This window comes from Electrona antarctica, assembly GCF_951216825.1.
Source record: "Electrona antarctica genome assembly, chromosome: 10".
Taxonomy (NCBI): domain Eukaryota; kingdom Metazoa; phylum Chordata; class Actinopteri; order Myctophiformes; family Myctophidae; genus Electrona; species Electrona antarctica.
In genome coordinates, this window is record NC_136791.1 from 27537451 (window position 1) to 27825808 (window position 288358).

Here is a 288358-nt window from a genome sequence, read left to right on the forward strand (position 1 = left end):
CAAGAATACCTAAACTAAAGTCTAAATATGGTAAAAATCAATAATACTGTGGAGGTACTGAAGTGAAAATACATTTTCATATTTTCAATATTTTCAATATTCATGAATGTATTTTATTATTTATCTCACAATAGTCAACTTGGGGGGGGGGGGGGGGGGGGGGGGGGGGGTTATGTGGTGGGGATTAAAGTGGTAAAATGTTCCATATTTTGCTGTGGACTGCCTGGAACTTCCTCAAGGACCCCTTGAGGTCCTCAGACCAAACTTTGAGCATCATGCAGATGGCGCTGTTTTTCCTTTATGTTTTCATATTGCATTTAAGAACGAAAAAAGAACCCTAAGAGTGCTCCACAGTGTGCGTAGATTCTGTTCTTACCTACGAACAAATCACAGCTAAGAAAAGATTGAGGGATCCCAAAACCTTCTTAAAAACTTCCTAAGTGGGTCTAAGAACAAATTTCCTCTTAAGAACTTTAAGAACGGTTGGCGCATGAGGCCCATTGGGCCTCATGCGCCAATAAGTTCCTAACTTTTCCTCTTACATTTCTTCCTAAGTGAATTCCTAAGAGAAGTCCAGTCAGATTCCTGAAACGTTCTTACGTAGGCAGAATTGTTCGTAAGCATGTTCTTATGATGATGAATCCAAATCCTCGTAACTTGAAGGGGTGTGCCAGTTCATTCAAATTATCATAGGTAGACGCCCCACATATCCTAATTAGCATCCTAATTACCATAGGGAACCGCCCCACCAATCCCATATAAGGCATTGGGAATTCACTTTCCTACCTGTGTTCACCCAGGTGGGTGTGGTTTTGCATGACTCCATGGCCTTGCCTGCAGTCACACCTGTGTGTGATTGCCGCACACAAAAATCACAGGACCTCACACACAGAAATAAAGTTGAGTGAAGTCAAGAATACCTAAACTAAAGTCTAAATATGGTGGAACACCAGACTCCAAACATTAAAAATCAATAGTACTGTAGAGGTACTGAAGTGAACAGAAATATTCATATTTCAATATTTTCAATATTCATGAATGTATTTGATTATTTATCTCACAATAGTCAACTTTCTTATGTGGTGGGTATGTTGTGTTTGTTTGGGTTGGGTTGTAAACTCTAAACCAGTGGTTCTCAAACATTTTCATGTCAAGGACCCCAAAATTGACATGCATTCTGCAGACCCCCATATGAAAATATTTTCTGCTATTTATAAAAATGTTTCGAAAATCTACAAGCTCAAAATGGGCAGTAATGGGACGCGTTTGTGAGCTTGTAGATTGGCTATTTTCAAAAATAAATTATATATTATTATATATATATTATATATAAATTAAAATGGGATTAAAGTGGTAAAATGTTCCATATTTTGCTGTGGACTGCCTGGAACTTCCACAAGGACCCCTTGAGGTCCTCAGACCAAACTTTGAGCATCATGCAGAGGGCGCTGTTTTTCCTTTATGTTTTCAGATTGCATTTAAGAACAAAAAAGGCACCCTATAGAGTGCTCCACAGTGTGCGTAGATTCTGTTTTTACCTACGAACAAATCACAGCTAAGAAAAGATTGAGGGATCCCAAAACCTTCTCAAAAACTTCCTAAGTGGGTCTAAGAACACATTTCCTCTTAAGAACTTCTTAAGAACGGTTGGCGCATGAGGCCCATTGTTTTTATTCAGTCTGAAACGGCTAAAAATGTCATTTCATTTCATAGCCTTGTTCAGGCCGCATCAATCAGGCTGGATTTGGGCTGCCACTGTGACTGTGAACAGGTAGCCTGATTATCAGACTGTAGCTTTCTTGAAGAGACGCAGTCCACTCAGAGAGTGGGCGGGGTCTTTGGGCTCAGGGCCTTAGAAAACCAACACAAGGAAACCAAAACATCACTAAGGAACGTGTTACTGCACTGGGATTATCAACGACTAGGAATAATACTAGGCAGTGATTTGTTCAGAACAGGCCAGGTGGGTTGTGGTAGGTGGGCCGGTCTGTCTGTTTCAACGTTGGTTGTGTATCATTTACGTTGAACCTCATAGAAGATGATACATGTTTGAAAAATAAGTGAATCTGTGAAATCCTAAATTGATGATTTTGGTGACTATTGGTCAAGTCAAATTTTAGGACAGGCCCTATTTTGGCCGGTGCCTTACCCCTTATCCCTAAACTTCGTTGCCTTTTCTTTGGTTTTTACTATTTTAGTATTTAGTATTAACAACGTGTCGATGCAGATCGGCTATAGTTGAAAAGAAAGAATATATATAAATACCAAAAAAAAGAAAAAGAAGGCATATATTAAGGGGGAAACAAAAATGGACTTGTTCATGTTGTCATTTATCTGAACAGCACTAGAGGGCAGCAAACATTAACAAACTACTCTAAATGAGTATGCAGTTCAAATACTGCTTTTAAAAATGCAAGATATGCATAAGCATGTACTATTAAGCATGTATAGGCTACATTAGTACTTTACCTCAAGTGCAAATTTGACGAAGCAACTTTCCAGGGATAAATATTAATGTAATGGTTGGAAAATAAATACATGACTTGTTGGAATGCACACACACAACACTGAGTTAAACTTTGCTTTTTTTTATTCAAAAATACAAATGAAAAAATGAGTGTACAAAGATCTGCAAGACAGTCTCTGAAATATAACTTAAAATATCAAAATTATTTCCAAATATAAATTACGCAGCTGAAAATGTGATTTGAAAATAAATGGCTAGTATGCTGCAATAAGTAACAGTTTGTAGAGAAAACAGTTGTCTTAGAATGTAGAGGTACTTTCTGGACAGAGAAATGAACTCTTAGGTCTAATAGTTATTAGGATAACAATAGAAAACAACAAGGTAGTCTGGCAAAACATGTCTTTCCATTTCATTCAGGCAGTGGTAGAAAGCAACCAAGTACATTTACGCAAGTGTACTTTTGTAAAAAAAAACAAATTAGGTACTTTTACTTGAGTATTATTTCCATTTTTTGACACTTATTTATCCTTCACTCTCACTACATCTCAGAGGCAAATATTGTTCTTTTTACTCCATGGCAATTGTTAGTCTGTAAGATTTAGATTATTAGAACAAAACATTCCAATTAAGCATCGTTTCATATTTTGGAATTGAAAAATAGCCTTAGCCACAAGCTAAAGACTTTGTTGAGCATGTAGATCGGACTTGTTTTTTTTAAAGGTTTGACAATGTTTTGTAAAATTTGAGTACTTAGACTTAGGTTTTTAGACTTGAAGTTTTGAAGACAGGCCTTTTTCTTGTAACAGTAATTCTACATTGTGGTATTGCTGCTCAAAATCCAAGTACATCTTCCACCACTAATGGTAGATGTTAACGGCCAGTGCAGTGGGTTACTGGTAGATGTTAACAGCCAGTGCAGTGGGGTAGGTAGTGGTAGATGTTAACAGCCAGTGCAGTGGGGTAGGTAGTGGTAGATGTTAACAGCCAGTGCAGTGGGGTAGGTAGTGGTAGATGTTAACAGCCAGTGCGGTGGGGTAGGTAGTGGTAGATGTTAACAGCCAGTGCAGTGGGGTAGGTATAGTGGTAGATGTTAACAGCCAGTGGCGTGCAGTGGGGTAGGTAGTGGTAGATGTTAACAGCCAGTGCGGTGGGTTACTGGTAAATGTTAACAGCCAGTGCAGGCAGCAAAGGAGCAGATCTCACACACATCCATGGGGACCATCACTGTAAGAATGATAAAAAGAAACACCCAAATTACACTCAAAACGCTCACTATTCAAATAGCTGCTCGTACAGTTTATATGAATTAGACTTAGAGGCATGACAGTTCTTAAAACGAATCGGTTTAATAGATCTTTTTTTTATCGACAGTCATTTAAAAAAATAAAAATAAAGGGCTTTGGCTGAAAGTTTTAAATAATCGAACAAAATCTTGTTTGTCGAAAGAGAAATGGATAGAATGATCTCTATCTCTAAGAGAATAATTGATCATATATATCTGACCAGGACAGAACAATGGCAGCTCCTTGATGATGATGATGAAAATAATACTAATACTAATACTAATAATAATAATAATAATAAGGTTAATAATAATAATAATAATAATAATAATAATAATAATAATCGGACCTAGGTTGGACAGAGCCGTGGCTGCTCCTGGCTGCTGGCAGAGAGGCAGGAAGTCCAGTGGGAGTTCGGGGTCCTCGCAGACCCACGATGCACCGGGGCTCGAAAGCCGGGGGCTTCGCTGCTCCGCTGCCACGCTATTGGTCAACGCCTGGAGCTTCCTGACCGACTCCGCCGAGAAAGAAAATTCACCCTCCTAGAGAGAGAGAGAGAGAGAGAGAGAGAGAGGTACAAACTCAGTGAACACAGTTTTAAAGGCCGCCACAGGCAGACACGTGTTTGACAGAGTACTCAGCCAGTCAGTACCTGATCGAGGCAAAGTATAGATACTCCTGGTGAAATATTACTCCACTAAGTGTGAAAGTTGCTCTGTCACATCATGTGTAGTAGGCCTGCTTCAGTTGAAAGTTCAAGATTACTTTGTAGCCTATGTCAAGGCATTTAAGTTCCTTCCCTTATATAGTGGGGAAGTATACAAGGCTGAGAGGAAAAAATAGAGTCTGCAACACTGGTAGAAAACTTAGCTCCACTGGTTTATTGATTCAACGTTTCGGATCTTCTTCAGGAATCCTTCCTGAAGAAGATCCCAGTGATCGAAACGTTGATCGAAACGTTGACTTTATTTTTTCCTCTTGTACTGCCTTTTGTCCAGCACCTGGGCCAGAGTGGAGGTGCATGCTCTATTACCTTTGTAAGTATACAAGGCTGACATCAAAGTGTATTTGTACTTTACGGATTTAATTGAATTGAATTGTCACTTACTTGGACCTGGACGGCATCAGAAGTGAAGGTGAAAGCCAGGAACAGGACAGTGATGGCAGACAGCATGCTGGTCTTCATGGTGTTTGGGGTTGTTTTGTTGCTTGCTGGTTGTTGCTGTAGATCAGTAGGTAGTGTCTATAGTCAGCTGAGTGGTTGTTGTTGGTGTGGTTCAGTAGGCTGGTGTATCTCAGTAGGTATTGTCCAGACAGTCACCTTCAGTTGTTCTGTACTCCCAACCGCCAGAACGGCCCTTTTTAAAGGCGTCTGCCCCCACAGGGCAGGGCAGGGCAGGGCCGCGGCCTGGACATCAGGTGGTTAATGAGTAGTTGTTTTTACTGCGTCACTAAAGAGGATATCTGTGACTCTATAAATCCTGCTTTGACCTTATCATCCGGTCATTTTATGGCCCCCGCTCCCCACACAATAACGTCTGCATGTCACTCTGTCGGGGCGTGCGTTCTGCAAACCCAACGCACCCACGCACCCGCTAATATTCTGACACCTGGTGTGGCGGTGAGTGGCGTCATAGTAGCACGTAGTTCAGTTGATTCACCAGCGGTCAGTGAAAACACGCCTAGTCTCTCCACGTCACTTATAGGCTAGCCTCAGAAACCCAGACGTTTTTATTTCCAGGGAACTTATAGGCCAACAAAATTGCCTATTTTGGCCTTAAGTCACACTCTTGAGATAGGCCATTTTACTTAAATGGCCGACATCAGCATGATCATTTTCATTTAGGGCCGGCTAATGGCGTTTTTACCAGAAGTGGCCAGTGTCATGAGTGACTTTAATAGGCCAAAAACAAAATCCTCAAAAAAATGACTTAGGCCATTAGTTTAAGAAGGTGACGATTCGTTGCTTAGTGGCTCTCTGCCTGATCCATGACCCGTACAGGGGTGTGCCAAAATATCGATATTGCAAACTTCCTCCGGCGATAAATAATCAATACACTGCCGGCAAATATCAATATTTTAATAATTCACCATGCATGTCTGTCCCTTGCTGCTGTCCCTTGCTGCTTCCTAATGCAGTGGTTGAAACCCTTTCAGGCCATTACCCCCCAAAATAATCCTATTTGAACTGGGGATCCCCCAAAATAATCCTATTTGAACTGGGGACCCCCCAAAATAATCCTATTTGAACTGGGGACCCCCAAATTTATCCTATTTTAACTGGGGACCCCCCAAATTTATCCTATTTGAACTGGGAACACCCCAAAATAATCCTATTTGAACTGGGAACCACCCAAAAGAAGCATATTTGAACTGGGAGACAGTGGGAACCCCCTATGCCGCAATCTGGCAGAGTCGGGTTAGGAAGGAACCCCCACCCTGTCAAGCACTTGGAATTGTAGGAGTTGAGGCGTTACATTTTGTTGGACTCAGTTCCACAGATGAATATTGTGAAAATACTCGAACTATAAGCTCACAACCCCTCGTGTCGCAAGGCGCTTTGAGCATGTAGATTGGCAATTTATCTGCAATTGTTTTGGGGCCTCGTTCTTGTATTTCAGTGCAGGACAACTCAAGAATGGATGGAATATATATTATTATTTATTGAATATAAAATGAGTAATATATATTTATTATGGTTTGGCGATGAATTGGATCTGCTTTTTAGGTACTCAGATCAAGAAGCGCATCAGTCCCAACCATAGGGACACCGAATCCCCCGTACCTAAACAGTAGATCCAAAACGACAGGTGGTAGCTGGGGTGGAGGAGGGTGAGACAGCAGCGCAGCAGAATCAGCAGCAGCAAGCAAGCAGGAGGAGGAGTGCAAACCCTTCCAGTTTAAATAGCCGGTATGAAGATGGAGTGAGTGTTTGATCAAATGAATCATGTGAATGAGAACGTGATGCTGAGGCGGCCCAATGAACGGCCGGCAGCGACTGCACTGAGGTTTCCTGACTGAACTCTGTGCATGTCTGTGACAGGCGCAACTCTCATTTATTTGACAATTTGGCCAATGTTTGACCAGTTTTTATAGAATAGATTCTTGATTACTTTTGATGCAGTAATGGTCTTTTTTATTGTCCTCTACAGGCCTCTAATTGTCACTTTGCTGTAATCTTCTTACTTGTCATCTTGTTCAAAATCATATCATGATGACACATTTCCCTGATGAAGGCTTAACCGCCGAAACGTTGGATTAATTTGTCTTCACCTGCTGCGTCCTAGTATTGGTGTGTGCGACTCCACTTTCTTGTTTTTTCAAGATTCCCTCTGCAGTTCTCTCCCGTGGGCCGGCAGCGCTACAAGGACTTTGGTGTGCGTCTGACACATTTACCACTGTCCTAACTCCTAACGCACAACAACGAGTGTCAGATAATGATAAAGACAAGTTTACATTAATATACCTAAACTGTGGTTTGACTCTGTGTGTGTGTGTGTGTGTGTGTGTGTGTGTGTGTGTGTGTGTGTGTGTGTGTGTGTGTGTGTGTGTGTGTGTGTGTGTGTGTGTGTGTGTGTGTGTGTGTGTGTGTGTGTGTGTGTGTGTGTGTGTGTGTGTGTACGCGCGTGCATGCATGCATGCATGCGTGCATGTGTGAGATAGGGATGCTGCAGGTTAAACAGTAACCCTGAATGGGACAAGGGCCAGAGCACTTCTTTGTTCACAGACACTGTTACTCACCCATATCCTAATGAGTGAAAGCTGTTACTCATATCCTAATGCAATTCCCATATCAATCAGAACTGCAGACTCACTCCCAATCTTCCGCCGTATCGTCTGAAAACCCACCTCTTCAGACTCCACCTTAGCCCACAGCAATTACCGTAGCACTTGCCCTAGCCCTGACGACCTTTGCAGTATGCAATACTAGGCTATAGTAGTGATAATCGCCGATCTACAAGCTCACAAAGCGGCATGAATCGGAGCCCTGTGAGCTTATAGATCTGCTATTTTCCTGCTATTTTATTATTTATCTCACAATAGTCAACTTGGGGGGGGGGGGGGGTGATGGTGGGTGGGGGGTTATGTGGTGGGGATTAAAGTGGTAAAATGTTCCATATTTTGCTGTGGACTGCCTGGAACTTCCTCAAGGACCCCTTGAGGTCCTCAGACCAAACTTTGAGCATCATGCAGATAGCGCTGTTTTTCCTTTATGTTTTCAGATTGCATTTAAGAACGAAAAAAGAACCCTAAGAGTGCTCCACAGTGTGCGTAGATTCTGTTCTTACCTACGAACAAATCACAGCTAAGAAAAGATTGAGGGATCCCAAAACCTTCTTAAAAACTTCCTAAGTGGGTCTAAGAACAAATTTCCTCTTAAGAACTTTAAGAACGGTTGGCGCATGAGGCCCATTGGGCCTCATGCGCCAATAAGTTCCTAACTTTTCCTCTTACATTTCTTCCTAAGTGAATTCCTAAGAGAAGTCCAGTCAGATTCCTGAAACGTTCTTACGTAGGCAGAATTGTTCGTAAGCATGTTCTTATGATGATGAATCCAAATCCTCGTAACTTGAAGGGGTGTGCCAGTTCATTCAAATTATCATAGGTAGACGCCCCACATATCCTAATTAGCATCCTAATTACCATAGGGAACCGCCCCACCAATCCCATATAAGGCATTGGGAATTCACTTTCCTACCTGTGTTCACCCAGGTGGGTGTGGTTTTGCATGACTCCATGGCCTTGCCTGCATGCAGTCACACCTGTGTGTGATTGCCGCACACAAAAATCACAGGACCTCACACACAGAAATAAAGTTGAGTGAAGTCAAGAATACCTAAACTAGTCTAAATATGGTGGAACACCAGACTCCAAACATTAAAAATCAATAGTACTGTAGAGGTACTGAAGTGAACAGAAATATTCATATTTCAATATTTTCAATATTCATGAATGTATTTTATTATTTATCTCACAATAGTCAACTTTCTTATGTGGTGGGTATGTTGCGTTTGTTTGGGTTGGGTTGTAAACTCTAAACCAGTGGTTCTCAAACATTTTCATGTCAAGGACCCCAAAATTGACATGCATTCTGCAGACCCCCATATGAAAATATTTTCTGCTATTTATCAAAATGTTTCGAAAATCTACAAGCTCAAAATGGGCAGTAATCGGACGCGTTTGTGAGCTTGTAGATTGGCTATTTTCAAAAATAAATTATATATTATTATATATATATTATATATAAATTAAAATGGGATTAAAGTGGTAAAATGTTCCATATTTTGCTGTGGACTGCCTGGAACTTCTACAAGGACCCCTTGAGGTCCTCAGACCAAACTTTGAGCATCATGCAGAGGGCGCTGTTTTTCCTTTATGTTTTCAGATTGCATTTAAGAACGAAAAAGGAACCCTAAGAGTGCTCCACAGTGTGCGTAGATTCTGTTTTTACCTACGAACAAATCACAGCTAAGAAAAGATTGAGGGATCCCAAAACCTTCTCAAAAACTTCCTAAGTGGGTCTAAGAACACATTTCCTCTTAAGAACTTCTTAAGAACGGTTGGCGCATGAGGCCCATTGTTTTTATTCAGTCTGAAACGGCTAAAAATGTCATTTCATTTCATAGCCTTGTTCAGGCCGCATCAGTCAGGCTGGATTTGGGCTGCCACTGTGACTGTGAACAGGTAGCCTGATTATCAGACTGTAGCTTTCTTGAAGAGACGCAGTCCACTCAGAGAGTGGGCGGGGTCTTTGGGCTCAGGGCCTTAGAAAACCAACACAAGGAAACCAAAACATCACTAAGGAATGTGTTACTGCACTGGGATTATCAACGACTAGGAATAATACTAGGCAGTGATTTGTTCAGAACAGGCCAGGTGGGTTGTGGTAGGTGGGCCGGTCTGTCTGTTTCAACGTTGGTTGTGTATCATTTACGTTGAACCTCATAGAAGATGATACATGTTTGAAAAATAAGTGAATCTGTGAAATCCTAAATTGATGATTTTGGTGACTATTGGTCAAGTCAAATTTTAGGACAGGCCCTATTTTGGCCGGTGCCTTACCCCTTATCCCTAAACTTCGTTGCCTTTTCTTTGGTTTTTACTATTTTAGTATTTAGTATTAACAACGTGTCGATGCAGATCGGCTATAGTTGAAAAGAAAGAATATATATAAATAGCAAAAAAAATAAAAAGAAGGCATATATTAAGGGGGAAACAAAAATGGACTTGTTCATGTTGTCATTTATCTGAACAGCACTAGAGGGCAGCAAACATTAACAAACTACTCTAAATGAGTATGCAGTTCAAATACTGCTTTTAAAAATGCAAGATATGCATAAGCATGTATAGGCTACATTAGTACTTTACCTCAAGTGCAAATTTGACGAAGCAACTTTCCAGGGATAAATATTAATGTAATGGTTGGAAAATAAATACATGACTTGTTGGAATGCACACACACAACACTGAGTTAAACTTTGCTTTTTTTTATTCAAAAATACAAATGAAAAAATGAGTGTACAAAGATCTGCAAGACAGTCTCTGAAATATAACTTAAAATATCAAAATTATTTCCAAATATAAATTACGCAGCTGAAAATGTGATTTGAAAATAAATGGCTAGTATGCTGCAATAAGTAACAGTTTGTAGAGAAAACAGTTGTCTTAGAATGTAGAGGTACTTTCTGGACAGTTATTAGGATAACAATAGAAAACAACAAGGTAGTCTGGCAAAACATGTCTTTCCATTTCATTCAGGCAGTGGTAGAAAGCAACCAAGTACATTTACGCAAGTGTACTTTTGTAAAAAAAACAAATTAGGTACTTTTACTTGAGTATTATTTCCATTTTTTGACACTTATTTATCCTTCACTCTCACTACATCTCAGAGGCAAATATTGTTCTTTTTACTCCATGGCAATTGTTAGTCTGTAAGATTTAGATTATTAGAACAAAACATTCCACTTAAGCATCGTTTCATATTTTGGAATTGGAAAATAGCCTTAGCCACAAGCTAAAGACTTTGTTGAGCATGTAGATCGGACTTGTTTTTTTTAAAGGTTTGACAATGTTTTGTAAAATTTGAGTACTTAGACTTAGGTTTTTAGACTTGAAGTTTTGAAGACAGGCCTTTTTCTTGTAACAGTAATTCTACATTGTGGTATTGCTGCTCAAAATCCAAGTACATCTTCCACCACTAATGGTAGATGTTAACGGCCAGTGCAGTGGGTTACTGGTAGATGTTAACAGCCAGTGCAGTGGGGTAGGTAGTGGTAGATGTTAACAGCCAGTGCAGTGGGGTAGGTATAGTGGTAGATGTTAACAGCCAGTGCAGTGGGGTAGGTAGTGGTAGATGTTAACAGCCAGTGCGGTGGTTTACTGGTAGATGTTAACAGCCAGTGCAGGCAGCAAAGGAGCAGATCTCACACACATCCATGGGGACCATCACTGTAAGAATGATAAAAAGAAACACCCAAATTACACTCAAAACGCTCACTATTCAAATAGCTGCTCGTACAGTTTATATGAATTAGACTTAGAGGCATGACAGTTCATAAAACTAATCGGTTTAATAGCTTTTTTTTTATCGACAGTCATTTAAAAAAATAAAAATAAACGGCTTTGGCTGAAAGTTTTAAATAATCGAACAAAATCTTGTTTGTCGAAAGAGAAATGGATAGAATGATCTCTAGCTCTAGGAGAATAATTGATCATATATATCTGACCAGGACAGAACAATGGCAGCTCCTTGATGATGATGATGATGAAAATAATACTAATACTAATACTAATACTAATACTAATAATAATACTAATAATAATAATAATAATAATAATAATAATAATAATAATAATAATAATAATAATAATAATAATAATAATAAGGTTAATAATAATAATAATATTCGGACCTAGGTTGGACAGAGCCATGGCTGCTCCTGGCTGCTGGCAGAGAGGCAGGAAGTCCAGTGGGAGTTCGGGGTCCTCGCAGACCCACGATGCACCGGGGCTCAGCAGCCGGGGGCTTCGCTGCTCCGCTGCCACGCTATTGGTCAACGCCTGGAGCTTCCTGACCGACTCCACCAAGAATGAAAATTCACCCTCCTAGAGAGAGAGAGAGAGAGAGAGAGAGAGAGGTACAAACTCAGTGAACACAGTTTTAAAGGCCGCCACAGGCAGACACGTGTTTGACAGAGTACTCAGCCAGTCAGTACCTGATCGAGGCAAAGTATAGATACTCCTGGTGAAATATTACTCCACTAAGTGTGAAAGTTGCTCTGTCACATCATGTGTAGTAGGCCTGCTTCAGTTGAAAGTTCAAGATTACTTTGTAGCCTATGTCAAGGCATTTAAGTTCCTTCCCTTATATAGTGGGGAAGTATACAAGGCTGAGAGGAAAAAATAGAGTCTGCAACACTGGTAGAAAACTTAGCTCCACTGGTTTATTGATTCAACGTTTCGGATCTTCTTCAGGAATCCTTCCTGAAGAAGATCCCAGTGATCGAAACGTTGATCGAAACGTTGACTTTATTTTTTCCTCTTGTACTGCCTTTTGTCCAGCACCTGGGCCAGAGTGGAGGTGCATGCTCTATTACCTTTGTAAGTATACAAGGCTGACATCAAAGTGTATTTGTACTTTACGGATTTAATTGAATTGAATTGTCACTTACTTGGACCTGGACGGCATCAGAAGTGAAGGTGAAAGCCAGGAACAGGACAGTGATGGCAGACAGCATGCTGGTCTTCATGGTGTTTGGGGTTGTTTTGTTGCTTGCTGGTTGTTGCTGTAGATCAGTAGGTAGTGTCTATAGTCAGCTGAGTGGTTGTTGTTGGTGTGGTTCAGTAGGCTGGTGTATCTCAGTAGGTATTGTCCAGACAGTCACCTTCAGTTGTTCTGTACTCCCAACCGCCAGAACGGCCCTTTTTAAAGGCGTCTGCCCCCACAGGGCAGGGCAGGGCAGGGCAGGGCCGCGGCCTGGACATCAGGTGGTTAATGAGTAGTTGTTTTTACTGCGTCACTAAAGAGGATATCTGTGACTCTATAAATCCTGCTTTGACCTTATCATCCGGTCATTTTATGGCCCCCGCTCCCCACACAATAACGTCTGCATGTCACTCTGTCGGGGCGTGCGTTCTGCAAACCCAACGCACCCACGCACCCGCTAATATTCTGACACCTGGTGTGGCGGTGAGTGGCGTCATAGTAGCACGTAGTTCAGTTGATTCACCAGCGGTCAGTGAAAACACGCCTAGTCTCTCCACGTCACTTATAGGCTAGCCTCAGAAACCCAGACGTTTTTATTTCCAGGGAACTTATAGGCCAACAAAATTGCCTATTTTGGCCTTAAGTCACACTCTTGAGATAGGCCATTTTACTTAAATGGCCGACATCAGCATGATCATTTTCATTTAGGGCCGGCTAATGGCGTTTTTACCAGAAGTGGCCAGTGTCATGAGTGACTTTAATAGGCCAAAAACAAAATCCTCAAAAAAATGACTTAGGCCATTAGTTTAAGAAGGTGACGATTCGTTGCTTAGTGGCTCTCTGCCTGATCCATGACCCGTACAGGGGTGTGCCAAAATATCGATATTGCAAACTTCCTCCGGCGATAAATAATCAATACACTGCCGGCAAATATCAATATTTTAATAATTCACCATGCATGTCTGTCCCTTGCTGCTGTCCCTTGCTGCTTCCTAATGCAGTGGTTGAAACCCTTTCAGGCCATTACCCCCCAAAATAATCCTATTTGAACTGGGGATCCCCCAAAATAATCCTATTTGAACTGGGGACCCCCCAAAATAATCCTATTTGAACTGGGGACCCCCAAATTTATCCTATTTTAACTGGGGACCCCCCAAATTTATCCTATTTGAACTGGGAACACCCCAAAATAATCCTATTTGAACTGGGAACCACCCAAAAGAAGCATATTTGAACTGGGAGACAGTGGGAACCCCCTATGCCGCAATCTGGCAGAGTCGGGTTAGGAAGGAACCCCCACCCTGTCAAGCACTTGGAATTGTAGGAGTTGAGGCGTTACATTTTGTTGGACTCAGTTCCACAGATGAATATTGTGAAAATACTCGAACTATAAGCTCACAACCCCTCGTGTCGCAAGGCGCTTTGAGCATGTAGATTGGCAATTTATCTGCAATTGTTTTGGGGCCTCGTTCTTGTATTTCAGTGCAGGACAACTCAAGAATGGATGGAATATATATTATTATTTATTGAATATAAAATGAGTAATATATATTTATTATGGTTTGGCGATGAATTGGATCTGCTTTTTAGGTACTCAGATCAAGAAGCGCATCAGTCCCAACCATAGGGACACCGAATCCCCCGTACCTAAACAGTAGATCCAAAACGACAGGTGGTAGCTGGGGTGGAGGAGGGTGAGACAGCAGCGCAGCAGAATCAGCAGCAGCAAGCAAGCAGGAGGAGGAGTGCAAACCCTTCCAGTTTAAATAGCCGGTATGAAGATGGAGTGAGTGTTTGATCAAATGAATCATGTGAATGAGAACGTGATGCTGAGGCGGCCCAATGAACGGCCGGCAGCGACTGCACTGAGGTTTCCTGACTGAACTCTGTGCATGTCTGTGACAGGCGCAACTCTCATTTATTTGACAATTTGGCCAATGTTTGACCAGTTTTTATAGAATAGATTCTTGATTACTTTTGATGCAGTAATGGTCTTTTTTATTGTCCTCTACAGGCCTCTAATTGTCACTTTGCTGTAATCTTCTTACTTGTCATCTTGTTCAAAATCATATCATGATGACACATTTCCCTGATGAAGGCTTAACCGCCGAAACGTTGGATTAATTTGTCTTCACCTGCTGCGTCCTAGTATTGGTGTGTGCGACTCCACTTTCTTGTTTTTTCAAGATTCCCTCTGCAGTTCTCTCCCGTGGGCCGGCAGCGCTACAAGGACTTTGGTGTGCGTCTGACACATTTACCACTGTCCTAACTCCTAACGCACAACAACGAGTGTCAGATAATGATAAAGACAAGTTTACATTAATATACCTAAACTGTGGTTTGACTCTGTGTGTGTGTGTGTGTGTGTGTGTGTGTGTGTGTGTGTGTGTGTGTGTGTGTGTGTGTGTGTGTGTGTGTGTGTGTGTGTGTGTGTGTGTGTGTGTGTGTGTGTGTGTGTGTGTGTGTACGCGCGTGCATGCATGCATGCATGCGTGCATGTGTGAGATAGGGATGCTGCAGGTTAAACAGTAACCCTGAATGGGACAAGGGCCAGAGCACTTCTTTGTTCACAGACACTGTTACTCACCCATATCCTAATGAGTGAAAGCTGTTACTCATATCCTAATGCAATTCCCATATCAATCAGAACTGCAGACTCACTCCCAATCTTCCGCCGTATCGTCTGAAAACCCACCTCTTCAGACTCCACCTTAGCCCACAGCAATTACCGTAGCACTTGCCCTAGCCCTGACGACCTTTGCAGTATGCAATACTAGGCTATAGTAGTGATAATCGCCGATCTACAAGCTCACAAAGCGGCATGAATCGGAGCCCTGTGAGCTTATAGATCTGCTATTTTCCTGCTATTTTATTATTTATCTCACAATAGTCAACTTGGGGGGGGGGGGGGGGGGGGGGGTGATGGTGGGTGGGGGGTTATGTGGTGGGGATTAAAGTGGTAAAATGTTCCATATTTTGCTGTGGACTGCCTGGAACTTCCTCAAGGACCCCTTGAGGTCCTCAGACCAAACTTTGAGCATCATGCAGATAGCGCTGTTTTTCCTTTATGTTTTCAGATTGCATTTAAGAACGAAAAAAGAACCCTAAGAGTGCTCCACAGTGTGCGTAGATTCTGTTCTTACCTACGAACAAATCACAGCTAAGAAAAGATTGAGGGATCCCAAAACCTTCTTAAAAACTTCCTAAGTGGGTCTAAGAACAAATTTCCTCTTAAGAACTTTAAGAACGGTTGGCGCATGAGGCCCATTGGGCCTCATGCGCCAATAAGTTCCTAACTTTTCCTCTTACATTTCTTCCTAAGTGAATTCCTAAGAGAAGTCCAGTCAGATTCCTGAAACGTTCTTACGTAGGCAGAATTGTTCGTAAGCATGTTCTTATGATGATGAATCCAAATCCTCGTAACTTGAAGGGGTGTGCCAGTTCATTCAAATTATCATAGGTAGACGCCCCACATATCCTAATTAGCATCCTAATTACCATAGGGAACCGCCCCACCAATCCCATATAAGGCATTGGGAATTCACTTTCCTACCTGTGTTCACCCAGGTGGGTGTGGTTTTGCATGACTCCATGGCCTTGCCTGCAGTCACACCTGTGTGTGATTGCCGCACACAAAAATCACAGGACCTCACACACAGAAATAAAGTTGAGTGAAGTCAAGAATACCTAAACTAGTCTAAATATGGTGGAACACCAGACTCCAAACATTAAAAATCAATAGTACTGTAGAGGTACTGAAGTGAACAGAAATATTCATATTTCAATATTTTCAATATTCATGAATGTATTTTATTATTTATCTCACAATAGTCAACTTTCTTATGTGGTGGGTATGTTGCGTTTGTTTGGGTTGGGTTGTAAACTCTAAACCAGTGGTTCTCAAACATTTTCATGTCAAGGACCCCAAAATTGACATGCATTCTGCAGACCCCCATATGAAAATATTTTCTGCTATTTATCAAAATGTTTCGAAAATCTACAAGCTCAAAATGGGCAGTAATCGGACGCGTTTGTGAGCTTGTAGATTGGCTATTTTCAAAAATAAATTATATATTATTATATATATATTATATATAAATTAAAATGGGATTAAAGTGGTAAAATGTTCCATATTTTGCTGTGGACTGCCTGGAACTTCTACAAGGACCCCTTGAGGTCCTCAGACCAAACTTTGAGCATCATGCAGAGGGCGCTGTTTTTCCTTTATGTTTTCAGATTGCATTTAAGAACGAAAAAGGAACCCTAAGAGTGCTCCACAGTGTGCGTAGATTCTGTTTTTACCTACGAACAAATCACAGCTAAGAAAAGATTGAGGGATCCCAAAACCTTCTCAAAAACTTCCTAAGTGGGTCTAAGAACACATTTCCTCTTAAGAACTTCTTAAGAACGGTTGGCGCATGAGGCCCATTGGGCCTCATGCGCCAATAAGTTCCTAACTTTTCCTCTTACATTTCTTCCTAAGTGAATTCCTAAGAGAAGTCCAGTCAGATTCATGAAACGTTCTTAAGTAGGCAGAATTGTTCGTAAGCATGTTCTTATGATGATGAATCCAAATCCTCGTAACTTGAAGGGGTGTGCCAGTTCATTCAAATAATCATAGGTAGACGCCCCACATATCCTAATTAACATCCTAATTACCATAGGGAACCGCCCCACCAATCCCATATAAGGCATTGGGAATTCACTTTTCTACCTGTGTTCACCCAGGTGGGTGTGGTTTTGCATGACTCCATGGCCTTGCCTGCAGTCACACCTGTGTGTGATTGCAGCACACAGAAATCACAGGACCTCACACATAGAAATAAAGTTGAGTGAAGTCAAGAATACCTAAACTAAAGTCTAAATATGGTGGAACACCAGACTCCAATAATACTGTGGAGGTACTGAAGTAAACAGAATTTCAATATTTTCAATAATCATGAATGTATTTCATTATTTATCTCACAATAGTCAACTTGGGGGGGGGGGGGGGGGGTGATGGTGGGTGCATGGGGTGGGGGTTATGTGGTGGGTATGGTGCGTTGGGTTGGGTTGTGAACTCTAAACCAGTGGTTCTCAAACATTTTCATGTCAAGGACCCCCAAATTGACATGCATTCTGCAGACCCCCATATGAAAATATTTTCTGCTAGGGAAATGTTTTGAAGATTTATCAAAATGTTTCGAAAATAGCCGATCTACAAGATCAAAATGGGCAGTAATGGGACGCGTTTGTGAGCTTGTAGATTGGCTATTTTCAAAGTATAAAATGGGATTAAAGTGGTAAATGTTCCATATTTTGCTGTAGACTGCCTGGAACTTCCTCAAGGACCCCTTGAGGTCCTCAGACCAAACTTTGAGCATCATGCAGATGGCGCTGTTTTTCCTTTATGTTTTCAGATTGCACTTAAGAACGAAAAAGGCACCCTAAGAGTGCTCCACAGTGTGCGTAGATTCTGTTCTTACCTACGAACAAATCACAGCTAAGAAAAGATTGAGGGATTCCAAAACCTTCTTAAAAACTTCGTAAGTGGGTCTAAGAACAAATTTCCTCTTAAGAACTTCTTAAGAACGGTTGGCGCATGAGGCCCATTGTTTTTATTCAGTCTGAAACGGCTAAAAATGTCATTTCATTTCATAGCCTTGTTCAGGCCGCATCAGTCAGGCTGGATTTGGGCTGCCACTGTGACTGTGAACAGGTAGCCTGATTATCAGACTGTAGCTTTCTTGAAGAGACGCAGTCCACTCAGAGAGTGGGCGGGGTCTTTGGGCTCAGGGCCTTAGAAAACCAACACAAGGAAACCAAAACATCACTAAGGAATGTGTTACTGCACTGGGATTATCAACGACTAGGAATAATACTAGGCAGTGATTTGTTCAGAACAGGCCAGGTGGGTTGTGGTAGGTGGGCCGGTCTGTCTGTTTCAACGTTGGTTGTGTATCATTTACGTTGAACCTCATAGAAGATGATACATGTTTGAAAAATAAGTGAATCTGTGAAATCCTAAATTGATGATTTTGGTGACTATTGGTCAAGTCAAATTTTAGGACAGGCCCTATTTTGGCCGGTGCCTTACCCCTTATCCCTAAACTTCGTTGCCTTTTCTTTGGTTTTTACTATTTTAGTATTTAGTATTAACAACGTGTCGATGCAGATCGGCTATAGTTGAAAAGAAAGAATATATATAAATAGCAAAAAAAATAAAAAGAAGGCATATATTAAGGGGGAAACAAAAATGGACTTGTTCATGTTGTCATTTATCTGAACAGCACTAGAGGGCAGCAAACATTAACAAACTACTCTAAATGAGTATGCAGTTCAAATACTGCTTTTAAAAATGCAAGATATGCATAAGCATGTACTATTAAGCATGTATAGGCTACATTAGTACTTTACCTCAAGTGCAAATTTGACGAAGCAACTTTCCAGGGATAAATATTAATGTAATGGTTGGAAAATAAATACATGACTTGTTGGAATGCACACACACAACACTGAGTTAAACTTTGCTTTTTTTTATTCAAAAATACAAATGAAAAAATGAGTGTACAAAGATCTGCAAGACAGTCTCTGAAATATAACTTAAAATATCAAAATTATTTCCAAATATAAATTACGCAGCTGAAAATGTGATTTGAAAATAAATGGCTAGTATGCTGCAATAAGTAACAGTTTGTAGAGAAAACAGTTGTCTTAGAATGTAGAGGTACTTTCTGGACAGTTATTAGGATAACAATAGAAAACAACAAGGTAGTCTGGCAAAACATGTCTTTCCATTTCATTCAGGCAGTGGTAGAAAGCAACCAAGTACATTTACGCAAGTGTACTTTTGTAAAAAAAAACAAATTAGGTACTTTTACTTGAGTATTATTTCCATTTTTTGACACTTATTTATCCTTCACTCTCACTACATCTCAGAGGCAAATATTGTTCTTTTTACTCCATGGCAATTGTTAGTCTGTAAGATTTAGATTATTAGAACAAAACATTCCACTTAAGCATCGTTTCATATTTTGTAATTGGAAAATAGCCTTAGCCACAAGCTAAAGACTTTGTTGAGCATGTAGATCGGACTTGTTTTTTTTAAAGGTTTGACAATGTTTTGTAAAATTTGAGTACTTAGACTTAGGTTTTTAGACTTGAAGTTTTGAAGACAGGCCTTTTTCTTGTAACAGTAATTCTACATTGTGGTATTGCTGCTCAAAATCCAAGTACATCTTCCACCACTAATGGTAGATGTTAACGGCCAGTGCAGTGGGTTACTGGTAGATGTTAACAGCCAGTGCAGTGGGGTAGGTAGTGGTAGATGTTAACAGCCAGTGCAGTGGGGTAGGTATAGTGGTAGATGTTAACAGCCAGTGCAGTGGGGTAGGTAGTGGTAGATGTTAACAGCCAGTGCGGTGGGTTACTGGTAGATGTTAACAGCCAGTGCAGGCAGCAAAGGAGCAGATCTCACACACATCCATGGGGACCATCACTGTAAGAATGATAAAAAGAAACACCCAAATTACACTCAAAACGCTCACTATTCAAATAGCTGCTCGTACAGTTTATATGAATTAGACTTAGAGGCATGACAGTTCATAAAACTAATCGGTTTAATAGCTTTTTTTTTATCGACAGTCATTTAAAAAAATAAAAATAAACGGCTTTGGCTGAAAGTTTTAAATAATCGAACAAAATCTTGTTTGTCGAAAGAGAAATGGATAGAATGATCTCTAGCTCTAGGAGAATAATTGATCATATATATCTGACCAGGACAGAACAATGGCAGCTCCTTGATGATGATGATGAAAATAATACTAATACTAATACTAATACTAATAATAATACTAATACTAATACTAATACTAATAATAATAATAATAATAATAATAATAATAATAATAATAATAAGGTTAATAATAATAATAATATTCGGACCTAGGTTGGACAGAGCCATGGCTGCTCCTGGCTGCTGGCAGAGAGGCAGGAAGTCCAGTGGGAGTTCGGGGTCCTCGCAGACCCACGATGCACCGGGGCTCAGCAGCCGGGGGCTTCGCTGCTCCGCTGCCACGCTATTGGTCAACGCCTGGAGCTTCCTGACCGACTCCACCAAGAATGAAAATTCACCCTCCTAGAGAGAGAGAGAGAGAGAGAGAGAGAGAGAGAGAGAGAGGTACAAACTCAGTGAACACAGTCTTAAAGGCCGCCACAGGCAGACACGTGTTTGACAGAGTACTCAGCCAGTCAGTACCTGATCGAGGCAAAGTATAGATACTCCTGGTGAAATATTACTCCACTAAGTGTGAAAGTTGCTCTGTCACATCATGTGTAGTAGGCCTGCTTCAGTTGAACGTTCAAGATTACTTTGTAGCCTATGTCAAGGCATTTAAGTTCCTTCCCTTTATAGTGGGGAAGTATACAAGGCTGAGAGGAAAAAATAGAGTCTGCAACACTGGTAGAAAACTTAGCTCCACTGATTTATTGATTCAACGTTTCGGATCTTCTTGAATCCTTCCTGAAGAAGATCCCAGTGATCGAAACGTTGATCGAAACGTTGACTGTATTTTTTCCTCTTGTACTGCCTTTTGTCCAGCACCTGGGCCAGAGTGGAGGTGCATGCTCTATTACCTTTGTAAGTATACAGGGCTGACATCAAAGTGTATTTGTACTTTACGGATTGAATTGAATTGAATTGTCACTTACTTGGACCTGGACGGCATCAGAAGTGAAGGTGAAAGCCAGGAACAGGACAGTGATGGCAGACAGCATGCTGGTCTTCATGGTGTTTGGGGTTGTTTTGTTGCTTGCTGGTTGTTGCTGTAGATCAGTAGGTAGTGTCTATAGTCAGCTGAGTGGTTGTTGTTGGTGTGGTTCAGTAGGCTGGTGTATCTCAGTAGGTAGTGTCCAGACAGTCAGCTTCAGTTGTTCTGTACTCCCAACCGCCAGAACGGCCCTTTTTAAAGGCGTCTGCCCCCACAGGGCAGGGCAGGGCAGCGGCCTGGACATCAGGTGGTTAATGAGTAGTTGTTTTTACTGCGTCACTAAAGAGGATATCTGTGACTCTAAATCCTGCTTTGACCTTATCATCCGGTCATTTTATGGCCCCCGCTCCCCACACAATAACGTCTGCATGTCACTCCGTCGGGGCGTGCGTTCTGCAAACTCAACGCACCCACGCACCCGCTAATATTCTGACACCTGGTGTGGCGGTGAGTGGCGTCATAGTAGCACGTAGTTCAGTTGATTCACCAGCGGTCAGTGAAAACACACCTAGTCTCTCCACGTCACTTATAGGCTAGCCTCAGAAACCCAGACGTTTTTATTTCCAACTTATAGGCCAACAAAATTGCCTATTTTGGCCTTAAGTCACACTCTTGAGATCGACATCAGCATGATCATTTTCATTTAGGGCCGGCTAATGGCGTTTTTACCAGAGGTGGCCAGTGTCATGAGTGACTTTAATAGGCCAAAAACAAAATCCTCAAAAAAATGACTTAGGCCATTAGTTTAGGAAGGTGACGATTCGTTGCTTTGTGGCTCTCTGCCTGATCCATGACCCGTACAGGGGTGTGCCAAAATATCGATATTGCAAACTTCCTCCGGCGATAAATAATCAATACACTGCCGGCAAATATCAATATTTTAATTCACCATGCATGTCTGTCCCTTGCTGCTGTCCCTTGCTGCTTCCATTACCCCCCAAAATAATCCTATTTGAACTGGGGATCCCCCAAAATAATCCTATTTGAACCGGGGACCCCCCAAAAGAATCCTATTTGAACTGGGGACCCCCCAAATTAATCCTATTTGAACTGGGGACCCCCCAAATTAATCCTATTTGAACTGGGGACCCCCCAAAATAATCTTATTTGAACTGGGAACCACCGAAAATAAGCATATTTGAACTGGGAGACAGTGGGAACCCCCTATGCCGCAATCTGGCAGAGTCGGGTTAGGAACCCCCACCCTGTCAAGCACTTGGAATTGTAGGAGTTGAGGCGTTACATTTTGTTGGACTCATTTCCACAGATGAATATTGTGAAAATACTCGAACTATAAGATCACAACCCCTCGTGTCGCAAGGCGCTTTGAGCATGTAGATCGGCAATTTATCTGCAATTGTTTTGGGGCCTCGTTCTTGTATTTCAGTGCAGGACAACTCAAGAATGGATGGAATATATATTATTATTTATTGAATATAAAATGAGTAATATATTTATTATGGTTTGGCGATGAATTGGATCTGCTTTTTAGGTACTCAGATCAAGAAGCGCATCAGTCCCGACCATAGGGACACCGAATCCCCCGTACCTAAACAGTAGATCCAAAATGACAGGTGGTAGCTGGGGTGGAGGAGGGTGAGACAGCAGCGCAGCAGAATCAGCAGCAGCAAGCAAGCAGGAGGAGGAGTGCAAACCCTTCCAGTTTAAATAGCCGGTATGAAGATGGAGTGAGTGTTTGATCGGATCAAATGAATCATGTGAATGAGAACGTGATGCTGAGGCGGCCCAATGAACTGCCGGCAGCGACTGCACTGAGGTTTCCTGACTGAACTTGCTCTGTGCATGTCTGTGACAGGCGCAACTCTCATTTATTTGACAATTTGGCCAATGTTTGACCAGTTTTTATAGAATAGATTCTTGATTACTTTTGATGCAGTAATGGTCTTTTTTATTGTCCTCTACAGGCCTCTAATTGTCACTTTGCTGTCATCTTCTTACTTGTCATCTTGTTCAAAATCATATCATGATGACACATTTCCCTGATGAAGGCTTAACCGCCGAAACGTTGGATTAATTTGTCTTCACCTGCTGCGTCCTAGTATTGGTGTGTGCGACTCCACTTTCTTGTTTTTTCAAGATTCCCTCTGCAGTTCTCTCCCGTGGGCCGGCAGCGCTACAAGGACTTTGGTGTGCGTCTGACACATTTACCACTGTCCTAACTCCTAACGCACAACAACGAGTGTCAGATAATGATAAAGACAAGTTTACATTAATATACCTAAACTGTGGTTTGACTGTGTGTGTGTGTGTGTGTGTGTGTGTGTGTGTGTGTGTGTGTGTGTGTGTGTGTGTGTGTGTGTGTGTGTGTGTGTGTGTGTGTGTGTGTGTGTGTGTGTGTGTGTGTGTGTGTGTGTGTGTGTGTGTGTGTGTGCGCGCGTGCATGCATGCATGCATGCGTGCATGTGTGAGATAGGGATGCTGCAGGTTAAACAGTAACCCTGAATGGGACAAGGGCCAGAGCACTTCTTTGTTCACAGACACTGTTACTCACCCATATCCTAATGAGTGAAAGCTGTTACTCATATCCTAATGCAATTCCCATATCAATCAGAACTGCAGACTCACTCCCAATCTTCCGCCGTATCGTCTGAAAACCCACCTCTTCAGACTCCACCTTAGCCCACAGCAATTACCGTAGCACTTGCCCTAGCCGGGAGGCATACTATGGTCCGACGGAGCATTGGTTCGACATGCGTCCGCACCTCGGACTAGCGCCTGCTCCCGTGCTTGCGGTTATGGTTAGGTTAGGGGTTAGGGGTATCGGATCAATGAATCGTCGGACCAAACACATGTAACCGCCCTAGCCCTGACGACCTTTGCAGTATGCAATACTAGGCTATAGTAGTGATAATCGCCGATCTACAAGCTCACAAAGCGGCACGAATCGGAGCCCTGTGAGCTTATAGATCTGCTATTTTCCTTTAGCTTGGTTCCCCGGGGTGACTTCAAATTTCTCTCTTGGGTCACAGGCTAAAACCTTTATTTTTATTGATTGAATACTTTATTAGTCTGAAATGTAAACAGCAAGAGGGCCGATGGGGACTTGTTTCCATTGTGGCCCTGTAACTACAATACAATATAGTCATATCCAAATCGGAGGAGTCACATTGGGCCTCATGCGCCAATAAGTTCCTAACTTTTCCTCTTACATTTCTTCCTAAGTGAATTCCTAAGAGAAGTCCAGTCAGATTCATGAAACGTTCTTAAGTAGGCAGAATTGTTCGTAAGCATGTTCTTATGATGATGAATCCAAATCCTCGTAACTTGAAGGGGTGTGCCAGTTCATTCAAATTATCATAGGTAGACGCCCCACATATCCTAATTAGCATCCTAATTACCATAGGGAACCGCCCCACCAATCCCATATAAGGCATTGGGAATTCACTTTCCTACCTGTGTTCACCCAGGTGGGTGTGGTTTTGCATGACTCCATGGCCTTGCCTGCAGTCACACCTGTGTGTGATTGCCGCACACAAAAATCACAGGACCTCACACACAGAAATAAAGTTGAGTGAAGTCAAGAATACCTAAACTAAAGTCTAAATATGGTGGAACACCAGACTCCAAACATAAAAAATCAATAGTACTGTAGAGGTACTGAAGTGAACAGAAATATTCATATTTCAATATTTTCAATATTCATGAATGTATTTTATTATTTATCTCACAATAGTCAACTTTCTTATGTGGTGGGTATGTTGCGTTTGTTTGGGTTGGGTTGTAAAGTCTAAACCAGTGGTTCTCAAACATTTTCATGTCAAGGACCCCAAAATTGACATGCATTCTGCAGACCCCCATATGAAAATATTTTCTGCTATTTATCAAAATGTTTCGAAAATCTACAAGCTCAAAATGGGCAGTAATGGGACGCGTTTGTGAGCTTGTAGATTGGCTATTTTCAAAAATAAATTATATATTATTATATATATATTATATATAAATTAAAATGGGATTAAAGTGGTAAAATGTTCCATATTTTGCTGTGGACTGCCTGGAACTTCCACAAGGACCCCTTGAGGTCCTCAGACCAAACTTTGAGCATCATGCAGAGGGCGCTGTTTTTCCTTTATGTTTTCAGATTGCATTTAAGAACAAAAAAGGCACCCTATAGAGTGCTCCACAGTGTGCGTAGATTCTGTTTTTACCTACGAACAAATCACAGCTAAGAAAAGATTGAGGGATCCCAAAACCTTCTCAAAAACTTCCTAAGTGGGTCTAAGAACACATTTCCTCTTAAGAACTTCTTAAGAACGGTTGGCGCATGAGGCCCATTGTTTTTATTCAGTCTGAAACGGCTAAAAATGTCATTTCATTTCATAGCCTTGTTCAGGCCGCATCAGTCAGGCTGGATTTGGGCTGCCACTGTGACTGTGAACAGGTAGCCTGATTATCAGACTGTAGCTTTCTTGAAGAGACGCAGTCCACTCAGAGAGTGGGCGGGGTCTTTGGGCTCAGGGCCTTAGAAAACCAACACAAGGAAACCAAAACATCACTAAGGAACGTGTTACTGCACTGGGATTATCAACGACTAGGAATAATACTAGGCAGTGATTTGTTCAGAACAGGCCAGGTGGGTTGTGGTAGGTGGGCCGGTCTGTCTGTTTCAACGTTGGTTGTGTATCATTTACGTTGAACCTCATAGAAGATGATACTGTGATGAATCTGTGAAATCCTAAATTGATGATTTTGGTGACTATTGGTCAAGTCAAATTTTAGGACAGGCCCTATTTTGGCCGGTGCCTTACCCCTTATCCCTAAACTTCGTTGCCTTTTCTTTGGTTTTTACTATTTTAGTATTTAGTATTAACAACGTGTCGATGCAGATCGGCTATAGTTGAAAAGAAAGAATATATATAAATAGCAAAAAAAAAGAAAAAGAAGGCATATATTAAGGGGGAAACAAAAATGGACTTGTTCATGTTGTCATTTATCTGAACAGCACTAGAGGGCAGCAAACATTAACAAACTACTCTAAATGAGTATGCAGTTCAAATACTGCTTTTAAAAATGCAAGATATGCATAAGCATGTACTATTAAGCATGTATAGGCTACATTAGTACTTTACCTCAAGTGCAAATTTGACGAAGCAACTTTCCAGGGATAAATATTAATGTAATGGTTGGAAAATAAATACATGACTTGTTGGAATGCACACACACAACACTGAGTTAAACTTTGCTTTTTTTTATTCAAAAATACAAATGAAAAAATGAGTGTACAAAGATCTGCAAGACAGTCTCTGAAATATAACTTAAAATATCAAAATTATTTCCAAATATAAATTACGCAGCTGAAAATGTGATTTGAAAATAAATGGCTAGTATGCTGCAATAAGTAACAGTTTGTAGAGAAAACAGTTGTCTTAGAATGTAGAGGTACTTTCTGGACAGAGAAATGAACTCTTAGGTCTAATAGTTATTAGGATAACAATAGAAAACAACAAGGTAGTCTGGCAAAACATGTCTTTCCATTTCATTCAGGCAGTGGTAGAAAGCAACCAAGTACATTTACGCAAGTGTACTTTTGTAAAAAAAACAAATTAGGTACTTTTACTTGAGTATTATTTCCATTTTTTGACACTTATTTATCCTTCACTCTCACTACATCTCAGAGGCAAATATTGTTCTTTTTACTCCATGGCAATTGTTAGTCTGTAAGATTTAGATTATTAGAACAAAACATTCCACTTAAGCATCGTTTCATATTTTGGAATTGGAAAATAGCCTTAGCCACAAGCTAAAGACTTTGTTGAGCATGTAGATCGGACTTGTTTTTTTTAAAGGTTTGACAATGTTTTGTAAAATTTGAGTACTTAGACTTAGGTTTTTAGACTTGAAGTTTTGAAGACAGGCCTTTTTCTTGTAACAGTAATTCTACATTGTGGTATTGCTGCTCAAAATCCAAGTACATCTTCCACCACTAATGGTAGATGTTAACGGCCAGTGAAGTGGGTTACTGGTAGATGTTAACAGCCAGTGCAGTGGGGTAGGTAGTGGTAGATGTTAACAGCCAGTGCAGTGGGGTAGGTAGTGGTAGATGTTAACAGCCAGTGCAGTGGGGTAGGTAGTGGTAGATGTTAACAGCCAGTGCAGTGGGGTAGGTAGTGGTAGATGTTAACAGCCAGTGCAGTGGGGTAGGTATAGTGGTAGATGTTAACAGCCAGTGCAGTGGGGTAGGTAGTGGTAGATGTTAACAGCCAGTGCGGTGGGTTACTGGTAGATGTTAACAGCCAGTGCAGGCAGCAAAGGAGCAGATCTCACACACATCCATGGGGACCATCACTGTAAGAATGATAAAAAGAAACACCCAAATTACACTCAAAACGCTCACTATTCAAATAGCTGCTCGTACAGTTTATATGAATTAGACTTAGAGGCATGACAGTTCATAAAACTAATCGGTTTAATAGCTTTTTTTTTATCGACAGTCATTTAAAAAAATAAAAATAAACGGCTTTGGCTGAAAGTTTTAAATAATCGAACAAAATCTTGTTTGTCGAAAGAGAAATGGATAGAATGATCTCTAGCTCTAGGAGAATAATTGATCATATATATCTGACCAGGACAGAACAATGGCAGCTCCTTGATGATGATGATGAAAATAATAATAATAATAATAATAATAATAATAATAATAATAATAATAATAATAATAATAATAATAATAATATTATTATTATAATATTCGGACCTAGGTTGGACAGAGCCATGGCTGCTCCTGGCTGCTGGCAGAGAGGCAGGAAGTCCAGTGGGAGTTCGGGGTCCTCGCAGACCCACGATGCACCAGGGCTCAGCAGCCGGGGGCTTCGCTGCTCCGCTGCCACGCTATTGGTCAACGCCTGGAGCTTCCTGACCGACTCCACCAAGAATGAAAATTCACCCTCCTAGAGAGAGAGAGAGAGAGAGAGAGAGAGAGAGAGGTACAAACTCAGTGAACACAGTCTTAAAGGCCGCCACAGGCAGACACGTGTTTGACAGAGTACTCAGCCAGTCAGTACCTGATCGAGGCAAAGTATAGATACTCCTGGTGAAATATTACTCCACTAAGTGTGAAAGTTGCTCTGTCACATCATGTGTAGTAGGCCTGCTTCAGTTGAACGTTCAAGATTACTTTGTAGCCTATGTCAAGGCATTTAAGGTCCTTCCCTTTATAGTGGGGAAGTATACAAGGCTGAGAGGAAAAAATAGAGTCTGCAACACTGGTAGAAAACTTAGCTCCACTGATTTATTGATTCAACATTTCGGATCTTCTTGAATCCTTCCTGAAGAAGATCCCAGTGATCGAAACGTTGATCACTGGGATGTACTGCCTTTTGTCCAGCACCTGGGCCAGAGTGGAGGTGCATGCTCTATTACCTTTGTAAGTATACAGGGCTGACATCAAAGTGTATTTGTACTTTACGGATTGAATTGAATTGAATTGTCACTTACTTGGACCTGGACGGCATCAGAAGTGAAGGTGAAAGCCAGGAACAGGACAGTGATGGCAGACAGCATGCTGGTCTTCATGGTGTTTGGGGTTGTTTTGTTGCTTGCTGGTTGTTGCTGTAGATCAGTAGGTAGTGTCTATTGTCAGCTGAGTGGTTGTTGTTGGTGTGGTTCAGTAGGCTGGTGTATCTCAGTAGGTAGTGTCCAGACAGTCAGCTTCAGTTGTTCTGTACTCCCAACCGCCAGAACGGCCCTTTTTAAAGGCGTCTGCCCCCACAGGGCAGGGCAGGGCAGCGGCCTGGACATCAGGTGGTTAATGAGTAGTTGTTTTTACTGCGTCACTAAAGAGGATATCTGTGACTCTAAATCCTGCTTTGACCTTATCATCCGGTCATTTTATGGCCCCCGCTCCCCACACAATAACGTCTGCATGTCACTCCGTCGGGGCGTGCGTTCTGCAAACTCAACGCACCCACGCACCCGCTAATATTCTGACACCTGGTGTGGCGGTGAGTGGCGTCATAGTAGCACGTAGTTCAGTTGATTCACCAGCGGTCAGTGAAAACACACCTAGTCTCTCCACGTCACTTATAGGCTAGCCTCAGAAACCCAGACGTTTTTATTTCCAACTTATAGGCCAACAAAATTGCCTATTTTGGCCTTAAGTCACACTCTTGAGATCGACATCAGCATGATCATTTTCATTTAGGGCCGGCTAATGGCGTTTTTACCAGAGGTGGCCAGTGTCATGAGTGACTTTAATAGGCCAAAAACAAAATCCTCAAAAAAATGACGTAGGCCATTAGTTTAGGAAGGTGACGATTCGTTGCTTTGTGGCTCTCTGCCTGATCCATGACCCGTACAGGGGTGTGCCAAAATATCGATATTGCAAACTTCCTCCGGCGATAAATAATCAATACACTGCCGGCAAATATCAATATTTTAATTCACCATGCATGTCTGTCCCTTGCTGCTGTCCCTTGCTGCTTCCATTACCCCCCAAAATAATCCTATTTGAACTGGGGATCCCCCAAAATAATCCTATTTGAACTGGGGACCCCCCAAAAGAATCCTATTTGAACTGGGGACCCCCCAAAAGAATCCTATTTGAACTGGGGACCCCCAAATTAATCCTATTTGAACTGGGGACCCCCCAAATTAATCCTATTTGAACTGGGGACCCCCCCAAAATAATCCTATTTGAACTGGGAACCACCGAAAAGAAGCATATTTGAACTGGGAGACAGTGGGAACCCCCTATGCCGCAATCTGGCAGAGTCGGGTTAGGAACCCCCACCCTGTCAAGCACTTGGAATTGTAGGAGTTGAGGCGTTACATTTTGTTGGACTCAGTTCCACAGATGAATATTGTGAAAATACTCGAACTATAAGATCACAACCCCTCGTGTCGCAAGGCGCTTTGAGCATGTAGATCGGCAATTTATCTGCAATTGTTTTGGGGCCTCGTTCTTGTATTTCAGTGCAGGACAACTCAAGAATGGATGGAATATATATTATTATTTATTGAATATAAAATGAGTAATATATTTATTATGGTTTGGCGATGAATTGGATCTGCTTTTTAGGTACTCAGATCAAGAAGCGCATCAGTCCCGACCATAGGGACACCGAATCCCCCGTACCTAAACAGTAGATCCAAAATGACAGGTGGTAGCTGGGGTGGAGGAGGGTGAGACAGCAGCGCAGCAGAATCAGCAGCAGCAAGCAAGCAGGAGGAGGAGTGCAAACCCTTCCAGTTTAAATAGCCGGTATGAAGATGGAGTGAGTGTTTGATCGGATCAAATGAATCATGTGAATGAGAACGTGATGCTGAGGCGGCCCAATGAACGGCCGGCAGCGACTGCACTGAGGTTTCCTGACTGAACTTGCTCTGTGCATGTCTGTGACAGGCGCAACTCTCATTTATTTGACAATTTGGCCAATGTTTGACCAGTTTTTATAGAATAGATTCTTGATTACTTTTGATGCAGTAATGGTCTTTTTTATTGTCCTCTACAGGCCTCTAATTGTCACTTTGCTGTCATCTTCTTACTTGTCATCTTGTTCAAAATCATATCATGATGACACATTTCCCTGATGAAGGCTTAACCGCCGAAACGTTGGATTAATTTGTCTTCACCTGCTGCGTCCTAGTATTGGTGTGTGCGCGACTCCACTTTCTTGTTTTTTCAAGATTCCCTCTGCAGTTCTCTCCCGTGGGCCGGCAGCACTACAAGGACTTTGGTGTGCGTCTGACACGTTTACCACTGTCCTAACTCCTAACGCACAACAACGAGTGTCAGATAATGATAAAGACAAGTTTACATTAATATACCTAAACTGTGGTTTATGATCTGACAGACGACCGTGATATCTCTCTCTCTCTCTCACTGTGTGTGTGTGTGTGTGTGTGTGTGTGTGTGTGTGTGTGTGTGTGTGTGTGTGTGTGTGTGTGTGTGTGTGTGTGTGTGTGTGTGTGTGTGTGTGTGTGTGTGTGTGTGTGTGTGTGTGTGTGTGTGTGTGTGTGTGTGTGTGTGTGTGTGTGTGCGCGCGCGCGCGTGCGTGCATGTGTGAGATAGGGATGCTGCAGGTTAAACAGTAACCCTGAATGGGACAAGGGCCAGAGCACTTCTTTGTTCACAGACACTGTTACTCACCCATATCCTAATGAGTGAAAGCTGTTACTCATATCCTAATGCAATTCTCATATCAATCAGAACTGCAGACTCACTCCCAATCTTCCGCCGTATCGTCTGAAAACCCACCTCTTCAGACTCCACCTTAGCCCACAGCACTTACCGTAGCACTTGCCCTAGCCCTGACGACCTTTGCAGTATGCAAAGGCTAAATTATGTAATTTAGATTATAGCACTCTATAGTGTATACTCATAGTTTCATCATTGTACAGTTATTCTACAGTTAGACGGATGTTAGGTTCTTAGCTTACATAATGATCCTTGATGACTATTTCTATGTAGGGCCTATTTGATGTATTACCTTTTGTTGTTCTCGCTTATTATGTAAGTCACTCTGGAAGAGATAAATGACTAAATTGTAAATTGTGAAAGCACACTGTTTTAAAAGCTCCCAAAAATGTATTGGCAACAGAGCTCTGTTACCCACAATCAAATCTGAGGCTGAGAAAAATAAAGGCAGCGTGTTTTTTGGGCCCTTGGTCTTGGAATGACCTACAGACCAGACTCAAACTGGCTTCTGTGAAGTTTTAAAAGGATTGCCATATACGGTATGGTCACACTTCCCATACACTGCTCCTGCTTTGACGTATAGAAAATGTTGTTGCTCTAGTCTTATATTAGTTCAGTAGCATTGTTGCTTAGTATTTTATATTTGTTTTTTATTGGTTACTTTATTAGATTTCCCTGTTTCTCCTTGAGCTTCCTAGGTGGGGGGTACTGTCTGTGCTTACAAATGCTATTTGTCTGTCCGTAATGTTGTTACTAGCAGTTCACACTTAAATAATGCATTACTAGAAATGAGTGACATCGTTGCGTAGTGTACAGTAAGTGCAAACCCAGCGGATGGAATGCAGGGGCCCGGTGTCCAGTCGGTCAGAGAGGTGGGTTGTCCAGGACCGCTGATGCCCATACATCAGCTATGCTCAAAACATGAACTTTTCAGGAAATGAAGTGAGTGAGTGAGTGAGTGAGTGAGTGAGTGAGTGAGTGAGTGAGTGAGTGCATGCCATGGGATGTCGGTTCCAACAACAACAGTAAAGGTGTGGATTGTTTATCAGGTCAAATATTGACCTAAACTGTAGCATCACACATGCTAGTAGATACATCACTGTTGGCACAATGATGATGACAGACAATGCATTGTTAAAGAGTTGAACTTTGCATCAGACAGACATCGTATAATATCGTTCGTCACTGTCGGCCCGGGTGAGAACCTTGTCCGCATGCAGGGCTCATCATCAGTGGTTGGAAGTGCATTGAAGGAAGCATGATGTCAGTCCGTTGCTCTCCCTGGGTTGGCGGAGGGAGTCTAGAGCCCCAGGATTACATTAGATAATTGACACTGGGTTACTAAATCGTGGGAAAGAAAATCATCAGTGGTGGTACTGGTTTTGAGGTCCCTGGCCAGTGGTAGAAAGTAACTAAGTATACATTTACTTACGTGCTGTATTTAAGTACATTTTTGTAGTTTAGTTGAGTATTTCCAATTTTCAATAGGCCTACTTTTAATGGTAACAAGACAACTCACCCCTTTTGCCACTTTTGGTGGCACCCCGAACGTCCGGACAACTCACCAGGGGTGAGATGTCTTCACTTTCGGGGGTGAGATGTCTTCACTTTCGGCCACTTTTGGGGTGAGTTGTCTTCACTTTCGGGGTGAGTTGTCTGACTGAATATGTAGCCTTTGAGCTCTTTTATATATATACTTTACTGAACTAATGGTGACATAGTTCCTAACGACCTCCCCCCCAGTATTCCAGTATTCCTTTTAATTCTGCTCCACTATAGCCTAGTCTCGGAACCAAATATTGAGCTTTTACTCCACTACATGTATTTAACTTTTGTTACTAGTTACTTTGTAGATTGTGATAATTATTACAAAACAGATAGCATACCTATTTACACGCACCTCGACAGTGGGTGCAGCAGGGCCAATAAAGCAATCATGGAAGGAGGTAGGGGCCCTACCTCCTTCCATGATTGCTTTATTGACCCTAGTTAGTGCGTGCCCTACCGTAGGGCACGCACTAGCTCTGGTCCATAGCCTTACTGCTCTTGCTGCCGTTGCATTAAGGCTCTGCCGTGCACTCTTTGCTTCTAGCCCTCGCATGAAACGCAGACCATCCTCTCCTCTGAAATATAAAAAGACGTTTTACCTACTCACCAAAACAAAGGTGGTTTGTGTAATTATAGAAAGCCTACTTTGCTTAGTGCACACAGAGCCCCCCACCACATGTAGACAATGCACTTTTAGGCCAGAAAGGGATTGTTTTTCCACCGGAAAATATATACTTTTAGTTACTCCACTGCGCCCGAGAAAAATCTCATACACAAGATTTTCCTTCTGGAAAATGCACTTTACCAGCTACCACAGAATGGCAGTACCAGAAATATGATACCAGCTACCACAGAATGGCAGTACCAGAAATATGGTACCAGCTACCACAGAATGGCAGTACCAGAAATATGGTACCAGCTACCACAGAATGGCAGTACCAGAGATATGGTACCAGCTACCACAGAATAGCAGTACCAGGAATATGGTACCGCAGCTACCACAGAATAGCAGTACCAGGAATATGGTACCAGCTACCACAGAATGGCAGTACCAGGAATATGGTACTAGGCATCACAGAACAAACATGGCAGTACCAGACATTATGGTAACAGCCACCATAAAATGGAAAAATAAAGCATTTCGCCACATGGTGGTGCTAGAGGACCGGTGGTCATGAGGTGGTCAGGAAAGTATACAGCAAGTTCCCCCTCCTCCCTCTTGGGAGAATGAAGGAAGGCTGCAACTCTAAATCAAGTACCACTAAAATGTGGAATGCCCTACCAACAGCCATTAAGACATGTGAATCCCTTGACTACTTCCAAACCGCTTTCAAAGGGCACCTATGGACGGCTGCAATTCGAAACTAGCCGCCGTAAATAAAGTCTGTGTGGTTTTTTTCTTCGTGTTTTTATCATCTTTTTGACCTACATTTTACAAAATCAACAGCCAATGAAGGGCCCCTGAGAGCCCTTTTCAGGGCCTCAAAACCAGTACCACGCGGCCCAATTTCCCCGAAGGGCCCCTGAGAGCCGGTGCCCCTGGGCCATGTATGGCCCCAACGGTGGCTAATTTGCCCCTGTCACTGGTATTGGCGCTACATGGAAACGGCTGGAATAGGCTGTTCTGTCCAGGCTGAACAGGTTTTTTCTCTCCCTTTCTCTTTTTAAGTGATTGTTGAAAACAATTAGTTTTAATTGTCGTACGTGTCTGTCAACATGTGTTGGGTCATGTGCGTTACGTCACGTAGAGTATGTGGGCTATGTGACGACAATGTGGTTCTCAAAGTGGGGTCTGGGGACCCCCATGGGTCCTTGGGGGAGGGTCCCTGGGGGGTCCCCAAGGAGGGCTGTTAATACGGCATATCATTGTCACCACGTTATCCATATTTTATACGTAGGCTAATAAAACAAAATGCAGATCTACAAGCTCACAGCTTGTAAAAACCTGCTATTTATTGTTTTTTTGTGGGGTGTAGATCTGCTATTTTCACAATATGTATCTGTATGGAACCAAGTCGAACTGTAATGCCTCATCTCCTACAATTCCAAGTCCTTGTCGGGTGGGGTGGGGTGGGGTGGTCCCCAGTTACAATATGATTATTTTGGGGGCCACGGCCTGAAGAAGTTGAGAATCACTGGTTTAGATTGATGCTAGGTTCATGGTTTACCTGTGATCTAGTTTACTGAGACACTTCACTGTCTCTCTGCATTCTATGATCCTATAGTTTACTGAGACACTACACTGTCTCTCTGCATTCTATGATCCTATAGTTTACTGAGACACTATACTGTCTCTCTGCATTCTATGATCCTATAGTTTACTGAGACACTACACTGTCTCTCTGCGTTCTATGATCCTATAGTTTACTGAGACACTACACTGTCTCTCTGCATTCTATGATCCTATAGTTTACTGAGACAATAACTGTCTCTCTGCATTCTATGATCCTATAGTTTACTGAGACACTACACTGTCTCTGCATTCTATGATCCTATAGTTTACTGAGACACTACACTGTCTCTCTGCATTCTATGATCCTATAGTTTACTGAGACACTGTAGATCTGTTTTTTGTTTTTTTTAATCTTGAAAATGTGTCTTTGAATATATATTATTTCAGAGTGTACGTTTTTGGGGTCCTTGACATGAAATCGTTTGAGCACTGACATAGAAACATGAGGTTTTTCATAAAACTGTCATGATTTAGAAGACATTTTTGTTGAATCTGTTCTCAGGTCTAAATAGGTTAATTATGTTTGAGCGACTTGTGTGACCATGGTGCAATGCATTTTGAAGTTCTATGTTTTAAGTGTGACCATGTCATGATGCAATGCAGTATCACAAGCATGTAAATGGATCCTAAGAATGCAAAGAGACACAGAGTTGCGGGTGACATTTAGTTCACCGGGGACATCTGCACAATGCATACAGAGGACAGTGACAAATGGTTGGCAGCGGTACATAGCACAGGTAAAAGAAAGGAGTGGTGCACATACTGATGCACATACTCTCCTGTTATGGAAGTTTGATTTGATTTATTTGATAAATGAATTAATACAATTCACCAAAAGTGCACAGTACAGTAGAAATATCAGGATCAGCAATAAATCTGAAAAATCTGAAATCTGATTGCACAAAAAGTCTGGGGACTTAATTCCATTGCGATCCAAATACATAATACAGTAGGTATGGTATCTCACTCACTGATAAAACATGTGTTAACTAAACATCACTGTAATAATAACATTCAGCAACAGAGACAGTCATAAAATCAGTGTACAAAAGACAAATAGATAGATAAATAGAACATTCAATTAAAAACACCCTTCTCCAGCTATAACAACAGTGTAGACCAAGTTGACAAGCACTTGGAATCGACTGTGTTGTGAGCTTGTAGATCAGCTATTTTCACTAGTTTCGGTACCGGGCAAACGTCTAATTTCTTTTTTTGGGTCTTGAGCTAAAAGGTTTGGGAACCACTGGTCTTGGGGACCTCCAGGAGGGTGAAGGGAGCGGGACGGGACACGACATGATCGGAGGAGGTCTGAGAGCCTAGGTGAGGTGTAGGGCGGGAGCCATAACTGTTCAGTGCATCTGTGGTTTCGGGGGTATATTGGGTACATACATACACACCCCACTATGCTGGTTTTGGGGTGCAGTCGGACTGGCTGGATTGGGAGCGATCGTTGAGTCCCAACTGGAGTCTCTCGGGGTGGGGGTGGGAGGGGGGGTGGGGGTGGGGGATGGTGAAGGCCGTGAAGACGGCCTAGAGTTGGTCTTCATGACCCGCGGTCATTTAATAAATACCAACCAGAACTAAACAGCCGACTGGTTTATTGGTTTGTTATACAAACTTATAGGAGAGAGAGAGAGAGAGAGAGAGAGAGAGAGAGAGAGAGCTACAGAGAGAGTAGCCTCGGAAACCCAGACGTTTTATTAACAGGGAGAGAGACAGAGAGAGTTTTCTGTGAGTTTCTGCAGCCACCTGTCAACTTATCCCATAAAGACCTGAGGCCGATTCTACAAAAATGCTCTAAACGTTTCCAAATCAGTAGTTCTCAATACGAAAATAACAGATGTACAAGCTCATTTCATTGTTGAAAAGCTTGCACACTTGCTGTTTTTGAGAACCACTGTTCTAAACCAATGTTAAATCTGAAGAGTTTTCTGACAAACGTATTATGTTGTTCAACTTGCTCTCTAGCCTACAGTTGTTGACACTAAAGGTCTCAGAGGCACTTGCCGTCAGATAAGTAGGCCTACAGGTCATGTTCTAATTGCCCAAAGGTCATGACCACTGGCCCGAAAAGTAAACTGTCCATTCTAAAATGATAGGTATTATATAATTAGCCTACCATTACATTTAACACTTTTTCTTTCTTTTTTAACTTTCTGGAGCTGTGCGATAAAAAAATAAATGAAAATAAAATCATAGGCCTACATAATTTTTTTTTGCCAAATACCTATACATATAGCTAGGAATATGACTATAGGTTCACACTTATTTTATATTTTTAAGTGTAGCAACAGTGAAAACATTATAGGTAAACAGCACAGTGTTCTTATTTTACATAAGAGCACATGTTAATTTGGGGGTCCATGACATGAAAATTGAACTAATGCCATATACAATGTTCCTTTTGACACGGCTGCTAAAGATATGATTTATAATGTAATGCCTCTCTGCTGTTAAGAACCATGAAATATATAGCCTAGGATATATCATCATCATCATCATCATCATCATCATCATCATCATCATCATCATCATCATCATCATTTCAGTCAGTACTGCGTCACTGCTGGGTGGGGCTAGAGGTGAGGTCCTCCTCCAATCAGCGTGGAGGAAGGCGTGGCCACGCCCCCCCGGGCTAATAGGATTTGATGTGTGAGATAACAGGTGTGCAGATTGTGCAGAAAAGCACCCACACATACACAGAGAGAGAGAAACAGAACACGCACACACACATACCTTCTGTCCGCTGCATGCGTGATTTCTTAAGAGATTTTCTTTTTACAGAACCGCTGACTGTGTGTTTGTGGAGTTTATTTTATTTAATTATAGTTATTCTTATTGTTTTAAATGATGAATGAGACTCGGGACCCCCCGCTGTCTCTGTCCGAGTTCAGCTTCGAGCGACGCTTCGACGAGAGAGGAGCGGGGGAGTGGATGCAGGCAAACTGGTGAGTTATATTTCTATACCGGTCCATTTGGTTAGAGAGGAGCAGTGGAGTGGATGCAGGCAAACTGACGGGTCCATTTGGTTAGAGAGAGGAGCAGTGGAGTGGATGCAGGCAAACTGTTGAGTTAAACTATAGACGGGTCCATTTGGTTAGAGAGTGGAGTGGATGCAGGCAAACTGGTGAGTTAAACTATACGGGTCCATTTGGTTAGAGAGAGGAGCAGTGGAGTGGATGCAGGCAAACTGGTGGGTGAAACTTATCTCATTGATTGATTCACTGCTCTACGGGTCCATTTGGTTAGCGTTATAGAGAGGTGGAGTCCCTATGGGTGGAGTGGATGCAGGGCAGGCCATGCTGGTGAGTTCACTCAGTGAAACTATTATAATTTATTCACGGGTCCATTTGGTTCCGTTTTGTTACACACTCAGAATGACCGATCCGTTCATTTCTGCTCTGGAATGTGTAAATAAACTGGTGTGAGTCACTCAGTGAAACTAATATATCTTATTAGAGTGGATGCAAGCCAGTGGTGAGTCATACACCTGTGAAACCTATATGTGTGGCCTATATCTTGATTATTTACGGACCCACGGGTCCATTTGGTTCCATTTGTTACACTCTCAGAAAATTGTTTATTTTTCTCTGAAAATAAATGTTTGCAATCCAACTGGTGACACTCAATGAAACTATTTATTTATTCACGGTGGGTCCATTTGGTTCCATTTCTTACACACTCAGAATTACAGACCCATTACAATGTATTTGTTTTGCTCTGGAATGTTTGTAGCCCTGCATGCAAGCCAGGAATTAATTATTTAATTTTTAATATCTTTTTTTCTTTAACTCTTTCAACAACACAAACTGCCCTTGATTCGATGAGTTGAGGAAGAGTGGGCACCGTTTTGGGAAAACTGGCAATTGTTGTCCAAAATGTTGAAAAATAAATAATTACAAGAGCCTCTATGATAGGGTCCGTTTCTGTATTCTATAGGCAACAATGCTTCTTTCATCCTCACATGTTGCATCCTCCTATAGCACACTAGGCTTCCCAAACAACTGGGTCGGCCGGGAGACTCGGGACACATTTATTTACATATCATTTGGGAGATCCTTTTATGTACAAGTTTGAGCTTGAGAAACATTTTTTTTTTCAGAAGACATTTTGTAGAATCAGGTCCTACTTAATGGATTAAGTAATATTCCCCCCCCCCCCCCCTTCAGGACACCCCACCCTGAGAACCACTGAATGAGTGCAAGTCAAGTCCTCTACCTATATGATGAGTCAGTGGAAAGCATGAGCTCATCCTGTTTTAATCCATAGCATTTATTTTAAGCTCCGTACACTGAAGAAGAAGGTGCTGCTGTTGTCTATATGGAGGACTAGGACTGTCACAATTGTTACATAATCACACAATCGTCAATCATTTCCATGTTGGAAAATGTCCAAACATTTTCAAAAATAGCAGAAATAGTTGATCTGCAAGCTTTTGGTGACGAGTTGTAAGCCTATCTGCTATTTTGTACTTTTAGAAAAAAGAAAAGTTAAGTGTCAGTTATTTCAAGTTTTATATCTGCCCTGTGCTATTTGTGATTACAAAGCCCAATTCACATTGTAACGTGAATGTTAAATGCAAAAGGAACACAATTCAATTGTTAATCGCATGAATCATGACAGCCCTAAGGAGGACATGAGCAGTGTTTCCTTCCTGGTATACCCACAAGTTGTGTATCGGTTGATGCCGATCCAGTGCTTCTCCAACTGGGGCCCAGCAGGGACCCTCAGCTTTTTTGAGGGGGTTCCAAATGGACCCTTACAGGTCTGACTCTGGGAGTGTACAAATGGACCCTTACAGGTCTGTGACTCTGGGAGTGTACAAATGGACCCTTACAGGTCTGTGACTCTGGGAGTGTACAAATGGACCCTTACAGGTCTGACTCTGAGAGTACACATGGAACCAAATGGACCCTTACAGGTCTGACTCTGAGAGTACAAATGGAGCCTTACAGCCAGGTCTATGTAACTCTGAAAGTGTTCAAATGGAGCCTTACTGTAACCTTACAGATCCTATTTTTTGTAAATCATTATGAATGAATGTTTACCGAAGCCTTTTAGGCTGTTCAGCGACAAGTGAAATTGTTAATTGCAATTACCGTTATGTGATTGACAATTAACCCAAGTAATCATATCGTGAGTGACAGGCAGTGGTGTGTGTGTGTGTGTGTGTGTGTGTGTGTGTGTGTGTGTGTGGGGTCATAAAGCTTGTGTTTTATTTCATTTGTTTTCCAGGAGACAGTCGTTTGTGTTCTGCGGGCTGTATGTAATGCTGGTGTTCGGGGGACGACACTTCATGAGAGAGAGACCCAAATTAAACCTCCGGAAGCCCCTGATCCTCTGGTCTCTCAGTCTCGCCGTCTTCAGGTGAGTTTTTTTTTTCTCACAATCTGATAGATTTATTGCATGCTTACGGTCTACTGACATTCTTCAGGCATAATCAAAATACATGGGACAGGATATATGTTCACACCTGTGTCAAACATTTCAATTGAGAATGATGGCTCATGGGAGTTGTAGTACTCGGTGAACTACAAGGCACCCAAAAAAGAAGTGTTTTTAAATGTTCAAAAATGGCAGATTTACAAAGCTTGCAGAGCGGCATGAAGTGACTGTATATCTGTTTTTAACCGTTTTTTTAGATTCCTTATGTGGAAGCATTTCACTTCTTGTTAGGGTTGGGGTCTATTATAATATTACACAATTGTCTCATCGCAAGTATTTGAGATAATCGCCATTATTTTTGCATAATTGCCATAATATATTCCATGTTGAATTTTTAAAAAATAGTGTAAACTGCAGATCTATTCTAATAGCTCACAATGCATCACGATGTGACAAGTTTTGATCTTGTAGATCGGCTGTTTCCACCTTCATATAGAGTATATTAAGTTAATTATCTAAGTTATGTCATATCTGCCCCACGCACCTGTTTACAAAGCCAAAAGGAAATGTAATTCTTATTCATGTGTTCCAATGCTCGATGCCAAAAAAATGAAATATTCCTCAAGTTAAATGTGTAATGGTGACCGTGTCTTTGAATTAAGTCTGGAGCTTGTTAAAAGTTTTATATTGGAGTTGAATGGACACACTTTGATTTCATCACATTGTGAAGATTTAATAATTTGCTTTGCCAAAAAACAATGAAGTCTGTCATTGTACAACATGTCAACTGTCCTCTCAGCCTCGCTCTTTGTGACAATTACAGGATGTAATTTGCTGTACAGTATGTTGTCTCCAGGCTCCAGAAGAACAGGTGTGCCAGACTGCCATTGCATCATGTATTGTTAGGTTGCCATGATGGAGTCTGCCTGTGATTATGTCGGCACTACCTACTACTTGGGTGATATTTGTACAAGAAAAACATTTAGATTGATGCACAGGTGTTTCGTAGATCCATCCATCTTCAACCGCTTATCCGTAGTCGGGTCGCGGGGGCAACTGCTCCACCAGAGTGCTCCAGACTTCCCTCTCCAGAGCAACATTAGTGACTTCCTCCTGGGGTATCCCCAGACATTCCAAGGCCAGTGAGTCGATGTGTTTCCTCCTTGGTCTGCCCCGGGGTCTCCTCCCAGTGTTTCGTAGAGGGTAGATCCGTACATGATCATATCCATAGTTGGACATTATTCATGTCTATACATGTCTACCCTTTTCGTGTGTGTGTGCGTGTGTGTGTGTGTGTGTGTGTGTGTGTGTGTGTCACTCTGAGGAGGAAAACTCATAATATGAAATGGTTCAGACAACATGCACCCTGTTTAGTGTTTGGATCATAGACGGGTGTGATTGAGCAGCCGTTGCTGCTGACATAAATTCAGCTGGTTGTAGCTATGGATTAGGATTAATCTGCGTGTATGTGTGCACACACGCATGCACATACAGTAGCCTACACACACCCCTCAATTGAAGCACTTACTAAATTGTCTTTTCTGTTCATTCCACTACACATGAATCATCTCACACTATGGATATGTTGAGCTTTTATAGAACGTGTGCACGGTGTAATGTTTGCTTGTACAAATATTGGTGGACAAACGGCCTCAGTAAACTGTGTGGAATCAGTTGATATAGCGACTAAAATTGAGCATTGGGTGGGTCGGGAATCCTGACCCACAGGTTGACAACCGTGTGTGTGTCCGCCCCCGGCGCTTTCATAGTTCCTCTAACCGCAGTCTTAATGACTGCACTCTGTCACCTTCACTCTGAGGCGCTGTCACCTTCCATGGCGTCCATCTCCTGGGAACAATACTCCATTATCACCATGGAACGACGTTGCCAAGATTCTGGAGGCTCTGTCATCTGACGACGTCACAATTATTAACATATAAATTGCAGTTATTTGATCATCACAATCCGATCGATTTAGACTGCTACGAAGGATGGGAAGGCTAAAGGTTTCACCTGTGCAGGGTTCAGTTGAGTCAGCGCAGGGAGCCAGGAGCTCTTCCTGGTGTGTGTGTGGTGCGTGTAGTTTCCCATGTGAAAACAAAACACTGTCTGGGACGATGACATTAAACCAGTGCTTTTCAGACATTTTCCTGTCTAGGGAGAATTATTTAGCCACTGGTTTTGGAGTCGGGACCCCCGTAAGGGAGTCGGGACCCCCGTAAGATTTGTGTATTATTTTGAAGAAATTCAAGATTATTCCACATTGTGTGTGTGTGTGTGTGTGTGTGTGTGTGTGTGTGTGTGTGTGTGTGTGTGTGTGTGTGTGTGTGTGTGTGTGTGTGTGTGTGTGTGTGTGTGTGTGTGTGTGTGTGTGTGTGTGTGTGTGTGTGTGTGTGTGTGTGTGTGTGTGTGTGTGTGTGTGTGTGTGTGTGTGTGTGTGTGTGTGTGTGTGTGTGTGTGTGTGTGTGTGTGTGTGTGTGTGTGTGTGTGTGTGTGTGTGTGTGTGTGTGTGTGTGTGTGTGTGTGTGTGTGTGTGTGTGTGTGTGTGTGTGTGTAAAACCACTCCTACAACTGGCTTTGTTAGTCTGTCTGTGCATGAAAAATGAGCAAGGTTGATACGGTCACCCAGTTCACGCGGGTGTGATTTCATTACGTAAGACATTAAGTCAGAGCTGATCAGGCTATATAAGACCTTACACCACTCAGTTCACACGGGTGTGATTTCTTTTTTTTTATAAATACAATATGCGGGGGTCCCTGCTTCATCTGCCTCTCACTAGGGGGTCCCTGCTTCATCTGCCTCTCAGCTAGGGGGTCCCTGCTTCATCTGCCTCTCAGCTACGGGGTCCTTGGGCTGAAACGCATTGAATTGGGACAAATAATAATCCAGAATGATTGGACTTCCTCATGTTGATTGTTACAGTTATTTTTGTTACAGTTATTGCAGTCATATATTAATACAACCTTGAGTATCGCACACAACTCATGATAAGAGCAGCTCTCTTCAGTCACATCCTGCATTGTTTTGCTTGGTTTCTGCCTGCTGTCAATATGCAGTACAGACAGTGCAATGAACATATAGTTGGATGCCAAACTTAGTTAACACGTTGAATGAAAGGTAGCGATGGATATAATTGCAATGTGATGACAGGTGCAGGCGAGTTGAGAATGCTGTTGTTCAAGATTGGTATAGTTGTCAGTAGCCCACATACTTGTATATCTTGTTTGTATATATTTTTACTCATCTCGATCTTCACAAAGTTGCAAGTCTGTAGATCTGCTACTTAGTGTTTCATTGTGTTATGTCCAGTATCATCGGGCGTTTCAGTTAACTGTGTGTTTCTGTCCAGTATCGTTGGGGCGGTGCGGACCGGTGGCTACATGTCCCACATGTTGTCCACCAGTGGCTTCCGGGCGTCCATCTGCAACGAGAGCTTCTACAGCGGACCGGTCAGCAAGTTCTGGGCCTACGCCTTCGTTCTGAGCAAAGCTCCTGAGCTGGGTGAGTTGACGCTTTCGACATTTCCCCACATTGTCTCTGACGGGTGGAAAACCTTGTATGTCCAAAACTTTTTCTTTAAATTTTTTTTAATTGTTTCTTAAATGTTAACCTGCAGAGCTACAAGCTCACAACGCTGTGCGTGGATGCATTGTGTGAGCCTGTAGAGCTGCCGTTTTCACAACTTGTGTGAATGGTCTCGGATATTTCATAAAAGCAAAGTGGGCTGTATAATATGTTTTTTACAATGATGATACCTAAACATCATCTTGCATACATACTGTGTAAAAATAAATAAAAGGAATCGGATCACTAGTCACAAATTGGATGGTCACAAAGTGGTTCAGTCATGAGATTTTGCTTAGTTTATACCAGTGGTTTTCATATCATGGTCTATTTATTTGGCATTTGAGCCACAGACTTAGCCTGAAATTTAGCCTCGAGGACCAAAAACGTACAATATATGTTGTCGTTGGATAAGAATAACAGAATAACTCTTCCGGGCCCCTTCTGTACTTCCTTCACAGGTGTTACCCCATAACTCTGAGTGTACAAATGGACCCATTTGGTTCCATTTGTACACTTCAATATCATTGGTAACGCCTATAAATAGGAACGAGACCCCTAGGGACCCCAAAATGGCGTGTGTGTGTGTGTGCATAGGTCCTAACTGCCCCTTCCCCCCTCCAGGTGACACGGCGTTCATCGTGCTGCGTAAGCAGCGTCTGATCTTCCTCCACTGGTACCACCACGTGACGGTGCTGATGTACTCCTGGTACTCCTACAAGGACCGCGTGGCGGGCGGCGGCTGGTTCATGACCATGAACTACTGCGTGCACGCGCTCATGTACAGCTACTACGCGGTGCGTGCCGCGGGCTACCGGGTGCCGCGGCCGCTGGCCGCGCTCATCACGGCCGCGCAGATCGCCCAGATGGCCATGGGGCTGACGGTGGCGGCGCTGGTGTGGCGCTGGATGAGTGACGACACCGGCACGAGTGGCAGCGACTGCCGCTCGCACCTGGAGAACGTGGTGTGGGGCACGCTCATGTACCTCAGCTACCTGCTGCTGTTCATGCACTTCTTCTACCAGGCCTACGTCAAAGGGGGCAAGGGCGGTGGCGTCGGGAACGGGGCCGAACGCAAGGCCGTGAAGGTTGAGTAACACTCGCGGTTCGTACCCCCCCGCCCGTGTCATGTGATGGAAAAACTGTGCAGACCTTAACAAGCTCGCCAACCCTCGCCTCCCTCTCCTCTAACTGTGAGCAGACCCTGTTTTTTTTTTTTAAACCCTTCTCTTATTATAATTTAAAGGTTTTCGAAGAACAAGCGCCACACTTAATTGGGGGTTCCACAGAGACCATGACTTGTACCTCCCCATGTGGCTAAAACCAAGAGTAATCATGAACACAGAGGCCCCAGAACAATCATTATTCATACTTTTCTTTTTTTTTCCCAATCTGTCTTAGTGACACTTATTCACTTAATCTATGTTAGAAGTTATCACTTTATACACAATGGCTCGAGGGTTTAACCTTTCACCCTGTTCCCTTCTCAACTGAATGACCTTTTAGTAGATGCTGGCCGGTCATTTGCCCACTGGTCAAGACGTCGCATCATTTCATTCTTCAGTCCTTTAAATTGTGACACACACTTTGTCGTCCCTGTCACCGAGCGAAAACCTTGCATGTCCAAGATGGGTTACTTAATCGGGAACGGTCAAGACCCTACGGCGTTCCAAGCTCTTAATACTTTTCATCCGTTGAAGATTTTATCCCACAAACTGTCTTGACCTCTTTTCCAATTTAGCCGATCTACAATCGTAGCAAGATTCATAAGGTTGTTTTTGCCCGACAGTGACTAGTCGACGATGGTACCCTGCCAACATTACCAACATTCCATGGAGGTGACACACACACACACTCCCAAACTCGATGACAAACTTAAGAACAACATTCTGACAGGCAGACGTAACATAATGCCGACCTCGCCTCACCTCGCCAACCCAACCGGCTTCACCAGTTAGTTCAGTGAAGCTGCATCGTTGTACATAATTCAATACGGTAGCTTATTGCTCTGCCTGTCGCTCAAATGTTGTTTTGCGGTGAGTTTTGAGTGACACAACCGCTGGTTCCTGTCGACTTTTTTTACAAGGGCATGACGGAAGAACCGGTTCTTCCAGTTTATAGCCCATTCTTGGGCGGGAACCCCTTTAGAGACTTTCTAGATGAGTCTTTATACAATCTGTGAGAAGAAGTGACATCTGTATTACAATGTCTAAGTCACTGGTGTTAACGCAGCTCATGTACTGTAAACTCTTAGTGTAGCCTGCAGTTCATATTTATTCTGTCAATTTTGTGATGATGGCAACTGGGAAAGTAGCCGGAAAAGTCAAAATGGCCATTATTTAGTTTCTCATTTTTACATAATTTAGTGTTTTGCTTTTTTACATTATTTATTGATTTGTAATAAGTCTGTGTGGTAGTGTTCCACTGTTGAGTCTTGAGGATCTGGCGCCCTCTTCTGTTGGCTGTTTTTACTTAACAGCCTATTTAAAGTGTTTGCTTCAGTCTCTTGATGACAATATTCTGTTTGTCCGTTTCTCTCTACCTCATTGTAAAGGATGTTTTTTAATCTTTCTGAAGCAGGTGTTTGAAGTGTCGTGTTTTTTTTTTTTTTTTTTTTTTTTTTACATCTTACTTACTGTATGTTGACAAAATGACCTGAATGTAACTCTTTGCTTCCTTTAATGTTGACGTTTCTCTGTAAGAATGGCTTCCTCCGTCATGGTGCTGTTACATTGATCACCTCACCATTTTTAAAGCACTGTTTCAAAACTCCAGGCTTCCTTTATGAGCCACGATGATCAGAACGAGCATTAATTTGTGAAATCACGCTTGTCAGAATTTTGTCAAATCGAATGTACAGTAGAATGAAAAAGCTGCGTTTGTATTACAATGTGCCGAAACAAAGCTTTACAATGGCAAGATGATGAAGACTGCTTGATTTCACACTCGCTGCAGTTGAGACCCTGGAAACTGCAGTGGGCCTCTGTGGACGTTGTGCTTGAGTGTAACTTAATTGTTATGAATGACAACACAAACTGTATAAAATGTTTTTTTAAATGTGTAATATATTGTATATTAAAGTTGTATCTTTTAAAATGTTTTTGCTTGAACTTTTTTTCACCCAAAAATCCTTGTTCTCCGATCTCAAAGAATGACTTCACCTCTTAACTTCACTAATGCTCAAATGGTTTTCTTTTTTCTTTACTGGTCTGTCTCTCATAGGAGGGCTGTGGACACTTAAGAAAACGCCTACCAGTGACATCATAATTGGGTAGTTTATTTCATTATTTTTCCTTCCATAACAAGATTTCAAAATGTTTAGTTTTGACTTGTATTAACGTTAGAACAATGGCTTCCATTATGAATAGAAAGCCTGGAGTTTCTATTAGCCCACTTGGACCTGAGGATGTCACCTTAGAGCTTTTAACCATTATTTTAAACTTTAGCTGTTGAGAAATGGCAGATCTACAAGCTATGAGCTTGTAGATCTGCTCATTTTGAAAAAATCGTGAACGTGCACATTTTTTAATCTTTTATAGTGAATGCTTTTAACTTGTACCTTTGCTTCTGGGGGTCCTATTTTCAGATGGGGGTTGGTAGTTATTTACATATAATTTGAGAAGCTCTGATATACAGTTTTATCAGAAAACTATCGTGATTTAGAATCTGGTCTCGGGTCTTCATAGGATTAGCTTGTATTCCCCATCGATTTGTCAGACGGGTAGAAATGGGACCATATTATAATATAGTATGAGCGTTATAGTGGAAAAAGTACTCGTTTCTTTTTACTTGAGTAACATTTTACTTAAAGTATCAAGTAAAAGTCTGGAATTAAAAGTTTACTGAGTAAATGTACAACATTTTAATTGTGCAGAATGTCATTTCACGAGTTCAAAATGTATAAACAATATTTTGAAAATAGCTGATCTACAAGCTCACATTACTTTTCAAATGGCTGGTATATATATATATATATATATATATATATATATATATATATATATATATATATATATATATATAGGGCTGATGTGGTTAATGTACTGTGTTTTGGAATCTATCTACAAACTAAAGTTTTCAAATTATGTAGAGTAAAAGTAGACGTTTGGACAAACTTATTTCATAAATTTATTTATTCATGGAAAAACAGTTTTGAAAATGTTTTGAAATTAAAAACAAAATGTAGGAAACCAAAAATACGGGGACTCATACAAACGTGTCCACGACCCACAAATGGGTCCCGACCCACTGTTTGGGAAACGGTGCTTTAATGCATCAGTTTATCATTACAAAGGAATATGGTGAGCTGTTCATGGCATTACTGGCAAAATGTCATTCAAATATATGGCACTTTGAGGAAACCATTTAAAATGTTAAGTTGGAGTGTTGTACTAATGGAACTCAATACCGCCCCCAGCTGGTGGAGTCGGGTTAATGGAGCAGAGGTTCAAAAACATTTTAGGCTCAGGTCACCTGTAACTAAGCTTTTCATCCAGTACGGCAGCACCCCTGAAGTACCTTGTTACTTAAATAGCACCTTACATTGTCATTAACGGTATGCAAACATGTAACTCATTCCCCCTACGTACCAAGTAAAGTGCAATAAGTGACATTGATAAATTCCAAATATCACAGTATTCTGAGGCACCCCAGGACTTGCGTCAAGGCACCTTAGGGTGCCACGGTGGCACCCACTTTGAGTCGCAGCTCTATTGGAAATCACTTTATGGAAATCTTAGATCACGTCATAAGAACTGTTACAAAAATAAACCGATCAGCCCTGCGATTTTTACTCATGAAGCATCGACCGGTGGTGAAAAAGTACTGATTTATCCAAAGATTACGATATTTTTCCCTCCAGATGTTATCAGATGTAACTCAATATAATCACACCTGACAGCATCACAGGGCAGATTAGTTTATCTTCGGATCACAGAATGACGTGATCCAAGATGCCCTTATATGCGAAGAAAAGATTGTACCATACATTTCATCGTACCACTGCCATGGAGGCAGACATGCGAGTATTGGGATTTATCTCGCTAGAGAGAGAGCCGAGTACACTCAGTTTAGCTTAATGAATGCTCTTTATCCAGAGCGACTAGAACGCAAGGTAAACTCATACATACAGTTAGAATGCAGAGAGAGACAGTGTAGTGCCTCAGTAAACTAGGATAAACGGGGAAACCAAGAACCTAGCATCAGTCTAAGCAACATATAAAAAAGATAATAAACTATATAAACTAGTGGATTCCAGGTAAAACAAATTAACCTAGAATCTATCTACACCAGTGGTTTTCAACCAGTGGTCCTTGAGGGGATGTTCCCCAGCTAAATGATGGAGAGTTGGAAACCAAATGGACCCTTATAGGTCTTTAACTCTTGAGAGAGTAAAATGAAACCCTTTCGGGTCCATTTACACACTCAAGTTACTTAAGAAGTCTACACAATTAGAGAATGTGGAATAATTGTTATTTTGATTGTTTGCCTGTTATATCTCCTAATGGTACCAACATCAATACAGCATGGAATTGTCAACACAATCTCTTTAGTTTTGGGTCTGAGATACATTTTTGGGTCTCAATAAATGGTGGTCTGTGGCTCAAATGCAGAATAAATAATGGCCCTTGATATGAAAAGGGTTGTGGTCTACACGTTCAAGGGGGTGTCCTGGTTTTGGTGGTGTGGGTTCGTTCACGGTTCTTCTGTCCCATGTCCCACCTGGTTCAAATGTTATCAACCGATAATCACCAGTATGTTCTTATCAAGACCATGAAATTAAGCCAGTATGGACATTTCCACCTACTCAGTATGTAGGAAAGTGAAATTACTGCCGCCACAGCGAAATAAATTGTGAAACTGACTGTCATGGCTGGTTAAGACTGATATGAGGTTAAGGGCTGGTTAAGACTGAGGTTAGGGTTAGATTTAGCCGTTACGGTTAGTAATAGTCGGACAATGGCTGACAACGTCAGTATGTGTAAATGTCCATACTGGCTGCATTGCATGGTGTTTATTGACGGCTGATGACGATCATTAAATACACATTCAGGGCGACTTCTGTCCCATGTCCCCCCGGTCTGTCTTCATCCAGGGTGACTACTGTCCCATGTCCCCCCGGTCTGTCTTCATCCAGGGTGACTACTGTCCCATGTCCCCCCAGTCTGTCTTCATCCAGGGTGACTACTGTCCCATGTCCCCCCGGTCTGTCTTCATCCAGGGTGACTACTGTCCCATGTCCCCCCAGTCTGTCTTCATCCAGGGTGACTACTGTCCCATGTCCCCCCAGTCTGTCTTCATCCAGGGTGACTACTGTCCCATGTCCCCCCAGTCTGTCTTCATCCAGGGTGACTACTGTCCCATGTCCCCCCAGTCTGTCTTCATCCAGGGTGACTTCTGTCCCATGTCCCCCCAGTCTGTCTTCATCCAGGGTGACTACTGTCCCATGTCCCCCCAGTCTGTCTTCATCCAGGGTGACTACTGTCCCATGTCCCCCCAGTCTGTCTTCATCCAGGGTGACTTCTGTCCCATGTCCCCCCAGTCTGCCTGGGGCTTCATTCAGGGTGACTTCTGTCCCATGTCCCCCTAGCCTGGGTTCCAGCCTGATTTGCTGCGTTCCGCAGACCCGCGGAACGCAGCAAATCGGGCTGGAACCCAGGCTAATGTCCCCCCCAGTCTGGGGCTTCATTCAGGGTGACTTCTGCCCCATGTCCCCCCCAGTCTGGGGCTTCATTCAGGGTGACTTCTGCCCCATGTCCCCCCCAGTCTGGGGCTTCATTCAGGGTGACTTCTGCCCCATGTCCCCCCCAGTCTGGGGCTTCATTTAGGGTGACTTCTGCCCCATGTCCCCCCAGTCTGGGGCTTCATTCAGGGTGACTTCTGCCCCATGTCCCTCCAGCTCTTCCAGACCATCAGGTCTCTGCTCTTGCCCAGAGTCACCGCACAGCGGGGCAGCCGGATGCCAGCAAACTGGCCCACGCCGTCGTCCCGTCCCATGGCCAGCAGCATGGTCACGCTGCCTGGTAGGATGACATCATCATAGATAGACCCGTGGTTATCAAACAGTTTCATGTCCTGTCAAGGAGGATGCCCCCCCCCCACACTGTGTTCAAAATCTAACAAACGGTTTCAATATTTTTTCAAAGATTTTCTCTCAAATAGCAGATGTGCAAGCTTGAGTGACCTTGTAGAGCTGCTATTAAATTTACAAAGTGTTTAAAATGTAGTGGTTCAAATGATTGCGACGTGCTGTATGTATGTATGTAGACCTATAATTATCAAACTTAATTTTTTTATGTCAAGGACCCCCAAATTGACACTCATTAGCCTGCGGACCCCCATAAGAGAAGATTTTTAGGGCTCTCTAGCAGTGATTCTCAAACTTTTTAACTTCAAGAACGCTCATATCAGTTTGACATGCATTATAGGCTACGGACCCCCATTTAATGGCATTTCAATATCTCTGGGACCCCAATTTATATTGTAAAATCTATTTTACTCACTAAAATAGTGGTTCCCAAACGTTTACACCCTCTCAGTTACAGACCAATAAGGGTCCATTAGTTCCTATCTTAACTATCATTTAGCTGGGGGTCCCCGGACCCCACTTTGAGAACCAATGATATACCGGCATATGTCCTCCAGCATGGTATATAACATTTTACTTTGTCATCATAGACATAGAAATATAGAATTTCATGTGCGAACGTGTAATTTCTGGTTCGTGCAACTATCCATACAGTGTATGTGTATACAGTATGTGCACACTGCACTGCATGTGTACAAGTATCTAACGCATACTGGTTCGTGCAGACGCATCACGGAATGTCGATTAGTTTCTTTTACGTGTGGAGGACACACACACACACACACACACACACACACACACACACACACACACACACACACACACACACACATCACGGAATGTCGATTAGTTTCTTTTACGTGTGGAGGACACACACACACACACACACACACACACACACACACACACACACACACACACACACACACACACACACACACACACACACACACACACACACACACACACACACACACACACACACACACACACACACACACACACACACACACACACACACACACACACACACACACACACACACACACACACACGTTTCTGTCCACAGGCCTTATGGCAGTGTGACTAATGAGTTATGATTCCTTGAGTCTGTCACAACTTTGCAGCGTGAGAACAAACACACACAGACCCCCCTTGCATCACTTCTAAGAACTATTATGACAGACGATGCCTCACATGTACATCTGTACCTACATATGTACCTTCTGTCATGTCCGTGGACTGCAGCATGTCTGTCTGTCTAACTAACAGGCATATAACCTGGACATTTTAGATTTTCGCTACATGTATTACATACATTAAAAAAAAAAAAAAAACCTTTTCATGGGGGTGCCGTATGTATATGTGTATATATTAATTTGGGGGTCCACAGAATGAAAACATTTGAGAACTGTCTTAGAAGACATATTTCTGCTATAAATTTTTTCAACACTATCTGGCCTCAAACCTCAAAACCTTAGATCTCCATATATGGAGTTTACCTGTTTTGACATCCCATATGTTGATCCTCCCCACCCGTCCTTCCTGTTCTGACATACCTGTGTGGTATGTCGTCAGGGCCTTGCCATCTAGACTGTGGGTTGTTTATACCTGTGTGGTATGTCATCAGGGCCTTGCCATCTAGAGTGGGTTATATATACCTGTGTGGTATGTCGTCAGGGCCTTGCCATCTAGACTGGGTTATATATACCTGTGTGGTGTGTGGTATGTCGTCAGGGCCTTGCCACCCAGACTGTGGGTTATATATACCTGTGTGGTATGTCGTCAGGGCCTTACCACCGTCGTCGGGGCCTTGCCACCCAGACTGTGGGTTATACCTGTGTGGTATGTCGTCAGGGCCTTGCCACCCAGACTGTGGGTTATACCTGTGTGGTATGTCGTCAGGGCCTTGCCACCCAGACTGTGGGTTATACCTGTGTGGTATGTCGTCAGGGCCTTGCCACCCAGACTGTGGGTTATACCTGTGTGGTATGTCGTCAGGGCCTTGCCCGCCAGGCTGTTGGCGATGTTAGTGACGGCCACGGCGGCGTGCAGCCCTGCGTGGTACGCCAGCTTGGGCTCGTGGAGTTGGGCGCAGTCGCCCACGGCGTACACGTTGCTGAAGCCGTCCACCAGGAGGTGCTGGTTCACCTTCAGCTCTCCGCTCTCCGTCAGGCACCGGGGCGCTGCAACCACACACACACCACACCGTTGTCAAAACAAACACCTTTTAGAACATTTTATCATGATTATGTTTTCATTATTTTTGCGCAGTGGTTTTCACCCTTTTCAACGACAATTTGATTTGATTTAGCCTCTCAGACCCAAACTTTTAATATTTCGTCGTCGTTGGATAAGATTTTGTCCAACATCAATGCTGTATTGATGTTGGCACTGTAGGAGAGATAACAGGCAAACAATGGTCAAAATAACAATTCTTCTACATTCTCTAAGTGTGTGTTTAATTGAGCGTAAAATGAAACCAAAAGGACCCGTAAGGGTCTATATGGTTTATATGGTCTCAAGTGTTAAAAATCTATAAGGGTCCATTTGGTTACCAACTCTCCATCATTTAGCTGCATGGGGACCACCTGGAACCTCCTCAAGGACCACTGGTTGAAAACCACTGATCTATGGGGTCACTGCTTGCACAATATATCTTCTGTAATATAACAGTATATACATATATACTGTTATATACAGTGTGTGTTTCTTACGCAGGCTGGAGGCGTAGGCTGTGGAGTTGATCCTCTGACCCGTACAGCAGATCACCAGGTCAGCCTTCAACTCTGACCCCGTGTCCGTGGTCACCGACCTGTCCTTCTGGGTCACGTTGACCTCCAGGTCGCCCAGGTTGGTCACCTTCTGACCTGACATGATGAGACCATAACAATAACATTACTACTGACCCAGGCTGGTCACCTTCTGACCTGACATGATGAGACCATAACATTACTACTGACCCAGGCTGGTCACCTTCTGACCTGACATGATGAGACCATAACAATAACATTACTACTGACCCAGGCTGGTCACCTTCTGACCTGACATGATGAGACCATAACATTACTACTGACCCAGGCTGGTCACCTTCTGACCTGACATGATGAGACCATGACATTACTACTGATCCAGGCTGGTCACCTTCTGACCTGACCCAACGAGACAATAACAATAACATTACTACTGACCCAGGTTGGTCACCTTCTGACCTGACATGATGAGACCATAACATTACTACTGACCCAGGCTGGTCACCTTCTGACCTGACCCAACAAGACAATAACATTACTACTGACCCAGGTTGGTCACCTTCTGACCTGACATGATGAGACCATAACATTACTACTGACCCAGGCTGGTCACCTTCTGACCTGACCCAACAAGACCATAACATTACTACTGACCCAGGTTGGTCACCTTCTGACCTGACCCAACGAGACCATAACATTACTACTGACCCAGGCTGGTCACCTTCTGACCTGACCCAACGAGACCATAACATTACTACTGACCCAGGTTGGTCACCTTCTGACACAACAAGACAATTGGCACTGGGTACCTTCTAGCCTCGGTACCCAGGCTTTTATTTTCGGTCGCATCGACTCAAAAAAGAGAAGCCTGGGGGAACGAGACACATTTCCTATGAGTGGGAGTGAACTACAGTGCAGAGGGGCGTCGCTCCAAATTTGTTGCCCGCTGTTTTGTACCAGGGAGGGGAGGGGAGGAGGGGGGCGGGCGCCCAGATCGGTGAACCAATATTATCCAGCACATTGTGCATGTGCTACCTGCACCTCTATATCAGAAAGAACGCTGTTTGGGCCAGGCTAATGAGGCTATAGTCACCTTCTGACCTGACATGATGGGACCATAGCATTAATACTGACCCAGGCTAGACACCTTCAGACCTATCACAACAAGACAAGACAAAGACTGCTTTGTTTTACCTGACCCAGGTAAAACAAAGCAGTAGTAGTCAATAGTCAATTAATCATTAGTAATTCAACTTAATGTTGATACGGCACACTGACTATCAAGAAAATAAAAACATGTGCACGTCGTGTCAAAAAGGCTGCTGACCCTGATCTACAGTTATGTTATTGTATCCTTTGATCTACATATTATTGTATTCTTTGATCTTCATGTTAGTGTATTCTTTGAGACATGCATGCAGGTTATTTATGGGTATTTCAAGGCTTGTTTGAATCCTCCATTGCTTCATGGGGTGAAAACAACAGCTCACCATTGGAACTGCATTGGGCGCATGCTACATGTTGTTACATTTCATGGGTTTATTTTGTCATAGCGCAACATAGTGGTGAAGTAGCCTACAGTATTAAAGTGCAGGTGATTGCAACAACCGTCGTCTGATATGTCTGTACGAAGCCTGAGGGTTTTTTTGCAGGGCCAAAAAAATAATCACGTGACGTTGATATCCTCCCCCTATTGGCTCGTTCTAGGACATGTGACGTTGATACCCTCCCCATATTGGCTCGTTCTAGGACATGTGACGTTGATCCCCCTTCCCCTATTGGCTCGTCCTAGGACATGCCGTGTTGTGTATTTACCCAGAATGAGTTTGACTCCTTTCTCCAGCAGGATTTCTTTGGCCTGTTGTCTCACGCTGGGGAGAAGCTCCGGGTCGGCCAGACCCACGCGGGAATGGATCAGAATCACCTGACACACGCACGCACGCACATTATTATTATTTCTGAACCTCATGTACATAATATTTGGATGGTGAGTACTATTTCCACCACTGCTGGTCTCACCTTCTTGTGTGGGTGTTCCGTCTTGACCTCGGCAGCCATTTCCACGCCGGTCGACCCTCCTCCGACCACCAGCACCGTGTCTGCTGCCTGGATCTGGACCGTGCAACCACAACACATCACCACTAGACATGTATGTATATATCGTAAATTTATAAATTCAATTGTCTCGCATGTGCCTACATTTGCACAGAACAGCCGACAGCTGACAGTGAGTCAACTCATGACGAGACCATGCAGCATTAGAAAATATCTTCTTAATGAACTTAATGTGTGATTAATATTATTATAAATGGTAATATACTTCAGGCAGTGGCGCTGCAGGGAGTGGCAGCTTGCATAGCTGGGCATCCACTGTTTTCTTTGAATGAATCTTTTCGGCATGGGGAGGTAGCTTAGGGAGGATAGTGACTCAGAGGTAGATGGGAATGTGAGGTTCCCAGTTCGAACCCTGTGGGCTCCCCCAGAGTTAGTGTCGAAGTGTCCTTGAGCAAGACACTGAACCCCTAATTGCTCCCGATGGGCAGGTTGGTGCCTTGCATGGTTTCCGCCGCCATCTGTGTATGAATGTGTGTGTGAATGCAATACACAATCTATGTAAAGCGCTTTCGATAAAAGCACTATATACGAGGCATTGTTGTTGAGTGTAGACAGAACACCAGAAGGAGTGTTGCTTGTTGCTTTTATACAGTGTGTATTTTCTTCTTCTTCATTTTGGCTTGTTTCTAAAGTGTAGTTGCTTATTTGGGCTCGCTTCCCAATTGAATTTTTCGATTATCTTTTAAAATAGCTGATCTACAAGCTCACAATGTGTCACATCACGCTATGTTGTGGGCTTGTAGATTGTCTATTTTCAAATAGCCGATATATTAATTGCTCGTGTTTTTTTCCTCCAAAACCTGCCCACACTGGCCCGCACTGTACTGTACTGTACTGTACTGTACGTGCACTGTACCTCGTTGACAAACTCCTGGTACTTGTTGATGGCAGTGTGGTAGGAGGCCAGGCTGTTGTACTTCCCAGGGAAAGGCCCGTCAGTCCCAGTACACAGAACCAGATGAGAGAACTGGATCTCCTGTTGGGAAGGAGAAACAAAACAAAACACAGCAATATGTTACATAAGTTACAAGTAAAAGTCCAGAATTCACTAAGTAAAAGTACAAAAGTATTGGCTACCAAAGGTAAAAGTACTAATTATGCAGAATGTTCCATTCAAGTTATCATATGTATAAGAGGCCTACTCTTTTGAAAATAGCAGATCGCCTGGGCCATGGCTCAGTGGTCCAGGCACCTTGGCTGGTAATCCAGTCTGGCAGTGTGCCGCGGGTTCGACTCACGATCCCGACGGCCTTTACTGCATGTCTTCCCCCCCCCATCTCTCTCCCCATTTCCTGTCAGCCTACTGTCTGTCCCTCCATAAAATATATAAAATAAAGGCGAAAGCCACAAAAAAAAACATTTAAAAAAAAAAAGAAAAGAAAATAGCAGATCCAAATGGCCAAGATATACTGTATATGGGGCTGAAGTGGTTAATGCATGTTTTGTAAAAGTAACTAGTAACTAAAGTTTTCAAATAATTGTAGTGGAGTAAAAGTGCAATATTTGCCTCTGAGATGTAGTGGAGTAGAAGTAAAAGTACTGGAACTTGGAAATACTCTAAAGTACAAATACCTCAATTTTACTCAAGTCCATACGTTGTGTGTGTTGTCTCCCTCTCCTGGCGGAGACAGGCAAATGCTATGCAATCCATGAATGTAGTTGTGTTCAAGTCAAGGGGCCAGTAGGTTCAGGAGTGACCACCCTCTGCTTATCACGGCCACTCCCTGTTCTCAATCGCAGTCAAGTGACATGGTCACGTGACTGTGCTGCGCCATTGACACTTTCATGGGAGCCAAATCCAAATCTCGCACCGGATGTATACAAAGCCACCCCATTCGACTGGTATCATACCATTGAATGGGGCCAGTATGGCCTTATCATACCATCTTATAGGCCCAGTATGGCCATACTGGAAGCAGTGAATGGAGCAAGCCGGACCAGCTCATAACAAACATTATTTATGAAGCATTGAGATGTGTGTCATATAATCGGTTCAGGCACATGAAAGAAGACATATCACAGTTTGCTTCCTAATTACTTGCTTTTCGATGTGCATAATATATCGTTTTATTTGGGGATTTAAGGTATCGTTTTTGTTCCGGGGTCTCGCCAGATTTGGCTGCCAGACAGGAAACGGTGGGCAGTCTCGCGATACTTGGCACGTTCAGAAACGTACTTTTTGCTCTTTAGATACCTCTATAAAATTACACAGTGTACACATCGAAAAGCAACACAGCAGACAATAATGTGTCTTCTGTTATTTGCCAGAAGTGATTACTTTACAAAAGATCTGTCATTCATAAATAATGTTTGTTCATGAGCTGGTCACTGAGCTCTCATTGACTCCAGTGCATTCTGCAGAACTTCCGGGTGCAGTTTGGCTCCAATGGTGTGACGAATTTGCCTGGTCTGGAATTGCGTGATAGCGAAAATGACGTTGGTGACCTTACCTCCATTTAATATACCTTGATCTACCACACTTGGCCTCACTCATTAGCCACTCCCCATTCACAATCACCCGTATCCACTACACCTGCCTCCACTCTCCACAGCCAATCCTTGCTGCAATCACCACAGTATAAATACACCTGTGATATCTCAGGCCGGCTTGTCTGTTCAGCTTCACAACCGATCAAACACGGGTCGTGAGTACTGCTCTTGTAGATCGGCTATTTCTGCCATTCACAGCTTTCAAATTCATCGTCCTCCTTGATTCTCGCTCTTCCTTCTGTCTCTATTTCTCTAGGAATCGACCTCTCCCCAAATAGAGCAAAGATGGCCGTCAGCTCCCGAGACCTCGCCCCCACCCCGAGTCTCGCGGCTCTTGCCCTAACCTTGGGTTCCTCATCCCATTCCACATTCATCTAATTTTGTTTCAATAAACTGTCAAACTTAAGCAGCGGTGTGTGGTCTATTACTAATGAAACTACAATAAACTGACATGTGACGTGAGGGACTTAAGGAAGAGGCCTACTTTCTTTCCAGAATCAAACTTATTGTCACATCAGTTTTACAAACTAAAAAAGTCGGTCAAATTCGTTTTTGTGCACAGTTACCATCGTGCATAAAAAACGAATTTCACCCAGTATGGCTGCTGTGTAGCAGAGCCTGGTGTGTTGTGTGCCAAAGGGGAAAGCCACACGGTGTTCAGCGGTGTGTGTGTGTTTCAGTGTCTTATTTGTCGAGTGATGTGTTGTTTTAAATCTGTGTGGAGAACCGGAAAGGTGTGCATAAAACAAACATTAAATCACCACAGATGCGAGACGTGGACATCGTTTCATTGTGCACACACCTGACACCTGTCTCACTAAACTTAACCCGTTCACCCCTCACCGTCTCATTTGCTGAAGTAACTACACATCATTTATACATTTGTTTGTAATGCTTTGAACTCAGTATTTTATACATAAATGCTGTTTAGCTACTGTATATGAAACATATTAATCAAATCTTATCCCTCAGTGAGATTTGTCTATGCTGTGTGTTTTGTTTTTGTAGAATGAAAACTAGAATAGATAGATTTGTATTGTCATTGTAACATGTACAACGAAATTAAGTGCCAACCAATCAGTGCATCATATCACAAAACAACATAAAGCTAAAACTATGAAACAACAAAACACACATGACTTCCTGTTATTGCACAACCCCTGTAGCACTAGGCATATTATATTGCACAAACATGTAATTGCAGCTGTTATTTCACAAACCCTTATTGCACTTAAGACAGCAGAAAAGAACAAAACATGTATTGCAGCAACAGATCATTTCTTAGCAGCATTGTGTGCAACTACCGCTGTGGGATAGAAGCTGTTACTGAGTGCTGGTCCCTGACTTGATCACTCTGTACCGTCTGCCTGATGGCAACAGTTCAAACAGTGAGTGACCGGGGTGGGAAGTGTCTTTCATAATGTTCTGTTTTTTAAGACAGCGGGATCTGTGTAGTTCTTCCAGTGTGGGGAGAGGGCAGCCAACAATCTTCTGTGCTGTATTAATGACCCCCTGGAGCTTTTTCCTCTGTACCACTGTACAGCTGGTGTACCACACACATACTGTATGCACTATGTTAGTATGCTCTCTATAGAGCTACTGTACAGCTGGTGTACCACACACATGCAGTACGTTAGTATGCTCTCTATAGAGCTACTGTACAGCTGGTGTACCACACACATACTGTATGCACTATGTTGGTATGCTCTCTATAGAGCTACTGTACAGCTGGTGTACCACACACACATGCAGTACGTTAGTATGCTCTCTATAGAGCTACTGTACAGCTGGTGTACCACACACACATGCAGTACGTTAGTATGCTCTCTATAGAGCTACTGTACAGCTGGTGTACCACACACGTATGCAGTACGTTAGTATGCTCTCTATAGAGCTACTGTACAGATGGTGTACCACACACAGTACGTTAGTATGCTCTCTATGGAGCACCGATAGAAGGACACCAGCATGAATGACCTCACAGCTACAGAGTAAACTGTTTCCATGTCATCATGAAGGTAATGATGTAAACACCAATGTGGTCCGGGCCAGTTCCTCTTTCAGAGAGAATAGCTTCCACTTTACATTCAAATTAACCAAAATGTCCGGAGGGAAATTGAGACATTTTTCCTAATATGAATCACTATTCATATATATATATATATATATATATATATATATATATATATATATATAATTTTATTTTCATTTTGTCCAAACCTTTTAAACTTGAAACATTATAATATCATGTGGGTCAACTGGGGCAATTTAAGCCACATTACTTTTTTTTTTTTATAAGTCGGGGCGGGCCCCCGTGACAATTATAAGAACTTCTGTGTGCAGATGAGGTGTTACCAGGGACGTGCAGGGAGTGTTAGAGAGGCAGGGGCTGAAATCCCTTAAGAGGGCACTTTTGGAAAATTGCAGATCTACAAGCTCACAACGTGTCGCAGGCGTGGCGCGTTGAGAGCTTGTAGATCAGCTATTTTCGGGGCGCAACCCAGCACTCTTTAGCTAGTGGAGATACGGTGTGTACGACATGCATTTCTAAACAAATTTGTTCAACGCAAAATACTGTGTTCAAGTTCAGGAGACTTTGGAAAAAAAGCAATTCTCCTGAATGGTACCTTCCGGCATGGCACGGAAAGGAGGGCATTTGCATTTCTTTCACCGTAGTAAATGCTGCATTTGTGGTCTCGAGAGGGCAGTTGTTTTACAGACGGGTAAAAGGGCAGAAGCTGAAGCCTCCTTTGATGTCTGTGTGTGCACGTCCCTGGGTGTTACCCCGTTCTCCCCTACTTTACCACTGACTACGCCACCCGAGCACCGCACTATGGATCCCAGAGCTACCTGCCCTCCTCCCACTACCCCGTAGTTTACCACTGTGCCACCCGAGCACCGCACTCTGGATCCCAGAGCTACCTGCCCTCCTCCCACTACCCCGTAGTTTACCACTGTGCCACCCGAGCACCGCCCTCTGTCCCAGAGCTTACCTGCCCTCCTCCCAGTACGACGGTCTGCCTCTCGGTGTCCACTCGCTCCACTCTGCCCTGAACGAAACTGTCCCCGAAGGTCTCTGCATATGGAATGAAGGTCTTCTGGGCGAACCCTGCGTATGTGTGTGTGGAGGAAGCAGTGATGACAGTGAACTCCAGACACCGTGAGAGCATGACAAACATACTGTACAGTCCAAAAGCAAACAGTAGTAGCTACTGTTTAAAAAAAAGGTCAGGTCATTACTGTACTATAGGCTTTAGAGTTAGAGCTAAATCTACAGGTCCATGTGTACTAGTGGTTCTTTGTACACTCCCTGGTTTAAATGGACACTGATTGTCATACCGTTAAACAGATTTATCAGTGTTCCAAACCCTATTCAGTCTGCTCATTGTTTTTGTAATTTGTTTTTTTTAGGTTTTCTGAGCTGGTCTGGGGTTTTCTGGCTCAAACAATTGCTCTGATTTTCCTTTGGACTGTGATGTAACAGTCCACAAATACCATATATGACATAACAATTTGCCAGCACTGTTGAGGGATTTTGCCTGTTTTCATTGCAAGCTCAAAAGGCTTCAGAACACACAGAGAAAACCCCAGAAAACCTAAAAGAAAAGCAAAAAATAAATGAAAATGAATGTAATGGAGCTGGCCGTCCATACGCACCGGGCTGCACGGAGGCGCGCAGCGCCGCCACGTTGTGGTGGAAGGCGTCGCGCTGGTCTATGAGGGTGAACGGGATGTGGCGGGATTTCAGCTGCTGGGCGGCGGCGATCCCTCCAAAGCCGCCGCCCACCACCACCACATGGACCCGCTGTCCCCCGACGCCGTCCCCCCTGTCCACCGCAGACCCCTGGGCACCCATCCGTCCGTCCGTCTGTCCTTCTGTCTCTCCTCGCGTCTGTCCACACACCTGCTCCAAGAACGACAGAAGGATTTACACTTTAATGTCACACACGTGAGAAATAAGAAATATAACGTCTGTCAGGGCCAGGGGTCATCTCCATGCTGGCTCCGGAACCGGAAAGGTGTGTATAAAACAAACATTAAATCACCACAGATGCGAGACGTGGACATTGTTTCATTGTGCACACACCTGACACCTGTCTCACTAAACCCGTTCGCCCCTCACCGTCTCATTTGCTGAAGTAACTACACATCATTTATACATTTGTTTGTAATGCTTTGAACTCAGTATTTTTATTTTATACATAGATGCTGTTTAGCTACTGTATATGAAACATATTAATCAAATCTTATCCCTCAGTGAGATTTGTCTATGCTGTGTGTTTTGTTTTTGTAGAATGAAAACTAGAATAGATCTTTATTTATTTCGTTTATTTCGTCATTGTATGTTACAATGACATAACATGTACAACGAAATTAAAAGTGCCAACCAATCAGTGCATCATATCACAAAACAACATAAAGCTAAAACTATGAAACAACAAAACACACATGACTTCCTGTTATTGCACAAACATGTAATTGCAGCTGTTATTGCACAAACCCTTATTGCACTTAAGACAGCAGAAAAGAACAAAACATGTATTGCAGCAACAGATCATTTCTTAGCAGCATTGTGTGCAACTACCGCTGTGGGATAGAAGCTGTTACTGAGTCTGCTGGTCCCTGACTTGATCACTCTGTACCGTCTGCCTGATGGCAACAGTTCAAACCGTGAGTGACCGGGGTGGGAAGTGTCTTTCATAATGTTCTGTGTTTTTTTAAGACAGCGGGATCTGTGTAGTTCTTCCAGTGTGGGGAGAGGGCAGCCAACGGAATTCTGTGCTGTATTAATGACCCCCTGGAGCTTTTTCCTCTGTACCACTGTACAGCTGGTGTACCACACACACATGCAGTACGTTAGTATGCTCTCTATAGAGCTACTGTACAGCTGGTGTACCACACACATATGCAGTACGTTAGTATGCTCTCTATAGAGCTACTGTACAGCTGGTGTACCACACACACATGCAGTACGTTAGTATGCTCTCTATAGAGCTACTGTACAGCTGGTGTACCACACACACATGCAGTACGTTATTATGCTCTCTATAGAGCTACTGTACAGCTGGTGTACCACACACATGCAGTACGTTATTATGCTCTCTATAGAGCTACTGTACAGCTGGTGTACCACACACACGTTAGTATGCTCTCTATGGAGCACCGATAGAAGGACACCACACCAGCATGAATGACCTCACAGCTACAGAGTAAACTGTTTCCATGTCATCATGAAGGTAATGATGTAAACACCAATGTGGTCCGGGCCAGTTCCTCTTTCAGAGAGAATAGCTTCCACTTTACATTCAAATTAACCAAAATGTCCGGAGGGAAGTTGAGACATTTTTACTAATATGAATCACTATTCATATTTTTTTTTTTAATTTTGTCCTAGCTTTGCTATCTTTTAAACTTGAAACATTAAAATATCATGTGGGTCAACTGGGGCAATTTGAGCCACATGACCACTCACTCTTTAGCTAATGGAGATTTCCGGGGTGGACCTTTGTCAAAATTCCATTTTTGTCCACGGACATACAAAATGAGTGGATAATAATATTACCAGAATGAACGTGTAAAGATCTAGCCCTGAATGACCTGTTACTGTCTGTAACTGTGAGTGTACAAATGGAACCAAATGGACCCTCATGGGGGTCTATTTGGTTCCATTTGTACACTCAGAATTAAGGGGGTCCTTGCGAATTAAACATTTGAGAAAAAATACCAGATCTACAAGCTCATAGCGCAAATCTTTGAATATATATTCTTTCAGAGCCAAAGTTTTTAACTCAAATCTTTGCCTCTGGGGGGTCCCTGGAACAACATATTTTCAGATGGGGGTCGGCGGCCAATTACATATATTTTTGGGGGTCCTTGACATGAAAATGTATGAGAACCACTGACATAGAAACATGATTTTTCAAAAAACTGTGGTTAAGTTCCCCAGCTAGACATTAGTCCAGAGAGTACGGAGACACCGCAGCTCGAGACACCGCAGTGACGCACTCACACTGGACAACCCCATCTTCTTAGTAGGGTCGGACCGGGAGGTGAGTGCGGTAACTGGGCACACCCACCCGCCCCTGGTGTGCCGAGTGCCCCGCAGCGCACTGGATCATTCGATCGGCAGCGGTGGCCGAACGGATAGCGGCGCGGTCTTGATACCGGAAGGTTCCTAGTTCGAATCAGCCGCCCGACACGTTAAAATTACCACCGCTGAAGTGCCCTTCAACAAGGCATTGAACCACTACGATGAAATGTGTTCTATGAGCAGGGCCTGGCTGGAAACAAGTTCTTGAGCTTAGCCCAGATACCCTGGGTAAATATAGATTTAATTTCATTTAATTTCATTTCGAACGACAACGCACCAAGTGCACTGAATATACGAACCGAACGACAAGAGGGCACACCGGTGCGCTCAGTGCGAGTTTCCGAACGCACCCCTTATTTCATGATCAGAACATAACTGCAAGCTGCCCTACAGTATGAGCAATGATGACATTTGTGTGACACAAAAGAATGGAGGAAATTAATCTATGAAGATATGAGACAAACACTAGTCATGACTCATGAACTGTCTGCGATCTTTAAAACATAGTCTATACTTGTGTAGTTGACAGTTGTGTAATACTAGCCTAAACTAGTCCAACAGTTATGCTACATGGTACATTTTGAGGCATTTGTCTTGGCATTGGGTTGCAATCAGAAATAGCTCAAATAGGCTCTGTGCACACAGAGTAACTCTTCCTACTTCCGGGCCCCTTCCCTTTGTCCCTACTTCCTTCAGGTGTTACCGATGATACTAATGAAGGCTCTGTTCCATTCTGGTCAGGGTGCTGCTATTGTGATGGCTCACTGGAAACACTCTGCTACACCAGTGGGTCTCAAAGTGTCCTTGAGTGGGTTAAAAATGGCCCCGTACGGGTGTGTAACTCGTATGGGGGTCCTTGGAATTAACAAGTTTGAGAACCACTGTACACTAAATGGAACATAGTCTTAATTAGTATCATCGGCAACACCTGTGAATAAGGAGGTAGGGAAGGTGGGCCTTGAAGCAAGGTAGGTATATGAAAATGAAGGTAAGGAAACCAACGTCATTCCTGAACCGTTTTTTATCATATGAAAAAGGTCGCAATTGTTCAGAATAAAAATGTTTGTTGACGAGCTGGTCCAGCGGGCTCCATTCAGTGCCATCTATTATTCATGGGACTTCCGGTGCGAGGTTGTTTGCCACCCATGAAAGGGTCCATGATGAAAGTGTCATGTCAGGTCAGGTCAGGTCAGCGTGACCTTGTCTTCCTTCAGTAAAGAGCTTCCTTGCCCGGAGGTAGGACGTTATTCTGTGTGCATGGCCTATTTAGTTTAGTTTAGTTTATTAAGGATCCCCATTAGTCTGCACCGTAGTGGAGACTATTCTTCCTGGGGTCCAGGATCACAATACAAATCATAAAATGCAGTACAGCATGATCCATGTTTCTGAAAAAACACACAAACCTAAAGAACAACATTTATAACAGTAAAATTAAAAGAAAAAACGATTTGTCAGTCGGAAAATACAAAAAATAAGAACCTAATTTAATATAATTTCCTTTCTGATTATTGCTGCCTTGAGTTTCCTTTTGAAACAAAATGTAGGTCTATTTCTTGTTAGAGTCAAATGTGGGGGGAGCACACGCCAGTATGCAATGGCTCTGTACATGACGGTTTTCTTAAGTGCATTGGTTTTGGGCAGAGGAAAAGTAAAGTAACCATTTAGTGCATGTCTAGTATTCTAATCATGTCTTTCATTTGCAGGCAATAGCCGTAGAAGCAAACTGAAGGGTTTCTGTGAGGAATGCACATTCTTTAAAAACAGAATAAGGCTGTTTGCCAGTCTTTCATTCACCCTCATCCATGATAGCCTGGCATGCATAGCATCCACACTAGTCCTGACAGAGCAATGGAGTGCTAGTCTTGCCGCCCTGTTCTGAACAAGCTGAAGTTTACTAAGTTCTTGCTTTGATGCACTAGACCAGATAACAGGACAGATCACAGGTATTTTACAAGAAAAAGGATACCAAGGGGACAACGGTCAATTAATTTCACCCTGATAACCCTACAGCACTTCATCTTGTTATCATTGTTGACTGTGCACTGTGTGCAGACTGATCCACCCTGGTACATTTTTGTTACTTGTTACTGTTCTTTATCCCAGTGGTTATCAAGTTAAACCCTTTTAGTTTTCAGATATCAAGGTCCATTTATTCTGCATTTAGGCCACAGACCACCATTTGATTTAGTTGAGATTTAGCCTCTCAGACCCAAAGCTAAGAATATTTAGTTGTTGTTGAATACACTTTTTGTCCACAATTCCATGCTGTATTGATGTTGGTACCATAAAAGAGATAACAGGCAAACGATCAAAATAACAATTGTTCTACATTCTCGAATTTAGTAGACTTCTTGTAAGTTGAGTAATGCAGATGTTTAACAATAATTTAACTCTTGAGAGAATACAATACAACCATTTAGTTTCATTTTATGCACTCTAGCGTTAGAGATCTATGAGATCTGTCCATTTGGTTACCAACTCTCCATTTAACTGGGGACCCCCTGGAACCCCTTGAAAGCGATCATTTACACTCTCTATAGCTAAATTATAGTTAAACATCTGCATTAGCTACTTAATTTACAAGAAGTCTACACAATTAGAGAATGTAGAATAACTGATATTTTGATCTTTGCCTGTTATCTCTCCTAATGGTACATTAACATCATGGAATTGTACTGGACACACTCTTAGCCAACGATAACAAAATATTCTTAGTTTTGGGTCTGAGTCTGATGGGCTAAATGTCATCATCAAATTAGCCTCGGAAACCCAGACGTTTTTATTTCCAGGGAGAAAAAAAAAGTCTGGGTCCGAGTCCACTTCAATTTGGCATATAGTAGCGCAAACGTCGATCACTCTCTGCTGATTTCTGATTGTCTGCACCTTTGTTAAATTGACGCACACCCGTACACACACACACACACACACCCGTACACACACACACACACACACACACACACACACACACACACACACACACACACACACACACACACACACACACACACACACACACACACACACACACACACACACACACACACACACACACACACACACACACACACACACACACACACACACACACACACACACACACACACACACACACACACACACACACACACACACACACACACACACTCCTCTCTCTCTCTCTGTCGCTCTAATTAATTAGTCTCATGTCCAGCAGCTGCGCACAGTTTCTGCCGGCGGATCCTGCCGGGAGCTGCCTATGCCATAGAAAGCACAGGTGAGTTCCAGGCTATCATCAAATGGACCTTGATATGAAAGGCGTTGAAAAACCACTGGTTGTCTGGTTTAGACTGATTCTAGGTCCTTGGTTCACCTGTGATCCTAGTATACTCTCTGAGTCTCTGCATTCTACCCTGCTTCAGTGCTTTCTGTAACTTCTGATAAATGCCTGCCTAAATCATTGTTTGTATAACAGAAGTTACAGAACTAAGAACACAACCGAAACAAGTCAACAACATGCAGTCAGATATTTAAAGATTTGAAATAAGTCACTATGCTTTCATAGAAAGTCAATAAACTAGCCTAAAGTTGTAGGCTATAGTAAAGTCAATATCTTGCGAAACCATAACATGATATTGAAAACGATTTCTTAAACCTAATCAAGCTCCCATTATGACAAATGTGACAAAATACATGAATCAATAAGAGAATAAAACTCACTGCTGAGTAGATTCCAGATGTGTCGTTGATCTATTCTGAAGTCCGTTACTTTGAAAAGTGGTTACAGTGTTGCACTGTGTTGCTCCGCTGCCTCTCACTGGAGCTTTAAGTTCAACCTGTACTCTGTTGCAAAAAAACAAAACAAAATAGCTGATCTTCAAGCTCACAACGCGTCGTTGCGCGTGGCGTGGTGAGCTTGTAGATCTGCAATGTTTTCGCAGCTGTAGCCTCCGCCCCCTCGCATTTACGTAAACGCGCAGTTTTGTCCACCAATAAGAGCTCTCTGTGGTCCCAAAGGAGGGCGGGGTCTTACCGTCTTACATATATGATTCATGCGTCATTCGTCGCTCGCCCGCAGTGAATTATGGGTAGTGTTACATATTTGACATTTTAACATCAAAGTATTGACTTTAAACGGCTTTCTCTGTCGATGTGCTCACATTCAATGTGTGTTGTGTAAAAGAATGGCCGTTTTAAACCATAGACCATCCAAGTGACATTTTGGTGTATTTATGATTCCAACCGTTAATGGTAGTGACGTTCACATGAATCACCTCTCCCTCGCGCCCGTTTTAACGGCAAGACTATACTTTCAGGGATCATTTCTATAGTTTTCAACTTGAGAAATGAGTTTCTAAACTGTTTGGTCTCGCTAACCACGATGAAGAGTCGTGATGTTCCCTTCTGAGCGCGAAGCGGGCAGTGGATAATGATTAAGTTCATACGTCCACTGCCATTGATGACCGTTCTTTGCTTCCTGGTGGAGCATTGAGGAAGGGAACGTTGTCAGAGTGGTTTTCTAGCTTACTGTTAAATGAAAAATGTGGGGTTACAAATAATCTGTACACACTGTGGCTCTTGTTCTTTCTGTGTATCCAACCTTCCCCATTTTCAACTTTTTCTATTAGGCTATATTTTGACACTTGCTTTGGCAATGTATGTTTTTTCATGCTAATAAAGCTAATTTTAATTGATCAAAATGCATCCTCATAGCCCACTGCCCACATGAATAAACATTACACTCTGTTTAGGTGTGTTTATGTTAGCATAACATATTTTCCAATTGGACGTCATGTCACTGTTCAACTGTTATTGAGGTGTAGCCTAAGTGTAGTATTATCACGTTACAGTATGTTTTCACGTGAATCTGAATGGCCCCAAACTACACTGTCTGCTATGGAAGTCCCAAGTCCAAAAAATATATAATAAAGTAATACAAAAATAGTTCTTTAATTGTATTATTTATTTATTTAATTGCATTGTTTATTTATTTCATTGCAGTATTAAAGTTTTGGTATTACTTATTAGATTTTTGGACCTATAGACTGTAGCATCTAGTTAGTAGCCTACTGCAGTTATAATGGAACTGGGATGGTGCGCAGTGGTAGCTTTCAACCAGAAGGCGGCGCCATTGTTCCGCAGACAAGGATAGTTATTGTATTATGTATGACAGGGTTGTTTGATCAATATTCCATGTTCACTATCTCTTTGCTTCAAGGTGTTTAAACATAGCCTGAACTATGTGGTAATTTACTAATGAGCGTTCTTCTGAAACAAGCCTCTCCCATGCTGTTTTCTTCACCGACACGTTGTGAGCTTGTAGATCGGCTATTTGAACAATTAAAAAATGTTTTTCAAAAAGAAGTTTAGGGATAAGGGCGCACCGGCGTACTAACTAACTAACCGACAGGCATTAGTCCGACACCCTACCACAAACCTTAACCACGGGTGAGTCTTAACCGGCCAGGCGGCCACGCATGTGTCTTAACCAGCCACGCATGTGTCTTAACTGGCAACATGTCGGGAGCCACGGGTTGAGTCTTAACCGGCCACCCATGTGTCTTAACTGGCAACATGTCGGGAGCCACGGGTTGAGTCTTAACCATAGAGTATAAAGAAGGATAGAGACTGAACCGGCGCGATAGCCCCGACCCCCGCCATGCATTTCAGTGGAAGTTGCTCAGTGGCATTTTGAAGCACCCGGAAGAACCCTCTACTTCCACATTTGCCAACCAAATTTTGGTTGGCAAATGCGGAAGGGCAACCGAGCGCTCAATGTTAAAGCCCAGCTGCACGGGGTTTCCTCGTCATGAATCCACGGGTCCGCCTGCAGTTTACGCTCCAACCACTAGGGTCCCGAGTGCTTCAACGTTGGAGAGCCTCACTGGGGGCTTGGTCTTAACCGGCCACGCATGTGTCTTAAAGGGATAGTTCCGATTTTTTTAACTTAAGCTGTATGAAATACTTGCCATTAATATAGTGGTTGCAACTGTATTCATTTTTTTTTTTTTTTTTTTATCCCACGATTTATCCCAATTATCTAATGTAATCCTGGGTGCTACACTTCCTCTGCCAAACTGGGGGGGCAGCAGACTGACCTGATGCCTCCTTCTATGCATGAGGAGTCCAAGCTGCTTCTTTTCACCTGACAGGGGGGAATTTCCCTGGCCGGACGTTGCGCGCTGCGCGTGGAAGGAACACGTTATTCCGACCAGTTCCTTTCCCCTCCATCAGGCGCCCCGGCTGGCCAGGGGGAGGTAGCAACTGTATTAATTGATTGCCGTGGTGGGAGTTCCGGTCATTTTGTGGGGGGCACAGGGGGCCACGCATTGAAGGTAAATTAATCCACAAAACTAAGCGCAGAAGTGCATTAATGACTGTGAAGCACGGACCTCGAGTGTAATATTGCGATTATACAACAGTTCCCCTTTAAAAAAGCATGTCAACTCGATGTCATTATAACTAAGATATTCGCTAAAAAAATCATAATCTTTTAATGACAGATAGACCAAAAGTGTTCCAAGAAACTCGCCAGCATATTAGCAACCCAGTTGCCCTAACCCTAACCCTAACCCTAACCCTCTGGGAGAACAGTGCAGCAGATTTTTATGTTTGATTAGGTGTTCCATCATGCTCGTTGAAGCACAGCTAGATGGCTACATCAACCAATCAGATCGCTTCCTCGAAACGACCTGTTGTATAATGATTATTATTTCCATCCTATGTCTTTTGTTTCTGTAGACCACACATTCATACCACAGCCTGTAAAATGCCTGACAACAGAATAGAATCAGCCTGTACAATGCCTGACAATAGAATCAGAATAGAATAGAATCTTTATTGTCACATCACCTTAAAAGTAACGTGAGTGAAATTCTTGGTTGTGCAGGCTCATCATTAGAGTGAAAAGATAGAGAGAGAAAAACATAAAGTGCGTAGTACATGACTACATGTACATGATACAATATGTATGCATAAAAATAAATAAAGATCATAAATGTTGATGTATGTATAATAAAATGTATAATATAAAGGAGTCTCTATTAACTCTTAGCCTGCCGCCATTAATTAATCCCTCGATTGCGTATTGCCATGGTTTAATTACGCGTGACACTTACTTTGAAGAGCCAAATATCCGTATCGCATTTTACTATGAAACCATTCCGTGTGTGTTGACGAAGCTGGTGCTCGTTCTCTCGGTCGGTGGTGGACCGCGAGTATCACAGCGCCTGCTACAGGCCGTTGAAAACGCTTGTCTGGGACAAAGCGTCCTCTGCAATGTCGCTTCTGTGAGATAAAGCCGTCTGAAAACAGAGCCGGCAATGTTAGTGGATGCGCGCGCATTTTCAAAATGGCCGCGCCCATTGTGTCAGAAGCATAACAAAGCTAACGGACGGTAGATTTCGATACGATCGTATTAAAACATGCATTAATGAATACATCGCTGTTAAAACGGCTTTTCCGTTTGTGGCAGGCTACAAGATTCTACGTGTTAATATTCCTATGTTCCTGGCGGGTAAACGATTAAAACAAAAGACAATTTCAGTTCAGTCTGTGCGTGTCACCAGACCTAGTTCAGCAGTCTAATTGTTGACAAATAGAAGCTGTTCAAGAGTCTGCTCTTGATGCTCATGTAACGTTTGCCCGGCCGTGGGCGCGGCAGTGGCTTGAACAGACTATGGCTGGGGTGATGGATGTCCCTGACGTATCTCATGTATTTCCTGGAGCGGGGGAAGCTACCCTCCCACGATGCGCTGTGCTGTTTGTTCGCACCACTCTCTGCAGTGCTTTCCGTTCTGTGGCGGTGAACATCCTACCTTATCAGCCTACAGTCCTCAACCTAGATTTAACTACAAATGCACTCTGTCGAGGTGCAAACTTGCGCCTTGCACACAGGTAGGTTATGGTCTACCTGTGTGCAAGCAGAGCAAGCAAGTACTGCTACTAACTAATGTCTATTACAACTGCTGTTCTAAATCCTTTAGACCCGTTATTGACCTTATACCTACCTTGAAGCGTACCTTAGTTACGTCACCATCAACATCCAATAAGGGACCACCAAGTTATCTTTTACCCACCCAACATTGAAACATATCTTAATTACGTCACCATCAAAAGCCAATTATAACCATACATACATACCACTTTCAGTCCAGCCGACCACAGCACACTCTCTGGTTGCGCAAGTAACAAGCAGATTTGCCTGTCCAGTGTGTGACAGATCTGCCAGCTGGAATTGCCGGTCCGAGTGACGTATCGGTCCTTTCCGTACTTAGTCAAGCGATCCCAGCTTTATGTTTGTCCTGTGTGTGACGTCAGACCAGTGCTTGGTCAGCTATATAATGTGCTTTCCGTCAAACCATTCGCTAGAACATTTTAGATTTAGGAGTGAGGGACAAACATTGGAGTCTCATATACATAAAAATATTTAGTATAGTTAGCGATATTTAATTAATTATCTGTTTTGGACTTCGAGAAAATGCGGGAAATTGTAAGTATGCAAGCTGGCCAGTGTGGCAATCAAATTGGATCCAAGTTTTGGGAGGTCATAAGTGACGAACATGGGGTCGACCCCACCGGGACATACAACGGGGACAGCGATCTACAGCTGGAAAGAATCAACGTCTATTACACCCATGCAACAAGTGGAAAGTATGTTCCTCGGGCAGTACTGGTAGACTTGCAACCAGGCACCATGGACTCTGTAAGGTCTAGTCCTTTTGGTCAGATCTTCAGACCAGATAACTTTGTCTTTGGCCAGACCGGCGCTGGTAACAACTGGGCTAAGGGCCACTACACTGAGGGAGCAGAGCTGGTGGACTCTGTCCTAGATGTGTTGAGGAAGGAGGCAGAGAAGTGTGACTGCCTCCAGGGTTTCCAGCTCACCCACTCCCTGGGAGGTGGAACCGGGTCAGGGATGGGTACTCTGGTAATCAGCAAGATCCGAGAGGAATACCCGGACAGGATCATGAACACTTTCAGCGTTGTGCCTTCTCCTAAGGTGTCAGACGTGGTGATTGAGCCTTACAACGCCACACTGTCCGTCCACCAGCTGGTCGAGAACACAGACGAGACATTCTGCATCGACAACGAGGCCCTGTACGACATCTGCTTCCGCACCCTCAAGCTCACCACGCCCACCTACGGAGACCTCAACCACCTGGTCTCTGCCACCATGAGCGGAGTGACTACCTGTCTGCGCTTCCCCGGGCAGCTCAACTCCGATCTAAGGAAGCTTGCTGTAAACATGATTCCTTTTCCCAGGCTGCATTTCTTCCTACTTGGATTCGCTCCGCTCACCAGCCGAGGTAGCCAGCAGTACGTGCAGCTCTGTGTGCCACAGTTGATCCAGCAGATGTTTGACGCCAAGAACATGATGGCCGCCTGTGATCCGCGCCATGGGCGCTATCTGACTGTCGCCACCATGTTCCGAGGACGCATGTCGATGAAGGAGGTGGAGTCCGAGATGACCAAAGTGCAGAACAAGAACAGCAGCTACTTCGTGGAGTGGATCCCCAACAACGCCAAGACGGCCGTCTGTGACATCCCGCCCCGCGGCCTCAAGATGTCCTCCACCTTCATCGGCAACAGCACGGCCATCCAGGAGGTCTTTAAACGCATCTCGGAGCAGTTCACGGCCATGTTCCGCCGCAAGGCCTACCTCCACTGGTACACGGGCGAGGGCATGGACGAGATGGAGTTCACGGAGGCCGAGAGCAACATGAACGACCTGGTGTCCGAGTTCCAACAATACCAAGACGCGTCCTCTGAGGAGGACGGAGAAGGTGACGAAGAGGAGGAATATGACTGAACCAAATCCTGCATTCAGTTGAACCGCGTAGCAAAATGTTTCGTTCAGTCTTGCAATGTTTTATAAGGTTAACTTTAATTTATAAGGTTTTTAAGGTTAACTTTAATTTATAAGGTTCACCATACATATAATATATACATAAATGACAGGAGTTTGTTGTACCTAAACAACAAACATTTTAACGGGTGTAAACCCGTAAACCTGTGATGGGTTAAAATTAAACCTTCCAAACTTCAAATATTAAATCAAATAATACTAATATATAACTAATAACTAATAACTAATATATATACTAATAATATAATAAATAATAGTCATAATAATATTAATCATATGAAAAGGAAAGAACTAGCTTCAGAGATAAGTGACCTTCAGAGAGAGAGAGAGAGAGAGAGAGAGAGAGAGAGAGACAAACAGACAGAACCATCTCGGGACATCGTTGAAGGACTAACAAAGTGGCCAAAGTATGACCCTATGGAATATCTTGCCACGGGGCAAAGCCAAAAGAGCTACAGGATGAGGCGATGAACACCAGAGAGACCATGGACTCGGCCACAAAATCCTCACAGATATTGCGCAAACCGTGGATGTTTGGATTGCCAAGAATGAACACATTAAGAGATGTCGATGAGAGAGTTAATGAACAAAGTTCTCCCAACTTCTCCCTTCTTCCAATTAAATACTAATAATATAATTAATACATTTGTCTAACTCACCCGAAGATTACTCCATCTTCCTTCTCTCCTCTACAGACGAGCTTCTACCGCCTGTCCTCTAAGCCCCATCCCCTTCCTAGATGTTCCAGGCCGTTGCCCAATCCCCTTCCTAGATGTTCCAGGCCGTTGCCCAATCCCCTTCCTAGATGTTCCAGGCCGTTGCCCAATCCCCTTCCTAGATGTTCCAGGCCGTTGCCCCATCCTTTTCCTAGATGTTCCAGGCCGTTGCCCCATCTCTTTCCCAGATCTTCCAGGCCGTTGCCCCCCAATCTACTCCCATTCATTGCCAGTTTTTTGCCACCATCCTCTATGCTGTAGAGTCTACGGCATCCCGTCTGCCTTCGAGTAGGCTAGAGTTACCCCACCACTCACGACACCGATCCTTAGTAATAGCCGAAACCCTTAAAATAGACACGGAAGCCATGTGAGAGACGGGGTGACATGATGGGGGTGATACACGTATGGGTAGACAATGGAGCATCAACCGTACATACGATGCTAATAGTAGATGTCAGTTATTGTGTTTTTATAACCAGGTGTAGAGTTTGGGGATTAATCTTTTACAAATTTAGGAACACAAGACCTTATAATAATTAATAATTCCCTCAAGGGAGCGTAGATGTTGTTGCTTTATTTTAGAATTTTCACTCAAGGGACCGTATATTTTATTGCTTTACTTTAATTTACATTGTTCACTTCATAGATTTTATTGCTTTACTTTACAATGTTCACGTGGGGGTCGTAGATTTTATTGCTTTATTTTAGAATTTTCACTCAAGGGACAGTATAGATGTTATTGCTTTACTTTAGACATTTTCATTCAAGGGACCGTAGATTTTTATTGCTTTACTTTAGACGTTTTCATTCAAGGGACCGTAGATTTTATTGCTTTATTTAGACATTTCCATTCAAGGGACCGTAGATTGTATTGCTTTACTTTAGACATTTCCATTCAAGGGACCGTAGATTTTATTGCTTTACTTTAGACATTTCCATTCAAGGGACCGTAGATTTTATTGCTTTACTTTAGACATTTTCATTCAAGGGACCGTAGATGTTATTGTTTTACTTTACCAATGTTCACTCAGGGGGTCGAGATTGTATCGCCTTATTTTAGAAATTTCAGTCACAAGGTCAGTAGATCTTGTTGTTTTATTTTGATAAGACCCAGATCGAGGCCTTTTGTTATTACCGCTAACTACAAAGGTGTGCTCCACGGAGCACAGATCTCTGCCGGTCGCTGCTTTTAAAACCAACATGTAAATCAACTGTGTTTTTACTTGACTCAATGCTTGAACTTCTATTTCTTGTTGGAATGGGCAGCCTCTATAGCGGGGAACTCTGTTTGCATGTGCAACTGCAGTTCACGTTCATTTTCCACGGTTTCCCCTTTACACATTTGTATTAGAAATGTTTATTGTTCTGGGCCATGGCTCAGTGGTCCAGGCACCTTGGCTGGCAATCCAGTCTGGCAGTGTGCCGCGGGTTCGGCTCCCGATCCTTTACTGCATGTCTTCCCCCCATCTCTCTCCCCAATTCCTGTCAGCCTACTGTCTGTCCCTCCATAAAATATACAAAATAAAGGCGAAAGCCACACAAAAAAAAATGTTTAAAAAACAGAAATGTTTATTGTTTAATTTAGGTTAATTTACTCGTATTTTTGATTTACTCATTACGTACGTATTTATTTTTATTTATAAATTAATGTAATTTCAGCAATGACCCCCTACCGCTGCTTAAATATGACCTATTTGAATGTATTCTTTTGTTATATTATCTTTTTCACAGGACTACATACCAACAATAACGATAATAAGATAAGAAAAATCCCCATGGAGAATGGCAATAGCAACATTATATACAATAGTAGCAGTAGCAATATCAACAAGCCCCATTTAATAATAATAATGCATTTTATTTATAAAGCACTTAACATTATCACGAATCTCAGAATGCTTACAGGGTTAAAAGCACTGTGTCCAGGTAGCTCAGTCGGTAGAGCTCTCGCCATTGGACCACAAATTCATAGGTTCGATCGAACCTATGAATTACCGCACCGCAAACTCAACCTATGAGTAGCATGGCTTGCAAGTGGCAAGTCCTGCGGTATAAGTACTGGGAGCTGATGGTAGGTGTGGCGCTCCACCCTCAGCAATCCATCTCCCAGGGTTCTAGTGCATTGTAACGTGGACAGACTCCATCTCCCAGGGGTCTAGTGCATTGAGACGGGGACAGACTCCATCTCCCAGGGGTCTATAGGGCATTGTAACGGGGACAGACTCCATCTCCCAGGGGTCTAGTGCATTGTAACGGGGACAGACTCCATCTCCCAGGGGTCCAGCACATTGTAACGGGTAGGGGAGAGCCGCCATGGTTGTAACGTGTCATGGTTGTAACATGCACGTTATCTCTTGATTGGTCAATGTCATCATGACGTCATTGCGTCAGTATGTGTACAGAAACGTACTCTACGTGCCAAGGAAGTTTCAAGTGTTTACCTTCATCCTACTGGGAATTATTGGCGAAAAACTGGCTTTTCTCAAAATGCGTAACATTTTTCTGGAGTATCTGTGGGCTACAATTTTATTCTTTGATGTTGGTGAGTAAAAATCCACATGGATGTCTGCATGCTTATGTTCTTCATTAGTTTGCATCGTGTTTAGACACAATGCACGTTCGTTCTGGTCTGTAAGCAACGCCAAAGAAGGACTTGCAAAGTGGTTCAATTGTAATACACGCCATACCATTTCATACCATCATCATATATAGAGTGTATTCTAAATTAGTTTAGGGTTGTATAACATTGTACAACTCAATCAATCAAACGTTTTATCTTTTTTGTGTAATCAATGTATTTTCCCATTGAACTGACTCAAACGGTCAAACTGGTACACCCGGTAATATTTAATAATTCCCTTATGTTTGATACATTTTCTTACATCCATGGTATGAACACAATGTTAAAGAGTTTCTTCAATAAAAAATCATTGATTTAAGCTGAAAATGATGAATGTTTATTTATTTATTTTTAGTGTTACATTTATCGCTCATGCCGTTACAATTAATCCTATATATGCGCAGCAAATGTAACACTGGAACAGTGTCCACGTTCGGTTTAATAACTCCCGACCTGTTTCATCAATTGAAAAACTTGAAGCGGTTTATGGTAGCAGACATGTGTAGGTCCGTTGCCTGAAAATATTACATATGTAGATAAAAGGATCTCTGAGTAAAAGAGTGAAACGTGCAAAGTGTTACAACCATGGTGCCTCTCCCCTACAGACTCCATCTCCCAGGGGTCTAGCGCATTGTAGATCTGCTTTAGGTCTGACCTTTAGACCACTAACTGGCATGCACACAATTGTGCACTTTGAGTAAAAGTGTTATTTCATTTTGTGTTATTATTTTGTTTGTATACCACATTGTTTTCGGCATAGACTTATATTCAAATTTAAGCACCCAATTAAATTTGTTACCCATTTAGAATTGTTATATTTGTATGTTCATGTCTTTTGTTATAATAAATAAAACAAATGATTACGAGAAATACAATAAAAGTGAAAGTAAAAACAAAAATCGTAATTGAGTTATTGAATAAAAAGATTTATATTGATATCTCAATGATAAGATGATCGTTAATGAGACGTTAATGACATTTCAAGGTCAATATCACCATAAATGATTAAAATAGTATCAGAAATGAATTTCACACAAAATGGAAGAATTACATGTGCAAATACACCCAGAAACAAAAAAGTTGTATTTTCATCATAGCCGATGGAGGCCGTATTTGATGTGGCCATTGCGCCATTCGTGGCACTATGGCGGACGAGCACCTTTTTTTCATGTCTAGGGACCCATTGACTCAGTTCAAGTGAGAAATTCCCCCAACACCAAATTGCGAGAAGGCCTACAGGTTCTTCTTCACCTTCTTCACCTTCTTGACCTTCTTCATCTTCTTCTTCTTCACCTTCACCTTCTTCACCTTCTTCTTCTTCTTCTTCTTCTTCAATGCATTGTGCAGATACAGTACAGGGCTTTATCTTGCGCCACCCCTTACCCGGGGGTGCCCTTATCCCTAAACGTATTTGCCTTTTATTTGTACTATTATAAAACATTTTAAAATAACCAAACTACATCGACACGTTGTCAGCTTGTAGAGCAGCTATTTGTACTATTTTAAAATGCAATCCAAATACAGTAGGTTTAGGGATACGGGGTGGCACAAGATATATAGGGCACAGTCTCCTAGAGTTTTTATGTCTATGAGGTGGACAGGTCTCATGTCTATGAGGTGGACAGGCCTCATGTCTAGGAGGTGGACATATAGGTCTCATGTCTATGAAGTGGACAGGTCTCATGTCTATGAGGTGGACAGGTCTCATGTCTATGAAGTGGACAGGTCTCATGTCTTTGAGGTGGACACTGGACAGGTCTCATGTCTATGAAGTGGACAGGTCTCATGTCTATGAGGTGGACAGATCTCATGTCTATGAGGTGGACAGGTCTCATGTCTATGAGGTGGACAGGTCTCATGTCTATGAAGTGGACAGGTCTCATGTCTATGAGGTGGACAGGTCTCATGTCTATGAAGTAGACAGGTCTCATGTCTATGAAGTGGACAGGTCTCATGTCTATGAGGTGGACAGGTCTCATGTCTATGAGGTGGACAGGTCTCATGTCTATGAAGTGGACAGGTCTCATGTCTATGAGGTGGACAGGTCTCATGTCTATGAGGTGGACAGGTCTCATGTCTATGAAGTGGACAGGTCTCATGTCTATGAAGTGGACAGGTCTCATGTCTATGAGGTGGACAGGTCCATGTCTATGAGGTGGACAGGTCTCATGTCTATGAGGTGGACACTGGACAGGTCTCATGTCTATGAAGTGGACAGGTCTCATGTCTATGAGGTGGACAGGTCTCATGTCTATGAGGTGGACAGGTATCATGTCTATGAGGTGGACAGGTCTCATGTCTATGAGGTGGACACTGGACAGGTCTCATGTCTATGAGGTGGACACTGGACAGGTCTCATGTCTATGAGGTGGACAGGTCTCATGTCTATGAGGTGGACAGGTCTCATGTCTATGAGGTGGACAGGTCTCATGTCTATGAAGTGGACAGGTCTCATGTCTATGAGGTGGACAGGTCTCATGTCTATGAAGTGGACAGGTCTCATGTCTATGAGGTGGACAGGTCTCATGTCTATGAAGTGGACAGGTCTCATGTCTTTGAGGTGGACACTGGACAGGTCTCATGTCTATGAAGTGGACAGGTCTCATGTCTATGAGGTGGACAGATCTCATGTCTATGAGGTGGACAGGTCTCATGTCTATGAGGTGGACAGGTCTCATGTCTATGAAGTGGACAGGTCTCATGTCTATGAGGTGGACAGGTCTCATGTCTATGAAGTAGACAGGTCTCATGTCTATGAAGTGGACAGGTCTCATGTCTATGAGGTGGACAGGTCTCATGTCTATGAGGTGGACAGGTCTCATGTCTATGAAGTGGACAGGTCTCATGTCTATGAGGTGGACAGGTCTCATGTCTATGAGGTGGACAGGTCTCATGTCTATGAAGTGGACAGGTCTCATGTCTATGAAGTGGACAGGTCTCATGTCTATGAGGTGGACAGGTCCATGTCTATGAGGTGGACAGGTCTCATGTCTATGAGGTGGACACTGGACAGGTCTCATGTCTATGAAGTGGACAGGTCTCATGTCTATGAGGTGGACAGGTCTCATGTCTATGAGGTGGACAGGTCTCATGTCTATGAGGTGGACAGGTCTCATGTCTATGAGGTGGACACTGGACAGGTCTCATGTCTATGAGGTGGACACTGGACAGGTCTCATGTCTATGAGGTGGACAGGTCTCATGTCTATGAGGTGGACAGGTCTCATGTCTATGAGGTGGACAGGTCTCATGTCTATGAAGTGGACAGGTCTCATGTCTATGAGGTGGACAGGTCTCATGTCTATGAGGTGGACAGGTCTCATGTCTATGAGGTGGACACTGGACAGGTCTCATGTCTATGAGGTGGACAGGTCTCGTGTCTATGAGGTGGACAGGTCTCATGTCTATGAGGTGGACAGGTCTCATGTCTATGAGGTGGACAGGTCTCATGTCTATGAGGTGGACAGGTCTCATGTCTATGAAGTGGACAGGTCTCATGTCTATGAAGTGGACAGGTCTCATGTCTATGAAGTGGACAGGTCTCATGTCTATGAGGTGGACAGGTCTCATGTCTATGAAGTGGACAGGTCTCATGTCTATGAGGTGGACAGGTCTCATGTCTATGAAGTGGACAGGTCTCATGTCTATGAAGTGGACAGGTCTCATGTCTATGAGGTGGACAGGTCCATGTCTATGAGGTGGACAGGTCTCATGTCTATGAGGTGGACACTGGACAGGTCTCATGTCTATGAAGTGGACAGGTCTCATGTCTATGAGGTGGACAGGTCTCATGTCTATGAGGTGGACACTGGACAGGTCTCATGTCTATGAGGTGGACACTGGACAGGTCTCATGTCTATGAGGTGGACAGGTCTCATGTCTATGAGGTGGACAGGTCTCATGTCTGAGGTGGACAGGTCTCATGTCTATGAAGTGGACAGGTCTCATGTCTATGAGGTGGACAGGTCTCATGTCTATGAGGTGGACAGGTCTCATGTCTATGAGGTGGACACTGGACAGGTCTCATGTCTATGAGGTGGACAGGTCTCGTGTCTATGAGGTGGACAGGTCTCATGTCTATGAGGTGGACAGGTCTCATGTCTATGAGGTGGACAGGTCTCATGTCTATGAGGTGGACAGGTCTCATGTCTATGAGGTGGACACTGGACAGGTCTCATGTCTATGAGGTGGACAGGTCTCGTGTCTATGAGGTGGACAGGTCTCATGTCTATGAGGTGGACAGGTCTCATGTCTTTGAGGTGGACACTGGACAGGTCTCATGTCTATGAGGTGGACAGGTCTCGTGTCTATGAGGTGGACAGGTCTCATGTCTATGAGGTGGACAGGTCTCATGTCTATGAGGTGGACAGGTCTCATGTCTATGAGGTGGACAGGTCTCATGTCTATGATGTGGACAGGTGTCATGTCTATGAGGTGGACAGGTCTCATGTCTATGAAGTGGACAGGTCTCATGTCTATGAAGTGGACAGGTCTCATGTCTATGAGGTGGACAGGTCTCATGTCTATGAAGTGGACAGGTCTCATGTCTATGAGGTGGACAGGTCTCATGTCTATGAAGTGGACAGGTCTCATGTCTATGAAGTGGACAGGTCTCATGTCTATGAAGTGGACAGGTCTCATGTCTATGAGGTGGACAGGTCCATGTCTATGAGGTGGACACTGGACAGGTCTCATGTCTGAGGTGGACAGGTCTCATGTCTATGAGGTGGACAGGTCTCATGTCTGAGGTGGACAGGTCTCATGTCTATGAAGTGGACATACTGTAGGTCTCATGTCTATGAGGTGGACAGGTCTCATGTCTATGAGGTGGACAGGTCTCATGTCTATGAGGTGGACAGGTCTCATGTCTATGAGGTGGACAGGTCTCATGTCTATGAGGTGGACAGGTGTCATGTCTATGAGGTGGACAGGTCTCATGTCTATGAAGTGGACAGGTCTCATGTCTATGAAGTGGACAGGTCTCATGTCTATGAAGTGGACAGGTCTCATGTATATGAGGTGGACAGGTATCATGTCTATGAAGTGGACAGGTCTCATTTCTATGAGGTGGACAGGTCTCATGTCTATGAAGTGGACAGGTCTCATGTCTATGAAGTGGACAGGTCTCATGTCTATGAGGTGGACAGGTCTCATGTCTATGAGGTGGACAGGTCTCATGTCTATGAAGTGGACAGTTCTCATGTCTATGAGGTGGACAGGTCCATGTCTATGAGGTGGACAGGTCTCATGTCTATGAGGTGGACACTGGACAGGTCTCATGTCTATGAAGTGGACAGGTCTCATGTCTATGAGGTGGACAGGTCTCATGTCTATGAGGTGGACAGGTCTCATGTCTATGAGGTGGACACTGGACAGGTCTCATGTCTATGAGGTGGACAGGTCTCATGTCTATGAGGTGGACAGGTCTCGTGTCTATGAGGTGGACAGGTCTCATGTCTATGAGGTGGACAGGTCTCATGTCTATGAGGTGGACAGGTCTCATGTATATGAGGTGGACAGGTATCATGTCTATGAGGTGGACAGGTCTCATGTCTATGAGGTGGACAGGTCTCATGTATATGAGGTGGACAGATATCATGTCTATGAAGTGGACAGGTCTCATGTATATGAGGTGGACAGGTATCATGTCTATGAAGTGGACAGGTCTCATGTCTATGAAGTGGACAGGTCTCATGTCTATGAGGTGGACAGGTCTCATGTATATGAGGTGGACAGGTATCATGTCTATGAAGTGGACAGGTCTCATGTCTATGAGGTGGACACTAGGTCTCAAAGCTCAAGAACAGCTTCTTCCTGGCAGCCGTTGGAGCCATGAGGGCACGGACAACAGGAAAAGAGAGGGGAAAAACAAACAAACAAACAAACAGACAATACTGATAGCGATGTGAGAGTGCGGACTATTTAACCAAAACAAACTCGGGACATCAGGATCTGGAACTCTGCGGTGTTGCCAGCTCCGCTTGAAAATAAATAAAAATATAAAAATAAAAAGGTATACCGACACTTATTTATTCCTGTACCTGTTGCTCAAACCGATATTGCACAATGTAATACAACAAGGTATCACATGGATATATGCCTTAATGCACCATTGGTAGCCTATAGCATTGGTCCGACGGTGCAAATTATATTAGTCTAACTGCTCGTGATCCCTGATGGGGCTTTTTATTTTGTAATAATCACATTATTTTAGCTGTATTATTATTGTTGTTGTTGTCATGCTGATGTTGCTATTTGCAGCTATAGGCCTAGTAATTCTTCATGGGGATTTTAATTTGCTCATTATCTTAGCTTTATTATTGTTATCATTGGTATGCTGTGCTCTCGTGAAGAAGAAAAAAACATTCTATTGAAGATACATAGAGTGATAAGTGAAGGTGAACTATACTAGCCTGGTTAATAAACCAGACCGAATCAGCCGTTGGCAAAAAAAAGTTGCCTACCAGCGGATTACGGTCTGGCGAGGCTCAGTAGCACGCCTCTTTCCTACAGCAGAGAACAGGTCGGACCAATCGGGACACGGTATGCAATATAGGCGGGCTTTGGTACAGTGACGTTCAATGCTTGAGACCTTTGACTGACAGTAGCTCTGACCAATTGCGTCAAAGAGAAAATGTTCCCCGGGAAATGAAATCCAAGTGGAGCCAGCCCAGACTGATATACCGCGACAGTGTTGTGTGATATTAGTCTGGCTTATTAGCCAGGCTAGAACTATACAACTAACTGAAACAGAGCCCATTATAGCCCATTATACACATTATTAATTTACAAGCTTGTTTTTGCAACAACATAATTGATTACGGTAATTGACCAAATAAAGTATAAAATCTACCGCGTGAAACTTCTTTGAACAAAAAAAATCACACCCGTGTGAAGTGAGGGGCGCTCTTATCATCATACATCAACTCATTCCGACCAATCACAATTTGCGTCCTCACTTTTGTCTTCAATGTTAATTTGTGTTCACGCAAACCCAGAAAGCTTGGCATAAACCATTAACCATAAACATCAATAAGTTAAGTCCCTTAACAGCATTCATTTCACAGATGTTAATGTAAGGCGTCATACAAATACAGGCTCATGCATTTTGCACATGAATACATTGGAATTATTGAGCTTAGCTCCCTGTGTCCGCTTAAACAGTGGCAACAGAAAGAGTACAATTAAAAGAAATGCAAAAACTAAAAAAGCCACTTCTATGGAGGATCACAGTGAGCCCCTCCCCTCCCTGCTGGATATTTACAATTTACACAATTTACAATTTAGCAGACACTCTTAATCCAGAGCGATTTACATTAAGCAAGAACAAAAAACATGGCAATACATCATATAGAAAAAAGTAGGTATCATGAATCATGCGTAAGCTAAGAACGTAACAGTGGAATATAATGAAACTATGCATATATACTTTAGTGCTGTCTACATAAAATGCTATTATAGCGCTATGTCTACATATTTACCACAGCAGGTGCTTGGGGAGAGGGAGGAAAAAAAGAATAATCAGAGCCAAGCACCACCCCGGAAACACCATTGTCTGGGTGTCACGTTTGTGACCATGTGTAATACATATAATAAAACTAAATAGCAAACAAAAAAAGGTGTATTGGCACTAGTATTTACCGAGTTATTAATATATTTATTCCTCAAACCAATATTGCACAAGGTATTTGGTTATGCCTTTTTTTGAATATTCAATAACGTAGACCCTCCCCCTATTGCTGCTAGGCCAATAGTAAATCACTCACAGGGCATATGTTTCTTGTTATTATGTTATTATCTTAGCATTATGATTATTATTGTTATGTCGATGTTGCTATTGCAACCATTCTTGGGGCTTTTTCTGTCCTATTATCTCAGCTTCATCATTAGTTAGTATTGTGATGTTCTCTCATGAAAATGATAACAATAAAAATGAAAAAAATAAATAAATAAAAAATACATTATACATTAAATACACACACAAACATTCAAATACAAATAAAAATAAAATAAAAAATGAAATAAAAAATGCATATGCCTACAGGATAAAAAAGAAGGTGAACTACAGTTGCAGATGCTTACTGAAACAATGTGTCTAGCAGTGCCCAAGATCAAGCGTTGAATCAGGTCAACTCAAAACACAATTAATTCACAAGATTGTTTCAATAGCAACGGCTGGTGGAGATTTCTTGTTAACAATCATTTGCAACAACCCCCCCAGAAAGGCCTCTAGGTCTAAACAACATGAGAATATAAAAGTGAAATCCTAAAACAAAATGTACAGCCCCTTGCTATACTGTACAAAACATTAAAATACTCTTATATCTAAAAACAAAAGTGCATATACTTCATATTGCACTTCTCAACATGTTGAAATCGTACTACTAAGAGCAGACGAGGCCATCACTATTTGATATCTATAAAACTCCCCAGACTGTTTGTGCCTGTGTGGACTGGCAAGCGCTGGAGGTGTCTCGAAGCCTGCGACTCAAAGCTCAACGATAGACAGACCAATAGACCTGTATTGATCCCATGGGGAGGAAATCCAGTCACCAGAGGCAGCACAGCAGTTAGAGTACAGATACAGGGGGGGGGGGGAGTAAAGTACTGTAGGCTACAGCTAGGAGTAACGACCCGATAACTAAAGATCAACAATGAAGAACAATATCAGAAAAACACTTTCAGGAGCAGACTACTGTATATCGACGATGAAGAGACTCTCGAAGAGTTCGATCTGTGGTATACGACAGCATACACCAGAGGGAGCATCCTGCACTGCACTATGCACAATGGAGTACGGTCACAGTGCAGTCGCAGTACAAGCACCATCACAGCATCATTACAGCGTCAACAGGGTGAAAGCAATGCAGTGTCGCCAGTATACATCAGCACAATAACTGCAGCTCGGTGTCCATGAAGAGTAGCATACAACGATAGCAATAAAACAATACAATATCCATGAAGAACGGAATACAACGATACCAATAAAACAATACAATATCTATGAAGAAGGGAATACAACGATAGCAATAAAACATACATCTATGAAGAGTAGCATACAACGATAGCAATAAAACAATACAATATCTATGAAGAATGGATTACAACGATACGAATAAAACAATACAATATCCATGAGGAACGGAATACAACGATACCAATATTCTAATACAATATCTATGAACAATAGAATATAATGATTACAATAAAACAATACAATATCTATCTATGAAGAATGGAATAAAATGACACCAATAAAACCGTATCGGATCTATGAAGAATGGAATAAAATGACACCAATAAAACAATACAGCATCTATGAAGAATTTAATTCAATGATAACAATAGAACAATACAGTATCTATGAAGAATAGAATACAATTATTACAATAAAACTATTATTAGTCAGAAATGTAAACAGCACGTGGTACAGTCGGACATCAAGGCTAATTGGATAACACAAAAATAGTCCTGGGGACTCGTTTCCATTGTGGTCCTATATGTATTCAATTCATCAACATGGCTACTACTTATTTCCAGAGGCTTTAAGAGCCATACACAAGGACATGGACAACGGGAGAAGAGAGCAAAAGGCTAAAATACATAAACAAACTAAATAAAACTAAAGGTGTTTCAGCAGGTCTGGTACCGTAGTCATTCCTGTACAGATTGCTCAAACCAAATATATAGTAATAATATTATTATATAGTAATAATTATAGTAAATAGTCGTTAACAATACTTGAAACATTGAAATGCATATAGTGCAACATATTAGGTCCTACTCATGGTCACGCCTTGTATGGCCCATGAATCACGGACAGAAACACATTATTGGGCCATAATGTTGGGCATAGCTTCTCGCCATCTTGGATCTAACTCTCCAACATCTAACTGGTCCAGATGCTCCAGGTAACGAAGACGTCTTTCACTCACCGTCCTCATCCATTCGACTCACACGCACCTTGCCTGGTTAGTCTGTCTGACGCAAACTGCTATAGGAACGAGCCTGGTCCCCTCACGTTCGTTGGTTGTCACGTGAAGTTCTTTCTACACAGTCTATTCTGTTGTGATCTGTGATACAATGATTAAAACTCATTTGTACAGGCTCAGAGTTATGGGGGTCTTTGAAAATAAAACGTTTCATTCTGAACAACTGATCGAGTCTATGTGTGTGTTTCCTGTTGTCTCTCGTGTGGTTTGAGGGTTGCTTTCAGGTTAGTGGAGCATCTGGTTAGATGTTGTGTCAGCACTCCGTCTTCATCTCCTCATCCTGTAGCTCCTCTCCTGCTGGTGCAACAACGTCTCTGGATTAGACCTGTTATTGCTCCCAAGTCGCCTTTGTCTTCATCTCAACGTTTCCATTGTCCGTAAAGCCGGGGGTTAGATGTTCCATGTTCCCAGATGTATGTAGCTGTCTTTCTGTCGTAGGTGATGTTGTCTCAGTCCGAAGATCTCAACTCATGTGTCGCCTTTTCCTTCTTCATGATGATGAACACTACTTTTATTGTTATATTATCATGACTTTCATTATCATTGATTAATCATTATCATCGTTAATATTATGTGTTGCATACTTTATTGTGTAGCCTATTATGTATTTATTTTATGGTGCACTAATTTATAAAACAAAGGTGCAGCAACAGGGTGCAGGGTTTTGGAACCATTGCATCAATTGCACCAATCAACCAGAACATTGCTGCAAGACATTTGCTTCGCTTGGTTGCTCAAACTAAACGCAGGGTTTTTCAGTCAAAGTCCTCTTCCTCTTCGCCACCCTCTCCCTCGTCCTCAGGGGAAGCGTCTTGGTATTGTTGGAACTCGGACACCAGGTCATTCATGTTGCTCTCGGCCTCGGTGAACTCCATCTCATCCATGCCCTCGCCCGTGTACCAGTGGAGGTATGCCTTGCGGCGGAACATGGCCGTGAACTGGTCCGAGAGGCGTTTGAACACCTCCTGTATGGCCGTGCTGTTGCCGATGAAGGTGGAGGACATCTTGAGGCCACGGGGCGGGATGTCGCAGACGGCCGTCTTGGCGTTGTTGGGGATCCACTCCACGAAGTAGCTGCTGTTCTTGTTCTGCACTTTGGTAATTTCGGACTCGACCTCCTTCATGGACATGCGTCCACGGAACATGGTGGCGACGGTCAGGTATTTTCCGTGGCGCGGATCACAGGCGGCCATCATGTTCTTGGCATCAAACATCTGCTGGATCAGCTGTGGCACGGTGAGCTGCACGTACTGCTGGCTGCCTCGGCTGGTGAGCGGAGCGAATCCAAGTAGGAAGAAATGCAGCCTGGGAAAAGGAATCATGTTTACAGCCAGCTTCCTCAGGTCGGCGTTGAGCTGCCCGGGGAAGCGCAGACAGGTGGTCACTCCGCTCATGGTGGCAGAGACCAGGTGGTTGAGGTCTCCATAGGTGGGCGTGGTGAGCTTGAGGGTGCGGAAGCAGATGTCGTACAGGGCCTCGTTGTCGATGCAGTACGTCTCGTCTGTGTTCTCGACCAGCTGGTGGACAGACAGCGTGGCGTTGTAAGGCTCCACCACCACATCTGACACCTTAGGAGAAGGCACAACGCTGAAAGTGTTCATGATCCTGTCCGGGTATTCCTCTCGGATCTTGCTGATCAGCAGAGTACCCATCCCTGACCCGGTTCCACCTCCCAGGGAGTGGGTCATCTGGAAACCCTGGAGGCAGTCACAGTTCTCTGCCTCCTTCCTCAACACATCTAGGACAGAATCCACCAGCTCTGCTCCCTCAGTGTAGTGGCCCTTAGCCCAGTTGTTACCAGCGCCAGTCTGGCCAAAGACAAAGTTATCTGGTCTGAAGATCTGACCAAAAGGACTAGACCTCACGGTGTCCATGGTGCCTGGTTCCAAGTCCAACAGGACGGCCCGAGGAACATACTTTCCACTTGTTGCATGGTTGTAGTAGACGTTGATTCTTTCCAGTTGTAGATCGCTGTCCCCGTTGTATGTCCCAGTGGGGTCGACCCCATGTTCGTCACTTATGACCTCCCAAAACTTAGCGCCAATTTGATTGCCGCATTGGCCAGCCTGCATACTCACAATTTCCCTCATTCTGTCTATAGGTATGTCTCTCTCAGTCTCTCACTGTTATGTTTAGATCCCTATTACTTGACTTATTCTAAACTAAGGTTAAAGAAATATAATGCCATGTTGGCGCTGCAACACCTTATATTACTGACCACATTCTGGTCTGACGTCACACACACAAAATAAACAATAATGTGTGACGTCAGTTGTTCTCGCTCTTTGAGCGATTGGTTCTGGCTCACCTGAACCCGCGGCTTAGGGACTACTCAGACCCCCCTGGGTTTGAATAGCAGGTGAACATCACCTTCCTGCTTAACAGGGCCTACAGCTGGAAATAATCAACGTCTATTACAACCACGCCTGGTGCTGGGAGTTTGGTGCAACACACAGGTCCTGACTGGACCTGGTGAGAGCAGTAAGGGCCTGGACAGGAGTCAACCCACAGAGCCTAGTACCTCCATGCGCCAGATAGATCTACCTCCCAGTCCCGGTAGAGTAGTTCCGGAGCAACGGATTGTGTGGCCTTGGCCCTAATGGGACTGGTCGAGGGTAGCTACTGGGACGCAAGTCGGGACTTGATCACCCCGGCTGGGTCACCTGATGTTCGAGAGACCCGAAACCCAGATGACCTTGGGATACATCACTGAGGATACGTCCCAGGTGCATCCATGCAATGTATTTTTTTTTTGTTCTACTGTCAGTGCCATCATCCTTCCATTTCACCCTCAGTTCCCGACTCCTGATAACAGATAACTTTATAGCCGCTCTGATCAGGCAAAGACTGCATGTGACTCGTCAGCTGATCAGGTACGGACGGCTTGAGTTGTCTGCCTGAACTATAGCTACGCAGACTGACTGCACATAATTTGAGTGACTCCAGCTTATGTTGGAGGCTCTATGTTAATGTGTTTTTTAGAGGACCACAATGGAAACTAGAAATGCACTCTGTCGAGGTGCCAACTTGCGCCTTGCACACAAGTATAGGCCAAGCATGGCCTACTTTGTCTGACTCTGCTGTGTGTGTGGAAGTGCTCATGGGCTCTTTCCTTTTTCACCTAATTAATTAATTTATTGAAGAATAAGGTTGGGGCCGGATACAAGCGCCTAAAATGTGTTTTTGAGTGGTGCAACCACTCCAAGGAACAGCTTTGTCCCTATTGGACTATGTGACTATGTGACTATGTGACTATGTGACTATGTTACTATGTTTAGAGTACCAATATGGGGTGCTGTTGCACCACTCGCTTCAGACTGGTCTGATTTTTTCAGACGGGTGGCTTGCATCTCCCTTAGAGCTATAGGGTGATAAGTTCAGTCATGCAAGAGAGACTCGTGCAGAGCCCACTGCTTCTTGACTTGGAAAGGAGCCAGCTATAGGTGGCTGGGGCCTATAGATGCCTCCGCCCCACTGCCCTATAGGGAGATCCTCACTGCACGTCCCACTGGGAGGAGACCCCCTGGCAGACCATTCCACTGGGAGGAGACCCCCTGGCAGACCATCCCACGGGGAGGAGACCCCCTGGCAGACCATCCCACTGGGAGGAGACCCCCTGGCAGACCATCCCACTGGGAGGAGACCCCCTGACAGACCATTCCACTGGGAGGAGACCCCCTGGCAGACCATCCCACTGGGAGGAGACCCCCTGACAGACCATTCCACTGGGAGGAGACCCCCTGGCAGACCATCCCACTGGGAGGAGACCCCCTGGCAGACCAAGGACCAGATGGGGGTGATTGCATCTCCACACTGGCCTCGGCAGTTGAAGGTGGATGGATGGATGGATGGATGGATGGATGGATGGATGGATTCATTCGTTCATTCATTCATTCATTCATTTCAATATTATTAATATATTATTCATTTGTTTATTCATTCACACATTTCAGGGGCCAAGCCCGAAGGGGCGATGGCCCCTATATTGTTTTTCTACCGTTTTTTCTTCTTCCACGAAGATTCGGCAATATGGTAGAGGGTCATGGGAAACGGTCAAGAACTGAAGCTCACAGTCATTCGTCAAAGGACATCTGCCCTTTAGATCTCCCAATTATATGATACTATGAATTATATGATCCACTCTATTCACACCTGGGATTTTCGTATAGGTTAACGACTCCCCCTTGAAATCGCTTTTCCATTCATTTGTGCAGAAGACTCTGGACCTGCTAATGCATGCTAATACATGCTAAAGCTGCGGGAGTACAGCGTTGACAGACAACCCCTTCAGCCAATCAGCGTAACAAAAAGTTGAGGTCATCTCCAGTCTCTACTTTCTCTCAAGTTTGGTCATCAGTGTTTCTATGGCTTATTGTGCATATTGCGTATAGCTTTTTTCTTTATATATCTATATCTTAGTTTATTTTGTGTGTGACGTCAGACCAGGTACGGTATGTAAGTGGTTGTAGTGTGAGAATTCCTTCATAATTATTCTTGTGTACTGTTTATTTTAGACTTTAACATAGTTAAATACAATATAGATAGAGGTTTTGGACTTCAAGGAAAATGAGGGAAATTGTGAGTATGCAGGCGGGCCAATGTGGCAATCAAATCGGAGCCAAGTTTTGGGAGGTCATAAGTGACGAACATGGGGTCGACCCCACCGGCACATACAACGGGGACAGCGATCTACAGCTGGAAAGAATCAACGTCTACTACAACCATGCAACAAGTGGAAAGTATGTTCCTCGGGCCGTCCTGTTGGACTTGGAACCAGGCACCATGGACACAGTGAGGTCTAGTCCTTTTGGTCAGATCTTCAGACCAGATAACTTTGTCTTTGGCCAGACCGGCGCTGGTAACAACTGGGCTAAGGGCCACTACACTGAGGGAGCAGAGCTGGTGGATTCTGTCCTAGATGTGTTGAGGAAGGAGGCAGAGAACTGTGACTGCCTCCAGGGTTTCCAGCTCACCCACTCCCTGGGAGGTGGAACCGGGTCAGGGATGGGTACTCTGCTGATCAGCAAGATCCGAGAGGAATACCCGGACAGGATCATGAACACTTTCAGCATTGTGCCTTCTCCTAAGGTGTCGGATGTGGTGGTGGAGCCTTACAACGCCACACTGTCTGTCCACCAGCTGGTCGAGAACACAGACGAGACGTACTGCATCGACAACGAGGCCCTGTACGATATCTGCTTCCGCACCCTCAAACTCACCACGCCCACCTACGGAGACCTCAACCATCTGGTCTCTGCCACCATGAGCGGAGTAACCACCTGTCTGCGCTTCCCCGGGCAGCTCAACGCCGATCTAAGGAAGCTTGCTGTAAACATGATTCCTTTTCCCAGGCTGCATTTCTTCCTACTTGGATTCGCTCCGCTCACCAGCCGAGGTAGCCAGCAGTACGTGCAGCTCACCGTGCCACAGCTGATCCAGCAGATGTTTGATGCCAAGAACATGATGGCCGCCTGTGATCCGCGCCACGGAAAATACCTGACCGTCGCCACCATGTTCCGTGGACGCATGTCCATGAAGGAGGTGGAGTCCGAGATGACCAAAGTGCAGAACAAGAACAGCAGCTACTTTGTGGAGTGGATCCCCAACAACGCCAAGACGGCCGTCTGCGACATCCCGCCCCGTGGCCTCAAGATGTCCTCCACCTTCATCGGCAACAGCACAGCCATCCAGGAGGTGTTCAAACGCCTCTCAGACCAGTTCACGGCCATGTTCCGCCGCAAGGCCTACCTCCACTGGTACACGGGCGAGGGCATGGACGAGATGGAGTTCACAGAGGCCGAGAGCAACATGAACGACCTGGTGTCCGAGTTCCAACAATACCAAGACGCTTCCCCTGAGGAGGACGGAGAAGGTGAGGAAGAGGAAGAGGACTTTGACTAAAAAGCAAAGCAAATGTTTTGCAATTTTCCGGTTGATTGGTGCAATTGATGCAATGTTTCCAAAACCCTGCACCCTGTTACTGCACCTTGTTTTATGAATTCATTGACCATAATATAAAACAATCTAATATTATAAATTATATTATAAATTGTAATTATATAGGTTGTACGATCGTTATTGTTTCCGTGGGTGAAATTCAATTGAAAGATGAATACATGAATAGAAGAATAATGATAATGACAATAATAACAATAATAAATAAAATGATAATATAATAATACAATACAATAATATCAGCATGAAGAAAGTAAAGGTGAATAAAGGAGTGATCTCCAGAGTGACGCAAACAGAGAGACGACTACAGGCTTACACAGAACATGACGTCTTTTTTAGACAATCAGCTGGGGACGTTGAAGATGGCCAAAGTAAGACCCGATGAACCCCCGTGGAACATCGCACCGGCTTTACAGACACTGACTGAACAACACTTTAGAAGAAGACAAAGGCAACTTGGGAGCAAGAACGGGTCAAATCCAGAGAGGAGGTGTTGCACCAGCCGCAGGATGAGGAGATGAAGGTCAGAGAGAAGACGGAGGGCTGACACAATATCTAACACTAAACCTGAAACCGATGAAGCTACTGACTCCAACTTCTGGACCAGAATACCTCAAGGCCTCAAACCACACAGGAGACTACAGAAACACAGACACAACACATCACCTAGATGACAATTATTATTATGTTTTACGAGAGGTTGACTGCGTACTAAGACCTGCTTATTTCTCCTCTTGTGTGTTTTGTTTTTCAGCTACAGTGGATCCCCAACAACGCCAAGAGGGCCTAAAGACGTCTTCCACCTTCATCGGTGGACACAAACTCTGTACATTATATGCGATGGGGTAAAGAAATGCACATAGCTACAAGAGACAATGGTAATGGATGCCTTTGGAGCGTATACGCAGTATACGTACTCTACACTCAATAATAACAATAATATTTCTGCGATAATATTTCTTTTGAATCTATCGTCTATTGACAGAATAATGCAATGTGAAGTAGGTTATAGTATGTAATCCTTTTTATGTTTTTTAGTCTTTATTGTAGGGTGTACTTTTTTCCTCTTGCCTACTGTTAAACTAGCCTTGGAGACCACAGGCGTTTTGTTTGGGGCATTATAGACATTTAAAGAATTTGTTTAAGAATTTACACATCAGTAGATTTTAGAGTTTTACATTGTTACAGACCTAGAGGCATTTGGTTTAGATTTGATGAAATATTGTTAACTATGAAATCCCTGACAGCCGTTGCTTTTAAATTATTTGTGTGTTTTTACTTGACTCAATGCCATGTCTTAAATGGTCAGCGTCTAAGCGGGGCATTCTGTTTCAGTAAGGTGCATCTGTAGTTCACCTTCACTTATCACGGTTTTCCCTTTATTCATTTTTATTAGGATATTTATTTTAGTTTTTATTACATTTTTCATGAGAGGGCAACGTTACATATCAACAATAACAATAATACAGCCACGATGAGTGATTCATTACTATAGCGGGGAGAGAGGTGGATTAGTGTATACAAACACACCTTACATTGTGCGATAATTGCTTTGAGCGATCTGTTATAACTACAGTACTGTTTTTATTTAGTTTTATTTATTTATATTTTAGTTTATTTTTTCCTCTCTTTTCCTATCTTCCATGTCCTTGTTTGCGGCTGAAACAGCGACCAGAAAGGATCTCTTGGTGACAAAACTGTACATACTGATCGATCCTGACATTCTTTTTGCATTCAATGTATTGTTTTATTGTCATCAGTTTATTCTATTCTTAACGGACACTGTGTGCTGTGGTTATAGTATGGCTACTGTACTCGGGTATACTGTGGTGACACTCCATTGACTTCGGTTTCTCTGTAATGACACGCCGATGGTGACTGTACTATGACTGTATAGTACTCGTTTGTACACAGTCCAGGATGCTGCTTTTGGAGTATTCTGTTTCTGTTGTCTGATATTGTTCTTCATTGTTGATCTTTGAAGTTGTCGGGTCGCTACTTCTAGCTGTACCCATACAGTACATTACTTTCCCCTGTATCTGTAGTATAACGGCTGTGCTGGCTCCGGTGACTGGATTTCCTCATGTGGGATCAATGAAGGCGTCGCTCTTGTCTGCTTTGAGTCGCAGGCTTTGAGACACCTTCCAGAGCTCGCCAGTCCACTCGGCCACAAACAGTCTGGGGTGTTCCTGTTATTTATTCATTATCGACCCGTTGTCAGTGTCAGAGTTGTATGACTTTATTTTATATGTAGTAGATACTTCAGTACATTTAATCATTGTATTTCTTTATGATTGAACTTGCATTTCTTGTTGGAATGGGCTTCTAGCACGGCACTCTGGTTCTGCATTTCTAAGTAGGTACAGTAGGTCGGAATTGCTTAATTACCGGTATTGGCCGAGAACAAGGGTGTCTATCACCAAGGACCCCTTATCTGAGCTAGAGCCGAAGCAGGGACATATACATTTTTTAGGGGCGCTAGCCCCTCCTATAAAAATATTTTGTCCCCACACGTCTCAAGATTTGCCATTGACAATGAAAGGGGAATTCCGGTCAAATGTCTGCCAAATATTACGTAAATTAAACATCAAAACATTAAACGACATTGACATTGAAGGGAAAATGTAAATGTGTATATGTAAACGAGCAAATCAGCTAACCAATCGCAGGCAACAGGGATTCTGATTGGCCAGTATGAGATGATACATGATGATGTACAATGATAAGAGCGCCCCTCACTTCACACGTGTGTGATTTTTTTTGTATAAATTGTGTGGCATATTAGAATTTTTTTCCTCAGGTAGCTTGTTAAGCAGATTTCAAAGCTAGTTTACCTTTACCTAATCGTCTCAATGATGTCTGTTGATTGTTGAGAGATAACATTAACACGCACATTGGCACACCGATGGCAGAGGAAACCATGCAAGGCACAAGGCATCGCTCTCAGGAGATAAATTATTGTTAAATACCTCCATTACTTAATTTACAAGAAGTGTACACAATTATAGAATGTAGAAGAATTGTTATTTTGATCAATGTTTGCGTCTTATCTCTCCTAATAGTACCTTAACATCAATACAGCATGGAATTGTGGACAAAGTCCTATCCAACGATAACAAAATATTCTTTAGTTTTGGGGTCTGAGAGGATAAATGTCATCAAATGGTGGTCTGTCCGTGGCTCAGATGCAGAATAAAACATCACACCCGTGTGAACTGAGTGGTGCAACTACACATTTATTGTTATAGTCAGTGACGTCACATACTAACCATAGCAACCATGCTCGTTTTTTTGGTTGCTAACCATAGCAACCATGCTCGTTTTTTTGGTACGAACAAACACAGGTACACGGGTACAAAGCCAGTTGTTGGAGTGGTTTGCACCACTCAAAAATGGTCCTTGACATGAAAAGGGTTGAAAACCACTGTCCTAAACCACTGCCGCCGCCCCACATTGTCATACATTACAAATGTTAGTATATTTTGTGAGGGGCCCCACCTACAGCTTTTGTCCCCACACGTCTCAATATTTGCCATTGACAATGAAAGGAGAAATTAGGTCAAATGTCCGCCAGATATGACGCAAATTTAACCAACCAATCACATACATTCAGTTGTTCATGAGATGATGTATGATGATGTATAATGATAAGAGCGCCCCTCACTTCACACAGGTGTGATTTTTTTTCATGTGAGTACACCATAACAGAATTCTACGCGGCAGCATTCACTGCTCGGACTTGCATTTCCTGTTATAATGGACAGCGTCTACTCTACAGGGCACTCTGTTCCAGTAACCTATAGTTGTGTTATAATGGGCAGCGTCTACTCTACAGGGCACTCTGTTCCAGTAACCTATAGTTGTGTTATAATGGGCAGCGTCTACTCTACAGGGCACTCTGTTCCAGTAACATATAGGTGTGTGCAACTGTAGTTCACCTTCATTTATCAATGTTTCCCCTATAGGCCTATATATGCATTTATATTTGAATGCCTAATTCTAGTTTTTATTTGTTTAATTTATGAGAGGCCAACAACAACAGCATTAATAATGCTACATATTAAGATAAAAAAATGCACCATAGCAGTAATAGCAACATCAACAAAATAACAATAATAAAGCTCAGATAAAATAAAAGCCCTGTGAGGGATTACTTTACTATAGCAGGAAGAATAGTCCGATTTCCCAACAGTGTTACAGTTAAAGTTAGGGTCAGAGTTCGGAACAATGGTACTTTTGACCAGTATGGGCCATCCATCAGGCTAATGGCATCATAGCACCTGGAGCAGTTTAGCGTCTGGATTATGTGTGCAACAACAAGGCATAACCCCATATATACAATACATGCAATGTGGTTTGAGCAAATATGTACAGGAATAAGTACAGATAGTGCCAACCATTAGATTTCTATTATTATTAGGAATCAAGCCCGAAGGGGCGAAGACCCCTTGTGGTTTTCGTACAGGTTCTGCCAGTTTTCGGCAGTTCTGTTCTGCCGTTTTCCACGAAATTCGCCAATATGGTAGTTGGGTCGTGGGGATCGCTCAAGAACTGAAGCTCACAGTCATTCATTCGTCAAATGACCTCTGACCTTTAGATCTCCCAATGAGTCATGATTTGCTCGATCCGCTCTTGACGACGTTTAAAAGGCGACGTCAAGGAATTTCATAGCCTGGCTTAACCACTCCCCCTTGAAATCGCAGTCTGCACCCTGCTAATGCATGATTGGCTGTGGGAGTAGTACAGCGTTGACAGACAACCCCTTCAGCCAATCAGCGTAACAAAGAAACTGATGTCATATGCTATATATATTTTTGTTTTTATAATTTTCAGAGAGACCTTTTCACACCAGGTTACACTTAGACACTGTCATTTGAACAAGAGTGTGAAGTGAGGGGCGCTCTTATCATCGTACATCATCATACATTATCTCTTCCCGGCCAATCACAATTTCTGTCCTCACTTTTTATACATACTTTGCTCAGCCAATCGAATCATCGCTATGGGGTGCTCAGCCAATCGAATCATCGCTATGTGGTGCTCAGCCAATCAAATCATCGCTATGGGGTGCTCAGCCAATCAAATCATCGCTATATGGGGTACACACAAACACACAAAGCAGGGCATATAGGAGGCCGGGGCTAGTGCCCCTAAATAAATCAGACCTGTCTGAAGTGAGTGGTGCAACAGCGCCCCCTGTTGGTACCCTAAACAGACAGACAGACAGACAGACAGACAGAAAGACATAGGGAGGGAGGGACGGACAAAGCTGGGCATAGGAGTGCTGCACCCTATGGTTGCACCACTCAATAATAGAAATGCAGTGCATGCATGTGGCAAATGCTTTAGTTTTGTTCACATCTGAGGTGTAGTCATCAGCACTGATTAGCTACACCTGGCCAAAAGGGCACAGTGGATGGACACTGCTCTATTAGGCGTAGCACTTGCCGTAGCACCCTGACCCTAGCCTCCATGACCTTACAGCCTACAGGTGTACAGTATGAAAAGGCTCAATACATTTATGTATTTTATGTAGACATAGCACTCTATATTATATACGCATAGTTTCATTGTATACCTATGGCCACTGTTTGTTCTTATTCATGATGACTTTTTTATGTAGGCCTATATGATTGTATTACCATGTTTTTGTTCCTGTTTACTGTAAATCGCTCTGGACTAAGAGTGTCTGCTAAATGCCTAAAATGTTGGCCCTGTCATCTAATCTCATCCATACACTGTCCGCCGGCGCCACCTTGTGGTTGACATGTAACATTGAGTCCATTTGGGGGTTTGTTTCTCCTCCTCCATACATGCAGCCGGTTCCAGGCTCTGCTCTGCGGACAGAAAGAGCAGCAGAGACTGAGAGGAGACGAGAGGGGGAGCAGAGAGAGCCGACTGAGTCGTCCCCGGCCGCGTTTCTTTCCGAGTCTGCCTGGAGTGGAGAGGAAAGAACGGAGGTGGAAACACATTATAATACCATCCATGGAGGAACCGTGACTCTGCCGTTACCGTTACAGGATAGGACCAGAAGAAGGCTTCACTTCCCTGCAACGCGGCGACCCGGTGAGACATTAAACACATCATATCGTATTTCATTCTGTCTGCTTTTCATTTGATTGAGAGAGACACGCACACACGTACGCACATATAATAATAAGTTGTGTGTGTATGTCTGTCTCTCCGCCGTTTCAGTGTAGAACAGATACATTGTAATTTGTTATACATTGTGTCGAGCTGTTTGACTTCGTACTGACTGACTTTAGTGACTTTGGTTACAGTTTATTTTATTTAGCTCGCCTTGTTGTTTTTTACCCTCCGACCTCCGTCTCAAAGCCTTTTGTTTCGGCTGCTCTCTCTCTCTGTGGCGCCTCGCCGTTCCCATGGTGAAGCTACACCAGCAAGTCATTCCGCGTGCGTGTGCTGTGCTGTGCGTGTACTACCGTGTGTGCGTGTGTGTGTGTGTGTGTGTGTGTGTGTGTGTGTGTGTGTGGGTGTGTGTCTGTGTGTGTGTGTGCGCGAGCGTGTGCGTGCGAGCGTGTGTGTCTTGCTTTACATACCAGCAGCAAGTGTGTGTGTGTGCGTGTGTGTGTGTGTGTGTGTGTGTGTGTTGCTTATTCAGCAGTAGCAGCATGCTTTAAATAAATGGAACGTAGCAGCTGTAGTCAGCTACGTAACATTTAACTAATAAGATGAGTGTTTTGTTGGTAGATAGTTTGTTTATTTATGCCATGGCAGCGCGTTAGAGACACCTACAACGATTGGTCTGGTTTGGCTGCATTGATAGTTACTGTGACTGTCTTATAAATGTTGTCTAGTAATCGTAGTAAAATATTATTTACCAAATCGTGGACAACAATAATTACTTGCAGCATATGAGCTATAATTCAGGTAGGGTGCATTCACTGTAAATTACTTATTTGCACGACAAGCACACTTGTTGTCTGTTATAGATACACCAGTGGTTTTCAATTATTTTCATATCAAGGTTCTGGTTATTTATTCGGCATTTAAGCCACGGACCACCATGACATTTAGCCTAGCTCTGACCCAAGACTTAGCATATTTTGTTGTCGTTGGATAAGATTTTGCACACAATTCCATGCTGTGGGTGTGTAGGCTATTCATTGACGTGGTACCATTCGGAGAGATAACAGTCAAACAGGCTTGATCAATTATTCTACATTGTCTAATTGTGTAAATTAAGTAATGCAGATGTTTAGCAATAATGTAACTCTTGAGAGCGTAATAGGAAACAAAATGTTTAATTTTACGCTCTCAAGAGTTAATGGTGTATTATATAAGGGTCCATTTGGTTACCAACTCTCCATCATTTAACTGGGGACCACCTGGAACCCCCCTCAAGGACCACTGGTGGTCCCTGGACCACTGGCTGAGAACCATGAGACAAACCTTCTGAGTGGGCAGACAGACTGAGAAGTCTGCCTGGGTACCTCCAAAAAGTAAAATGGTGTGACATATTGTGGAGTGTAGGAGACTGATTTGGACATGCACGCTACATCATTATCAGACCAAAATCACCTAAATGTACCCTTCGCCTTCTTGTGTAGGTGGCGCCTTATTGACTGGCTAAGTTGCAATTTGTAGCAATTGTTGAAATTGGCCTTGAATGTCAAATGTTAATAACGCCTGTTCAGTTTTTATTCATTCGTAGGCCTAGCCCTAGTGCAACATCGGCCCCAATTAAATATAGGGAGTCTCTGTAAACGTCACAACAAATAGCGGTGGGTAGAGCACTCTTGTTGCCGAAAGGTTGCCGGTTCGACTCCCCGGACGGGCAGGACAAATCTGGGTCGGGAAGTGATTGGTCATCACTCACCCAACACCGCTGAAGTGCCCTTGAGCAAGGCACTGAACCCCCAACTGCTCCAGTGGAGCTGCTTAGTGGCCAACAGTATAAGACTGTGGTTGTACTGTACTGTGTCTGTCTGTGTGTTTCTATGTGCAGGACGTTGTTGAAAATGAGCACTTGTGCTCAGCTACTACCCTGAGTAAATAAAGGAAAATAAAATAAAAAGTAATAGAACAAAACACATAAGGGCAGATTCACACTGAGTCCGTTTGATTCAAACTGTTCCCGAATACGATTGCCTGGTCCCCGCTGGCTATGATTCACATTGGCCGAGATTCTTCCGCAACAGAGTACACTTCATTCAACTGTAGTCAATGCTTTCACATTGCAGCGATCCGTATCCGAGTACACTTCATTCAACTGTAGTCAGTGCTTTCACATTGCAATTGCAGCGATCCGTATCCGAGTACACTTCATTCAACTGTAGTCAGTGCTTTCACATTGCAGTGATCCGTTTCTGAGTACACCTCAATCGGTCCCGAGACTGATCTCCTCCATGTGGTCCCGGGAACAGTTGGCTGATCCGCTCCCGGGAACAGTTGGCTGATCCACTCCCAGGAACGGTACGCAGCATTCACACTACATGCCACAACACCTGTGGTCCCGAGTGCTCACCCGGGTCGGGACCATAGTGTGAATCTGCCCTTAATTACCATACATGCCAGCACCTATATGGTCAAACAATCAATGTTCATATCATAGGCCTACCATTTTCCAAAGCATACATACGCCTACATTTATTTTACCTGTTGGGTTTTCCACCTTTTGGGGTGTATTAGCCCTATATATAGTAACATTAAACAACATTAAAGAAGCCACACTGTACCACATCAGTCAGTGGGGAGGAGAATACTACTAATAGCATAGTTTATTCAGTACAGTCAGCCCAAAACAATCTCCTTTCCTATCCAGATTGGAGTGGGACTGCTTTTATGCAGTCTGAGCGAGGCTAAGGAATGTGATTAAAAAAACAACGCAACTCCAATCTGCTGCCGTAGGCCAGTGGTTTTCAACCTGCTTCACATCAAGGTTTCATTATTTATTTGGCATTTGAGCCACAGACTACCACTAGGAAATGTCATCACATTTAGCCTCTCAGAGCCAAGACTTAGAATATGTTCTTACCGTGGGATAAGATTGTGTCCAGATTGAGATTCTAGATTCTGGAATCAAAATTTAAAAGCATTTCTTTAGCTGATAATTATTTAATAAAATCGTACCCTAACCGGTAAAATTCAAGTCACAGAAATCGTTGTTTTATTTTGATGGCATTGCTGCCCTGATGGCATTTATTTGGCCTTTGTGTGCCCTCAAAATTGACTACACCAAAGACTAGTGTTGATTTTGACAGCAAAGTTTGTTTTAGTTTAAGTCATTTAAGTCAATAATATAATTCACATTTAATTTTAGTCATATCTGATTGAGTGCGGACAGATGGAGAGACTGAAGAGAAGGCAGGACAGATAGGCAGGTAACAGTATAGTGATGTTTTATGTCAGTGGTTCTCAACCTGTGAGTTGAGACCCCCAGGTGCATGGGTCCTCTGAGTCGAGACCCCCAGATGCATGGGTCCTCTGTGAGTCGAGACCCCCAGGTGCATGGGTCCTCTGTGAGTCGAGACCCCCAAGTGCATGGGTCCTCTGTGAGTCGAGACCCCCAGGTGCATGGGTCCTCTGTGAGTCGAGACCCCCAGGTGCATGGGTCCTATGTGAGTCGAGACCCCCAGGTGCATGGGTCCTCTGTGAGTCGAGACCCCCAGGTGCATGGGTCCTCTGTGAGTCGAGACCCCCAGGTGCATGGGTCCTCTGTGAGTCGAGACCCCCAGGTGCATGGGTCCTCTGTGAGTCGAGACCCCCAGGTACATGGGTCCTCTGTCCCCACATGATGTGAGTCGAGACCCCCAGGTGCATGGGTCCTCTGTGAGTCGAGACCCCCAGGTGCATGGGTCCTCTGTCCCCACATGATGTGAGTTGAGACCCCCAGGTACATGGGTCCTCTGTGAGTCGAGACCCCCATGTGCATGGGTCCTCTGTGAGTCGAGACCCCCAGGTGCATGGGTCCTCTGTGAGTCGAGACCCCCAGGTGCATGGGTCCTCTGTGAGTCGAGACCCCCAGGTGCATGGGTCCTCTATGAGTCGAGACCCCCAGGTGCATGGGTCCTCTGTCCCCACATGATGTGAGTCGAGACCCCCAGGTGCATGGGTCCTCTGTGAGTCGAGACCCCCAGGTGCATGGGTCCTCTGTGAGTCGAGACCCCCAGGTGCATGGGTCCTCTGTGAGTCGAGACCCCCAGGTGCATGGGTCCTCTGTGAGTTGAGACCCCCAGGTGCATGGGTCCTCTGTGAGTCGAGACCCCCAGGTGCATGGGTCCTCTGTCCCCACATGATGTGAGTCGAGACCCCCAGGTGCATGGGTCCTCTGTCCCCACATGATGTGAGTCAAGACCCCCAGGTGCATGGGTCCTCTGTGAGTCGAGACCCCCAGGTGCATGGGTCCTCTGTGAGTCGAGACCCCCAGGTGCATGGGTCCCCTGTCCAACACATGATTCTTTTTTTTGGGGGGGGTTCAAACAATTTAACCCATTTAGGCCTGACGTCGAAATTTAAAAAATGTCTTCTAAATGGTGACAATTTTCTGAAAAACCTCATGTTTCTGTATCAGTGGTGCTCAATATTTCATGTCAAGGACCCCAAAAATGATATGTAATTGGCCACCGACCCCATCTGAAAATATGTTGTTCCAGGAACCTCTCAGAAGCAAAGATTTGAGACACATTTCAAGATTATTCAAAAATAGCAGACCTACAAGCTTGTAGCGCCACGCTATGAGCTTGTAGATCTGCTATTTTTCAATAGCTAAAGTATAACCTAATGCTTGAAACACCAAAAATGGTTCCCGCCCAGAATCGGTTAAGGACTTTTAATTCCTCCCCAAAAAGATGCCAGAGAAATACTATTACTGCATCAAACATTGGCCAAATTGTCGAATAATATAAGAAAGAGGCAATTCATTTTGACAATATTCATATCTGTGGAACCGAGTCAAACTAAATGTAATGCCTCAAAAATCCTCCAATTCCAAGTGCTTGTCAAATATGATTATTTTGGCTTGTGGCGATAATAGGGTAAAAAAAAGAAAAAAAACGATCGTTCAGAACTCAGAAGCCGTGTTCACGTTCACTTCTCCCATTGGAAATAATACACCCTTTCTTTTATTTTATGGGTTGGTTTTATTAATTTTTTTGGTTTTATTATTATTTTGTCTTGGCTCCAGTTATGCACAGAGACTAGTACAGTGAAGTGGGCCAGTAAGCTAATCGGTGGGTGAGTCTCAACTCAATCTGTCAGTTCCATTCTCCTCACAGCTCTACTATCTCTCGACAACAGTGGTTCTCTACCAGTGGTCCGGGGACCACCAGTGGTCCTTGAGGGGGGTCCAGGTGGTCCCCATACAGCTAAATGATAGAGAGTTGCTACCCAAATGGACCCTTATCGTAGCCTGGCTAATAAGCCAGACCGAATCAGCCGTTGGCAAAAAAAATTGCCTGCCGGCAGTGTGATTTGAGTCTGGCTTATTAGCCAGGCTACCCTTATCGATCTTTAACTCTTGAGAGTGTAAAATGAAACCAAATGGACCCGGCGTTCATTTTACGCTCTTGAGAGTTATTTTTGTTAAACGTCTGCATTAGTTAATTTACAAGAAGTCTACACAATTAGAGCATGTAGAAGAATTGTTATTTTGATTAATGTTTGCCTGTTATCTCTCTCCTAATAGTACCACATCAATACAGCATGGAATTGTGGACAAAATCTTATCCAAGGACAATAAAATAGTTCCAAAGTCTTGGGTCTGAGAGGCTGAATAGAATAGAATAGAATAGAATAGACTTTATTGCCATTTGCACAAGTGCATAGGACATTTCGGAGCACAGCTCCCAGGGTCAGCATTAAAAAAGAGACAGAAAATACAGGGGAAAAAACATACAATCCTAGAGCAGGGGTTCTCAACCCGTGGCTCGCGACCCCTTGCCAAATTATTTTGGGAGGTCCCCAAATTATTTTTGAAAAAAAAAAGAAAAAGAAGATTTTGAAACTGAATGGCTGGAAAATGGAAATGAAGAGTTTACATATAGTACACATATATATGCATACACCTTCCCTATATTAAGGTTATTGTAGCAGTCAATTTATATTGGGGGTCGGGAGGGGTGGCGGGTGGGGGTCCCGAGACATGGCCAAAGCATTTCCAGGCCGTCCCCAGCCAAAAACGTTGAGAACCCCTGTCCTAGAGTACTTCATGGTCTCCCAAAAACAGTGCAAAAGGTAGCGCCACTCAGCTATCATGATTCATAGTTCATCTTTCGTGATTCAGTTCATCTGTCATATTGACTACCTCCGTCCTTAAATCTCATCAAACGGTGGTCCGTGGCTCAAACGCTGAATAAATAATGGACCTCGATACGAAAAGGGTTGAAAATCACTAGACTGTTGGATCCTTCACACACACAGTGTATTTCAACTCCTCCTCCTCCTCTCTCTGGTCAGCTGGTTTCTGGCCCTGAGGCGGAAAAACATACAAAGTCTAAATTCCTTTGTACCTGCAGCCACTGCACTACTTAACAAAGATAACACCAGATGATGTATCTCGCCTTTCCTGGGCACTGGGCACGGCACTCGAGCTCTGAGTAGGTCAGTGCACGTGTGTGTGTGTGTGTGTGCGTGCGTGCGTGCGTGCGTGCGTGCGTGCGTGCGGAATGAGGCGGGACAATAGGACGTCTTCAAATCAATATCGTGATTATTTCAGACTTTTGCCTCGATTACGTAACGATTTACAATTTACAACTAGTCCAACTCCCTGTTTTGTGACGGTCTCTCTCTTCTCAATACAAACTGACGTTGGTCACTCGACCATGAATGACCATTTGTTGATTTTGTTCTCTCTCTCTCTCTCTCTCTCTCTCTGCTGGGCAAGCGTGCTGGCGCTTTGGCAGATCAACATATGGAATGAATTCTGTACTGGCCATATATGGAGCGTGTCTTGAGTGTATACAGGGTTTGATGAGGTCAGATCAACATAATGGAATGTCAGAACAGGTCAGCTCCATATGGAGATCTAAGGGTGGTAGCGGGGGCAGTGTTTTGAGTGTACAGGGTTTGATGAGGGCCCAGGTAGGGCCGGGCCTTAATTTCCGGACCTGTTGAGAACTCTACTACTAACTTTGGGGCGGGTCACATATAATTCTGAGTGTACTTTCCATAGACAATTTAGCGTTTGTATACCTGATGTTATCCCACTGGAAATTATATTTTATTGGGCCCTAAATTTATATTTGCTGGGAATTATTTTGGCTAGTTCTTCTTATTCCGGTTTCCTGCCTGATGACTACAAATCAGTGACTACGACATGACGTAAGTTATACCATCCGCTCCCGGCCGGATCACACAGCGATTTAGTAACACAGACACGAGGTTAGGTTGCACTGATGTGAGTCACGAGGAATCCACTGACAGGTTCACGTTGCTGGCAAAACATTCTTGGACCGAGAACAATACGAGACGTGTGTCACCTATTGCAGTGGGGTCCGGGGACCCCCAGGGGTCCTTGAGGGAGTTCCAGGGGGTCCCACCCAGCTAAATGGATAGTTAGGAACCATATGGACCCTTATGGGTCTGTAACTCTGAGAGTGTACCGGTTATACCGGTATTAACATTGATTTTACAATATAAATTGGGGGTCCCAGAGATAGAAATGCCATTAAATAGTAGCCTAATCAATGCATGGCAAACTGGGGGGCTTTGAAATTAAACAGGTTGAAAATCACAGCTAGAGCCGTACAAATCTTCTCTCATGGGGGTCCCTGGCTGCAGGCATACCTTTTCAAATGGGGGTCTGCGGGCTAATTAGTGTTAATTTGGGGGTCCTTGACATGAAAACGTTTGGGAATCACTGACCTATAGCAACCTATAATCAAGTTTACATCAGAAAGTAGGAATTTAAAATATTCCAAAAAGGTAGCGCATCCAATCCTTCATCAGATGATGAAGGCTGCATATTGAAACGCGTAAGCGTTCCTTTTTGGTGTGTGCCAATAAAGAAATGGAAATGTGAGTACTTTGTCCGCCATTTATTACATTTTTGGATGTGCTACCTTTTTGGAGTTTTTTTAATTCCTACTTTTTGATGTATACTGGATTTGGGTTTAGCACTCCACTGAAAACCATTGCTGATGCGCAACCTCTTTTTCTCATCTATAATCAAGTTTGTTGGTGACTTTTAGGTACTGGGCGGATGGAGGAGGCGGAGGAGGAGCAGAGCCGCTATGTGGCGCAGCTGAAGGCGGAGTTCGACAGCTGTGACACCACGGCCACGGGCTTCCTGGACAAGGAGGAGCTGACGGCGCTTTGTCAAAAACTGCACCTGGACGCTCACCTGCCCCTCCTGCTGGACACGCTGCTGGGACCGCGGCACTATGCTAGGGTAGGACACGCTACGCTAGTTAGCTAACACTACGCTAGTTAGCTAACACTACGCCAGGGTTGTACTAAGGTCTAAGGTCATGTTGAACTGGCGGCCCGCGGGCCACCAGTTGGGCCAACACCCCTGCCCTATGATGTCGTGCAGGGGAGGGACTAGGAATGTGAGGAACGTGTGGCACAACAAAAATTCCCTATAGATTTTTGTTACGAAACCCCTAGACAAAATAGTCATAACGTGTCTAGAGGCTAGGGTTTCACAACAATGTTTAAGAAACAAGGGATATCAAGCATTGGAGGTGCAAATAAACGGAGTCAACACAGGGTTACTGTCACCAAAGGTGATGTGCTTTTTTACTCTGAGGTATATTTACAGGTGGTCAAGTGTATATGCATAAAGCATATAACAAAGCAAAAACAATTAAGCCACTGCCAGGGGACACGAGTGTTGCCAAAATAACAAAAGGAGCAGCTAGGGAAACAAAAGACAGACTAACTAACTATCTAGACAATTAGTAAAACAAAAGCCTGCCTACCTAACTACTCTAACCAAAACGTAGTTCAAAATACATGTGGTGGCAAACACCCCTTACCTAGTGTGCTTAACAAGGTTCTACCTACGTGGTGCCTATGTATAGAGGCCTCTGTCTTACCTGTCCCAAGGCAGGGCATACAGCATAGAATTTACATTAGTAGTAGAACATTAAACTAGACACATAAGATTTGCTCTGGGACACAAAAGGAGACAAATGATTCAGCAGGGACAGGGCTATAAACAAAACTGAGGTGTACTGGTTGAGAGAGTGAGCCCAGGTGGGACTCAGCCTTTTATAGGCAGCAGGTGGTGGTGATTGGATGAGGGAGGAGTCAGGTAACAGGCTGATTGACAGATGGGGACTTCAAACCTGCAGAGAATGAGAGAGTGGAGGGAAGGAGAGACAGGGGAGGAATACAGAGCAACCCACAAACTACACTACGTGGCACGTAACAATTTTCAATAGAAAAAATAAACTAAACTACTTCTGTGACCCAGGGCTAGCGGGAGCGATGTCGGTGCTCTGTATGTAGGGCTTAGTGGTTATGAAGCAAGCGAGTCACGTGGCTGTTTACTGACATGCTGTAACAAAGGCCTGTGTTGTCTTGTTGTGTTTCTAACCTGTAATGACACATGATGCGTGTACTGAAAATACATACATGTGCATCGGTTGCATGTTTAACCCATTTAGATCTAAGAGCAGATTCTACAAAAATAGGTTTTCTGAAAAACCCTATGTTTCTATATCAGTGGTTCTCAAACTATTTCATGTCAAGGACCCCCAGAATTATATATATATATTCAAAGATTTGTGCCACATTTTCACGATGTTTCAAAAATAGCAGATCTACAAGCTAGTAGAGCGACACTCGGTGCCGTGCTATGAGCTTGTAGATCTGCTATTTTTCAACAGCTAAAGTTTAAAATAATGGTTAAAGTGGATAAGGCGAAACAGACGCGTCCTCGGGTTCACGCAAGTCGCAACGTGTACTGAACATACTGTACGTGTGCGTCAGTTGCATGTTTAGCGTATAAACGTGTAATGAACATACGTGTGCGTCGGTTGCATGTTTAGCGTATAAACGTGTACTGAACTGAACATACGTGTGCGTCTGTTTGCATGTTTAGCGTATAAATGTGTACTGAACTGAACATACGTGTGCGTCTGTTTGCATGTTTAGCGTATAATGTGTACTGAACATACGCGTGCGTCTGTCTGCGTGTTTCACAGGTGAATTTCGAGGAGTTCAAGGAGGGCTTCGTGGCCGTGCTGTCGCGCTCCCTGGACTTCAGTACGTCAGAGGAGGAGAGCAGCTATCTGGAGCCAGGTAGGTCCTGTCACCATTACAGAGAGCAGCTATCTGGAGCCAGGTAGGTCCTGTGGTAACAAGACAACTCACCCCTTTTCTGTTTTCCTCCCGGAATTTTCCCCAGTGAGGGGTGGGAGAGGCTGGACAGCAGACGGCTGGACTTTGAATTTATCTAACTATAAACTTTCACGGCAGCAGACAGCCTAAGTACAAATATAATTTATGAAAAGCTACTACAGTGAAGTCTGTTCACAGAAGTTGTTGTAGGCTATGTGGGGATTATCTGACGAGGTACCATTTGAGTGGGAAAAATCTTACATATACTAAATAATACTAAATTGTTTATAGGGTCAATATAAGTAAAATAATATAGCCTTTCCACAGGAGTATCTTTTTATATTTGTCCAAAAAGAATACAAACAGCCAATAGCATATTACAAAGTTATCCCCCTCACTGGGGAAAATTCCGGGAGGAAAAACGGGCAAGCACCGGGGTGAGTTGTCTTGTATTCGGTCCTGTCACCATTACAGAGAGCAGCTATCTGGAGCCAGGTAGGTCCTGTCACCGTTACAGAGAGCAGCTATCTGGAGTCAGGTAGGTCCTGTCACCATTACAGAGAGCAGCTATCTGGAGTCAGGTAGGTCCTGTCACCATTACAGAGAGCAGCTATCTGGAGCCAGGTAGGTCCTGTCACCGTTACAGAGAGCAGCTATCTGGAGCCAGGTAGGTCCTGTCAGAGAGAGAGCAGCTATCTGGAACCAGTAGTCTAGGTCCTGTCAGAGAGAGAGACAGCTATCTGGAACCAGGTAGGTCCTGTCAGAGAGAGAGCAGCTATCTGGAGCCAGGTAGGCCCCACGCTGGGCACAATATACACTGTAGAGTGCATAGCTGAAATGTGGCGGAAGTACCGCTCAAGGAAATGACGTGGACGCTTTACAAATGCGTATATCTATTCTACGTCCGAACATAGACATGGTAACGCCCCGCCTGCCTCTGATTGGCCTACCGACCCTACCGACACTGCCCTTCTAGCCCGTAGTAAGCCTGGGACCGAGGCTACCGTCTAGCCCTCACGGTCTCATCAGACTGTCCTCCGATACGCCAGGTTACTCCGTGGTGGGAAATAATACAAGTACAAGAGAATGGCAGCTTTATTGGCACGTGCGACAGTAACTTGTAACTTTAATTTTTGTAGAAGAGGCAAACTATTAACTAAACTAACCTTGTGCCGTTTGCTTTGATTGAATGTACTATGGTTGGATTTGGCATAAACAATATTAGTTTGTCTCTTCTACAAAAATAATAGTTACTGTCGCGCGTGTCAAGCTGTCATTCACTTGTATTATCGTACTTGTATTATTTATTTATTTCCCACCATGGAGTAACCTCGCGGCAGACTATCCAACATGTATCTTCCACCTCGGAGGAAACTCTGGTAAGGCCGGCAGTGTCGGTAGGCCAATCAGAGGCAGGCATGGCGTTACCATGTCTATGCTCGGACGTAGAATAGATATACGCTTTACAAATCTGTTTACATTCTCCGTGAATGAAACAAGTGTTGTGATTGGTCAAAAAAAAGATTGTATCCGGGGGAAATACATCTGACGGATGTTCTGTCCCAACATTTCCGCCTATGCACTCTCTGCCTTATATTGTGACCAGGCTTTTCTCTCTGCCTTATATTGTGACCAGGCTTTTCTCTCTGCCTTATATTGTGACCAGGCTTTTCTCTCTGCCTTATATTGTGACCAGGCTTTTCTCTCTGCCTTATATTGTGACCAGGCTTTTCTCTCTGCCTTATATTGTGACCAGGCTTTTCTCTCTGCCTTATATTGTGACCAGGCTTTTCTCTCTGCCTTATATTGTGACCAGGCTTTTAAGCCAGGGACCGAGGCTATAGGTAGGCCCTGTCAGAGAGAACAGCTATCTATTCTGGAACCACGTCAGAGAAATAAGCAGGTCTACATCTATGAAAACAAGCCCGAATGAACAGTGATGAAAAAAAAAACAAAGTATCAATACTGGAATGTACAAATAATAATTAAAGTAAATTTCTATCAAAATGTACTTAAAGTACCAATTGTAGAAAGTACTCATTACGCAGGATTCCCATTTCACAAGTTTTCAAAATCATGCTCCACAAGCATTGTGAGGGGAAAAAAACAACAACTAAAAACAACAACTTCATAGTTCAAAAAGTAAAATAATTCATATGGTTATGCTTTCAGTCAATGTGTCATCATCTCAACACTACACGCTGCTACAGTGTGACTTTCTCAACATGTAGTGGAAGTCAGTCAGTCACTGCATGGCTGGCTCGTCTTCCTCACAATCCTACAAAACAGAAACTATTCACGGAGCCAAATAAAGGTGGGGTTCTGGTTCTGGGCCTGTACTGTTCTGGAGAGAGACTACCATCTGACCACAATTGCAAACAGACAGCCGGGGTAAATGTAGGGCAGTGAGTGAGTGAGCGAGCGCACAAACCAGCGCAGTCACCATATAGAGAGTGTGTGTACTGTGTGTGTGTGTGTGTGTGTGTGTGTGTGTGTGTGTGTGTGTGTGTGTGTGTGTGTGTGTGTGTGTGTGTGTGTGTGTGTGTGTGTGTGTGTGTGTGTGTGTGTGTGTGTGTGTGTGTGTGTGTGTGTGTGTGTGTGTGTGTGTGTGTGTGTGTGTGTGCGTGCGTGCGTGCGTGCGTGCGTGCGTGCGTGCGTGCGTGCGTGTGTGCGCGTGTGAGCCAGAAATCATCATCAAGCGTCATGGTAAATTAGAGGTTAGCCAAAAGTCTGTCAGAGAAGAATGCCTAGCTGCTACAGCGAGGTCTGTCATTGTAAATAGGATGGCGTCTGGGAATCGCATCCCTTCCCATTCAAAGTGAAACTATAGCTCATCTAGACCTGGGGCCGATTCTTCAAAACGGCTTCTAAATTAGGACCGTTTTCTGAACGTTTCTATGTCAGTGGTGCTCAACCTTTTTCATGTCAAGGACCCCCGGAATTATCTGTATTTTGCCGCGGACCCCCCCATCTTAAAATATGTTCTTCCAGGCATCTGCATTTCTTAGACGTCTACACAATATAGAATGCAGAAGAATTGTTATTTTGATTTTGCCTGTTATCTCTCCTAATGGTACCACATTAATACAGCTTGGAATTGTGGACAAAATTTTATCCAACGACAACAAAATATTCTTTAGCTTTGGGTCTGAGAGGCTAAATCTCATCTCGGGGTGGTTCCATGGCTCGAATGCTGAACAAATAATGGACCACCTTCATATGGAAAGGGTTGAAATCCACTGTCCTAGAAGATAAACTCCTTGGATCGAGACATTCCTTTATCGATTCTCACGTTTTGTGTGTCAATATTATGACATTCTTTGTGACTTTCCCCTGATAATATTGTTTGGAGTGTTGCGTTTAAGGCCATTCACATCTCTGTCATTTTACAAATTCTCAATAGCGAGTGCTTACCCGATCTTACCCGTGTCCTCTCTCTCTCTCTCTCTCTCTCTCTCTCCCCCAGTGGTTCCAGAGGAAGAGAAACCAAAGTTTGTGCACGGGGCCAAGCGCTACGGCCGGAGGTCTCGCCCCGATCGCCCCGGCGTCTCGGAGGACTCTCCGCCGTACGGGGCGGAGCCTGGCGACTCGTCAGCGTCGCCGCCCGGCGTCCGCAGGGCGAAGATCAGACGCTCCACCTCTCTGGAGAGCGTTGAGGTGAGAGGGGTGTGTGTGTGTGTGTGTCTGTGTGGGTGTGTGTGGGTGTGTGTGTGTGCAATCAGAACTGCAGACTCACTCCCAATCTTCCACCGTAGTCTGAAAACACACCTCTTCATCCATCTTAGCCCGTAGCACTTGCCCTAGCCCCGACGACCTTACTTAGATAGCATTTTATGTAGACAGCACTTTATAGTGTTTACTCATAGCTTCACTGTACAGATATTCTCCTGCTAGGTTTTTGGCTTCCTTATGATTCTTGATGACTATGTTTTACCATGTGTTGTTCTTGCTTACTGTAAATCTCTGTGGCTTAAGAGCGTCTGCTAAATTGTAAATTGAAATGATGTGCTTGCTTGCGTGCGTGCGTGCGTGCGTGCGTGCGTGCGTGCGTGCGTGCGTGCGTGCGTGCGTGCGTGCGTGCGTGCGTGCGTGCGTGCGTGCGTGCGTGCGTGTGTGTGTGTGCGTGTTTGTGTGTGTGTGTGTGTGACCATATCACAGTTAGGCTACAGATGTTACACTTTTAGTCTTTATCTTTGGTAGCATAGGAGGGCATGACACACGTACGTATACACACGTTGGCTGTGAGGGGCCTTCAACTGTACTGTACTGATATCATTTGTGTCCTTTAGCCTAGACTGGTGTCTGCTGTGTCTGACAAGTACGCTAACTGTATTGTACAAGAAGCTTGACACGCCGCGCCACACGTCTGTCGCCGTGCGATCCGAGTGAGACACTATCTTTGCCCACTGACCGTTATTTCAGATGTAAATATAATTTAGATGTAACGATGTTCCGCCTTATAGGGCACTTTGTATAACTGTCTGCTCTCCTATTGGCTGACTGCACTGGCAGTGTTTATGTCCTCTGTACAAGGCAATATTTCAAGTGTGTGTGTGTGTGTGTGTGTGTGTGTGTGTCTGTGTGTGTGTGTGTGTGTGTGTGTGTGTGTGTGTGTGTGTGTGTGTGTGTGTGTGTGTGTGTGTGTGTGTGTGTGTGTGCGTGCGTGCGTGTGCGTGTGCGCGTGCGCTTGTGTGTGCGCAGCAGCAGGTGGCTGACTAGATGTTTGTATGTTCAGGAATGTAGTGGCAGTGTTGGAAGAAGTACTGACATTTGTTTTACTTAAGTAAAAGTATCAGTAGCAGTACAAGTATCAGTAAAAGTATCAGTAGTAGTAAAAGTAGCAGTAGCAGTAAAAGTAGCAGTAAAAGTATCAGTAGCAGTAAAAGTCAATCAACATATTGGACGATGTTGGCGATGCTTCTCTCTCTCTCTCTCTCTCTCTCTCTCTCTCTGTCTCTGTCTCTGTCTCTGTCTCTGTCTCTGTCTCTGTCTCTCTCTCTCTCTCTCTCTCTCTCTCTCTCTCTCTCTCTCTCTCTCTCTCTCTCTCTCTCTGTCTCTGTCTCTGTCTCTGTCTCTCTCTCTCTCTCTCTCTCTCTCTCTCTCTCTCTCTCTCTCTCTCTCTCTCTGTCTCTCTCTCTCTCACTCTCTCTGTCTCTCTCTCTCTCTCTCTCACACAATGCCATTTACATTTCAACAGAGCTTTATTGGCTGGAGAAAACGCAGGTTAACGTCGTCGCCAAAGCAAGTGTCGCAAATACAATAAAACCCTTGAGGACAGTGTGTGTGCAGTTGGAGGAGGTATACGGCGTTGTGTAAACAGAACTATGTTACAAAGACACTCGGAAAAATCTGCTGGCTTTTTTTTTTTTTACAAACCCGCTAATTTGCTGTTGGCAACAAGGTGCCTTGATATAAAGCTCTTTGAAACAAATAGCAGCAATCTTTCAGGATGGATTTTGCAGTCACTTTGGGGGCAATTAGCAGCCTTTTTTCCCCCAGAAAAACTAAACTATTTTAAATAGTGCATGAAAAGCCTCAGATTTCAAATGTGTTTAACCCATTACCTCCCCCCCCCCCCCCTTTGGTGTTTTAAGCATTATGTCATACTTTAGCGAAAAAATAGAATATCTACAAGCTCATAGCGGGGCACCGAGTGCAGCGCTACGAGCTTGTAGATCTGCTATTTTTGAAAAATCATGAAAATGTGCTGCAAATCCTTGAATATATATTCATTCAGAGCGAACATTTTTAACTCAAATCTTTGCTTCTGGTGGGGGGGTCCCTGGAACAACATATTTGTCAGATGGGGGCCGACGGCCAAATACATATAATTTTGGGGGTCCTTCACATGAAATATTGAGCACCACTGACACAGAAACACTCTGTGATTTAGAAGACATTTGTAGAATCCAGTGTCTGGTCTAAATGGGATAAATCTTTTTGAAACAGATAGATACACCGAGTGCCGCGCTATGAGCTTGTAGATCTGCTATTTTTTGGAAAATCGTGACAATGTGCTGCAAATCTTCCATCCATCTTCAGATGGGGGTCCGCGGCCAAATACAGATAATTCCCGGCTATCCTTGACATGAAAATGTTTGAGAACCGCACTGACATAGAAACACAGGTTTTTCAGAAAACTGTTAGGATTTTAGAAGATTGTTTTTAGAATCTTCCTCGGGTCATAATGGGTTAAAGGTAGTAGCCTCCCTTTTTGCTCTCTCTCTCTCTCTCTCTCTCTCTCTCTCTCTCTGTCTCTCTCTATGTCTCTCTCCCTCAGTGTGTGTGGTAGTGTTTACAGTGGAGTGGACAGTGCTGGATGGTTGACTGGAGACTGCTGGTCTCATAGTTCTGCTGGCAGAAAGCCTGTGACCGTTATGCTGCCTGAGAGCAAGCCCCAAATTACCCCTCCACGCTCGCGCGCACACACACACACACACACACACACACACACACACACACACACACACACACACACACACACACACACACACACACACACACACACACACACACACACACACACACACACACACACACACACACACACACACACACACACACACCAAAACCCCCTCTTCTCCATTCCTCTTAAATCTACAAACCTCCGGGCCTTGTGTTGAATGGACAGTATTGTACTGGAGGGGAAACCGACTCAGATGTCAAACCCTTTTTTCTCCCCCTGATTTATTTCATACTCGCCTCGGTTCTCTTTGCACCGCTGGTTTGTTGTCACGAACCCCCGAAAACTACAAGTCCCTACGACGCGACTTGTAGATCGGGGCTGTTTTCGGCACGCGATTCCAGGGGTCTCAACAAAGTCTAATTAAATGACCCTTTTGGAACGGGGTCCGGTGGTGTTTTAACGAAGTGTGGGTTTCCGGTGGTCTTTCGGATCGGACGTTTCATGCCAACATCGCCTTGTGTTCGTGACGACGCTGAACGAGAAAAAAAAAACATGGACAATTACAATTAACCCATAGGACGATTCTACAAAAAATGTCTTCTAAATCCTGACAGTTTTCTGAAAAAACCCATGTTTCTATGTCAGTCGTCCTCAAACAAGGACCCCCCAAAATTATATGTAATTGGCCGCCGACCCCCATGTTGTTCCAGGGACCCCCCCCCCCCCCCCCCCCCAGAAGCAAAGATTAAAAACGTTCGCTCTGAAAGAATATATATTCCAAGATTTGCGCCACATTTTCACGTTTCTTCCCAAAAAAATATAAGATCGAGTGCCGCGCTACAAGCTTGTAGACCTGCTATTTTTCAGTAGCTAAAGTTAATGCTTAAAACACCAAAAAGGCTTCCCGTTCTGAATGGGTTAAGACATGATGTGACAAACAGTCTGAATCACTCCGTGTGTAGAACATAATTATTGCTACGATCCGGGAAACCCATTATGGTCTGCCTTCCGTTCCATCGAGACGTTCAGACCAGTGGTTCTCAAAGTCCTTGGGGGAGTTCCAGGGGGTCCCTGCAGCTAAACGGGTCCATTTGGTTCCATTTGTACACTCTCAGAGTTATATTAACATTGGATTCACAATATAAATTGGGGTCCCAGAGATAGAAATGCCATTAAATGGGGGTCCGTAGCCTGTCCGTAGCCATGTCAAACTGGGGGTCGTTGAGATGTTTGAGAGTCACTGTTAGAGCCGTGAAAATCTTCTCATGGGGTCCTTGGCATGTCTTCTCATGGGGGTCCTTGGCATGTCTTCTCATGGGGGTCCTTGGCATGTCTTCTCATGGGGGTCCTTGGCATGTCTTCTCGTGGGGGTCCTTGGCATGTCTTCTCGTGGGGGTCCTTGGCATGTCTTCTCATGGGGGTCCTTGGCATGTCTTCTCATGGGGGTCCTTGGCATGTCTTCTCATGGGGGTCCTTGGCATGTCTTCTCATGGGGGTCCTTGGCATGTCTTCTCGTGGGGGTCCTTGGCATGTCTTCTCGTGGGGGTCCTTGGCATGTCTTCTCGTGGGGGTCCTTGGCATGTCTTCTCGTGGGGGTCCTTGGCATGTCTTCTCGTGGGGGTCCTTGGCATGTCTTCTCATGGGGGTCCTTGGCATGTCTTCTCATGGGGGTCCTTGGCATGTCTTCTCATGGGGGTCCTTGGCATGTCTTTGGACTCTTTTCAAATGGGGGTCCTCGGGGCTAATGAGTGTCAATTTGAGGGTCCTTGACATGAAAAAGTTTGAGAACCACTGATGATTTTTTTAGACCATAGACTACAAGAAAATAATGGACTGAGGGAATGGTGACATTATATCCCCCGTCGGTTTAGTCTCCACAGACCTGTTCCATCTTGGAACTTCTGGGTTTCCGAGAAGCAACCGGTAACGACGACTGCTATTGGCTGGAAGGGGCAACGAGGGGGCAGGTGTTGTTTCTCTATTGGCTGGAAGGGGCAACGAGGGGGTAGGTGTTGTTTCGCTATTGGCTGGAAGGGGCAACGAGGGGGCGGGTGTTGTTCACTCCACTCGGACAGAGACAGTAGCGTTCCCAGAAGCATCACCTATACTTTATCATTTGTTTTAAGATGAACAGGAACATCATTTACAATGCATTTCAACGTAATTGAAAGAAGACTTTTAACGAAGTATTCATGACAACGATTATTGGGTGATATGATGAGCAATATCAGAGAGATGATACAATGTCTCCACGATATGCCTTTTCAGCGATATCGTATATATTGTGATGAAGTGAATGCACATTCTATGGTTTGCAGTTCTATACTTTAATTTATACTTCTCTAGAACAACGTTTTATTTTCTCCAAAAATAAGTATTTTGGTCGAGTAGTACTGCCTGAAGATCATATACAGTAAGTGCACCATCTCTAATCTAGCCAAGTGGGATACCGTATTGCCTGTTGGGGTGAGCGGTAGGTAGATGAGACCTGGGTTAGAATCTATTGGGTGAGCGGTAGGTAGATGAGACCTGGGTTAGAATCTATTGGGCGAGCGGTAGGTAGATGAGACCAGGGTTAGAATCTATTGGGCGAGCGGTAGGTAGATGAGACCCGGGTTAGAATCTATTGGGTGAGCGGTATAGGTAGATGAGACCAGGGTTAGAATCTATTGGGCGAGCGGTAGGTAGATGAGACCCGGGTTAGAATCTATTGGGCGAGCGGTATAGGTAGATGAGACCTGGGTTAGAATCTATTGGGCGAGCGGTAGGTAGATGAGACCCGGGTTAGAATCTATTGGGCGAGCGGTATAGGTAGATGAGACCTGGGTTAGAATCTATTGGGCGAGCGGTAGGTAGATGAGACCTGGGTTAGAATCTATTGGGCGAGCGGTAGGTAGATGAGACCTGGGTTAGAATCTATTGGGCGAGCGGTAGGTAGATGAGACCTGGGTTAGAATCTATTGGGCGAGCGGTAGGTAGATGAGACCTGGGTTAGAATCTATTGGGCGAGCGGTAGGTAGATGAGACCTGGGTTAGAATCTATTGGGCGAGCGGTAGGTAGATGAGACCCGGGTTAGAATCTATTGGGCGAGTGGTATAGGTAGATGAGACCTGGGTTAGAATCTATTGGGCGAGCGGTAGGTAGATGAGACCTGGGTTAGAATCTATTGGGCGAGCGGTAGGTAGATGAGACCTGGCTTAGAATCTATTGGGCGAGCGGTAGGTAGATGAGACCTGGGTTAGAATCCTGTGGGTAGAGCTGCTATATTTTCACTAGTTTGAGTCTCAACCTGAAAGGTTTTGGGGAACCACTGCTTTTGTGTGTGTGTGTGTGTGTGTGTGTGTGTGTGTGTGTGTGTGTGTGTGTGTGTGTGTGTGTGTGTGTGTGTGTGTGTGTGTGTGTGTGTGTGTGTGTGTGTGTGTGTGTGTGTGTGTGTGTGTGTGTGTGTGTGTGTGTGTGTGTGTGTGTGTGTGTGTGTGTGTGTGTGTGATAAATCTGGGGGTCCTTGACATGGAAGAAGTTGAGCACCACCATTTAATCGGCCTCAGGTCAAATTGGGTTAATTACATTTTGGTGTCAATACTTTTGTGTACTCAAGTACACTTTGAATTCCGGTCTTGAGTATGTCTACATTGCAGTATTGATACTTTTAGAGTGCCTTTTCCACACCTGATGTTACGTGATGTTATCAACCCACAGTATAATCACCAGTATGTTCTTATCAAGACCATTCTTTATTTAGCGAATGGAAAGTCCTTCAGCCAAGCGGTATAGCCTCCTGGTCTGCTGTATGGAGGGTGACTAAACTAATCCTCCTTCCAGTCTTTGGAGAGGACAAACTTCAATGATGTTCTCCATAGTTTGTTCCTCACCACACGCACACAGTGGGCTTGGGCTACTGCCCAGTTTGTGAAGGCTGGCCAAGCAGGGGCCATGTCCAGTCCTGAACCTATTGAGTGTAGACCACTGTCTCCTTGGGGAGGGTGGTGCCAGGGACCTGTTGGTTGGGGTGTGACACCAGGTGTTTGTTTGGGACCTCATTGGACTCCCATTCCCTTTTCCAAGCTGATTGGATGGTGAAGTCAGCTGATGGGGGGTTCTTCCAAATTGGTCGTCTAGACGGGAGTCGAGCAGTGGGTGGGTTGAAGATGTCTGCATGGATTGGTAGGTGGGGAGACTAGTCTTTGACCTTTTGAAGCATCCTTTGAGAAACTGCTGCTCGCCGGATGTGTGTGGGGGGAGCTATGTTTGATAATACTGGGAGCCAGGGGAGTGGTGTGGAGCGAATAGTTATGGTTATATGGTTATAGTTATGGTTCTCATGGTGGTATTGAGTGGTGTGGAGCGAATAGTTATGGTTATATGGTTATAGTTATGGTTCTCATGGTGGTATTGAGTGGTGTGGAGCGAATAGTTATGGTTATATGGTTATAGTTATGGTTCTCATGGTGGTATTGAGTGGTGTGGAGCGAATAGTTATGGTAATATGGTTATAGTTATGGTTCTCATGGTGGTATTGAGTGGTGTGGAGCGAATAGTTATGGTTATATGGTTATAGTTATGGTTCTCATGGTGGTATTGAGCTGGGTGTCCACTTGGTGTGTGTGTGATGACCTAGACCAGACAGGGGCACAATATTCTGCTGCAGAGTATGACAGGGCCAGTGCTGAGGTGCGCAGTGTGGAGGCTGCCTTCCGCCCCACATTGTGCACCAGCGAGCTTGCAGAGCAGGTTGTTTCTGGACTTCACCTTAGACCATGAAGACCATGAAATGCAGCCAGTATGGACATTTCCACATACTGCGTATAAGCAACTAGGAAACGCGGAAGTGAAATCACTGCCGCCAAAGCGAGAAAAACAATCATGAAACGGACTTACATGGCTGGTTAACACTGAGTTTAGGGTTAGCGTTAGGGTTAGATTTAGCGGACAAACGTGACCAACGCCACGTCGGACCATGTAAATGTCCATACTGGCTGCATTGAATGGTGTTGATAACGGCTGATGACGAACAATAAATAGTCTCTCTGGATGAGAGCTCCTGCTGAACGTTTAAATAGTCTTTGTGTTGCCTGTATAGTTTTCCATGCAGTGTCTCAGTGAACGTTTAAATAGTCTTTGTGTTGCCTGTATAGTTTTCCATGCAGTGTCTCAGTGAACGTTTAAATAGTCTTTGTGTTGCCTGTATAGTTTTCCATGCAGTGTCTCAGTGAACGTTTAAATAGTCTTTGTGTTGCCTGTATAGTTTTCCATGCAGTGTCTCAGTGAACGTTTAAAAAGTCTTTGTGTTGCCTGTATAGTTTTCCATGCAGTGTCTCAGTTCATACCTGAGCCAGTGAGCTTTAGGGAGGAGGAGGGTAGCCCAGCACACTGGACCTTCATTCAGGAAGTGGGATTGTGTGGAATGTGCTACTGGCAGCTGTACTCCACACGCGCACGCAACGCACACATGCAGACACACACACACACACGCACACATGCACGCACGCACATACACATGCACACACACACGCCACCCTGAACTCTACTGTAGGTTGGTTTTGGCTTTGCGTCAAAGATGTTCCTTTCTTTCTTTCTTTCTTTCTTTCTTTCTTTCTTTCTTTCTTTCTTTTTCTTTCTTTCTTTCTTTCTTTCTTTCTTTCTTTCTTTCCTTCCTTCCTTCCTTCCTTCCTTCCTTCCTTCCTTCCTTCCTTTCTTTCTTTCTGTCTTTCTTGTTCTCTCAGTTTGAATACTTACATTTTCATTTTCTCAAAACCTCTCTCACGCACTCAACTTATCTCTCTCTCCCTCCCTCCCTCTCTCTCTCTCTCTCTCTCTCTCTCTCTCTCTCTCTCTCTCTCTCTCTCTCTCTCTCTCTCTCTCTCTCTCTCTCTCTCTCTCTCTCTCTCTCTCTCTCTCTCTCTCTCTCTCTCTCTCTCTCTCTCTCTCTCTCTCTCTCTGTGTGTGTAGAGATGTAACCCAGCTGGTGTGTGTTGGTGTCTCTCTATCTATATTGCGTGATATTGGAGTGTTGAAGTGCTGACTCAGTGCATTCCTTCCCAGGGTTTTATCATCAGTCCAAATACCTCCAGTCCAGACGCACTCACTAAAGGTCATAATAATAATAATAATAATAATCATACTATAATCATCATCATACTATAATTCTGACAATGTCTGTCTGTCTGTCTGAATGTGTGTCACTGTGACTGCCGTAGCTCCTCACTGCCTGCACCAATCACTCCCACTTTTCACACAGGCATTGACCATAATAATATGGAGGTCTTAACGAAGCCCTTTTTCCAATTTAACTAATTATAAATTAATAATAAATGTATTAGTGAATTAAAAATACGAAAACGCACCCAGGGCGCAGTACCCCCCGCGGCCACAGGGCACAGTACCCCCTGCGGCCACAAGGCGGCAAGTATTTCGGGTAAGGGCTAGTAATAATAAACAACCCCATATGGACTAGTTGTATTGGGTATGGACTATTTGTGACTAGTTGTATTGGGTATGGACTAGTTGTATTGGGTATGGACTAGTTGTATTGGGTATGGACTAGTTGTATTGGTTATGGACTTGTTGTATTGGTTATGGACTAGTTGTATTGGGTATGGACTAGTTGTATTGGTTATGGACTAGTTGTATTGGGTATGGACTAGTTGTATTGGGTATGGACTAGTTGTATTGGGTATGGACTAGTTGTATTGGGTATGGACTAGTTGTATTGTGTATGGACTAGTTGTATTGGGTATGGACTAGTTGTATTGGGTATGGACTAGTTGTATTGGTTATGGACTAGTTGTATTGGGTATGGACTAGTTGTATTGGGTATGGACTAGTTGTATTGGGTATGGACTAGTTGTATTGGGTATGGACTAGTTGTATTGGGTATGGACTAGATGTGTTGGGTATGGACTAGTTGTATTGGGTATGGACTAGTTGTATTGGGTATGGACTAGTTGTATTGGGTATGGACTAGTTGTATTGGGTATGGACTAGTTGTATTGGGTATGGACTAGTTGTATTGGGTATGGACTAGTTGTATTGGATAAGTGAAATAGAGGGCTAGGGCCTCTGGAAATGACTGGAATAGAGCCGGTACACGTATGGATGGACTCCGGTCAAAGAGTCACAGGAGGAGGGCTGCTTGATTTAGTGTCTTTAATCTTGAACAGTGCGGTCTATAAATACAAATATAAACATTATTTTAGAATCATCATAATCAAACAATCATCAAATAATTCTTACATAAACCAAAATACAGTTTAAACCCATCTACAGTAGGTATCAAACATATAATTATCCATAAAGTAAATTACATTCACATATTCATAACATGCACAAATATACAACAACATGACGGTATATATAAATGAAAGCACCATATTCCACAATAAGACTTACTTTTACTGTCATGAACACGCACAGTCAGAGAGGAAAATAAAACACAGCTCCTCAGGTCAAACTAAGCAGAACAACTGAGTGAGAAAAGCATGCAAGCTGAACCTAATCATGATTATCACTGGGGCAGCCAGGGGCAGCCAATCAGCCTTGCTGTGTCAATGAGTCCTTGCATTGCTGTGTCAATGAGTCCTTGCATTGCTGAGTCAATTAACTAGGTCTTTCCTACACAGCCGCCTCCAAATGTGTACTTAAACATTTGAACATAAACAGGAAAGTCCATCAGGGGTCCCCCTCGCCAGGGAGACTCGGTAGCTGCACCAGACGAGATGCAGGGCGCAGGTAAATCTTGTCTTTCACCTGCACAGATGCGGTGCGGACGCGTCCATCAGCTCCAGGGTACGTCTGTGTGATTTTCCCGACAGGCCAGAGGGCCCGAGGGAGTTGCGGGTCCACAACGAGGACCACCTGACCGACGGACAGCTCTTTGCCATCCTTCCTCCACTTCTGTCTCTGTTGTAGTCCTGGCAAATAATGGCGGATGAATGTGGACCAGAAATGGTCAGCCAGTACTTGACTGTGTCTCCAGCGACGCTTCCCAAGGAGATCACTGGAGTCGTAGACAGCTTGTGGCAAGGACGAATCCCGGCGTCCCATGATGAGGATGTTTGGAGTGATGGGATCTGGATCTGCAACATCTGAGGAGAGGTAGCCCAATGGTTTGGCATTCATGATACCCTCCACTTCAATGAGGACTGTCCGGAGGACGGTCTCAGACACCGTCTGGTCCTTAAGGATGACCTTGAGGGCAGTCTTCACTGACTTCACCTCTCTCTCCCACGTTCCGCCAAAGTGTGGTGCACTCGGAGGGTTGAAACGGAATGTGATTTTCTGCTTGGCCAACTGTTCCTTCAGTCTTGGCGCCATCTCGGCAAACGATTCTTGCAGTTCTCTGTCCCCTCCGACAAAGTTAGTGCCGTTATCGGAAAGAAGTTCGAATGGAGTGCCTCGCCGTGAGATGAATCGTCTCAAGGACATCAGGAAAGCATCGGAGTCCAAGCTTTCCAGGAGATCAAGGTGTATGCAACGAGTAGTCATGCATTTGTACACAATTCCCCATCTCTTCTCGTTACGGCGTCCTATCTTCACGTGGAATGGCCCGAAACAGTCCACTCCAGTGGAATAGAACGGGGGCTTGTAAAGGCGTAAGCGAGAAGGTGGAAGGTCCGCCATCTTGGGGACGTCAGGCTTTGCTCGCCATAGCTGGCATTCTCGGCAGGAGTGCTGATGCTTGCGGATTGCTTCTCTCCCACGCAGAACCCAGTATGTGCGGCGTAATTCGGCAAGTACTCTCTCTGACCCAGGGTGCAGAAGAGTTTGGTCATAATCTTGGATGAGCAACCTTGTCAGAGGATGCTGTGGATCCAACACGATTGGATGTATGGCGTCGATCTCCAGGTTCTCTGCCCTGCGTAGCCTACCTCCAACTCTGAGGAGGCCTGTGACAGGGTCATACTCTGGGGATAGTGAGCTCAGCTTACTGTCAGAGGGAAGGGCCCGATCTGACTTGAGGGCCTTGACCTCCTCCGGGAACGAGTCCGTCTGGGCACGTAGGATGAGGGCCCTCTCAGCCTTCAGGTAGTCCGCTGCCTCAAGCTGATCAGAATCAGCCGCCCCGTGAAGGGACCTGGCTGTCGCTTGAATGAGCTCTTTCCATGAAGAGAAGTCTTCGATGGCAGGTAACTGGGGAACAGAAGAGATGGTCACATTACCAATGATGGCGGATTTCCTCAGCTCACCGTTGTCAGAGTTGGGTTCAGCTGAGGGCATGGTAGGCCATTGATCTTCAGGTAGGTAGAGGAACTCTGGTCCCATGTGCCATCGATGTGGTTGTGCCAACTCCTTCAGAGTCAGACCCCGAGTGATGTCATCTGCCGGATTCAAAGCAGAGTTCACATATCTCCAGCTGTCAGGCTCAGTCAGGTTCTGGATCTCCGCCACGCGGGTGCCCACGAACACCTTGTATCTACAGGACTCTGACTTAATCCAATGTAGAACGGTAGTGGAGTCAGACCACAGGACAACTCGCTGGATGGGCACGGTGAGTTCAGCTTGGAGTACGCCAGCGAGCTGAGCACCTGTGAGGGCAGCACTCAGTTCCAGGCGTGGCATCGACAGCTGTTTGCGGGGGGCCACCCGAGACCTAGCAAGCACAAAAGAAATATGGACGTCCTGTTGGTCGTCCACGGTCCTCATGTAGGCGACAGAGCCGTATGCCCGCTCTGACGCATCACAAAAGATGTGGAGGTCTCTTGTGACTGTAGCAGTGTCGGCTTGTGGCGGAGCATACGCCCGAGGGAACTCCAGTTGTATAAGGTGAGGAATCTCTTGTTCCCAGGAATGCCATTGGTCAAGCAGACTTCGAGGTCGGATCACCTCGTCCCAGCCAACCTCCTCCTTCCACAGGTCTTGGATGAGGACCTTAGCCCTTGTAGTGAATGGCACGATATAGCCGAGAGGGTCGTACTGGCAGGCTAGTACTCGGTAAAGATTCCTCAATGTAGGTGATAAGGTCTCCAATGGGCGATGCTTGTACCCCAAGGTGTCGCTGAGACAATTCCAACGTAGACCTAAGGTAGGCTCCTGAAGGTCGTTACTGGATTTAGAGAGCCATAGTTCGCTACTTTCCGAGCGGGCCTCAGGTGGGAGGTGTTCGATGATCTTGGGCACATTACTTGCCCACTGGCGGACCTCAAAACCTCCTGATTGTAGGTGCTGGCGGAGGTCGTCAACTAAACCTTTGGCCTCGTCCGCAGAGTAGGTGCTGTGAAGACAGTTGTCCACATAGAATGACTGTTCAACTGTCTCGGTCAAAGCTGGGTTGCCCTCTACACTGTCTTGAATGTGTCGCTGGAGGGCGTAGATAGCGCAGCAGGGACTACATGTCGTCCCAAAGGGAAGTACCTGCCACTCATAAACACTCGGTTCCTGCTCTCTCTCCATGTCTCTCCAGATAAAACGTAGAACTGGCTTGTCACCGGGCAGTAGGCGGATCTGGTGAAACATTCCTTTAATATCTCCACTCACTGCCACTGAGTGTTGACGGAACCGGATGAGGACACCGAGCAGGCTCGGTCCTAGAGCAGGTCCGGGAAGCAGGAGGTCATTTAGGGACAGGCCCTGATACTGGAATGAACAATTGAATACAATCCTGTCCTTCCCGTTGTGATTCACCATATGGTGTGGAAGATACCAGGATTCTGTAGACTGGTCGACTTCAGCAGGATGTATCTTTGCCACGTAGCCAGCCTTCTCCAGTTTTCGGATCTCATTACAGTAGACCTCTGCTCGCTTAGGGTCCTTGGCAAGTCGTCTCTCAGTGCTGCGGAGGCACGGCAGCGCAGCTTCCTTTGGAGCATGAAGTTGGGTAGCGTGTGTTCGCCGAAGCAGGGGGGTAGCGTAACGCTGGATTCCATTAACCTCGACTCTAATGGTGGATGATTGTAGCATGTCGATGGCTTGCTGGTCCTGCTTCGAGCGTGTGGCTGCCTTCTGATTCACATAAGGGAGAGTGTCTACTTGCCAAAGGCGCTCCACATTCTTGAAGAGCTCGTTAGCCGGGGATACAGTGGAGATGTGGAGGCACTGTGTATTAGATGTGTTCTGGACAATACTGGTAGGGCCCTGGAGTGACCAACCCAGTCGGGTACAAATGGCGATAGGACCTCCCAGTGGGCCTGCACGTACTGGCTGTACAGGGGTCAGGAGATGTGGCATATCTGAACCTATCAGGAGCAGAGGCTTAGCTTGGTCGATTGGCGGTAAGGGCAGGCCACGGAGGTGCTTGTAACGTTTCTGTAGTGCAGCTATGGGGTAGGAGTGTTGTGCCAGGCTCAGACTGTTGGCAGTGAAGGCCTGGTGGATCCGGTACCTCTCGGAAGGCATACACAGTGGAGAAACATCAAAGGAGACAGAGCTGCCCTGGAGCTGCTCGACTGTCTGCTGGACCGTTTGCAAGTGGAGAGTCTCTCGCTCTCTCGGAAGGTTCAAGCTCCGCACGGCTTGAGGGAGGATGATACTTCGTTCAGAGCCGTCATCCAAAACGGCATATGTCTCAATGTTTTGATCCCCATTTCTCAAGATGACCTTAATGACCTTCAGCATCACCTGGTGTGGGCGGTTTGGCCGGTCGAGGTAAATTCTGGTAGGTGGTGTAGTCACCATGTGGACGTTAGTTCGGGCCTGCTGGACGGAGTCATGTAAGATGGTGAGGTGCTGCTCCTTACATATTTTGCAAGGGCGCTTCAGAGTACATGCTTCAGCGGCGTGATTGCGGCCACACTTCCAGCACCGTTTTCCATCTTTGATCCACTTCACCACCTGGTTGATGGACAACTTCTTGAAGTCATCACAGTTATTTATGAAGTGCTCTTTATTGTCACAATAAGGACAATACGGTTTGGACTTGAAGGTGGACTTACGTGCATACTCTGAAGTACTAGGACGAGCAGACTCTGATGGGCTGGCGACGTCCTCAGCGTTGAGAAGAATGGTTGTGGTCCTTTCCTTCGGCATGACACGATGATCCGTCTTGGCTGGCTTGGAGTTGGGGGCATCGCACTGATAGAGCGCTGCAGCTCGGCTTGATAGACGCTTGGCATGTGATTTCCTCTGAAGCCAGGCTGCCAGGTCGGACAGAGTGTACGTCTGGTCATACCCTGTCCTGAGAATACCCTGATTCAGACTGTATTCAATGAACCCGTCTCTGTAAGATGGGGGCATCTTGGCCAGCAGCCTGTCGACGTGTGATCCACATCTCAACTCGTAACCATTAGGTCCTTCCAGGGTCCCAAGCATGCCCACCAGTGACTGGATGGACAGTGCGAAGGAGTCGAAGGCTTCAGAGTCACCGAATTTGATGGCAGGTGTATTGAGGATGGCACCTAGCTCGGACTGGACGAGCTGCCGGGGTTGACCGTATTTGTCTTGCAGGGCTTGCAATGCAGCAGTGTACGGTTCAGAGTCGTACATGTAAGCTTTTGCCAGGTGGAGAGCGCTGGGAAGCTTCAAGTGACCAAGGAGCAGTTGGTATTTATACTGTTCGGTCAAGTACCCGTGACCACTTGTCAGGTTATCCAAGGCCATCTTGAGGAGAGCGAAGTCGCTTTCACGGTCGCGCTCAAAGATTGGCAGTATTGATTGGGGAATGCCATAAGGCTGGGTGAATGGCATCATTGAACCTGGGTGCTGATATTGCGGTGGTTCAGCCTTTGGCTGGTTAGGAGCCATATAATGTACAGCAGAACTCATAGGGTCGTGAGAGTGAGCCGCAGTGGAGGTATTCACACCATAGGAAGGAATCTGTACGGCTGGTACGGTAGTGTGATACTGCTGGGTCTGGATGTTATGCCCTACCGCAGAGGCCTGGTGTGACCTAGGGGGGAGCCTAGAGTGAGCTGACAAGACCGTGTTCGGATGCAATTGTACTGATGGTGCAGCGGAGTAAGACGTTGGTTGTGTTGTCGAGTGCGTTGCTGTAATGCTCGCAGTGGATTGAGCAGACAGCAGCTGGGTGCGGGAGCGCACAACCGGAGCTTGGAACGCTGCAGCGGGTGAATGGGAGAAAGGTATAGTTTGTATTGGGGGATGCCTCACTGCAGTACCTATGGAAAGTTGAGGAGGCAGTTGCCGGTTGAGAGCAGGTAGGAATGATGCAGTCGAAGCAGAAAGTTCTGAAACAGGGGGTGCAGCAGAGAGGTGCATTGACTGGTGTGATGGCTGCCTCACTGTAGTGTCCATGGTGGAGTGAGCCTGCATGTGCTGGCTGCTCTGCAGAGCGACTGGACGCTGCAGTGTTGTAGAGTCCGTAGGAAAGGCGCTCGTGCTTGGTACTGGCTTGAAGCTAGATGTGGGTGGTGTACGGCTACCTGGCTCCTCCCTCACAGACTCTTGAAGGAGTGAGGTGACTAGCTGGGCCACCTGGAGTTCGGTTTCCTTCTTCTTTAGTCGCCTTTGTCTGTCAATACGTTTGGCTATAGCCTCTCGTGCATCTTGTGCTTCCTGCTGCATACGTTGAAGGTGCTGACACTCCAGATCAGCTCTGCTGTCTTCCAAGACCTGTTGTTGTAGTTGCTCCAGCTCCAGGCGTTGGATATTCTCTTCGAGAATAGCTTCCTGGATCGGTGTCAGAGCACGTCGGGGGTCTGCACTAGCAGAGGATCGATGGGAGCCTGAGCTTGCGGCTGACTTGGCCTTTGAATGGTGTGAGGACTCACGATGTGAGCCCGAACCAGAGGCGGACTTGTCCTTGGAATGGTGTGAGGACTCACGATGTGAGCCCGAACCAGAGGCGGACTTGTCCTTGGAATGGTGTGAGGACTCACTCGCCCTGGATGAACTCGACACAGAGGCCGACTTGGCCTTTGAGTGGTGTGAGGACTTACTTTGAGTGTGTGTACTCCTCATGGATGGAGGCTTTGACCCACCGACCTGTTCTCCTGACGTGTGTGACCGTGACCGATGTGAGTGCTCACTCATCTGAGATGGGGTCCTCGTCTCGCCATCCCGACGTTCTGATGCGTGGGATGGAGCCTTTGGAGGTTCATCTCGGGTCTGAGGTGTGTAGCCCACTTCGAAGTCACTCAGGTGCTGGGGAAGGTGTTGCTCTCTGTGGGGACGAGTTGCTGCCTCGGCTGCATCTTGCTCTGCAGGATCCATAGTGTTGATGGAGCTCTATCCGGCTCGAAGGACCATGAAATAGAGGGCTAGGGCCTCTGGAAATGACTGGAATAGAGCCGGTACACGTATGGATGGACTCCGGTCAAAGAGTCACAGGAGGAGGGCTGCTTGATTTAGTGTCTTTAATCTTGAACAGTGCGGTCTATAAATACAAATATAAACATTCTTTTAGAATCATCATAATCAAACAATCATCAAATAATTCTTACATAAACCAAAATACAGTTTAAACCCATCTACAGTAGGTATCAAACATATAATTATCCATAAAGTAAATTACATTCACATATTCATAACATGCACAAATATACAACAACATGACGGTATATATAAATGAAAGCACCATATTCCACAATAAGACTTACTTTTTTCCTACAGTAAGGACTAGTTGTATTGGGTATGGACTAGTTGTGTTGGGTATGGACTAGTTGTATTGGGTATGTACTAGTTGTATTGGTTATGGACTAGTTGTATTGGGTATGGACTAGTTGTATTGGGTATGGACTAGTTGTATTGGGTATGGACTAGTTGTATTGGGTATGGACTAGATGTGTTGCTCTCTCTCTCTCTCTCTCTCTCTCTCTCTCTCTCTCTCTCTCTCTCCTTTCATTTCCTTTTCTCTTCATGTGATCAAATGAAATATTTAGAGTGTTTATGTAACACTGCCTTGGCCCTGCTTGGCCTCACACACACACACACACACACACACACACACACACACACACACACACACACACACACACACACACACACACACACACACACACACACACACACACACACACACAGTCACACAGTCACACACACACCTCCAAATCCCTTCTGTCTGTCTGTCTCTCTCTCTCTCTCTCTCTTGGTGGCATGGCTGTCATTATGTTGTACCATGGGGGCAAAAGTATAATCTATTTTAAATAGTTCATGTCCAACCGTTCTACTTGGACCGCTATTGATTTACTGCTGGGCGAGAGAGAGAGAGAGAGAGAGAGAGAGAGAGAGAGAGAGAGAGAGAGAGAGAGAGAGAGAGAGAGAGAGAGAGAGAGAGAGAGAGAGAGAGAGAGAGAGAGAGAGAGAGAGAGAGAGAGAGAGAGAGAGAGAGAGAGAGAGAGAGAGAGAGAGAGAGAGAGAGAGAGAGAGAGAGAATGAAGTACAAACATAAAGACGTGTCCCTTATTGAACTGATTAAGGGACACACTTTGTTCCTTGTTGTTGGGGAATCAAGTCTTACAGTTCAAACAGCTCATATGAATGTACTGTCTGTTTCTCTAACACAGTTTGTTATACTCTCTATAGTCTAGACTCACTAAACTGAACTGTCTGCTTTTTTCTGTCTAAGTGGACGCGACTTTCTCGTCTCCGTGTGTATAGCAAATGCCGCCTAATTTGCTGAAACGGTGATGTCATAGCCCCCTCGCCCCCTCCAAACTAACCAGTGTTAATGGTTTATTTCACCATAACCACTTACATATAAGTATCACAGCTATTTTATATTTGCACATAATGTCTATAAATCTCTTCTCCAAAAATAGCCGATCTGCAGCCTTGAGCAGCCCAGAGCTTGTAGAGGAGCTATTTTTGGAGAACAGAAACAACACCCCCAATCGGGATTTTTTTTTACATATTAACGCAAACAGTTGCTGAGATTGAGCAGGCGTGCATGCATTTAGTTCAATCAATACGGGTCCATTCGGTTACTAACTCTTTAGCTGGGGACCACCTGGAACCCCCTCAATACAAGGACCACTGGTCTACACAAAAATGTCTTTCCCAAAAAAATAGCAGATCTACAAGCTCACAAGCCCGTAGATCTGCTGCTATTTCTGGCTAATGTTCCACCTCAGAATGTGGATGTCTGTGTTCAAGTGGGTTAATATAATATACAAAGAAACTGTGTACTGTATATACAGGGTAGTGCTGTACAATTACTTGAAAAAAGATCAAGATCTACATTCAGACACTCATTTTAGTTACTCTTATTTTTGCTACAAGAGAGAGACTTCAAGAGAGGTTTAAGTCGAGCACTTTGATGTTGTCTGTTTAAAGCCACAGTAGTAGTAGTAGTAGTAATGTTCAGCAACTACAGACAATACATATTTTCATGGGAAAAAATGAGAATGGTAAATGGTGCATTTATATAGCGCCTTCATCCAAGGCACTTTACATAGATTGTGCATTACATTCACCCATTCACACACACATTCACACACCGATGGCAGAGGAAACCATGCGAGGCACAAACCTGCACATCGGGAGCAATTAAGGGTTCAGTGTCTTGCTCAAGGACACTTCGACACTAACTCTAGGGGAGAACACAGGGATCGAACTGGCAACCTTGCGGTTGCCACCCGGCCACTCTACCCCTGAGCCACCGCCGCCCCATAGTAATCGTGATCTCAACTCTTGTGGAGTAGAATCGAGAGTCACATTTGAGCAAGAATCGCGCAGCCACTATTTACAGTGAGATCTTTTTTCAGGACATCCATTATGTTTCTTAGAATTAAGGGACGCCTACTCGTTGGCAACCCGACTCAAAGGTAACACGCTTAACTCCAGTGGAGGAATGTTGCTCTCAGCGCTCTCTGCTACGTGTTGCACCAATAAATAATTCATGGCTGTGCTCATGAATATGGCATATAGTGGTGTGTGTGTGTGTGTGTGTGTGTGTGTGTGTGTGTGTGTGTGTGTGTGTGTGTGTGTGTGTGTGTGTGTGTGTGTGTGTGTGTGTGTGTGTGTGTGTGGTGTGTGTGTGTGTGTGTGTGTGTGTGTGTGTGTGTGTGTGTGTGTGTGTGTGTGTGTGTGTGTGTCATTTTATTCAGACATCATGCTGTACACACTGCGTAACCTTCATGTTTGCAGTGGTGGAAAGTAACATTGACTTAATCCATTTAGACCTGAGGACGATTCTACAAATGTATTCTAAATACATTAATTCATTATATTAATTATTAACTACGAGCTTGTAGATCTGCTTGAGATTTTTTTATACATTTGAAAACTTGAAATGGGGCATTCTGCATAATGAGTTATTTTACTTTTGGTTTATAAGGACATTTTGATGACAATACATTTGTGTAAAGCCTCAATCTGTGATTTCTAGGGATGTCGATATCGATATCCGATATAATTAATTGCTGTTATGGCCGACTGGACCAACCCAAATGGAGAAGATTGGTGAAACTGATTGGCTCTACGCATGGCGCCGCCTCCGCCGCCGAGCAAGAGACCTGATGATGATGATATGGCCGATAACCGATATGACCAATGTCGATATGATCTAATCCTGTATTAAACGTTTCATGACATTCATTTTCATTTTTTTTCTCGCTTTTCTGACCTCAATTACACCCAAGAAACCTGAAGTTTGAACATTCAGTGGATTTTCTGTGGTCTGGAGTTTTCTCTGGGGTCAAAGTTACAAAAACTTTTTTTTATGTCACAATCCCTTAAAACAGGCTAATATCCTGTTTCTGTAGCCATGAGGCCCATAGGGGCAGGAGCCTAATCTCCTGGTTCTGTAGCCACGAGGCCCATAGGGGCAGGAGCCACATCTCCTGGTTCTGTAGCCATGAGGCCCATAGGGGCAGGAGCCTCATCTCCTGGTTCTGTAGTGTGAGGCAGCTTGATGTACAAGAGACTTAACCCAGCGATGTGCTGTGGATTTTTGTTGTGCGCACGTGCTCGCGAGCGATCACCGATTGACATGACCTATTAAATGTAGACCTAATATTAACCCACAATATTCTGTAAATCAATCGTTTGACTTCTTCAAACAGAACACCTACAGTAGACTATACTTAGCAGGTCGACTCGACACCATGAACCCGGCCGTCACCATTGATATGCATCCACGGTCATTCCTGTTGTGACACAGGTTTTGTTAGCGAGGTTAGCGAGGTGCGAAAACTGTGAATGGCTGTGCCGGGCTTGCGTGCGTCTTCGAACTACCCGGGCGTCGCCCCGGGCAGCCCTACCGTCAGTCAGCTCAGCCCTGAGCTGACTGACTTACCCCCAATCCAACCCTTGGTGCTGAGTGCCAAGCAGGGACTGACCCCCCAATCCAACCTTTGCTGCTGAGTGCCAAGCAGGGACTGACCCCCCAATCCAACCTTTGCTGCTGAGTGCCAAGCAGGGACTGACCCCCCAATCCAACCCTTGGTGCTGAGTGCCAAGCAGGGAGTGACCCCCCAATCCAACCCTTGGTGCTGAGTGCCAAGCAGGGACTGACCCCCCCAATCCAACCCTTGGTGGTGAGTGCCAAGCAGGGAGGCACTGGGTCCCATTTTTCAGACTCTTTGGTATGACCCGGCCCGGGGATCGAACCCCCGACCTCCCAGTCTCAGGGCGCACACTCTGACCACAAGGCCACTGAGCTGGTAAAAATACATGTTGGGTTGGGGCTGTGGGCTGTAAACTAGGACACACGCTGACTGACACGTGTGTGTGTGTGTGTGTGTGTGTGTGTGTGTGTGTGTGTGTGTGTGTGTGTGTGTGTGTGTGTGTGTGTGTGTGTGTGTGTGTCCTAGTAATAATAATGATTGTTTCACTGCCCTGTGGATGAGGACAGAGGATTAGACTGAGACCAGCTCACTGCAACCATGCACACACTACATGCATACAAATAAAATAAATATACTACTATAGCAGATCTACAAGCTAACAATGCATCACACCAGGACACGCTGTGAGCTTGTAGATCGGCTATATTCAGTTTTTTTTAAATATCCGAATGGTTTCTACCCCCTAATATCTTTCTGCATTGGCCCCAAAGATAACGCACGCACGCACGCACGCACACACGCACGCACGCACGCACGCACGCACGCACGCACGCACGCACGCACGCACGCACAGCTCCAGTATAAAAGGCTTTGCTGAATGAACAGTTACATAACAAAGCATGCTCAATAATTCAAGAGGAGTTTCATACACCGTGCAAGGCGAGCCCATCATCTTCTGTCATCACTGCTGGTTTAAGGAGATTTGAGTCTTCTAACCAAACTATCTCACTAAATATTTTCTGTTCTGTTCATTTGTGTCGTCGATAGCGGGGAGCGGCAACTCCACGTCTAACGCCAATCAATGACAGAATCGTGTCTTTTGGGATGTTTAGTGCTGTTTTAGCAGTGGAATAGGTTCTATTATACACAGCAGTCATATTGTTTACTACTGAACCGTTTTATCATTGGATTAGGTTCTATATACACAACAGTCATATTGTTTACTACTGTACTGTTTTATCATTGAATTAAGTTCTATATACACAACAGTCATATAGTTTACTACTGTACTGTTTTAGCATTGGATTAGGTTCTATATACACAGCAGTCATATTGTTTACTACTGTACTGTTTTAGCATTGGATTAGGTTCTATATACACAGCAGTCATATTGTTTACTACTGTACTGTTTTAGCATTGGATTAGGTTCTATATACACAGCAGTCATATTGTTTACTACTGTACTGTTTTAGCATTGGATTAGGTTCTATATACACAGCAGTCATATTGTTTATTTACTACTGTACTGTTTTAGCATTGGATTAGGTTCTATATACACAACAGTCATATTGTTTACTACTGTACTGTTTTATCAGTGGATTAGGTTCTATATACACAACAGTCATATTGTTTACTACTGTACTGTTTTAGCATTGGATTAGGTTCTATATACACAGTAGCCACAGTAGGGGCGGCGGTGGATCAGGGTGGCTGGATGGTAACCGCAAGGTTGCCAGTTCGACCCCGGGCTCCCCCAGTGTTGGTGTCGAAGTGTCCTTGAGCAAGACTCTGAACCCCCAATTGCTCCTGATGTGCAGGTTGGTGCATCTGAGCCGTGGGTTGCTTATTACAGCCGTGGGTTACTTATTGCAGCCCTGTGTTGCTTATTACGGCCGTAGGTTGCTTATTACAAAAAAGCGATGAAAAAAAGCGATTAAAAAAAACGATGAAAAAAGCGATGAAAAAAAGTGATAAAGAAAAGCGATGAAAAAAAGCGATGAAAAAAAAAAGCAGTTGTGGGTTGCTTATTACAGCCGCGCGTTGCTTATTGCAATCGTAGGTTGTTTATTGCAGCCGTGGGTTGATTATTACAGCAGTAGGTTGCTTATCACAGCCGTCACTGCCTTGCATGGTTTCTGCCGCCATCGGTGTGTGAATGGGTGTGTGAATGGGTGTATGTAAAGCGCCTTGGATAAAGGCGCTATATAAATGCACTTGCATTTACCATTTAGTCCAGGAAGGAAGTGAGCCCAGTGTCCATGACATCATGGACACTTTGAAATACTAAAATATCTAAAAGCAGATATTACCCACATGAAAACCCCAGGAAAGTGTCTCCCAAACATAATTAAAATACTAGAAAAGGATCGCTGCAAGCAGCGATAAGGCCGGACCAAGCAGGAAGGCAATAAGAATAATATGCACAAGAAACATGGAAGACTAAACTTGAGAAAAAGGTGGGTAAAGATAAATTAATTGACTGCATATAAACCAGAAAATGTACCAGATTCAGACGAGGAGCTCAATGAGTGAGTGAAAACCAATGAAATGAGTCGGAAACAGGAATTAAAGGTTAACTCAAAAATTATTATTAAACTTCACAGAAAATAAACAGCTTTGAACATTCATGAAAAACAAACAAATGGGGCCCACTTTAAGTTGTTGAATTGAAAAGTCCCCGTTCAGTTCCTATTCAGGTCATGGAAAGCAGTCTCTTTGTACAATTTGGAGAACCAGATTACCACATTTGTGGGTGAAGGGGGGGATTCAGAGTTCCGGGTCGGCTCGCCAGGTCTGGGTACCATCCGGTACCAGAACCATCCATGCAAGGGAATCCTTTCAGGACACAAAAAACCTGAACTGAAAGGCCAGGTGTCCAAATCAGTCTTTGTTTCAAAATCACTGTTGTACAACATCAAATAATCTATCAATTCATGAGTAAAGAACCTGATTTGATCAGGATCAAGTTCTTTATACATGTTTCTCACTAAACAAATCAGTTTCTAGCATTGTTACGGCCCTTTAAACTTGGCTCAACCAAGGGCTAACATAAAAGGACACAAAGTCAGATCAAAAGTTTACAAAGATATTACACATTTATTTAAAATCCTGCATTGCAAAACAGGGACTGATGGACAAGAATACAGTACTTACGACCAGCCCATCTGAAACTTAACTAATAACAGCAACAAAAAGGGAACACAACTGTTCAGTTTGGGTGAGCTGCTGGCCACAAGTCCTCTTATATAGCCTGCAACTAATCAAGCACAGCTGACTAAGGGTGTGGCTCAGGTGATTGACAGGTGAGGCACTTTAGACCAGCAGAGGTCAGCAAAGCCACAGGCACTACAACAGATCAAAGTAAAGACAGAATTTCACAAAACGGCAATTTTCATTGGCTCATAAAACCTTAATTTTTTCACTTACAAAAACGTACTATACTTTCCCATGTCCGTATAGGTCCAAAGTTCACGTGTAGAAGTTTTCGTGCATTTTGATCAAAGATCCTGGGAGGAGATGCATTTTAATTGATTTTCATATAATTTAAAATGGCGGGTGATCTAGAGGTCAGAGGTCAAAAGTAACAGCGCAGAACTTGTTCGGCATGAGGAGACGCATATGTGTGTCGAGGTTTCATTGCCGACGGTCAAACGGTTCATGAGCTATGCGTGGTCAAAGTTTGCATTTTCAATATAGCGCCACCCTTTGGCCAATGGTTGTGGGCTTCGCAATCCTCACCGTTTGGCATGGCCCTCTACCATATCTCCAAATTTCGCAAAAAACTACTGCACGGTTCAGCCAGAACTGCTATTTTGGCGGAAGAAAATAAATAGCAATTTCAAAAAAGGACCAAGTTCTTTCAGAACTGCTTGGTCCTTTAAATATCTGGTTGCAAAAGGGGTGAAGTGGCCCTTTCTTTGAGTACTCCCGAATATCCACATCTGCACTATGATCTCACCCCAGACCGTTGATAATCATAGAGACGCTTGCTGTGTCCGAATAATATTATTTTGGGTCGTCGTGGCCTGAAAAAGTTGAGAACCACTGCGGTCTATAGGATGGATAGGACGAACATTAATTCACTCTCTCTCACTCGGAAATACAGTACAGACATTCACTCTTTCTCTCACTCTTGCCCTCCACTCTCTAGTCTCTAGCCTGACAATTGACCTATAGGCTAAGCCCCTCCCCAAACTGCAATGGTCCAATCACAGCTAAGCATAACATGGGTTAGACAAACCTCTCCACCAATAGTTTAAAAAAAAAATGTCACACACATATTTTTCCAGTGCATACGGCAGGCCTTGTTGATGGATTTGGAAGAGATTTTGAAGGTCTGGTTCCAAAAATGAACCAGTATTTAATGTGTAAAATCCATGATATTTACATTGGCATGAATGTGCCTGGCTGGAAAGTGTCCAAGTGGGAGTGTCTAAGTGGGAGAGGGCGGGGCTTAGCTAAAGGTGAATTAGACTACTTGAATGTACTCTCGATCAGAGTTATGTATGCATTGTGTGTGATATGTATTTATTTATCTTGACACTCAGACACAGAGTGTATGACACTCAGAGTGTCATTAAATTAACATTGACTTTACTATTTTAGTATTTATATAAATGGGGGTCCCAGAGACAGAAATGCCATTAAATGGGCGTCCGTAGCCTAATGCATGTCAAACTGGGGGTCCTTGAACATATTCTCTTATGGGCGTCCCTGGCATATTATTTTCAAATGGGAGGTGTGTGTGTGTGTGTTGCACGAGGGCATGTCACAGCAGCGGGAGCACACACGCGAGTGTGTGGGCGCGTGCACGTGAGAGCATGCTGAACTGTGACTTGTCTCTGTTCAGTCCAGCAGAAATAATGTCTGCTGGCTGGAATTCCTTATGGTCCTTCTATTGTTCTGTCTGTTATGATTACACACACACACGCAGGCACGCACGCACGCACGCACGCACGCACGCACGCATGCACGCACGCACGCACACACACACACACACACACACACACACACATTATGTTCTGAATTTCACGCTTGTAGGAGCATTTACTTTCACACACTTCATCGGCTACTACTACACACACACACACACACACACACACACACACACACACACACACACAAACACACACACGTTAGCATACTCTGCTAGTGCATTACAGACTAGTTAGTTACACACAGACACACGTGCGCACACGCGCGCACTCACATCTACATCAACACACACACATGCACAGTGTTTGTCTAAATGCGGTTGTGTTGAAGGTCTGTGTTTAGTTGCGTTCGAGTCGTGTTAATTGATCTCCTCCGTTGGTATGTTTGTTCTGCAGAGTCTGAAGTCTGACGAAGAGCCGGGCACTCACACACACTACCAGCCTCAAGGTAGGTGACGCTTTTATTTATTACTATTATATAATGACCAGTAACCACTCACACACACTACCAGCCTCAAGGTAGGTCATGCTTTTATTTATTATTAATATATAATGACCAGTAACCACTCTCACACACTACCAGCATCAAGGTAGGTCACGCTTTTATTTATTATTAATATATAATGACCAGTAACCACTCACACACACTACCAGCATCAAGGTAGGTCACGCTTTTATTTATTATTATTATATAATGACCAGTAACCACTCACACACACTACCAGCCTCAAGGTAGGTCACGCTTTTATTTACAAATATTATATATCAGTGGTTTTCAACCAGTGGTCCTTGAGGGGGTTCCAGGTGGTCCTCAGCTAAATGATGGAGAGTTGCTTTCAATATTGGTTTTTATTGGTTTTTCAGAAAATTATAAACATGGAGATGGAGAGTTGCTAACCAAATGGACCCTTATAGATCTTTAACTCTTGAGAACGTAAAATGTATTTTACGTTCTCAAGAGTTAACTTATTGTTAAACATCTGCATTACTTATACTTAGTGGACAAAATCCTATCCAACGACAACAAAACATTCTTTCGTTTTGGGTCGGAGAGGCTAAAGGTCATGAAATGGTGGTCCGTGGCTCAAACGTTGAATAAATAAATAATGGGCATTGATATGAAAATAAAAAACCACTGTTATATTATAATAATTGCAGTTTGAAGCGGTTTCTCTGATTAACCACTTGAACCCCAGCCTTCATATTGTGTGTGAGGGACATTACTGCACTTTGTGACAACCTGCATATTTATGACCTAGACGTCCAATCATTACCGCAACAACCAGTGCCGGAAAAAGTACTGGCCAACAGACTAGTGATACCTTCCAAAACCATCGGGTAGAAATTTTTCCGCAACTTTGCATAATGTTGCAGGGAACTTCTGGTGTTGTTAGCAATGCTAAGGTTGCTAGCTCTAACATTACACCTAGCTACATGTTTAAGCATTAATATATTCATGAAATATATTAATTTACATGTCGATTTCAGCTCTGACATTTTTGTCAGACATGCTCTGGTATGTGAAGAGCCTGTGCTATTAACTAATTTTGGATAAATACAAAACAAAAATCACACCCGTGTGAAGTGAGGGGCGCTAATATATTAAAGTCTAACTGATGTTGACTAGGTGATGTAAACGGTGCCAACACAAACATTAAATTCTCTTTATTGCTAATACCAGATGTGGTTGTGTCAGGGATCTAGACATCTCGGTTAAGTTCTTAACGGACATCACTAAACTCGGACAACCAGTCCTCATTTGAGTAGTATTTTATACCGGGGGAAACATCTTTAATTTAGTTTTTGGGTCTTCAACTGAAAAGTTTGGGAACCACTGAGTCATAGAACTCCATATTTGGGCGTGCCGTGTACGACACAGTATATTGATGACATCACCAAGAGAAGGTGGTAGAGTGCTACTAAAAGACCACAGTGGAATGAAATGCACTCTCCAGAGTTGTCGTAGTTTAGTTGTTTTTGGCAGACGAGTGGTTAAATAGAGGATATGGTCATGTACATGTACGTTCTGTCAGTAGAGACTCCAGTATCACTCGATACTCGGAATCAATACTAGAATCAGAGTCTGTATTGTCGCATCGCAGGTTTGCTCGCGTAAAGAGGTGGGCCGAGTTCCTTTTTTTGCGTGAGCTCCAGCATTCGTATAGTTTTCGGGGGAGAAGAGGGAGGGAAGGCGCAGAGAAAGGAAGAGCAGAAAGGGTGGCTGGAAAGACAGAGGAACCAGACAACCAAACGTACGAGCGTTCGCCAAACCGAGCATAAACAACAACAAAAAAACGCCAAATGAAACGAACGGAGCTCGCTCTCATGACAAACATCGCTCTTCACCTCTTCGTCTTCACCGTGCTGGGCATCGGCACCAGTGTCATGATCGGTCTGGCGCGGAGAAGCGGCAACAACAAGGAGCCGAGGAGGAGGAAGCTGTCCGTGCGCCAGTACAAGGCGGGGGGAGGCTGCGGCGCCGACGAGGAGGACTGCTGCGCCATCTGCCTCCAGGAGTACGAGGAGGGCGAGTGCCTCAGCGTGCTGCCGTGTGCTCACGCCTACCACAGCGAGTGTGTCGACAGGTACTGGAAGACCACCTCCAACAAGAAGATATGTCCCATGTGCAGGAGGAAGGTGGCCGAGGTGTAGTGGTAGAGCCGCACACCGCACTGGATCGACCAGTAGGTCGGGAGTGGCTTGTTGTCGGGTATCGCCCGGGAACACGCGGGGAGTCTGTCCCCATGACAATGTGCTATAGACCCCTGGGAGATGGAGTCTGTCCCCGTTACAATGCGCTATAGACCCCTGGGAGATGGAGTCTGTCCCCGTTACAATGCGCTAGACCCCTGGGAGATGGAGTCTGTCCCCGTTACATTCGTTACAATGCCCTATAGACCCCTGGGAGATGGAGTCTGTCCCCGTTACAATGCCCTATAGACCCCTGGGAGATGGAGTCTGTCCCCGTTACAATGCCCTAGATCCCAAGTCTGTCCCCGTTACAATGTGTTAGAGTCTGTCCCCGTTACAATGCCCTATAGACAGACCCCTTGGGAGATGGAGTCTGTCCCTGTTTGTGCTAGATGCCTGGGAGATGGGTTTCTGAGGTGGAGCGCCACACCTACCATCAGCTCCCAGTACTCACCGCACGGCTTTCCGCACCCAAGCCATGCTACTCATACGCTAAGTTGGCGGTGGCCAGGATCGAACCCATGAACTTGTGGTCTGAAGGCGAGAGCTCTACCGACTGAGCTACCCGGAGCTACACAAGTTGTTGCTAAACGCAAGGTTTTGGCGATTCGACTGTTAAACATCTAACATATAAGCTTTCAATAGGGAGAACACCTACTGGAGTCTATAAATAAACTTTTAATTTGCAAGGCCTTCCCTTAACTAGGGTCCCTGGATGGACCCTAGCAGGTCCATTTATATACTGTCCGAGTTACAGACTTGAAAGGGTCAATTTAGAACCCCCCTAAAGGAACCCAGAGAGTCCCTAGAATCCATTTCAAAGGCTCCATTTCCACCAAAAGAACATTTGTTCTGGAACTGGTTCCGTTCTAGGTTCTTGGAACCATTGGTGCTTTCACAGAACCGGCGGCCATTTCTTTGGTTACACTTCCGAACCAAGGTTTAGGGTTCTGAACCAATTCATTTGCTCACCATTGAAAATACATGTATGGCGCTCTGAGCCCTCAACCAGATGGCGCTGTGGCGCCGAATGAGATGGAAGATCTCTCTCTTTCACACACACTGTCATCTTTACTGCTGGAGACGCTTCGCAAGCATGCTGTCAATCTCAGCGTGAAGTGTGAGCACTTCCATAGCCAAATTGCAGTCAGCCAATCAGGCGATTAGACTCCGCCTTTATCTCATTCCAGGCTAACGACTTCTTTAACGCCTTTTCAATGAAATCCTGCACCGCCAACGACGCCATTAACGTGTTATTTAGCATATCAAAGCACTCGTCGATCAGCAGCTCCATGTTAGATTGCTTTCCCTTCAGCCTCAATGCATTAAAAAAAGACGAAGGTGGTGGATGAGGCCTTTCTAGTCCTTTTTAAGAGTATTCCATTTCAAATCGCGCTGGATAAATACAGCGACTGTGTTTAGTGGCTCAATAGCAACTCCCCGTGACCGCGCATCTAAAATATGAATGCTTCTAAAGACTCTTAGCCAGTGATTTGTCCGATCAGCGCGACCACCTTCGCTATTGCTGTTTTGGGGAGACAAGGAGGCGCTCTTCTTCTACAACCAAATAGAATGGTGGTGAACGGTGGCGGTCGCTGAACTATCGCTCCTTGCGGCTGACGGGGGTTGAGTTATTGAACTTATGCTAGAGCTACATTTCGGTTTGGTGGGGCTCGACTGGACCGAAGAAACCGGTGGACAGACAAACATCACACTTGAGCGGTGCGTGTGAACTAATGCATGTCAGATTAGGGGGGGTTCTTGAAATGTCAAAGATTTAGAGTCACTGAAATAAATTATACTGGAAACCGTTAATTTAAATGTTGAGTGTACAAAATCATTATAGGTCCATTTTGTTCCATGTGTACACTCTCAGAGTTAAAGACCCTGTCTGTAAGGGTCCATTTGGTTCCATTCCACTCAGAGTTACAGACCTGTAAGGGTCCATTTGGTTCCATTCCACTCAGAGTTACAGACCTGTAAGGGTCCATTTGGTTCCATTCCACTCAGAGTTACAGACCTGTAAGGGTCCATTTGGTTCCATTCCACTCAGAGTTACAGACCTGTAAGGGTCCATTTGGTTCCATTCCACTCAGAGTTACAGACCTGTAAGGGTCCATTTGGTTCCATTCCACTCAGAGTTACAGACCTGTAAGGGTCCATTTGGTTCCAGTCCACTCAGAGTTACAGACCTGTAAGGGTCCATTTGGTTCCATTCCACTCAGAGTTACAGACCTGTAAGGGTCCATTTGGTTCCATTCCACTCAGAGTTACAGACCTGTAAGGGTCCATTTGGTTCCATTCCACTCAGAGTTACAGACCTGTAAGGGTCCATTTGGTTCCATTCCACTCAGAGTTACAGACCTGTAAGGGTCCATTTGGTTCCAGTCCACTCAGAGTTACAGACATGTAAGGGTCCATTTGGTTCCATTCCACTCAGAGTTACAGACCTGTAAGGGTCCATTTGGTTCCAGTCCACTCAGAGTTACAGACCTGTAAGGGTCCATTTGGTTCCATTCCACTCAGAGTTACAGACCTGTAAGGGTCCATTTGGTTCCAGTCCACTCAGAGTTACAGACCTGTAAGGGTCCATTTGGTTCCATTCCACTCAGAGTTACAGACCTGTAAGGGTCCATTTGGTTCCATTCCACTCAGAGTTACAGACCTGTAAGGGTCCATTTGGTTCCAGTCCACTCAGAGTTACAGACCTGTAAGGGTCCATTTGGTTCCATTCCACTCAGAGTTACAGACCTGTAAGGGTCCATTTGGTTCCAGTCCACTCAGAGTTACAGACCTGTAAGGGTCCATTTGGTTCCATTCCACTCAGAGTTACAGACCTGTAAGGGTCCATTTGGTTCCATTCCACTCAGAGTTACAGACCTGTAAGGGTCCATTTGGGCCCCTGGTGGAGCTTTGAGAAACAGGGCAACAGGCAACAGGGACAGGAGTCTGTGGGAGGGCCTTATTTCCAGGAACCTCTGATTTACTTCTTAACTTAAATTAAACTCTTAAATTTGAATCACAGATTGAGGGGCTCCGGTTTCACTCACAACCGCGCCACAGAAGATACACATGTAAAACTGTTTTTTTTTCTTCAGGTACAAATGGTCTTATAAGTCATGTGACAATGACCATCCAACAGGCTTTCAGGGATAATTTTCACAATTAATTATCCCATACCATTTTCCTGTATTTGACCTGAGCCCGATTCTACAAATCTTGTCTTCTAAATCCCAACAGTTTCCAGAGAAACATAAGTTGCTGTATATAAAAATGGTAAATGGTGTATTTATATAGGGCCAACACACACACACACACACACACACACACACACACACACACACACACACACACACACACACACACACACACACACACACACACACACACACACACACCAATGGCGGAGGAAACCATGCAAGGCACCAACCTGCACATCAGGGAGGGGTGCCTTTTCGGGACACGCACAAAGTCCATAGACTAGGCTGCCACATTTCCGCGTTGGAGGGGCGCCCCTCAAAAAAAGTATAAAATGGGGTTAAAGTGGTTAAAATCTAAAATCCCGATCTTCATGGGTGAATACCTTGTTTTCTTGTTAATCTCACTGTATGTAAATGTAAAGCACTTTTTTTTTAAAGCAACCGGTTCAGTTCTTTTTGGGGCTTAGTCCACGAGCCAGAGCTCCAAAATTAGAACGTTAATTATGAATTGAGTGGGCAAAACCATACCTATATTAGATTGTTATCACCATGACACTTCCCCAATTGATATACTTACACGAGGACAATGATTTATTGTATTACAAATTTTACATTTTGAAATATGCAAATGAGGCATTATGTAGGAAAATGTGCAAAATAATAGAAAATATGAAAAGGCTACTACTGTGGATGGGTTATCATGTATTCATTTACTTGTATTGATCCTATAAACAATTTAATATAGGTCTAGTTTTTCCCACCAATTTTGGAGCTCTGGCTCATGGACTAAGAACCAAAAAGAACTGAACCGGTTCCCATTGGGAACCAACCGGTGGAAAAGGGGCCTCTGTGAGAAGTGCTCTAATATTAAACAAATAAAATGGACTTGGGCGACTTAACTTACTGCAGCAGTGTACACTGACATCTGTACTTCTCTCGTCTCTCCTCTTCGGACAGGTCCACAGAACAGCTCCTCCTCCTCTCTGCTCCTATCTCCTCCTGCTCTGGACGGTGCCTCTCCTCCTCCTCCTCCCCCTCCCCCTCCCCCTCCCCCTCCTCCCCCCCAGCAGGAGGTGACGGAGGAGCAGCTGAGGGAGGCGTGGGAGCAGATGGGTGGAGGCCGGGAGGAGGAGGAGGATAGAGGAGGAGGAGGTCTGGACAGGGAGGGACTGGCGCTGGTCTGGGAACACCTGGGACTGCAACACCTCCTCAACACGCAGGTGCAGTGCGCTGACGTCGTAGACCACTAAGGCAGTGGTTCCCAAACTTTGTCCACGTCAAGGACCTCCAAATTAGCCCGCAGACCCCCCATTTGAAGAGATAATGCCAGGGACCCCCATAAGAGGAGATTTGTACGGCTCTAGCAGTGATTCTCAACCCGTTACATTTCAAGGACCCCCCAGTTTGACATGCATTAGGCTACCGACCCCATTTAATGACATTTCTATCTCCGGAACCCTCAATTTATATTGTAAAATCAATGTTAATGTAACTCTGAGAGTGTACAAATGGAACCAAATGGACCTGATAGGGTCCATTTGGTTCCATTTGTACACTCTCAGAGTTACAGACAACAACTGGCATGCACGCTACAGCGTTTTCAGTCATTACAGCGCCACCTAGCCACCTGGCATGCACACTACAGCGTTTTCAGGCACTGTCGCGTCTCTGTGTTGAAGGCTGAATAAAAATCACACCCGTGTGAAGTGAGGGGGCGCTCTTATCATTATACATCATCATACATCATCTCATGAACAACTGAATTCATGTGATTGGTTAGACGATTTGCTCGTCTACATATGACGTACATTTTCCCTTCATTGTCAATGGCTTTTAATGTTTGTGTTGCCACACATTTCAATGGCAAATATGAGACGTGTGGGGAAAAAGCTGCATATAGGAGGGGCGCGCGCCCCTCAAGAATGAGAACGCAACGCAACTTTGTCGTTTTCTTCTTTAGACCGTGATCTTGTAAAAGTGGCCTAAGACTATGGCGAAAGATGCATGTTCTCACTGACGAAAACTATATAAAAACCAAATAAACGATGATTGACACTATGACTAAATATACTGACAATTTATAAAACAAATATAAAGTGGAATAAAATGTTCGGGAGAGACTGGTGGAGAAGAGATCATTTTATGGTTTGGTTGCGCTTGGGTGTTCAGCGTGTAAAATCAGCCGTTACGATGCCTTCAAGGCCTGCCAAAATAAAAATAAATTGGCGACACAATCGTCGGCTAAAATCTTATGGAATTTAGTTGACTAAAAGTAGACTTAACACTATATCATTTCAGATGATTAAAAGGGGGAGTTTTGTGTGTGTGTGTGTGTGTGTGTGTGTGTGTGTGTGTGTGTGTGTGTGTGTGTGTGTGTGTGTGTGTGTGTGTGTGTGTGTGTGTGTGTGTGTGTGTGTGTGTGTGTGTGTGTGTGTGTGTGTGTGTGTGTGTGCGCGTGCGTGCGTGCGTGCGTGTATTGTGTGCAGGATGTGGATGTGCTGTTCCGACAGCTGTCACAGGGGGGCGCTGCTGGCGGCAGGGTGACCCTCGCTCAGTTCCAGCAGGTCGTCTGGGGGGCGGAGCATCATCTTGGTCCCGCCCCCGTCTTCTCCTCCACACCAATGAGACCCTCGGACCACCTCGGGTCGTCATTACACAAGGTCAGTGACGCACGCACGCACACACACACACACACGTCATCCATCCATCCATCCATCCATCCATCCATCCATCTTCAACCGCTTATCCGTAGTCGGGTCGTGGGGGCAACAGCTCCCTGCACCAGAGTGCTCCAGACTTCCCTCTCCTCCAGAGTAACATTAGTGACTTCCTCCTGGGGGATCCCGAGACGTTCCAAGGCCAGTGAGTCGATGTTTTTCCTCCATCTGCACCTTGGTCTGCCCCGGGATCTCCTCCCAGTGGGACGTGCGTCGAGGACCTCCCTATAGGGAGACGCCCGAGAGGCATCCTAACCAGATGCCCGAACCACCTAAACTGGATCCTTTCCAGGCGAAGAAGCAGCGTCTCTACTCCGAGTCTCTCTCGCTTGACTGAACTTCTCACCCTATCTCTAAGGGAGATGCCAGCAACCCATCGAAGACAACTCATTTCGGCCGCTTGTATTCGCTTGTATTCACGTCATGTTTTTTATTTTATTTACCATGGCCCACACTGTCAATGACACGTCAAGACACGTGTTTTCAGTGTTTTCACGGTATAGGGCGCTCTTGGCGTTACGTAATGCAGATGTTTAACAATAATTGAATTCTTGAGAGTGTAAAATGAAACTGGTTTCATCTACAACCTATGAGCTTCTAGATCTGCTATTTTTCAATAGCTATAATGCTTGAGGGGGGGGGGGGGGGGAGTGTGCGCAGCCAATATATTCTAGGGGTCATGAAAGGACATGGAAATGTTTGAGCACCACTGATACGTTTTTCCAGAAAATGTATCATTTATCAAGACTAAGAGCAGAGGTTTTGTGGAATCGGCCTCAGGTCTTCACTAAACGTGAGTAGTTTCTGTCTCCGCCACTGCATGAGAGACACTGTAGCAGTGGTGGCTGGTTGCCAGGGAGACGACCCATCCCAGGATGCTGTGGTCGTGTGGTCAACATTCTGACCTTTAGGACGACCGCCGGTCGCTCGCTCGCTCCACCGCTGGTTTGTGGACGAGCGTGCTTTTTGGCCCGGAAGGTTCGGTTCAAAGTCCCCCTCCCCTCACCCGATGATTACTGTAAATGGAGGGGGGGGGGGGGGGGGAGTGAGGAAGAAAATACATGGTTGATTATATCTGACCTTTCTGTGTTTTGCCGTCACTCACTCATGATGCTTGTATAATTCATAGTGATATCTGGTGGCTGTGTGGGAGCCTGGATGTCTCCACTGTAGTTTGTGTTAAATAGCCTATCTTGACTTGTTATGGTTCACTTTGTCCTCGAAGCAGCCCACAGTATTAACTGTGATTTCTGCTCTGTGCTCTCGGCAGAACTTGAGTGTTATTGAGTGTTTATACTCAATGTCAGGGCTGGACTGGCCACCGGGCATACCGGGCATTTGCCCGGTGGGCCGCGACCGTAGGGGGCCGCCATGATAAAAAAAAAAAAAAAATGTTTTTTTTTTTTTTTTTTTTTTGACAGTCAGGCAGGCCAATAGGCGGAAGGCCACCAGAAAAGGTCCGGGCGTGCTGCCATTCTGGGGTAGCGCCCCCCCTGACCCCCCCCGGCGGTGCAGTGCAGGGGGGGGGCCACATAATATTATGTTGCCTATCTGCGCGCTGGTTGTGGTGGGCCGGTCTGGGCCAAATTCACGCGAAAATGCCCGGGCCGAATTTTTGTCCCAGTCCAGCCCTGCTCAATGTTATCATCATGTTAACATAAAGCATACCATCACCATCTGAGAATTTAGAGGGTATGCGTGTGACATCATCATCATACACGGAAGTGCCGGGAACGCCTACTGAGTGGCAAAGAAAACTACTTTCTAGCCTTGACAGCCCCATAAATCCACACAGAAAAGTCCTATCTGATTGACAGCCCCATACATCCACACAGAAAAGTCCTATCTGGCCTGGGCCATGGCTCAGTGGTCCAGGCACCTTGGCTGGTAATCCAGTCTGGCAGTGTGCCGCGGATTCGACTCCCAATCCCGACGGCCTTTACTGCATGTCTTCCCCCCATCTCTCTCCCCATTTCCTGTCAGCCTACTGTCTGTCCCTCCATAAAAAATATAAAATAAAGGCGAAAGCCACAAAAAAAACCATTAAAAAAAAAAGAAAAGTCCTATCTGATTGATAGCCCCATACATCCACACCGTAAAGTCCTATTTGATTGACAGCCCCATACATCCACACAGTAAAGTCCTATCTGATTGACAGCCCCATACATCCACACAGTAAAGTCCTATAGATCGTTGCAGTCCCGCCCCCGACGAGCAGCCCGGAAGAGAATTCCCCATTATTTTTTTCCCATAGATGTTTCATAAAGTATTTATTTAAAGACCTTTAAAGCTTCGGACAAAGACAACTCGGATGGTGACAATTCATGACAATAAACAGCTTTTTTGGAATGTGAAATTCTCTTCCGGTCATGAAAGAGGGCAGGACTGCAACAACGCTCTAGACTGCATGATTGCATTACATGACCTTAAAACAACTTTAAACTCACTTTGCCACTCGATTTGCCACTCGCTTTATGCATGTGCATACCCTCTATTGTCTCGACTCCTATTTGCCTAAAAAAGGTGTTTCTCAACCTATTGGTCGGGACCGTCAGGGGGGTCCCCACATGATTTTGGAGGGGTCCCCCTCCCCCATAATGACAGTGAAGTGACTAGTTAAGGACTTTTATAAGATATATCTATCGTCACACACAGACTTGGCGGCCCGCCCCCCCTGTAGTAACTCTGACGACCCCCCTAGTGGTCCCAGACCACCTGTTGAAGACACCATGCTCTGCAAAATGATGTGTTTTTGTTTTCAGACGAAAATGTTCAATTCCAGTTAAAAATGCAATTCCCTTCAGAGAGAACCACCGATTCATCGACTCTGGCCAATCAGAAGTCTCTGAACTGATGCTGTCAATCAAGAAAGTGACATACAGGAGTGAATGGGCAGGCTTTACCCAGCATGCTGTGGGGCAAGGCCTTGCAGCTCCAGAGCAGTGTTGCCAGATCTGCTTATTATAAGCAACTCTGGGCTTGTTTTTTCTGTAAAATTGCTTGTAATTATTTGTAGTTGCAGCTTTGCATTTGTTTGGGTGTAGTTGATTATTTGGGCTTTATTCCATGTTGTTTAAACCAGTGGTTCTCAAAAATCTTTTGATTTGAACTGCATTTTGTGCCAGGGACCCCATTACCAGAGTTGTGTTAAAAATGTTTCCAAAACATGTCACTTTTGTTCACAATTCTTTCGATTCTATACGCGTGCGTCTCTTGTGAGCTTGTGGATCAGTTATTTTCAAATACGAGCAGTGCTCGTGCGGCCTAACGCATCGGTTCTCAAAGTGGGGTCCTTGAGGGGGTTCCAGGGGGTCCCCAGATAAATGATGGATAGTTAGGAACCAAATGGACCCTTACTGTATGCTGTGGCTGTAACTTTCAGAGTTATGGTGGTCCGTGGTCTAATGGTTGCCTTTCTGTCAAGAAATTAAAATTCTGTGCAGGTGATTATTTTTCTAAGTGTTGGATCCAAGTGTCAAAGTCACTGAACGGCCCCATGCGTACCACCTGTTTCGAATTTGCACATAATGCAGGAGGCAGCAGCAAGAGCCGTTAATAAAAACGAGTGCTTCCAAACTCCAACACTTAGAAAAAAATATCACGGCACGGAATTTCCCTATATACATCAGCCATTTAAAAAAGAAGTTGACATTCTTTCACACTTTACTAATTTTTAACGCTGCATATCTTGTATGGGGGTCCCTGGTACAGAATCATTTCAGATGGGGGTCTGTGGCCTAATGCACGTATACATTTAGGGGGTCCTTGACATGAAAAGCTTTGAAGACCAACTGGTCCCTAATAAACCGAAAGAAGCCCAAAACAAATATCTTTTTTGAGGCTTGTTTTTCGTCGACCATGGCCGCTTATTTCTCTCTGAAACTGGCAACGCTGCTCCAGAGAGAGGACAAATATACTGACAGAAGAAAAGCACTGACACTAGTGACAATAACACAACTACTGACACAAATAGTGAGTTTTATAACAACAGACAGAATGTACTGCACCTCAGGCCTGATCTGCACCTCAGGCCTGTTGACGTGGAGCGGCAGGAAACACAGGAGTCTGCCCTACAGAGGCAGACATTTTCTGTCTGAGGTGATGATGTTGTTGTTTCTCCCAGTGTTGATTTTGACAGCAGATTTTGATTTTTAGTTTTAGTCATATAGTCTCTTGAATAAGTTTTAATTGAGTTTTAGTCACATTTTCGTCACCTGGGATAATGTTTTTAGTGTTGGTCTACTTTTAGTCGACTAAATGTCATACGATTTTATAGTCGACTAAAATTTATTTTGGCGGGCCTTGACGCCGCCGTAATGATGTTTTTACACTTGCTGAAAATAGGTGATCTACAAGCCCACAATGTGACGCGTTGTGTGCTTGTAGATTGGCTATTTCCAGCATGCAACCAAGTGTAAAATGACTTATACTGGATCTCTTGTCCACTAGAGGTGATGGTGTTGTTGTTGTTTACCCTACAGAGGCAGACATTGTGTGTACTCTGAGGTGATGTTGTTGTTGTTGTTTACCTCTACAGAGGCAGACATGTTGTGGTATATGTTCACTTCACTTCAGACACACAAACGTCACACAACACAACATGGCTTCTTGCTCTCTGAATACAGAGAAAGAGAGAGCGAGCATGCACACAGAGCTTGCTGTGCAGAGAGAGAGAGACAGAGAGATTAGGCCTACTAATGCACAGAGCTTGTTGTGCAGAGAGAGAGACAGAGAGATTACTTGGCTGGTAGCATGCACATTGCACAGAGCTTGCTGTGTGTGTTAGACTGGAGTGGCACATGCACAGTAGTAACAGATTAACTTGGTTATTATGAGAATCCTGGTGTTTGCTTTGGTTTGGCTGTGTGAGAAGCAGGGTGTAAGCAGTAAGCACTCTCATTAAGACCTGAGGCCCATTCTACAAATTCCTTCTAAATCAGTGTTGTTGTGCCAAGGACCCCCCAGGTATACATTTGGCCGTAGCCGCAATTTGCAAGGCTAGATTTTTGAGTGGTGCAACCACTCCTATAGACAGCTATGTGTGTGGCTGTGTCCCTGGGTCTGTCCCTGCCTGTGTCCGAGCACGGAAATAGCGTTATAGCATTTGTTCGCCACCAAGTGTCACTGTTGCACAGCCTAACACACAGACACACACAGGCCAGGGAGGAGGGCTTGTGCAGTACAGTACAGTACAGTACAGTACAGTACAGTACAGTACAGTACAGTACAGTACAGTACAGTACAGTACAGTACAGTACAGTACCACTCACTTCAGACAGGTCTGATTTTTATAATGGGTTGAATCTAGAGTTGCAACAGCAGCCATTGACAGCCCATTCATCCAAACAGAACAGTCCTATCTGATTGTATTAAACGATGTTAAACTCACCAACATTGCAGCTGTACGGAAAGCTTGAATCATCCTCTTTCTGTCTGCAAAGTGTTGGTTTCATAAAGATCCACCGTAGACATGTTGTTATGAGCTACTTTCTAGTTTTCGTTTTCAGTAATGCAACCTCCTGCTTTATGTGTACCGGTAGTTTCAAAACGGGTGGTACTACACAGGGCGGTTGAGTGATATATAAGCGCTTCCAAACTCCAACACTTTGAAAAATTAATAATAATATGTCTATGGTGGATATTTATGAAACAAACAACACTTTGCACATACTGTATGGGATAATTCAAGCTTTTTGTACAACTGCAATGTTGGTGAGTTTAATGTTGTCAGACAGGACTTTTCTGTTTGGGTAAATGGATTGTCAATGGCTGGTGTTGCAACTTAACTTGCAACTCTAGATTCAACCCATTACACGGTTAAAAAAAAGCTAGTGTTGCAACAGCTGCAATTTGCAACACTAGATGTTTTTATAATGGGATGAATCTAGAGTTGCAATACCATCCAGTGACAGCCCATTCATCCAAATTGCGTTTGCCCGATCTGCTTGTATTAAACGACGTCAAACTCACCAACATTGCAGCTGTAGGGAAAGCTTGAATTATCCTCTTTCAAACTGCAACGAGTTTGTTATATAAAAAATATATGAGCTACTTTCTGTGCAGGTGATTCTTTTTCAAATTGATGGAGTTAGGAAGCGCTCGTCGAAGTCACTGAACGGCCCTCCGTACGAGAGAGGATTAATGAGACACAGTTCAGTACTTCAGTTTGACTTCTCATTTCATATCAGGCATAATATTATTTAGATGAAACCCCAGAAAGTGTGCGCGTGTGTGTATAGCTGTGTGCGCACATGCACGCGCGTGCGTGTGTGAGCGGTATGAATCCAGTAGAAAGCAGCCTAAGCCAGATTAACAGTTAACAGCATCGAACAGAGAAACAAAGTGTGTGTGTGAAATCACCTGCTTTGGTCCGTTTTTAATCTCCGTCTGTGGGAATTCAACCAGTGTGACTAGAGTTAAACCGTGTGTGTGTGTGTGTGTGTGTGTGTGTGTGTGTGTGTGTGTGTGTGTGTGTGTGTGTGTGTGTGTGTGTGTGTGTGTGTGTGTGTGTGTGTGTGTGTGTGTGTGTGTGTGTGTGTGTGTGTGTGTGTGTGTGTGTGTGTGTGTGTGTGTGTGTGTGTGTGTGAGTTAGAGAGAGACAGAGAGAGAGGGGTGTGGGTGCTTGATTGTGTTACATTGTTTTTCAAGTTGTACAGCATTTAGCAGCAGACAGACAGACAGATCCTGTGCATCTCTGGGCTGGATTCATCTCTTGTGTTTTTCGTACATCATGGACTAACTGGAGCTTCCAGAGATGTTTGTGTCTTTGTATTTGTAATATATTATCGGGAGATTATCCACTACACTGTAAGTCATCGCCTACCAACCAGGGCACGGTGGGACCGGTTCCCCCAGCGCTCTGAGACATACAGTACATACCAACCACCGGCTGTGGAGTCTACCGCAGCCCTCTGGATCTGAAACCACAGATATATAGATCTACTACAGTCCTCTGGATCCAAACCTATAGAACTCTACAGTCCTCTGGATCTAAACCTATAGATCTCTACAGTCCTCTGGATCTAAACCTATAGATCTCTACAGTCCTCTGGATCTAAACCTATATATCTCTACAGTCCTCTGGATCTAAAACAACAGATATATAGATCTACTACAGTACTCTGGATCTAAACCTATAGATCTCTACAGTCCTCTGGATCTAAACCTATATATCTCTACAGTCCTCTGGATCTAAAACAACAGATATATAGATCTACTACAGTCCTCTGGATCTAAACCTATAGATCTCTACAGTCCTCTGGATCTAAACCTATATATCTCTACAGTCCTCTGGATCTAAACCTATATATCTCTACAGTACTCTGGATCTAAACCTATATATCTCTACAGTCCTCTGGATCTAAAACAACAGATATATAGATCTACTACAGTACTCTGGATCTAAAACGACAGACATATAGATCTACTACAGTACTCTGGATCTAAACCTACACATATAGATCTCTACATCGCTCTGGATCCAAACTTTACTTAAAGAATCTACGGACCACTCTTGTTGTTCCTGTGTTGTTCCTGTTGTTGTTGTGCAGAACCCAGAGGATTGGTGTATTGTTGTTCCTACCAGAACCCAGAGGATTGGTGTCTTGTTGTTCCTACCAGAACACAGTGGATTGGTGTCTTGTTGTTCCATAGCAGAACCCAGAGGATTGGTTTCATGGCTCGGTTTCAGATGAGCTTCTCTGAGCCTCGTTTGGAACCCCATCGGGAGGATGATGAGGAGGAGGAGGAGGAGGAGGTGCTTATTTTTTGGGGGGAACCTACAACTCAGAGTTAGAACCTGTAGTTTGAAACGCTTCCTAAAATAAGCAAAAGTAACCGATTTTTATAAGCTTTTTTTTTCTTTTCTTACCTACCCGTTCAGGGATGGTTGTAGTTGTAATCAAAACGCAAATCAAAGATCCACCTGGCATCCAATTATTACATCATCGATTAATCGCCTAATCACAATTATTTGTTTTTGCATAATTGTCATAATCGTCACAATCATTACCATGTTTATTTTTTTGTATAAAGCTATTCATTATGTCTGTGCCTATTACTCTTCCTGTGACCACCGCGCTGTGACTTTAGGTGTGTTACCCTTTGATGTTACAATTATTAAATCGTATCGAGCAACGAGTGCCCAGTGGGCTGCATGCTGAAAATAGCCGAGTTGCAAGCTCACAACGTGCCGCAAGCTTGTAGATCTGCTATTTTCAGCATGCAACCAAGCATCAAGTGACTTGTCTTTCATCTCTCCTCCTGTCCTCCATATTTAGTCTTAGTCTTAGTCATCACAGCTTCCATCCATCTATCTTCAACCGCTTATCCGTAGTCGGGTCGCGGGGGCAACAGCTCCACCAGAGTGCTCCAGACTTCCCTCTCCAGAGCAACATTAGTAACTTCCTCCTGGGTGATCCCGAGGCGTTCCAAGGCCAGTGAGTCGATGTGTTTCCTCCTTGGTCTGCCCCCGGGGTCTCCTCCCAGTGGGACATGCCTCGAGGACCTCCCTAGGGAGACGCCCGAGAGGCATCCTAACCAGATGCCCGAACCACCTAAGCTGGCTCCTTTCCAGGCGAAGAAGCATCGACTCTACTTTGAGTCTCTCTCTCGCGTGACTGAACTCCTCACCCTATCTCTAAGGGAGATGCCAGCCACCCGTCGAAAACTCATTTTGGCCGATTGTGTTCGTGACCTTATTCTTCCGGTCATGACCCACATACACAGCTTAGTTTTTATTTAGTTTTCGTCAGTGGAAAAATGTTAGTGGACGAAACATTTTCGTCATAATTGTAATGGACAACGTCAGCACTGACTCCCACCTCTCCTCCCGGTCCAGGGGTTTGACGAGGCGGTGCGCTCGGCCTCCCGGCAGGGCGGTGGTGGTTTCGGGGACGCGGGGCGCTGCGCCTCGCCCTCGCTCCTATCGGCCACGGTGGGACAGAGGCTGCTGAGCCGGCTGGACGATGGGTCCGGGTGCACCAGCCCAGAGAGGGTCATCACCCTCTGGACCGAGGAGGGCATCCGAAACAGCCGAGACATACTGCAGGTCGGTCTGTGTGCGTGTGCGCTCGTCTCATTGTCTGTCTGTCTGTCTGTCTCATTGCATCTCTGTCTGTCTGTCTGTCTGTCTGTCTGTCTCATTGTCTGTCTGTCTGTCTGTCTGTCTGTCTGTCTGTCTGTCTGTCTGTCTGTCTCATTGCATCTCTGTCTGTCTGTCTGTCTGTCTGTCTGTCTGTCTGTCTGTCTGTCTGTCTGTCTGTCTGTCTGTCTGTCTGTCTGTCTGTCTGTCTGTCTGTCTGTCTGTCTGTCTGTCTGTCTGTCTGTCTCATTGCATCTCTCTCTGTCTGTCTGTCTGTCTGTCTGTCTCACTGTGTGCGTGCGTGCAGATGGTTGAAGGGTTTCAGACCAGAGACATTTAACACATTCTCAGACTGAAGTCATTTTATTTTGCTGTTCAGGAATGTCATTAACTCAGAACCATCAGAACCCAAAGGAAACCAGACACTAAGTGTTGGGTCATGAGCTTAGTCGGCTGCCACAGAACCATCATTTGTTTTTGTGCTTTTCTTTTACCCCCTTCTCCTCCCCAATCGGTTCCTCCCCACACACACACACACACACACACACACACACACACACACACACACACACACACACACACACACACACACACACACACACGCGTTGTCACTGCTGTCGTATCCTACTGACTCACCTGGGCTGGCAGTGAGGGGCCCCCACCAGCATAAACGGATAAACGGCACGAAAAACGACACAAAAAACGGCATAAAAACGGCACGAAAAACGGCACTAATACCCATACTTGACCCATATACCCATCGCGTGGAATGAATTGAAGTTGACGTTGAGCGATAGCGAAACCAATATCTATATTCAGTCAGACACGGGAAGCTTTACCCCGAGGCTAACGATTCCAAACAAGAGTTTTGACCTCGCATCTTCAGTCGAGTCGTGACCTAATTATTGTCACTTTGAATCAATTAAAGTGACGTTATGTGATTCCTATGTGCGTGCGTGCGTACATGTGTGCGCTCCAGACGTTGGACTTCTCTCTAGAGGAGTGTGTGTGTCTGGCTGACCTGACGCTGTGTGTGTGTGTGTGTGTGTGTGTGTGTGTGTGTGTGTGTGTGCGCTCCACAGACGCTGGACTTCTCTCTAGAGGAGCGTGTGTGTCTGGCTGACCTGACGCTGGCTCTGGACAACGAGCTGCTGGTCAGCGGGAACGGGATCCACCAAGCTGCACTGATCACCTACAAGAACGAGATCACACACCTTACGTATGTGCACGCACGCACGCACGCACGCACGCACGCACGCACGCACGCACGCACGCACGCACGCACGCACGCAATGAATTGCATTTTTTAATGAATTGCATTTTTATAGCGCTTTTCCAAGTGCTCAAAGCGCTTTACAATGGTTCATTCATTCATACATTGGGAGGTGAAGCGGCGAACAGTCGACGTCAGCGTCCTCACTTCCCACATTCACACACCAATGGTGGCAAGCTCACACCAACCGACTCATTGGAGGCAATGTAGGGTTCAGTGTCTTGCCCAAGGACACTTCAACATGTGGACAGGAGGAGCCGGGATTCGAACCGCCGACCCAGGGATCATTGGACAACCTGCTCTACCTCCTGAGCCACAGCCGCCCTAATAACACACACACACACACACACACACACACACACACACACACACACACACACACACACACACACACACACACACACACACACACACACACACACACACACACACACACACACACACACACATTTTAATTATTTTATTTGGATCTGCACAATAATACAATAGACCCAAACAGTGATCAGAATTAGGTTACATAGATATAACTGCTGCACATGCTTAAAGGAGAATTCCATGCTAGAAGGCTTTCTTACCTTTATTTGTAGTTGTTACGTCCCCAACAAAGAGGTCCAGGTGTTATTTTGTGCAAAAGTGAATTATTGGCTATTTCCCCTAATATAAGCCCTCAATGGGGGTTGGGTTTTTGTGCTAATTTGCTCATTTCCATTGAAATAAGTAGAAAAGTGTGCCGCTCGGGATACTATTTACATTATGAAGAGAGGATATATACAAAAAATATTGATTTTTGAGCGATGGAAATAAGCAAATTAGCATAGCCCCATTCAATTCGATGCAATTCAATGCAATTCATTGAGGGCTTATGGTAGGGGAAATAGCCAATAATGCGCTTTTGCACAAAATAACACCTGGAGCTCTTTGGTGTGGACGTAACAACTACAAATAAAGGTAAGAAAGCCTTCTAGTATGGAATTCTCCTTTAACACACAGAGGGAAAAAAAGAAAGCACATTGATGACATACTATTACTTGACACTACTAGACAGGATGTTCTTTTGTTTTTTTTTAGCCACCTAGGGATAAATGAAACAACGCCTTCTCCAGATAGACAGACTGCCCATAATAGCTGAGACGCCAGAACAGTATTTAGCCAACTGTTTTGCATTTGTCTTTTGCAATCCACCCAATTGCAGACCCCTGAGCACAAGTTTATGGACATGGCCCAGACTTCCAAATACAATACAATACAATACACACACACACACACACACACACACACACACACACACACACACACACACACACACACACACACACACACACACACACACACACACACACACACACACACACACACACACACACACACACACACACACACACACACACACACACACACACACACACACACACACACACACACACACACACACACACACACACACACACACACACTTCTTTCCAGTATGGCGGATGTGCATGGAGCGTATTGCTCTTACACACGATGATGTTGTGCATATTCATAGAGATGTTGCTATCCAGTCAGAGGTACATTAGTCTCAATTTCCAAATGCTTCTTTCGTACAGTCTGGAGCAACGGAAGAGCTATCATGAGTAAAATATAAAGCGGAAGTGGAGCCTCCTCCCCACTTCCGTTTCGTTTCGTCTTTACAGTCGCGCAAATGTATCCTAATATAAATAGAAAACATCTAAGTATATACAGTATAGCTTGTTGCTTAGCAGAAAATTAAATTAAAAAAATAAAATGTAAAGATATTTTGAAATATATTTTCGTGAATGGAAATAAGCTTTCTTACTCTGATGTCGGGAGGTGTAGTTCCAGACTCTATATAGCATTCAGGAGGTGTAGTTCCAGACTCTATAGCATTAAGGAGGTGTAGTTCCAGACTCTATATAGCATTCAGGAGGTGTAGTTCCAGACTCTATATAACATTCGGGAGGTGTAGTTCCAGACTCTATATAACATTCAGGAGGTGTAGTTCCAGACTCTATATAGCATTCAGGAGGTGTAGTTCCAGACTCTATATAGCATTCGGGAGGTGTAGTTCCAGACTATATATAACATTCAGGAGGTGTAGTTCCAGACTCTATATAGCATTCGGGAGGTGTAGTTCCAGACTCTATATAACATTCAGGAGGTGTAGTTCCAGACTCTATATAGCATTCAGGAGGTGTAGTTCCAGACTCTATTATAGCATTCAGGAGGTGTAGTTCCAGACTCTATATAGCATTCAGGAGGTGTACTTCCAGACTCTATATAACATTCAGGAGGTGTAGTTCCAGACTCTATATAGAATTCAGGAGGTGTAGTTCCAGACTCTATATAGCATTCAGGAGGTGTAGTTCCAGACTCTATATAGCACTCAGGAGGTGTAGTTCCAGACTCTATATAGCATTCAGGAGGTGTAGTTCCAGACTCTATATAGCATTCAGGAGGTGTAGTTCCAGACTCTATATAGCATTCAGGAGGTGTTGTTCCAGACTCTATATAGCATTCAGGAGGTGTAGTTCCAGACTCTATATAGCATTCAGGAGGTGTAGTTCCAGACTCTATATAGCATTCAGGAGGTGTAGTTCCAGACTCTATATAACATTCAGGAGGTGTAGTTACAGACTATATAACATTCAGGAGGTGTTGTTCCAGACTCTATATATCATTCAGGAGGTGTAGTTCCAGACTCTATATAGCATTCAGGAGGTGTAGTTCAAGACTCTATATAGCATTCAGGAGGTGTAGTTCCAGACTCTATATAGCATTCGGAGTTTGTGGAATAGTTGTCTGGCTGTGCGAGACTAGAGGTGTATGGATATAGAAGAAGCTTCCAGATCGGCAGAATGTAATTTCCTGTGGTGGAGCTACAAACTGTAATTAACCCGGAGAAGAAAGCCATTAACTGTTATTGATCTGGTATGGATCAGTTGGCCTGGGGCTAGAAATGATGGAGTGGCAAACACAGCTGACCTGTATTCTACATCAGTGGTTTTCAACCCGTTTCATATCAAAGAGGTCCACTATTTATTCAGCATTTGAGCCACGGACCATTTGGTGACATTTTGCCTCTCAGACCCATTTGAGCCACGGACCACCATTTGATGACATTTAGCCTCTCAGACCCATTTGAGCCACGGAACCACCATTTGATGACATTAGCCTCTCAGACCCATTTGAGCCACGGGACCACCATTTGATGACATTTAGCCTCTCAGACCCATTTGAGCCACGGAACCACCATTTGATGACATTAGCCTCTCAGACCCATTTGAGCCACGGAACCACCATTTGATGACATTAGCCTCTCAGACCCATTTGAGCCACGGGACCACCATTTGATGACATTTAGCCTCTCAGACTCAGACCCAAGATTGTTTTAGTTGTCGTTTGATAAGATTCTATGTGCTACAGTTCCATGCTGTGTTCATGTTGTACCATTAGGAGAGACAACAGGCAAACGTTGATCAAAGTAACAAATATTCAACATTGTAATTGTGTAGACTTCTTGTAAATTAAGTAAGGAAGATGTTTAACAATAATTTAACTCTTGAGTGTAAAATGAAACCAAATGGACCCATACGGGTCCATTTGGTTTCATTTTACATAAGGGTCCATTTGGTTACCAACTCTCCATCATTTAGCTATAGGGACCACCAGGAACCCCCTCAAGGACCACTGGTTGAAAACCACTGTTCTACTACATGATCGGATCATTTTAACATGACAATGTCTCCATCTACTGGCCAGCGTGTGACAGCACTTTAGCAACAGTTAAATTAAACTGAGGTATAATACATGAAAGTGTTCTATCCTCATGGGGTATGATGATATTGCACTAATTTTATACAAGATCTGTTCTTGAGGTCATTGTTTATCTCCCAAAATGATGAACAAATTAGTAGTTGTTTCCAAAAACATAGTTGCTGCACTCTGGCTTTGGAGGGCAGACTATATAATTCTCCATTGCGCAGCTGTGGCTCAGGAGGTAGAGTGGGTCATCCAATGAACCGTGGGTCTCCGGTTCGAACCCCAGCTCCTCCTCCTGTCCACGTGTCGAAGTGTCCTTGGGCAAGATACTGAACCCTAGGGCCCTTTTTGAAACCAGCTCCTCGCCACCCCCCCTACACACTTCCACTCGGTTTCAGCATAGATTTATAAATAGACGGCACAGGAATTCCCCTCCCATCCGGTGCTGTCTCTATTATTTATATATCTATGCTCAAACCGAGTGGAAGTGTGTAGGGCGAGTGGCGAGGAGCTGGTTTCAAAAAGGGGGATTCATTGCCTCCAGTGAGTCGGTCGGTGCCTCGCATTGGTAGCTTGCCACCATTGGTGTGGGAAGCGAGGACGCTGGCGTCGACTGTTTGCCGCTTCACCTCCCAATGTGTGAATAAATGGACCGTTGTAAACTTGCACTTCGAGTGCTTAGAAAAGCACTATAAAAATGCAACCCATTATTATTATAATCAATTGAGCTATTGTGTGTGTGTGTGTGTGTGTGTGTGTGTGTGTGTGTGTGTGTGTGTGTGTGTGTGTGTGTGTGTGTGTGTGTGTGTGTGTGTGTGTGTGTGTGTGTGTGTGTGTGTGTGTGTGTGTGTGTGTGTGTGTGTGTGTGTGTGTGTGCGCATACAGGACGGTCGCGGAGGACGCGGTCAGAGAGAGAGACAGGCTGAAGACAGACCTGGACTGGGCAGACAGACGGAACCTGAAGCTGGTCCGAGAGGTGGATGACAGGCACGCTACCATGGAGACCATCAACCAATCCAAGATCAAGTAAGCACCTTTGTAGCAAAAATGTCCTTGTGCACACCTACGGGTGACGGGTGCATCGGATAATTGAACTGGAAGAGTAGGAAAAACTGGAATCCCGCACACTGCCTTCACTTACAGAATCTTTATTTAGCAACGTTTCGGTCGGTCAGACCTTCATCAGGCAAGACAACCAGCCAACATATAAGTGTCCACTACAGGGTATCTTATCTGCACAATTTAATGGCTTTTAAGACCGTAACCAAAACTGGTCTTAACGAAAGAGGCAAACATTGCAGTGAGCTTGTAGTTCGGCTATATTCACAATATTTATCTGTGGAACCGAGTCAGTCTAGATGTAATGCCTACAATTCCAAGTGCTTGTCAGGGTGAGGAGGGGTCCCCAGGGTGAGGAGGGGTCCCCAGTGTCAGGGTGAGAAGGGGTCCCCAGTTCAAACATGATTACTTTTGGGGGTCGCGGTCTGAACATTTTAGGAACCCTTGCCCTGTGATTCAGAAAGAGAAAGAGAAAGCCTGGTCACGACCTAAGACGGAGAGAAAGCCTGGTCACAACCTAAGACAGAGAGAAAGCCTGGTCACAACCTAAGACAGAGAGAAAAGCCTGGTCACAACCTAAGACAGAGAGAAAAGCCTGGTCACAACCTAAGACAGAGAGAAAGCCTGGTCACAACCTAAGACAGAGAGAAAGCCTGGTCACAACCTAAGACAGAGACAAAAGCCTGGTCACAACTTAAGGCAGAGAGAAAAGCCTGGTCACAACCTAAGGCAGAGAGAAAAGCCTGGTCACAACCTAAGACAGAGAGAAAAGCCTGGTCACAACCTAAGGCAGAGAGAAAAGCCAGTGGTCACAACCTAAGGCAAAGAGAAAAGCCTGGTCACAACCTAAGACGGAGAGAAAAGCCTGGTCACAACCTAAGAAAGAAAGAAAAGCCAGTGGTCACAACCTAAGGCAGAGAGAAAAGCCTGGTCACAACCTAAGGCAGAGAGAAAAGCCTGGTCACAACCTAAGGCAGAGAGAAAAGCCTGGTCACAACCTAAGGCAGAGAGAAAAGCCTGGTCACGACTTAAGGCAGAGAGAAAAGCCTGGTCACGACATAAGGCAGAGAGTGTATCGCGGAAGTGTCGGGCCGAAACATCCGTCAGATGTATTTCCCCCGGATACGATATTTGTCGACCAATCACAATATTGAGTTCTAAACGTGTTTTGTTTGTGTCTAATTTATTTGTTTTGCTGTTTCATTCACGGAGAATATAGACAGATTTGTTATATTTTTGGTATTTGGTATATATACACTGAGAAGGCACCTGATTGGTTGGTCCGTTGGCAGGGACCTGGAGCAGGACTTCCGTGATAGGCTGACAGCTCTGAGGAGCCAATCGGAGCAGGAGAGCGAGGTGCTGCTGACGCAGGCCGAGCGAGAGAGACACCAGCTGAGAGAAGAGCTGACCCTGACGAGATGCAGAGAGAGCACACTGCAGGAGGAGATCTACAACACCACGCAGGTAACTAACTGATCTACAAGACCACACAGGTACAGGAAAAAAATGTGAAAATAGCTTGCGTTGCGAGGCATTGTCAGCTTGTAGATCTGCTAAAATGTCCTGCTAGATTTTCATATTGATCACTTAGATCAGGGGGTTCTCAACATTCTTGGCTGGGGACCCCCAGAAATGCTTTGGCCATGTCTCGCTCTTGTTTTAGACAGATGCTAGGGAGGGATGGGTAAATTGGAGGAATGTCTGGATAAATTAATTGATGGAAGTGTGTGTGTGTGTGTGTGTGTGTGTGTGTGTGTGTGTGTGTGTGTGTGTGTGTGTGTGTGTGTGTGTGTGTGTGTGTGTGTGTGTGTGTGTGTGTGTGTGTGTGTGTGTGTGTGTGTGTGTGTGTGTGTGTGTGTGTGTGTGTGTGTGTGCACACGCAGGAGAACAAGGCTTTGGAGGAGGAGCTGGGTCTGCTGAAGGTGAAGCTGTGTGAAGCAGAGACATCAGTCAGTCGCCTCAACAGAGAGCTGGGTCAACTGCTGCACGACAAGGTTACACGCACACACACACACACACACACACACACACACACACACACACACACACACACACACAGGCGGTGATGCATTTAGTGGTGTGAGAGGTAACTCATCCTGTACACTGATCTTTGCAGTGCTGTGGATTAATAATTTACTGTGTGTGTGTGTGTGTGTGTGTGTGTGTGTGTGTGTGTGTGTGTGTGTGTGTGTGTGTGTGTGTGTGTGTGTGTGTGTGTGTGTGTGTGTGTGTGTGTGTGTGTGTGTGTGTGTGTGTGTGTGTGTGTGTGTGTGTGTGTGTGTGTGGTCTCAGATGATTTTTTAGTCCACTCTGAGAGAGAGAGACAAACTGTAGGACAGCTGAGAGGGAGACAGTGTAGGAGAGACAGACAGACAGTAGGACGGCTGAGAGGGAGACAGTGTAGGACAGACAGACAGTAGGAGTCGGGACTGCTTAGAGGGAGACAGTGTAGGAGAGACAGACAGGCAGTAAGACAGCTGATTGAGTGACAGTGTAGGAGAGACAGACAGTAGGACAGCTGAGAGACAGACAGTGTAGGAGAGACAGTAGGACAGCTGAGAGACAGACAGTGTAGGAGAGACAGACAGCAGGACAGCTGAGAGGGAGACAGTGTAGGAGAGACTGACAGTAGGACAGCTGAGAGGGAGACAGTGTAGGAGAGACAGACAGTAGGACAGCTGAGAACAGAACATTCTGGAACAGTGGTTCTAGGACGGTGGTTCTGGTGGTTACCGTCTGCACACTCCTAGAGTTCTGTCTGCTCACTCCTAGAGTTCTGTACGAGTTCTGTACGTGTTCTAGAACGTGTGTGTGTGTGTGTGTGTGTGTGTGTGTGTGTGTGTGTGTGTGTGTGTGTGTGTGTGTGTGTGTGTGTGTGTGTGTGTGTGTGTGTGTGTGTGTGTGTGTGTGTGTGTGTGTGTGTGTGTGTGTGTGTGTGTGTGTGTGTGTGTGTGTGTGTGTGACGAGCATTGAGTTCTAAACATGTTTTGTTTGTGTCTAATTTATTTGTTTTGCTGTTTTTTTTTGACAGTTTGGGAGTTTGGATGCGAGCCAATCAGGAGCCAGTCAGGAGGAGAGATTCTCAGACATCATCAAGGAATACGAACTGCAGTGTCGGGTGAGGGAACACAACACTGTGTGTGTGTACGCGTACGTGCGCAGTGTGTCAGGATGCTATAGTGCTATTTAGGTCATGTGTGCCTCTCTGTGAAACATAACTCTGCTCTTTGTGTGTGTGTGTGCGTGCGTGCGTGTGTGCACGTGTGTGTGTGTGTGTGTGTGTGTGTGTGTGTGCGCGTATGCGTTCTCAAACAGGAACTGCGGGACAGGAATGACGAGTTGAGCTCAGAGGTGGAGCTGTTGAAGAGTCAGGGAGGATCCAGGAAAAGCAAACGATCCAGAGATCACAAGTCGTCTCTGTCGTGGTCCAACAGAGCCTCGCTCACCACAGAGTCTGACTCAGGTACAACCCTAACTCCTAGCCCCTAGACCCTAACTCCTAACTCCTAACTCCTAACCTCACCACAGATTGTGACTCAGGTACAACCCTAACTCCTAACTCCTAAACCCTAAATCATAACTCCTAAACCTTAACTCCTAGCCCCTAAACCCTAACTCCTAACCTCAGGACGTGCTGTGATTGGCCAGTAGTCACTTGAGATTTCCGCACACCCTGATTGGATGTCACCGATCTGTCCGTCAGCCCCGGCCCCTCCTCTCCCCCTCCCCCACCCTAGTGCAGCGCTACATCACATCATTTGGAGCGACGCCCACCCGGAAGGGTTGACTCCCACTTACACAAGTGTCTTACACAAACATGAAATGATCAGATCGGTGAACCAATATTATCCATGCACTACCCGCTCCTCTATACCAGAAAGCACGCTGGCTGGGCCAGGCTATACAGTCTGACCACGCCCTCCATTCCCTGACACACACACACACACACACACACACACACACACACACACACACACACACACACACACACACACACACACACACACACGCCCCTCTCCTTCTATACAACGTGTCATCACAAGTTGCTCTGCAGGTTTCTGTGGCCCAGCTGCATTCTGTTTTCTGTATTCTTGTTGGGACTCATTTGGCTCCATGTTTGTGTGACAGTCACTGTTAATTTGGACAGAAAATGTAGTTTTCGTCCTATTTAGTCATTTGAAATAGTTTCGTCTTAGTCTACTCTTTGTCGACTAAATGTCAATCTTAGTCTTTTAGTTGTTTTTTTAAGTCTTAGTCAACAAAATTAACACTGGACTAGCAGTTACACTACATTTGTTCCTACGGCTCAGAGTCTCATTTGGTCTCATGTTTTCCAAGTTACACAGCATTGTGTTGCTATAGTTTAGAGTCTCTCTACTCCATGTGTTAGAGCAGTTACACAGCATTGTGTTGCTATAGATTAGAGTTTATCTACTCCTTGTTTTAGAGCAGTTGGTCAGCCATACTGTATGTCTCGCTGCGTTCCAGATGATCCAGGCTCCAGGAGAACATCTCCTCCTGCCAGGAAGAAACTACAGGTGGCCGACAAGAACGGTAACGGCTGCAACTTCTCTGTGTGTGTGTGTGTGTGCGTGTGCGTGCGTGCGTGCGTGCGTGCGTGCGTGCGTGTCTCATAGGCAACTTGTGTGTGTGACAGAGAAGGCGCTATCTTGTACCCTTAGTGGTGTAAAAAGTACTCACATTTGTTAAGCAAATGTATCAATGCTGCAATTTGTGGGCAGTGGTGGCCTAAGGGTTAGAGAAGCACCCTTGTTGCCAAAAGGTTGCCGGTTCGATTCCCCGGACGGGCAGGAAAAATCTGGGTGGGGAAGTGATTGTCATCACTCACCCAACACCGCTGAAGTGCCCTTGAGCAAGGCACTGAACCCCCAACTGCTCCCCCTGGAGCTGCTTAGTGGCCAACAGTATAAGACTGTGGTTGTACTGGTCAGCTCCCAGGTGTGTGTGTGTGCGTGCGTGCGTGCGTGCGTGCGTGCGTGCGTGCGTGCGTGCGTGCGTGCGTGCGTGCGTGCGTGCGTGTGTCTGTGTGTTTCTATGTGCAGGGCGTTGCTGCAAATGAGCACCTGTGCTCAGCTACCTCCCTGGGTAAATAAAGAATTAAAAATAAATAAATAAAAATAGAGACTCTCTGTTACAAGTAAAAGTCTAGTATTCCAAATGTACTTACCGGTATGAGTAAAGGTATAAAAGTATTGGCATCTACTTAAAGTACTAAAAGTAAAAGTATTCGTTATGCAGAAGTTATAATTCTTTAAGAAACACATCTGGGTTTTTGACCAATAAGCAGCTTTGTTTGACCAGACAAAGGCATCATGTGATGTCGATCCCCTTCCCCTATTGGCTCGTATGTGTATGTGTAGGCAGAAGAATAATGTCTGAAATGTTTAGAAATATTTGCAAATAGCAGATCTTCAAGCAATGTGATGCTTTGTGGGCTTGTAGATCTGCTATTTTCAGATAGCCAAAGTTTAATTATGGCTGAAGTGGACGGTTAATGTATGTTTTGTAATAAATTATCTAAATTTACAAAGTAACTACACTTTTCAAATAATTGTAGTGGGGTAAAAGTACAATATTTGTCTCTGAGATGTAGTAGAGTAGAACTAATAGTATATAAAAATGGAAATACACCAGTAAGGTAAAAGTACCTCAAAGTACAGTACTGTGTTCATATCAAGGTCTATTATTTATTCTGCATTTTGAGCCACAGACCTCCATTTGGTGAGATTTAGCCTCTCAGACCCAAAACTTCGAATATTTTGTCCACAATTCCATGCTTTATTGATGTTGGTAAACCATTAGGAGAGATAACAGGCAAACGTTGATCAAAATAACAATTCTTCTACATACACTGCTTGTGTAGACTTCTTAGACTTTGTAAATTAAGTAATGTGGATGTTTAGCAATAATTTAACTGTAATAAGGGTCCATCTGCCAACTCTCCATCATTTAGCCGGGGACCACCTGGAACATCCTCAAGGACCACTGGTTGAAAAATGGTAAATGGTGCATTTTTATAGCGCCTTTATCCAAGGCGCTTTACATAGATTGTGCATTGCATTGACCCATTCACACACGCATTCATACACCGATGGTGGAGGAAATCAATTGTCTTGCTCAAGGGCACTTTGACACCAAGTCTGGGGGAGACCGGGTTCAAACTGGCAACCAGTTGCCATCCAGCCACTCTACCCCTGAGCCATCGCCACCACCACCGCCCCCCCACCGCAAAACCACTGATTAAACGAAGCACTAAAGTGTGTGTCCGTTGGTTCCCGCCCAGGTCTCGGGTCTCTGGAGAATCTGTCTGGTCCGTCGTTGAGCATCGAGACAGAGCTGGCCATGGAGCAGCTCAGAGAGAAGCACTCACAGGAACTTCACGACCTGAAGATTGAGCTGGAGACCAAGGTACGTGTGTGTGCGTGCGTGCGTGCGTGCGTGCGTGCGTGCATCTGTCTATGTATGTATGCAGAAGTAAATCTATGGAAGAAGCAAGTGGAGAGGCTTGATTCATCAGGCTGGCCCTCAATCTGTGTCTAAAGTTACAGAGTGAAGATGTTTGCAATAAGGATGTGTGCATTTATCTCTCTCTTTTCTCTCTCTCTCTTTCTCCATCTCCTCTCCATCTCTCTCTCCATCTGTATCTCCATCTCTCCACCAGGTGAACTTCTATGAGCGTAAGCTGGACTTACTGAAACAGAACATGGAGGTTGAACGCAAAGACATCTCGCAGAGCTTCAAGGTAGGAACTACATCTGCTGCTATTCTAGGCTATGTACATGACCTGTTACTGAACTACATCTGATGCTATTGGTGCTACGGAATCAGAATTACCCAAAATACATCCTGCATCATAATACCCAATAAAAGGGTCGATGTGGCGTATGAATCCGACAAGTTTATTTAAGTACTTGTCGGAATAGTTTGGTTCGTATATCGATCTTTTATTCCAACTCGTAGCGACTGGCGAGACCAAAAACAAACAGGGGGGACCATAACTCTATGGGGGGGACACACAGACTAGGCTTTCCTCCGAGGTGGAAAGCCTAGTGTAATGAGGTTAGAGGGTACCTAGTAGCTACCCTAGGGGACACAGGGAGAACATGTGAGGGTACCTCTAGGGGACACGGGGAGAACATGTGAGGGTACCTACCCTGGTGGACACGGGGAGAACATGTGAGGGTACCTACCCTGGTGGACACGGGGAGAACATGTGAGGGTACCTACCCTAGGGGACACGGGGAGAACATGTGAGGGTACCTACGGGGAGAACATGTTAGGGTACCTACCCTAGGGGTACACAGGGAGAACATGCAAACTCCACACAGAAAGACCCTTTTTGCCAACCCCACCTAGAGTATGGGCACTGATGACGCGGAGGAGAGAACACGCCCCCAGCATCCCCGGCAGGAATCAAACCCAGGACCTTCTAGCTGTGAGGCGATAGCACTACTGACTGCCCCCCCCTCCCATATGACCCCATATTAGTAATATTAATGAGAGGGTTTTCCATAGATGGAGATCAGTGAGTTGGAGGAGCACAAGGCTCTGGCGGAGCACAAGGTGGAGGAGCTGAAGAAGGATGTGGAGAGGTTGCAGGTTCAACTCAAACAACAACCTCCACCCAGCAGCAGAGACCAGGAGAAGAGGTACGCACGCACGCACGCACGCACGCACGCACGCACGCACGCACGCACGCACGCACGCACGCACGCACGCACGCACGCACGCACGCACGCACGCACGCACGCACGCGCATCTGTAGATTTTTCCCGATTCTTCACGATTTTGATAGAACACTTAAGGTGGCCTTACACTAGCCGATAATCGGGCATTTTTGACGCTCGGGGGGTGCCCGGCCGCTCAAAGTGCGATCGGGATCGGCACGATCAACAAGAATGTCTGATATTTGCTCTGCCCCGCTCCGATTATCCTGTAGTGTGTGGTGCTATCAGATTTCAGATTGAAAAAAATCGGCTAGTGTAAGGCCACCTTTAGGCCACATCACAATAGTACAATATCCAAAAATCACAGACAATATCCAGTCTAATATCATGATATGAATATAATCAGGCGCTGCGATATAGGAGAGGCAGTTGCCTCGGGGCCCGCGGGGGGAAGGGCCGCTCCTAAACTGTATACTCTCTCTCTCTCTCTCTGGCTCTCTCTCCCACAAACACGCTGTTAAGTTACCGCGACTAAGACTACATTTCCTGTCAATAATAAGCAGTGTAAAATGTAGTTAATTGGGAGGTAAAGGGAGACGCTTTATTGTGAAGGGCCCTTCACGGCGCAGACAGGAAATAGTGTTTAAACTGGGCTGCTTACTGGCTGGCTGCACGTTAGAGTAGACTTAGAGTAGACTTAGAGAGCGGTCTGTCCACTGTGGCTGTAAACAGTTGTTAGCCCTGCTCTGCAATCGCCTGATAAAGTTGAGTTTTGATTATTTGAACAGTCAAAACAAGACATAAAATGACCACAGGCACTTTCAAAAGAGGGGGGGCCGTGGAACATTCCAACCGCTACTGGATATAATATTGATACTAGGTATGTCCCAATCAGGGTTTTTTTTGCTCCCGATCCGCTTCCGATCATTTGAAAATGACGTGATCGGCCCCGATTTCGGTTCATGTGATCGTATTGGGACAACCTAAATGTAATGTAATCTAATGATACAGTATGTAATGTGTAATCAGAGTCCAGGGGGAGCAGTCAGAACTGGAACAGAGCCATGCAATCTAATGATATGTAATTTAACCCATTAAGATGGGGGGTCGGCGGCCAATGTAATATATATTTGGAGTCCTTGACATGAATATGTTTGAGAACCACTGACATAGAAACATGAGGTTTTTCAGTCAGGATTTAGAATTAATTTCGACGTCAGGCCTAAATGGGTTAATGTAATGTAATCTACAGAGTCCAGAGGGAGCAGTCGGAGCTGGAGCAGAACTACGCCAGAGAGATCAGTCATCTGGTCCGTCGACTCAGTGCCGAGAAGGACCAGCTGGAGGCGGAGCTTAAGCTCCAGATGGACCAGGAAGTGATGCGTGTGAGGTGGGTGTGGCCTGGCAGAGCGCTGGGTCTGCGTTAACTCCGCCCACGTTCAACCTCGTCTCCGTCTGATTGGTCCTCAGTAACGCTCGTTATAAGATGGCACGTGTTTTGTCCTCTCTGGTGGGCTGTGGGCGGTTCAAAAACCCGCCTACCAGTGACATCATCATCGATGGGGATTCCAAGCTAACAGAAACTACAGCGTTTCTCTTCCAGAAAGTTAGCTGAAATAGAAGCCTAGAAAATAGAAATAGAAAAAATAAATAAATCTTGTTTGAAATGACGGTTCCTGAGCTGTCCCTCCTCTGAGACACAGAGTGAGTAGACAGAACCGGATGTTGACTGTGTGTTGTCGGATTAGGTGTTGATCTCTCACTAGTCGATGAGAAGTACAGGCCGGCATCATTTACAGTGACCGCTATGCTCCGTGCAATAAGCCTCGTTTTGACCAGAAATGGTGCCTGGGACGGGGAATTGGAGTCTAAAGCGACTGAAAGCATGTGTGCGTGCACGCGCAAATCAAGATGGCGCAGTCCAGTGTTATGGCTAACAACATATAGCCAGCCTTTCCATTAGATCGGATCAAAACATTTATACAACTGAATTAACGTAACTTACGTTTATTGGCGCTTGCAGGGGGGGATTGTCTTAAATAAACCGAATGGTTCTTTTTATATACAGATGCTAGGGTTCTAGAGGTTCTAGGGTTAAGTAGAGATGCACGATGTAATCGGTAGCGTGTCGAAGTCGGCCATAAAAATGTCACATCGGTATCGAACCGATCTCCGAATAATCCTGATTATTTTCACCAATATTTATGACGCAATAACAATGTGACCGTCAAAGGCTTTGTACTCACAGAGCAGCCAGTCTGCCTTTCTCTGTCTCTTTAAGAACATCAGCTGTTAGTGGAATGCATGTCCGTAGACATGCATTAGTCTACGGACCCCCATTTAATGGCATTTCTATCTCTGGGACCCGCAACTTATATTGTAAAATCAATGTTAATTTAACTCTGAGAGTGTACAAATGGACCCTGACTGGTCCATTTGGTTCCATTTGTACACTCTCAGAGTGACAGACCCAGAAGGGTCCATTTGGTTCCAAACTATCATTTAGCTGGGGACCCCCTGGAACTCCATCAAGGACCCCTGGGGGTCCCCGGACCCCACTTTGGGAACCACTGTCCTAGACGCTCCATGCCAAGTCCCTCAGTCACTCAGTTGACCTCCCTGTGTGAGCAGAGAGGAGCTTGCGCATCAGATGGAGCTCCAGCACCTCCTCCCCCAGCAGCGGGAGAGGAGCAGGCTGGCGGAGGAGCACCGGCAGGAGGTCTGCAGCCTGAGAGAACACGTCTCCAGGCTGGAGAGAAACGCGGAGGCCTGGGAGAGCAAGCTGCAGCAGCTGCAGGAACGGAGGAGCGCAGAGGAGGAGGCCGGCCTGTGCGAGTTCAGGGCACGGTGCGGTTGGCTGGAGGCCGAGCTCGGAGAGTCCCGCGCGCGATGCCTTGAGCTGGAGGCGCGGCTGGGTGAGGCGTGCGCTCAGCTGACGGAGAGCGTCCACTTGCTGGAGTCTCGCGAGGTCCAGAACGAACGCCTCGCTGCCGAGAAGAGCTCGCTGGGCGGGGAGCTGCGGGAGGCTGAGGGGAGAGAGGGGGAGCTCCTGGGCCGAGTGTCGGAGCTAAGCGGAGAGCTGCAGGAGGCGAAGAGGAGAGAGGGAGAGCTTCTGAGCCGAGTGTCGGAGCTGAGCGGAGAGCTGGACAGCCTGCAGGCCCGGTCCCACAGCGTCCAGCGGGACAGGGATGCGGCGGCCGACGTGTTGCTCCAGCAACAGGCCCAGCTCCGGGCCAAGGAGCAGACCGTCGGCGCCCTGAGGGAAGAAGTGGAGAGGCTGCAGGAAGCCGCGAGGGCCAAGGCGGACAGCCACGACAGCAAGCTGGCTGCCGAGCTGTCCTCCCTGAAGGCAGACCGCGCCCGGCTCATCCAGGACCTGAAGGACCAGGCCATGGCCGTGGACCACCTGCAGCTGCAGCTGGACGGCGTCGGGGACCAGCTGGAGACGAGGAGGGGCGCGGAGGAGCAGCTTCAGCAGACCCTGTCGGAGGAGCGCTCGCATTCGGCCAGGCTGCGCTCCGTCCTGGAGCGGGAGAGGGAGGAGGCCGGCTTCCTGGCGCAGGAGAGCGAGCGCTACGCCAGCGTGGCCGACCAGCTGTCCACGCAGATCGTGGAGATGGAGGCGGAGATCTCCACGCTCCGCGGTCAGATTCGGGACCTGAGCGCCCACCTCAACCAAACGGCCGACATGGTTTTGGACCTCCGCACTCAGCTCAACGCCAAAACCACGGAGCTGGACCGCCTGCACGCCGAGCTGGCCGACAGGACCATCCTTCAGGAGCAGGAGAGGCAGAACGAGACCTCGGTGCTCCGCGATCAACTCCGCGATCTCTGCTGTCAGCTGAGCAAAACGGCCGACCTCGTGTTGAGCCTGAGGGGGCAACTCAACACCAAGACCACCGAGGTGGAGTCTCTCCGAGCCGAGGTGACCAGCAGCGCCGATCTCTTGGAACAGGTCAAGGCCTCGTCCGAGAGGCTCGGCATTGAAGTGCATCAGCTCACCGCCCGCCTAATGGGCAAGGAAAGAGAACTATATTCCGCCCGAAGCCAGCTTAATTCCAAAACAAGCCATGTCGACCACCTTCGGTCGAAGGTGTCAAAAAGCAACGGCCTTCCAGTTGAAGCGATTCCCTCGACCGGGAAACACTGCAAGGAGGTTCGGCAACTGATCACCCATTTCGAAGCCAAGGAGAGAGGCTCGCTCCGAGATCAGGGATCCCACCGCCTTCGAGCCAAGGTGACCAAAACCGCCGATCTTCTCGAGAGAGCCAAGAGGACGTCGAAGACGCACGACGCCGAGATCGAGCAGCTGGGCATCCAGTTGGAAGTCCAGGAGAGAGAGCTGCTCTCCGTGCAAAACGCAACCAACGGCCAAACCGCCGAAATCGACAGGCTTCGGGCCAGGTTGAAGGACGGCGCCCGTCTGTTGCAGCGCGCGAACGCTTCGTCCGAAGAGTGCCGCGTCGAGATGGAGGAGCTCGGGGCACGGCTCGAGGACAAGGAGGAGTCGCACTCTGCCCGAGAACGGACGCCTGCGGACGACGACCAATGCTCCACCCAGCAGCTCCGACGGGCTCTGCTGGACACGCGGGCGGAGCTGCGCAGCACCAATGAGGCCTTTCAGAGGGAGAAGAGCAAGATGGCCGATCAGCTGATGGACATGGAGAAGCTGGTCATGGCCCTGGAGGCGACCACCATGGACCCGGACACTAGTCCGCACAGGTTTGTGGTTTTCGACAAAAAAAAAAGCCAACCCTCCGTTCCGTCACTTGACTCGAAGGTCCGAACCTCGACCTCTCTCACACATAACCAATCGGCCGCCTTGTTGCTTGAGATGCATTTTGATCGCCGAAACGCCCGATCTGTCGGATTATTGTTGAATGACTAATTGCAAGAAATCATCTGATCAACCCTTCGATCCGTCACCTGCCATGCTTTCCACAGGTATAATAGCCCGTTAACTAACGGAATGAAGCATCACCAACTGCAGTTCTTCTGTGCTGCAACACCTGGACTGCATTAACAATTAACCTCCTCATCCTTCTGTCTAAACGCATGACCATCTGACACGTTGCATCACCGGCAGCAAAGGGTGCTGTAAGTGAGATTGATGGTTAAAACAAAAAAAGGTTCTTGTTAAAAAAATAAAAAAGTTTAAAGGACCACTTCACCACTTTTCAACTTATCTTCATATAATTGGTCCTGAAAAATAGCACAATTCTTTTCTACTCAGTCTGTGACTCATAGGATGGCTGCGGGAAGTTCAGAAACCCGTCCACGCAGATTTTGTTTTTTTAAAACAAGATTTCCATTTTCGCATTGCAACTTTTCAGGAATAGAAAGCCTGCCGTTTCTATTAGCTTGGATTCCCCATTGGGTTTCTGAACTGCCCACAGCCCTCCCATGAGACACAGACCAAGTGGAAAAAAATTGTGGCATTTTATCATGATCATTAGTGAGGACCAATTATATGAAGATGGGTGGAGATTGGAGAAGTGGTGATGTGGTCCTTTAAGCTCTATATTGTGATGGCAATTACTGCTATAGAGTGTTTGTTCAGTAAGGGTGTTAAACAGCACCATATTGTGATAGTAATACCCCCCCATTACTGAACAAACGCACTTTATCAATGATTACCATAAGGATATGGAGCAAAAAACATTTATTTTAACCAAAATAAACATCACTTACATCACTTTTAACTTCATGTTTGTGTGTCACTCAAAGTCTCATCTCACCCTGTCTCCTGTCAGCACCTCAATACCTGTGAATCCTGCTGATTTGAAATACCATTGTCTTTTAATTCCATTGTCTTTTAATTCCATTGTCTTTCATCAATTCTGAATGCGTTCATATATATTTTATTTTACTGTAAAATTAAACCAATTGAATCAGTTCACATGATTAGTGGATTAATTTCCCTAATTAACAAAATACGCAGTAATATAAATACATATTACATTTCCTTGTGTGCAGCTCATTGAAATTATGATTTATTACTTATTATTATTATTATTATGACATAATATATTTTCGTGAACCGAAATGCCTGATTTCGAGAGGTGTAGTTCCACACTTTATTCTGAGATTGTGGAATGGTTGTCTGGCAGTGCGTGAGACCTATGTGTGACCTGCTGTCCGTGTGTCCGTGTGTCCGTCCGTGCGTCCAGGGCCCAGCTGGAGGAGCTGCAGACAGAGAACAGCAGTCTGACAGACAGACTGACGGTGCTGCAGCAGGACCTACGCGCCCTGGAGGATGATCTCGCCAAGAGGAAGTAAGGAACATGACATCACACTTAACACATTCAGACCGTACGACGTGTGGAAACGTATAGCTAATCCAACCGACTGATTGCGACGACGTGACACACGTCCTATCGCTTTTTCATTGATATCAAACGGGGAAAAAAAGATTCTGATTTTTTTTCCTCTTTTTTGTTATTTGTTTTTGTTATTTGTTATTCTGCAATGTACTCCTTGCTTTTCGCGCATGCGTGGTCCTGTTCACTTCCCTGTTTAGCGATCAGAAAGAAAGGCTCGTAACGCGTAATCTAGGGAGCTCTCCGTGGTTTTGACCAGATGGCTGTACTTCTGTCTTAATTTCTGACTTCAACATGCCTCTCGCCCGGAATATTAACGCTTCTAGAGAGACTCGATCGTAATCATAGTAAGGTAAGCAAGCAACATTATGGCCCTTTTTGAAACCAGTCCCTTGACTTGAAGTGCTCTCGGGAGGTTCCCTTGTCAGGAAGTGCCCCTCCAGCTGAATCAAGTTCCCTTGATTAAGGTGCTGGGTATAAAAAACAGTTTGGAAATACACTCGCCCTCCTTGTGCAGAAACAGGAAACAGACACCATTCGTTGCCATGGTTACCATCATACAATTGTGTTACCTGTTATTTTGTGTGTACAGTTATATTGTATTGCATTGTGTATGTTTGTGTGACATGTGGATTTCATTAATAGGGACATTTAACTCACTAAATAATTCACTCACTCACTCTGTCCTTCAGGAAGACAGTGGAGGAGATGGAGAGACAGCATGAGAAGAGCAGAGAGGAAGAGGAGAGACTCCACAAAGAGGTTGGTTACTGTGTGATTAATATCATTATTAAATCGTTATTAAAATGTTAGTACTCGGGTGGTGCAGTCGTAAATTGCCTGCCCGCCACCGCAGAGGTTGTGGGTTTGAATCCACCGCGGTGCATCCGGCTTTGTCAGGTCAAAGTCGTACGATCTGTCACACAGGTGACGTTACCGCAGTGAAATTTGTTCTCCGCATTTGACCCATCTCTTGGAGGGAAGGAGGGTGTTATTTGCCACTGTGCATACTCCTACGGGCTGGGGGGGGGGGGGGGGGGGGGGAATCTATTGGCATAACGACTAGATTGAGGAGAAAAAGGTGTCGAAAGCAAATATGTATATATTTAAAGAACCATGTGTGGACCCTAAATAAAATGGTTCTTTAGTAGGCGATGGTTGGTTCTCTTAATATAGAAGCCTTATCTCTGTGCATCAGAACTCTAGGTACCGCGAGGTTCTCTTAAAGAACTCTTATCTCTGTGCATCAGAACTCTAGGTACCGCGAGGAGGTTCTGGAGCTGAGCTCTCGGAACCTCCAGCTGAGCGGCGAGAACGCCGAGCTCAGCTCGCGTCTCCGCGGCGACCAGGGGGCGGGGCAGATGCTGAGGGACCGCCTGGTGACCGTCTCCAAGGAGCAGGAGGAGGCAGCGGCCACGGTGGGAGCACGGACACCCCCAAATACTCACCCAACAGACACCCCCAAATACTCACCCTACACCCAACAGACACCCCCAAATACTCACCCTACACCCAACAGACACCCCCAAATACTCACCCTATACACCCAAAAACACCCCCAAACACTCACCCAACAGACACCCCCAAACACTCACCATACACCCCCAAATACTCACCCTACACCCCCAAATACTCACCCAACAGACACCCACAAATACTCACCCTATACACCTAAAATACACCCCCAAATACTCACCCTATACACCCAAAATACACCCCCAAATACTCACCCTACACCCCCAAATACTCACCCTACACCCAACAGACACTGCCAAACACTCACCCTACACCCAACAGACAATTTACAATTTAGGCATTTAGCAGACGCTCTTAATCCAGAGCGATTTACATCAAGCAATAACAAAAGCATGGCATACATCACATATATAAAAAGTAGTTATCATGAATCATGCGTAAACTAAGAACGTAACAGTGGAGTATCTATGTAAACTATACATACTATACTATATAATATATTATACATGTGTACTATAAAGTGCTATGACTACATAAAATGCAATTCTAGAGCTGTCTACGTAACAAGCTATAAGTCTGTTTAAAATACTATCTAAGTCTACATAATGTGCTATCTAAGGGGCTAGGCTAGGGACACAGACACTCACCCAACAGACACTCCCAAATACTCACCCTACACCCAACAAACACCCCCAAATACTCACCCAACAAACACCCCCAAATACTCACCCTACACCCAACAGACACCCGCAAATACTCACCCAACAGACACCCCCAAATACTCACCCTACACCCAACAAACACCCCCAAATACTTACCCAACAGACACCCCCAAATACTCACCCTACACCCAACAAACACCCCCAAATACTTACCCAACAGACACCCCCAAATACTCACCCTACACCCAACAAACACCCCCAAATACTTACCCAACAGACACCCCCAAATACTCACCCTACACCCAACAGACACCCCCAAATACTCACCCAACAGACACCCCCAAATACTCACCCTACAGCCAACAGACACCCCCAAATACTCGCCTACACAATTACATAATAATAATCGTCTGTCTGTCTGTCTGTCTGTCTGTCTGTCTGTCTGTCTGTCTGTCTGTCTGTCTGTCTGTCTGTCTGTCTGTCTGTCTGTCTGTCTGTCTGTCTCATTGCATCTCTCTGTCTGTCTGTCTGTCTGTCTGTCTGTCTGTCTGTCTGTCTGTCTGTCTGTCTGTCTGTGTGAAGGTGAGACAGCTGCAGGAGGTGTTGAGCCATCAGGAGAGAGAGAGACAGCAGCAGCAGACAGCCTGGCAGCACGACAGAGAACTACTGGACAGAGAGCTGACCTCCACCAAGGACAAGGTACTATGATTTACCTAGAATTTTACCTCCACCACTTATATATTTACCAGAAGCAGTTGGATTTCAACATTTTTCCTTACAAGGTCCCTTATTTATTGGGACTTTGAGCCACATGACATTCAGCCACTCTGACCCAAAAGACTTATTTTGTTGTTGATGAATAAGATTTGGTCCACAATTCCATGCTGTATTGATGTTGGTAGGCTACCATTAGGAGAGATAACAGACAAACGTTCTCAACACTCACTAATAGGCCTATCTCACAGCCCCCTTTCCACGCCCACTTCCGGTAGATAGTGGTGTCATTTAACATTAGGCATTTACCCTTTTTTTCTCTGGAGAATCTAAGTACTTCCTAATGTTAAAATGTCAAAGACCGATAATAATATGAAGAAACACAATGGTATAACAACTCAAATAAGTAGAATAAACCTTACCTTTACAAAACGGTAGTTTGTGGCTTGTGAAAATACCTCTTTTAACATGGAAGCCTATGGACCGCAAAACAAATAACACCACTAGCTCCAAAAGGGGGCGTGGAAAGGGGGCGGGGAAATGCTGTGAGATAGGCCTATTGCGTAGACTTTAGAAACCACCTCTGAATGTCGCATTTGAAAAAATCGGATTCCCCAAGATACAAAACAACAGAGCAGAGCTTTGTGTCCAAAAGCACATTATTTCAAGTAGGCTGTGTTCATGTTTAGAAACCGCACTCACTCTCTGTGAACGCACCTCCTTTCGGTGGGAATTAACACGGAGCCCGCCAGAAACGAGGAACACAGAGGGTTAAATTAGTACCCTAGCCCGCCAAACACGAGACTCTCGTTTTCCAGGGCTTGTATTCTTTAATCCATGTTTTGATCCGATTGTATCGTTAGCCACCGTTCGCTAACACAACAACACCAAGTAGTAGGACAGTGGCCGCGGCCATTTTGAAAATGCGCACGCATCCACTTCCATTCTAAGCCCTGCATTTAAAGCTCTGTATCTCAGAAACGACATTGAGGGGCCGTTTTCAACGGCCTGTAGCAGGCGCTGTGATACTCGCGGTCGGGTTTTTCCACACAACAACCGGTCAAGACACCACACACACATGGGGCACGGTGGCACAGTTGTTAGTGCTGTCGCCTCACAGCTAGAAGGTCCTGGGTTCGATTCCCGCTCGGGACGCTGTGGGTGCTGGCGGTGTGTTTCCTCCTCCGCGTCATCAGTGCCCATACCCGAGGCGGGGTTGGCGAAAGGGCCTTTCTGTGTGGAGTTTGCATGTTCTCCCCGTGTCCCCTAGGGTAGGTACCCTCACAAAAAACATGCAGTAATCCTGGTCTCTAAACTGCCTCCCCCTGGCCAGCTGGGGCGCCAGATGGAGGGGAAAGGAACTGGTTGGAATAACGTGTTCCTTCCACGTGCTACGTCCAACCAGGGAAACTCCCCCCTGTCAGGTGTAAAGGAGCAACTTGGACACTCGCATGAAGGAAGCATATATGGGGACTAGGCTGGCGGAGGGTGTGTAGAGCCCAGGATCACATTAGATAATTGACACAGGGGTGAAAAATGGGTTACAAAATCGTGGGATAAAAATCATAGAAAAAAGACACCACACAGCAGTTTGTCACTGTAACATGCGATTACGGTTTGGCTCTTCAAAGTAAGTGTTACGCGCGATAAAACCCTGGCAGTACGCTATTAATTAATGACGGTGGATTAAGAGTTAAAATCTACCTCCTCTTGTGGTCTCCTGATAGATGTTTTTTATTATTTTTTTCTAGGCCAGGTGAGTGTAATCATGATTAATGAAATCACTAAGACAGGTTTTATTTTAGAAAGTGGATGTTCCTTTGACCTGCATGTGGATGTTTGCTTCTGAACTAAGTTCTGGAATATCTGCTATGCCATCTCTGCATGTGTGTACAATTGTAAAAAAAAGAATGCTCTGGTAATTTGGCAGTTTAGGGCAGGTGGCCAGGTGCAGATGTGTGTGTGTGCGAGGATTGCAAATTGTTTTGACAGGCAAAACAATTAATTAAAAACGGTTCTGTGTCTGCCATCATTAGCAGCCAAAGGAGGGATAATGGTTTTGGTGGTCTGCCTGTGTCTAGCTTACACAGAAAATATTGCGATCATGATCTTGCTTTGATTCTTTCCTTTTTTTGATATTCTGTGCATGCGCGTGTGTGTATGTGTGTGTGCGTGTATGTGTGTGTGCGTGTGCGTGCAGCTCCAGAAGTTATCGGAGGTGGAAGCGTCTCTCAGCGGTTTGACTCTACAGCATCAGTGGTTGGAGGAGGATAAACTGAGACTACTGAGAGAGGCTGAGGAGAGAAATGCCAAGGTAACGTTTACATAGACTGTACATACTGTACAGCAGTGGTTCCCCAGTGATCCTTGAGGGTCTCCAGCTAAATTATAGTTTGGAACCAAATGGACCCTTGTGGGTCTGTAACTCTGAGAGTGTACAACCTCTCCACCAATAGTTTTCCTATATGATAAAACATTGTTTTAAAAAAGTAATGTCACACTTTTTCCAGTGCATATATGGCAAGGCTTGTTGACTGATTTGGAAGAGATTTTGAAGGTCTGATTCCAAAAATTAACCAGTATTTAACGTGTAAAATCCATGATATTTACATTGGAATGAATGAGCCCAGCTGGAAAGTGTCAAAATGGGAGTGTTCAAGTGGGAGAGGGCGGGGCTTAGCTAAAGGTGAATTAGAAAGAAGAAAAACAAACAAAAAAAGTGTCCTTTTTTTCGTCTTTCTATTTATTGTCATGAGTTGTCACCTGCCGAGTTGGCTTTGTCCGAGGCTTTAAAAGGTCTTTAAATAAATACTTTTTGAAACGTCTATGGGTGAAAATTTATGGGGAATTATTCCCTGGTGCCCTCGCAAGGGGGGGAGACTGCGACTCTCTATAGAGAGAACATAATGCTGTTTGAGTTGAGTGGAGTTTTGGAAACGCAACGCCAGTGTGGAGGGCTCCTTTCACACCTGGTTCTGTCAGAAACATCTCAAGGCCTATTCATAGTCTGGATTTTGGGTGGTGAGGTGACCACCGAACTACAACATGACCCCAGCCCTTCTCTCTGTTTTTACTCACCACCGCTCCACGTTATTACAGCTCCGGTGGTCACCTCACCACCGAACATCCAGACTACATAGGCCTTCAGAGGTGACATTTTGTTTCCGTGCGTGCAGATGAAGGATCTCCAGGACTCTCTGGTGTCGGCGGGCTCTCAGAGCGAACAGCTTCGCTCTCAGCTGCAAGCTGTCAGTCAAGACAAGAACAGCCACGCCCAGGAAGTGGTCGCCCAGCACAGGAAGTTGCAGGAAGCCCAGGAGAGGGTCAGTACAACATGGAGGGAGGGACCATGAATGTGATGTACCTTGTGACATGTACAGTACCATATGTATATACATGTACAGTACCTTGTGTATATACATGTACAGTACCTTGTGTATATACTTGTACAGTACCTCTAAAAGAACGTTTGAAGCAGTGCTTCTCACATGTTTTCATGTCAAGGACCCCCAAATGTACGCAGACCCTCATCTGAAAATATTTTGTGCCAGGAACCCCCATATTAAGTGATTGTGTGCAGGACACGGAAAAAATACAAATATATCATCACATCTCTTCAGTGATGCTTGCGGAACTCGACTTCGTCTCGTTCCTGACCGCATCACTGTCGTGGCAATAATCACGTTAAACCACACCCTCTCGTGTAATATTGCTTAATTAAAACATTTGCAGATTTTGCACACCTTTTCAAGATTTTTCAAAAATAGCAGATCCGCGCTACGAGCTTGTTGATCTGCTATTTTTCAACAGCTAGAGTTTAAAATAATGGTTAAAAGCTATGAGGCGACACAGATGCGTTCCAGGTCTCAATGGGTTGTAATGTGCTTCCAGGTGGAGGAGCTGGAGGCCAGCGTTCGGAGGCTGGACAGAGAGAAGGAGGACGCCTGTCATTCTCAGAAGGAGCAGCAGGAGGCGCTCACGGTGTCTGTGCAGGAGGAGAACCACAGGCTGCGAAGACAAAGCCAGGAGCTACATCACAGGGTACGCCCATAGAGTATATACTGTATATATGCCTATATTTATTATGTCGGTTCAGATCGTGAATATTGTGTATTTTGCCCTGCTACTAAAAAGTAGGACTTTTGTGAGCTGTTGTATTTATTCATAGGTACTTTGATGTGTATTATGGATGTTGTATTTGCTGGTCCAAAATGTAACATTTATGATGTAGTATTGAAGTGTAATTTTATTTCTGCCTCTTGGCCAGTTCCCACTTGTAAAAGAGAAGCAGTCTCAGTGTGTTTTTACTGGTTAAATAAAGGTTAAAATTAAAAGGATAGAGACTGAACCGGAGCGACAGCCCCGCCCCCTCCACTCTCACTATAGCTAGACACTTTACCGCACATGGAACTACGGTGGAAGGAACGTGTTATTCCGACCAATTCCTTTCCCCTCCATCAGGCGCCCTGGCTGGCCAGGGGGAGGCAGTTTAGAGACCAGGATTACTGCATGTAATGTGTAGGCCAGGGTACCTCTCCTAGGGGACACGGGGAGAACATGCAAACTCCACACAGAAAGGCCCTTTCCGCTGATCCCCCGGCGGAAATCGAACCCGGGACCTTCTAGCTACCGACTGTGTCCCCACCGTGTCCCTGACATTTTTCATCATAGTTTTAGTCAACGAAATCAACACTGATTAATAACAGGCTGTGTGTGTGCGTGCGTGCGTGCGTGCGTGCGTGCGTGCGTGCGTGCGTGCGTGCGTGTGCGTGTGCGTGTGCGTGCGCGTGTGTGTGCGTGTGCGTGTGTGTGTTTTGTGTATGCCCATGTGTGTGTGTGTGTCCTCAGCTGTCAGAGTGTTCGGCCCAGCTAGAGGAGGTCCACACACTGAAACAGGAGTGTGTGGTTCTGCGCTCCCAACACAGCCAGATGCAGACGGCCAGAACCCAGGCCCATGAGCAGGTAGGAACCAATAGAACCCAGGCCCATGAGCAGGTAGGAACCAATAGAACCCAGGCCCATGAGCAGGTAGGAACCAATAGAACCCAGGCCCATGAGCAGGTAGGAACCAATAGAACCCAGGCCCATGAGCAGGTAGGAACCAATAGAACCCAGGCCCATGAGCAGGTAGGAACCAAGTCCATGTCAAAAACTTTATTACTAGTTACTTTTGATTGTTGTTACAAAACACCACTTGAGCTCTACAGGAATACTAGAACGCTCGCCTCAAAACAGTCCCCCCGGGCGTACAGCTGGCGTAACTGCTCTAAATCATTGTCTTCGTGTAAGTAATCAACTAGGGAAGTTTCATGGTGATAATAAAGGTATGGTTTTGCCCACTCAATTCATAATTAACATTTCAATTTTGGAACTCTGGCTTATAACCGCCCACCGAGCGGTTAGCGTGAGGCCGGCGGGAAGAAATTGAGGGTGAGCGTGTTTTAAGGAGAGCACTCAGGTAAGTCGTTATGTGTGTGCACGTAACGTTTTGGGGCTACTTCTCAGAGGAGCACCTGGAGATGTTGCTTGGTGCGCACCGCGGCTCTACTCTACCTTAGCCAGCATGAGAACAAAAATAAATAAAATGTCTTCTGAATCTTGACAGTTTTCTGAAATACTTTATGTTTCTGTATCAGTGGTTCTCAATATTTCATGTCAAGGACCCCAAAAATGATATGTAATTGGCCACCGACCCCCATCTGAAACAGGAACCTCTCAGAAGCAAAGATTTGAGTTAAAAACGTTTGCTCTGAAAGAATATATATTCAAAGATTTGTGCCACATTTTCACGATTTTTCAAAAATAGCAGACCTACGAGTTCATAGCACGGCACCCGGTGCAGCGCTATGAGCTTGTAGATCTGCTATCTTTCAACAGCTAAAGCATAACATAATGCTTAAAACACCAAAAGGGGTCAAAGTGGTTTATAAGCTGTAAGGCGACACAGATGCGTCCTCAGGTCTCAATGGGTGTATCATTTCCCTGGCAGGCGGTGCGTGCGGACACGGCTCTGTCCCTGGTCCAGGCGCAGCACCTTCGGGAGCTGGCAGAGGCGCGGGAGGCGGCGGGCAGCGCCCCCCAGGGGCAGCTGGAGGTCCTGCGCTCCAGCCTGGAGGAGGAGAGCGGCAGGAGGAGGAGGCTGGAGGAGGCCCTACGCTCCCAGACCCAGCAGGCCTCCTCAACGCTCAGCATGCAGCAGGTTAGTGATGGGGAGGCCTCCTCAACGCTCAGCATGCAGCAGGTTAGTGATGGGGAGGCCCAGCAGGCCTCCTCAACACTCAGCATGCAGCAGGTGATGCAACCCGCTCTCACAGAAAACAGTATATATGTACGAAATTGCAATTCCGTAGGTAAGCGAGTAAAAGACCCAAAAGTACGTACAAATGACACTGAAATACCTCCCCATAGACACTGACACTGAAATACCTCCCCATAGACAATGACACTGAAATACCTCCCCATAGACAATGACACTGAAATACCTCCCCATAGACAATGACACTGAAATAACTCCCCATAGACAATGACACTGAAATACCTCCCCATAGACAATGACACTGAAATACCTCCCCATAGACAATGACACTGAAATACCTCCCCAGTCCCCATAGACAATGGCACTGAAATACCTCCCCATAGACAATGGCCCGGTTTCTCAAAGGACACTTCTTACACCATGGTGTAAGAAGTGGTGCTGCACGTGCTCAGTTGCTCCTCTAGGCCGCACAGCGCACACAGAAGCCTGTGAACATAGACATTCCGTGCATAGATGTGCCACGCAATGGTAGACCTCAGGCTTGAGGCCTGGTATGGTAGGCCTCAGGTCCTGGTATGGTAGGCCTCAGGTCTACCATTCTGAAATTTAATTTAATAATATTTGGACTGCTGGACAGCTAACAGTAGGCTATCTTTACTCTTAAAAAACAATATATATATATATATATATATATATATATATATATATATATATAAATATACACACACACACACACATACATATTATTATTAATTATTATTTTTACAATTTTTACAAAAAAACATACCAAACCAGGCCTCAGGCCTGTGTGTGTGTGTGTGTGTGTGTGTGTGTGTGTGTGTGTGTGTGTGTGTGTGTGTGTGTGTGTGTGTGTGTGTGTGTGTGTGTGTGTGTGTGTGTGTGTGTGTGTGTGTGTGTGTGTTTAATAATATTTGGACTGCTGGACAGCTGACAGTAGGCTCTCTTTACTCTACTCTAAAATAATAAAATAATAAAAAAAAAGATATATATATATATATATATATATATATAAATATTTCACCCCACACATATTTTATTATTTATTTATTTTTAGAGTAAAGAGAGCCTACTGTCAGCTGTCCAGCAGTTCAAATATTATTAAATTAAATTTCAGAATGGTAGACCTGAGGCCTACCATACTCAAGCCTGAGGCCTGAGGCCTACCATTGCGTGGCACATCTATGCACGGAATGTCTATGTTCACAGGCTTCTGTGTGCGGCCTAGAGGAGCAACTGAGCATGTGCAGCACCACTTCTTACACCATGGCGTAAGAAGTGTCCTTTGAGAAACCGGGCCAATGACACTGAAATACCTCCCCATAGACAGTGACGGAGGGGTGCCGTCTCTACCCAACTTGAGCCACGTGAAGCACGAGCGATGCGCTAGCCGAGCGAGTCGCCGTACTGAGCGTTGCGATGTTCGGTAGAGCCGTCTCAGCCCCGTCCAAGTTGTAATCCCATAGGCACAGAATAGTAAATAATATGAAACCCGAACCCACCCCTGCAGCCCCAACCAGCCACGGTGAAATTGCACTTCCGTGTTTGTCAGAGCCTTAGATATAGACAGAGTTACGCAAACTGCGTTCACTTCATGGGGCTTCAGTCCAATGGCGGCTCTCCTAAATAGACTTCTATTGAGCATGGGGACAACCAACTGGGACAAGTCCTGGACCGGAAGTAGGCAGAAATGCAAACTCCACACAGAAAGGCCCTTTCCGCTGATCCCCCGGCGGAAATCGAACCCGGGACTTTCCAGCTACCGACTGTGTCCCCACCGTGTCCCTGACATTTTTCATCATAGTTTTAGTCAACGAAATCAACACTGATTAATAACAGGCTGTGTGTGTGTGTGTGCGTGTGTGCGTGTGTGTGTGTGTGCGTGCGTGCGTGCGTGCGTGCGTGTGCGTGCGTGTGTGTGTGTTGTGTGCGCGCGCGTGCGTGCAGGAGCAGTATGAGCGGGTCATGTCCAACATGCAGCAGCAGATCGAGGAGATGGAGATGAAACTGAAGAGTGTCAGACTGGTGCTGCAGGACAAAGTCTCCCAGCTCAAAGAACAGGTACCAAACAGACGGGTTTGTTGCATGCATACACAGGGACATAGACGGGAACGCCCATAAACGTCACATCTAGTTTTAGCTTGGGAGAAAACATGCCTTGAGGAAGGTCCAAAGACCGAAACGTTGCAGTTTGGACCCTGCTCTCTTTTTGTCACAACAGTGCGGTACAGCGACTGCAATACCGCTCCCCCCTGCTGCTCAGATGGGATCCGATGGTAATTCCGATGGTGGTAATTCCGGAGCGTTAGTCTGACATGCGGGAACAACAGTCGGGTTACCGCTCGAACATGTGCTGCTCCTGTGCTTGCGGTTATGGTTAGGTTAGGGATAGAGGTACAGTAGGTTGTCGGTCTAATGACTGTCGGACCAGTAATAGTGTTGGAACTAAAGCCTGTACCCGCTCAGATTCACCGGCTGATCTCCTGCTCTGTCCTTCCCTCGCTCGTGAACAAGACCCCCGAGATACTTAAACCATTTTGGGCGGGAACCCCTTTTGGTGTTTTAAGCATTATGTTACACTTTAGATATTGAAAAATAGCAGATCTACAAGCTCATAGCGCGGCACCGAGTGCCACGCTACGAGCTTGTAGGTCTGCTATTTTTTTTAAATCGTGAAAATGTAGTGCAAAGCTTTGAATATGTTCTTTTGGAGCAAACGTTTTTAACTCAAATCTTTGCTTCTGGGGGGGTCCCTGGAACAACATATTTTCAGATGGAGGTCGGCAGGCCAATTTCATATATATTTGGGGGTCCTTGACATGAAAATGTTTGAGAACCACTGACATAGAAACATGTTTTTTTTTCCAGAAAACTGTCAGGAATTAGAAGGCATTTGCAGAATCGTCCTACTCCTTCACCCTGGGGGCAAAGTCTCCATTGTACCATTCAGTGTTAACCCTTTGGTTTCCTTGTCGCCGCAGATGTCAAAGAGCGCCAAGTCGAGCGTCCTGCTGAAGGAGCTGTACGTGGAGAACTCTCAGCTGATGAAGGCTCTGCAGGTGACGGAGCAGAGGCAAAAGAGCGCCGAGAAGAAGAGCTTCCTGCTGGAGGACAAGGTCTCCGCCCTCAACAAGCTCCTCAAGGACATTGTCTCCGCCTCCATGGTCACGTAGCCTTGTTCCTCCTCCTCCCTTGATTCTGAGCCTCCTCCGCCCCATCCTAACGCTATCATGCACTGAATGGGACGCTATCACGTTTGATCACACCATTGATTGGTCGGGAAGTGTAGGTTGCCTACTGACTTGCCGAGATCTCAGTTAGGTGCATTCTGTGTAGCCTGAGTTCCAGCCTGATGCGCTGCGTTCTGTGGATTTGTACTACTACTTGTGGCTACTCAGTCTGGCCAGCAGGAGGCAGCAGACTAGCATTTCATAACGTCACCCGTTACGCAGCCGTTGTTGCTGATACATCATCAGCCCAGCGCCACTCTGTCCATGCTTCTCTCTGATGTCATCAGCCAGCGCCACTCTGTCCATGCTTCTCTCTGATGTCATCAGCCAGCGCCACTCTGTCCATGCTTCTCTGATGTCATCAGCCAGCGCCACTCTGTCCATGCTTCTCTCTGTTGGAAAAAAATAGCGCCAGTTCGACACTGCAGAGTAAAAACCTACGGTAAAAAGTAAACATTAATTTGATTCAGTAGTCCGGCGGCTGTGTTTGTGAGTTTAGTGAATGATAAGGGGACGTTGCAGGACAACAGACCAATCAGAAGCCACGGGTCCAGTTGATGGGTCCCACCTACCTTGGGAGATAGTTCCCTTTCCAGACTGAGTAGCGAAGTGACAAAACAGATTGACGGAACGCAGCGAATCAGGCTGGAACCCAGGCTACATTCTGTGGGTTGATGGCGGCTGCTGTTTTGACCGCGACGGACGGACGGACAGACGGACGGCGTCTCAAGCGAAACTTGAGCAACGAGAGCCACCACCGAGCGAGCCAAACGCGAGCGAGTTGCCGTGGCGAACCATCGCGACCATTCTGGCCCAATCGAGTTGCGACCCGATAGGCACAGAATCCTAAGTAATGTTGTGGGGGAGCGCATTTGCCCCAACTGGGAAAATGGGGTTAAAGTCGTGCCTCAAAGCGGTAGCCGTCATCAACGCACAGAATAAAAAAATATAATATAACCTACTTATAGATCAGTGTCTCATCCACTTCAATAGTATCTCACCTACCAATCAGTGGTCTGATTGATTATACTGATGACGTCCCATTCAAGCGTTCGAAGCCATTGCCTCCTCAGAAGAACAACTGTCCCACCGACCTCTCCCTCAGTATTCTGTTCTCTCATTCCTCAAAGTCAGTGGTTCTCAAACGTTTTCATTCCAAGGACCCTCCTAAGTTTGATATGCAAACTTTAACATGTTCATTTCACTCTTGAGAGTGTACAAATGTAACCAAATGGACGGGTGCCATTTTGGTTCTTTAACTATCAGTCATTTAGCTGTGGGACCCCCCCCCCCCCCCCCCCCCCCCTCCAGGGGCCCATTTTGAGAACCATCGCACAAAGCCATTGAGGTTGGCTGCAGTAACTCATCTAAACTTTCTAGCTTTCTGGGAAGCATTTAAAACACATACTCTATGACAGACAATGGAGCCGAAGTTAGACCAGTGTTGGAAATGATCACCCGTGGCTAGCCGCTAGCCACAGGCTACCAGCCGCTAGCCACAGGCTACCAGCCACTAGCCACAGGCTACCAGCTGCTAGCCACTGGCTACCAGCCGCTAGCCACAGGCTACCAGCCGCTAGCCACTGGCTAGTGGCTACCAGCCGCTAGCCACCGAATACCAGCGAGTGGCTAGCAGCTGCTAGCCACAGGCTACCAGCCGCTAGCCACTGTTCTATCTCTATGGTGGTTTAGCTTAGCCTAGAGTTCTGGGATGTTGGTTGATCGGCCACTGTGGTTGGTTGTCAAAAAAAGATTAGTTTCCTGCAAAAAATATATATCTACGGTACATTTACTATATATAATATGATATGAACGGGACAGTTCTGTGGACACACGGGACGGCACTAGAGTGAACTATCTCAGCCATGAAGGTATTATATATATATATTATGTACAGCATGTACTGTCTTTTGTTTTATATTAATCAAATATTTTTATTTTTTTGTTATTTTAAAAGAAAAGGTCAAAGCACAACTTTATTTTTTATGAAGGTCAAGCCAGGGGTCAAATAAATGAAGTATAGTTCTATGTCTTCTACAGAAAGCAGGTTCTTTAAACGTTAATTTAACCGACGGAGATGAAGAAGAGTCGTCGCCGTCGAGATGGAGCCGATCGATTGCACGCCGCGCGGCCCAACGATTCACCGCTGCGCCAAAACCGCCGATCTACACGCTCCACAACACAGCGCGCCGCCGCACCGTGGCACGGCGTTTTGAAGCGTGTAGATCGGCGGCTTTCGCTTTACGTTTTTTCTTTCCTTTTTTTCTTTTTTTAACTTTTGAAAGTGAAGGTGGTCAAGTCTGTCTGCGTTGTTTTAATGAACCAATAAAACATATTCACTCATTGCCCACCACTAATCCCCTGAAAAGCTAACTCTTGTGGACGTACCAGCGAATAGTAGAATAGCACAACCAGCACTCGGACCCTGAGACCTCACATCATGAGTTTGTAATGTCTAGCGGGATTAACGGTGGCAGTAAGTGATTATTATTATTATTGTTGTTGTTGTTGTTTTGTTGAAATAAGTGTTAAATAGCTCTATATTCAGAGTGTTTTTATTCAGTAACGGTCGGGTTCACGCTGTAAACAGAAAATGAATATACCGGTCAGGATTCCAGTTGTGTCCAATCAGGAAGCAGAACTCGTACAGGATGGATGAGTGAGATTGGAGGTGATGACGGAAATAAGCAGACTGAAATTAGAACTGAAACGAATGAAATTGCAGCTGATAAACGGCTTCTCTTTACTGATTTGGCTGAAATTGGCAACCCGCCGAAAATCATATTTTCTCTGCAGAGCCAGGGAGACCCTCCTATCTGTTGCTGAACAAACACTCAGCAGGGGTGTCCAAAAGGTAGATTACGATCTAACCAGTATATCAAAACAAAGCCTGTGCAGGTAGATCACATGACATGCACCTAAATAATATTTAATTTATATATAAAACAAAACCATTTTTGGCATCTGCCACTTGAATTAAGGTGACTTGATTGAGTGACATCAAAAGGGCCTGTCGGCTCAAACCCACAATGCAATGTTTTGTTTTCAAGAGTACCTGTTGCTGTGCACAAACGTCGGTATAGCATTACAAATACAAAAGAAACCCTACCTATTCCATTTCTCGCATTTCCCATTCCAAGTGCATGTCAGCTCCGCAGCGCTATTCCAAAGCCCCCTCAGGTACATATTTAAACTATTTTCAGCGATGGTATAATATTTTTTTCGCTGGGTAGATCTTGTTGAGCTGCTCATTTTGAAAGTAGCTCTCAAAAAAAAAGTGTGAGCACCCCTGCTCCGTGGCAATGGTTTTACTATCGCAATATAGAGCTATTTAACACCTTTACTGAACAAACAATTACAATATAGACTATAGAGCTTTATTGTTCTAACAAAAACCTTTTGTTTCTACCAAAAAGTATGACTTTTACCCTACCTTTTTAATGTGTCTTATGAAGTATTTTAATGACGTTTATTCCATGAAGATGACGACCAAAAAGCACAGTATTTTACCAGATGTAACGTTTTGATGCTCTGTCTGTCAAATCTGCACATTGTCTTTTTTTATTCCCTGATCCCGACGCACTGCTATATATTCAACCTGTCCATTCCTAAGTTATTTGAACCGTGAAAGATGTTCTCGTTGTAGTTATTTGAACGGTGAAAGATATTCTCGTTGTAGTTGTAGTTGTAAAGACAAGTTGGACACACTGTCTGTCGTACGCTGCTCGGTCCTATCGTGTTAATCATTATTGTACAATCAGAACTGACCCAGGGAGTATAAATAAAATGTCCTGTTTTATCTCAACTCCTGTCCTGAGTTTTTTCACTGAACACTGAATACAAATCAAAGTGCTGTCGCCTCACAGAAGGTCCTGGGTTCGATTCCTGCAGTGGGCGCTGGGGGGTGTGTTCTCTCCTACGCGTCATCAGTGCCCATACCCGAGGCGGGCTTGGCGAAAGGGCCTTTCTGTGTGGAGTTTGCATGTTCTCCCCGTCTCCTCTAGGGTAGGTACCCTCACAAAAAACATCCTGGTCTCTATCCTGCCTCCCCCTGGCCAGGCAGGGCGCCTGATGGAGGGGAAAGGAACTGGTTAGAATAACGTGTTCCTTCCACGCACTATGTCCGGCCGGGGAAACTCCCCCCCCCCCCCCCCCCCCTGTCAGGTGATAAGCGTCTTGGACTCCTCATGCATAGAAGGAAGCATGAGGTCAGTCCGCTGCTCTCCCCATGTTGGCAGAGGAAGTGTGTGGAGCCCAGGATTATTATTATTATTATTAGATAGGCCTAATTGACATTGGGTGAAAAAATGCGTTACAAAATTGTGTGATGAAAAAATTACCAAAAAAAAGAATGCAAATCAAAGCTAAACTTGCAGCACGTTTGCATAGGAAATATGAATGCAATGCAATGCAATGCAATTTGCAATGCAATACAATACAATGCATCAAGTTATAAAACATGAAACTGTTGCATTGTACATATAGGTTGTATTGAGTTGTACTTGAAATCTACTGTAATTCTGCAAACTGTTAGTAAATCAATCAATCAATCAATCAATGAGTTTATAGCCTAGGCTAATTTGCGACCCCAGTCCCTGGTTAAGCCTTTCTATAAAATTATCTATGATAAAAACTTGAATGAAAGTACAAAACATTCTCAAAGTACATCAACATTTTAAAATGTTGATATAATTCGGGAATGTTTTGTAGTAGGATTCATATGGTTCTAGTACAAGGACATGTTTATGTATTTTTGCAATTGTCCGTTGTCACCACAAGGTGGGAGCAAAGCCTATATTTTTATAATTATATTGTATTGAGCTGTGAAATGAGGGAAAACTAGAAAAAGTTCTACACAGGTCTCCACCAGGTCAGGTAGGTTATCCTAGGAGCACCGGTCTCCACCAGGTCAGGTAGGATATCCTAGGAGCACAGCTAGGTCTCCACCAGGTCAGGTAGGTTATCCTAGGAGCACAGCTAGGTCTCCACCAGGTTAGGTAGGTTATCCTAGGAGCACCGGTCTCCACCCGGTCAGGTAGGATATCCTAGGAGCACCGGTCTCCACCCGGTCAGGTAGATTATCCTAGGAGCACATGGTCTCCACCAGGTCAGGTAGGTTATCCTAGGAGCACCGGTCTCCACCCAGTCAGGTAGGATATCCTAGGAGCACCGGTCTCCACCCGGTCAGGTAGGTTATCCTAGGAGCACCGGTCTCCACCCGGTCAGGTAGGATATCCTAGGAGCACCGGTCTCCACCCGGTCAGGTAGGTTATCGTGGCCTGCTGGTGGCACTATAATAGGCCTACCGAGGAACACATGACTATAGAGATACTGTGTACTGAATACTGTACTGAAGTCCCATTCTCTCCTCTCCTCTCCTCTCCTCTCCCCCCCCCCCCCCCCCCCCCCTCTCTCTCATTGTCCCCTGAGGTATAGGATCATATATCTGGTTCCACAGAGTACAGACGACCACATTGTAGATGTGCAGATGACACCCTGTAGTTCAACACAACAGGTAGGCTTATCTATCTATCTATCTATCTATCTATCTATCTAAGGCTTGTCTGTCTGTCTACACATTGATTGAGACACACACACACACACACACACACACACACACACACACACACACACACACACACACACACACACACACACACACACACACATTTTGTGCCTTTTTATAAGTTTGGGTGCCAGGGAGAATGATATGGATGGATGAATTGATTTGTTGACTAAAACTATGACGAAAACTTATTTCTTTCATCGACTACCATTTGTGAGTTGTAGAGCTGCTATTTTCAAAACGACCGAAATGTGTATAGGGCTGAAGTTGGTATGTTTTGTAATAATAACCAAAATCTACAAAGTAACTAGTAACTAAAGTTTTCAATAAACTTGCACCTGTGGACATAGCCTATATAAGACAGAGCATTAAGACATTATAAAAGGACATTTGAATACAGATTTAAAAATAAGTTTGAATGAAATAAAAATTAGAATGATATTGCAGGCCCGAAGCAATGAATCAAAACCAAACACAAAGATAGCGTGCGTGCGTGCGTGCGTGCGTGTGTGTGCGTGCGTATAAACCAGATTACACTACAGAAGCAGTCTCGGAGCTGTGGTTGTTCAATCATCCAGAAACAGTACTTGAGTACATTTACAAAATGTACGTTTTGTTCTCAAAAGGAGAAAAACAACACCTGGGCGAGACATGCCTGAGAACTGGCATACGAGTGGGAGTGAACCTTATAATTTCCACTAACCAAAAAGAGTGCAGACAGAGGGGCGTGGCTTCAACTGTGGTGACCTCAGTGTTCTCCGCTGTGTGGAGTCGGCAGCAGAGGATATTCCAAAAATATACGCCTTTTGGACACAGCGTTCCATTTGGACACAGCGTTCCATTTGGACACAGCGTTCCATTTGGACACAGCGTTCCATTTGGACACGGCGTTCCATTTGGACACGGCGTTCCATTTGGACACAGCGTTCCATTTGGACACGGCGTTCCATTTGGACACAGCGTTCCATTTGGACACAGCGTTCCATTTGGACACGGCGTTCCATTTGGACACGGCGTTCCATTTGGACACAGCGTTCCATTTGGACACGGCGTTCCATTTGGACACGGCGTTCCATTTGGACACGGCGTTCCATTTGGACACAGCGTTCCATTTGGACACAGCGTTCCATTTGGACACGGCGTTCCATTTGGACACGGCGTTCCCGAGTTAGAGCCGTTTGAAAACGGCATGCCTTGCTGAAAAACACCACGGGAAAAAAATACTAAAACACAGCAGATAAATTCAAACAGACTGGGTGCGGAATTAACCAGACAGTGGCCTTGTGGTTAGAGTGTCCGCCCTGAAACTGGGAGGTCGGGGGTTCAATCCCCGGCCGGGTCATACCAAAGACTGTAAAAATGGGACCCAATGCCTCCCTGCTTGGCACTTGAGCAACCTAGGGTTAGATTGGGGGGTAAAATCAAATGATTGGTCAAATGCGGAGAACATATTTCACTGCGGTGACGTGTGTGACAAATCGTACGACATTGACTTTGAATCTGCGGCCCAGGATGTGATTTTTCGATAGCCACTATACTTCTGTCTCCTTCGAGACTGCAACTCCGGTGTTTCTACACAAGACAAGACCCCCCCCCCTTCCCCCCTCCCCCTCCCCATACAGCAGACAGTATTGTTGTTCACATGGGCAGATGTAAAAGATGCAGTCTACCATTCATTGTCAATGGAAGCCAGCGACATGACGTTGCAAAGACACAGCGATGATGCGTGTGTACTAGCTGCTCCAAATCAACTCCCAACGCGTCTTTGCATCGTTTCATCTGCCCGCGTGTGAACGCACCATATGAGCTCTGCGGGTGGTATTGAGGTCATGTGACAGTATGAGGTCAGAGAGGTCAGCTGGTATTGAGGTCGCTCATGAAACCTGAAACCTGCTTTTCTCCTGCATGGTGTCCAGAGAGTCACCTGATCTCTGGCCCGTGTACCATAAAGATCTATAAAACATGTACTGTAGATGTATTCTGTCCATTTGGTTCCATTTGTACAGAGTTTGACCTGTAAGGGTCCATTTGGTTCCATTTGTACAGAGTTACAGGCCTGTAAGGGTCCATTTGGTAAATGGTAAATGGTGCATTTATATAGCGCCTTTATCCAAGGCGCTTTACATAGATTGTGCATTACATTACCCCATTCATACACCGATGCTGGAGGAAACCATGCAAGGCACCAACCAGCACATCAGGAGAATTAGGGGTTCAGTGTCTTGCTCAAGGACAACACTAACTCTGGGGGGAGACCGGGTTCGAACTGGCAAAATGGAACCAAATGGAACCTTACAGGTCTGTAACAAATGGAATCAAACCGGGCGACGGTGGCTCAGGGGTAGAGTGACCAGATGGGAACCGCAAGGTTATAAGTGGTTCAAACAGATATTATTATTATTATTATTAATAATAATTATTATTATATATTATTAAATTAGGTTCTTATTATATTTTCGGACTGACAAATCTGTTTTTATTTTTTTTAGGTTTGTGTGTTTGTTCAGAAACATGGATCATGCTGTATTGCATTTTATGATTTGTATTGTGATGTTATTTTTGCCAGGACCCCAGGAAGAATAGTCTCCACTATGATGTAGACTAATGGGGATCCTTAATAAACTAAACTAACACGTGTGTGTGTGTGTGTGTGTGTGTGTGTGTGTGTGTGTGTGTGTGTGTGTGTGTGTGTGTGTGTGTGTGTGTGTGTGTGTGTGTGTGTGTGTGTGTGTGTGTGTGTGTGTGTGTGTGTGTGTGTGTGTGTGTGTGTGTGTGCGTTCGTTCCAGAGCGCTGTGGAACGATGAAGGTGTGGCCGCTGGTCTTCCTCCTGATGCTGACTGAGGAGGTTGTGAGGGTTTGTAAATCCAAATGTGAGCCTGCGGGTCAAATCAGCCCTCACCTGCTTCTGACAGACATACAATGGGTTGGACCATGCATCCAGCAAGCCCAACCCAATAGAGTGTCGCAGTCCCGCCCCCTTTCATGACGACGTGAGACCCAGAAGTGAATTCCACCGTTCGTTTTCTCCATAGGCTTTTCAAAAAGTATTTATTTAAAGACGTTTACGCCACGGACAAAGCCAACTGGAGTTGTGACAAATCATGACAACAAACACAATGTTTTGGGCCGAACAAATTATTACAAAGAAGAAAAACAACAAAAAAGTGTTGTAACCTGCCGTTTTCTTCTTCTTTCTAATTATTTGTTCGGCCCGAAATTTTTTGTTTGTTGTCATGATTTGTCACAAGTTAACTCGAGTTGGCTTTGTACGATGCTTAAAAGGTCTTTATATAAATACTTTTTGAAATGTCTATCAGGAAAATTAACGGGGAATCATTTCCTGGGCCCTGGTAGGGGGCAGTACTGCGACACTCTACTGTATATATATAGTCACTTTGAGTGGCACTGCACGAAGCCACAGGTGTCAGTGGATTCAGTGCATCATGTCGGGGCATGGAAAAGAAAGTAGGGGGGACTAATATTATTTACTATTCTGTCGCAACGTGGCTCAAGGCCACAAAACTTTACTTTATCTGCAAAAAAAAAGTTGGCGTAAGCAGGATTCAAACCCAGGAGGGATGGATTGAATGCCTATTGACAAACGAGCCATGCTAAGAGCTTTTCCAGACTACTAGATTATAACAACGCCCAACTCATGTAAAAGAAATCACACCCGTGTGAACTGAGTGGTGCAACTCCCCTCTCCCCCTGCCTCTCTCTCTCTGTAATTAGCAGGCAACAGTGCAACACTATCTCTCTCTCTCTGTTTCTGGCACAACAGCGCCACTTTTGCCCCTGAATGGGGAAAAACCCCTCCCAGTAGGGGAGGGGTAAGAGGGGCGAGGCTTCCCTCCCCATCCCCTCCCCATATTTCTGACAGATATAGCTGAGGGCTGATTTCACCCAACACCCCAATATGACAATATATTTATTTTGTATTATTTATTGTATTTATTTATTTGACAGGGACAATGCACATTAATCAACACGTCATTTTTTTTCAAATCCATGTACAATTTCCATCTGTAGTCCCTGAGCAGGCTCTGTGATGTGAAAAGTGATGATAAAACTATACAATAAATGTAGAATACTATATGTAGGCCTATACATCGTTGCTGTCGGGAAGGAACCATTTTTTATTACTTTTTGTGTTTTTATTTTTTGTGTGAATTAGCGCCCTAATTAGCGCGTACCACTATGCCGCAGTCTCTATAAGCTATGAGCTTGTGGATTGGCTAAACTATGAAAAATCCCAAACAATTATCACCTTGGTACCCAGTGGTGGAAAAGTACTTGCATGTTTTACTTACAGAAAATATTTAAAACACAAAAAGTGAGAATGTGAAGGTGAGAGATTTCTGCTCCGACAGAGATGCTATTCTCCACCAGGTGCATGCTGGGTGGTGTGAGCCAGGCTGTGACTGCAGGGTGGACGTGAAGCTGACCGTCTGCTCCGGGGCGGGTTTCACCCACTCGCCGCTCGCCCTGCCCTCCTCCACGGAGCTGCTGGACCTCAGCCACAACCGGCTGTCCTCTCTGGGACCGCGCTCCTTCCAAGGTGAGCCTCAGACACACCTCACCTCACACCACCTCATAGCTGTAATACTAACTATAATAATACCTCCTCCAAGGGGCTCGTAAACTGTAATAATAACTATAATAATACCTCCTCCAAGGGGCTCGTAAACTGTAATAATAACTATAATAATACCTCCTCCAAGGGGCTCGTAAACTGTAATAATAACTATAATAATACCTCCTCCAAGGGGCTCGTAAACTGTAATAATAACTATAATAATACCTCCTCCAAGGGGCTCGTAAACTGTAATAATAACTATAATAATACCTCCTCCAAGGGGCTCGTAAACTGTAATAATAACTATAATAATACCTCCTACAAGGGGCTCGTAAGCTGTAATAATAACTATAATAATACCTCCTACAAGGGGCTCGTAGCTGTAATAATAATAATAACCTGTAATAGCTGTAATAATAATAATAATAATAATAATAACCTCCTCCAAGGGGCTCGTAAGCTGCGTATCCTGCTGCTCCAGAACAACAGCATCAGCACGGTGAAGGACGGAACCTTCTCCCATCTGGACTTCCTGCAGAGACTGGATCTGAGCTGGAACCGTCTGTCTGTCCTGGGACAGGTCTGTCTGTCTGTCTGTCTGTCTGTCTGTCTGTCTGTCTGTCTGTCTGTCTGTCTGTCTGTCACGTCATATGCTGTTTAGTTTTAGCGGTGCGTCCGCTCCATAAGTCCCGCCCCCATGCGAGGGCACCGGATGGAATTCACCATTCATTTTCCCATAGACGTTGAACGCTGGCATGTACGTTCTACACACAATCTATGGACCATTATGAAAACACGAACAGCGAACACACTGTAGTAAGATATGCCCAAAACCAGGACACACATAATTGACACTGAATGATTTTGCTGATTGTGATTGTGTCTGGATAGCTCAGTATGTAGAGCTCTCGCCTTTGGACCACGAGTTCATGGATTCAAATCCCCCCCCCCCCCCCCCCCCCCCCCACACACACACACACACACACTCACACGCACAATTAAATCCGACCATGTCACAATTACATGGTCTTGTTTTTCTCAAGTTCAGTCTTCCATGTTTCTATGGCTTATTGTGCATATTGTTCTTATTGCTTTAGTTCAATGTTTGTTTTGTAAACGCATTGACAATGAAGGGAAAATGTACATGTGTCATTTACGTCATATTGTGTCTTTATTGTTAATGGCGTTTAATGTTTGTGTTTGCACCGTTTGTTTTACATCACCATTACATCACCTATGAGTTAGACTTTAATATATTAGTGCCCCTCACTTCACACGGGTGTGATTTTCTTTGTACCTACGTGTTGTTCTGCGACCGGCAGGGCTTCTCTCTGGGGCTGGGCTTCCTCAACGAGCTCCAGCTGGCCTACAACCTGCTGTCTGTCCTGGACAGCGACAGCTTCTATCATCTGGATGCTCTGCAGAGACTCAACCTCACCGGTCTGCCTGCCTGCCTGCCTGCCTGCCTGCCTGCCTGCCTGCCTGCCTGCCTGCCTGCCTGCCTGCCTGCCTGTCTGTCTGTCTGTCTGTCTGTCTGTCTGCAGTGGTTTTCAACCAGTGGTCCCTGCACGAGGGGGTTCCTAATTGAGAGTTGGTAACCAAATAGACCCCTTATAAATCTTTAACTCAAAAGATTTATAAGGGTAAAAGTATTATCAAATGTACCCGTACGGGTCCATTTGGTTTCATTTTATACGCTCTCAAGAGTTACATTAGTGTTAAACACCTGCATTACTTTATTTACTCGAAGTCTACACAATTCGAGAATATATAAAGAATTGTTACCTCTCCTATAATGCATGGAATGTTGGATAAAATCTTATCCGACAACAACAAAATATTCTTTAGTTTTGGGTCTGAGAGGCTAAATCTCATCAAATGGTGGTCCGTGGCTCAAATGCCAAATAAATAATGGGCCTTGATATGAAAAGGGTTGAAAACCACTGGTGTAGTATAATGAATGCATGTACGGACAGGTATCCATAACATTCAGACCTGTAATGTAATTAAGCAATATTACACGAGAGGGTGTGGTGTGGAACTCGACAACGTCTCGTTCCTGACCGCATCACTGTCGTGGCAATAATCACGTTAAACCACACCCTCTCGTGTAATATTGCAATTATACAACAGTTACCCTTAAAACTAAGAAAATCGCAGAAAAAACATCTTTTTTTAATGACAGATGTAGTCACTACGACCACAAATGTCCCAAGAAACTAGCTAGCCTATAGCCACCGAGTGGTGCTCGTTTGAACCACGGCTAGAACGCTGTTTCAACCAATCAGATTGCTTCCTCGAAACGATCTGTTGTATAATGTAATGTAATGTAATGTAATGATGTAATCTGATTACAGGTAATCAGATCCACAACATTCAGACCAGGGCGTTCGGCTCCATGAGTGCGCTGCGACAGCTCCACCTACAGGACAACATGCTAACTGCTCTGAACGCTGGCATGTTCTCTATGCTGCGTTCCCTGGAGGTATTATTATTAGTAGTATTACCCTTATTATTATTATTAACAGGTAATTAACCTCAGAGGGAACCACATCAGTCAGACAGGTGTTGTTGTTGTTATTCTTATGAACAGGTGTTGTTGTTATTATTCTTATGAACAGGTGTTGTTATTATTCTTATGAACAGGTGTTGAACCCCAAAGGGAACCTCATCAGTCAGACAGGTGGTGGTGTTGTTATTCTTATGAACAGGTGTTGTTGTTGTTATTCTTATGAACAGGTGTTGTTGTTGTTAACAGGTGTTGAACCTCAGCTCAGAGGGAACCACATCAGTCAGACAGGTGTTGTTGTTGTTGTTAACAGGTGTTGAACCTCAGAGGGAACCACATCAGCCAGACAGGTGCTGTTGTTGTTATGAACAGGTGTTGTTGTTGTTATGAACAGGTGTTGAACCTCAGAGGGAACCACATCAGTCAGACAGGTGTTGTTGTTGTTAACAGGTGTTGAACCTCAGAGGGAACCACATCAGTCAGACAAGTGTTGTTGTTATTAACAGGTGTTGAACCTCAGAGGGAACCACATCAGTCAGACAGGTGTTGTTGTTGTTAACAGGTGTTGAACCTCAGAGGGAACCACATCAGTCAGACAGGTGTTGTTGTTATGAACAGGTGTTGAACCTCAGAGGGAACCACATCAGTCAGACAGGTGTTGTTGTTGTTAACAGGTGTTGAACCTCAGAGGGAACCACATCAGCCAGACAGATGGAGAAGTGTTCAAGCCGCTGACCAGCCTGACTCTACTCAGTCTGACTCACAACCACATGAGCAGCATCCACTTCAAAGTCAGTGTCTGTGTGTGTGTGTGTGTGTGTGTGTGTGTGCGTGTGTGCACGCGTGCGTGTGTGCGTGTGTGCGTGCGTGCGTGCGTAGATCGATGTATCTTTCTAGCCCGGTCTATGCTCTTCTCTGGATGCCACAATATCAGGCCCGGATTGACTCATAAATGACTCAACGCCAGTGTTTCATTTGTGAGTGTGGGGAAACAAATAACTCAGGGGGTCGGATGCACGTTCTTATCCACATAAGCCCTATATGCTTCTTTTCCGATTTACACACTCACAACACCTTGTGAGCTTATTGACTTTAGAGTAGGGGGAAACTTTTCGTTTTTTTGAGTGGTGCAACCACTCCCTTACGGAGCTATGTGGGTGGGTGGGTATACATCTGAGCACGAAAACAGCATGGTTGTTCTTCACCACACACACACAAAGACACACGCACATATTAACTGTATATACTGTGATTTCGGGTGTGCCAGTACAGTACAGTGACAGTACAGTACAGTAGAGGGTACAGTAGAGGGACCCCACTCAGTAACTCTGTCATTTCTCAACCGCTTCGGATGCGGGGCAGCTCGCCGGAATCGGGCCGGCACCCTGGGTGTGTTCCTTTGGGTCTGGAACTTCCCCACACGGAGTTGCACCACTCACTTCACACGGGTGTGATTTCTTTTAAAGTTTTGATACATTTCACAAATTACACAAATGTGTCCACGATAGGAATGTCTGTCTGTCTGTCTGTCTGTCTGTCTGTCTGCCTGTCTCTCCCCCCCAGACGTTCGTGTCCCTCCACACCCACAGCAGTCACATCCTGCTGCCTGTCTCTCTCTCTCTCCCCCCCCCGCCCAGACGTTCGTGTCCCTACACACCCACAGCAGTCACATCCTGCTCCAGGGCAACCCGTGGATGTGTGACTGTGAGCTCCAGAGAGTGTTCCGGAAGCTCCGCTCGGTCCAGAGAATCTTCCTGGACGACTACCTCAACCTGAGCTGCCAAACCCCGCCCGTACTGCACGGGTCATTATTACAATTATTCTTATGAATTATTATTATTATTAGGGATGTCCCGATCACGTTTTTTTGCTCCAGGTCCGATTCTGATCATTTGATTTTGAGCATCTGCCGATTTTTCCCGATCCGATATTTATATTTTATAGAACCTGTTTATGCCATATCACAATAGTACAATATCCCAAATCACAGACAATATCCAGTCTAATATCATGATATGGATATAATATTAATACTATAGGGATGTCCCGATCACGTTTTTTGGCTCCCGATCCGATCATTTGAAAATGACGTGATCGGCCCCGATTTCCGATCACCTGATCCGATCGGAACAACCCTAATTATTATTAGCCCTTCACCCCCCCTGTGCATGCACATTTCTGTTAGTAGTGAAAGTAAAGTAGCCTTTAATTTTTTTAAATGGTCCCCCATTAGCAATTTGGCAAAACCGTTCACACCTATCGGGCGGAGTTGCGCTGTCCAGTACCAGCTGACCGACGTGGACACGGAGCTGTGCATGAATCATAACTCGTTAATCCGTCTCCATGGCGACAGGTACCAGCTGACCGACGTGGACACGGAGCTGTGCATGGCCGAGACGGTCACGGTGCTCATCATCACGGTCACCGTGCTGATCACCGTGCTAGGCGCCATGTTGATGGGCGAGAGGAAGAGGAGGATGCAGAGGAACACTGGACACTGGACGCAGCAGGGCGACGAGTCTGAGGACTCCGACCACAGCTGAAGTACCGTTGTTGGTTTTTTGTTTTGTTTATTAGGGGCCCCTCCTATGCACAGCTTTGTGTGTTTGTGTGTATACCACATAGTGATGAAGAGAGAAGAAGAAGCAAGCACTCAGTTGAGCAGTTCAAAGCATAGACAGGGGGTCCTCAGCTAAATGATAGTTTGGAACCAAATGGACCCTTATGGGTCTGTAACTCTGAGAGTGTACAAATGGAACCAAACCATTTGTACACTCTCAGAGTTAAATTAACATTAATTTTACAATATAAATTGGGGTCCCAGAGATAGAAATGCCATTAAATGGGGGTCTGTAGACTAATGCATATGCACTGGCATATCTGGCATATCTTTTCAAATGGGGGTCCGCGGGCTGATTAATGTCAATTTGGGGGTCCTTGACCTCTCAATGCATATCGACCCTGCAGATTGAGTCTGGCCCCTCTCAATGCATATCGCCCCAGGCAGATTGAGTCTGGCCCCTCTCAATGCATATTGCCCCAGGTAGATTGAGTCTGGCCCCTCTCAATGCATATCGCCCCAGGAAGATTGAGTCTGGCCCCTCTCAATGCATATCGCCCCAGGCAGATTCAAGTCTGGCCCCTCTCAATGCATATCGCCCCAGGCAGATTAAAGTCTGGCCCCTCTCAATGCATATCGCCCCAGGCATATTAAGTCTGGCCCCTCTCATTGCATCTGGCCCCTCTCAATGCATATCGCCCCAGGCAGATTGAGTCTGGCCCCTCTCAATGCATATCGCCCCAGGCAGATTGAGTCTGGCCCCTCTCAATGCATATCGCCCCAGACAGATTAAGTCTGGCCCCTCTCAATGCATATCCACAAAGTGATATTAGTGTCGCTACGCAAGGCTAATATAGGTAGCAATTCCATAATGTAACAATGCTCTATTACAAGTCAGAAGCAAGTACCGGTAGTCAAACTTTTAGCTTATGTCCAAAACCAATCCATTTATTATTATTTTGTATTATTAGTCCTTACCCATTGGGGATATGACATACAGGCTGAAACATGTGTTCTGGCCTTTTGGCGTTGTCTTTCCATTTCTATTTTTACACCGCTCTTTTTTGTGTGATGAAAATGAAGAATACATGATTTATTTTTTATATCTATAGTAAAAGAAACATACCGTAATTATATCAATGTGATCAGAGCATCAGTTATTGTAGTCAACATGACCTAAATGTTTCTACAATAATGTTAATATTCAGTGATACTCATGGATGTTGTAGTTCTCATAATGTTAATATTCAGTGATACTCATGGTCGTTGTAGTTCTCATAATGTTAATATTCAGTGATACTCATGGATGTTGTAGTTCTCATAATGTTAATATTCAGTGATACTCATGGATGTTGTATTTCTCATAATGTTAATATTCAGTGATACTCATGGATGTTGTATTTCTCATAATGTTAATATTCAGTGATACCAAAGATGGTTTATGTATGAAGATGGGCCAACTTCATTGGAGCCACTAGACTGAAATTGAAAATGTATCTGAAATTAAAAACCCATTGTCTGAATTGAAATCTTAACAAACCCTGTGGTCATGATAATCTAGACAGGAGACTCTTAAAGCTGTCAGAGGGAATTATACAGTAGCTCGTCCTTTATAGACCAGAACACTCTATAAAGTGATGGTACCAGTAGCAGTGTTACATAGAATAGACCAGAACACTCTATAAAGTAATGGTACCAGTAGCAGTGTTACATAGAATATACCAGAACACTCTATAAAGTAATGGTACCAGTAGCAGACAGTGTTACATAGAATAGACCAGAACACTCTATAAAGTAATGGTACCAGTAGCAGACAGTGTTACATAGAATAGACCAGAACACTCTATAAAGTAATGGTACCAGTAGCAGACAGTGTTACATAGAATAGACCAAAACACCATTGAACACATTGAAGTTGCTTGAGTTATCATAGAGCCTGTCCCCTCCATATAAACGCATGTCAACGGTGTCTCCCTCCTCCAACTCTACCATCATTCCACTAGATACGTATTCATGACCTCCACTATTGTATCCACAGTTAGATAAGAGATTTTGCCCATTCTTATACATGTAGACACAGAAATACTCTGATGACCACAAGTTAAGTGCAGCATATGTGAAGTGATAGAGTCCTTTGACCGGCGCAGAGAAGACCCCTGAGAACACAGGATGAGAGAACACATTACATTAATAGAAATTAAAAATACAATTATAAAAATAAAAACCTTCATTAAAAAGTCAGATCTACAAGTTGTGTGAGTTAAGAGGTTACTTTCCTCATCCCCTCTGGACTGTTGCTTTCAATGTGAAACACACAGTGGTGGAAAGTACATTTACATTTACTTAAGTACTGTGTACTTAAGTACAATGTTTTGGTATTTGTAGTTTACTTGAGTATTTACAATTTCCAATACTTTTACTTCTTCTCGGATCCAAATATTGTACTTTTACTCCTCTAGATTTATTTGAAAACTTTAGTTATAGTTAGTTTGTAGATTTTGATTATTATTACAAAACATATATATTTACCACTTCAGCGCTATATACATTTAGGCCAAATTTCAAAAGATTGTTATACATTTAAAACTTGAAATGACACGTATATTCTGCATAATGAGTACTTTTACTTGTACTACTTTAAGCACATTTTGAATTCTGAACTTTTACTTGTAACAGAGTAGTTCTATATTGCAGTATTGATACTTTTACTTAAGTAAAAACTTTTTGCACTACCTGTAGATGGATTGTAGTTTAATCTCCACCTACCTGTAGATGGATTGTAGTTTAATCACCACCTACCTGTAGATGGATTGTAGTTTAATCACCACCTACCTGTAGATGGATTGTAGGCGTTGCCGATGTTACTGAAGACCTTCTTGTAGACCAGAGTGGTGGTAGAACTATACGGTCCAACTTGTCCAACATTACCCAAACCAGCAGAGAAGGCCACCTTCGGTTTGTCTGTCAACACAGGAGGAGCATTATCAAAATATTATAAAAGCATAATTTTATATTAAGCCAATAGAGGGAATGCGCGTGACATCACTTACGGAGTGGCAAAACACTACTTTCTGGCCTCGACAGAAAAGTCCTATCTTACATTAAGCAGATGGTGTTGGTGTGCAGATCTACGAGTGCCGAGCTTGTAGATCTGCTATTTTTGAAAATCGTGAAAATGTGGTGCAAATCTTTGAATATATATTCTTTCAGAGTGTGTTTTTTGCTTTGCTTCTGGGGGGGGCCATGGAACAACATATTTTCAGATGGGGGTCGGCGGCCAATTACATATATTTTTGGGGGTTCTTGTCTTCTTGACATGATAATGTTTGAGAATGACTGACATAAAAAGTCTGCTCTGAAGAAGGCTCTGCCGAAACACGTCAGCGTTCGCAAATAAACATAAGAATTTGCATCTGAGCCAGAGGGCAACTGAAATTGGAACGATACGTGTGTGTGTGTGTGTGTGTCTGTGTGTGTGTGTGTGTGTGTGTGTGTGTGTGTGTGTGTGTGTGTGTGTGTCAGACTTCCACAACAGCTTCGTTCGCTTCCCGCGTTTACGCGTCTTACTTGTATTATTACTGTCTGTCAAATACAGAGACAGGATTTATCATAATTTATCATGAATTACTTGAACCCTAGTTCTAGTTCTAGTTCCCTCTGTTCTGGAGCAGAAATAACAGATCTCTTGCAATGTGTTGAACTGGGCCATGTTGGACCTTGGGGATCCAGACAACTGTAAACCTAAATATTTCATTCACCTTAATGGTCAAATCCAGAGTTTAACAGTGGAAGATGGTAAAGTCATTACTTTGGTTAATTGTAACATGTTGTGAGTGTGACAGTACCATCAATATTCACACATAATTACTCATTAATAACCACTTAAACCTGACTGGGGTCCCCCAGGGCTGTATAATAGGTCTCCTAGTATTTCACTTTACACCAAATCTCTTTGACAAATATAGCAGATCTACAAGCTCGCAACATGTCACACTTCGTTGTGAGCGTCTTCTTTTTTTCTACTTTCTTTGGCCAAGTGTGTGCCAAAGAATAGTTATGCTACGGTTATTTTAAACCGATTATAAATTCACAGAACTAGTTTCAGATCATTTAATTTTCTATGCATATTTGGGGAATAATGCTCAGTATTCAGTCTTCATACATAATGAAGACTGAACATAATGCTTACTATGCATGTATATATTACAGTATATTAGTCTATTATAGTACTTATACTCCATTTAATTAAACATTTTGGGATTTTTTCAATTCCTACCTTTGATATACATGTATACTTAATGTTAGTATAAATTATATTTATAAAGCATACTTACTCCACAGTTGGTGCACTTGGCTTTCAGCAGCAGTCAGCCTGGTTTCTATGGTGGTCAGCTGAGCAAGATGAGCTGAAATCAGTACATTAGCATTAAGTCAGTCATACATTTACTCATGCACTTTCACTGTTGAGTGAGTAAGCTTTCCATTATGGATTATATGGATCAACTATACAGTAAATTACATGATCAAAATCTATTCTCTGAGATCAATTAAAGTAATTAACATCAAAGTAAGTCCCTTTTCAACGCTGCCCTTATTCACTGAACATCATCCTGTTCAAATTACCTTCACTTTCTTTCTTCAAGTCTTCGACCTGGACCTCGCTGGTGCTGAGTCTGGTTTGGAGGTCTGCAACATGGACCTCGCTGGTGCTGAGTCTGGTTTGGAGGTCTGCAACATGGACTTCACTGGTGCTAAGTCTGGTTTGGAGGTCTGCAACATGGACCTCACTGGTGCTGTGTCTGGTTTGGAGGTCTGCAACATGGACCTCACTGGTGCCGAGTCTGGTTTGGAGGTCTGCAACATGGACCTCACTGGTACTGAGTCTGGTTTGGAGGTCTGCAACATGGACCTCACTGGTACTGAGTCTGGTTTGGAGGTCTGCAACATGGACCTCACTGGTACTGAGTCTGGTTTGGAGGTCTGCAACATGGACCTCACTGGTACTGAGTCTGGTTTGGAGGTCTGCAACATGGGCCTCACTGGTGCCGAGTCTAGTTTGGAGGTCTGCAACATGGACCTGGAGGTCTTTCACATTGCTCTCGCTAGCACTCAATTTAGCAGCCATTACTGAAAAATATCATAGGCAAGAGCAACATTATGTTAAACTATGAAACATTTTATACACATTTCAGGCTGTATACCTTTCCAGCTCCATTGTGACCATGCTAACCTGTCATGAACATCTTCTGCTTCTTGACTTCTTCCTCGCTGGCTGCCACCCTGGTCTCCATGTTCCTCATCTTCTCTTGTTGCACCACCACCATGTCTCTCAGCTGTTTCAGCTCCCCCCATAGGTCATCACTATCTCTTTCGCTGACCGGTCCGTTCTGTCCCGGAGCCCCAGCAGCCTCAGACAGACAGAACAGTAAAACAAGCAAAGCCACACAGCCCTTCATCCTGAAGCCGAGTCACTATATGATATCGTGCACCTGCTTTTTATATCCTCTCCCTGCTCGTCCACCAACACTAGACACGTCACCGTGCCCAGTGGAAAGTTAGTGTACTGGACACTAAATGGTGTCAAGGACCACCTGAGAACTGTAACATGTGCTTTGATAAGATATGGCAACGTTGCATCCTGGTTCTGAAAAGAGTGGCTGTGAATATGTGTAATGTTATCAGCTGTCGTTGTTTTAAAGTAATACAGTATGGTGTGATGTGCTCCATGAGGTTAAAATGTGCCTTGATATATAACTGAAATGATCAATTAAAAATAGATTATGTCTCTGTCTCTGTCTAAAGGTGATTGATCCACCAGACATAAAGCACAATGTCTCTGTCTCTGTCTAAAGGTGATTGATCCATCAGACATAAAGCACAATGTCTCTGTCTAAAGGTGTTTGATCCACCAGACATAAAGCACAATGTCTCTGTCTCTGTCTAAAGGTGATTGATCCATCAGACATAAAGCACAATGTCTCTGTCTAAAGGTGTTTGATCCACCAGACATAAAGCACAATGTCTCTGTAATGTCACATATTTGGGGGTTATCTGCGCGCGCAAAGTGCGTGTGAAAAGAATCATCACTTTTGCGCATAATTACGAAGATTTTCCGCGTTTTTTAGCGGATTTCACGGCAAAGCACTGCCAACACAGCAAAATACATGCAGCCACGGTACATGGCTTTTTTTGGAGGGGATAATCCCCCCTCCTCATGAAACTGAGGGGGTCGATTCCCCCCCGTCCCCCTGTCCCCCCCCTATCTGCGTGCCTGCGACCAACCAATGTACATTGACACCGGCGTTGTGGTCTTGTAGATTTGAACTATCCAAAAATGTTTTTTCAAAATAGTAAATAAGGCAAAGAAGTTTAGGGATAAGTAATCAAATACGTTATCAAATGGAACCCTAAGACTGCATTATCTGCATCGAGTGATTCTGACTTTCAATTGTACATACATTTTGTTTTGATTGTATTGTTCCACTTTTTGCTTTGCCAATCAAGCCTTTTGAATTGAAATGGAATTGGTAAAGGGTATAAGGCACTGACAACATTAGGGCCCTTCATAGGTAAGGTACTGACAACATTAGGGCCCTTCATAGGTAAGGTACTGACAACATTAGGGCCCTTCATAGGTAAGGTACTGACAACATTAGGGCCCTTCATAGGTAAGGTACTGACAACATTAGGGCCCTTCATAGGTAAGGTACTGACAACATTAGGGCCCTTCATAGGTAAGGTACTGACAACATTAGGGCCCTTCATAGGTAAGGTACTGACAACATTAGGGCCCTTCATAGGTAAGGCACTGACAACATTAGGGCCCTTCATAGGTAAGGCACTGACAACATTAGGGCCCTTCATAGGTAAGGTACTGACAACATTAGGGCCCTTCATAGGTAAGGTACTGACAACATTAGGGCCCTTCATAGGTAAGGTACTGACAACATTAGGGCCCTTCATAGGTAAGGCACTGACAACATTAGGGCCCTTCATAGGTAAGGCACTGACAACATTAGGGCCCTTCATAGGTAAGGCACTGACAACATTAGGGCCCTTCATAGGTAAGGCACTGACAACATTAGGGCCCTTCATAGGTAAGGCACTGACAACATTAGGGCCCTTCATAGGTAAGGCACGGACAACATTAGGGCCCTTCATAGGTAAGGCACTGACAACATTAGGGCCCTTCATAGGTAAGGCACGGACAACATTAGGGCCCTTCATAGGCTGAGCGAGTGCATCACACCGTGAGTGCACTGTGACTATACTCACAGGGCTCAAGCATGCTTCTGAATCTGATGGTGTTCATGTACAGGCCTTCTTTTCAAATTAACTTAACACGCACGCACATGATTTACCTTGAGTGAGTGGAGGCATCTTGGACAGTGCATCAGCACCTGTTACTGCAGCTACCATCTTCCCCACCACGCCAAAGATCCAGTTGAAACCACCTGACCCACACACGCAGAGAGAGAGAGAGAGAGAGAGAGAGAGAGAGAGAGAGAGAGAGAATCCTCTTATCTCAATATTTGAACTTAATTAAAATTAACGTATACTTGATCACACCACAGCGTCAAACAAAAGTAGCAGATCTACAAGTTAATCTATTATGCTACCAGGCAAAGTAAACAATAACAATAATAATAATGACATCAATGACAACAATAATGTGTGTGTGTGTGTGTGTGTGTGTGTGTGTGTGTGTGTGTGTGTGTGTGTGTGTGTGTGTGTGTGTGTGTGTGTGTGTGTGTGTGTGTGTGTGTGTGTGTGTGTGTGTGTGTGTGTGTGTGTTTTTCTTACCTTTTTCTGCTGCTGCAAACAGCAAAGCCAACACAGACAGACAGCTGCCACCGAGAGAAGAAGTGACGTCATGTCAGTGAGCTGAGCTGTGCTGTACTCTGGGCAGGAAGACCGAGCACATACTCAACACACAGCTGTTTCTTTGAACAGTCCAGTGTGTGATTCAGGGATATATGCTGCATCATAACACAAGAGCCCCATGAGATTATAACGTTTACATGTCTCTATGAAAATAAACAAAGTAATTTTAGGCTACTTAAAAAGCTGTGAAATAATTAAGGACAAGTTGTGGCAGCATGGCACAAAGTGTTGCACTGTGACTTTATGGATAAACTGATTGTGAGGCTATATTATCTAATTCTGCTGGGGACCCCTTGTAACCTCCCAAAGGACCCTTGACCCAGGGGTCCCCGGACAACACTTTAATTTAAGATTAGAACCACTGAAGTAGGCTATCAATAAAAGAAAATGTGTGGGGTGCTGAGGGCGCTGCAGCACCCCCTGGTGGTGGTGGGGAGGAGGAATATATTTTTTGGTAGATCTTGTTGGATGGGTGTAGTTTAGGGAGTAGGAACCTTTGTAACAGGTACTGTGTGACACAGGAACCTATTAAGGGTTGCACCTCAGTTCAAATTTTGAGCTGTAGGTATAGAGCGCGTTACAAACTCATTGAATAAACTATTACCCTGTTGGATTAATTCATGGGGAAAGGGAAGGCACTTTATCCCAGGTAAGTAAGACATACATTATTGTTCATTGCTTCTGCCGCCGTGCAGAAATGGGCTGTTAAAACGTCATTGACCGCCTCTGAGCCCATATTGGGCTCTTTCATTTCTAATACAAGGTTCTGTAAGATCCAACACAGTTACATCAGATGTTGTTGATGATGACATTATTAGAGAAGTAACAGTAACTGTAGAAGTGGGTTGTGCAGCCATTCAACCACAGTGAGTCTGGAAGAGATATTCCTTATCAAGGTGTATAAAGTAAAAGTACCAACATATTATAGATAGATGTTATTATACAGCTTGGTTGCACATTAACTGCTTTTTGTGTTCATAATATCCTCCTGAAACAATTGTTGTCGAGTTTCCCCAAGTTTGTGCACATTATCTCCTTTTGTTTGTGTTCAAGAATTTCTTGTTAAATTTAACTATTAGCCTACTATTGACCAAGTAAGAGACTGCCTTTGGGGATGGAGTTGGGTAGTACTGTAGGACAATTATTTCACCTTTATAAATGTTTGTCATTATAACAAACTGTCTTTGCACCTAATTAATTAATTCTCTGAAGGATGTGCTCCGGTAGCTTCTGTGGGTTCAGTCATTCCTAGAACGGCTCTTGTTGTTTCATGCAGTATACAGTATTTCACATACAGAGCCATAGAACGGTCCTACTTAATTTCTGGTCGGGTTCCAAATTGGCGGCCTAAATGTGATAAATGCTCACATGTGATAAATGCTGACCGGTCCGTTCTCTCCCGGAGCCCTAGCCCTAGAATGGCTCTGTTGTTACATACAGTATATACAGTATTTCACATACAGAGCCATAGAACGGTCGCGGTTACTTTCATGTCGGACGTTAATTGGGCGGCCTTAATGTGATAAATGCTCTGTTTGTACTCACCCATTAAATAATTCCAAAGACGTGGAGTGAAATATGGTCCTCTAGTTTTTTATCCATGTGAAAGTTCTGGTACAAAACGTGTATTTAGTCAATTATCTCCACTTTTTCAAGAGATGCACACGGACGTCTTTCTCTCCGGCGAGGGGGGACCGGAATGATCGATGAACTGATGTGGAGATAATTGACTAAATACACGTTTTGTGCCAGAACTTTCACATGGATATAAAACTAGAGGACCATATTTCACTCCACGTTTTTGGAATTATTTAATGGGTGAGTACAAACGGAGCATTTATCACATTCAGGCCGCCAAGTTTACGTCCAACATGATGGTAAGCGCGACCGTTCTATGCCTATGATACATGAAAATATACGAAGTTAATTAAATGATCACAGGCATTCTAGGTCTACCGGAGCCCCAGCAGCCCCAGACAGACAGAACAGTAAAACAAGCAAAGCCACACAGCCCTTCATCCTGAAGCCGAGTCACTATATGATATCGTGCAGCTGCTTTTTATATCCTCTCCCTGCTCGTCCACCAACACTACTAGACACGTCACCGTGCCCAGTGGAAAGTAAATTTATGGGACAGTAAATGGTGTCAAGGTCCACCTGAGAAATGTGCTTTTATAAGACATGAATTAATGTCCTGACTGATGTAATCAGCTGTTGTTATTTTTAAAGAGTAATAGCGTTGTGTCATGGTGTGATGTTCCCCATGAGTTTAAAATGTGCCTTGAGATATTATATAACTGAAATGATCAATTAAAATAGATTATTTCTCCGTCAGACATAAAGCACAATGTCTCTGTCTCTAGGTGTTTGATCCACCAGACATAAAGCACAATGTCTCTGTCTCTGTCTAAAGGTGTTTGTGTCGAGACCAGTATTTATTCTGTCCACTGATCTGAACACAGAATGTCAGACAACATAAAATGTGCATCTTTTTTTAAAGTTGTTTCTTTTTCCACTTCTCAGTCAGTCTGTCTTAGATCATTCCACATAATTTCAAAATCTTCTTATTCAGTTCAAGCTTACTTATCGTGCTTCAAATGTCAAAACATCTACAGGTCAATGATTTACTATCCCTTCTCAGAGCAAAGTAACCCTTCTGCGTGCGTGCGTGCGTGTGTGTGATTAATGATTATTCCTGAATAATCATTAATTATTCAGGAAGGAAAGTCATCAGTGATGAAAGAGGAATGTTGTTTGATAGATAGATACCACTAAGACAAGTTATTATATAATGTAACAGTATAAGTGTATTTATATAATGCAAAACATTGATACAATAGTATGATGGATAGCCACTATAAGACAAGACAGGTTTATTTATATAAACATAAATAAATATATTTTAGGGTTCTGAACCAATTCATTGTAAGTGGAAACACTCTGAACTGATTCAATATTAATATAAACATTTATGGGCCTTTCTGTGGAGTTTGCATGTTCTCCCCATGTCCCCTAGGGTAGGTACCCTCACAAAAACATGCCGTAATCCTGGTCTCTAAACTACCTCCCCCTGGCCAGCCGGGGCGCCTGATGGAGGGGAAAGGAACTGGTCGGAATAACGTGTTCCTTCCACGCGCTATGTCCGGCCGGGGAAACTCTCCCCTGTCAGGTGAAAAGAAGCAGCTTGGACTCCTCATGCATAGAAGGAAGCATGAGGTCAGTCCGCTGCCCCTCCAGGTTGGCAGAGGAAGTGTAGCACCCAGGATTACATTAGATAATTGACACTGGGTGAAAAAATGGGTTACAAAATTGTGGGATAAAACATTTAAAAAATATATATATAAACATTTAATACGAACAAGAAACCCTGTTTAAAATGGAAAGTATAGCTTTGCTGAGATGTGATGCTGGTACAGTAGTTGCAATAGTTACAATCATTAACATTTCATGTTATGTTCTCTTTGATACAATGTCAACCAAACACCAACAATTCAAATAGTTGTTCTGTTAAATTTAAGGCTTCAACAGAAATGTTACTTCATAGCACTTTATTGTCATTGTCATTTAACGGTATCTATGTAAATCTTTCCCCCAAAGATACAGTTTATGTCATGAGGAATACTGGAGAGAATATTTGTTTCCATTTAGGACACTGAAAATAACTTTTATACTTGGTGTTTAATCTTTAGACTAGTCGTGTAGTCTGTTACAAAATAAAATTGTAAACATTTAAAAATAAAACTGACATTTTTAGCTTGCTGCCCTTGGACTTTTGGAATGTTGCTGAGTGGCCCCTGATCCATCTTAAGTTGAGTAGCCCTGAGGCACAAAGTTGTTAAACTGAAGTGACATTGATACATTCCCAATAAATGCTCACAGTATTCTGAGACAGACCTGGACTTGACTTGTGTCACGGCGCCCTAGGATAGGGGTAGGCAACCTTAGGCATGGTGCCAACATTGGCACAGGGGAGGGTGATCACTGGCACACTGGCACAGGGGAGGATGGTCACTGGCACAGGGGAGGGTGATCACTGGCACACTGGCACAGGGGAGGATGGTCACTGGCACAGGGGAGGGTGATCACTGGCACATTGGCACAGGGGAGGGTGATCACTGGCACACTGGCACAGGGGAGGATGGTCACTGGCACAGGGGAGGGTGATCACTGGCACACGTGAGAGAGAGAGAGAGAGAGAGAGAGAGGATTTTTCTTTCCATATTAAATATTAAAAAAGGTTTAGTCAGTTAAATGAAGTCCCCTCACATCTATATAGGAATTCCATCCTGCACATAATTCTACATTCATTCAAAGTCCTAACTGTGACTGAGGAGAGAGTCCAGGAGGTAGGTGGGGTTATTGCTCTGAGTCGAGTCTAACGATCATCAAAGAGAATCTGTATAAAGAAGAAGAATAAAATGAAAGATATGTATAGCCTATCAACACTGAAAATCAGTTGAAATTGAAATATTTCATTCTGATGTGCTGTCATAATTAAACTTAATGTTGATATGGCACACTATGACTATGAAAGGTCGCTGACCTTTCAAGTCAAAAAGGTTGCCGACCCCTGGCCTACAGGGTGTCCCAGCACCCACTGTGAGAAGCCCTGGCCTACAGGGTGTCACAGCACCCACTGTGAGAAGCCCTGGCCTACAGGGTGTCACAGCACCCACTGTGAGAAGCCCTGGCCTACAGGGTGTCACAGCACCCACTGTGAGAAGCCCTAGCTGGCCTACAGGGTGTCACAGCACCCACTGTGAGAAGCCCTAGCTGGCCTATAGGGTGTCACAGCACCCACTGTGAGAAGCCCTAGCTGGCCTACAGGGTGTCACAGCACCCACTGTGAGAAGCCCTAGCTGGCCTACAGGGTGTCACAGCACCCACTGTGAGAAGCCCTAGCCTACAGGGTGTCACAACACCCACTGTGAGAAGCCCTGGCCTACAGGGTGTCACAGCACCCACTGTGAGAAGCCCTAGCTGGCCTACAGGGTGTCACAGCACCCACTGTGAGAAGCCCTGGTCTACAGGGTGTCACAGCACCCACTGTGAGAAGCCCTGGTCTACAGGGTGTCACAACACCCACTGTGAGAAGCCCTAGCTGGCCTACAGGGTGTCACAGCACCCACTGTGAGAAGCCCTGGTCTACAGGGTGTCACAGCACCCACTGTGAGAAGCCCTGGTATACAGGGTGTCACAGCACCCACTGTGAGAAGCCCTGGTCTACAGGGTGTCACAGCACCCACTGTGAGAAGCCCTAGCTGGCCTACAGGGTGTCACAGCACCCACTGTGAGAAGCCCTGGTCTACAGGGTGTCACAGCACCCACTGTGAGAAGCCCTAGCTGGCCTATAGGGTGTCACAACACCCACTGTGAGAAGCCCTGGTCTACAGGGTGTCACAGCACCCACTGTGAGAAGCCCTAGCTGGCCTACAGGGTGTCACAGCACCCACTGTGAGAAGCCCTAGCTGGCCTACAGGGTGTCACAGCACCCACTGTGAGAAGCCCTAGCTGGCCTACAGGGTGTCACAGCACCCACTGTGAGAAGCCCTAGCTGGCCTACAGGGTGTCACAACACCCACTGTGAGAAGCCCTGGTCTACAGCAGTCATTTTCAACCCTTTGAATTTCTATGACCCTCAGTGTGATATGCATAAGACCACAGACCTAACCATTTGATACCATGTTTATCCCAGGGACCCCAGTCTATAGGCTACTGTGAAGTCCCATGTATTTTATTTGAACTCAGCTGAGAACGTAGAAATAGAACCAAATGGACCCTTAGCAGTCACACTCTGGCACACACACACAGATAAGTTATCAAATAAGTTATCAAAGACTATATCTAAGACTATCATTGTGTGCATCGAGTGATCTTGGTACATAGAAATTGATTTATTGGAGATTCTGACTTTCAATTGTACATACATTTAGTTTTGATTGTATTGTTCCACTTTTTTGCTTTGGCAATGTAAACGTATGTTTTCTCATGCCAATAAAGCCTTTTGAATTGAAATGTAATTGGTAAGGGGTAAGGAAAATAGAGCCATTTGGGCTGACTGAGTGCATCACACTGTGAGTGCACTATACTCAAACTTGTTCTTAACGCGAACACGCACGTGCACACACACACACACACACACACGCACGTGCACTAACACACACACACACACACAGCACACACACACACAGACTCGCTCTTGAGGGCTTTATAAGCCACTTCCACTCAAGGCTGCTTGGTTTCGGACGACACTTAATATGGCGCATATCGAGGGCAAGTGTGTAGGGCGAGTGGCGAGGAGGCGGTTTCAAAAAGAGGGAAGTCTGAAACACTCTGGTGGAGCTGTTGCCCCCGTGACCAGACTACGGATAAGCGGTTGAAGATGGAACAGCTAATACCGATTGTCTGTCAACAATAATTTGGTGGTGTGTTTTAACAGAATCGGAACTGAATCAAGAAACTTGTAATAATGCTAAGATGATGTTAGGTGTAGACCTACAGCAGGGGTGCCCAAAAGGTAGTAGATCACAAAGGCTGTGCAGGTAGATCACATGATGCCCCTAAATATATATAATTTGACGTTAAAATAGGCATCTGCCACTTGAATTAAGGCGACTTGACTTTTGACATCAAAAAGGGCCTGTAGCAGTACCTCAGTAGCATTACAAAGTTATATAGGCCTACTAAAAAACAACCAATTCCATTTTCACCCTTCTATTATATGTGACATCTACGCCACGCAACTATTCCAAAGGTACATTTTGTTTTAATCTATTTTCAGCAAGATCTCATTTAGCTGGGCATTTTGAAGGTAGCTCTCAAGTCAAAAAAGTGTGGGCGCCCCTGACCTACAGTATATCAAAGTGTGGGCGCCCCTGACCTACAGTATATCAAAGTGTGGGCGCCCCTGACCTACAGTATATCAAAGTGTGGGCGCCCCTGACCTACAGTATATCAAAGTGTGGGCGCCCCTGACCTACAGTATATCAAAGTGTGGGCGCCCCTGACCTACAGTATATCAAAGTGTGGGCGCCCCTGACCTACAGTATATCAAAGTGTGGGCGCCCCTGACCTACAGCAGAAACTCATTGGTGGAAAAACTAACCTTTTCTAGTGGACTTCTCATAGTAATAAATGTGCTTAGAAAAGTTGGATATTTTAATGTAAAATGTACATGATGTAAATTACCATTAGATGGTTACAGGTTGATTCAATATAAAATCAACCAAAATGTGCATGAAGGGGGATTTGGTTCCATTTGTACACTCTCAATTTGTACCATTTGTTCCATTTGTTGATCTGTTCCATTTGTACACTCTTTGTACCCTCTCAGAGTTAAATTAACATTGATTTTACAATGTTAATTGGGGGTCCCCAGAAACAGAAATGCCATTAAATGGGGAGTCCGTATAGAATAAATGTCAAACCTAACCCTAAAGCTCACAAAAAAGTAATCTGGAGTTGTTTGGAAAAAAAAACATATACATATGAGCAGGACTTGAACTGGACTGGTATCTAAATGGTTTTCAAGGCTAATGCCCAGTCCACTAAGCCACTGAAATTGCTGCCTTAACATGCATCTATGTCTGTATAGAGGGTATGCGCATGCATAAAGTGTGGCAGATCGAGTGGCAAAGTTAGTGACAAAGTGAATTTAATGTTCTTTGACTATATAGAAGTGTCTATTTGTACGTCTCTAAATGTTTTGATGAATTGAACAAGGTGGACCCTCTTGTAAACAAGTGTAATGCTTAATTGGGTTGTCCACTCACTGTGTGCTGACTACACCTCCATGATATCAATATGAATCCACTGTGCTGACTACACCTCCATGATATCAATATGAATCCACTGTGCTGACTACACCTCCATGATATCAATATGAATCCACTGTGCTGACTACACCTCCATGATATCAATATGAATCCACTGTGCTGACTACACCTCCATGATATCAATATGAATCCACTGTGCTGACTACACCTCCATGATATCAATATGAATCCACTGTGCTGACTACACCTCCATGATATAAATATGAATCCACTGTGCTGACTACACCTCCATGATATCAATATGAATCCACTGTGCTGACTACACCTCCATGATATCAATATGAATCCACTGTGCTGACTACACCTCCATGATATATAGGAGCACAATACAATTTACAATTTAGGTGTCGTGTAGGCATTTAGCAGACGCTCTTAATCCAGAGCGACTTACATTAAGCAATAACAAAAAGCATGGCAATACATCACATAGCCTACATAAAAGTAGTTTATGTATGCATGAAACATGCGTAAGCTAAGAACAGTGGAATAAATACATATAAACTACTATACTATGCTATACATAGGCCTATGTACTATGCAGTGCTATGACTACATACAATGCAATTCTAGTGCTGTCTACGTAACATGCTATAAGTCTGTATCAAATGCTATCTAAGTCTACAAAAAGTGCTATAATAACAATAACTTTGCATTGTGAATACAAACGTAACCAGTGTGGTTGCAGTGTAATGCTAAAGGTTTAATCACAGGGCTGTCTGTATGTAAGAGATAGTCAGCTAGTCATTAATTACAGAAGTATTTCACAGACCTTGATTTGATTGTTCGCTGTGATAATTGATAAAGGAACTAAAAGGTGATCATGAAGAACAGCAGAGGGAAAAAAGTAAACACAAGTCAGTTGGCAGCGCCACAGCCCATTGACACCCACGTTGTGGCCAGAAATGTCATTCCGTTTATTACACATTTCTAGAGTTTCTCAGAGTTACATTAACCTTGATTTTACAATATAAATCGGGGGTCCCCGAGATAGAAATTCCATTAAATGGGGGTCCGTAGCCTAATGCAGGTCAAAATAACACTCACAAAAACAAGTAATCCGTGGATGTTGGAAAAGTATCAGAGGGGCCTTGAACTCGCGATGTTGTGAAGTTTGGACTGCAAAGCCGATGTGGAGTCCAGTAGACCACTGATACGCTGCCAGTTTGGGGATCAGGCCCTGTATTGACTATTTAAGCCATGACGTCAGCCGCTCTTCCACAGCAACTTCCGGGTCTTACTCATTGGTCTTACTCTAAGGAAACTTCCACGTCATATATTTTCTTTGTCAGTTAATGTACACTAGTTACATTAATAATTCTAGTTCGAGTTGAAAGCTTTAAGACCCATTTTAACCCTCAATGGCTTCCTTTCTGAAAAATAACGTCATTGTAAAAAGATTCACGCGTTGCTAGTATTTACAATGAGAAGCGGACGGGAGCTGGTGAGGACTAGGACCCGGACGTAACGTAGTAGGACTACAAATGACTACAACAAACTCGGGGAAAAACTCGTGGGCGGAGCCTCACAGCGGAAGGAAGTGACGCCCCCCTCAAATCGGGCGCAGACGCATTAATGCGGGTTTGTTCACAGTGCCACGTCACCCATCGTGCTCGTCGTCTGCAGGTAAATAATTATTGTTATTTAATACTTAACGCTGTTTTTGTTGTTGTTCAAACATCTAGCGGGGAATCGAACCCGGGCACTCATGTTTCCAAGGTGCAGAGACTAACCATTCGGCTACAGTAATATATAAGTAGCAGCAAACGATCATACGTAGCAATCTTCTACATTCTGTAGTTTTTTGGAAATTAAGCAGATGCTTAACAATTAAACTGTTGAGTGTAAAGATCTACTATTGTGGTCCATTTGGTTACCTAAATTAAATTGCTCTGTATTTGTGACAGTAATCATTGCTATAGTGTGTGTTCACTTCAGTAACAGTGTTAAATAGCTCTATAGTGTGACCGTAATCATTGCATCAGGAACGCAGTCAGGATACAGATTAAACAAGTGGAATTGTAATGTAACAGACAAAATGAGAACTGGAACATTAAGCTCATAAATAGCTACTTGCTCCTGATTGGCTGAAGTTTTGTCACCTACCTGATTTTTTTTAACCCTTTACTATTTATTAAAGAGCTGGAGAGACAGGAATATTCCTGTTACTGAACACACACTATAGCAATGATTACTGTCACAATATAGAGCTATTTAACACTGTTACTGAACACACACTCTATAGCAATGATTACTGTCACAATATCTATTTAACACTGTTACTGAACACACACTATAGCAATTATTACTGTCACAATAACTTTGTAATGCTACTGACGTTTGTGTACAACATTTGAGCTGACAGGCCTTTTTTATGTCAATCAATCAAGTCACCTTAATTCAAGTGATAGATTATATACAGGGGCATGCCATGTGGTCTACCTGCACAGCCTTTGTGATCTACTGGTAGATCACAATGTACCTTTTGGGCACCCCTGCAATACAGGATTCCTGTCCAGAATTGTTTTATTAAATATAGAGGGTTTAAGTCGTTCTGAATGTATGTGTTTTTCTGTCTTTCTTTCTTAGGACGGAGATCACGGTAGACGCCGTTGGAAGGCTCTAGCCAGCAAGCCCGCTCAGTCAGCCAACGCAGCCAGCCAGTGTAGAAAGTCAGGATGCCAAGCCAGCGCACTTCAGTCATTGCAGCCAAGGGTTAGGGTTAGTCAGCTCAGCCAGGCCTCTCTCGAGGCCTAGCTCTCTGTCTGCCTGGCCCGGTCTGCCCCACCCTGCCTTGCAGCAACAGAACCAGCCGGCCTGGCAAGCCAGCCAGCTCAGAATGCGAGCTCAGCAAGCCAGCGCTGCGAAAATCTTTACAAGCCCAGACTCAGGATGCCCAGCAGACAGCCAGGGTCTCCTACCTGACAGCCAACAGTCAGCCAGACCAGACCCGCATTTGCAGCAAGCCAGGCTCTCAGCCCTAACAGTGCAGTGCCTTTGATTAGTCATCCAAGCCAAAGGGTAGGGTTTGACTGCCCAGGCCTGTAGTGCCCTTGATTAGTCATCCAAGCCAAAGGGTAGGGTTTGACTGCCCGGGCCCAGTGCAGTGCCCTTGATTAGTCATCCAAGCCAAAGGGTAGGGTTTGACTGCCCGGGCCTCCTGCCAGCTGCCAATGCTTTCCTGCGACCCTTCCTGCTTGCCAAGGTCTGCCAGTAGTTTCCTGACCATTGTGCGGTGTTGGACAGTGTTGTAGGCAGCAGAGAGATCTATGAATGCTGCTCCAGTTATTTGTTTTCCCTCAAACCCATCCTCAATGTGTTGGGTGAGGTTGAGCTCTGTCCAGCACAGGAGCGGCCGGGACGGAAACCAGCTTGGTCTTTAGTCAGCTTGGTGTCTATGAGTGGCATGAGGTGTTGGAGTAGCAGCCTCTCATAGAGCTTGTAGGTGATGCAGAGGAGGGAAATGGGTCGGTAGCTCTTTGGGGATGATGGGTCTTTGCCAGGTTTGTGGCTTGTAACCACTTTGGCCTTTCTCCAGACAGAAGGGATGGTTTTCTGTGCCATGCATGTGTTCAGCATCCCCATGAGCCAGGTCTTTGCGTTAGGTCCCAGGTGCTGTATAATGTCTGCCAGTATGTCATCAATTCCTGCTGCTTTTCCGGGTTTCAACTTTCCCATTGCAGTTTCGAGTTCTTCTAGGTCGAAGGGTTTGGTTTGAGGGCTGGCTGATTGTGGTTCGTCTGATACCACTGTGTGATGGTATTCTCCTGTGGGTCGGCGGCGGTGTTGGTTACAACTGTTGGCTACCAGTTGTGATGCAACAGAGTTTGCTGTGACCGTTTTGATTATGGGTGGCTCCCTGAGGTCCCTGATCCCCATGGGGTCCAACAGTGGTCGTTGAAGCATGCACACACACACACGCACGCACACATGCACCTACACACGCACAGGCGCACATGCGCATGCACACGCTAACCAAATGTAACTCTGAGAGTGTAACGCATGTAACCAAATGGACCCTTACAGGTCTGTCATTCTGAGAGTGTAACACATGTAACCAAATGGACCATCCATTACATGTCTGTAACTCTGAGAGTGTAACACATGTAACCAAATGGACACTTACAGGTCTGTAACTCTGAGAGTGTAACACACATGTAACCAAATGGACCCTTACAGGTCTGTAACTCTGAGAGTATATATGGTGGCCGACCGGCACGTACAGGTCTAGTGTAACCAAATGGACCATTTGGTCCATGTCTGTAAGTCTGAGAGTGTAACACATGTAACCAAATGGACCCTTACAACACTGGTTATCGAAGCGTGCACACACACACACACGCACGTGTAACCAAATGGATCCTTACAGATCCAACACTGTTTTTTGTTAATCATCGAATGAAAAGTTTAAAAAATCAAAGCAAATACCGATAATTCGAAAATGTTATTTTTGTGCTTCTGTGTTTTTCTTCTTTATATATTACTTTACTGTTGAAATGTAAAATTAAAGGACCTGTAAATGACAACACAAAAACTAAGGCACCGGAACGGGGTTCAACTCCCTGCAGTGCCGTGCTCAATGTGTTGTATTTACATGGTTCATTGGTCCATGGTCTCAGAGGTCATTGAGCGTTAGGTCCCAGGTGCTGTATCATTTCTGCCAGTATGTCATCAATCCAACACTGTTTTTTGTTAATCATCGAATGAAATGTGGGAGGTCGGCAAGAGAAATTTTAAAAAATCATAGCAAACTTGAAAAAGTACCACTCGGGGCACAGGTCGATCTCCACCAGGGCAGGTCAAGTTATGGCCTCCTGGTGGCGCTAATATAGGCCAATGTGAAAAGGGTGCCATTTCTTCTTACGCCTTGGATGGCAATTGGATGATTTGAGGAATTTTGTTCCAAAAATGTGTTTTGCAAAAATCCACCTGTTGGTGGCGCTATAACAGGCCAATGTGAAAAGGGTGTGATATATTCCTCAGCCTAGTAGGCAAGTCTGTGAAAGATTTCACGTAAATTGCACGCTGCGTTCATGATTTGAGGCTTTTTGTTCAAAATGGGCAAATCCTGCAAACTTTGAAAGCCAATGTTGGCCAATTAGGATGGAATAAGAAATATGGGACAGATCCGTCTTGAACACATGAATATAGACATGGCGTGTATTGTGTAACGATTTGCGGGATTTTTGGACACAATCTGGAGGAGTAATATGAAAGAAATTGTTTTTCAAAAGTCGGCCCCTTGGTGGCGCTATAACAGGCCGTTCTGCGAAATTTGGGGCAGAGGTTCATCATTGGCATCCAGGGAGTGTGTGTGCAAAATTTGGCATCGACCGGGTTAATGGTGCCGGAGATTAGCTGTTAACAAACTGACGGACACACACACATGGACGGAGTGCAAAACATACTCTCTCCCCATGCCTTTGGCCTGGTGGAGACAGTGTGCTTCTGTGTTTTTCTTCTTTATATACCGTTATTAATTATTGCCTACAATGTAAATTGTGAAATTACTTTACCGTTGAAATGTAAAATTTAAATTTCAACGAATGGACCTGTACAACAAAACAAAAACTACGGCACTGGTGTGGTACTTCTGGTTTACCGGAATGGGGTTCAACTCCCTGCAGTGCTCTGCTCAATTTGTTGTATTTACATGGTTCAATGTTTTGTATTTACTTTTCATAGATAGCCCCCAGGTTCTTTACTGTGTTTGCACTCCCTACAGTTGGGTTACCAACTATTTATTTATTATTTCTGTTCACTAGAACTAGAACCAATTGATGGAACCTTACAGGTCTGTAACTCTGAGAGTATGTAAAAGCTATAGTCCATGGTCACGGATTGCATACTGGTTAATGTCATTTATACTGTTCACAGTCATTCTTACTGGTGAAGGTAATTTATACTGGTCAATGTCATTTAAATACTGGTCAAGGTCATTTACTAGTCTTATGATCTCATGGTGAAAGCGAAAGGCTATAGTCCATAGTCCATGGTCTCGGAGAGCATACTATTGTACGCCCCTAGTTTTACGATTTCGGAGAATTAAAAAAAAAAGGTGAAAATCGTGGAAAAGCGAAAGGCTATAGTCCATGGTCTCAGAGGGCATAGTATAGTATGTCGTTTTTCACGATTTCGGAGGATTTGAAAAAAAGGTGAAAATCGCGGAAAAGCGACAGGCCATGGTCCATGGTCACGGACGGCATACTATAGTATGTCGTTTTTCATGATTTCGGAGGATTTGAAAAAAAGGTGAAAATCGCGGAAAAGCATACTGGTCAAGGTCATTTATACTGGTCAAGGTCATTTATACTGGTCACGGTCATTTACTAGTCTTATGAAGGTAATTTATACTGGTCAAGGTCATTTTTACTGGTCAAGGTCATTTATACTTGTCAAGGTCATTTATACTGGTCAAGGTCATTTACTGGTCTTATGAAGGTCATTTACTAGTCTTATGAAGGTCATTTATACTGGTCAATGTCCTTTATACTGGTCAAGGTCATTTATACTGGTCAATGTCATTTACTACTCTTATGAAGGTCATTTATACTGCTCAGGGTCATTGATATTGGTCAAGGTCATTGAGCGAGGCATGCCGTTTTCCATCATTTTTGAGGATTTGAAAAAAAGACGAAAATCACTCCGAGACCATGGGCTATAGCCCATCGTCTCGGAGTCATTTTTGTCTTTTTTTCAAATCCTCCTTTTTCATCATTTATGACCATGGCGATGGGCTATAGCCCATGGTCTCGAACGGCATACTATAGCATGCCGTTTTGCATCATTTTTGAGGATTTGAAAAAATCACTCCGAGACAATAGGCTATAGCCCATCGTCTCGGAGTCATTTTCGTCTTTTTTTCAAATCCTCGTTTTTCATCATTTATGACCATGGCGATGGGCTATAGCCCATGGTCTCGAACGGCATACTATAGCATGCCGTTTTCCATCATTTTTGAGGATTTGAAAAAAAGACGAAAATGACTCCGAGACCATGGGCTATATATAGCCCATTGTCTCGGAGTCATTTTCGTCTTTTTTTCAAATCCTCGTTTTTCATCATTTATGACCATGGCGATGGGCTATACCCCATGGTCTCGAACGGCATACTATAGCATGCCGTTTTGCATCATTTTTAAGGATTTGAAAAAAAGACGAAAATCACTCCGAGACCATGGGCTATAGCCCATGGTCTCGGAGTCATTTTCGTCTTTTTTTCAAATCCTCGTTTTTCATCATTTATGACCATGGCGATGGGCTATAGCCCATGGTCTCGAACGGCATACTATAGCATGCCGTTTTGCATCATTTCTGAGGATTTGAAAAAAAGACGAAAATCACTCCGAGACCATGGGCTATAGCCCATCGTCTCTAAGTCATTTTCGTCTTTTTTTAAATCCTCGTTTTTCATCATTTATGACCATGGCGATGGGCTATAGCCCATGGTCTCGAACGGCATACTATAGCATGCCGTTTTGCATCATTTTTGAGGATTTGAAAAAAAGACGAAAATCACTCCGAGACCATGGGCTATAGCCCATCGTCTCGGAGTAATTTTCGTATTTTTTTCAAATCCTCGTTTTTCATCATTTATGACCATGGCGATGGGCTATAGCCCATGGTCTCGAACGGCATACTATAGCATGCCGTTTTGCATCATTTTTGAGGATTTGAAAAAAAGACGAAAATCACTCCGAGACGATGGGCTATAGCCCATCGTCTCGGAGTCATTTTCGTCTTTTTTTCAAATCCTCGTTTTTCATCATTTATGACCATGGCGATGGGCTATAGCCCATGGTCTCGAACGGCATACTATAGCATGCCGTTTTCCATCATTTTTGAGGATTTGAAAAAAAGACGAAAATCACTCCGAGACCATGGGCTATAGCCCATCGTCTCGGAGTAATTTTCCTCTTTTTTTCAAATCCTCGTTTTTCATCATTTATGACCATGGCGATGGGCTATAGCCCATGGTCTCGAACGGCATACTATAGCATGCCGTTTTGCATCATTTTTGAGGATTTGAAAAAAAGACAAAAATCACTCCGAGACAATGGGCTATAGCCCATCGTCTCGGAGTCATTTTCGTCTTTTTTTCAAATCCTCGTTTTTCATCATTTATGACCATGGCGATGGGCTATAGCCCATGGTCTCGAACGGCATACTATAGCATGCCGTTTTGCATCATTTTTGGGCTATAGCCCATCGTCTCGGAGTCATTTTCGTCTTTTTTTCAAATCCTCGTTTTTCATCATTTATGACCATAGCGATGGGCTATAGCCCATGGTCTCGAACGGCATACTATAGCATGCCGTTTTGCATCATTTTTGAGGATTTGAAAAAAAGACGAAAATCACTCCGAGACCATGGGCTATAGCCCATCGTCTCGGAGTCATTTTCGTCTTTTTTTCAAATCCTCGTTTTTCATCATTTATGACCATGGCAATGGGCTATAGCCCATGGTCTCGAACGGCATACTATAGCATGCCGTTTTGCATCATTTTTGAGGATTTGAAAAAAAGACGAAAATCACTCCGAGACCATGGGCTATAGCCCATCGTCTCGGAGTAATTTTCGTCTTTTTTTCAAATCCTCGTTTTTCATCATTTATGACCATGGCGATGGGCTATAGCCCATGGTCTCGAACGGCATACTATAGCATGCCGTTTTGCATCATTTTTGAGGATTTGAAAAAAAGACGAAAATCACTCCGAGACCATGGGCTATAGCCCATCGTCTCGGAGTAATTTTCCTCTTTTTTTCAAATCCTCGTTTTTCATCATTTATGACCATGGCGATGGGCTATAGCCCATGGTCTCGAACGGCATACTATAGCATGCCGTTTTCCATCATTTTTGAGGATTTGAAAAAAAGACGAAAATCACTCCGAGACAATGGGCTATAGCCCATCGTCTCGGAGTCATTTTTGTCTTTTTTTCAAATCCTCGTTTTTCATCATTTATGACCATGGCGATGGGCTATAGCCCATGGTCTCGAACGGCATACTATAGCATGCCGTTTTGCATCATTTTTGAGGATTTGAAAAAAAGACGAAAATCACTCCGAGACGATGGGCTATAGCCCATCGTCTCGGAGTCATTTTCGTCTTTTTTTCAAATCCTCGTTTTTCATCATTTATGACCATGGCGATGGGCTATAGCCCATGGTCTCGAACGGCATACTATAACATGCCGTTTTGCATAATTTTTGGGCTATAGCCCATCGTCTCGGAGTTATTTTCGTCTTTTTTTCAAATCCTCGTTTTTCATCATTTATGACCATGGCGATGGGCTATAGCCCATGGTCTCGAACGGCATACTATAGCATGCCGTTTTCCATCATTTTTGAGGATTTGAAAAAAAGACGAAAATCACTCCGAGACCATGGGCTATAGCCCATTGTCTCGGAGTCATTTTCGTCTTTTTTTCAAATCTTCGTTTTTCATCATTTATGACCATGGCGATGGGCTATAGCCCATGGTCTCGAACGGCATACTATAGCATGCCGTTTTGCATCATTTTTGAGGATTTGAAAAAAAGACGAAAATCACTCCGAGACAATGGGCTATAGCCCATCGTCTCGGAGTCATTTTCGTCTTTTTTTCAAATCCTCGTTTTTCATCATTTATGACCATGGCGATGGGCTATAGCCCATGGTCTCGAACGGCATACTATAGCATGCCGTTTTCCATCATTTTTGAGGATTTGAAAAAAAGACGAAAATCACTCCGAGACCATGGGCTATAGCCCATGGTCTCGGAGTCATTTTCGTCTTTTTTTCAAATCTTCGTTTTTCATCATTTATGACCATGGCGATGGGCTATAGCCCATGGTCTCGAACGGGATACTATAGCATGCCGTTTTGCATCATTTTTGAGGATTTGAAAAAAAGACGAAAATCACTCCGAGACGATGGGCTATAGCCCATCGTCTCGGAGTCATTTTCGTCTTTTTTTCAAATCCTCGTTTTTCATCATTTATGACCATGGCGATGGGCTATAGCCCATGGTCTCGAACGGCATACTATAGCATGCCGTTTTGCATCATTTTTGAGGATTTGAAAAAAAGACGAAAATCACTCCGAGACCATGGGCTATAGCCCATCGTCTCGGAGTAATTTTCGTCTTTTTTTCAAATCCTCGTTTTTCATCATTTATGACCATGGCGATGGGCTATAGCCCATGGTCTCGAACGGCATACTATAGCATGCCGTTTTGCATCATTTTTGAGGATTTGAAAAAAAGACGAAAATCACTCCGAGACGATGGGCTATAGCCCATCGTCTCGGAGTCATTTTCGTCTTTTTTTCAAATCCTCGTTTTTCATCATTTATGACCATGGCGATGGGCTATAGCCCATGGTCTCGAACGGCATACTATAGCATGCCGTTTTCCATCATTTTTGAGGATTTGAAAAAAAGACGAAAATCACTCCGAGACCATGGGCTATAGCCCATCGTCTCGGAGTAATTTTCCTCTTTTTTTCAAATCCTCGTTTTTCATAATTTATGACCATGGCGATGGGCTATAGCCCATGGTCTCGAACGGCATACTATAGCATGCCGTTTTGCATCATTTTTGAGGATTTGAAAAAAAGACGAAAATCACTCCGAGACGATGGGCTATAGCCCATCGTCTCGGAGTCATTTTCGTCTTTTTTTCAAATCCTCGTTTTTCATCATTTATGACCATGGCGATGGGCTATAGCCCATGGTCTCGAACGGCATACTATAGCATGCCGTTTTCCATCATTTTTGAGGATTTGAAAAAAAGACGAAAATCACTCCGAGACCATGGGCTATAGCCCATCGTCTCGGAGTAATTTTCCTCTTTTTTTCAAATCCTCGTTTTTCATCATTTATGACCATGGCGATGGGCTATAGCCCATGGTCTCGAACGGCATACTATAGCATGCCGTTTTGCATCATTTTTGAGGATTTGAAAAAAAGACAAAAATCACTCCGAGACAATGGGCTATAGCCCATCGTCTCGGAGTCATTTTCGTCTTTTTTTCAAATCCTCGTTTTTCATCATTTATGACCATGGCGATGGGCTATAGCCCATGGTCTCGAACGGCATACTATAGCATGCCGTTTTGCATCATTTTTGGGCTATAGCCCATCGTCTCGGAGTCATTTTCGTCTTTTTTTCAAATCCTCGTTTTTCATCATTTATGACCATAGCGATGGGCTATAGCCCATGGTCTCGAACGGCATACTATAGCATGCCGTTTTGCATCATTTTTGAGGATTTGAAAAAAAGACGAAAATCACTCCGAGACCATGGGCTATAGCCCATCGTCTCGGAGTCATTTTCGTCTTTTTTTCAAATCCTCGTTTTTCATCATTTATGACCATGGCAATGGGCTATAGCCCATGGTCTCGAACGGCATACTATAGCATGCCGTTTTGCATCATTTTTGAGGATTTGAAAAAAAGACGAAAATCACTCCGAGACCATGGGCTATAGCCCATCGTCTCGGAGTAATTTTCGTCTTTTTTTCAAATCCTCGTTTTTCATCATTTATGACCATGGCGATGGGCTATAGCCCATGGTCTCGAACGGCATACTATAGCATGCCGTTTTGCATCATTTTTGAGGATTTGAAAAAAAGACGAAAATCACTCCGAGACCATGGGCTATAGCCCATCGTCTCGGAGTAATTTTCCTCTTTTTTTCAAATCCTCGTTTTTCATCATTTATGACCATGGCGATGGGCTATAGCCCATGGTCTCGAACGGCATACTATAGCATGCCGTTTTCCATCATTTTTGAGGATTTGAAAAAAAGACGAAAATCACTCCGAGACAATGGGCTATAGCCCATCGTCTCGGAGTCATTTTTGTCTTTTTTTCAAATCCTCGTTTTTCATCATTTATGACCATGGCGATGGGCTATAGCCCATGGTCTCGAACGGCATACTATAGCATGCCGTTTTGCATCATTTTTGAGGATTTGAAAAAAAGACGAAAATCACTCCGAGACAATGGGCTATAGCCCATCGTCTCGGAGTCATTTTCGTCTTTTTTTCAAATCCTCGTTTTTCATCATTTATGACCATGGCGATGGGCTATAGCCCATGGTCTCGAACGGCATACTATAACATGCCGTTTTGCATAATTTTTGGGCTATAGCCCATCGTCTCGGAGTTATTTTCGTCTTTTTTTCAAATCCTCGTTTTTCATCATTTATGACCATGGCGATGGGCTATAGCCCATGGTCTCGAACGGCATACTATAGCATGCCGTTTTCCATCATTTTTGAGGATTTGAAAAAAAGACGAAAATCACTCCGAGACCATGGGCTATAGCCCATTGTCTCGGAGTCATTTTCGTCTTTTTTTCAAATCTTCGTTTTTCATCATTTATGACCATGGCGATGGGCTATAGCCCATGGTCTCGAACGGCATACTATAGCATGCCGTTTTGCATCATTTTTGAGGATTTGAAAAAAAGACGAAAATCACTCCGAGACAATGGGCTATAGCCCATCGTCTCGGAGTCATTTTCGTCTTTTTTTCAAATCCTCGTTTTTCATCATTTATGACCATGGCGATGGGCTATAGCCCATGGTCTCGAACGGCATACTATAGCATGCCGTTTTCCATCATTTTTGAGGATTTGAAAAAAAGACGAAAATCACTCCGAGACCATGGGCTATAGCCCATGGTCTCGGAGTCATTTTCGTCTTTTTTTCAAATCTTCGTTTTTCATCATTTATGACCATGGCGATGGGCTATAGCCCATGGTCTCGAACGGGATACTATAGCATGCCGTTTTGCATCATTTTTGAGGATTTGAAAAAAAGACGAAAATCACTCCGAGACGATGGGCTATAGCCCATCGTCTCGGAGTCATTTTCGTCTTTTTTTCAAATCCTCGTTTTTCATCATTTATGACCATGGCGATGGGCTATAGCCCATGGTCTCGAACGGCATACTATAGCATGCCGTTTTGCATCATTTTTGAGGATTTGAAAAAAAGACGAAAATCACTCCGAGACCATGGGCTATAGCCCATCGTCTCGGAGTAATTTTCGTCTTTTTTTCAAATCCTCGTTTTTCATCATTTATGACCATGGCGATGGGCTATAGCCCATGGTCTCGAACGGCATACTATAGCATGCCGTTTTGCATCATTTTTGAGGATTTGAAAAAAAGACGAAAATCACTCCGAGACGATGGGCTATAGCCCATCGTCTCGGAGTCATTTTCGTCTTTTTTTCAAATCCTCGTTTTTCATCATTTATGACCATGGCGATGGGCTATAGCCCATGGTCTCGAACGGCATACTATAGCATGCCGTTTTCCATCATTTTTGAGGATTTGAAAAAAAGACGAAAATCACTCCGAGACCATGGGCTATAGCCCATCGTCTCGGAGTAATTTTCCTCTTTTTTTCAAATCCTCGTTTTTCATCATTTATGACCATGGCGATGGGCTATAGCCCATGGTCTCGAACGGCATACTATAGCATGCCGTTTTCCATCATTTTTGAGGATTTGAAAAAAAGACGAAAATCACTCCGAGACAATGGGCTATAGCCCATCGTCTCGGAGTCATTTTCGTCTTTTTTTCAAATCCTCGTTTTTCATCATTTATGACCATGGCAATGGGCTATAGCCCATGGTCTCGAACGGCATACTATAGCATGCCGTTTTGCATCATTTTTGAGGATTTGAAAAAAAGACGAAAATCACTCCGAGACCATGGGCTATAGCCCATCGTCTCGGAGTAATTTTCGTCTTTTTTTCAAATCCTCGTTTTTCATCATTTATGACCATGGCGATGGGCTATAGCCCATGGTCTCGAACGGCATACTATAGCATGCCGTTTTGCATCATTTTTGAGGATTTGAAAAAAAGACGAAAATCACTCCGAGACCATGGGCTATAGCCCATCGTCTCGGAGTAATTTTCCTCTTTTTTTCAAATCCTCGTTTTTCATCATTTATGACCATGGCGATGGGCTATAGCCCATGGTCTCGAACGGCATACTATAGCATGCCGTTTTGCATCATTTTTGAGGATTTGAAAAAAAGACGAAAATAACTCCGAGACAATGGGCTATAGCCCATCGTCTCGGAGTCATTTTCGTCTTTTTTTCAAATCCTCGTTTTTCATCATTTATGACCATGGCGATGGGCTATAGCCCATGGTCTCGAACGGCATACTATAGCATGCCGTTTTGCATAATTTTTGGGCTATAGCCCATCATCTCGGAGTCATTTTCGTCTTTTTTTCAAATCCTCGTTTTTCATCATTTATGACCATAGCGATGGGCTATAGCCCATGGTCTCGAACGGCATACTATAGCATGCCGTTTTGCATCATTTTTGAGGATTTGAAAAAAAGACAAAAATCACTCCGAGACCATGGGCTATAGCCCATTGTCTCGGAGTCATTTTCGTCTTTTTTTCAAATCTTCGTTTTTCATCATTTATGACCATGGCGATGGGCTATAGCCCATGGTCTCGAACGGCATACTATAGCATGCCGTTTTCCATCATTTTTGAGGATTTGAAAAAAAGACGAAAATCACTCCGAGACAATGGGCTATAGCCCATCGTCTCGGAGTCATTTTCGTCTTTTTTTCAAATCCTCGTTTTTCATCATTTATGACCATGGCGATGGGCTATAGCCCATGGTCTCGAACGGCATACTATAGCATGCCGTTTTGCATCATTTTTGAGGATTTGAAAAAAAGACAAAAATCACTCCGAGACAATGGGCTATAGCCCATCGTCTCGGAGTCATTTTTGTCTTTTTTTCAAATCCTCGTTTTTCATCATTTATGACCATGGCGATGGGCTATAGCCCATGGTCTCGAACGGCATACTATAGCATGCCGTTTTGCATCATTTTTGAGGATTTGAAAAAAAGACGAAAATCACTCCGAGACAATGGGCTATAGCCCATCGTCTCGGAGTCATTTTCGTCTTTTTTTCAAATCCTCGTTTTTCATCATTTATGACCATGGCGATGGGCTATAGCCCATGGTCTCGAACGGCATACTATAACATGCCGTTTTGCATAATTTTTGGGCTATAGCCCATCGTCTCGGAGTTATTTTCGTCTTTTTTTCAAATCCTCGTTTTTCATCATTTATGACCATGGCGATGGGCTATAGCCCATGGTCTCGAACGGCATACTATAGCATGCCGTTTTCCATCATTTTTGAGGATTTGAAAAAAAGACGAAAATCACTCCGAGACCATGGGCTATAGCCCATTGTCTCGGAGTCATTTTCGTCTTTTTTTCAAATCTTCGTTTTTCATCATTTATGACCATGGCGATGGGCTATAGCCCATGGTCTCGAACGGCATACTATAGCATGCCGTTTTGCATCATTTTTGAGGATTTGAAAAAAAGACGAAAATCACTCCGAGACAATGGGCTATAGCCCATCGTCTCGGAGTCATTTTCGTCTTTTTTTCAAATCCTCGTTTTTCATCATTTATGACCATGGCGATGGGCTATAGCCCATGGTCTCGAACGGCATACTATAGCATGCCGTTTTCCATCATTTTTGAGGATTTGAAAAAAAGACGAAAATCACTCCGAGACCATGGGCTATAGCCCATGGTCTCGGAGTCATTTTCGTCTTTTTTTCAAATCTTCGTTTTTCATCATTTATGACCATGGCGATGGGCTATAGCCCATGGTCTCGAACGGGATACTATAGCATGCCGTTTTGCATCATTTTTGAGGATTTGAAAAAAAGACGAAAATCACTCCGAGACAATGGGCTATAGCCCATCGTCTCGGAGTCATTTTCGTCTTTTTTTCAAATCCTCGTTTTTCATCATTTATGACCATGGCGATGGGCTATAGCCCATGGTCTCGAACGGCATACTATAGCATGCCGTTTTGCATCATTTTTGAGGATTTGAAAAAAAGACGAAAATCACTCCGAGACCATGGGCTATAGCCCATCGTCTCGGAGTAATTTTCGTCTTTTTTTCAAATCCTCGTTTTTCATCATTTATGACCATGGCGATGGGCTATAGCCCATGGTCTCGAACGGCATACTATAGCATGCCGTTTTGCATCATTTTTGAGGATTTGAAAAAAAGACGAAAATCACTCCGAGACGATGGGCTATAGCCCATCGTCTCGGAGTCATTTTCGTCTTTTTTTCAAATCCTCGTTTTTCATCATTTATGACCATGGCGATGGGCTATAGCCCATGGTCTCGAACGGCATACTATAGCATGCCGTTTTCCATCATTTTTGAGGATTTGAAAAAAAGACGAAAATCACTCCGAGACCATGGGCTATAGCCCATCGTCTCGGAGTAATTTTCCTCTTTTTTTCAAATCCTCGTTTTTCATCATTTATGACCATGGCGATGGGCTATAGCCCATGGTCTCGAACGGCATACTATAGCATGCCGTTTTGCATCATTTTTGAGGATTTGAAAAAAAGACGAAAATCACTCAGAGACAATGGGCTATAGCCCATCGTCTCGGAGTCATTTTCGTCTTTTTTTCAAATCCTCGTTTTTCATCATTTATGACCATGGCGATGGGCTATAGCCCATGGTCTCGAACGGCATACTATAGCATGCCGTTTTGCATCATTTTTGAGGATTTGAAAAAAAGACGAAAATCACTCCGAGACCATGGGCTATAGCCCATCGTCTCGGAGTCATTTTCGTCTTTTTTTCAAATCCTCGTTTTTCATCATTTATGACCATGGCAATGGGCTATAGCCCATGGTCTCGAACGGCATACTATAGCATGCCGTTTTGCATCATTTTTGAGGATTTGAAAAAAAGACGAAAATCACTCCGAGACCATGGGCTATAGCCCATCGTCTCGGAGTAATTTTCGTCTTTTTTTCAAATCCTCGTTTTTCATCATTTATGACCATGGCGATGGGCTATAGCCCATGGTCTCGAACGGCATACTATAGCATGCCGTTTTGCATCATTTTTGAGGATTTGAAAAAAAGACGAAAATCACTCAGAGACAATGGGCTATAGCCCATCGTCTCGGAGTCATTTTCGTCTTTTTTTCAAATCCTCGTTTTTCATCATTTATGACCATGGCGATGGGCTATAGCCCATGGTCTCGAACGGCATACTATAGCATGCCGTTTTGCATCATTTTTGAGGATTTGAAAAAAAGACGAAAATCACTCCGAGACCATGGGCTATAGCCCATCGTCTCGGAGTCATTTTCGTCTTTTTTTCAAATCCTCGTTTTTCATCATTTATGACCATGGCAATGGGCTATAGCCCATGGTCTCGAACGGCATACTATAGCATGCCGTTTTGCATCATTTTTGAGGATTTGAAAAAAAGACGAAAATCACTCCGAGACCATGGGCTATAGCCCATCGTCTCGGAGTAATTTTCGTCTTTTTTTCAAATCCTCGTTTTTCATCATTTATGACCATGGCGATGGGCTATAGCCCATGGTCTCGAACGGCATACTATAGCATGCCGTTTTGCATCATTTTTGAGGATTTGAAAAAAAGACGAAAATGACTCCGAGACAATGGGCTATAGCCCATCGTCTCGGAGTCATTTTCGTCTTTTTTTCAAATCCTCGTTTTTCATCATTTATGACCATGGCGATGGGCTATAGCCCATGGTCTCGAACGGCATACTATAGCATGCCGTTTTCCATCATTTTTGAGGATTTGAAAAAAAGACGAAAATCACTCCGAGACCATGGGCTATAGCCCATTGTCTCGGAGTCATTTTCGTCTTTTTTTCAAATCTTCGTTTTTCATCATTTATGACCATGGCGATGGGCTATAGCCCATGGTCTCGAACGGCATACTATAGCATGCCGTTTTCCATCATTTTTGAGGATTTGAAAAAAAGACGAAAATCACTCCGAGACAATGGGCTATAGCCCATCGTCTCGGAGTCATTTTCGTCTTTTTTTCAAATCCTCGTTTTTCATCATTTATGACCATGGCGATGGGCTATAGCCCATGGTCTCGAACGGCATACTATAGCATGCCGTTTTGCATCATTTTTGAGGATTTGAAAAAAAGACAAAAATCACTCCGAGACAATGGGCTATAGCCCATCGTCTCGGAGTCATTTTTGTCTTTTTTTCAAATCCTCGTTTTTCATCATTTATGACCATGGCGATGGGCTATAGCCCATGGTCTCGAACGGCATACTATAGCATGCCGTTTTGCATCATTTTTGAGGATTTGAAAAAAAGACGAAAATCACTCCGAGACAATGGGCTATAGCCCATCGTCTCGGAGTCATTTTCGTCTTTTTTTCAAATCCTCGTTTTTCATCATTTATGACCATGGCGATGGGCTATAGCCCATGGTCTCGAACGGCATACTATAACATGCCGTTTTGCATAATTTTTGGGCTATAGCCCATCGTCTCGGAGTCATTTTCGTCTTTTTTTCAAATCCTCGTTTTTCATCATTTATGACCATGGCGATGGGCTATAGCCCATGGTCTCGAACGGCATACTATAGCATGCCGTTTTCCATCATTTTTGAGGATTTGAAAAAAAGACGAAAATCACTCCGAGACCATGGGCTATAGCCCATTGTCTCGGAGTCATTTTCGTCTTTTTTTCAAATCTTCGTTTTTCATCATTTATGACCATGGCGATGGGCTATAGCCCATGGTCTCGAACGGCATACTATAGCATGCCGTTTTGCATCATTTTTGAGGATTTGAAAAAAAGACGAAAATCACTCCGAGACAATGGGCTATAGCCCATCGTCTCGGAGTCATTTTCGTCTTTTTTTCAAATCCTCGTTTTTCATCATTTATGACCATGGCGATGGGCTATAGCCCATGGTCTCGAACGGCATACTATAGCATGCCGTTTTCCATCATTTTTGAGGATTTGAAAAAAAGACGAAAATCACTCCGAGACCATGGGCTATAGCCCATCGTCTCGGAGTAATTTTCAACTTTTTTTCAAATCCTCGTTTTTCATCATTTATGACCATGGCGATGGGCTATAGCCCATGGTCTCGAACGGCATACTATAGCATGCCGTTTTGCATCATTTTTGAGGATTTGAAAAGAAGACGAAAATCACTCCGAGACAATGGGCTATAGCCCATCGTCTCGTAGTCATTTTCGTCTTTTTTTCAAATCCTCGTTTTTCATCATTTATGACCATGGCGATGGGCTATAGCCCATGGTCTCGAACGGCATACTATAGCATGCCGTTTTCCATCATTTTTGAGGATTTGAAAAAAAGACGAAAATCACTCCGAGACCATGGGCTATAGCCCATTGTCTCGGAGTCATTTTCGTCTTTTTTTCAAATCTTCGTTTTTCATCATTTATGACCATGGCGATGGGCTATAGCCCATGGTCTCGAACGGCATACTATAGCATGCCGTTTTCCATCATTTTTGAGGATTTGAAAAAAAGACGAAAATCACTCCGAGACAATGGGCTATAGCCCATCGTCTCGGAGTCATTTTCGTCTTTTTTTCAAATCCTCGTTTTTCATCATTTATGACCATGGCGATGGGCTATAGCCCATGGTCTCGAACGGCATACTATAGCATGCCGTTTTGCATCATTTTTGAGGATTTGAAAAAAAGACGAAAATCACTCCGAGACGATGGGCTATAGCCCATCGTCTCGGAGTCATTTTCGTCTTTTTTTCAAATCCTCGTTTTTCATCATTTATGACCATGGCGATGGGCTATAGCCCATGGTCTCGAACGGCATACTATAACATGCCGTTTTATATAATTTTTGGGCTATAGCCCATCGTCTCGGAGTCATTTTCGTCTTTTTTTCAAATCCTCGTTTTTCATCATTTATGACCATGGCGATGGGCTATAGCCCATGGTCTCGAATGGCATACTATAGCATGCCGTTTTCCATCATTTTTGAGGATTTGAAAAAAAGACGAAAATCACTCCGAGACCATGGGCTATAGCCCATCGTCTCGGAGTAATTTTCGTCTTTTTTTCAAATCCTCGTTTTTCATCATTTATGACCATGGCGATGGGCTATAGCCCATGGTCTCGAACGGCATACTATAGCATGCCGTTTTCCATCATTTTTGAGGATTTGAAAAAAAGACGAAAATCACTCCGAGACCATGGGCTATAGCCCATTGTCTCGGAGTAATTTGTCTTTTTTTCAAATCCTCGTTTTTCATCATTTATGACCATGGCGATGGGCTATAGCCCATGGTCTCGAACGGCATACTATAGCATGCCGTTTTCCATCATTTTTGAGGATTTGAAAAAAAGACGAAAATCACTCCGAGACAATGGGCTATAGCCCATCGTCTCGGAGTCATTTTCGTCTTTTTTTCAAATCCTCGTTTTTCATCATTTATGACCATGGCGATGGGCTATAGCCCATGGTCTCGAACGGCATACTATAGCATGCCGTTTTGCATCATTTTTGAGGATTTGAAAAAAAGACAAAAATCACTCCGAGACAATGGGCTATAGCCCATCGTCTCGGAGTCATTTTCGTCTTTTTTTCAAATCCTCGTTTTTCATCATTTATGACCATGGCGATGGGCTATAGCCCATGGTCTCGAACGGCATACTATAGCATGCCGTTTTGCATCATTTTTGAGGATTTGAAAAAAAGACGAAAATCACTCCGAGACCATGGGCTATAGCCCATCGTCTCGGAGTCATTTTCGTCTTTTTTTCAAATCCTCGTTTTTCATCATTTATGACCATGGCGATGGGCTATAGCCCATGGTCTCGAACGGCATACTATAGCATGCCGTTTTCCATCATTTTTGAGGATTTGAAAAAAAGACGAAAATCACTCCGAGACCATGGGCTATAGCCCATCGTCTCGGAGTAATTTTCCTCTTTTTTTCAAATCCTCGTTTTTCATCATTTATGACCATGGCGATGGGCTATAGCCCATGGTCTCGAACGGCATACTATAGCATGCCGTTTTGCATCATTTTTGAGGATTTGAAAAAAAGACGAAAATCACTCAGAGACAATGGGCTATAGCCCATCGTCTCGGAGTCATTTTCGTCTTTTTTTCAAATCCTCGTTTTTCATCATTTATGACCATGGCGATGGGCTATAGCCCATGGTCTCGAACGGCATACTATAGCATGCCGTTTTGCATCATTTTTGGGCTATAGCCCATCGTCTCGGAGTCATTTTCGTCTTTTTTTCAAATCCTCGTTTTTCATCATTTATGACCATAGCGATGGGCTATAGCCCATGGTCTCGAACGGCATACTATAGCATGCCGTTTTGCATCATTTTTGAGGATTTGAAAAAAAGACGAAAATCACTCCGAGACCATGGGCTATAGCCCATCGTCTCGGAGTCATTTTCGTCTTTTTTTCAAATCCTCGTTTTTCATCATTTATGACCATGGCAATGGGCTATAGCCCATGGTCTCGAACGGCATACTATAGCATGCCGTTTTGCATCATTTTTGAGGATTTGAAAAAAAGACGAAAATCACTCCGAGACCATGGGCTATAGCCCATCGTCTCGGAGTAATTTTCGTCTTTTTTTCAAATCCTCGTTTTTCATCATTTATGACCATGGCGATGGGCTATAGCCCATGGTCTCGAACGGCATACTATAGCATGCCGTTTTGCATCATTTTTGAGGATTTGAAAAAAAGACGAAAATGACTCCGAGACAATGGGCTATAGCCCATCGTCTCGGAGTCATTTTCGTCTTTTTTTCAAATCCTCGTTTTTCATCATTTATGACCATGGCGATGGGCTATAGCCCATGGTCTCGAACGGCATACTATAGCATGCCGTTTTCCATCATTTTTGAGGATTTGAAAAAAAGACGAAAATCACTCCGAGACCATGGGCTATAGCCCATCGTCTCGGAGTAATTTTCCTCTTTTTTTCAAATCCTCGTTTTTCATCATTTATGACCATGGCGATGGGCTATAGCCCATGGTCTCGAACGGCATACTATAGCATGCCGTTTTGCATCATTTTTGAGGATTTGAAAAAAAGACGAAAATCACTCCGAGACAATGGGCTATAGCCCATCGTCTCGGAGTCATTTTCGTCTTTTTTTCAAATCCTCGTTTTTCATCATTTATGACCATGGCGATGGGCTATAGCCCATGGTCTCGAACGGCATACTATAGCATGCCGTTTTGCATAATTTTTGGGCTATAGCCCATCGTCTCGGAGTCATTTTCGTCTTTTTTTCAAATCCTCGTTTTTCATCATTTATGACCATAGCGATGGGCTATAGCCCATGGTCTCGAACGGCATACTATAGCATGCCGTTTTGCATCATTTTTGAGGATTTGAAAAAAGACAAAAATCACTCCGAGACCATGGGCTATAGCCCATTGTCTCGGAGTCATTTTCGTCTTTTTTTCAAATCTTCGTTTTTCATCATTTATGACCATGGCGATGGGCTATAGCCCATGGTCTCGAACGGCATACTATAGCATGCCGTTTTCCATCATTTTTGAGGATTTGAAAAAAAGACGAAAATCACTCCGAGACAATGGGCTATAGCCCATCGTCTCGGAGTCATTTTCGTCTTTTTTTCAAATCCTCGTTTTTCATCATTTATGACCATGGCGATGGGCTATAGCCCATGGTCTCGAACGGCATACTATAGCATGCCGTTTTGCATCATTTTTGAGGATTTGAAAAAAAGACAAAAATCACTCCGAGACAATGGGCTATAGCCCATCGTCTCGGAGTCATTTTTGTCTTTTTTTCAAATCCTCGTTTTTCATCATTTATGACCATGGCGATGGGCTATAGCCCATGGTCTCGAACGGCATACTATAGCATGCCGTTTTGCATCATTTTTGAGGATTTGAAAAAAAGACGAAAATCACTCCGAGACAATGGGCTATAGCCCATCGTCTCGGAGTCATTTTCGTCTTTTTTTCAAATCCTCGTTTTTCATCATTTATGACCATGGCGATGGGCTATAGCCCATGGTCTCGAACGGCATACTATAACATGCCGTTTTGCATAATTTTTGGGCTATAGCCCATCGTCTCGGAGTCATTTTCGTCTTTTTTTCAAATCCTCGTTTTTCATCATTTATGACCATGGCGATGGGCTATAGCCCATGGTCTCGAACGGCATACTATAGCATGCCGTTTTCCATCATTTTTGAGGATTTGAAAAAAAGACGAAAATCACTCCGAGACCATGGGCTATAGCCCATTGTCTCGGAGTCATTTTCGTCTTTTTTTCAAATCTTCGTTTTTCATCATTTATGACCATGGCGATGGGCTATAGCCCATGGTCTCGAACGGCATACTATAGCATGCCGTTTTGCATCATTTTTGAGGATTTGAAAAAAAGACGAAAATCACTCCGAGACAATGGGCTATAGCCCATCGTCTCGGAGTCATTTTCGTCTTTTTTTCAAATCCTCGTTTTTCATCATTTATGACCATGGCGATGGGCTATAGCCCATGGTCTCGAACGGCATACTATAGCATGCCGTTTTCCATCATTTTTGAGGATTTGAAAAAAAGACGAAAATCACTCCGAGACCATGGGCTATAGCCCATCGTCTCGGAGTAATTTTCAACTTTTTTTCAAATCCTCGTTTTTCATCATTTATGACCATGGCGATGGGCTATAGCCCATGGTCTCGAACGGCATACTATAGCATGCCGTTTTGCATCATTTTTGAGGATTTGAAAAAAAGACGAAAATCACTCCGAGACAATGGGCTATAGCCCATCGTCTCGGAGTCATTTTCGTCTTTTTTTCAAATCCTCGTTTTTCATCATTTATGACCATGGCGATGGGCTATAGCCCATGGTCTCGAACGGCATACTATAGCATGCCGTTTTCCATCATTTTTGAGGATTTGAAAAAAAGACGAAAATCACTCCGAGACCATGGGCTATAGCCCATTGTCTCGGAGTCATTTTCGTCTTTTTTTCAAATCTTCGTTTTTCATCATTTATGACCATGGCGATGGGCTATAGCCCATGGTCTCGAACGGCATACTATAGCATGCCGTTTTCCATCATTTTTGAGGATTTGAAAAAAAGACGAAAATCACTCCGAGACAATGGGCTATAGCCCATCGTCTCGGAGTCATTTTCGTCTTTTTTTCAAATCCTCGTTTTTCATCATTTATGACCATGGCGATGGGCTATAGCCCATGGTCTCGAACGGCATACTATAGCATGCCGTTTTGCATCATTTTTGAGGATTTGAAAAAAAGACAAAAATCACTCCGAGACAATGGGCTATAGCCCATCGTCTCGGAGTCATTTTTGTCTTTTTTTCAAATCCTCGTTTTTCATCATTTATGACCATGGCGATGGGCTATAGCCCATGGTCTCGAACGGCATACTATAGCATGCCGTTTTGCATCATTTTTGAGGATTTGAAAAAAAGACGAAAATCACTCCGAGACAATGGGCTATAGCCCATCGTCTCGGAGTCATTTTCGTCTTTTTTTCAAATCCTCGTTTTTCATCATTTATGACCATGGCGATGGGCTATAGCCCATGGTCTCGAACGGCATACTATAACATGCCGTTTTGCATAATTTTTGGGCTATAGCCCATCGTCTCGGAGTCATTTTCGTCTTTTTTTCAAATCCTCGTTTTTCATCATTTATGACCATGGCGATGGGCTATAGCCCATGGTCTCGAACGGCATACTATAGCATGCCGTTTTCCATCATTTTTGAGGATTTGAAAAAAAGACGAAAATCACTCCGAGACCATGGGCTATAGCCCATTGTCTCGGAGTCATTTTCGTCTTTTTTTCAAATCTTCGTTTTTCATCATTTATGACCATGGCGATGGGCTATAGCCCATGGTCTCGAACGGCATACTATAGCATGCCGTTTTGCATCATTTTTGAGGATTTGAAAAAAAGACGAAAATCACTCCGAGACAATGGGCTATAGCCCATCGTCTCGGAGTCATTTTCGTCTTTTTTTCAAATCCTCGTTTTTCATCATTTATGACCATGGCGATGGGCTATAGCCCATGGTCTCGAACGGCATACTATAGCATGCCGTTTTCCATCATTTTTGAGGATTTGAAAAAAAGACGAAAATCACTCCGAGACCATGGGCTATAGCCCATCGTCTCGGAGTAATTTTCAACTTTTTTTCAAATCCTCGTTTTTCATCATTTATGACCATGGCGATGGGCTATAGCCCATGGTCTCGAACGGCATACTATAGCATGCCGTTTTGCATCATTTTTGAGGATTTGAAAAAAAGACGAAAATCACTCCGAGACAATGGGCTATAGCCCATCGTCTCGGAGTCATTTTCGTCTTTTTTTCAAATCCTCGTTTTTCATCATTTATGACCATGGCGATGGGCTATAGCCCATGGTCTCGAACGGCATACTATAGCATGCCGTTTTCCATCATTTTTGAGGATTTGAAAAAAAGACGAAAATCACTCCGAGACCATGGGCTATAGCCCATTGTCTCGGAGTCATTTTCGTCTTTTTTTCAAATCTTCGTTTTTCATCATTTATGACCATGGCGATGGGCTATAGCCCATGGTCTCGAACGGCATACTATAGCATGCCGTTTTCCATCATTTTTGAGGATTTGAAAAAAAGACGAAAATCACTCCGAGACAATGGGCTATAGCCCATCGTCTCGGAGTCATTTTCGTCTTTTTTTCAAATCCTCGTTTTTCATCATTTATGACCATGGCGATGGGCTATAGCCCATGGTCTCGAACGGCATACTATAGCATGCCGTTTTGCATCATTTTTGAGGATTTGAAAAAAAGACGAAAATCACTCCGAGACAATGGGCTATAGCCCATCGTCTCGGAGTCATTTTCGTCTTTTTTTCAAATCCTCGTTTTTCATCATTTATGACCATGGCGATGGGCTATAGCCCATGGTCTCGAACGGCATACTATAACATGCCGTTTTATATAATTTTTGGGCTATAGCCCATCGTCTCGGAGTCATTTTCGTCTTTTTTTCAAATCCTCGTTTTTCATCATTTATGACCATGGCGATGGGCTATAGCCCATGGTCTCGAATGGCATACTATAGCATGCCGTTTTCCATCATTTTTGAGGATTTGAAAAAAAGACGAAAATCACTCCGAGACCATGGGCTATAGCCCATCGTCTCGGAGTAATTTTCGTCTTTTTTTCAAATCCTCGTTTTTCATCATTTATGACCATGGCGATGGGCTATAGCCCATGGTCTCGAACGGCATACTATAGCATGCCGTTTTCCATCATTTTTGAGGATTTGAAAAAAAGACGAAAATCACTCCGAGACCATGGGCTATAGCCCATTGTCTCGGAGTAATTTGTCTTTTTTTCAAATCCTCGTTTTTCATCATTTATGACCATGGCGATGGGCTATAGCCCATGGTCTCGAACGGCATACTATAGCATGCCGTTTTCCATCATTTTTGAGGATTTGAAAAAAAGACGAAAATCACTCCGAGACCATGGGCTATAGCCCATGGTCTCGGAGTCATTTTCGTCTTTTTTTCAAATCTTCGTTTTTCATCATTTATGACCATGGCGATGGGCTATAGCCCATGGTCTCGAACGGCATACTATAGCATGCCGTTTTCCATCATTTTTGAGGATTTGAAAAAAAGACGAAAATCACTCCGAGACAATGGGCTATAGCCCATCGTCTCGGAGTCATTTTCGTCTTTTTTTCAAATCCTCGTTTTTCATCATTTATGACCATGGCGATGGGCTATAGCCCATGGTCTCGAACGGCATACTATAGCATGCCGTTTTGCATCATTTTTGAGGATTTGAAAAAAAGACGAAAATCACTCCGAGACAATGGGCTATAGCCCATCGTCTCGGAGTCATTTTCGTCTTTTTTTCAAATCCTCGTTTTTCATCATTTATGACCATGGCGATGGGCTATAGCCCATGGTCTCGAACGGCATACTATAGCATGCCGTTTTGCATCATTTTTGAGGATTTGAAAAAAAGACGAAAATCACTCCGAGACAATGGGCTATAGCCCATCGTCTCGGAGTCATTTTCGCCTTTTTTTCAAATCCTCGTTTTTCATCATTTATGACCATGGCGATGGGCTATAGCCCATGGTCTCGAACGGCATACTATAGCATGCCGTTTTGCATCATTTTTGAGGATTTGAAAAAAAGACGAAAATCACTCCGAGACAATGGGCTATAGCCCATCGTCTCGGAGTCATTTTCGTCTTTTTTTCAAATCCTCGTTTTTCATCATTTATGACCATGGCGATGGGCTATAGCCCATGGTCTCGAACGGCATACTATAACATGCCGTTTTGCATAATTTTTGGGCTATAGCCCATCGTCTCGGAGTCTATTTCGTCTTTTTTTCAAATCCTCGTTTTTCATCATTTATGACCATGGCGATGGGCTATAGCCCATGGTCTCGAACGGCATACTATAGCATGCCGTTTTGCATCATTTTTGAGGATTTGAAAAAAAGACGAAAATCACTCCGAGATCATGGGCTATAGCCCATGGTCTCGGAGTCCTTTTCGTCTTTTTTTCAAATCCTCGTTTTTCATCATTTATGACCATGGCGATGGGCTATAGCCCATGGTCTCGAACGGCATACTATAGCATTCCGTTTTGCATCATTTTTGAGGATTTGAAAAAAAGACGAAAATCACTCCGAGACAATGGGCTATAGCCCATCGTCTCGGAGTCATTTTCGTCTTTTTTTCAAATCCTCGTTTTTCATCATTTATGACCATGGCGATGGGCTATAGCCCATGGTCTCGAACGGCATACTATAGCATGCCGTTTTGCATCATTTTTGAGGATTTGAAAAAAAGACGAAAATCACTCCGAGACAATGGGCTATAGCCCATCGTCTCGGAGTCATTTTCGTCTTTTTTTCAAATCCTCGTTTTTCATCATTTATGACCATGGCGATGGGCTATAGCCCATGGTCTCGAACGGCATACTATAACATGCCGTTTTATATAATTTTTGGGCTATAGCCCATCGTCTCGGAGTAATTTTCGTCTTTTTTTCAAATCCTCGTTTTTCATCATTTATGACCATGGCGATGGGCTATAGCCCATGGTCTCGAATGGCATACTATAGCATGCCGTTTTGCATCATTTTTGAGGATTTGAAAAAAAGACGAAAATCACTCCGAGACAATGGGCTATAGCCCATCGTCTCGGAGTCATTTTCGTCTTTTTTTCAAATCCTCGTTTTTCATCATTTATGACCATGGCGATGGGCTATAGCCCATGGTCTCGAACGGCATATTATAGCATGCCGTTTTGCATCATTTTGAGGATTTGAAAAAAAGACGAAAATCACTCCAAGACAATGGGCTATAGCCCATCGTCTCGGAGTCATTTTCGTCTTTTTTTCAAATCCACGTTTTTCATCATTTATGACCATGGCGATGGGCTATAGCCCATGGTCTCGAACGGCATACTATAGCATGCCGTTTTGCATCATTTTTGAGGATTTGAAAAAAAGACGAAAATCACTCCGAGACAATGGGATATAGCCCACCGTCTCGGAGTCATTTTCGTCTTTTTTTCAAATCCTCGTTTTTCATCATTTATGACCATGGCGATGGGCTATAGCCCATGGTCTCGAACGGCATACTATAGCATGCCGTTTTGCATCATTTTTGAGGATTTGAAAAAAAGACGAAAATCACTCCGAGACAATGGGCTATAGCCCATCGTCTCGGAGTCATTTTCGTCTCTTTTTCAAATCCTCGTTTTTCATCATTTATGACCATGGTGATGGGCTATAGCCCATGGTCTCGAACGGCATACTATAGCATGCCGTTTTCCATCATTTTTGAGGATTTGAAAAAAAGACGAAAATCACTCCGAGACCATGGGCTATAGCCCATCGTCTCGGAGTAATTTTCGTCTTTTTTTCAAATCCTCGTTTTTCATCATTTATGACCATGGCGATGGGCTATAGCCCATGGTCTCGAACGGCATACTATAGCATGCCGTTTTGCATCATTTTTGAGGATTTGAAAAAAAGACGAAAATCACTCCGAGACGATGGGCTATAGCCCATCGTCTCGGAGTCATTTTCGTCTTTTTTTCAAATCCTCGTTTTTCATCATTTATGACCATGGCGATGGGCTATAGCCCATGGTCTCGAACGGCATACTATAGCATGCCGTTTTCCATCATTTTTGAGGATTTGAAAAAAAGACGAAAATCACTCCGAGACCATGGGCTATAGCCCATTGTCTGAGTCATTTTCGTCTTTTTTTCAAATCTTCGTTTTTCATCATTTATGACCATGGCGATGGGCTATAGCCCATGGTCTCGAACGGCATACTATAGCATGCCGTTTTCCATCATTTTTGAGGATTTGAAAAAAAGACGAAAATCACTCCGAGACCATGGGCTATAGCCCATTGTCTGAGTCATTTTCGTCTTTTTTTCAAATCTTCGTTTTTCATCATTTATGACCATGGCGATGGGCTATAGCCCATGGTCTCGAACGGCATACTATAGCATGCCGTTTTCCATCATTTTTGAGGATTTGAAAAAAAGACGAAAATCACTCCGAGACAATGGGCTATAGCCCATCGTCTCGGAGTCATTTTCGTCTTTTTTTCAAATCCTCGTTTTTCATCATTTATGACCATGGCGATGGGCTATAGCCCATGGTCTCGAACGGCATACTATAGCATGCCGTTTTCCATCATTTTTGAGGATTTGAAAAAAAGACGAAAATCACTCCGAGACCATGGGCTATAGCCCATCGTCTCGGAGTCATTTTCGTCTTTTTTTCAAATCCTCGTTTTTCATCATTTATGACCATGGCGATGGGCTATAGCCCATGGTCTCGAACGGCATACTATAGCATGCCGTTTTCCATCATTTTTGAGGATTTGAAAAAAAGACGAAAATCACTCCGAGACCATGGGCTATAGCCCATTGTCTGAGTCATTTTCGTCTTTTTTTCAAATCTTCGTTTTTCATCATTTATGACCATGGCGATGGGCTATAGCCCATGGTCTCGAACGGCATACTATAGCATGCCGTTTTCCATCATTTTTGAGGATTTGAAAAAAAGACGAAAATCACTCCGAGACAATGGGCTATAGCCCATCGTCTCGGAGTCATTTTCGTCTCTTTTTCAAATCCTCGTTTTTCATCATTTATGACCATGGCGATGGGCTATAGCCCATGGTCTCGAACGGCATACTATAGCATGCCGTTTTGCATCATTTTTGAGGATTTGAAAAAAAGACGAAAATCACTCCGAGACCATGGGCTATAGCCCATCGTCTCAGAGTAATTTTCGTCTTTTTTTCAAATCCTCGTTTTTCATCATTTATGACCATGGCGATGGGCTATAGCCCATGGTCTCGAACGGCATACTATAGCATGCCGTTTTCCATCATTTTTGAGGATTTGAAAAAAAGACGAAAATCACTCCGAGACCATGGGCTATAGCCCATTGTCTCGGAGTCATTTTCGTCTTTTTTTCAAATCCTCGTTTTTCATCATTTATGACCATGGCGATGGGCTATAGCCCATGGTCTCGAACGGCATACTATAGCATGCCGTTTTCCATCATTTTTGAGGATTTGAAAAAAAGACGAAAATCACTCCGAGACCATGGGCTATAGCCCATCGTCTCGGAGTAATTTTCGTCTTTTTTTCAAATCCTCGTTTTTCATCATTTATGACCATGGCGATGGGCTATAGCCCATGGTCTCGAACGGCATACTATAGCATGCCGTTTTGCATCATTTTTGAGGATTTGAAAAAAAGACGAAAATCACTCCGAGACGATGGGCTATAGCCCATCGTCTCGGAGTCATTTTCGTCTTTTTTTCAAATCCTCGTTTTTCATCATTTATGACCATGGCGATGGGCTATAGCCCATGGTCTCGAACGGCATACTATAGCATGCCGTTTTCCATCATTTTTGAGGATTTGAAAAAAAGACGAAAATCACTCCGAGACCATGGGCTATAGCCCATTGTCTGAGTCATTTTCGTCTTTTTTTCAAATCTTCGTTTTTCATCATTTATGACCATGGCGATGGGCTATAGCCCATGGTCTCGAACGGCATACTATAGCATGCCGTTTTCCATCATTTTTGAGGATTTGAAAAAAAGACGAAAATCACTCCGAGACAATGGGCTATAGCCCATCGTCTCGGAGTCATTTTCGTCTTTTTTTCAAATCCTCGTTTTTCATCATTTATGACCATGGCGATGGGCTATAGCCCATGGTCTCGAACGGCATACTATAGCATGCCGTTTTGCATCATTTTTGAGGATTTGAAAAAAAGACGAAAATCACTCCGAGACCATGGGCTATAGCCCATCGTCTCAGAGTAATTTTCGTCTTTTTTTCAAATCCTCGTTTTTCATCATTTATGACCATGGCGATGGGCTATAGCCCATGGTCTCGAACGGCATACTATAGCATGCCGTTTTGAATCATTTTTGAGGATTTGAAAAAAAGACGAAAATCACTCCGAGACAATGGGCTATAGCCCATTGTCTCGGAGTGATTTTCGTCTTTTTTTCAAATCCTCGTTTTTCATCATTTATGACCATGGCGATGGGCTATAGCCCATGGTCTCGAACGGCATACTATAGCATGCCGTTTTCCATCATTTTTGAGGATTTGAAAAAAAGACGAAAATCACTCCGAGACCATGGGCTGTAGCCCATTGTCTCGGAGTCATTTTCGTCTTTTTTTCAAATCCTCGTTTTTCATCATTTATGACCATGGCGATGGGCTATAGCCCATGGTCTCGAACGGCATACTATAGCATGCCGTTTTCCATCATTTTTGAGGATTTGAAAAAAAGACGAAAATCACTCCGAGACCATGGGCTATAGCCCATCGTCTCGGAGTAATTTTCGTCTTTTTTTCAAATCCTCGTTTTTCATCATTTATGACCATGGCGATGGGCTATAGCCCATGGTCTCGAACGGCATACTATAGCATGCCGTTTTGCATCATTTTTGAGGATTTGAAAAAAAGACGAAAATCACTCCGAGACGATGGGCTATAGCCCATCGTCTGAGTCATTTTCGTCTTTTTTTCAAATCCTCGTTTTTCATCATTTATGACCATGGCGATGGGCTATAGCCCATGGTCTCGAACGGCATACTATAGCATGCCGTTTTCCATCATTTTTGAGGATTTGAAAAAAAGACGAAAATCACTCCGAGACCATGGGCTATAGCCCATTGTCTGAGTCATTTTCGTCTTTTTTTCAAATCCTCGTTTTTCATCATTTATGACCATGGCGATGGGCTATAGCCCATGGTCTCGAACGGCATACTATAGCATGCCGTTTTCCATCATTTTTGAGGATTTGAAAAAAAGACGAAAATCACTCCGAGACAATGGGCTATAGCCCATTGTCTCGGAGTCATTTTCGTCTTTTTTTCAAATCCTCGTTTTTCATCATTTATGACCATGGCGATGGGCTATAGCCCATGGTCTCGAACGGCATACTATAGCATGCCGTTTTGCATCATTTTTGAGGATTTGAAAAAAAGACGAAAATCACTCCGAGACAATGGGCTATAGCCCATCGTCTCGGAGTCATTTTCGTCTTTTTTTCAAATCCTCGTTTTTCATCATTTATGACCATGGCGATGGGCTATAGCCCATGGTCTCGAACGGCATACTATAGCATGCCGTTTTGAATCATTTTTGAGGATTTGAAAAAAAGACGAAAATCACTCCGAGACAATGGGCTATAGCCCATTGTCTCGGAGTGATTTTCGTCTTTTTTTCAAATCCTCGTTTTTCATCATTTATGACCATGGCGATGGGCTATAGCCCATGGTCTCGAACGGCATACTATAGCATGCCGTTTTCCATCATTTTTGAGGATTTGAAAAAAAGACGAAAATCACTCCGAGACCATGGGCTATAGCCCATGGTCTCGGAGTCATTTTCGTCTTTTTTTCAAATCCTCGTTTTTCATCATTTATGACCATGGCGATGGGCTATAGCCCATGGTCTCGAACGGCATACTATAGCATGCCGTTTTCCATCATTTTTGAGGATTTGAAAAAAAGACGAAAATCACTCCGAGACCATGGGCTATAGCCCATCGTCTCGGAGTAATTTTCGTCTTTTTTTCAAATCCTCGTTTTTCATCATTTATGACCATGGCGATGGGCTATAGCCCATGGTCTCGAACGGCATACTATAGCATGCCGTTTTGCATCATTTTTGAGGATTTGAAAAAAAGACGAAAATCACTCCGAGACGATGGGCTATAGCCCATCGTCTGAGTCATTTTCGTCTTTTTTTCAAATCCTCGTTTTTCATCATTTATGACCATGGCGATGGGCTATAGCCCATGGTCTCGAACGGCATACTATAGCATGCCGTTTTCCATCATTTTTGAGGATTTGAAAAAAAGACGAAAATCACTCCGAGACCATGGGCTATAGCCCATTGTCTGAGTCATTTTCGTCTTTTTTTCAAATCCTCGTTTTTCATCATTTATGACCATGGCGATGGGCTATAGCCCATGGTCTAGAACGGCATACTATAGCATGCCGTTTTCCATCATTTTTGAGGATTTGAAAAAAAGACGAAAATCACTCCGAGACCATGGGCTATAGCCCATCGTCTCGGAGTAATTTTCGTCTTTTTTTCAAATCCTCGTTTTTCATCATTTATGACCATGGCGATGGGCTATAGCCCATGGTCTTGAACGGCATACTATAGCATGCCGTTTTGCATCATTTTTGAGGATTTGAAAAAAAGACGAAAATCACTCCGAGACGATGGGCTATAGCCCATCGTCTGAGTCATTTTCGTCTTTTTTTCAAATCCTTGTTTTTCATCATTTATGACCATGGCGATGGGCTATAGCCCATGGTCTCGAACGGCATACTATAGCATGCCGTTTTCCATCATTTTTGAGGATTTGAAAAAAAGACGAAAATCACTCCGAGACCATGGGCTATAGCCCATTGTCTGAGTCATTTTCGTCTTTTTTTCAAATCCTCGTTTTTCATCATTTATGACCATGGCGATGGGCTATAGCCCATGGTCTCGAACGGCATACTATAGCATGCCGTTTTGCATCATTTTTGAGGATTTGAAAAAAAGACGAAAATCACTCCGAGACAATGGGCTATAGCCCATCGTCTCGGAGTCATTTTCGTCTTTTTTTCAAATCCTCGTTTTTCATCATTTATGACCATGGCGATGGGCTATAGCCCATGGTCTCGAACGGCATACTATAGCATGCCGTTTTGCATCATTTTTGAGGATTTGAAAAAAAGACGAAAATCACTCCGAGACCATGGGCTATAGCCCATCGTCTCGGAGTCATTTTCGTCTTTTTTTCAAATCCTCGTTTTTCATCATTTATGACCATGGCGATGGGCTATAGCCCATGGTCTCGAACGGCATACTATAGCATTCCGTTTTGCATCATTTTTGAGGATTTGAAAAAAAGACGAAAATCACTCCGAGACGATGGGCTATAGCCCATCGTCTCGGAGTCATTTTCGTATTTTTTTCAAATCCTCGTTTTTCATCATTTATGACCATGGCGATGGGCTATAGCCCATGGTCTCGAACGGCATACTATAGCATGCCGTTTTGCATCATTTTTGAGGATTTGAAAAAAAGACGAAAATCACTCCGAGACCATGGGCTATAGCCCATTGTCTGAGTCATTTTCGTCTTTTTTTCAAATCTTCGTTTTTCATCATTTATGACCATGGCGATGGGCTATAGCCCATGGTCTCGAACGGCATACTATAGCATGCCGTTTTGAATCATTTTTGAGGATTTGAAAAAAAGACGAAAATCACTCCGAGACAATGGGCTATAGCCCATTGTCTCGGAGTGATTTTCGTCTCTTTTTCAAATCCTCGTTTTTCATCATTTATGACCATGGCGATGGGCTATAGCCCATGGTCTCGAACGGCATACTATAGCATGCCGTTTTCCATCATTTTTGAGGATTTGAAAAAAAGACGAAAATCACTCCGAGACCATGGGCTATAGCCCATTGTCTCGGAGTCATTTTCGTCTTTTTTTCAAATCCTCGTTTTTCATCATTTATGACCATAGCGATGGGCTATAGCCCATGGTCTCGAACGTTATACTATAGCATGCCGTTTTGCATCATTTTTGAGGATTTGAAAAAAAGACGAAAATCACTCCGAGACAATGGGCTATAGCCCATCGTCTCGGAGTCATTTTCGTCTTTTTTTCAAATCCTCGTTTTTCATCATTTATGACCATGGCGATGGGCTATAGCCCATGGTCTCGAACGGCATACTATAGCATGCCGTTTTCCATCATTTTTGAGGATTTGAAAAAAAGACGAAAATCACTCCGAGACCATGGGCTATAGCCCATCGTCTCGGAGTAATTTTCGTCTTTTTTTCAAATCCTCGTTTTTCATCATTTATGACCATGGCGATGGGCTATAGCCCATGGTCTCGAACGGCATACTATAGCATGCCGTTTTGCATCATTTTTGAGGATTTGAAAAACTGACGAAAATCACTCCGAGACGATGGGCTATAGCCCATCGTCTGAGTCATTTTCGTCTTTTTTTCAAATCCTCGTTTTTCATCATTTATGACCATGGCGATGGGCTATAGCCCATGGTCTCGAACGGCATACTATAGCATGCCGTTTTCCATCATTTTTGAGGATTTGAAAAAAAGACGAAAATCACTCCGAGACCATGGGCTATAGCCCATTGTCTGAGTCATTTTCGTCTTTTTTTCAAATCTTCGTTTTTCATCATTTATGACCATGGCGATGGGCTATAGCCCATGGTCTCGAACGGCATACTATAGCATGCCGTTTTCCATCATTTTTGAGGATTTGAAAAAAAGACGAAAATCACTCCGAGACAATGGGCTATAGCCCATTGTCTCGGAGTCATTTTCGTCTTTTTTTCAAATCCTCGTTTTTCATCATTTATGACCATGGCGATGGGCTATAGCCCATGGTCTCGAACGGCATACTATAGCATGCCGTTTTGCATCATTTTTGAGGATTTGAAAAAAAGACGAAAATCACTCCGAGACAATGGTCTATAGCCCATCGTCTCGGAGTCATTTTCGTCTTTTTTTCAAATCCTCGTTTTTCATCATTTATGACCATGGCGATGGGCTATAGCCCATGGTCTCGAACGGCATACTATAGCATGCCGTTTTCCATCATTTTTGAGGATTTGAAAAAAAGACGAAAATCACTCCGAGACCATGGGCTATAGCCCATTGTCTGAGTCATTTTCGTCTTTTTTTCAAATCTTCGTTTTTCATCATTTATGACCATGGCGATGGGCTATAGCCCATGGTCTCGAACGGCATACTATAGCATGCCGTTTTCCATCATTTTTGAGGATTTGAAAAAAAGACGAAAATCACTCCGAGACAATGGGCTATAGCCCATCGTCTCGGAGTCATTTTCGTCTTTTTTTCAAATCCTCGTTTTTCATCATTTATGACCATGGCGATGGGCTATAGCCCATGGTCTCGAACGGCATACTATAGCATGCCGTTTTGCATCATTTTTGAGGATTTGAAAAAAAGACGAAAATCACTCCGAGACCATGGGCTATAGCCCATTGTCTGAGTCATTTTCGTCTTTTTTTCAAATCTTCGTTTTTCATCATTTATGACCATGGCGATGGGCTATAGCCCATGGTCTCGAACGGCATACTATAGCATGCCGTTTTCCATCATTTTTGAGGATTTGAAAAAAAGACGAAAATCACTCCGAGACAATGGGCTATAGCCCATCGTCTCGGAGTCATTTTCGTCTTTTTTTCAAATCCTCGTTTTTCATCATTTATGACCATGGCGATGGGCTATAGCCCATGGTCTCGAACGGCATACTATAGCATGCCGTTTTGCATCATTTTTGAGGATTTGAAAAAAAGACGAAAATCACTCCGAGACAATGGGCTATAGCCCATCGTCTCGGAGTCATTTTCGTCTTTTTTTCAAATCCTCGTTTTTCATCATTTATGACCATGGCGATGGGCTATAGCCCATGGTCTCGAACGGCATACTATAGCATGCCGTTTTCCATCATTTTTGAGGATTTGAAAAAAAGACGAAAATCACTCTGAGACCATGGGCTATAGCCCATCGTCTCGGAGTCATTTTCGTCTTTTTTTCAAATCCTCGTTTTTCATCATTTATGACCATGGCGATGGGCTATAGCCCATGGTCTCGAACGGCATACTATAGCATGCCGTTTTGCATCATTTTTGAGGATTTGAAAAAAAGACGAAAATTACTCTGAGACGATGGGCTATAGCCCATCGTCTCAGAGTAATTTTCGTCTTTTTTTCAAATCCTCGTTTTTCATCATTTATGATCATGGCGATGGTCTATAGCCCATGGTCTCGAACGGCATACTATAGCATGCCGTTTTCCATCATTTTTGAGGATTTGAAAAAAAGACGAAAATCACTCCGAGACAATGGGCTATAGCCCATTGTCTCGGAGTGATTTTCGTCTTTTTTTCAAATCCTCGTTTTCATCATTTATGACCATGGCGATGGGCTATAGCCCATGGTCTCGAACGGCATACTATAGCATGCCGTTTTCCATCATTTTTGAGGATTTAAAAAAAAGACGAAAATCACTCCGAGACCATGGGCTATAGCCCATGGTCTCGGAGTAATTTTCGTCTTTTTTTCAAATCCTCGTTTTTCATCATTTATGACCATGGCGATGGGCTATAGCCCATGGTCTCGAACGGCATACTATAGCATGCCGTTTTCCATCATTTTTGAGGATTTGAAAAAAAGACGAAAATCACTCCGAGACAATGGGCTATAGCCCATCGTCTCGGAGTAATTTTCGTCTTTTTTTCAAATCCTCGTTTTTCATCATTTATGACCATGGCGATGGGCTATAGCCCATGGTCTCGAACGGCATACTATAGCATGCCGTTTTGCATCATTTTTGAGGATTTGAAAAAAAGACGAAAATCACTCCGAGACAATGGGCTATAGCCCATCGTCTCGGAGTAATTTTCGTCTTTTTTTCAAATCCTCGTTTTTCATCATTTATGACCATGGCGATGGGCTATAGCCCATAGTCTCGAACGGCATACTATAGCATGCCGTTTTGCATCATTTTTGAGGATTTGAAAAAAAGACGAAAATCACTCCGAGACAATGGGCTATAGCCCATCGTCTCGGAGTCATTTTCGTCTTTTTTTCAAATCCTCGTTTTTCATCATTTATGACCATGGCGATGGGCTATAGCCCATGGTCTCGAACGGCATACTATAGCATGCCGTTTTGCATCATTTTTGAGGATTTGAAAAAAAGACGAAAATCACTCCGAGACAATGGGCTATAGCCCATCGTCTCGGAGTCATTTTCGTCTTTTTTTCAAATCCTCGTTTTTCATCATTTATGACCATGGCGATGGGCTATAGCCCATGGTCTCGAACGGCATACTATAGCATGCCGTTTTGCATCATTTTTGAGGATTTGAAAAAAAGACGAAAATCACTCCGAGACAATGGGCTATAGCCCATCGTCTCGGAGTCATTTTCGTCTTTTTTTCAAATCCTCCTTTTTCATCATTTATGACCATGGCGATGGGCTATAGCCCATGGTCTCGAACCGCATACTATAACATGCCGTTTTGCATAATTTTTGGGCTATAGCCCATCGTCTCGGAGTCATTTTCGTCTTTTTTTCAAATCCTCGTTTTTCATCATTTATGACCATGGCGATGGGCTATAGCCCATGGTCTCGAACGGCATACTATAGCATGCCGTTTTGCATCATTTTTGAGGATTTGAAAAAAAGACGAAAATCACTCCGAGACCATGGGCTATAGCCCATCGTCTCAGAGTCATTTTCGTCTTTTTTTCAAATCCTCGTTTTTCATCATTTATGACCATGGTGATGGGCTATAGCCCATGGTCTCGAACGGCATACTATAGCATGCCGTTTTCCATCATTTTTGAGGATTTGAAAAAAAGACGAAAATCACTCCGAGACCATGGGCTATAGCCCATGGTCTCGGAGTAATTTTCGTCTTTTTTTCAAATCCTCGTTTTTCATCATTTATGACCATGGCGATGGGCTATAGCCCATGGTCTCGAACGGCATACTATAGCATGCCGTTTTACATCATTTTTGAGGATTTGAAAAAAAGACGAAAATCACTCCGAGACCATGGGCTATAGCCCATTGTCTCGGAGTCATTTTAGTATTTTTTTCAAATCCTCGTTTTTCATCATTTATGACCATGGCGATGGGCTATAGCCCATGGTCTCGAACGGCATACTATAGCATGCCGTTTTGCATCATTTTTGAGGATTTGAAAAAAAGACGAAAATCACTCCGAGACAATGGGATATAGCCCACCGTCTCGGAGTCATTTTCGTCTTTTTTTCAAATCCTCGTTTTTCATCATTTATGACCATGGCGATGGGCTATAGCCCATGGTCTCGAACGGCATACTATAGCATGCCGTTTTCCGTCATTTTTGAGGATTTGAAAAAAAGACGAAAATCACTCCGAGACCATGGGCTATAGCCCATCGTCTCGGAGTAATTTTCGTCTTTTTTTCAAATCCTCGTTTTTCATCATTTATGACCATGGCGATGGGCTATAGCCCATGGTCTCGAACGGCATACTATAGCATGCCGTTTTGCATCATTTTTGAGGATTTGAAAAAAAGACGAAAATCACTCCGAGACGATGGGCTATAGCCCATCGTCTCGGAGTCATTTTCGTCTTTTTTTCAAATCCTCGTTTTTCATCATTTATGACCATGGCGATGGGCTATAGCCCATGGTCTCGAACGGCATACTATAGCATGCCGTTTTCCATCATTTTTGAGGATTTGAAAAAAAGACGAAAATCACTCCGAGACCATGGGCTATAGCCCATTGTCTGAGTCATTTTCGTCTTTTTTTCAAATCTTCGTTTTTCATCATTTATGACCATGGCGATGGGCTATAGCCCATGGTCTCGAACGGCATACTATAGCATGCCGTTTTCCATCATTTTTGAGGATTTGAAAAAAAGACGAAAATCACTCCGAGACCATGGGCTATAGCCCATTGTCTGAGTCATTTTCGTCTTTTTTTCAAATCTTCGTTTTTCATCATTTATGACCATGGCGATGGGCTATAGCCCATGGTCTCGAACGGCATACTATAGCATGCCGTTTTCCATCATTTTTGAGGATTTGAAAAAAAGACGAAAATCACTCCGAGACCATGGGCTATAGCCCATTGTCTGAGTCATTTTCGTCTTTTTTTCAAATCTTCGTTTTTCATCATTTATGACCATGGCGATGGTCTATAGCCCATGGTCTCGAACGGCATACTATAGCATGCCGTTTTCCATCATTTTTGAGGATTTGAAAAAAAGACGAAAATCACTCCGAGACAATGGGCTATAGCCCATTGTCTCGGAGTGATTTTCGTCTTTTTTTCAAATCCTCGTTTTCATCATTTATGACCATGGCGATGGGCTATAGCCCATGGTCTCGAACGGCATACTATAGCATGCCGTTTTCCATCATTTTTGAGGATTTGAAAAAAAGACGAAAATCACTCCGAGACCATGGGCTATAGCCCATGGTCTCGGAGTAATTTTCGTCTTTTTTTCAAATCCTCGTTTTTCATCATTTATGACCATGGCGATGGGCTATAGCCCATGGTCTCGAACGGCATACTATAGCATGCCGTTTTCCATCATTTTTGAGGATTTGAAAAAAAGACGAAAATCACTCCGAGACAATGGGCTATAGCCCATCGTCTCGGAGTAATTTTCGTCTTTTTTTCAAATCCTCGTTTTTCATCATTTATGACCATGGCGATGGGCTATAGCCCATGGTCTCGAACGGCATACTATAGCATGCCGTTTTGCATCATTTTTGAGGATTTGAAAAAAAGACGAAAATCACTCCGAGACAATGGGCTATAGCCCATCGTCTCGGAGTAATTTTCGTCTTTTTTTCAAATCCTCGTTTTTCATCATTTATGACCATGGCGATGGGCTATAGCCCATGGTCTCGAACGGCATACTATAGCATGCCGTTTTGCATCATTTTTGAGGATTTGAAAAAAAGACGAAAATCACTCCGAGACAATGGGCTATAGCCCATCGTCTCGGAGTCATTTTCGTCTTTTTTTCAAATCCTCGTTTTTCATCATTTATGACCATGGCGATGGGCTATAGCCCATGGTCTCGAACGGCATACTATAGCATGCCGTTTTGCATCATTTTTGAGGATTTGAAAAAAAGACGAAAATCACTCCGAGACAATGGGCTATAGCCCATCGTCTCGGAGTCATTTTCGTCTTTTTTTCAAATCCTCGTTTTTCATCATTTATGACCATGGCGATGGGCTATAGCCCATGGTCTCGAACGGCATACTATAGCATGCCGTTTTGCATCATTTTTGAGGATTTGAAAAAAAGACGAAAATCACTCCGAGACAATGGGCTATAGCCCATCGTCTCGGAGTCATTTTCGTCTTTTTTTCAAATCCTCCTTTTTCATCATTTATGACCATGGCGATGGGCTATAGCCCATGGTCTCGAACCGCATACTATAACATGCCGTTTTGCATAATTTTTGGGCTATAGCCCATCGTCTCGGAGTCATTTTCGTCTTTTTTTCAAATCCTCGTTTTTCATCATTTATGACCATGGCGATGGGCTATAGCCCATGGTCTCGAACGGCATACTATAGCATGCCGTTTTGCATCATTTTTGAGGATTTGAAAAAAAGACGAAAATCACTCCGAGACCATGGGCTATAGCCCATCGTCTCAGAGTCATTTTCGTCTTTTTTCCAAATCCTCGTTTTTCATCATTTATGACCATGGCGATGGGCTATAGCCCATGGTCTCGAACGGCATACTATAGCATGCCGTTTTGCAACATTTTTGAGGATTTGAAAAAAAGACGAAAATCACTCCGAGACAATGGGCTATAGCCCATCGTCTCAGAGTAATTTTCGTCTTTTTTTCAAATCCTCGTTTTTCATCATTTATGACCATGGCGATGGGCTATAGCCCATGGTCTCGAACGGCATACTATAGCATGCCGTTTTGAATCATTTTTGAGGATTTGAAAAAAAGACGAAAATCACTCCGAGACAATGGGCTATAGCCCATTGTCTCGGAGTGATTTTCGTCTTTTTTTTCAAATCCTCGTTTTTCATCATTTATGACCATGGCGATGGGCTATAGCCCATGGTCTCGAACGGCATACTATAGCATGCCGTTTTCCATCATTTTTGAGGATTTGAAAAAAAGACGAAAATCACTCCGAGACCATGGGCTATAGCCCATTGTCTCGGAGTCATTTTCGTCTTTTTTTCAAATCCTCGTTTTTCATCATTTATGACCATAGCGATGGGCTATAGCCCATGGTCTCGAACGTTATACTATAGCATGCCGTTTTGCATCATTTTTGAGGATTTGAAAAAAAGACGAAAATCACTCCGAGACAATGGGCTATAGCCCATCGTCTCGGAGTCATTTTCGTCTTTTTTTCAAATCCTCGTTTTTCATCATTTATGACCATGGCGATGGGCTATAGCCCATGGTCTCGAACGGCATACTATAGCATGCCGTTTTCCATCATTTTTGAGGATTTGAAAAAAAGACGAAAATCACTCCGAGACCATGGGCTATAGCCCATTGTCTCGGAGTCATTTTCGTCTTTTTTTCAAATCCTCGTTTTTCATCATTTATGACCATGGCGATGGGCTATAGCCCATGGTCTCGAACGGCATACTATAGCATGCCGTTTTCCATCATTTTTGAGGATTTGAAAAAAAGACGAAAATCACTCCGAGACCATGGGCTATAGCCCATCGTCTCGGAGTAATTTTCGTATTTTTTTCAAATCCTCGTTTTTCATCATTTATGACCATGGCGATGGGCTATAGCCCATGGTCTCGAACGGCATACTATAGCATGCCGTTTTCCATCATTTTTGAGGATTTGAAAAAAAGACGAAAATCACTCCGAGACCATGGGCTATAGCCCATCGTCTCGGAGTAATTTTCGTATTTTTTTCAAATCCTCGTTTTTCATCATTTATGACCATGGCGATGGGCTATAGCCCATGGTCTCGAACGGCATACTATAGCATGCCGTTTTGCATCATTTTTGAGGATTTGAAAAAAAGACGAAAATCACTCCGAGACGATGGGCTATAGCCCATCGTCTCGGAGTCATTTTCGTCTTTTTTTCAAATCCTCGTTTTTCATCATTTATGACCATGGCGATGGGCTATAGCCCATGGTCTCGAACGGCATACTATAGCATGCCGTTTTCCATCATTTTTGAGGATTTGAAAAAAAGACGAAAATCACTCCGAGACCATGGGCTATAGCCCATTGTCTGAGTCATTTTCGTCTTTTTTTCAAATCTTCGTTTTTCATCATTTATGACCATGGCGATGGGCTATAGCTCATGGTCTCGAACGGCATACTATAGCATGCCGTTTTCCATCATTTTTGAGGATTTGAAAAAAAGACGAAAATCACTCCGAGACAATGGGCTATAGCCCATCGTCTCGGAGTCATTTTCGTCTTTTTTTCAAATCCTCGTTTTTCATCATTTATGACCATGGCGATGGGCTATAGCCCATGGTCTCGAACGGCATACTATAGCATGCCGTTTTGCATCATTTTTGAGGATTTGAACAAAAGACGAAAATCACTCCGAGACAATGGGCTATAGCCCATCGTCTCAGGGTCATTTTCGTCTTTTTTTCAAATCCTCGTTTTTCATCATTTATGACCATGGCAATGGGCTATAGCCCATGGTCTCGAACGGCATACTATAGCATGCCGTTTTTCATCATTTTTGAGGATTTGAAAAAAAGACGAAAATCACTCCGAGACCATGGGCTATAGCCCATTGTCTCGGAGTCATTTTAGTATTTTTTTCAAATCCTCGTTTTTCATCATTTATGACCATGGCGATGGGCTATAGCCCATGGTCTCGAACGGCATACTATAGCATGCCGTTTTGCATCATTTTTGAGGATTTGAAAAAAAGACGAAAATCACTCCGAGACAATGGGATATAGCCCACCGTCTCGGAGTCATTTTCGTCTTTTTTTCAAATCCTCGTTTTTCATCATTTATGACCATGGCGATGGGCTATAGCCCATGGTCTCGAACGGCATACTATAGCATGCCGTTTTGCATCATTTTTGAGGATTTGAAAAAAAGACGAAAATCACTCCGAGACAATGGGCTATAGCCCATCGTCTCGGAGTCATTTTCGTCTCTTTTTCAAATCCTCGTTTTTCATCATTTATGACCATGGCGATGGGCTATAGCCCATGGTCTCGAACGGCATACTATAGCATGCCGTTTTCCATCATTTTTGAGGATTTGAAAAAAAGACGAAAATCACTCCGAGACCATGGGCTATAGCCCATCGTCTCGGAGTAATTTTCGTCTTTTTTTTCAAATCCTCGTTTTTCATCATTTATGACCATGGCGATGGGCTATAGCCCATGGTCTCGAACGGCATACTATAGCATGCCGTTTTGCATAATTTTTGAGGATTTGAAAAAAAGACGAAAATCACTCCGAGACGATGGGCTATAGCCCATCGTCTCGGAGTCATTTTCGTCTTTTTTTCAAATCCTAGTTTTTCATCATTTATGACCATGGCGATGGGCTATAGCCCATGGTCTCGAACGGCATACTATAGCATGCCGTTTTCCATCATTTTTGAGGATTTGAAAAAAAGACGAAAATCACTCCGAGACCATGGGCTATAGCCCATTGTCTGAGTCATTTTCGTCTTTTTTTCAAATCTTCGTTTTTCATCATTTATGACCATGGCGATGGGCTATAGCCCATGGTCTCGAACGGCATACTATAGCATGCCGTTTTCCATCATTTTTGAGGATTTGAAAAAAAGACGAAAATCACTCCGAGACCATGGGCTATAGCCCATTGTCTGAGTCATTTTCGTCTTTTTTTCAAATCTTCGTTTTTCATCATTTATGACCATGGCGATGGGCTATAGCCCATGGTCTCGAACGGCATACTATAGCATGCCGTTTTCCATCATTTTTGAGGATTTGAAAAAAAGACGAAAATCACTCCGAGACAATGGGCTATAGCCCATCGTCTCGGAGTCATTTTCGTCTTTTTTTCAAATCCTCGTTTTTCATCATTTATGACCATGGCGATGGGCTATAGCCCATGGTCTCGAACGGCATACTATAGCATGCCGTTTTCCATCATTTTTGAGGATTTGAAAAAAAGACGAAAATCACTCCGAGACCATGGGCTATAGCCCATCGTCTCGGAGTCATTTTCGTCTTTTTTTCAAATCCTCGTTTTTCATCATTTATGACCATGGCGATGGGCTATAGCCCATGGTCTCGAACGGCATACTATAGCATGCCGTTTTCCATAATTTTTGAGGATTTGAAAAAAAGACGAAAATCACTCCGAGACCATGGGCTATAGCCCATTGTCTGAGTCATTTTCGTCTTTTTTTTAAATCTTCGTTTTTCATCATTTATGACCATGGCGATGGGCTATAGCCCATGGTCTCGAACGGCATACTATAGCATGCCGTTTTCCATCATTTTTGAGGATTTGAAAAAAAGACGAAAATCACTCCGAGACAATGGGCTATAGCCCATCGTCTCGGAGTCATTTTCGTCTCTTTTTCAAATCCTCGTTTTTCATCATTTATGACCATGGCGATGGGCTATAGCCCATGGTCTCGAACGGCATACTATAGCATGCCGTTTTGCATCATTTTTGAGGATTTGAAAAAAAGACGAAAATCACTCCGAGACCATGGGCTATAGCCCATCGTCTCAGAGTAATTTTCGTCTTTTTTTCAAATCCTCGTTTTTCATCATTTATGACCATGGCGATGGGCTATAGCCCATGGTCTCGAACGGCATACTATAGCATGCCGTTTTGAATCATTTTTGAGGATTTGAAAAAAAGACGAAAATCACTCCGAGACAATGGGCTATAGCCCATTGTCTCGGAGTGATTTTCGTCTTTTTTTCAAATCCTCGTTTTTCATCATTTATGACCATGGCGATGGGCTATAGCCCATGGTCTCGAACGGCATACTATAGCATGCCGTTTTCCATCATTTTTGAGGATTTGAAAAAAAGACGAAAATCACTCCGAGACCATGGGCTATAGCCCATTGTCTCGGAGTCATTTTCGTCTTTTTTTCAAATCCTCGTTTTTCATCATTTATGACCATGGCGATGGGCTATAGCCCATGGTCTCGAACGGCATACTATAGCATGCCGTTTTCCATCATTTTTGAGGATTTGAAAAAAAGACGAAAATCACTCCGAGACCATGGGCTATAGCCCATCGTCTCGGAGTAATTTTCGTCTTTTTTTCAAATCCTCGTTTTTCATCATTTATGACCATGGCGATGGGCTATAGCCCATGGTCTCGAACGGCATACTATAGCATGCCGTTTTGCATCATTTTTGAGGATTTGAAAAAAAGACGAAAATCACTCCGAGACGATGGGCTATAGCCCATCGTCTCGGAGTCATTTTCGTCTTTTTTTCAAATCCTCGTTTTTCATCATTTATGACCATGGCGATGGGCTATAGCCCATGGTCTCGAACGGCATACTATAGCATGCCGTTTTCCATCATTTTTGAGGATTTGAAAAAAAGACGAAAATCACTCCGAGACCATGGGCTATAGCCCATTGTCTGAGTCATTTTCGTCTTTTTTTCAAATCTTCGTTTTTCATCATTTATGACCATGGCGATGGGCTATAGCTCATGGTCTCGAACGGCATACTATAGCATGCCGTTTTCCATCATTTTTGAGGATTTGAAAAAAAGACGAAAATCACTCCGAGACAATGGGCTATAGCCCATCGTCTCGGAGTCATTTTCGTCTTTTTTTCAAATCCTCGTTTTTCATCATTTATGACCATGGCGATGGGCTATAGCCCATGGTCTCGAACGGCATACTATAGCATGCCGTTTTGCATCATTTTTGAGGATTTGAAAAAAAGACGAAAATCACTCCGAGACAATGGGCTATAGCCCATCGTCTCAGGGTCATTTTCGTCTTTTTTTCAAATCCTCGTTTTTCATCATTTATGACCATGGCAATGGGCTATAGCCCATGGTCTCGAACGGCATACTATAGCATGCCGTTTTGCATCATTTTTGAGGATTTGAAAAAAAGACGAAAATCACTCCGAGACAATGGGCTATAGCCCATCGTCTCGGAGTCATTTTCGTCTTTTTTTCAAATCCTCGTTTTTCATCATTTATGACCATGGTGATGGGCTATAGCCCATGGTCTCGAACGGCATACTATAGCATGCCGTTTTCCATCATTTTTGAGGATTTGAAAAAAAGACGAAAATCACTCCGAGACCATGGGCTATAGCCCATGGTCTCGGAGTAATTTTCGTCTTTTTTTCAAATCCTCGTTTTTCATCATTTATGACCATGGCGATGGGCTATAGCCCATGGTCTCGAACGGCATACTATAGCATGCCGTTTTTCATCATTTTTGAGGATTTGAAAAAAAGACGAAAATCACTCCGAGACCATGGGCTATAGCCCATTGTCTCGGAGTCATTTTAGTATTTTTTTCAAATCCTCGTTTTTCATCATTTATGACCATGGCGATGGGCTATAGCCCATGGTCTCGAACGGCATACTATAGCATGCCGTTTTGCATCATTTTTGAGGATTTGAAAAAAAGACGAAAATCACTCCGAGACAATGGGATATAGCCCATCGTCTCGGAGTCATTTTCGTCTCTTTTTCAAATCCTCGTTTTTCATCATTTATGACCATGGCGATGGGCTATAGCCCATGGTCTCGAACGGCATACTATAGCATGCCGTTTTCCATCATTTTTGAGGATTTGAAAAAAAGACGAAAATCACTCCGAGACCATGGGCTATAGCCCATCGTCTCGGAGTAATTTTCGTCTTTTTTTCAAATCCTCGTTTTTCATCATTTATGACCATGGCGATGGGCTATAGCCCATGGTCTCGAACGGCATACTATAGCATGCCGTTTTGCATCATTTTTGAGGATTTGAAAAAAAGACGAAAATCACTCCGAGACGATGGGCTATAGCCCATCGTCTCGGAGTCATTTTCGTCTTTTTTTCAAATCCTCGTTTTTCATCATTTATGACCATGGCGATGGGCTATAGCCCATGGTCTCGAACGGCATACTATAGCATGCCGTTTTCCATCATTTTTGAGGATTTGAAAAAAAGACGAAAATCACTCCGAGACCATGGGCTATAGCCCATTGTCTGAGTCATTTTCGTCTTTTTTTCAAATCTTCGTTTTTCATCATTTATGACCATGGCGATGGGCTATAGCCCATGGTCTCGAACGGCATACTATAGCATGCCGTTTTCCATCATTTTTGAGGATTTGAAAAAAAGACGAAAATCACTCCGAGACCATGGGCTATAGCCCATTGTCTGAGTCATTTTCGTCTTTTTTTCAAATCTTCGTTTTTCATCATTTATGACCATGGCGATGGGCTATAGCCCATGGTCTCGAACGGCATACTATAGCATGCCGTTTTCCATCATTTTTGAGGATTTGAAAAAAAGACGAAAATCACTCCGAGACAATGGGCTATAGCCCATCGTCTCGGAGTCATTTTCGTCTTTTTTTCAAATCCTCGTTTTTCATCATTTATGACCATGGCGATGGGCTATAGCCCATGGTCTCGAACGGCATACTATAGCATGCCGTTTTCCATCATTTTTGAGGATTTGAAAAAAAGACGAAAATCACTCCGAGACCATGGGCTATAGCCCATCGTCTCGGAGTCATTTTCGTCTTTTTTTCAAATCCTCGTTTTTCATCATTTATGACCATGGCGATGGGCTATAGCCCATGGTCTCGAACGGCATACTATAGCATGCCGTTTTCCATCATTTTTGAGGATTTGAAAAAAAGACGAAAATCACTCCGAGACCATGGGCTATAGCCCATTGTCTGAGTCATTTTCGTCTTTTTTTTAAATCTTCGTTTTTCATCATTTATGACCATGGCGATGGGCTATAGCCCATGGTCTCGAACGGCATACTATAGCATGCCGTTTTCCATCATTTTTGAGGATTTGAAAAAAAGACGAAAATCACTCCGAGACAATGGGCTATAGCCCATCGTCTCGGAGTCATTTTCGTCTCTTTTTCAAATCCTCGTTTTTCATCATTTATGACCATGGCGATGGGCTATAGCCCATGGTCTCGAACGGCATACTATAGCATGCCGTTTTGCATCATTTTTGAGGATTTGAAAAAAAGACGAAAATCACTCCGAGACCATGGGCTATAGCCCATCGTCTCGGAGTCATTTTCGTCTCTTTTTCAAATCCTCGTTTTTCATCATTTATGACCATGGCGATGGGCTATAGCCCATGGTCTCGAACGGCATACTATAGCATGCCGTTTTGCATCATTTTTGAGGATTTGAAAAAAAGACGAAAATCACTCCGAGACCATGGGCTATAGCCCATCGTCTCAGAGTAATTTTCGTCTTTTTTTCAAATCCTCGTTTTTCATCATTTATGACCATGGCGATGGGCTATAGCCCATGGTCTCGAACGGCATACTATAGCATGCCGTTTTGAATCATTTTTGAGGATTTGAAAAAAAGACGAAAATCACTCCGAGACAATGGGCTATAGCCCATTGTCTCGGAGTGATTTTCGTCTTTTTTTCAAATCCTCGTTTTTCATCATTTATGACCATGGCGATGGGCTATAGCCCATGGTCTCGAACGGCATACTATAGCATGCCGTTTTCCATCATTTTTGAGGATTTGAAAAAAAGACGAAAATCACTCCGAGACCATGGGCTATAGCCCATTGTCTCGGAGTCATTTTCGTCTTTTTTTCAAATCCTCGTTTTTCATCATTTATGACCATGGCGATGGGCTATAGCCCATGGTCTCGAACGGCATACTATAGCATGCCGTTTTCCATCATTTTTGAGGATTTGAAAAAAAGACGAAAATCACTCCGAGACCATGGGCTATAGCCCATCGTCTCGGAGTAATTTTCGTCTTTTTTTCAAATCCTCGTTTTTCATCATTTATGACCATGGCGATGGGCTATAGCCCATGGTCTCGAACGGCATACTATAGCATGCCGTTTTGCATCATTTTTGAGGATTTGAAAAAAAGACGAAAATCACTCCGAGACGATGGGCTATAGCCCATCGTCTCGGAGTCATTTTCGTCTTTTTTTCAAATCCTCGTTTTTCATCATTTATGACCATGGCGATGGGCTATAGCCCATGGTCTCGAACGGCATACTATAGCATGCCGTTTTCCATCATTTTTGAGGATTTGAAAAAAAGACGAAAATCACGCCGAGACCATGGGCTATAGCCCATTGTCTGAGTCATTTTCGTCTTTTTTTCAAATCTTCGTTTTTCATCATTTATGACCATGGCGATGGGCTATAGCCCATGGTCTCGAACGGCATACTATAGCATGCCGTTTTCCATCATTTTTGAGGATTTGAAAAAAAGACGAAAATCACTCCGAGACAATGGGCTATAGCCCATCGTCTCGGAGTCATTTTCGTCTTTTTTTCAAATCCTCGTTTTTCATCATTTATGACCATGGCGATGGGCTATAGCCCATGGTCTCGAACGGCATACTATAGCATGCCGTTTTGCATCATTTTTGAGGATTTGAAAAAAAGACGAAAATCACTCCGAGACCATGGGCTATAGCCCATCGTCTCAGAGTAATTTTCGTCTTTTTTTCAAATCCTCGTTTTTCATCATTTATGACCATGGCGATGGGCTATAGCCCATGGTCTCGAACGGCATACTATAGCATGCCGTTTTGAATCATTTTTGAGGATTTGAAAAAAAGACGAAAATCACTCCGAGACAATGGGCTATAGCCCATTGTCTCGGAGTGATTTTCGTCTTTTTTTCAAATCCTCGTTTTTCATCATTTATGACCATGGCGATGGGCTATAGCCCATGGTCTCGAACGGCATACTATAGCATGCCGTTTTCCATCATTTTTGAGGATTTGAAAAAAAGACGAAAATCACTCCGAGACCATGGGCTGTAGCCCATTGTCTCGGAGTCATTTTCGTCTTTTTTTCAAATCCTCGTTTTTCATCATTTATGACCATGGCGATGGGCTATAGCCCATGGTCTCGAACGGCATACTATAGCATGCCGTTTTCCATCATTTTTGAGGATTTGAAAAAAAGACGAAAATCACTCCGAGACCATGGGCTATAGCCCATCGTCTCGGAGTAATTTTCGTCTTTTTTTCAAATCCTCGTTTTTCATCATTTATGACCATGGCGATGGGCTATAGCCCATGGTCTCGAACGGCATACTATAGCATGCCGTTTTGCATCATTTTTGAGGATTTGAAAAAAAGACGAAAATCACTCCGAGACAATGGGCTATAGCCCATTGTCTCGGAGTGATTTTCGTCTTTTTTTCAAATCCTCGTTTTTCATCATTTATGACCATGGCGATGGGCTATAGCCCATGGTCTCGAACGGCATACTATAGCATGCCGTTTTCCATCATTTTTGAGGATTTGAAAAAAAGACGAAAATCACTCCGAGACCATGGGCTATAGCCCATCGTCTCGGAGTAATTTTCGTCTTTTTTTCAAATCCTCGTTTTTCATCATTTATGACCATGGCGATGGGCTATAGCCCATGGTCTCGAACGGCATACTATAGCATGCCGTTTTGCATCATTTTTGAGGATTTGAAAAAAAGACGAAAATCACTCCGAGACGATGGGCTATAGCCCATCGTCTCGGAGTCATTTTCGTCTTTTTTTCAAATCCTCGTTTTTCATCATTTATGACCATGGCGATGGGCTATAGCCCATGGTCTCGAACGGCATACTATAGCATGCCGTTTTCCATCATTTTTGAGGATTTGAAAAAAAGACGAAAATCACTCCGAGACCATGGGCTATAGCCCATTGTCTGAGTCATTTTCGTCTTTTTTTCAAATCTTCGTTTTTCATCATTTATGACCATGGCGATGGGCTATAGCCCATGGTCTCGAACGGCATACTATAGCATGCCGTTTTCCATCATTTTTGAGGATTTGAAAAAAAGACGAAAATCACTCCGAGACAATGGGCTATAGCCCATCGTCTCGGAGTCATTTTCGTCTTTTTTTCAAATCCTCGTTTTTCATCATTTATGACCATGGCGATGGGCTATAGCCCATGGTCTCGAACGGCATACTATAGCATGCCGTTTTGCATCATTTTTGAGGATTTGAAAAAAAGACGAAAATCACTCCGAGACCATGGGCTATAGCCCATCGTCTCAGAGTAATTTTCGTCTTTTTTTCAAATCCTCGTTTTTCATCATTTATGACCATGGCGATGGGCTATAGCCCATGGTCTCGAACGGCATACTATAGCATGCCGTTTTGAATAATTTTTGAGGATTTGAAAAAAAGACGAAAATCACTCCGAGACAATGGGCTATAGCCCATTGTCTCGGAGTGATTTTCGTCTTTTTTTCAAATCCTCGTTTTTCATCATTTATGACCATGGCGATGGGCTATAGCCCATGGTCTCGAACGGCATACTATAGCATGCCGTTTTCCATCATTTTTGAGGATTTGAAAAAAAGACGAAAATCACTCCGAGACCATGGGCTGTAGCCCATTGTCTCGGAGTCATTTTCGTCTTTTTTTCAAATCCTCGTTTTTCATCATTTATGACCATGGCGATGGGCTATAGCCCATGGTCTCGAACGGCATACTATAGCATGCCGTTTTGCATCATTTTTGAGGATTTGAAAAAAAGACGAAAATCACTCCGAGACGATGGGCTATAGCCCATCGTCTGAGTCATTTTCGTCTTTTTTTCAAATCCTCGTTTTTCATCATTTATGACCATGGCGATGGGCTATAGCCCATGTTCTCGAACGGCATACTATAGCATGCCGTTTTGAATCATTTTTGAGGATTTGAAAAAAAGACGAAAATCACTCCGAGACAATGGGCTATAGCCCATTGTCTCGGAGTGATTTTCGTCTTTTTTTCAAATCCTCGTTTTTCATCATTTATGACCATGGCGATGGGCTATAGCCCATGGTCTCGAACGGCATACTATAGCATGCCGTTTTCCATCATTTTTGAGGATTTGAAAAAAAGACGAAAATCACTCCGAGACCATGGGCTATAGCCCATTGTCTCGGAGTCATTTTCGTCTTTTTTTCAAATCCTCGTTTTTCATCATTTATGACCATGGCGATGGGCTATAGCCCATGGTCTCGAACGGCATACTATAGCATGCCGTTTTCCATCATTTTTGAGGATTTGAAAAAAAGACGAAAATCACTCCGAGACCATGGGCTATAGCCCATCGTCTCGGAGTAATTTTCGTCTTTTTTTCAAATCCTCGTTTTTCATCATTTATGACCATGGCGATGGGCTATAGCCCATGGTCTCGAACGGCATACTATAGCATGCCGTTTTGCATCATTTTTGAGGATTTGAAAAAAAGACGAAAATCACTCCGAGACGATGGGCTATAGCCCATCGTCTGAGTCATTTTCGTCTTTTTTTCAAATCCTCGTTTTTCATCATTTATGACCATGGCGATGGGCTATAGCCCATGGTCTCGAACGGCATACTATAGCATGCCGTTTTCCATCATTTTTGAGGATTTGAAAAAAAGACGAAAATCACTCCGAGACCATGGGCTATAGCCCATTGTCTGAGTCATTTTCGTCTTTTTTTCAAATCCTCGTTTTTCATCATTTATGACCATGGCGATGGGCTATAGCCCATGGTCTCGAACGGCATACTATAGCATGCCGTTTTGCATCATTTTTGAGGATTTGAAAAAAAGACGAAAATCACTCCGAGACAATGGGCTATAGCCCATCGTCTCGGAGTCATTTTCGTCTTTTTTTCAAATCCTCGTTTTTCATCATTTATGACCATGGCGATGGGCTATAGCCCATGGTCTCGAACGGCATACTATAGCATGCCGTTTTGCATCATTTTTGAGGATTTGAAAAAAAGACGAAAATCACTCCGAGACCATGGGCTATAGCCCATCGTCTCGGAGTCATTTTCGTCTTTTTTTCAAATCCTCGTTTTTCATCATTTATGACCATGGCGATGGGCTATAGCCCATGGTCTCGAACGGCATACTATAGCATTCCGTTTTGCATCATTTTTGAGGATTTGAAAAAAAGACGAAAATCACTCCGAGACGATGGGCTATAGCCCATCGTCTCGGAGTCATTTTCGTATTTTTTTCAAATCCTCGTTTTTCATCATTTATGACCATGGTGATGGGCTATAGCCCATGGTCTCGAACGGCATACTATAGCATGCCGTTTTGCATCATTTTTGAGGATTTGAAAAAAAGACGAAAATCACTCCGAGACGATGGGCTATAGCCCATTGTCTGAGTCATTTTCGTCTTTTTTTCAAATCCTCGTTTTTCATCATTTATGACCATGGCGATGGGCTATAGCCCATGGTCTCGAACGGCATACTATAGCATGCCGTTTTCCATCATTTTTGAGGATTTGAAAAAAAGACGAAAATCACTCCGAGACCATGGGCTATAGCCCATTGTCTGAGTCATTTTCGTCTTTTTTTCAAATCCTCGTTTTTCATCATTTATGACCATGGCGATGGGCTATAGCCCATGGTCTCGAACGGCATACTATAGCATGCCGTTTTGCATCATTTTTGAGGATTTGAAAAAAAGACGAAAATCACTCCGAGACAATGGGCTATAGCCCATCGTCTCGGAGTCATTTTCGTCTTTTTTTCAAATCCTCGTTTTTCATCATTTATGACCATGGCGATGGGCTATAGCCCATGGTCTCGAACGGCATACTATAGCATGCCGTTTTGCATCATTTTTGAGGATTTGAAAAAAAGACGAAAATCACTCCGAGACCATGGGCTATAGCCCATCGTCTCGGAGTCATTTTCGTCTTTTTTTCAAATCCTCGTTTTTCATCATTTATGACCATGGCGATGGGCTATAGCCCATGGTCTCGAACGGCATACTATAGCATTCCGTTTTGCATCATTTTTGAGGATTTGAAAAAAAGACGAAAATCACTCCGAGACGATGGGCTATAGCCCATCGTCTCGGAGTCATTTTCGTATTTTTTTCAAATCCTCGTTTTTCATCATTTATGACCATGGTGATGGGCTATAGCCCATGGTCTCGAACGGCATACTATAGCATGCCGTTTTGCATCATTTTTGAGGATTTGAAAAAAAGACGAAAATCACTCCGAGACGATGGGCTATAGCCCATTGTCTGAGTCATTTTCGTCTTTTTTTCAAATCTTCGTTTTTCATCATTTATGACCATGGCGATGGGCTATAGCCCATGGTCTCGAACGGCATACTATAGCATGCCGTTTTCCATCATTTTTGAGGATTTGAAAAAAAGACGAAAATCACTCCGAGACAATGGGCTATAGCCCATCGTCTCGGAGTCATTTTCGTCTTTTTTTCAAATCCTCGTTTTTCATCATTTATGACCATGGCGATGGGCTATAGCCCATGGTCTCGAACGGCATACTATAGCATGCCGTTTTGCATCATTTTTGAGGATTTGAAAAAAAGACGAAAATCACTCCGAGACCATGGGCTATAGCCCATTGTCTGAGTCATTTTCGTCTTTTTTTCAAATCTTCGTTTTTCATCATTTATGACCATGGCGATGGGCTATAGCCCATGGTCTCGAACGGCATACTATAGCATGCCGTTTTGAATCATTTTTGAGGATTTGAAAAAAAGACGAAAATCACTCCGAGACAATGGGCTATAGCCCATTGTCTCGGAGTGATTTTCGTCTTTTTTTCAAATCCTCGTTTTTCATCATTTATGACCATGGCGATGGGCTATAGCCCATGGTCTCGAACGGCATACTATAGCATGCCGTTTTCCATCATTTTTGAGGATTTGAAAAAAAGACGAAAATCACTCCGAGACCATGGGCTATAGCCCATTGTCTCGGAGTCATTTTCGTCTTTTTTTCAAATCCTCGTTTTTCATCATTTATGACCATAGCGATGGGCTATAGCCCATGGTCTCGAACGTTATACTATAGCATGCCGTTTTGCATCATTTTTGAGGATTTGAAAAAAAAGACGAAAATGACTCCGAGACAATGGGCTATAGCCCATCGTCTCGGAGTCATTTTCGTCTTTTTTTCAAATCCTCGTTTTTCATCATTTATGACCATGGCGATGGGCTATAGCCCATGGTCTCGAACGGCATACTATAGCATGCCGTTTTCCATCATTTTTGAGGATTTGAAAAAAAGACGAAAATCACTCCGAGACCATGGGCTATAGCCCATCGTCTCGGAGTAATTTTCGTCTTTTTTTCAAATCCTCGTTTTTCATCATTTATGACCATGGCGATGGGCTATAGCCCATGGTCTCGAACGGCATACTATAGCATGCCGTTTTGCATCATTTTTGAGGATTTGAAAAAAAGACGAAAATCACTCCGAGACGATGGGCTATAGCCCATCGTCTGAGTCATTTTCGTCTTTTTTTCAAATCCTCGTTTTTCATCATTTATGACCATGGCGATGGGCTATAGCCCATGGTCTCGAACGGCATACTATAGCATGCCGTTTTCCATCATTTTTGAGGATTTGAAAAAAAGACGAAAATCACTCCGAGACCATGGGCTATAGCCCATTGTCTGAGTCATTTTCGTCTTTTTTTCAAATCTTCGTTTTTCATCATTTATGACCATGGCGATGGGCTATAGCCCATGGTCTCGAACGGCATACTATAGCATGCCGTTTTCCATCATTTTTGAGGATTTGAAAAAAAGACGAAAATCACTCCGAGACAATGGGCTATAGCCCATTGTCTCGGAGTCATTTTCGTCTTTTTTTCAAATCCTCGTTTTTCATCATTTATGACCATGGCGATGGGCTATAGCCCATGGTCTCGAACGGCATACTATAGCATGCCGTTTTGCATCATTTTTGAGGATTTGAAAAAAAGACGAAAATCACTCCGAGACAATGGGCTATAGCCCATCGTCTCGGAGTCATTTTCGTCTTTTTTTCAAATCCTCGTTTTTCATCATTTATGACCATGGCGATGGGCTATAGCCCATGGTCTCGAACGGCATACTATAGCATGCCGTTTTGCATCATTTTTGAGGATTTGAAAAAAAGACGAAAATCACTCCGAGACCATGGGCTATAGCCCATCGTCTCGGAGTCATTTTCGTCTTTTTTTCAAATCCTCCTTTTTCATCATTTATGACCATGGCGATGGGCTATAGCCCATGGTCTCGAACGGCATACTATAGCATGCCGTTTTCCATCATTTTTGAGGATTTGAAAAAAAGACGAAAATCACTCCGAGACCATGGGCTATAGCCCATTGTCTGAGTCATTTTCGTCTTTTTTTCAAATCTTCGTTTTTCATCATTTATGACCATGGCGATGGGCTATAGCCCATGGTCTCGAACGGCATACTATAGCATGCCGTTTTCCATCATTTTTGAGGATTTGAAAAAAAGACGAAAATCACTCCGAGACAATGGGCTATAGCCCATCGTCTCGGAGTCATTTTCGTCTTTTTTTCAAATCCTCGTTTTTCATCATTTATGACCATGGCGATGGGCTATAGCCCATGGTCTCGAACGGCATACTATAGCATGCCGTTTTGCATCATTTTTGAGGATTTGAAAAAAAGACGAAAATCACTCCGAGACCATGGGCTATAGCCCATTGTCTGAGTCATTTTCGTCTTTTTTTCAAATCTTCGTTTTTCATCATTTATGACCATGGCGATGGGCTATAGCCCATGGTCTCGAACGGCATACTATAGCATGCCGTTTTCCATCATTTTTGAGGATTTGAAAAAAAGACGAAAATCACTCCGAGACAATGGGCTATAGCCCATCGTCTCGGAGTCATTTTCGTCTTTTTTTCAAATCCTCGTTTTTCATCATTTATGACCATGGCGATGGGCTATAGCCCATGGTCTCGAACGGCATACTATAGCATGCCGTTTTGCATCATTTTTGAGGATTTGAAAATTTTCGTCTTATTTTCAAATCCTCGTTTTTCATCATTTATGATCATGGCGATGGTCTATAGCCCATGGTCTCGAACGGCATACTATAGCATGCCGTTTTCCATCATTTTTGAGGATTTGAAAAAAAGACGAAAATCACTCCGAGACAATGGGCTATAGCCCATTGTCTCGGAGTGATTTTCGTCTTTTTTTCAAATCCTCGTTTTCATCATTTATGACCATGGCGATGGGCTATAGCCCATGGTCTCGAACGGCATACTATAGCATGCCGTTTTCCATCATTTTTGAGGATTTGAAAAAAAGACGAAAATCACTCCGAGACCATGGGCTATAGCCCATGGTCTCGGAGTAATTTTCGTCTTTTTTTCAAATCCTCGTTTTTCATCATTTATGACCATGGCGATGGGCTATAGCCCATGGTCTCGAACGGCATACTATAGCATGCCGTTTTCCATCATTTTTGAGGATTTGAAAAAAAGACGAAAATCACTCCGAGACAATGGGCTATAGCCCATCGTCTCGGAGTAATTTTCGTCTTTTTTTCAAATCCTCGTTTTTCATCATTTATGACCATGGCGATGGGCTATAGCCCATGGTCTCGAACGGCATACTATAGCATGCCGTTTTGCATCATTTTTGAGGATTTGAAAAAAAGACGAAAATCACTCCGAGACAATGGGCTATAGCCCATCGTCTCGGAGTAATTTTCGTCTTTTTTTCAAATCCTCGTTTTTCATCATTTATGACCATGGCGATGGGCTATAGCCCATGGTCTCGAACGGCATACTATAGCATGCCGTTTTGCATCATTTTTGAGGATTTGAAAAAAAGACGAAAATCACTCCGAGACCATGGGCTATAGCCCATCGTCTCAGAGTCATTTTCGTCTTTTTTTCCAAATCCTCGTTTTTCATCATTTATGACCATGGCGATGGGCTATAGCCCATGGTCTCGAACGGCATACTATAGCATGCCGTTTTGCAACATTTTTGAGGATTTGAAAAAAAGACGAAAATCACTCCGAGACAATGGGCTATAGCCCATCGTCTCAGAGTAATTTTCGTCTTTTTTTCAAATCCTCGTTTTTCATCATTTATGATCATGGCGATGGTCTATAGCCCATGGTCTCGAACGGCATACTATAGCATGCCGTTTTCCATCATTTTTGAGGATTTGAAAAAAAGACGAAAATCACTCCGAGACAATGGGCTATAGCCCATTGTCTCGGAGTGATTTTCGTCTTTTTTTCAAATCCTCGTTTTCATCATTTATGACCATGGCGATGGGCTATAGCCCATGGTCTCGAACGGCATATTATAGCATGCCGTTTTCCATCATTTTTGAGGATTTGAAAAAAAGACGAAAATCACTCCGAGACCATGGGCTATAGCCCATGGTCTCGGAGTAATTTTCGTCTTTTTTTCAAATCCTCGTTTTTCATCATTTATGACCATGGCGATGGGCTATAGCCCATGGTCTCGAACGGCATACTATAGCATGCCGTTTTCCATCATTTTTGAGGATTTGAAAAAAAGACGAAAATCACTCCGAGACAATGGGCTATAGCCCATCGTCTCGGAGTAATTTTCGTCTTTTTTTCAAATCCTCGTTTTTCATCATTTATGACCATGGCGATGGGCTATAGCCCATGGTCTCGAACGGCATACTATAGCATGCCGTTTTGCATCATTTTTGAGGATTTGAAAAAAAGACGAAAATCACTCCGAGACAATGGGCTATAGCCCATCGTCTCGGAGTAATTTTCGTCTTTTTTTCAAATCCTCGTTTTTCATCATTTATGACCATGGCGATGGGCTATAGCCCATGGTCTCGAACGGCATACTATAGCATGCCGTTTTGCATCATTTTTGAGGATTTGAAAAAAAGACGAAAATCACTCCGAGACCATGGGCTATAGCCCATCGTCTCAGAGTCATTTTCGTCTTTTTTTCCAAATCCTCGTTTTTCATCATTTATGACCATGGCGATGGGCTATAGCCCATGGTCTCGAACGGCATACTATAGCATGCCGTTTTGCAACATTTTTGAGGATTTGAAAAAAAGACGAAAATCACTCCGAGACAATGGGCTATAGCCCATCGTCTCAGAGTAATTTTCGTCTTTTTTTCAAATCCTCGTTTTTCATCATTTATGACCATGGCGATGGGCTATAGCCCATGGTCTCGAACGGCATACTATAGCATGCCGTTTTGAATCATTTTTGAGGATTTGAAAAAAAGACGAAAATCACTCCGAGACAATGGGCTATAGCCCATTGTCTCGGAGTGATTTTCGTCTTTTTTTTCAAATCCTCGTTTTTCATCATTTATGACCATGGCGATGGGCTATAGCCCATGGTCTCGAACGGCATACTATAGCATGCCGTTTTCCATCATTTTTGAGGATTTGAAAAAAAGACGAAAATCACTCCGAGACCATGGGCTATAGCCCATTGTCTCGGAGTCATTTTCGTCTTTTTTTCAAATCCTCGTTTTTCATCATTTATGACCATAGCGATGGGCTATAGCCCATGGTCTCGAACGTTATACTATAGCATGCCGTTTTGCATCATTTTTGAGGATTTGAAAAAAAGACGAAAATCACTCCGAGACAATGGGCTATAGCCCATCGTCTCGGAGTCATTTTCGTCTTTTTTTCAAATCCTCGTTTTTCATCATTTATGACCATGGCGATGGGCTATAGCCCATGGTCTCGAACGGCATACTATAGCATGCCGTTTTCCATCATTTTTGAGGATTTGAAAAAAAGACGAAAATCACTCCGAGACCATGGGCTATAGCCCATTGTCTCGGAGTCATTTTCGTCTTTTTTTCAAATCCTCGTTTTTCATCATTTATGACCATGGCGATGGGCTATAGCCCATGGTCTCGAACGGCATACTATAGCATGCCGTTTTCCATCATTTTTGAGGATTTGAAAAAAAGACGAAAATCACTCCGAGACCATGGGCTATAGCCCATCGTCTCGGAGTAATTTTCGTATTTTTTTCAAATCCTCGTTTTTCATCATTTATGACCATGGCGATGGGCTATAGCCCATGGTCTCGAACGGCATACTATAGCATGCCGTTTTCCATCATTTTTGAGGATTTGAAAAAAAGACGAAAATCACTCCGAGACCATGGGCTATAGCCCATCGTCTCGGAGTAATTTTCGTATTTTTTTCAAATCCTCGTTTTTCATCATTTATGACCATGGCGATGGGCTATAGCCCATGGTCTCGAACGGCATACTATAGCATGCCGTTTTGCATCATTTTTGAGGATTTGAAAAAAATACGAAAATCACTCCGAGACGATGGGCTATAGCCCATCGTCTCGGAGTCATTTTCGTCTTTTTTTCAAATCCTCGTTTTTCATCATTTATGACCATGGCGATGGGCTATAGCCCATGGTCTCGAACGGCATACTATAGCATGCCGTTTTCCATCATTTTTGAGGATTTGAAAAAAAGACGAAAATCACTCCGAGACCATGGGCTATAGCCCATTGTCTGAGTCATTTTCGTCTTTTTTTCAAATCTTCGTTTTTCATCATTTATGACCATGGCGATGGGCTATAGCTCATGGTCTCGAACGGCATACTATAGCATGCCGTTTTCCATCATTTTTGAGGATTTGAAAAAAAGACGAAAATCACTCCGAGACAATGGGCTATAGCCCATCGTCTCGGAGTAATTTTCGTCTTTTTTTCAAATCCTCGTTTTTCATCATTTATGACCATGGCGATGGGCTATAGCCCATGGTCTCGAACGGCATACTATAGCATGCCGTTTTGCATCATTTTTGAGGATTTGAAAAAAAGACGAAAATCACTCCGAGACAATGGGCTATAGCCCATCGTCTCAGGGTCATTTTCGTCTTTTTTTCAAATCCTCGTTTTTCATCATTTATGACCATGGCAATGGGCTATAGCCCATGGTCTCGAACGGCATACTATAGCATGCCGTTTTGCATCATTTTTGAGGATTTGAAAAAAAGACGAAAATCACTCCGAGACAATGGGCTATAGCCCATCGTCTCGGAGTCATTTTCGTCTTTTTTTCAAATCCTCGTTTTTCATCATTTATGACCATGGTGATGGGCTATAGCCCATGGTCTCGAACGGCATACTATAGCATGCCGTTTTCCATCATTTTTGAGGATTTGAAAAAAAGACGAAAATCACTCCGAGACCATGGGCTATAGCCCATGGTCTCGGAGTAATTTTCGTCTTTTTTTCAAATCCTCGTTTTTCATCATTTATGACCATGGCGATGGGCTATAGCCCATGGTCTCGAACGGCATACTATAGCATGCCGTTTTTCATCATTTTTGAGGATTTGAAAAAAAGACGAAAATCACTCCGAGACCATGGGCTATAGCCCATTGTCTCGGAGTCATTTTAGTATTTTTTTCAAATCCTCGTTTTTCATCATTTATGACCATGGCGATGGGCTATAGCCCATGGTCTCGAACGGCATACTATAGCATGCCGTTTTGCATCATTTTTGAGGATTTGAAAAAAAGACGAAAATCACTCCGAGACCATGGGCTATAGCCCATGGTCTCGGAGTAATTTTCGTCTTTTTTTCAAATCCTCGTTTTTCATCATTTATGACCATGGCGATGGGCTATAGCCCATGGTCTCGAACGGCATACTATAGCATGCCGTTTTCCATCATTTTTGAGGATTTGAAAAAAAGACGAAAATCACTCCGAGACCATAGGCTATAGCCCATTGTCTGAGTCATTTTCGTCTTTTTTTCAAATCTTCGTTTTTCATCATTTATGACCATGGCGATGGGCTATAGCCCATGGTCTCGAACGGCATACTATAGCATGCCGTATTCCATCATTTTTGAGGATTTGAAAAAAAGACGAAAATCACTCCGAGACAATGGGCTATAGCCCATCGTCTCGGAGTCATTTTCGTCTTTTTTTCAAATCCTCGTTTTTCATCATTTATGACCATGGCGATGGGCTATAGCCCATGGTCTCGAACGGCATACTATAGCATGCCGTTTTGCATCATTTTTGAGGATTTGAAAAAAAGACGAAAATCACTCCGAGACAATGGGCTATAGCCCATCGTCTCAGGGTCATTTTCGTCTTTTTTTCAAATCCTCGTTTTTCATCATTTATGACCATGGCAATGGGCTATAGCCCATGGTCTCGAACGGCATACTATAGCATGCCGTTTTGCATCATTTTTGAGGATTTGAAAAAAAGACGAAAATCACTCCGAGACAATGGGCTATAGCCCATCGTCTCGGAGTCATTTTCGTCTTTTTTTCAAATCCTCGTTTTTCATCATTTATGACCATGGTGATGGGCTATAGCCCATGGTCTCGAACGGCATACTATAGCATGCCGTTTTCCATCATTTTTGAGGATTTGAAAAAAAGACGAAAATCACTCCGAGACCATGGGCTATAGCCCATGGTCTCGGAGTAATTTTCGTCTTTTTTTCAAATCCTCGTTTTTCATCATTTATGACCATGGCGATGGGCTATAGCCCATGGTCTCGAACGGCATACTATAGCATGCCGTTTTTCATCATTTTTGAGGATTTGAAAAAAAGACGAAAATCACTCCGAGACCATGGGCTATAGCCCATTGTCTCGGAGTCATTTTAGTATTTTTTTCAAATCCTCGTTTTTCATCATTTATGACCATGGCGATGGGCTATAGCCCATGGTCTCGAACGGCATACTATAGCATGCCGTTTTGCATCATTTTTGAGGATTTGAAAAAAAGACGAAAATCACTCCGAGACCATGGGCTATAGCCCATTGTCTCGGAGTCATTTTCGTCTTTTTTTCAAATCCTCGTTTTTCATCATTTATGACCATAGCGATGGGCTATAGCCCATGGTCTCGAACGTTATACTATAGCATGCCGTTTTGCATCATTTTTGAGGATTTGAAAAAAAGACGAAAATCACTCCGAGACAATGGGCTATAGCCCATCGTCTCGGAGTCATTTTCGTCTTTTTTTCAAATCCTCGTTTTTCATCATTTATGACCATGGCGATGGGCTATAGCCCATGGTCTCGAACGGCATACTATAGCATGCCGTTTTCCATCATTTTTGAGGATTTGAAAAAAAGACGAAAATCACTCCGAGACCATGGGCTATAGCCCATTGTCTCGGAGTCATTTTCGTCTTTTTTTCAAATCCTCGTTTTTCATCATTTATGACCATGGCGATGGGCTATAGCCCATGGTCTCGAACGGCATACTATAGCATGCCGTTTTCCATCATTTTTGAGGATTTGAAAAAAAGACGAAAATCACTCCGAGACCATGGGCTATAGCCCATCGTCTCGGAGTAATTTTCGTATTTTTTTCAAATCCTCGTTTTTCATCATTTATGACCATGGCGATGGGCTATAGCCCATGGTCTCGAACGGCATACTATAGCATGCCGTTTTCCATCATTTTTGAGGATTTGAAAAAAAGACGAAAATCACTCCGAGACCATGGGCTATAGCCCATGGTCTCGGAGTAATTTTCGTATTTTTTTCAAATCCTCGTTTTTCATCATTTATGACCATGGCGATGGGCTATAGCCCATGGTCTCGAACGGCATACTATAGCATGCCGTTTTGCATCATTTTTGAGGATTTGAAAAAAATACGAAAATCACTCCGAGACGATGGGCTATAGCCCATCGTCTCGGAGTCATTTTCGTCTTTTTTTCAAATCCTCGTTTTTCATCATTTATGACCATGGCGATGGGCTATAGCCCATGGTCTCGAACGGCATACTATAGCATGCCGTTTTCCATCATTTTTGAGGATTTGAAAAAAAGACGAAAATCACTCCGAGACCATGGGCTATAGCCCATTGTCTGAGTCATTTTCGTCTTTTTTTCAAATCTTCGTTTTTCATCATTTATGACCATGGCGATGGGCTATAGCTCATGGTCTCGAACGGCATACTATAGCATGCCGTTTTCCATCATTTTTGAGGATTTGAAAAAAAGACGAAAATCACTCCGAGACAATGGGCTATAGCCCATCGTCTCGGAGTCATTTCGTCTTTTTTTCAAATCCTCGTTTTTCATCATTTATGACCATGGCGATGGGCTATAGCCCATGGTCTCGAACGGCATACTATAGCATGCCGTTTTCCATCATTTTTGAGGATTTGAAAAAAAGACGAAAATCACTCCGAGACAATGGGCTATAGCCCATCGTCTCGGAGTAATTTTCGTCTTTTTTTCAAATCCTCGTTTTTCATCATTTATGACCATGGCGATGGGCTATAGCCCATGGTCTCGAACGGCATACTATAGCATGCCGTTTTGCATCATTTTTGAGGATTTGAAAAAAAGACGAAAATCACTCCGAGACAATGGGCTATAGCCCATCGTCTCGGAGTAATTTTCGTCTTTTTTTCAAATCCTCGTTTTTCATCATTTATGACCATGGCGATGGGCTATAGCCCATGGTCTCGAACGGCATACTATAGCATGCCGTTTTGCATCATTTTTGAGGATTTGAAAAAAAGACGAAAATCACTCCGAGACCATGGGCTATAGCCCATCGTCTCAGAGTCATTTTCGTCTTTTTTTCCAAATCCTCGTTTTTCATCATTTATGACCATGGCGATGGGCTATAGCCCATGGTCTCGAACGGCATACTATAGCATGCCGTTTTGCAACATTTTTGAGGATTTGAAAAAAAGACGAAAATCACTCCGAGACAATGGGCTATAGCCCATCGTCTCAGAGTAATTTTCGTCTTTTTTTCAAATCCTCGTTTTTCATCATTTATGACCATGGCGATGGGCTATAGCCCATGGTCTCGAACGGCATACTATAGCATGCCGTTTTGAATCATTTTTGAGGATTTGAAAAAAAGACGAAAATCACTCCGAGACAATGGGCTATAGCCCATTGTCTCGGAGTGATTTTCGTCTTTTTTTTCAAATCCTCGTTTTTCATCATTTATGACCATGGCGATGGGCTATAGCCCATGGTCTCGAACGGCATACTATAGCATGCCGTTTTGCATCATTTTTGAGGATTTGAAAAAAAGACGAAAATCACTCCGAGACAATGGGCTATAGCCCATCGTCTCGGAGTAATTTTCGTCTTTTTTTCAAATCCTCGTTTTTCATCATTTATGACCATGGCGATGGGCTATAGCCCATGGTCTCGAACGGCATACTATAGCATGCCGTTTTGCATCATTTTTGAGGATTTGAAAAAAAGACGAAAATCACTCCGAGACCATGGGCTATAGCCCATCGTCTCAGAGTCATTTTCGTCTTTTTTTCCAAATCCTCGTTTTTCATCATTTATGACCATGGCGATGGGCTATAGCCCATGGTCTCGAACGGCATACTATAGCATGCCGTTTTGCAACATTTTTGAGGATTTGAAAAAAAGACGAAAATCACTCCGAGACAATGGGCTATAGCCCATCGTCTCAGAGTAATTTTCGTCTTTTTTTCAAATCCTCGTTTTTCATCATTTATGACCATGGCGATGGGCTATAGCCCATGGTCTCGAACGGCATACTATAGCATGCCGTTTTGAATCATTTTTGAGGATTTGAAAAAAAGACGAAAATCACTCCGAGACAATGGGCTATAGCCCATTGTCTCGGAGTGATTTTCGTCTTTTTTTTCAAATCCTCGTTTTTCATCATTTATGACCATGGCGATGGGCTATAGCCCATGGTCTCGAACGGCATACTATAGCATGCCGTTTTCCATCATTTTTGAGGATTTGAAAAAAAGACGAAAATCACTCCGAGACCATGGGCTATAGCCCATTGTCTCGGAGTCATTTTCGTCTTTTTTTCAAATCCTCGTTTTTCATCATTTATGACCATAGCGATGGGCTATAGCCCATGGTCTCGAACGTTATACTATAGCATGCCGTTTTGCATCATTTTTGAGGATTTGAAAAAAAGACGAAAATCACTCCGAGACAATGGGCTATAGCCCATCGTCTCGGAGTCATTTTCGTCTTTTTTTCAAATCCTCGTTTTTCATCATTTATGACCATGGCGATGGGCTATAGCCCATGGTCTCGAACGGCATACTATAGCATGCCGTTTTCCATCATTTTTGAGGATTTGAAAAAAAGACGAAAATCACTCCGAGACCATGGGCTATAGCCCATTGTCTCGGAGTCATTTTCGTCTTTTTTTCAAATCCTCGTTTTTCATCATTTATGACCATGGCGATGGGCTATAGCCCATGGTCTCGAACGGCATACTATAGCATGCCGTTTTCCATCATTTTTGAGGATTTGAAAAAAAGACGAAAATCACTCCGAGACCATGGGCTATAGCCCATCGTCTCGGAGTAATTTTCGTATTTTTTTCAAATCCTCGTTTTTCATCATTTATGACCATGGCGATGGGCTATAGCCCATGGTCTCGAACGGCATACTATAGCATGCCGTTTTCCATCATTTTTGAGGATTTGAAAAAAAGACGAAAATCACTCCGAGACCATGGGCTATAGCCCATCGTCTCGGAGTAATTTTCGTATTTTTTTCAAATCCTCGTTTTTCATCATTTATGACCATGGCGATGGGCTATAGCCCATGGTCTCGAACGGCATACTATAGCATGCCGTTTTGCATCATTTTTGAGGATTTGAAAAAAATACGAAAATCACTCCGAGACGATGGGCTATAGCCCATCGTCTCGGAGTCATTTTCGTCTTTTTTTCAAATCCTCGTTTTTCATCATTTATGACCATGGCGATGGGCTATAGCCCATGGTCTCGAACGGCATACTATAGCATGCCGTTTTCCATCATTTTTGAGGATTTGAAAAAAAGACGAAAATCACTCCGAGACCATGGGCTATAGCCCATTGTCTGA

The 288358-nt window shown here is 44.0% G+C and overlaps 10 protein-coding genes and 3 long non-coding RNA genes across 16 annotated transcripts; 6 read left to right on the forward strand and 7 right to left on the reverse strand.

Moving 5' to 3' along the window:
* Positions 1-3574: 3574 nt before the first annotated feature.
* On the reverse strand, positions 3575-5064 carry LOC306930996 (guanylin-like). The gene is made up of 3 exons (XM_079512151.1): positions 4859-5064; positions 4100-4292; positions 3575-3691 (listed from the first exon to the last, which is right to left on the reverse strand). Exons 1-3 carry the CDS (start codon positions 4934-4936, stop codon positions 3633-3635), a joined length of 330 nt encoding a protein of 109 aa, XP_079368277.1. The 5' UTR covers positions 4937-5064; the 3' UTR covers positions 3575-3632.
* A 5158-nt stretch (positions 5065-10222) lies between these two features.
* On the reverse strand, positions 10223-12566 carry LOC306931130 (guanylin-like). Its single transcript, XM_079512336.1, has 3 exons — positions 12423-12566; positions 11664-11856; positions 10223-11199 (listed from the first exon to the last, which is right to left on the reverse strand). Exons 1-3 carry the CDS (start codon positions 12498-12500, stop codon positions 11141-11143), a joined length of 330 nt encoding a protein of 109 aa, XP_079368462.1. The 5' UTR covers positions 12501-12566; the 3' UTR covers positions 10223-11140.
* A 6390-nt stretch (positions 12567-18956) lies between these two features.
* LOC306931059 (guanylin-like) lies at positions 18957-21289 on the reverse strand. Its single transcript, XM_079512236.1, has 3 exons — positions 21146-21289; positions 20381-20573; positions 18957-19934 (listed from the first exon to the last, which is right to left on the reverse strand). Exons 1-3 carry the CDS (start codon positions 21221-21223, stop codon positions 19876-19878), a joined length of 330 nt encoding a protein of 109 aa, XP_079368362.1. The 5' UTR covers positions 21224-21289; the 3' UTR covers positions 18957-19875.
* A 5884-nt stretch (positions 21290-27173) lies between these two features.
* Positions 27174-27506, forward strand: LOC306930702. The gene is made up of 3 exons (XR_013790923.1): positions 27174-27215; positions 27327-27398; positions 27469-27506. It is a non-coding gene; the product is annotated as an uncharacterized lncRNA (long non-coding RNA).
* Positions 27289-28827, reverse strand: LOC306930701 (guanylin-like). The gene is made up of 3 exons (XM_079511796.1): positions 28657-28827; positions 27917-28109; positions 27289-27507 (listed from the first exon to the last, which is right to left on the reverse strand). Exons 1-3 carry the CDS (start codon positions 28732-28734, stop codon positions 27449-27451), a joined length of 330 nt encoding a protein of 109 aa, XP_079367922.1. The 5' UTR covers positions 28735-28827; the 3' UTR covers positions 27289-27448.
* A 9000-nt stretch (positions 28828-37827) lies between these two features.
* LOC306931667 (very long chain fatty acid elongase 6-like) lies at positions 37828-47191 on the forward strand. Of its 2 annotated transcripts, none has more exons than XM_079513189.1 (4): positions 37828-38089; positions 40377-40508; positions 43877-44028; positions 44716-47191. In XM_079513189.1, the coding sequence occupies exons 1-4, from the start codon at positions 37989-37991 to the stop codon at positions 45186-45188; spliced, it is 858 nt and encodes a 285-aa protein (XP_079369315.1). In that variant the 5' UTR covers positions 37828-37988; the 3' UTR covers positions 45189-47191. The 2 variants fall into 2 exon arrangements, with proteins under 2 accessions (XP_079369315.1, XP_079369316.1); XM_079513190.1 differs by lacking the exon at positions 37828-38089 and adding an exon at positions 38319-38334.
* Positions 47192-50934: 3743 nt separating this feature from the next.
* Positions 50935-68447, reverse strand: aifm2 (AIF family member 2). 2 transcript variants are annotated; one of them, XM_079512357.1, is made up of 9 exons: positions 68324-68447; positions 62194-62440; positions 61530-61645; positions 56903-57022; positions 55951-56043; positions 55747-55855; positions 53896-54048; positions 53161-53364; positions 50935-51110 (listed from the first exon to the last, which is right to left on the reverse strand). In XM_079512357.1, the coding sequence occupies exons 2-9, from the start codon at positions 62390-62392 to the stop codon at positions 50959-50961; spliced, it is 1146 nt and encodes a 381-aa protein (XP_079368483.1). In that variant the 5' UTR covers positions 62393-62440; positions 68324-68447; the 3' UTR covers positions 50935-50958. The 2 variants fall into 2 exon arrangements, with proteins under 2 accessions (XP_079368483.1, XP_079368482.1); XM_079512356.1 differs by having other exon boundaries at positions 62194-62443; positions 68324-68431.
* A 4383-nt stretch (positions 68448-72830) lies between these two features.
* LOC306930570 lies at positions 72831-206730 on the forward strand. Its single transcript, XR_013790901.1, has 3 exons — positions 72831-72845; positions 206424-206467; positions 206632-206730. It is a non-coding gene; the product is annotated as an uncharacterized lncRNA (long non-coding RNA).
* LOC306931439 (tubulin beta chain-like) lies at positions 73083-74414 on the forward strand (the record flags this gene model as incomplete). Its single annotated transcript, XM_079512841.1, has 1 exon — positions 73083-74414. The coding sequence occupies one exon, from the start codon at positions 73083-73085 to the stop codon at positions 74412-74414; it is 1332 nt and encodes a 443-aa protein (XP_079368967.1).
* On the reverse strand, positions 88554-89888 carry LOC306931440 (tubulin beta chain-like; the record flags this gene model as incomplete). Its single annotated transcript, XM_079512842.1, has 1 exon — positions 88554-89888. One exon carries the CDS (start codon positions 89886-89888, stop codon positions 88554-88556), a length of 1335 nt encoding a protein of 444 aa, XP_079368968.1.
* Positions 92365-93699, forward strand: LOC306931441 (tubulin beta chain-like; the record flags this gene model as incomplete). The annotated part of the gene is made up of 1 exon (XM_079512843.1): positions 92365-93699. One exon carries the CDS (start codon positions 92365-92367, stop codon positions 93697-93699), a length of 1335 nt encoding a protein of 444 aa, XP_079368969.1.
* On the forward strand, positions 107915-193414 carry ninl (ninein-like; the record flags this gene model as incomplete). 2 transcript variants are annotated; one of them, XM_079511598.1, is made up of 29 exons in its annotated part: positions 107915-108103; positions 109866-109962; positions 113468-113658; positions 139858-139909; positions 146310-146572; positions 147839-148012; positions 156909-157118; positions 158234-158370; positions 163069-163209; positions 164535-164709; positions 165129-165239; positions 166277-166363; positions 166561-166708; positions 167698-167799; positions 169550-169674; positions 169928-170008; positions 170782-170915; positions 172186-172323; positions 177104-177208; positions 177946-178015; positions 178504-178671; positions 179974-180090; positions 182306-182419; positions 183282-183428; positions 183997-184146; positions 184954-185067; positions 186095-186304; positions 188327-188440; positions 189361-193414. In XM_079511598.1, the coding sequence occupies 29 exons, from the start codon at positions 107915-107917 to the stop codon at positions 189550-189552; spliced, it is 4056 nt and encodes a 1351-aa protein (XP_079367724.1). In that variant the 3' UTR covers positions 189553-193414. The 2 variants fall into 2 exon arrangements, with proteins under 2 accessions (XP_079367724.1, XP_079367725.1); XM_079511599.1 differs by having other exon boundaries at positions 167734-167799.
* On the reverse strand, positions 206321-207782 carry LOC306930569. The gene is made up of 3 exons (XR_013790900.1): positions 207654-207782; positions 206481-206977; positions 206321-206423 (listed from the first exon to the last, which is right to left on the reverse strand). It is a non-coding gene; the product is annotated as an uncharacterized lncRNA (long non-coding RNA).
* Between the last annotated feature and the right edge of the window lie 80576 nt (positions 207783-288358).

Coding starts and splice junctions, on each gene's coding strand:
- LOC306931667 (XM_079513189.1), top strand. CDS start 37,989: ATGATGAATGAGACTCGGGACCCCCCGCTGTCTCTGTCCGAGTTCAGC. Junction 38,090..40,376: donor GAGTGGATGCAGGCAAACTG/GTGAGTTATATT, acceptor TTTGTTTTCCAG/GAGACAGTCGTTTGTGTTCT. Junction 40,509..43,876: donor CTCAGTCTCGCCGTCTTCAG/GTGAGTTTTTTT, acceptor GTTTCTGTCCAG/TATCGTTGGGGCGGTGCGGA.
- LOC306931059 (XM_079512236.1), bottom strand. CDS start 21,223: ATGAAGACCAGCATGCTGTCTGCCATCACTGTCCTGTTCCTGGCTTTC. Junction 20,574..21,145: donor CTGATGCCGTCCAGGTCCAA/GTAAGTGACAAT, acceptor CTCTCTCTCTAG/GAGGGTGAATTTTCATTCTT. Junction 19,935..20,380: donor CATGGCTCTGTCCAACCTAG/GTCCGAATATTA, acceptor TCATTCTTACAG/TGATGGTCCCCATGGATGTG.
- LOC306930701 (XM_079511796.1), bottom strand. CDS start 28,734: ATGAAGACCAGCATGCTGTCTGCCATCACTGTCCTGTTCCTGGCTTTC. Junction 28,110..28,656: donor CTGATGCCGTCCAGGTCCAA/GTAAGTGACAAT, acceptor CTCTCTCTCTAG/GAGGGTGAATTTTCATTCTT. Junction 27,508..27,916: donor CATGGCTCTGTCCAACCTAG/GTCCGAATATTA, acceptor TCATTCTTACAG/TGATGGTCCCCATGGATGTG.
- aifm2 (XM_079512357.1), bottom strand. CDS start 62,392: ATGGGTGCCCAGGGGTCTGCGGTGGACAGGGGGGACGGCGTCGGGGGA. Junction 61,646..62,193: donor GCGCGCCTCCGTGCAGCCCG/GTGCGTATGGAC, acceptor ACACATACGCAG/GGTTCGCCCAGAAGACCTTC. Junction 53,365..53,895: donor AGCCTACGCCTCCAGCCTGC/GTAAGAAACACA, acceptor GTGTGGTTGCAG/CGCCCCGGTGCCTGACGGAG.
- LOC306931130 (XM_079512336.1), bottom strand. CDS start 12,500: ATGAAGACCAGCATGCTGTCTGCCATCACTGTCCTGTTCCTGGCTTTC. Junction 11,857..12,422: donor CTGATGCCGTCCAGGTCCAA/GTAAGTGACAAT, acceptor CTCTCTCTCTAG/GAGGGTGAATTTTCATTCTT. Junction 11,200..11,663: donor CATGGCTCTGTCCAACCTAG/GTCCGAATATTA, acceptor TCATTCTTACAG/TGATGGTCCCCATGGATGTG.
- LOC306930996 (XM_079512151.1), bottom strand. CDS start 4,936: ATGAAGACCAGCATGCTGTCTGCCATCACTGTCCTGTTCCTGGCTTTC. Junction 4,293..4,858: donor CTGATGCCGTCCAGGTCCAA/GTAAGTGACAAT, acceptor CTCTCTCTCTAG/GAGGGTGAATTTTCTTTCTC. Junction 3,692..4,099: donor CACGGCTCTGTCCAACCTAG/GTCCGATTATTA, acceptor TCATTCTTACAG/TGATGGTCCCCATGGATGTG.